Here is a 207,456-nt window from a genome sequence, read left to right as displayed (position 1 = left end):
ATCTCTCTAAATATTTTAATTATAATAATTATTATTAAGAGTAAAAAAATATTATAAGATATTATAGATAAGATTAAGAATAATAAGATTTAACTTAATTAATTAGAGATTATATTTAAGATTTATTAATATAAATAAAGATTTAAAAATTAAAAGTTAAATATAATTTATATTAAAAAGAAGATAAAAACTTTAAGACTATATATAATCTCTTATTATAAAATATAGCTATTAATTATTTTATTAATAAGATAATTATTTTTCTAGTAATCGTCGATAGTAAGAGTTCTATATATATAATTTTATTTATTAATTTTATAAAGAAATATATTATAAGCTATTTATCTATTAGAAAAGAGGCTTAAGGATTTTAAGTGAGAGAACTCTAAATTACTTAACTTATATACGCTTAATATACGCTTAGCGATATCTTAACGAAGTTTTAGCGAATAAGCTTAAGTAAGCGATTTCTCTCGAGTTTTCTTTACTTTTTTAAAAATTAGTTTTACTATTAAATCGATATATAAATATATCTATTTTTCTAATTTCACATTATTATATAACTCTAAGACTCTTTAAATCTAATAATTCTAATTCTTCTACTCTTCTAAAGAATAGCAATTTAAAATTAGTATAATAATTATTATTAGAGTATAGTTTTAATATTTATAAAATAGATCGTTATCGACTAGTATAATATCGAATTAAAATATTATTATAATATAATTAGATATATTAGAGCGTATTATAAACTCGAATAAAGAGATCTTTTCGCTAGTTATAGATAATAATTTAATAAAGAAATCGAGTAATAATAATAATAACGATACTATTATTAATAGTTAAGAGAGTATCTTTAGTAATAAATAAGATATTAACGAATAGATTAACGAATTTACTTTTACTCTAAACGATCGAGTAGAATATACTACTTATTATCGAGATATATTTATATAAAAATATCGCTTTTAATCTCTAGAAGCGGAGATTATTTTACTTAAATAAGATAAAATATTTATAAATTATAATCGTAATAATAATAATAATATATCGAGATTATTAGCGACTTTAGAAATAAAGAGAATTATAAATAATACTAGTCTCGAATATAATAATATTATTTAATAGCTTCGAAAAACGATTTAATTAGAGAAATTATTAATCTATTATAAAAAGAGTATTTAAAAATATTAAGCTCTAGTATAAGAGATAAATAAAGCGTTTTATCTAATTTTAGAAAACTTTCTTATTAAAAAGAATAAGATTCTTTAAATTTATTAATCTTTTAATAATAATTAAAAAGAATTATAGACTAATAAGAAGGATAGATTTTCGAATTATAATTATATATAATAGAAGTTTATTAACTTTCTATTAAATTAAATTAAAGACTTAATAAATTATAAGCTTAATATCGCTTAAGCGTATATAAATATTAATTAAAAATAAAATTAAACTATATATTAATTTGATAATTATCTTCGATTACTAAAAGTCTAAATAAATCTCTATATTAAGAATTAATAAGTATATTACTTATTTATAAAGCTTTATATAAATCTTCGTTATTAGTTAGTTAATATTTAAATAATATTAATTAAGTAAGATAAGCTTTTAATACTTATAATATACTTAGAGAATAATAATAAAAAATAAAGATCTTCTAGAGAATATAAAGTAAGTAGTATTTCTAATCTATAAGGGGGTTAATAGTAAAGAAATTAAAATTTTTAATATAAGAAATCGCAATTATCGCGAAGATAAAACGACTTCGATTTAAGAGATAAACGATCTCGAGATTATAAGTCTAAGAATAAATTTAAGAATAATAAATCTTATTTAGATAGTATAAAATGCTATAATTATAAAGAAAAAGAATATTACGCTACTACTTATATTAAATTAAAAAAGCTAAAAACGAAAAATCTTAATAATATATCGATTAGCTCTATCGATAATTATAAACTTTACGTAGTTAACTCGATAGGAAAAAAGAAATTCTTATCGAAGACTTTATAATAATAAGAGTAAAAATAGAAGTAGTATTCGTTTTATCGTTAATCTATAAAGATAAAGTACTTTTAAATAATTAAGACGAGTTATAAACTTCTATTAAAATTTATTTTAATAATAGTATAGAGGTAAATATAATAAATTAGCGTTTTGCGATTAAGTAGAATCTAATTAAAATTAATAATCTCTTATTAAAACCTATATAAATAAATAGAAAATTAACTTATTACTATAGTATTTACTTAATAATCTATTATCTATAAGATAGTTAAAAGCGTATTAAGCGCTATAAATATATTTTCTACGCTATTAATAAGAAAGATTTCTTAATAGTTTTAAATCTTTCGATCTTAATTAATAAGCGAATTAAGATAAATATAAAAGATCGAATCTAGCGTTTTAACGTTGAAAAGTAATTACTCGAGATTCTAGCGCTATAATAATTCGCGGATATCTTAAAAGAATATAAGATTATCTATATATTAGTTATAGTTGAAATAATAATTATAGATAGAAAATATAAAACTAATAAGATTAAAATATAGAGTATTTATATAGATAGCGTAGAGATTATCTCTAAACTTTCTAATAAGTTAAAAGAATATAAAGATATATTCTTATTAAAAGAAGTAAGTTAACTATTATTATATAAGAATTACGATTATATTATCGAAATTATAGCGAAGCTATTATTTAATTTACTATATAACTTATTTAATATAGAGTTAATAGCGCTAAGAATTTATCTTAATAAAGCCCTAGCGAAGAGTTAAATTAGATATTTTATAAGTTTAATAGAAGCTTTAATTCTATTTATTCTAAAAAAGAATAAAGATTTATATTTATATATTAATTATTATAAACTAAATAAGATAATTATTAAAAATTAATATTTATTACTCTTAATTAGCGAGACGCTTAATTATCTAAATAATTTTAAGCGATATATTAAATTTAATTTAAAGGATACTTATTATCGTATATGAATTTGTAAGGACGATAAGTAAAAGATAGCGTTTTGTATATATTATAGGTACTTTAAGTATCTAATAATATTATTTAACTTAATTAACGCTCTAACTATCTTTTAAGCTTATATTAATAAGACTTTAATTAAATTAGTTAACTAGTTTTACGTAATATATTTAAATAATATTTTTATATATTCTAAAACGAAGAAGAAGTATTTAGACTACGTAAAGTAAGTACTTAATTAATTTAAATAATATAGCCTTTATATAAGTCTAAAAAAATATAAGTTTTTCGTTATTAAAGTGAAATTTCTCGGCTTTATAATATCTATTATTAATATTATTATAGATAAATATAGAATAACTATAATTTAAGAGTAGCTGAAATTAAAAGACTACTATAACATATAAGTCTTTTTAGAGTTTATAAATTTCTATTATAGATTTATTTACTACTATTTCTAAATTATAGATCTTTTAATAGAACTTTTTAAGAGAAGCGAAAAAGATATTAAGTTAGAATTATTTCTATAGCTTAATATTATAGAGTATATATTTAAGAAGCTAAAGAGCGCCTTTATAATTATATCTCTTTTTAAATATTTTAATTTTTAGCTTTTAATTCAAATCGAAATTAATATCTTATTATTCGCTATAGTAAGTATATTAATTTAGTTATATATAAATAGATAATAATATCTAATCGCTTTTTATTTGAGAAAGATAATTAATATAGAGTATAATTATAAAATATATAATTAAAAATTCCTCGCGATTATTATAATATTTAAGTACTAATATTATTACCTAAAGAAAAATTTTTATTCTATTAAGATCTTTATTAATTATAATAATTTAAAGTACTTTATAAGATAATTAATATAAAATAGTAGATAAGCCCGCTAGATAATAAAACTCTCTTTATATAATTTCTTAATTTTGTATAAATTAGATAAGATAAACTCTATCGATATATTTTTAAGACGCTCTAATTATAAGAGTAAAAACGAATTAATTAATAGACTTCTCTCTATATTATAATAAAAATTAATTAGAATTAAAAGTCTTTCGAATTTTATTCTAGCTATTATTAAGATAGCTTATAAAAATAGCGTAAATTATATATATAAGAAATATAATTCTAATAGTAAGTATTTTATCGTATTAAATAGTCTAAATATAGATAAGAGTCTCTTAGATATTAATTCTCGAAAAGAAGTATCTATAAAAAAGATAATACTTAAGAATTTAATAACTATTATAATATAAAAAACTTATTTAAATATAATATATTTTTTAAGACTTAGAGAATTTTAATCTTTAATAAGAGAAAGCTTAAATAAGTTACTTATTTAATATACTTATAACGTAGTTAATAAGCGACTTAACTCTATTACTAAAACTATTAATTATAAATAGCTTATTTTATATCTAATTATCGAAGTATTAATAATTAGCGAAATAATATATAATATAAGTAATAAATTTATTTATAAATTTATAAAGATACTTTAATAAGAGAATATTTTTATTAAATAGCGTAAAGCTAATAAAGTATTAGATAAGCGAATATAAAGTATTAATAATTAAATATAAGATAGTTAAGAGCTATTAAGATATAATAATAGATTATATATTCTTAAAGAAGACTTAATTCGAGAAAAACTATTAAAACGTTATTATAATAACTTTATAGCTAAATATTTCGATATTAATAAGATATTTAAGCTAATAAGTAGAAAATACTATTAAAATAGTATTCGCGTAGATGTTAAGAAGTATATTAATATATATAATATCTATTAGCGTGTGAAGATAAAATACTATTATTCTTATAGTAAACTAGATATACTCTCTTTACTAATAAAATTATAGAAAAAAATTATAATAAACTTTATTATAGATTTTTCTTCTAATAAATATAAAGGTTACGTTTATAACTCGATTTTTATAGTAATTAATCGATATATTAAAATGCTAAGATATATACTTATTAATAAGATAATTAACGCTATATAACTAAAAGAGTTATTTATAAAGAAAATTATTCTTTAATATAAAGTATTAGAAGATATCGTTATAGATCGAGAATTTATTTTTATAAATACGTTTTAATTAAAAGTCTACTATTAGTTATATATAAAATATAAATTAAGTATTATCTTTTATTTATAATCGATAAATAGATAAAGTAATAAAATTAAATTCTAGAATATTATTTAAGAGTATATTATTTAGAGTAATAAGATAATTAAATAGAGTTTCTACTAATCGCGGAATTTATATATTATCGAAGCGAGTATAAAATAATTAATTATAGTCTATTCTTCGCTATATATAAATACTAGTCGAAACTTAAGTTAGTTATTAAGAATAGCGTTATTAAGAGAGAAGTATTTATAATAAAAGAACGTATTAAAGAAATTAATATAATTCGATAAGAGCTTATAAGACGCTAGTAAAGCGTATAAAAAACGTAGTTAAAGTTTTATAATAAGAATTATAAATCGTAAAGATTTAATTATAATAATCTTATTATAATTTTTATAAAGAATTTAAAATAAAAGAGATTAAGTAAAAAGCTTTCTAATAAGCTAATTAATTTATTTTATATTTAGAAATATATTAAAATATAAGCGTATCGATTATAATTATTATCTATCTATTAAATTTACTCTATTTTTTATATATTATTATTAAAACTATATAAATAAAGATTAGAAGATCTAAATATCTCTAAGTATTCTATTTTTAAACTAATAAAAGATAATAAAGAGTATTTGATGGAATTTATATGTAAGAAGTATATAAGAAAGAATAAGATGAAATACCTTATTCGATAAGAAGGTTATTTTAAGAAATACGATAAATAGCTTAATAAGAAAGTTATAAGGAATATATAAGATCTAATTAACGAGTTTAGTAAGTAAGGCTTATAAGTATAAAAAGCGTAGAGTATAGATATTAAAAAAGGGCTTAAAGATTAATAATTTTAAAAAATATCTAAAGATAAAGAATCTAGCTATAAAAAGTTAAATCTTAGATATTATAATAAAAAATGATATTAAAAGAGTTAATAAAAAGTATTAATATTTAAAGGCGACGGTGAAATAGTAATATTGTTAGAAATAATAGATATTATAGTATAGAATAAGTATATATAGAATGACGGGCTAGTTAAATTTCTTAAAGGAGATATTCTTATTAGCGCTATTATTATTAAGATTACTTTTTAAATCGCTCTCGTAAATAGATCTTACTTTATCGTTTATCTTATTATTTTTCTTATCTTTCTCCTCTTCTTCTTTCTCTTTATTCTTCTCTTTCTCTTTATCTTTACTATTATTTATCTTATTTCTATTATTATTATTTTTAAAATTTAAGCTCGACTTAGAGAGTATAAGAAATATATTTATTAGCGAAAGATTAATTTAAAATATAATTAGTATAGATATAAAGAATAGGAAATAAATATAAGTAGTATAGGTATATATAATAAAGCGTATAATGTCGTAGATACTTATAAGGATATCGAGGATTTTTTTAAAGAATCTTCGCTTTGTTAAGCGAAGTCGCTTTCGCGTTCGACTTCTTTTTTATTTCTAATTAATTTTTAATACGTTAAATTATTATTAAGATTATATTAAAGTATTTATAGATAATCTTAAGTTATATAATAGATATAAAATTAAAGATATCGAGGATAAGAAGATAACGAATAAAGCGAGTACGTTATAAGCGGATGCGAATTACGATATTAGTATTGACAATAATATATTTATTTGTCGAGATCTTTTAAGTAAATTAATAGGCGTTATAAGTATATCTATTATACGTTATTTATACGAAAACTTATTATAATATAATTACCCCGAAGGCGAGCGTAATAATAACACTTAGTAATTATATTATTACTATTATTAAATATAATATTATATAAATAGAGAGTATATTTAAAAACTTATCGCGTATAATAATAATAGATATTCTTATTTAATACTAATAGAGGTTTAGCACTATAAAGAGCGAGTATAATAAATTATAACTATTAATATATAAAAAACGTATATATAATTATAAAGCCTTTAAAAAATTTATTATAATAGCTATAACGTCTATATAATATATTAATTAAGTATATATTTATTATATATTTATTATAGAGAGCGTAAATTGTTAAGATTAATAAAGAAGTATTAATAAAATAGAAAACTTTTTAAAGAAAAAGTAAATACTATTATAATCGCACTCTAATTATACGCGTTATATATTTAAATTATAATATTAGCAAATATTCTATATATTATTATAACTATATCTAATCTATAAGAGTATATATAATATTATCTATCGGCGTTATATATTTTTATTTTATATTTACAATATATTATATTTCCGCTATACTATTATAAAAAACTCTTTTTCTTCTTTTTTTATAAAGTTTAAAGAGTTTTAATAAGTTTTCTAATAATAAGAAAATATTCTTTCTACACTTAGATTTAAGAACGAATTTTTAAAGAGAGAAGATAATTATTAAAAAAGAGGCTTAAGAGTTTTAAGTGAGAGAACTCTAAATTATTTAGCTTATATACGTCTAACGTATATTTAGCAATATCTTAATAAAATCTTAATAGATAAGCTTAAGCAAGCGATTCTCTTCGAGTTTCCTTTACTTTTTTAAGAATTAGTTTTACTATTAGATCGATATACGAATATATCTATCTTTCTAATTTTATATTACTATATAACTTTAAAGCTCTTTAAGTCTAATATTATCTAAGAGAGTAAGATTAAGAAAATAAGATTATATTATTATAAATAAATATTAAATTTATTATATTTTTTTATATTAATTTAAAATTTAATTAATTTTCTTAAATTTAAAAGCTCTTTCTTTTATTATTATTTTTATAAAAAAAAAATCTTAGAAAGATAATAATATTAATATTAAAAGAGCTTTATAATCTATACTTAAATTTATATAATATATATCTTATTTTATAAAATTAGAATTAAGATATTACTTTTATTCTATTATTTAAGATTATAATAGAATTATAAGATATTTACTTCTCTTTCTAAGATCTTCGAAAGTTTTATCTCTTATATCGCTTATTATTTTTAATATTATACTTATTCTATTAGACTTATATATTTATTATTCTATAGATTATAAGATTATTATATTTAATTATTAAATTAAAAAGACTCTCTACTATAGCGCGTATTAAGTCTTTAAATATAAAAAGATTAGTTAATATAATTAATATATTTTAAATTTATTAAGAGATATAATAAATTATTTTTAAGCGAGTTATAAAAGATATTATATTTAATCTCTAATAAAAAGAGTAATAACTTCTAATAATAATATTCTATTATTATTAAAAGACGATAATAAATAAAGATATTTCTTATAAAAGCTAATATTTATAAAATTTCTAGAATTCTCGAAATATTATATTAAAGTATTTTTAATTAATATTATATTAAAAAGTAAAAAGATAAATATAAAAAGAAAAGAAAATAATATTAATAATATTAATAAAATAGTTTATAAATAGAGTAATTAAATATTATTTACTTAAGAGTATTAAAATATATAAATTAAATTTTAATTTTATAACTTTTTAAAAATATACTTTTATTTATAATATTTCTTAATATTTAAATTATAGATTATCTTTAATATTAAATTTCTTATTATAATATCTATATTTATTAAATTAAATTATAACTTTATTAAAGACTTTTAGCATTTATATTTTTATTATAAAATTTAATTTAAATAAAATATTTTTAATATTAATTAATTAATTATTTTAAATAATCTATCTATCTTCTATATATAAGAAATATATTATAAAAATATAATTTCGAGTTTAATTATCTTCTTTATAGTTATATTTAAATAAATTAATTACTTAATATATATAAAGAAGATTTTTAAAAATTAACTTCTTAATTTTTAATTATATTATTATTAAGTTTATAATTTTTTTTACTTTTATATAGAAAGCTATAACGCTATAATAAGATATAAGAATAAATTATTTAAGCTCGATATCTTAAATATATATCTTTTAGAGTACTTATTAATTATTATAAATTAGCTTTCTAATACGCTATTTAATTATTAAAAGTAAATAAAACTTATTTTCTTTAATATCTTTTTTCGATATTTATTTAACAAGCTTATTCGCTACTTTATTCTCTAAGATATTTTTATAAATCGCGATTTATCGTAGAATAATAGATATATTTATTTCTTTAAATCTTATTAGCTTCTTTACTATTCTACTAAGAATATATTATTTTATTTATTCTCTAAAATTCGCTATTAATTATATTACTATTTAATTATTTATTTAGATAATTAAATTTAAAAAGATAATATTAATAATTATTTTATATATTATATTAATTTCTTCTAGCTCGCCTATATATATAATATAATACTTACTATCGTCGAGATATTATATTTAAATATTAATAATTTAAGAAATATAGATAAAGACTTTAATTTTATTTTCTATCTCGCTATTATCTATATATATATATAGTAAGATATAATTAATATTAATAATCTTATTATATTACTTAATAACTTTCTCTCTATTCTTATTAATTATTATTTTTAATAATTTCTATTATAAAAGTATAATATAGAGAATATATTACTTTATTAAGTCTTACGTCTATTATTAATATATAATATTTTTAATTTATTTTAAAGAGCTTTTAAGCTTTACTCTTTTATTAGCTAGCTTTTACTATTTATCTATATTTTATATAGATTTAATAATATTATAATTAAGATAGATTTAAATTTTAATAATAATTTTTATAATAACTTTTTTTAAGACGAGATTAATTAAAAGTTAATAATATTCGATATCTAAGATAATCTTTAAGATATTCTTTTATTTTTCTATAATAATATATATCGCTCTTTTTTATATAGCTTAAAATATCTTAAATATCTTTTATTCTCTACTCTTATATTCTATAGTTAATAATATATATTAGATTATATATCTAAATAATAATATAAATAGAATTATTTCTTAATAGAGTTTTTATAGATTTTCGTAAGAGATATCTTAGATTAATTTCGCGTAGTTTATTAGTTTATTAAATTTTATAATAGCTTGAACTTTAAGTAATTATATATAATTTTTTTATTCTAACTCTAAATTAAATATAAATTTAAAAAGTCTTATTATTACTTTAAGCTTTATAATATAAATATTAAGATCTAATAATATATTAAGATTATTATTTATTTATTTCTTTATTATTCTTATTATAATTAACTAGAAGTATATAAATTAATATTTATCTATTTCGAATTTCGATATATATATTATTACTTATTTCTAAATTTTAATATATATTATTTTTAGCGTTTTATAATTAACTTAAATTATAAGATCTCTTATAAGTATATTAATATTATTAATATAAGTAAATATTAGATAATCTTTTACTTTATAGATATCTATAATATCTATATTATAGAATAAATAAAGAATAAAAGAGATTAAAAAGTTTTAAAAAATCTTAATCTTAACTTTATATTTAGATAACTTGCCTTCGAATATAGTAATAATTATTAATCTATTATCTAGAAAGCTTATAATTTACTTAATAGCTTTTTCGCTAATATCTCTTTTTTTTAAATTATAAATTAATTAAAAATAAGAGATATTATTAAAAATATTTTTAATATCTAATATTAATAGCGAAGCTATTTAATTATTCTTAGACTTCTAAATTTTATATACTTCTTTAAATACTATATAAATTATATTCTTAATTAACGATAATTTTCTTTCGCTTATATACTCTTTAAAAAGTAATTAATATTTTTTTATTAAGTAATTAATTCTTATAGCGATAATCTTTTTAAATCTCTTCTCTAATATATTAAAAAGAATAATTAATTTATATAATTTAGATTAAGTATAATTATTTTTATCGAGTTTTCTTAATATTATTATTTTTAAATAATAAAAATACTTTAAGTAATATTTAAGATTAAGATATATATTATAAATATAATTTATTTATCTCTCTATATACTTAAAAGCGAGTTATAGAATTTAAAAGATTAATTTATTTACTTTAACGACTTTATTAAAATAACTTATAAGTATTACTTATTAAATTTCTTATATTATAATTAATAAGAATTCTTTTAAATTAGAATATTAATATCTTTTATAAATTATTTAAATTTATTTATCTCGCTTTAAAAAAGAAGATATCTTTTAAAAATATTATCTTTTTCTTAATTTTAATAATAATAATATTATTAAATTTCGCGAGTTCTAGCGTAAAGAATATAATTCTAATTTATTCGCTTTTAATCTACTTATTTAATCTTTAAAGCTTTTTATCGCTATCGTATTTCTTTATATATTATCTTTAATCTTCTATTCTCTTACTCTTAATAAGTCTTAATTTTATATTTTAAGCTATATTAAGCTTTCTTCTATTCTTTCTATCTCGAGTTTATTATTATTATAACTTTAATCTTCTAATCTTTAAAATAATTTTCTTACTTTTCGAGTTTATATTAAATTTAAACTTTATAATAATTAGACTAATTAAAATAATATTCTATATTATTTTAATTAGAATCTTAATAAAATAATTTATCTATTTATTTAGATCTTTAATAGTTATAATAAAGGCGTTAACTAATAATAGTTTAAATTAGAGACTATTATAAAATATTACTTTATTAATCTTCTTTTAATTATAAATCTCTTTTAAAAATATTAAATATATATTTTAATCTAATTTTATAAGAATCGCTTTATAATCTAAATTAAAATTTAGTTTTTTTATAATATTATATTTAATTATAATATTAATTATATTTATTATAATTAAAATAAAATCTATAATAATTATTATACTTCGCTTTTTTAATTTAAAGATAAATATATCTTTTTATATTAATAAGTAAAATTTAGCTTTACTAATAATATCTATTAGCTATAAGATCTCTCAATATTAATATTTTTTAAGATCTATCTATAGAGAGTAATATAAATTAAAATTACTTACAATTAAATATTTATTAATTATATTTCTTATAATCGCGATTTAAAGAATATTGAGAGAGATAATTTCTAAATAATTTTAGATAGTCTTATTTCTATTTATATAAGAGTAAATCTTTTATTTTTAAGAGAATAATATATTATAGATATTATATATATAAAGAGTTTTCTAATCTAACTTTTAAAACTTAAGCGTTATTATTATTAGATTTATGCTATATATTTAAGAGTATTACTTATTTTTAGAAATTCTAATATTAACGTAGATATATACTCTAATTAATTCTTCGCGATCTAGATAATAAATATAAAAATCTATTAAAATTAAATAAAATATCTATTTCTTTCTAAAGTTCTTTTAGAATTTTTAAATAACTAAGATATTATATTAGAATAGAGTATATTTCTAAAAGAGTAAAATTATAATATCTAATAATTTATCGATATTATATTATAATATTCTAAGTTATAATTTTAGTAGCTTTAATACTTATTATTTCGAGTATATTCTTATTAAGAGTTATTGTGAAATAAGATATTTATAATATTTTCGCTAATATCGCTATTACTAATATTACTATTTTTATTATTTATAATTCTAAAGCTTTATATAATTGAATAATATAATTTTATAAAAATTTAATAACTTAATTTAGTCTAGAAAAATTCTATTTTAGATTTTTTTAATAACGCTATATAACTCTTTTTAATCGCTTTTTAAATAAGAGTTTTCTTATTTATTAATTTATTATAAAAGAGTAAACTCGAAGTCTTCTTATTAGATTTATTTATAAAGAATATTTAATTTTCTTTATCTATAACTTTTATAGCTTCTACGTTTCTTCTTAGCTATTTAAATAAATCTTTATATTATTAAAAAGTTAATATAAATAAAATCTCGAATAAAGTATTTTATTTTTAAAGATTTATAAGATTAAAGATTTTAATTTAAATCGATAGCGGCGTTTATATTATTATTTTATTATTTCTCTTCTACTTTTTATAGCGATCTTTATTTAATAATATAAGCGAGCTTCTTATTATATTTATTCTTTTCTCTATCTTTATTATCTATTATAGCTTCTCTAGAAATAAGAGAATACTATTAAATATAAATAAGAGCGAGAGAGTATTCGCTTTTATAATCGCTATAGCTTTAATTATTATAATATCTAATTACGCCGTAATTTTCTATTAAAAAACCTCGATAAATATCTTAATTTAAATATTTAAAATCTCGATAAAGATTAATAATAGCTCTATTATTTTGATATCTAGATAAATTTATTAAATAGTAATTTTCTTTATTATTACCGCGATAGAGATAATAGCGATTTATTTAAGTTTCTTAATTCTCTTTAATTTAACTATATTTAACTCTATATTTCGAAGTATAACTATATTATTACTTAAATTTTAAAATTAATTAATATCTATTTATAATTAATTAAAGTTACTTTTAAAATAAAAAGCTTAAAACTCTTATCTTCTCTTAATTACTTTTAAAATAATACTTTTATAATATAAATAGCTTAACTAAAATACTTTATATTAATCTTTATAATTAGTATATATAAATTTAAAGCTTAATTTTTTAAGCTCTTTATATATATAAGTATTATATTTCTAAGCGTAATACGCGTAGATTAATTCTTTAGCTTTATATAAGAATATAATATATTTAAATTTTTAATAGCGAAAGTATCTAATAACTCTACTTTCTCGAATATACTTTTTATAATTATAATATATATTTTCTTTTAAAGTTCTTTAGCTTAAATTATCTAATTAGATAATATTCGTATAATAAGAATTTATAAATTTAATAATTATCGCTAAGACTTTAATTAATAAATTTTTAATTTTATTCTTATTTAGCTAGTCTAAATATCGAATTTTAATTTTTAAAATTCTATAAATATTTAATTCGAGAATAGTTTTAATAAGACTCTCGATATCTCTCGAAAATTAATAAAGTTTAATAGAAATATTATAAATAATTATATTAAAAGTGAAAATTAAAATAAACGCGTTAATATTAAAATACGCTATTTATTTCTTAACTTTCTTAATATTTCTTAGAGTTTTAGCGCCTTCTTAGATTTTTATTAAAAATTATAAATCTCTAGATTTAAGTTATTTAGCGATTTTAATTTCGACGGATTTAAGCGTTAGATAATATTTAAGTTAAATTTTAATAAAATTCTATAATTACTTTAAAATTTAAACTTAAAATCTCTAGATTATATTTTTATTTTTAATCTTAATAATAATCTAATAATCTTCTTTTTTATTAAATTCTAAAGATAAAACTAATTATAATAAGTATAATAATAATATACTTTAGAAAAGTAATAAGAAGATAATTAAAAGATCTTTCGTCTATATATCTATTAAGTCTTATATCTTAGAAATTACTATTTTTATAAAGTTTTTTATAATTATAATATCGCCTTTAATATATTTAATAAATTATTTTAAGCGTAATATAATAACGAGTAATTTTTTATTATCTAATTAATTAATTACTTTTATAATTATCGAAGAAATTATATAAAGTAAAATTTTAGCGATAGTACGAGATATATTATCGCATTTAAGATCGTTAAGTCTATTTTTTAAATACTTAAAAATAATATTAGATATATTCTAAATAAGTAGAAGCTATTAATTAATAGAGAAGATCTTATAATTCTTAAGAACCTTTAGCTATTTCGACTTACTATCTTTCGCTATAATAGATTATAAGAAAGAAAGCGAGTATAATAAAGATGCCTAGAATTAATTAATTATAATAAATGTATTTATTAAAGACTATTTAAATGGTGATTATTAAGGCTATTAAAATCATTGATAGCGTACAAGTAGAATAGCGCAAGGTACATCCAAGGTAGCGGCAAGCTAAAGAGTCAGCTCCGCACAGACGCGTTGATTGAGCGTATCCATGATCTTCGACAGTGCCTTGTGCTGCGCATTGTATAACAGGCACGGTCTACTTTCGCACAACTGCTAGAAGTCTTACAAAAGGTATTTTGTTTTCCACTAGTATCGCTGGAGCTGGATGTATTCTGCGTACGGATGATCATATGACAGGGAAGCTGTCAGAGAAATTGACAGTCGAGGGGGATTGGCGGTACCAACTCCTGATACATTGACAAGGTCAGAATCAACCAGGATCTTCTCGCTGTCAAATACTCGAAACATCGAACTTGGAGCAAGTCTCTCCGTGAACAAAAGTAAGTCTGGGGAAGATGCTATGGTTCGAGGTCAGGAAGAACAATTTTACTGCTTTAGGCTGCAACGTTTCCTGACAGCTTGCCTGCTGGAAATGTGTGCTGCCATGAGCATTTCATCACAAGAAAACTGCACTCCGCAATGCGATGATACTTGGCTCTGTTTTGGTCAGCATACGGGAGACTCTGGGAAAATAAATCTCCTTCTCAGTTTTATAGAAGCAACGCGCCTGGTCAAGCTTCGGGAAATGGATGCCTTGATCGCATCTAGGCTCAGACTGTTTCTTCACCACCACGGGCGTTATGGCTCAGTCATCAGGGACGCAGATCCTCGGACCTTACATCCCCAACTTGACGAGCAAAATCTGACTGACGGCAAAGACATGATCATCAGCGAGCATCTAGACAAAGACCGTTTCCACGCTTTCACGGATCCCTGCATGTCGAACCCTTACAAACAAGAGTAGCCAGTATCCAGGGACAAGACCTGTTCTGGCGTCAGCATAGGACACGTGCAAGATACTGGTTGGCTAACGGTAGGTCGTTTCGCCTTTGACACTTGAGCGAGGTGCATCATCTCCGATGCCCAGACAAAGCTGCACATAATTGCGCTATCTATGCCGGCCGTGTTACGGCACCAAAGGAGGTGCAGTCGAGTTCGGGACCAACTATTTCCCAGCAATTATGCCTCGTGAGCTCGTTTTGCATCGCTACACGATCACGATCGATGCCCGATACGACAAGGATGGAAAGCAGCTCCCCAAACCTATAAAACAAGAAACTGAAAATGTGTATCCGGATCTTGCTAAACCGCTTGGAGTCGGATTCGGAGTCCTCAACCGGAAACTCCCATTGCCACTGATTTCAAATCAACTCTGATCTGTCTTGAGAAAACTTCGCAATCTTTGTGGGGTCCAGAGATCGAGTGTTTCCACGAGAATGACAATGCACCAGGGAGTGATGCACAAAAATACCAGCTACGCATCGAGGAGACGCTTCCAACTCTCAAAATCTCTGAGCTCAAAGAGTTGCTGGCCTCCACGGATGTTGGAGTGCAAGCAAGCATAGAGAGGTAACACTGACCTGAAATGGCGTACACCAGAGAACCAAAGCTGTGGCAGCAGTTTCAGAAGTCGTTGCCCAATTTCCGCAGCTTCTCTCTCCTTCGAGCGTGCATGAAAGTTCTCAGAGCATGATTTGGAAGCGCCGTAAGCTGTCACGTAGCACGTCTGGTATCTCACCCATTGCACATTGTGTATTGCTTATGAAGCATACTGGACCAGTCTTACGTGGATAGTGAATGCCGCGGAACAATGGCGTACACCAGAGAACCAAAGTCTTGCCAGCAGTTCCAGAAGTCGTCGACCAATCTCCGCAGCTTCTCTCTCCTTCGAGCATGCATGAAAGTTCTCAGAGCATGATTTGGAAGCGCCGTAAGCTGTCACGTAGCACGTCTGGTATCTCACCCATTGCACATTGTATATTGCTTATGAAGCATACTGGACCAGTCTTACGTGGATAGTGAATGCCGCGGAACAGTTGCTAAAACTTGCGGGGCGACTGACGCGTGCTTGTCCCATTTCGGAGTCTAATCTAGGAGTGTTAATAAAACCATGGGTTCCCGCATAACGTGACCATTTCAGAATGGTCCGTGCTGACGTGATTACGGCAGCTATGGAAGCCTCCAAATCTCTCTCCGTTGTTGATGCTTATTACATTACACAAGAAGGCTTCACTCCGCGATGCAGGATTTCACAGCGAACGAAGCGCACCTCTCCACATTGGACCAGATATCTCCCCAAGCCTACACTCGCTTCATCCTTTGCTTCGGACTTGACTCCGGTTCTCGTCATGATGAAGCTACACAGAGCCTGCGCCACGGTTTGGAAGCAACAGCAATTCAAATTCCAGCCTTGAAAAGCCTCGTCATTTCAGTGACCAATGCCAAAGGAAGGGAGACCAAAGACCTCCGTCAACACGATGTCACTATTTTCACTGTCAAAGACCTCACGACTAGTAGGCTGGACTTTGGCGAGATTCGATCACAAGGCTTCCCCAGCCAGGTCTTCGATGCCAAAACGCTATGCGCAACCGGTGTCTTTGTAGTCCCCGGATCTCCGGTGCCAACGTTTCTAGCGCAAGCCAATCTCATCACTGGAGGCTTGCTACTCGGTCTGTCCGTCTGGCATGGAGCTCTTGACGGAACAGCTATCACTACAATACTTAGATTGTGGGCGCAAAATTGCCGCGCTACAAAAGATCCGGTAAACGATAGCATTGACACCTTCACCCTGTCTGCCGCCGCTTTCGACAATTCGCGCCTGTCGAAAGTCTCTGGCCTCCAAAGAGGGTCGGTAGAGGACCATCCCGAGTTCCTCCTACTACCCGAAGCACCAACCGCCTTACCGCCAGGCTTGACCCAGACTTTGAAGACTCAGATCTTTCACATCTCTCCTGCTTCTATTTCAGCCCTCAAAGACCTCGCGAACCCTCGGCACTCCTTGTCACCCCAAAAAGAGTATAGCTGGATCTCCACCAATACCGCCATCAGTGCTCTCCTCTGGCGATCCGTCATGTTTGCCACGTACGGTCACGAACGCCCTATTACGGATTCAGTATCCATGTTCAGCTTGCCGCTCAATGGGCGCACGAGGATGGATCCACCTCTATCACCAGATCTCCTCGCGAGCGTATGGTGCTTTCAAGATTCTAGACTCCCAGTCAACGCTCTTCTTGAGGCCAATCTCGCCGACATCGCGCTCATTGTACGCAGAAATACTGACAGGGTCGACGCAAGTTACATTGATTCGCTGATCAACATGATCGATAGCGTGCCGAATCCATCTCTGTTGACGCCATTGGTTTTCACGGATGTTTTGAAGACATGTTTGATCTTAACTTCGTGGGCCGGGTTTGCGATGTACGATTTCGACTGGGGGAATGCGCTGGGTGGAACGTGCGAGAGGGTGAGGACTGTAGCTAGTGGTATGTTTAATGGTATGCAAGTTGTGCTTCCGGAGTTGACGAAAGAGATGGGTGGGGGGTTGGAGATTGTGGTTGGGTTGGAGGATGACGCGATGGAGAGGCTGAAGAGGGATGAGGTTTGGATGAAGTTTGCGCGGTTACCGTGAAGGCTCTGGGGTGTGTAGCTATTGGGTCCACAATTTGGTACTCACGCGTCAAAGGCTTCTTCCAGCGTAGCTTTTGACAACTGACTCTGGCGGTACCTAGCTAACCTTTATGTCACTTCGAAACCTTTGGGGGCTCAACTTCGGCCAACGGGCACTAAAGCGGAATTCAAATCCTCAAGTCACAGAGTATACTCAATTTGTAATATATCCCCAAAAACATTGATGATCAACCAAGGGTCTAGGAAGATTTCGTGCTACCCAAATCTCCTCTGAACGTCAGGAATTCTACACAACCCTCTCCATTCGTTCGCGCAGCCACTCTCAAGTAGACAACACCACGATTTTAAGGATTGAACCGGTCAAGATGTATCAAGATACGAGTTCATTGCGCGAGAGGAGCAGCCAAACCGAGCTTACAGGATATTGCCTTTGCGCAAGGGCGACAGAAGCTGATCTCCTGGACATCCGATACTGGGCACGAGGACAACACCCTCCGAGCTGCGAAACATGAAAGTGTGATGTGCACGGACCGAATGGTAACGACCCATGGTCATGGCATAGGCTTCCCGTAATATTTCCGTAGCCTGCACACACACCACGCCATAGAACCGTCAGATGCCCCCGACAACAGCGAGGACTTCGGACTTGGCCTTGGCTCGCTGTGCACCATAGACGTGGGCAAGATCTGGGAGAAGGTAAGGGTAAGGGTAAGTGGACGCTATGATGGGATTCTGTAACCTTGCCGCTCGGTTTTCCTCAAGGGTTGGGTGACGGAGAGGTTGACTGTGGGGAGTTGGAGAAGTCGTGAGGGAGTTCAGATGGTGTTTTGGCTTGGACTTGATGATCGCATGTAGGGATTGGAGTGTATGATGCGGCTTATCTTGGTCAGTGCTCGGATGCGCGCCGCCGCGCCGCCTAAGAATTGAGCCGCATCCATCCCACAGAAACGCGCCTCGCCGTTCGTCGTCAACGATGATTCAGATATCACGTCAAGCAGATCGAGTCCTCTCCCACGTCGATCGAGAACCGTGCAACCGGAGAACCATTGTCGGATCCAAGACCGAAGGCTGGAATAAACATCCCTTTTCACAGCAACACGACGACGCACACACCGTTTGTTGACGAGCTTGCCCAAGTCATGGGGTCTCCGAAAAGCCCTGAGCGCTCAGACATCTTGTCGGTACTCATTGGAAGCGTTTTGAACTTTGCTTCTCCACTGGCGGCTTTCATCGAAGAATGAATGCGGCAACGCACTGTCTGGACATCCATTGCCGGGGGTCATATTTCGATGCTCTATGGATCCAGGTAACGACTAGGTTTACCGCTTTCTATATCCTCGTTCTAGAGGTCCGTAGGCCTCCTGTCGCACTCCGACCGTATCTTGACACAGATCATCTCGACTCCATTACTGTCTTAGTCTTCGTGGACACCCCGGGGGGTCCCTAGCTCTCTGGCTTTGCTCACCGCGAACGAGTTCATGTAAACGACATGGGCCGCAGGCATTGGTTCCTGATGATCTACAACTGCGTTCCCAGAGGCGTTTTGCCAGTGAGCTTGTCAGTCGAGATCGCGTGGGGGCGAGGTCTGACTCAGTCGTCCTTGCAGCGCCATTCATAGACCTGTTTCAGCTTCGGAGTCTCCCGGGCGTATTTCTCAATATGGGCAATGGAAGGGAGTGTTGCCGTGAATGTCATCAGAGGTCGAAGAGACGGGAGACGCGAGGGAAAGATTGAGAATGCCAGCTTTTGCTTGGGAGGGATAATGGTGGAGATGGATATCAAGATCTCGAGGCGAATACAACAAGTGTGCCTTATTTGAAGAGCAAAGCTGCTAGGGAAAAGGGCGAATGATGTGTTGAAATGTAAAAAGGATTCTAAAAGCGACCTATTAACGCTCTTGCTAGCTAAGCTCCTAGGTCCCTTTGCGTCCAAGACCCTGTCGTAACATCTTTACCACAACATGTATGTAGTACTGTTTCATCCAAATATTCCGTACCTTGCAGTCCCTCAAACCTGCTATCATGCTGACTTCACCTGACCCAGTTCGTACGGCTGTTGCGCATTTGGAGTCAGCCGAGTTCCTTCGCAGCGAGGGTATAACTTACCAGAGAGGACATCTTCTGCGGACTTGCAGCCAAGCATTCATGCATTCGCCGTGGAAAGGCTGTTGGCATCGTGCTTCACACCGGACGAGCCCTTCATTACCGAGCCTTTGCAGGCAGATGGAGCAATCTCCCACAATACCCCCGTTGTCATCCTCCGGGGGCACCAGAAGCCTGTACGCTGGGGACGGAACTGCGAGTGTCCGTGTTGCCGCCCGGGGTATAGCAGTTGGGGATGCTACATGCCTTCCAAACTGATTCTGCCGAGGACGGCGTGTTGAGGAAGCGGCGGAATTCGGCCTTGGAACCTCGACAGTGAGGGCGGGAGTTGCGGCTCCACCTCTTACGCCTGCTACTGCTGCGACTTGCTGGGTTAAAGCATCGCTCACTCGGAGGTTCCTATTTCGTAGACGGCGTAACTTCTCGCGAGCTACTTCCGTTTCCTGACGAGCTATGGCTGTTTCTCGTCGAGCTATCTCGATGTCCTGAAGAGCTATCGTGAGGTCCCGGCGAGATATGGCTGCGTCCCGGCGAGCGATCTCCGCGTCCCGGCGAGCTATCTCTGCATCTTGTCGAGCGGCTTCTACCTCACGAGTATGAGTCCGAGCAGCGTGCTTGGACTGCGGAATCCGCGGCCTTCTCGCAGCCCGCTCGACTCTAACAGCATCTTCCAGTCGAACACCCTCTTTATGTGGAGCGACTTGCCCAAGCCGAGCCTCATTTTCCAGCTGCACAGTAGTCTCCAACCTAGCAGCTGCCACGATCTGGAACTGTTGAACCCGATCGCGCCATTTCGCAGCCACGACCCCGACCTGGTCTTGATGATTCCAATGGTTGCATAGAAGGAGGCGTGCAAGACGTTCCAGCACATGGTCAACTCCGGAGGCTGATATATTCATGCTCGAGATCTGAAGTAGAAGATCAGAGGCACGTTGGCAATTCGCTGTAGCGACACGGTGATGGCAACGCCGACGCTTCGGTTTGGCATATCCGACGCAGGTGGCCCCCAACGAGACCTGGCCAACTCCCAAGACATCTTCAGCGTCCCATAGGCCAACGAGAGGAGGCATGTTTGGCGAGAGTCAATTGGGAGCAGACAATCTTAGGTAGGTTCACTGGGTTTTCTGTGAAGAGATTGTCAAGAAGATGAGTGCTGAGAGAGAGGCATACCCTGTTTTTAATGAAGCTGTCATGCAGCTGGCCGCACAGGCTTGAAACGTGAACAAAGAGATCGTTAGGCAGGACTGGACCAACAACTTCTAGGAACAAGGATCAAGCTCCTGGTTTGACACTGCGAGACATGGATCACTTGGCATGTGAAATTATACTGGTCTGTGATCAAAGCATCAACAGCTCGTCTTTCAATGTTTTTTTCGGTGAGCATGCAGCTTGGAGGCCAAGAAGTCTTTTTGCCTTAGGGCCCCTTCGGTAACCACATATTTTCAAAATATGCCAACATATATTACCCCACCTCTTGGCAAATGAATGTGGGCTCAAAATAGCACTAGTAGACACTTGAAAATATGTAAAATATAGGTACGGTTTCGTTCGGTAACCCTGTAATCCCGCTGAGTAAGGATCGAATGTAGGATAGTCGAAAAATTCTTTCTAGTCAGACAATTGCCTTCCTACCTACCATTCAACAGTCTTATAGCTAACATACCTGCTACTGCTGCACTGCAGAATGGCCATTAAGGATTTCTTTGGTATAGGCATAGCCAGATAGAATAGACGTTCTCCGCATTTGCTTGTTATATGAGAAGAATAGTACTGAGCAGCAGTAAGAACGACACTTGCAGCTACCTCTTCAAATAGAGAGTCATCCATGACTGAAATATAGCTATTGCAGTTATGAAATGTGGCTACAGGCTATCAGTCATGAAAATGAAAAATATCGCTATTGCAGTCATAAATGTCCATTATTTCTGTGTGCTCAGCGCACATTGGGCCTCAAATTATGGGTCAACCCATAATTTACATATTTTCAATGTGCAATGTGGCCTGGCAAGTGAAAATATGGTTACCGAACGTAACCGTGTATTAATAGTACGCTAAGTTGAAAATATGTTGGCATATTTTGAAAATATGTGGTTACCGAAGGGGGCCTTAGCAGGCCCGCTGCCAGAAAACTTGGCAGCTGCAATGGCAGAATCCTCATTTGCATATCGACAATACGAGCACGAGGTTGGAGGCTCATAGTCTGTAAAGCGCTCCGTTCCGTTTCCCCTGCATATTGATTGCCAACGCTTTTGCTTTTTTACCTCGCTAGGAGTTTGGAAGAGGTAAGATACCAAAGAGCAAAACTTTATGCACTTTCTAGCGTAACCACCCAAATGGCATCTTATGAGCCTTCACGTTAGGCCCCTTTCAGGTGCTCAAGGTGTTATAGTACTTAATTAGAATGTGTTAGCCTCCTAATGATGACTTCGTAGTATAATTTTAATAATCAAAAGTTTCTATCGAGAATATGTGAAGACTGCGAATTTTGATGCATATTACGAGTACGCGCTTCACACGCGAAAAGTCGCGAAAATATAATACGCCTTACTTTACATGACGTCTTGATCATGAAGTAATGAGACGATCGTCGAGTTACTGTATATTCTTGTATAGAAAGTTTAACGCGTTTGATTCGTACTTTAGTGTAAAATCTTCAAGTCAAGTTCTTTAACTAAATGTAAAGTTTCATATCAAGCTCTTAGCTTTTTCCACCATCCTATCTCCCTGATGCATAAATGTGTAAAATCTACACACTTTTTCCCAGCAGCATGTACAGTTTGTTTTTTTTTCCACTTTGGCCAGGCCTGACCTGCGTCATCCTATTACTCACATGAGACCTCAGTCTTTACAGACTCGCAACCTTGATAGTCACCTGCATTAATCCTCACGGCGCCATATGAACAAGGCTCTGCGCTTAATCTGCCAGATGTCAGAATATCAGGTATGGTAGAATGAATGGTGTGTAGATTGCATGAATTCTTCTATCTCAGGACTCCCCTGGGCCAGTATTTGTACCCCTCACAAATTAGGTGGTTGTTCCAACAGGTGGCTGGGAGGAGGCTGGGAACCTTATTTTGACACTCCCCTGTGACCTGCCTCCCCTAGCCCAATCAAAAACATGATGCTATACCCAAATCTGATACCGACAAGCCTTCCTGGCCGTCATCAATAAGCCTTTCCTGGTGCTACCGACAAGCCCTCCTGGCCGTCACCGACAAGCCCTCCTGGCCGTCACCGACAAGCCCTCCTGGCCGTCACCGATAAGCCCTCCTGGCCGTCACCGACAAGCCCTCCTGGCCGTCACCGACAAGCCTTCCTGGCCGTCACAAGTTAATGAATGCTTCCTTTTCACCTGGTGCCTCTTGATCCTGCTGTAACTCGTCCCATTTCCGCTTCCGAGATCTCTTCTCAATGGTCCACCTTTCTTGTAGCCATTCTGGGGCCAATTCCGGATGTAACTTCCAACAAACCTCGTCCTCATGAGGCTTTCCACAACGAGAACATTTGACCTCATGCTCGTAGTTCAGAATGGCCTTTCCACTTGGCATCCTCTTACCCGGATGTCTTGTTGTTGCAACCAATCCTACCCCCCCAGTGTCCAAAGTCTTTTCACGTCTCTCTTCCTCCAGAAGCATACTTCTCGCTTTATCAGCAGTCATCCCCAGCGTCACAGCCCAAATCTTGGTGAAGTATTGAAACCGTTCTGGGAGAGTCATGCCAAGACATAGAAGAGTCTGCTTATCGTCGTCGAGAATCACGTTGGTGCCGCGAATACGCTCCTCGAGAGTCTTAATTTGAGTGAGATAGTGAGTCATAGAGTCGAAATCTTCGTACCGGAGCGAGTAGTACTCCCGGGTCAATCGCATGAATTCGGCGTCACCTTTCGGGGCATAGATATTGACTAAGGAGGTCATCATAAGGTAGCCATCGTCAAAAGCGTTAGCCTGAAGTTTCTGCTTGACGGGGCCACTTATGGTAGGGGTAATAAGGTCTGCAGCCTCCATTGCTGAATCACGCCATTTGGCTTGGGCCGTGACTGATTTATCAGGATCCGGGGCCTCTTGAGTGTAGTTCCAGAGCTTTTTACCCCTAAGAAGGGCCTTGACATCGATAAGCCATTCAGAATAGTTGTTGTCCGTAAGCTGACGGATAGGTGACTTGAATGAGGAGGTTTCGGGGTCCATGATTGGCTAGGATAGATGTGGAATAGCGTATGTCTTAAAAGTGGTGGTACCCTAAGCGTCAAGCCCGGGCTCATAACCTGTCAGAATATCAGGTATGGTAGAATGAATGGTGTGTAGATTGCATGAATTCTTCTATCTCAGGACTCCCCTGGGCCAGTATTTGTACCCCTCACAAATTAGGTGGTTGTTCCAACAGGTGGCTGGGAGGAGGCTGGGAACCTTATTTTGACACCAGAGGTCGTCTGATCCTTTGAAATGATCCCGGGGTGAATTTTGTCGTACATCAATCTACATAAAGTTCGGAGACGTCTCCGTCTGGTTCCGCCCAAGCCTGCTTCCGCCTCCGAATCTTAACTCTATTGGCGAAGACAATGAGATGGCTTCAACAATTGATACTCTGCAACTCATCAGCTTTTACTGAGCTACAGTCCTTCTCTGCTGATCTATCCTTTGATCCTTCACCTGCTTATTTATATGGCGGTACGGTATCTAATCCTTACCATAGCAATGCAGATTCCCGTGTTTTCTTTTGTTTCTGATAAACTTTTCCCTGTTCATGTCGTCACCGATCCATTTCAACCTTTTCTATCGATCGGCCGCTCTGGCCACCGGCTCTGATCGTGACAAGACTGTGGCGGCTCGAAGCTGCGAGGACCCAAAATGCATAAGTCGAGATGCCTAGGTGTTAAGAAAGCCATCAGTGGGCAACCATGGAATGGCATACAGATTCGTGAGCTAGCTGCAGTCAAGTATTTTCGACTCTGTCTGGAACAAGCCTATGGCTGAACCCCGACTACCGAACGCTATGCCGTACACAGCGAGATCGAAAAACGAACAGCAGCAGGGTCAGCCTAGCATGCCACCTGTTAGGTATAAGAAGGGCCAGGTTTCCCATATCCTACTGGTCTTTCAAGCTCATCTTTCATTACTCTTTCACTTGCATATTTTCTGCCATCGTTTCCAAGACTTCTGATTCCGGTAATCAGAGTCTTCAGACACACTATCTTTAACAGTTTTCTTCACCAACACTATCTTTAACACAGTTTCTATACTCGCAATCTCTTTGACAGGATGCATCCGACAATCTTCCTTACTTCCTTAGTAGGACTCGCTGCAGCTGCTCCCCTTGCATCGCAGAGTGCCTCGGACTGCAGCAACGGCCCAAAGTCAACTGTTACGGTCACTGTGACTCCGTCATCAAGCACATGCGGAACGACTAAAACCAGTTCGAAGCACACAACACACAGCACAGTCCCCTCGAGTAGCCACCATTCATCCGTTCATTCTTCGAGTACTCGCTCTGGTAGCGTGCACTCATCCATTCATTCAACATCATTAACAAGCAGCCACCACTCAACTCCCTCCCCCGCTACTCCATGGAGTAGCCACCTGTCATCCTCCGTGCACTCGAGCACATCCTCATCTCACTGGTCGCGCCCAACTTCATCCTCCGTCAAGGGTTCCTCCAGCTCGGTTCACCCATCGTCGTCTGCTGCTTCTAGCGAGATCTCTTCCTCTAGCAGCTCCGTCAAGCCTACGATTCCGAGTAGCTCTAGCGTGATTTACTCAACCTCAGCGCATCCATCTTCGTCTGCGAGCTCCAGCAAAATTCCTTCGAGCTCAGTGCACCCAGCATCATCTGCTAGCTCTAGCAAGATATCCTCATCCCGCAGCTATAGTAGCTTAATTGAGACTCCTTCCAGCAGCTCCGTGCACCCATCTTCGTCGAGTAGCTCGGTCAAAGCTCCTGCTCCCACCAGTTCGGTACACCTATCCTCATCTGCCAGCTCAGTCCAGTTCTCTTCCTCCAGCTCGGTCAAGACCGCTTCCTCCAGCAGCTGGGAGCGTCCTTCCTCATCCTCTTCAAGCAAAGTTTCTTCAACTAGCAAGGTAGGCGTCTTCGAAGAATTCCCTGGCTGATAAGCTCCACAACATTAGTCATCCCTGGAAGAAGATGACAGCCTGGACTACTCCATAGATGAAAACCATCCAAGAGAAGAAATGCTGACTTCGCAATTTTAAATAGGTTACCTCTTCTAGCCAAACAATCTCTTCGAACTCTGCACACCCAATTTCATCTTCGTCAAGCAAGATCTCGCCTTTGAGCTCAGCAACTAGCGTTTCATTAAGTGTCGAATCACCGGTCAGCTCCCATTCCAGCTCAAGCACTCCTTCAAGCGTGCACTCGGCTTCTCCCTCAAGCAGCAGCCACTCTACCAGTGTATCAAGCAGCCCATTAAGCAGTGCGACGACTCTTTTGCCTAGCAGTAGCCACTCGAGCCTCTCATCAAGCAGCAAACCGGCCTCGTCATCGAGCTCCTCCATTAGCATTCACTCGATTGTGCCATCAACGAGCTTCTCAAGCGCTTACTCAACTGGTTCATCGAGCTCCTTCAGCAGCATCCACTCGATTGTGCCATCAACAAGCTCCTCAAGCGCTCAATCGACTGGTCCATCGAGCTCCTTCAGCAGCATCCACTCGATTGTGCCATCAATAAGCTCCTCAAGCGCTCAATCGACTGGTCCATCGAGCTCCTTCAGCAGCAGCCACTCGACTGTGTCATCAACGGGCTCCTCAAGCGCTCAATCGACTGGTCTATCGAGCTCCTTCAGCAGCATCCACTCGATTGTGCCATCAACAAGCTCCTCAAGCGCTCAATCGACTGGTCCATCGAGCTCCTTCAGCAGCATCCACTCGACTGTGTCATCAACGGGCTCCTCAAGCGCTCACTCGACTATTCCATCGAGTTCCTCCAGCTCTAGCACTGCGTCTTTCACCTGCACTGCCTCCCCGGCCGCCCAAACCGGCTTCACAGGCCCAACCAAGCTCAACGGTGCAATCCAAGCACCTGATGGATCCACCTACTTGACTGTGCACTTCCAAGCTGGCAACACCCTTGATACCGCTTTCTGTGCTGAACAATGCCTGGGAGATGCCGCTGCCGGATGTAAATTCTTCAATGCTTACTTGGGCTACACCAACGGTCAGATCGATGGTACCCACTGCGCTGAGTACACCACCACATATGGCTCTCCATATGACACCAATGTTGGACAATATCAAGGCAACTCATACTATAGTGTCGGTTGCAGCTATGGATACAGCTTGGTTTCGAGCTCTAGCTCTTCGTCTATTGTTTCATCAACCTCGTCAAAAACTAGCTCAGCCAGCACCATCCAAAGCTCGATTGTGCCGTCCACCTCCAGCGCACCTCGAAGCTCCGTGACATCTTCAGGCCCCAGCTCTTCTCAGAAGATGGTTGTCCTTTCCAGCTCTTCTCAGACGACGGCTGTCCCTTCCAGCTCTTCTCAGACGACGGCTGTCCCTTCCAGCTCTTCTCAGACGACGGCTGTCCCTTCCAGCTCTTCTCAGACGACGGCTGTCCCTTCCAGCTCTTCTCAGACGACGGCTGTCCCTTCCAGCTCTTCTCAGACGATGGCTGTCCCTTCCAGCTCCAACGCGCCCTCGAGCTCTGACGTCTCATCTACCAACACGAGGAAACACCGTATCCAAACGGCCCAGACCACTACCATCCCAGTGCAAACCTCCACCATGGATGTCATCACCTCTGAGGTCGTCTACACAACGGTCACAAGCTGCCCAGTAGCGAGCACAACTCACACCGAGGGAGGAAGCACTTCGATTGAGGTTGTTACCAGCGTCTCTACCTTCCTCACAACGGATACTGTGACTATCTGCACGAGATGCACTGCTACGACCCCCTCGTTCACACCTGCATCTAGCACCCCCGCTGCTGCTACCACCACTGCTACTGGCTCGGCTGTCAACACGCCTTCTAACTCGGGCTCCAGCGCCGCTGCTAGCACCCAGTCTTCCGCCGTCAGCTCGCCTGCTCCTACGACTATGGTCACATTGAAAGCTTCGACCGCGGCTCCCCATCCGACACAGATACTAAGCTGAGATCGAGATATTCGGCGACGGTATCTGATAATTGTTGGTCAAGATAAACCTTGCTGTTCAGTCGCATTGAGACGCGTTAGATGGCTCATGCTGGTCAAGGGTCTTGTTGTCCGATTGTGTTGAGCTAGATTAGATGGGTCTTGCTTGACAAGATGGTTTTGTTTTGGTTTTGATCTTTTGGCGTTCTGGAAAAAAAGCAAAAACAGAAAAAAATCGCTCTTTTGTTTGGGATAGACTGGAATATAGAAAACGGAGAGCCTATCTTTTAAATTACTTGAAATCTGCTAAGCTTAGCAGCTTCTCTCCATTGCTTCCAACGTTCAAGAGCATCAGTGACTCCGTCAAGAAGATGATCAATGTAGAAATCCAAGTCATTGTCAAGACTGCCGCTGCAGCCGCTATCTCCCAAACATAAGAGCAACAAGTCGCTGCTCATCGTATCTAACACGGCCAAAGCAAAGCCGATGATCCAGGTCCGATTGATGTGCTCCGGAGAAGAAAACCAAAGGCAATAACTGCCGAAGCTCAACGCGAGATCCGTCGTCGCATTTGCGCTATCACATCACTGTGATCCGACATCGTCGATGCCATCATCTCGGAACAATTCCAGATCCGCCGCTGCGGATCGATTGGAACCGTAGAAGTAACGGAGTCGTAACTCATCTACTGGCCATCGCGCCGCCCTTACCGCTCTTGAAGCCCATCCCTCCACCAGCTCGGGCTCCGATACCAGCAGTCGAGCCGGGCGCCGATTCTCGCCGAAAGAACGTAGACCCTGGACTGTGCTTTCGTGCGGAGTACCTTCTCCCGCGAAAGACGCTGTAAGCGTCTGGTTTAGTAGGTAGGCCGAATCGGACAACTACTTCTTTGGATGTCCGGAATCCTACCGCCGGGCGATGCATCCGGCGCTCCGGGCCGGCCCTGGAGCCCCGACGCCTCTTCCACCTTCATGAGCAACCTCTCAATCTCAACCTCCATCCTCACCCTCTCGGCCCCAGGCGCCGAAATCGCCGGCACCCCCGCCAAAGAGCAACCCCGAATCCGGCCGCTCCCTCGCACGCGGGCGGGACGCTGCCGTTTCTGGCCTGGCGGCCGGAAGCGCTGTGCTCGGTGTTGTTTGCGAATCTGCTGACGGACGCGTCGCCGAAGGGGGGGGGCAGGTTGTGGAGGACGCGAAGAGCTCCTACTTGGATGTCGCGTTGAGTGGGAGTGGGAACAATTTGGATTCGCTGTTGGAGTGGGCGCCGAAGGAGAGGGTGCTGTATGGGAGTGATTTCCCGTACGCGACGGCCGAGGCGGTGTGGAGCGATAAGGTTTTGGAGGGGTATGAGGTTGATGGGGGGATGAGGGAGGCGATTTGTTGGGAGAATGCTTTGAGGTTGTTTCCAAGGCTGGCGGGGAAAGAGGGAAAGTAGGGTCGGAAGCTGTAGTCGAATATTTGACCACATCTATCCAACCCAGCCTTTATACGATATGAAAGAACGGCACACCAACATTGGAAAACAACTGCGCTAGCAAAATTGAATTGGGCCTAGGATTTTCTTTTTTTAAATGGTAGACCAAATAGAGAGAGCATGATAGACACTGGAACAAGTACTCAGATTCGACAGTATAACTCGTCTTCTGACCCTGATCTTTCCCACGAACCCCTAATTTCCGAGACTTTTCGTCGGGTGCCTACATATTGATACACCGCACCGGGAACCATCGTGGGAATGGGTTTTGCTACCCCTCTCCCCTGATCGAAAGGAAAACCCTTTTGCTAGGCTGGTGTCTTGTGTGTTGGGTATGTTGGTGCCTTCGTCGGGGTCGATGGTACAGGATGTTGTGTTTCCGATCGGGCATAGTGGCGCGTACTCGCTTGGTTGGGTCTGTGCCGTGTGTGTACTGTACTATACTGGTACTGGGGGTTCGAGAGGGCTTCTGCGGGGTTTTGACGTTGGGTTTTGCGTGGGTGTGTGTTTTGTTGTTTTGTTTAGTTTTGTTGTGTTTTGTTTTGTGTTGTTTGATATTGGTTTTTTTCTCACGTTCTGGCTTTCCACTATTGTCCGCCGTCTGTTCGCATTCGCACAACATGTACGGTTAGTATAGCAATCACGAAATTATATGGAAGAGTTCTCGAATGGATGTAATTTGCCCTCTTGAGAAGGAGCGCTAGTCACGGGAAGAGTTTTTTTCCTCGCCTACGGTTCGGTGGCGGTGGGATTGTTGCAAGAAACGCGGGTTTCGATCGCAAAAGCTAGGGATTTCGGAGACTTTTGTCGATGGACTGTGTGTATTAGATAGAATGACATCGACAGATCCGGAAGCCAGCCGTTCTCCATAATCAACTGACAGAGACGAAAGTAAACCATACAACGCTCCTCGAACCCCATCACGGCCCGACCCACTGCCCCCTTTCTAAATCATCATGTTCCACCCTCACATTCAGCTCCACTCGGGGTTGGACCTGGCGCGCCACCAGTGGCATCTGTGGCAGTCTCCTATCCGCGTATAAAACCTGAATAGACGCGTAGGGCGCAATATTCCCCTTGCGAAGACTACTGCTGTCGTTCGTGCTCTTGAACAACAAATGGTTCGGCGGTGGGATCCGATGGAATCTACCACCCCTTGCTGGTGCCTTCGGAGGGGAGCGACCCGCTTTAGTGAGAGTGAAGAAGTTGCGGAAGAGGGGGCGGAGGATGGGGAGGGAGACGAGGATGAGGCTGAGGGCTTGCTCGGCACTGTGGGTGGCCTGTCAGTGGAATGATGAGCGCATTTTCTCAGTATTGGAGGACGAACCATGCCCATTTGACGACGATGACTGCATTCCCTGTCGAGTCTTATTAAGCGAGGGCTCGGAATAGCGTTAGGATAGAAGGTAGCGCTTACAAGTGAAGTCCCTTGACCAGATCTCCTTCAGTGTGATTGCCTTTGCGACAGCGCACATTGCCGTACTGGAGATAACATGAGCAGATTTTGCTCGGTGATTTAACCGGGAGGACTCACAATACACCCAAGCCCATCAGAACACACAGCGCAACCTTAGTCCTCGTATTCATTTGCATTCGATATAACACGAAGGTAGGAATCCCCGAACAGACGAGATCGGTAAATGCATCGAGGCCTGCAAGAAGCTCTTAGCATCCATTGCCAACCACGAAACATTTATCTTACTAAAAGCAACGTAGGTAGTGGTGTAAGCTGTTTTCGGCGAGTAACACCTCCCGTTGACCTTTGGATCCCACAACGCGTTCAACGGTCTACATTCCGCGAGCAACATAGCCAACTGGGCGACGTGAATAGCGCCCACGAGCGCGATGTTGACCCAGAGGAAAGTAGCGATGCGCCTTTCAACCCTATCGATAACACGGAGGACGCAAAGACACAGCGAGGCTTTGACGAGTCCGAGACAGACGATGTGTTGGGCTTGCGCGGCGATGCTCCACTGTATCGTTGCATAAGCTCTGGCGGGACCGAGACATTCGATGTGCTTTCCAAGACCTGTGTGAACCCATTTGGTGACGAGAAAGGGATCTGGGAGGCCGATGATCTGCTCCGCCTCATCAGTACAAGTATCTGCATGCCCCATCCTAGAACGGTGGAAAGCTTACGACGCTCGCGACGAAGGTATAGTCGTCCCAATAGAACCCTTTGCCGAACTTTGTTCTACAGTACAGTCGCAGCGACACGACAATAATGGCTACGATTGTAAAGAACCATTCCATCGCCAGAAGGCTAGATTGCTGGGACTCTTGGCATAGCATTTCGAGCTGCGCTGGAGACATCTGGAGAGCCATTGATGCAGAGCTCATGTTGTTGCTAGCAGACCAAGAGCGGTCGCGAAACATTTAATGATGAAAATTGAATATGAGCTATGATGCCTGCTAAAAGAGACCTTTAACAGAATATATAAAGGTATACTCATGCGTCCAAGAGAAGGCGTTGTGTGCCTTGTAGGCTGTGCCGTTAAAGTGCCAAACGGTTGCTGCGAGTTGAAGGCTGAGTCTTACCTGCATAGGCGTGACGCAAGTATTCCACGCTAGAAAAACAAAGCACGGCTCCGAATACCTAATTGGTTTTCAAAGTGGACATCGATGGCCATGGGACTAACACGGGGAAAACTGGGCCTTCTTGATAGCGATTTGCTGACCTCCTTCGACGTTAGGTACAATTCGAGAGTCGGGATACGTCTTATATATTCTGTTTTTGATGACATGGCTACCAAAGCTCGGTAATTTGTGAGGCTCGGCAGGAGTCGCTTGTACTAAGAGTTCGCATGCGGCAACAAATAGAAGAAGAGTCATGGAGATTGTGCATAAACAATTGTCCGAGCATGTTTTGATGCGTGGTAGATATTGAGGGGTAGAGAGTACTTACGGATGTGTTTGTACTAGCGGCACTAGAGGGCGATTGACGGCAACCCAGCCAGTTGGGATTTGGGAAGCGCCAAATTGTAGCTGCAGTAGAGAAAATCATACATATGGTATTGAGACTGCTTGAAATATTTCACTCCCGATTTAGAAGCCATCCAAGGGCCGTGTTAATATGTCTGTTCAGGAATGAACGTGTGTGTGCAAGAGAGAATGACTGAAGCAGAATACACGCTTCACTTCCCCATTCTTTGCGCCCGGTCATTGCCTATTGTTCATCTCAGACTTTCTCGTGAGTCAACCACTGAATGTCGCGATCAGAGAATCTGAAGCACGCCAGCGCAACGAGAATGTTCGTCGCAGGATCGAAGTGACGAAATATCGCGTCGCGAAGCTCGGTGGGCAAACGCTCAAATCCACCTCTCAGCCGAAGCCCCATGTTCGTGAAGGTGGTGAAGAAAGAAGGTCTAGGCGCAAGATGGTGCAGGATGAGTTTGCGCAGGTTGAACGGTAGGTAGCTTTCATCCTCCTTTGACTGATCAATGACGTCCTCGAAAGAGCGATAGAAGCCACACCGAGGCTCCACGAGGATCTGCTTGAGCCTGGCGGTCGGCCAGGTTGGAGCGATGCCTTTGTGGCGCAGAAGGTGCCAAGTAGCCGTGATAAGAGGCGGGTAGTCGCGAAACTCAACGCGATCCAGGATGTTAAGCATAAGTTCAGCGGGAAGTTGGTAGATGGGGAGAGCGTAAAGCGCCTGGAGTTGCAGCCCAGCCTGGAAACGCTCTTCAATTGACTTTCTTGCTCCGTTGTCCTGCCTCGGAACCGTCGAGTGGGGCATATTGCTTTTGGGAAGTTCGGGAGATCTGAGAGAGACCTTGCCAGATGTATTCCGAGAGATGCCAGGCAAACACTGCTAGGACGATCAGGTAGATGCCGGTTGGTAGCAAAGATCTTGGAAGCACGTTGAGTAGGAACGGGTCCAGGACTGTGAACGCGATCAGCTCACCACGATCGCAACTAGAGAAGAGTTCTGGCTCACTGATGTCGACATTCACAGGCGGAACATCTTGCATAAGCGTCTTATTGGTGGTGAAGTAATCTGCAGCAGCAAACACTTGAAGGAGAAGAAGAGATTCTGGATTGCTATCCACTCGGTGATAATCAGGACTCTGATCTGGTGCAAGAATAGTCTGACGTGAGTCAGAGTAATCAGCGAGAGAAGTGATTAGCTCTGGCGTGTCGAAAACTTCTTGTAATTGGTAAGTGTTGAGTGTGAAGGAAGTTGGTTGCTATTTTCACCCTGTCAGTATCCAGCCAACAACGATACCATCTTCCTATGAATGTAGATTTCGATGAAGAAGAGTGAGAAATAAGTGTCCAGAGACTCACCGTTGCCGCCCAGCAGATGCGAACTTCGTAGCGCTGGTGCTGCGTCAGTTTGTCAAGTAGAAACCATGCTGCAATGCCTTTTGGACTGGCAGACTTTGGAAATGCTGCTGATAGCTGGCGGCGTAGTGTTGGGTTTGAGGAAGACAACACTTCGAGCTTAAGGTCTTCAAGATTCGGATGCTGTTGAGAGATTTGAATAGCTTCTGGTGCAAGGAAGATAGTCTTCTCTACGTTGCCATGGACTAGGAAAATGCACCAGGCTAGACTTTGCAGATATGCCAGAAGCCGCATAGCTGGGTATGACTATACTCACTTGCAGCCAATTGCCTCTTTGGATGGATCCCCGAGCATCTTCTAGTAAGCGTTGGCAAACTTAAGGATGTGCTCGGCTGCGCGGATTTGCAAGACATGTTGTTTGATACGGCCACATGCGGTAGTCCACCTTCGGTTAGGCTTGTTGATCGCTTGCTTCGCGCTTTCTGCAGGGGACAACAACAGAAGCTACACACAAACTTTCTCATTCACCACGACACTCTCCACAATCTGCAGCCAACCCCGACTTGCTGCTTCTTGTGACATCAAACACCTCTTTACAAGACATCTGTCAAGGTCTTATACCTGCTTTCACCATGAGAGAAGTCATCAGCTTGAACGGTGAGTCCCCACAAATACGCGCCTCTGCGTCCTCCTGTGCTCCTCTACCCAAGTAGCAATCAAGGTACTGACTCTAAACGCGCACAGTTGGCCAAGCCGGCTGCCAGATTGCTAATTCCTGCTGGGAGGTGAGCAACTTGATGCATTTTGGGACGCTCGCACAAATAGCGGGGCATTCTGTCGAAAATGCTCGAGGGTCAGACTAACAACTGGTGATAGCTCTACTGCTTGGAGCACGGCATCCAGGTGTGTACTGATCTTTACTCTGCTCTCCATGGAACGTACAGCTGGTTTCGAGTGTTTGCTGACGCGTTTTGTGTTCTCAGCCTGATGGATACCTCACCGAAGAGCGCAAAGCCGCCGACCCAGATCAGGGGTTCAGCACCTTCTTCTCCGAAACTGGTATGAAACTATCAACACCACTCTTGGCACACAATAAAGTTGCTAATAGAATCTTTTCTAGGCCAAGGCAAATACGTCCCTCGTACCATCTACTGCGACTTGGAGCCCAATGTTGTCGACGAAGTCCGTACTGGTACCTACCGAGACCTTTTCCACCCCGAACAGATGATCACTGGGAAGGAAGATGCGTCCAACAACTATGCTCGTGGTCACTATACTGTCGGAAAGGAGTTGATTGATCAGGTGTTGGACAAAATCCGTCGTGTTGCGGACAATTGCTCCGGTCTACAGGGATTCTTGGTGTTCCACTCATTTGGGGGGGGAACTGGATCCGGTTTCGGTGCTCTGCTCATGGAGCGTCTGTCCGTGGACTATGGCAAGAAGTGCAAGTTGGAATTTTGCGTCTACCCTGCTCCTCAAGTCGCTACCTCCGTTGTTGAGCCCTACAACTCCATCCTGACCACTCACACCACTCTCGAGCACTCGGACTGCAGTTTCATGGTCGACAACGAGGCTATCTATGACATCTGTCGTCGCAACTTGGGCATTGAGCGACCCAATTACGAGAACCTGAACCGATTGATTGCCCAAGGTACTTTTTTCAAGCATAGGTATAGAGGCTAGCGCTGACGATGATCCCTAGTCGTGTCTTCAATCACCGCCTCTCTCCGCTTTGACGGCTCACTCAACGTCGATCTCAACGAGTTCCAGACCAACCTGGTGCCATATCCCCGTATCCACTTCCCTCTTGTCGCATACTCGCCAGTCGTCTCCGCTGCCAAGGCATCACACGAGGCCAACTCTGTCCAGGAGATCTCGATGTCGTGTTTCGAGCCCAACAACCAGATGGTGAAGTGCGATCCTCGCAACGGAAAATACATGGCTACTTGCTTGCTCTACCGTGGTGATGTCGTACCGAAAGATGTTCACGTTGCCGTTGCTACGCTCAAGACCAAGAGCACTATTCAATTTGTCGACTGGTGCCCAACTGGATTCAAGATTGGTATCTGCTACCAGCCACCCCAGATGGTGCCCAACGGAGATCTTGCTAAAGTCAACCGCGCCGTGTAAGTGGTGACTTACCTTTTTTCCCAATCAGGACACTGACCTGTGACTAGCTGCATGCTGTCCAACACTACCGCCATTGCTGAAGCCTGGTCCGCTCTCTCCCACAAATTCGATCTCATGTACTCGAAGCGTGCCTTTGTTCATTGGTACGTTGGTGAGGGTATGGAGGAGGGCGAGTTCTCCGAGGCCCGTGAGGACTTGGCTGCTCTTGAACGTGATTACGAGGAGGTTGCTACAGACTCTGCCGAGGGTGAGGAAGGTGGTGAAGCCGAGTATTAGACGGTCAGTCGCAGGTCTTTGGAGCTCGCCTCAGCTCCAGCTCTACGTCTTGGTCACATCAAATTGCTCCCCGTGGCCGGCGTTGTTGAGTCTTGTGTGTTCGGATCCTTTTGCAAATGGTTCTAGATCTTCCTGACGTGCAAATGTGTGAAGAAAAGACGTGGATGATTCAATGAAGCGGGTGTCTGCTTTAAAGCGAAGTTGAAGTAAAGTAAATCAATGAAATCCAATGCTCCATGATATGCTTGCCTACTTTACTATCCCAATAATAGAAAGCTTGAATTGGACTCAGCCAATTGCAGCGACTGAGCACGATTACAGTGTCTTGGCATCTTGGCATTTGTTTTCTCGATCATCAAAAACGCTGATCCCTGCTTTGGTGCTTGGGGGCAACAACCAAGCCAGCCCAAAGTAGAGAGCTCTTCCACAATTAGGTGCACTTGACCATATATCATTTGCACTTGGGTTAGCGTCTCCAGCATCGAGCTTGATCGAGCTTTATCGAGCTCTATATATGCAGTGCCTAAGCCTCTCTGTCGACACTGAACAAGAAACCCGTTCTCCGCGGTGGACGGCGAAACATCGCCAAAGCCATGGCTGACGTGGAGTCGCAGCAACGAGAGGTGCAGCGTACGTAAAGCTTCAAAATCCGTTATCTTTTGCCGAATCAGTTGAAGCTGACTGCGTTTCGAATCTAGAGCATCCTAACCTTCACCTGAGCCCCGAGGAGCGACGCCTTTTCGGCCAACTGTTTTCCGCCGCGGATACCGAAAAGATTGGTGTGGTAACGGGAGAGGTGGCAGTGAAGTTTTTCGAAAAGACACGACTACCGCCGGATGTGCTAGGAGAGGTGGGTATACTGGAAACCACGAGAGCTCGAGAATCGTGCTGACCCAGGCAACATCATACAGATCTGGCAAATTGCGGACAGCGAGAACCGGGGGCTACTCACACCTGCTGGATTCGGCATTGTTCTGCGATTGATCGGATACGCTCAGGCAGGACGGCCAGTCTCAGCTGAGCTTGCATTGAAACGTGAGTGGATCCTATAAAACACAGGCGAGACGGGGAATTGACCACGCGTCTCATAGCTGGTGGACCTCTGCCTAAGTTCGATGGCATCACAGGACCTCCAGGACCACCACAGGCGCAGCCACAGGCACAGCCTTTGCAAGCTCAAAACAGTGGCCCCATCAGAGTTCCTCCGTTGACTCCGGACAAGGTTGCGCAGTATTCATCTCTCTTCGAAGAGTCGGGTGCGCAAAATGGAATACTATCAGGTATGGTTTTCTCCTGCCCCACTACTCAGGAATTGATTGCTGACTCTAAATGCGCAGGCGAAACCGCAAAGCAAATATTCGAGCGAGCCAAGCTGCCTAACGATGTGCTCGGACGCATATGGAACCTTGCAGACAGGGAGCAGAAAGGGCATTTGGGGCTGACGGAGTTCATCATTGCCATGCATCTTCTGGCCTCCTACAAGAACGGATCTATGCGCGCCCTACCACAGATACTACCCTCCGGGCTGTACGAAGCGGCAGCCAGACGAGGTGTTGCGCGACAAGTAACAGGCTCCCGACCAACATCGGATGGCTTTCCACCATCTGCGGTACCCAAGCAGTTTACAGGCACAGGATATCCAGCCCAAGCGTCACCTGCAGCTCGCCCACAGCAACCACCCTTTCAGCAACCGACTTCGACTGGAGATCAATGGGCTGTCAGTCCTCAAGACAAAGCACAGTTTGACCGGATTTACGCTACTGTTGATACACAAAACCGCGGATACATAACAGGAGAGCAAGCAGTGGGCTTCTTCAGCAACTCCAGGTTACCGGAGGATGCGCTTGCGCAGATTTGGGATCTCGCCGATATCAATTCCGAGGGCCAGCTCAATCGAGATGAATTTGCGGTAGCAATGCACCTCATCAAGCAACAGCGTAGTAAAGGAGATGGCAGAGATGTCCTACCACAAAGTCTGCCTGCCAATCTAATACCACCAAGCATGCGTCGTCAGCCTATAGCGCCGCAGCAGCCCACCGCCCCGGTCTTTGATAATGCTGCAAACATTAGCGCGCCAAAATCGGCGTCCGAGGATTTGTTTGGTCTCGACGCATTCTCGGCCCCATCATCTCCACCATCACAGCCGCAGACTAGGACGACTGGCGACTCTGCGTACACTGCGACACCACCTCGAAATACAAACTCACCAGTGCCTCAAGCATTCCAGCAACAACAATCACAGCCTCAGCCATTCCCGCAACAACAATCGCACTTTAAGCCATTCGTCCCATCGTCATCTTTTGGGCAAGCTATGATGACTCCTCAAGGCACTGGTACATCAGCAAGCACAGCCAGTCCTGTGGTGCAGAGCCGGGGTCTCCCACAGCAGCAACAAAAACAGCCCTCTGCCATGGATGATCTACTCGGAGACAACGATCCTGAAGTCAGCAAAAGGCTCACTAATGAGACATCGGAGCTTGCTAATCTATCTAACCAGGTCAGCAGCTTGACTGGTCAAATGCAAGATATCAAAACAAAGCGCAGCTCTACGGAGCACGACTTGTCTCAAGCACAATCGCAAAAGCGAGATTTTGAAGATCGTCTCACTCAGTTGCGATCTGCGTATGAGCAGGAGGTTAGAGAGGTCCAGGCGCTGGAGGAACGTCTGAGAGGCTCTAAGGGTGAGACACAGAAGCTTCAACAAGACACGGCAATGATCCAAGGCACCCACGAGGATCTTCAGAATCAACATCGACAGATCAGCGATGCCTTCCGTATGGATCAGAATGAGAACTCTAGTCTGAAGGAAAAGATTCGCCAAACAAACGCAGAGATTAGCGAGATGAAGCCGCAGCTTGAGAAGATGCGATCTGATGCCCGACAGCAGAAGGGTTTGGTAGCGATCAACAAGAAGCAGCTCGCTACTAACGAAGCTGAACTGGAGAAGGCAAAGGCCGATCTAGAGACAGCTACAAGAGAACACGAGGAAGCTGCGCGAGAGCTGGAGCAGAGTAAACGCGACCTGGAGGCTTCTTCTCAAGCTGTTTCTGAAGCGAAATCTCAAGTTCGAAGTCCGCCAGCCGCAGTAGCCAGTCCTGCTACATCCACCGCAAGCATGAACCCTTTCTTCCGTCGATCTTCCAACGCCACAACCGAGAAGGGTATGTCCCCCTTTCAGACGCAGGTTATTGCATCCCCCAATCACAACGCCTTTGACAGCTTTTTTGGGCCTTCTCTTGGTTCGTCGAATCAGACTACTGGCCATCCACCGTCCACCTCTTTCAAAGACGACCCCCCTAATACCCACCGTGAAGCACCTGAGCAATCAATGGCTTCAAACCAGTCTCAAAACTCGTCATACGGTCCAGACATTCCCACTCCATCGGGTTCGCCGCCGCCTCTATCTAGTTTTAGTGATTCCCCTCAAATCATCAGCGAGCCGCCGGCGCCTCCGCAGTCTCGACAGATCACTTCCAGCTTTTTGCCATTTCGACCTAGTGTGGAGCGCTCTGACTCCGAGAGTCCATCAGTGAGAGCTAATCCTCCTGCAAGCCGCATCGGTGACAGGTCCGAGTTAGAGGGGTCGACAGAAAGGCAGACTTCGACCGCTGAACCTTCCATACCCGAATCACCAAGGCAGCACTTCGCAGAGATGGCTGCGAAGCCTCCTCAGGCAGAAGCATCGCGATTTGCCCCACCGTCTTCACAGCAGACCCCCACGGCGTCCAGTGAAGGCATTCGACAGCAAGAAGTTGCCGTTCCCGATGAGATGGCTGAGTCCTCTGGTATGCCAAGCGCGACCAGGGATGTTCCTGGTGCGTTCCCTGGGGACGAGACGCCTGAGCCTGAGCCCAGCTTCTACCAATCTGTCAAGACACCGTACAGTAGCTCGAAGCTTGATCCTCGCGTCGACTCTGAACCCCGAGGCGGTTTAGTGGGGTCTACGAAGGAGCCATCAAACAACATATCTGAAGGTGTACCAGCTAGCAATGATCCTTTTGCTAGGGCCAGTGACGATTCGCGTACTCCTGTCACTGCCAAACATGACTTCGACTCGGCTTTTTCGGGTTTTGGGGACGATGTAGAAGCGCCAAAGCAGAGTGATAGGAGCATAACAGCTAATGGCTTTGAGTCGGCCGAGCCACCCAAGTCTCATGGCGAGTTTCCTCCGATCCAGGAGTTCGGTGCAGAAGGTGAGAGTGATAGCGATGAAGATCCTGGCTTTCGTGACAACTTCACAGCTCACTCTGCCAATCGCGCTGCGGAGTCTGGACCCAACCAGGCCTTACAGGCTCCACCTGCATCCGATGGTATCGGGATGGCGCCAACTCGTCCTCCTTTTGGTTCTACTGACACCAATACCAGTCAACTGCCCACGCCTGGCGCTCAGACATCGCCACCAACATATGATCAGACAGTGGGATCTCCACTTGGTGAAGCTGGTCATCGCAAAGAGTCGAACCAATTCCCGGCAGAGTATAGCGGCCTACTACCTTCACGTGCTGATCCTACCTCGTCTACAAACTCGCCACCTCTGCAATCAGCTGCCGCATCGCCCGTTGCCTCAACAGCTGGCATTGATAGAGGCCTGAACTTCTTCGGCGAAGACACAACGGAGCAAGCAGCAGGCCATGCCACCATCGGCTCCTCATTCTCACACGACCATTCCCCAATGTCTCCGGGCGCCTCAACAGCCGCACCTTATGCCTACACTCACACATCATCGCCGCCACAACAGCAATCCCAGACTACTAATCCTCCAGTCCCAGCCAAAGCTCCCATGCACGACGATTTTGATGACGAATTTGGTGATCTTTCCGAAGCAAAAGAAGCTTCCGAAAAAGGCGATGATGACTTTACCTCTGCCCGTCACAACGATTTTGAAGATTTCAACCCCGTGTTTGACTCACCCGCGGCATCGCGTCATACAGCGCAATCCTCAAGCACGTTCCCCAACAATGACTCCTTCGCGGATTTTGAATCCTCCATGACGGGCGCCGGTTCCTCTTCGCGTCAACAACAAGGGGTACAACAGACACCATCACATGACTGGGATGCGATTTTCTCTGGATTGGACACGCCGCAGAACAATGGCGTGCCAGGTGGACATGGCAATGGGTTTCCCAGTCCGCCGAGGGAGCAAAGTGGGAAGGCCGCAGAGAAGCCGGCAACGAAGAGGACGATGACGGAAGATACAACAATGGACGATCCGATTTTGAAGGACCTGACTGGGATGGGGTATCCGAGAGGAGAGTCATTGCAGGCGTTGGAGAGATTTGATTATAATCTTGATAAGGTACGGTGATCGTCTACCTGTACTGCGAAGAATGGCGGTTCTAACAATGGGTCCGTAACAGGCTGCAGATTTCCTCGCCTCCAAGTCGTAATACGAACTGGGGGACAATCCTTTGCATAGCCTCTACAAACGCTACTTCTGGACAGATGCAAAAGCGAATTCACACATTTCTTTCTTACCATTACTTAGCGAACGCAAATTGCATTTGTACAATGCCAGAATGGTATCAATCAATGTACAGCAGTTCTCGTCAACACCTCTTCTAGCATTGCGGCAGCACGGCGGATATTTTTTGTCTCTATGTCACGCCCGTTGTATGTATGTACCAACACTCGTTTGTGCTGCGGTCTTGATCACGGCCACTTGAACCTGTTTTATCAAAGACAAAAGATCTAAGCTATTGATCGAGCGAATGTATTCATGCATGTTAGACTGTCTACTTAGCGATCAAGATAAGAGGGATCCGAGAGATGACCATGAAAGGCTACGTACGCGTGGTCGGTTCTGGGTGGGAGGGACTTTAAGGGCTAAAGTGGGACCATGTTCGGAGCTCTCCTGGTCCTGTGTCCAGTCTCTATAGAATGCAGTATTTACTCCGAAAATGCGCACTAGATGCTAATGCTTCCGCTCAAATATCATATCAGGAGTCCAAGCTCTGTGCACGATTTGAGTGATACAAAATGCCGTAGCAGCCTTCTTCGGATACGACTGCCTGGTTGGGAACGCACCTTCCTAATGCATGCGGCTGGGTACTTCTCCTTTCTTGGAGTTGCAACCCCCTCCTCGCCTTCAACCATCAACATCATCCATTGACAACATATCCATCAAACAGTCAACGGAACTCTGCTTGGCGAAGACATCAACATTCGATGATCATCACTGTTGTCTATACCTATACCTTTCCGATGACCAATGAAAGACCTCACAGACTGGCAAGGCTGAGTTTCAGCCTGATCTGAGGGAGGTGAGCAGATTTAATTCCCTTGAGCATATGATACACATCTAGAGCTTGCTCACCTTCAGCTAGAAAGCACTCAAGACTTCTACCTCCCCATCCAGCGATCACTTCAAATCGTTGCGCCTAAAAGCAGCACCGCTCTCAAGCCCATCTCCCCTTCGATCCCAATACCTATACAAGACAAATTTGCTTCGGAGCCAGTACCATCAAGACCATCGTCGACGTCACCAGCGGAGTGTTGAGGACTGGCGGATAACTATGGCCGAAGCTTCGGGCACATCCTCCACAGGAGGCACGTCGAAAGGAAAAGAAGACCAATTACATGTTAAAGAGCTGGGGCTCACACAGATTGATGGGCACCCAGAAGATCATCCGTTTGTCGCCGATGTGGTATTTGTCCATGGTCTGCAGGGACATCCCCAAAGAACGTGGCAGTCGAAGTCGAACCCCGATTCCAGCATCAGGGCTCGAAAATTTCGTAGACTCTTTTCCCGGAAAGGCACGGAAGCGATAGCTCATGATGACCCCAAGCCGTTCTGGCCAGCGGATATACTTCCTCAGGACCACAAGGATGTCCGGATACTAACATTCGGTTATGACTCGAAAGTGACGAAAGCGTTTATGGCCCCGACAAGCAAGAATGGCATATTTCAACATGGCAATTCATTTCTGAGAGCTGTAAGCCGTGCCCGAGTCGGCTGTCGTCAACGTCCAATTGTGTTGGTAGCACACAGTCTAGGCGGCCTCGTCGTCAAACAAGCCTTGATTGAGGCGCAGAAACAGATCCATGATCCTGGCTTACTCGATATTAACGATTCTACTCATGCTATCATATTCTTCGGTACCCCACACAGAGGTTCAGATCTCGCGTCATGGGGTCTCCTGCTGAGTACCGTTGCTAAGGTCGCTCAATTCGACACGAATGAAGCCGTCCTCAGAGATCTGGATCCTATGAGCGGGAGCTCCAAATTAGAGGAGATGAGACTGGATTTTGATGATATACTGCAGGACAGTCAACGATTGAGAGAGTTGCATGTATACTCGTTCCAAGAAGAGGAAGGTATGACGGGTACCAAGTTGTTTGGCGGTAAGGTACGTTCATTCGCATATGTCCCACGCGCGCGGCGCGCGCTGTCATGCAAAGCGAAATTCGCAGCGATTTCTGCCCAAATATTCAAGTATGATCAGTATGAGGACAACTTCCTTCGATTAACAAGCACATTCGTATGACACAGTATCCACACGTTCGCAAGAGTACAGCCAGGGCGTTCACGCCGAATGGTTTGGTGGATAACGTTCTCGGCGTCTAGATTGCTAGAGCGTTGTTCAGACCAAGGTCCTCCTTTTGTCGCCTATCTTTCCTGATGTATCAGGCAGACAGATCGTTGCGATTGCCACTATTCTTGACAGCTTGCATAATTTTAGCTCAGATACATGTGCTAACGACTCGAAGGTTGTCTCAAACGAGTCGTCATCCCTGGACTCTCGAAAATACGGTAACGACACCATTCATGCAAATCACATGAACATGTGCCGCTTCAGCACAAAAGACGACGACGGCTATGAAAAGTTTTCTGCCGTCCTTGCAAAGTACATTAGCGAAATAAAGACCAAACAGTCCGAAGCGAAGAATGCACGGAACAATGGTCAGTCCTCACCGGATCTATGGTTTGAGTCTCCTAGTATTGACGGCTCTCATAAGACTAATGCTCTTCTCTTTCAGATATTCTGACTGGACTCGATTTTGCAGAGCGCCGGGCACGAGAATATCAACTGCAGAACTTCGACACGAAACAAGAAACCTTCTCTTGGATCTGGTCATCATCTTCGTTCGTGGAGTGGCTTTCAAGCCAGGACGGAGTGTATTGGATCTCCGGCAAACCTGGAAGCGGGAAGTCGACTTTGGTAGAGCATCTCGTACATCATGACCGGACGAAGCTAGAATTGCAAAAGCGGATACGTCTACATTTTTTTTTCGATTTTCGTGGGGGTAAAGGTATCAACAACAGCTTTGAAGGCTTACTCAGATCCCTTCTCTACCAGCTCTTCAAAGCGATGCCCCAGCTTGAAACACTGGATCCAGATGACAGTAAATATGACTCCTTCTCCAGCTGGCCTGAACGTAAGCTCCGCGATGCTTTGCGTACATCACTTGGGAAAGCCAAGGAAGGAGTGTGTATCTTTGTGGATGGGCTAGACGAATATGAAGGAAGTCTCCTAGAACTCATCCAATTTCTCAAGACCTTAGCTACAAGCGACAACAGTCAGGATACTTCGATCAAAGTTTGTTTGTCAAGCCGTCCCGAACCAATACCTTCACAGTTTCTGCAACATCTCCCAAATCTATCCATGTCAGATCACAATGCATCGGGAATTCAATCGTACTGTCTTTCAACGCTTGAGGAGCTGGAGCCGAAGGTTCTTGAGGGTTTGAACATTTTGCAGGTGTCTCATACTATTGCAGAACGGGCAGAAGGCGTGTTTTTGTGGGCACGTTTCGCACTAGAGGAAATCATACAAGGTCATTCCAGTGGAGAAACCCCCAAAGAAATGTTAGTGAGACTGGACTCAACCCCTCATGATCTAGAAGAGATTTACGATCGCATGTTTCACCGTATGGATGCACCAGCTAAGGAAGAATGTATGATTATGCTACGGCTTGTTTGCTTTGCAAAGAGGCCGCTTGCATGGCAAGAGCTACTTGTGGCTACCGATATTGCCATGAACAAGGATGTGGTCGATAGTGAGCGTATCCGTGGCGATACAGACTCGGCAGTTGCGTCCAAAGTGTACAAAACTTTTACCCAAAGACTCCGTGCAAAAGCTGTGGGACTTCTGGAACTTGTCAAACAAGTCAAACAACAAACAGATGGGTTTGACGAGAGCTTTATTGCACCGAAATTGATACACAAAAGTGTAAGCACATATTTGGACCGGAAAGGATGGCAAACATTAGGAATGCTGCAAGAAGAAAGTATGATCCAACACGAGTCATTTTTCATCAAAACATGCACTCGGTATCTCCATCGTCTCCTGCGTCATTCCAAGTTGGGAAAGAACACCAGTCGTATCGTTTGGGAGGAATGGTTCGATAAGAATATTTCCTACCGGATTTCCAGGGAAGTATCTCAATGGAACGACTCGGCTGGCATGTATTCCTTCTTCACCTATGCTGCAGGCTATGTCTTTGAGCATGCAAAGTCCTTGGAGCGGCATGGGGTCTCTTCATACCCACTACTTGACAGTCATTTGACAGAGCAATTCTATCTACACGTTCTTAAAGTGAACAACTGGGAGCAGAGATCGACGATAGATGTTTGTCAGCCCTGTCTACGAGTACCCTGGAAATTATTGTTTGAGGACTTCGACGCCATCTGCGTGGCATCTCTCCATGGGCTCGAGGCGTACTGCCAAAGTGATTTGGAAACCAGATCACAAGCGCCTGGACAAACTTTTTGGGAACGAGCTTTGAGTTGTGCGCTCTTCGGGTGCTTCTCGCCGGAATTCTATAGAGATGATTTCAGATTCCCGCAAACAGTGACGTTAGCATTACAGAACATTACCACTGTACAGCAACTTCATCTTGAGCAGGCGCTCTCCCTCTTAGTGGGGACGTGGGGGTCCACACCCCATGCTGAGATTAGGAAGTTGGTGTTACAACACGAGTCCATAAAATCCCTCCAGCTTGTCGACCGTGATGGACAGGCCGTCACACTTCTTTGGTTACTCACTCAAGATGGCCTTCACCGCTTTTCGAAGGAGGCTTTTGATTTGTTGATCGAAGGAGCAAATCGCAGAGAAGAAGACGTGCGTCAACGCTGTGGCCCCGAGGGAAATTTGGTAGAGACGTTGCTAAAACAGAGTCCGACCCCTCAGAGGAAGGAAAAGCTGAGGTGGCTTTGCGAGTACTACGAATCAATGTCTTGGCCTTTTGAATACGATCTCGATGAAATCGAAAAAAAGGACTTAATCCTATACAAACACAATCTTTTTCGAGATTCAACTTCGAGGACTTCAAGAGGAAAAGCTCACCTCTCTGAAGGTCGAGCATGATAGCCGTCGATCCGGAAGGGTACCCACGTGCTGCGCGCTTGGGAAACAGAAGCAAATGAAAGGAAACACCCCGAACAGACGCGGAGCATCAGCCGGTGGATTCTTGACCGCTCCTGTCTGTATACTCTGCTCGACTCTTTTTTTTTGCCCGTCGCTCTTTTCTTTCATAAATCTCGCCTGCATGGCATATGATCTCCGATGACGATATTCTCCTGCAAGGAAACGGTAAATTGATCGAGGGGAGATTGGGTACATTGGATGAAAGGTTTTATTCTTCTGGATTTGGGAAGGGACACGTTTGCTTGCTTGCTTGCAGGATACAATAATAGCTATGGGGTTTCAAGTCATCAAATGCCATTCTTCTTTTTCCTTTGAACAAATTGCTATGGAAATGCCGGAGCTGTAGAACTGAATACAAATCTATGAGAGCAAGTCTGTGGAGATGCTCTCCCAATGTCACAATTCGCTTAATATCCGCCGAACGCCTGCGTACGGACCCTGGAGTAGATCCTCTCAGTTATCGTCACACGTTTCGCATGATCGTAGTAAAATATCATGACAATTCTAGCCTAAGACCAAACAAACAATCATTCAATCAAGCCTCCAGGGTACATGTTGCGCGCCGCCTGATGGCTGCTGCTGCTGCTGCTGCTGCTGCTGCTGCTGTGATTGCCCTTGCCCTGTCGGCGGCCGCCCTTGTCCTTGCCCAAACGGCGAAGCGCCCTGTAGATACCCTCCATGCGAAGGATCATGATAGCCCTGTCCGTAGGCGTGGCCACCACCACCGCCATGTGCACCTGGGTAGCCTTGTCCCTGAGCGGGATAATCGTCTTTCGAGGGAGGTTGTGGTGGGTAGGGGTTCTGGCCGGGGTAGCCTGAGCCAGACGACGACGGGCGAGGAGGGTACTGGCTAGGCGTCAGACCCTGCTGGCTTGGGTGGGAGCCCATTGGTGGTGCGGGTGCGTAGGGGTTGTAGGAGCTTTGTTGTTGGGATGGATAGGCTGGGGTGTTCTGAGGGGGTGGAGGATAGCTGTTTTGTGTAGGGGTGCCGTAAGAATTTGACTGCGCGGGTTGCGGCGCGTATTGATTATAGGTTGGAGGTTTGCCTTGTGGTTGGTATGGAGAGTTCTGCTGGCCGTAGTTCGAAGTTTGTGGGGTGTGCTGCGAAGGAGGGTAGGGTTGGGTTTGCTGGCTATAGGCGGGTGTGGACGCGTGAGAGCTAGCATAGGAACTGGAAGGAGGACCTGAGAAGGACTGGTTTGGTTGACCATAATTGCTTGGCGAATTATATTGCCCAGCAGCTGGACTGGAGGATGATGCGTCTTGTGGGCCGTAGCTATCGTGTGGCGGCTTATGATTGGCGTGGTGACCGTGATGACGACCATGATGTTCGCTTGAAGGACCTGGAAAGGACTGGGTCTGTGGTTGGCCGTACGTATTCTGCGAAGCTTGCGTCTGCTGTCCATACAGCGGTGCGCCTGGGCCGTATTGGTTGCCCTGACCGTATTGTGAAGAGCCAATGTGGCCTTGAGCAAGCTGCATCGACTGTATCGTTTCCATGGGCAGTACATTAGCAGATCCTTGTTGTCCTGAGGATTGGTATGACGCTGGTGGAGCTTGGGATGAGTAGCCACCACTGCTGTTCAAGCCTGCATGCTGTGCTTGTTGCTGCTGCTGCTGGTGCTGTACACCCGAAGATCCGTGCTGGCCGGGCGCCTGGTATGATGCTGGTGGAGCTTGGGCTGAATAACCACCGCTGCTTGAGCTTTGCCCACCAGAGGAGTACCCGTAGCTGTTGTTCTGACTCTGCGAAATCAGTTAGCATCTATCGACATCAGCAGAGATTCGCGAGGCTTACCGAAGAGCCATGGTGACCTCCAAGGAAGCTCATGAAACCACCACCGGATTGCTGAGCGGGCGGCTGCTGTTGTGGTTGTTGTTGCTGCTGCGGCTTTCCACCACCATCAAAAAAGCTACCCACCAGCTGTCCCGCAAGACCACCAATGCCGCCAGAGCCACCACTGGAGTTTGAGCTCTGACCAGCATGCTGCCCCCCTAGCAGAGAGCCCGCAAGTCCAACGAGAGGCGATTGGTTCTGGGGCTTATGTTTTCCTCCGGTGATTGCGTTCATCGCAAGATCCTACTCATCGCAGAGTGTTAACCCAATTCTCACAGTTCAAGCAGTGTCCACATACCCCTAATAGACTCCGATCTTTTTCCTCATCCTCTGCTGTTCCATCCACTTTCACCGCGGGCGGCTGTTGGAAAGGATCTGTGTACTGCTGAGGCGTAGGGTCAGGCGTGGGAACAGAAAGCGCTGGCTGGGTTGGCACGTCCCATTGTGAGTGGCCTGTTGCTCGCTGCACGTAGTAGTATTTTCGCGATTGACCTTCCCATTGTGCTAGCCTGTAGACCGTCAGATACGACTACGGGTAACAGCGACGAGTGAGATGTACCAGCCTTCGGGAAGAGCTGGAGGGCCCTTGTCGGGCCCCTCCTGGTTGGTAGGCGTTGGTGGGCGTGTCATGCTGAAAATAATCTTGTTATGGGAGGAGTAAATAACAGTGCACGAGAGAGGGTCTGTGGAATCGAGGAGCGTCAGTGAGATGGTCGAAGCCGTTCAGTTGGTGGTGTGATTTGTGGCTGCGTAAGCCCTAAGGTAGGGGGATGGCCCTAAAAAGAGGCCCCGGAAAGTCGCCGGGATCGGGCCTAGAATCGTTGAAGCCGGGCCGAGGCCCCTAAAGCTACATGTACCTTACAGTGATGTCTTCTAAGAATTTACATATCAAATTATAGCAACAGCAGCTCACATGTAGGAAGTTTGCGGAGTAGCACATCTAAACTGTACGATTTGGCCCATGTAAGCACGCTGCCCCAACCTTTCGGAGCCCTTACGATCCTGCTTCGAATACAGAGGTCTACACCGAAAGTCCTGCACCCGCACTAGTACAGCCCTAACCCTACTTTCAAAAAGCGGACCTATAGAGGGAAGCCTAGAAATATCTTCTCACAGCGCATGAATAGGACTTTAGATACTTCTTTTGGCTTGATAGGGGCATTAAGCCCCGAAACCTAGCTAGAGCTAGGTGCGATTCCGAAGAACTCTAGACGCATTGTCCAGGTAGCCCTTTAGGTGGGGCGTTATCCGAAGTCTGAGCGCAAGAGTCTTGGCGGGTGCAGGACTTTCGGTGCAGACCTCTGTAGTCTCTCACCAAAGCTTCTCTTCAGCCCCAAGGACTCAGGGTGTGCTCTGCCCTTGAATGGACCTTTGTAGAAAGACCATGTAGAGGTGTCTGCCAGCTGAGAAGCTAGAAGTATTTTTGAGGGCGAGTTTGGAGGATTTCTGTTGGTTTTCTGACTGTATCGTCAACAGGGTGGACGAGAATGTACAAGTAGGAGGAGAGGGCATCAATAGCAAAGCAAAGATACATTGAGCTTCGAGGCATAGCTTTGGGCGCAAGGCAAGCAGTCTGCTCCAAGCCTGGTATTATGAGGAGGGATCAGAGGATCATGAGCAGGGAATGTTGGGACTCAGCTCTGTAAAAAGCTGTCCAATGGCTGTCCAATGGTTGTGAATTGCTTCTTCTAAAGGGGGAACCCCGGGTACGCTACTAAGCGAGCGGAACGGCACCCGTCGCTCGAGGTCAAGCATTTCTTCTTCACTTCATACCCCAGATCAGTCCCCGGACATAAGGCATAGCAGTCTTTGTTTGTTACAGAAGATGAGTAGAAAGACAGGAGGCTCGACAAGGAACGACAAATTAAAAGGAAGATATGAAAGGGAGAAGACAGTCTGAAGAGGCAAAGTCTCAGAAGACAGACAGTCTTGCAGCATTGAGAGTGGACCCCCACAGGGTTTGCTTTTCATCGAGACCAAACAACATACATGAGACAACTCTAAAGGCTCAGAGGTAAGTTGCGCATCCAGAGCGAGGCCATCAGTTCAATGATGTACACACTTTCAAAGAATTATGGACCATGAACTGAGAACCTGCAACAACCATTCCTTCTTCTGGACCAACCCGCCGTCCTGAGCAAGCGAAAAGAAACAGCCCCATGAAAATCCCTCTTGTCACACCGCGTGCTTTGGCAACCAGGCTGCCATGGGACCGTCGGGCTTTCTAGGTTGTGGAAGGCGAGTAAATGCATTGGTGGTAGTGATGATCAAGGAGGTCATGGGTCGAATTGTTTGCACCGATCAGAATCAAGAGCCCTCGACCTTGGCTGCAACGTTGCCCTAGGCACTGCAACAGCATGCCGTTCGAAGATTGTTGGATTCCACGGATCAAAGCTCTGGCTGGGGTCGAAGACCCTATGACCTGACGGAGCAGTTGAAGTTGCTGCCTTGTCGACCACTGAAGCCTGACTGGTACTAGGAAAAATTTCAAGTAGGAACTGGAAACCTTGTCGCCTAAGCGAGGAGTGGAAGTTGGTGACTCATTGACCACTGGTGACTGGCTAGGAGTAGTGACGAAGTCGGTGCCTTAACATGCTCCAGTGGCAGGTAGACGGATTTGGGCTGTAGGTGTCGAAATTGATGCTGGTGTAGGTGCAAACCCTGAGCCTTGCAGTGATCAGGCGATGGCAAGGAGGCAGCGACGGTGCGATTCTAGTAGGCAGGAAGAGGTCAGTGTACACCCATGATATACCACAAAAGACGATCACGAGTTAAATGTCACTGACCCCATAGCTGTCTTTCCTCCTAGTCCTTGTCCGCCATCCTCTCCATCATCCCGTTCCCTTGAATCGATCATAATTTTGGAGCGCTTGAATAAGATCGGCCTTGCTGCATCGGTCTTTTCTGAAACGAATGCCGCGCTTCCCCATCATCTTTCTCAACTGATCCAAGTTCAAATCCCGATAGTCGAACATCAGTGGAGCTCCATGCATCTCAAGCAACTGGATGACCTCGGGTGTCCCCAACGCGATAGGACATTGGATGCCGTTATTCCTACATACAACCCGTAGTTGAGACAGGTGCAGATCCTGAAGGTCTACTGCTGGAACCGTGACTCGCTGTTGCGTATACCCTGGCTGCCATTGTGGCGCTTGTGTTCCATCCCAACTTGGTTGTATTTGTTGTGGAACGCCAAAGCCTGCGGCTTGTTGGTGATGTCCTGACGCAACAGCACCTGGATGATATGGCTGGAAGTTGCGATCCGCTTGTTGCTGCTGATTATACTGCAGAGCAACAGTTGAAGGTTCGAATTGAAACCCGTGACCAAAGTCCGCTTCCTGATGAGGGGAAGCAAAGGCTGGCTGCGCAGCTTGAAGGCCGACATGGGGCCATGGAGGGTTATTGCCCACGCCAGTGTACTGTGTATAGGATCCCGTCTGCTGGTTTTGAAAGCCGACATGCGGCCAAGAAGGGTTGGCGCCAATACCAGTATACTGTGTACGGTAATCCGTTTCCTGGTACTGAAAATCGGTATCCGACAGGAAAGGGTCGTTGATGATACCCGTAACAGGGTTATACAGAGGTTGATGCAAGGCAAAGTCTGTGTGTTGAGGTTCTTGGGAACCCTGGAAGCGCGTTTGTTGCGTATGGGAGCCATGGTACTGTGAGACTGGATAGCCGTAGGTCTCAGTATCTGGCGTTGGTCCTAACCCAAAGCCTGCTTGTTGGCCGGAAAGGCCATTCTGAAAATGTGTTGGTCGATGTTCATCTCTGGCTTGTTGCGAGTGGGGTTGGTTGGCATTCTGCGAGTATGGATAGTTGGACTCCATCTTGGGATTGGTGGGTAGGCGTGGGTTTGTAATTGTTTGCTGGTTTGAGAGACAACTGAGGCTGCAGGTGGATGTGGATCTTCGGCCGTGGTGTTTCTCGCTTAGTCGCGCGACGCAGTCTTGATAGAATTCCCTCCGTGTTTTCGCTGCTAATCACTCCGTCGAGTCTTCGAATACTATCATGAGTCGTGAATATCACACTTTATAGCAGCTGCTTTCTTTCTAACTGTCCCCCCTTCTACCATTTTCGGGCACGAGACCAACGCACTAAGACACCTTGGAGCTACCTGGTGCCTTCCGTGCAACTTTCACCCACACACCCACCGTTCCACCTCTGAGACGCCAGGCTGTACAGTCGATTCAGCTTTCAGCTATACACTGCTCCTCTATTTCCCTCGAAGTATTGCAAATCCTGCCCGCCAACACAAAGTCTCCAGCCAGAGGGTGATCAGAATCACTGCAAAATGTCGCATTTTATGAGGCTACCTATCGAAGTGCGTCTCATTATCTACAGTTACCGCCTCACAACTGGAAGATACTCCCATGGCTGGAGAAGCAGCGAGGGGAGGATAATAATGCCGCCTTCCTCAAAACGTACGGGGCCACACCATCCCTGAACATGATCGAACAGAAGAAGAAATACCCAGCTCTGTGCCTTGGCCTTCTAGAGGTCAATACCACCATTCACGCAGAAGCTGCACCAATCCTCTACGAAAGAAACACAGTGATTCTGCCCAATGCCCCATTGGCAGCGAAATTCTTCCTTGACTGCCTCGGTTCCGCCGAGAAAAGACTTTGGCTGAAAACATGTCGAGCTTGAGTTGTGTTTTTCGGATAGGCCACTCGATGAAAAAGAAAACTTGTTTCAGGCCAAGGGGTTGGATCTTCCACGTGGCCTGTAATCCAGCAGGTTCGTGTAGTGGGGTTCCGTAGGATGGAACGTTAGGAATCGGGCGCAAGGACCGCATGATAGCTAGGTACGCCATCTCACCGATATCATCGGGCCTACGAAATTAGCTCCCATCCTCGAAGACACCAAGCTCGACAGGCTCACCGTCAGGTTTGGGAACGGCTGGTGTCCGGCGGCCTGCTGCTTCATGGGCGGGAAAGCCTGTGCAACCTTCCAAACGGGGTTCGCTCATGGCATCGTGAAGCATATCTTCCTACATGACCTTGGAAAGTCTCACCATCCTGAGCCCGAGTTTTCCAGGAAAGGGGTTCGGGAGTTTGCTTGTATGGAGCTGCCAATATTGTCTGATGCAGATGGCGGGGAGGATGTGGGCAGATACGCTATCCAGATGGGAGAGCAGATTGCACGTTGGACGGGGGCCAGAGAGCTAGGAGTAGAATATGGAACCAGGATGTGATACCAGGCGGTGGTCAAAAGGCTGGAAGATGCGGAGATTGGAGTTGATGATGACGACGCAGGCTCCTGATAGAGGGATGGGAGGCTTGGAGGATCCCACTGCGCAGTTTCTTTGTGTATCAGTACTTGATATGTCTACCGTTGGTCGTGTAAAGAGGCTTCTAGTTCTGGTGCGAAGATACTGAAGGGCTTTGGCGAAAGTACAAGAGGACTAGAGGCCAAGCACAATATCCAATAATCAACGCCCCTCTCCTTTTCTTTGATCAATCATATTCTATGTATGTCAGCAAACTTCTGCCTCTTTGTCTTCTGCATATACATATAGAACAAGGTAGCGGTACCGTCAAAGGGTGCCGGTATGGAGCGGCTAGAGTTGTGTGGTGTAATTTTGTTCCAGGCCCCGCAGAATTGACTTCCTATGGGGTGAACATGATGTATATGCCATAGTTGTTTTTGCTTATCTGATTTGAGCATATACGCATTGAAGACTTTACACGTACTGGTTAGAATTTGAGTCATATACAATCCCTCCACTCTAGTTCCGCGGGAAGACCACAACGCTCTTGGTTTTCCCCGGATATGTTTCACTTCCAGAGCTTGTGAAGTCGAAAGTCTGTGGATCATGAGCCTTGGATAATTGACTATGAGATGGATACCTTACAATTTGTATTGACTGCCTTGTATCTCGAGCTTAGAAGCCTGCAGACAAGATCTCGAGGGGAGGTGGTGTCCAAATAGACGAGAAACAAGTTGATTGAGGTTTGACTTGAATTTACCTTTCCATAAACTATGACTTCCTTGTTTCCAGCACCTTCAACGACTTCACTTCCACACTTTTCCACTTCCAAGCTCAACGATACCACTTGACTTTCTAACACTCTTTCCATAGAACTCGCCGCATCCAAGATGGACCAGGTCAACGATTCAAATTTCCCGTTTCTGAGGCTACCATCGGAAGTTCGCAATAAGATATATCGCTATCTACTTTCCACGAAGCATACGAAACGTATCTCGGCCTTGGGTTATGAAGTAAGCATCGCAAGTTTCTCCCGCCTTTTCATCGTCTCTATTGCTTCGCTCTAGTATTCTTCTCTCGCTGATCCGCCTTAGGAATGTGTACCTACCTTCGTCAAGTTGTGCCCTAGCCACCGCTACGAATTCCACACCACCATCCTTTTGGGGAATCATCAACTCTACGGCGAGGCCGCTTCGATTCTCTACGGCGAGAACTTGTTCATCTGCTTGGCTACCAACCTAAAGGCAATCCAGCGCCTATGTTACAACGTCGGTCTAAAGCCCGTATCATATGGCACGAGAGCAGCAAAGTGGAAGCACATCGCTATGTCGATTGTATTCAGCCAGGACGGAGACGATAGCAAGAAGACCCTCCGCTGCGTCTTCGCCTGCGATGATCTACACCTCCTTTGCCGCGGCTTCTTGGGTTTCGGCATGAATGATGGTAACGGCCTTGCCTTTCTGCAGGACTTGAGATTTACAGTCACCATACATGGCTCCTCCGAAGCGCAAATCCATGCTTTGCGCTACGGCACACCATCAGCTTCATCGAAATTGTGTCGGCTCCTTGAGCCTTTTACCAAACTCCATAGCATAGGGCGTTTCACTATCATCGGCCTGTTCAACGGAGAATACCGGGCTTACATTGCTGGGCGAGTTACAGGCTCAGCCCCGAACCTGGAATCGGCCATTGAGGGAATTGTTGCTCTCAAGGACGAAGGCAATGTTGCTTTCTGCAAAAACCAAGACGCTCTTGCAATCGCCAAATACGAAGCAGCCCTAATATCTCTACTGACCAGTTTCTGGGACCACGCCACCATCCAAACGGGAGAATTCGCCAATCTGATGAGATCCAATGCTGCATGCATCCTGTACTTCCAACTCCAATCCAACCTCGCCGCCACACTACTGAGGACGGGAAGGTTCGTCGACTGCCATTATTGGGCAGGCCATGCGTTCGCACAAACGGCGACAGAGAAAGCAATGGTTCATCGGAAGCCCGCGGAGTACTCCGAGCTGGCTATTCTTCAGGCATTGGCCAGCAAGGGTATGGGCGAGATCGAGCGAGCAGCAAAGGAAATGCGCACGGCCTTGATTTTCGAGTCTGAAAATGCTACGGCGAGGAAGGAGTTGGTCGATTTGGAAGCGGAGGTGGAGGTGAAGAAGAATCAGGATCTTGCGTTCGCTATGGGAGGGTAAGCGAGGTGACTGAGCAGGCTGTGTACAAAAGGGACAGCGAAAGCTTACAACTCGTTTATCTCTAATATCCCCCTGAATCTCATTCACCTCCCGCCATAGGGAGGCTCCAGGCCGTCGAGCTGCGCCCGTATCAAGCTCTGATAGCATTTCATGTTCGCCACAATAGTAGAAATCCACCAAGAGTTCCTGAATCAACTCCTCAAGACGCCTGTTCCGTCGCTAATCATCGTATAACGTCACTGCTTAGCATAATCGTATGTGGAGACCTAAGAAACTAAGTCCATCTTTTAGCAAGTTTGCTGTATGTGGGTTTCTTGTTCTTACATGTTTCTCAATCAAAAAGACCAGAAGAGTAAAAGACTGAGAAAGGCAAACATCGAGATATGAACATCGCCAATGAAACAATGTCTGTCCAATGGAATTTTGGTTCCCTTTTCAGGACCAAGCACCTCCCTTTTTTGTGTCTAATATATATATAGAAACATCAGCATGGCATAAGTAAAGAATTTAGAGTACCAGAACTGCGCTCTTCCTCGAACAACCTCCCGGCCAAAGATGTCCAATGATCGTGAATTGCTCCTTTCCACGGTTAAATATCGGATACGCGATTTTAGCTCGCCCGTAGGCCGTATTTTAGACCTCCGCACAATCCCGACCGTTGTCCAAATTCACAGTGACGAGCCATCCAAAGACACCAGTGACAGCACTCTGTAAAGGCCAAAGACTTGCTTACGATGAAAGCTTTCTGACTTGGAGGGTATATGTCGTGCAGCATGGTAGGTGAAACGAGGACTGCCGCTGATGATGGAAGAGAAGCAGCTTGGGCAGGAAAGGTGGCGATTGAGCTACCAAGGTCGGGCATACAAAGAGCTTGCGGTCCTCGCGTAGCTTTCGATCCTACTTGGAAGGGGTTGCAGCAGAGAATTATTCGGATCTATCAGCAGCGGAAGATCATAAGCAAATGGCTTTCCTGATTTTCGAAGCAAGCAAGGTTTCTATGCCCTTAAATTCCAAAGGTCTGGATAACATAAGCCTGATAGAGGAAGAGAGCTCGGAAAATTCGGCCACCAAGGGATGAAAATAATGCAAAAGTTGAGCAGGTCAGGTCTTCTGATCACACAAAGCACCTTTTAGTCGCTTGTCTCGCCATTATTGGTTCAGCTGACCGCTCGATTTCCACGGACAACAAGATTGAAGGACGACACATCATGAGCTTCGGCAACCTCGGACCTTTGTTCCATAAGGCAAGAGCGAAGATAATTGCAGCAGCGAGATATCCCCCCCTTCGCAGTCTTTGCTGTCAATATCTTCAGACGAAGCTCTAGAGCCTAGCCTGCAGAAACCCCTGATGGCACACTCTCCTGAAACCCTCAGCCTCCGCTAGGTAATCCTCACTCAGAAACATCAGGTGAGCTTTGAGCCACGGCCTGAGAGGCATCAGCATGTGGAATCCTTCCTAGGACAATGGCCCCTTGCTAGACTGTCTGCCAAAGAGTGTTTCCTTACCGGCCTTGTAATCTTTCAGGTACTATTTGAACACTACTCAGCACCAACTAAAGTGGTAGGGACCTCAAGGCGTTCCTGTTCTAAATCCAGCTAGGAATTCTTTATCGCAAGCTCAATCTCGGCGAATTGGATCTCAAATTCGTAACGACTCATTATGGGCTCAGTCGTGTCGTCCCCATTCTTGATGTCTTCCAGGTATCTGTCGTACGGTATTGACTCGTACATGGCGTCATCACATGCACCGTTGTACTGTTCCAAAGATAGGGCCCCCATGTCGGTACCTCCGTTTTCCTCTCTGTGACGTTCGAGGTATTGCGAGTAGTCCGTGAACTCGTTCGTCATCTCTTCCATTTCCGTATCCGACTCTGTCTCTGTCACCTCTTTCACAGGTTTGCCTTTCGTTGGTTCGCTCGTCTCGAAAGTGACCTTCTTCTTGTTTTTCTGTCCCCTATGTATTGTCTTTATGGGGGCGTTTTGTTTGGCTTGTTGAATCAGAACACCCTTTAGATGCGAGCATGGGAGGCCGTTTTCTCTGCTCCACTCTTTCAACTCCTTTTTGGACATTGAGTCAAAGTCGATTGCTGCTGGAGTTGTGTGTGTCGGAGGCGTTGGTTGCGGCTGTGCAGTAAGCAGCTTTGCTCTGTGTTGTGATGGCTCATCGCTACCTGTCTTCAGCGGCCGAAAGGCAGGTTTTGGCTGCCGTTGTAGGACGTGGTGTTGACCAAATGTTGCCCCTCGTGATTCGAATGGCTGCTGACTTTGGGGTAGCGGTTGACCATACCCCGTCTGTTGAGGTTGGCTACCATGTCTTGGATGCTGTTCGACGACATGTGGATGGCCGTAGACTGCCTGCTGAGGCGGAAAGCCAAGATTTGACTGTCGATTCTGCAATCTGGGCTGGCCCAGGCCTCCATACGGAGGCGGATGGCCATAGCTTGGTCGTGGTTGTAGGCCGGGGTTTGACAGCACATGTGGCTGGCCAAAGTCTATCTGCGGTGACTGAGTGCCATAGTATGATGGCTGGTATTGTTGCTGGTGTTGGTGCTGGTAAGAGTGCTGTCCGGGCATTTGACCAAAACCAATCTCGGAAGATTGAGAACCATAAGATGGCTGATGAGGCTGCAAGTGTGATGGAGGATAGCCGTGCTGTTGAGCTTGAAAGGTGTTCGAAGGGGCCGTCTGTCGGTCCTCAAACCCGGTGCGCTGCGAGTGTGATGGAGGATAGTCGTGCTGTTGAGCTTGAAAGGTATTGGAAGGGCCAATCTGTTGGTTCCAAACTCCGGCACGCTGCGAGTATGATGGAGGACGGCCGTGCTGTTGAGCTTGGAAGGTATTGGAAAGGCCAGTCTGTTGGTTCCAAACTCCGGCACCCTGCGAGTATGATGGAGGACGGCCGTGCTGTTGAGCTTGGAAGGTGTTCGAGGGGGCCATCTGTTGGTTCTCGGATCCAGCACGCTGCGAGTAAGAATGTTTGGCAGCGTCGGTAGGCAGTGAGTATGCGTTGGTGTATATGTTTTGATCCATTCTGATCTGGTGCGCAGGTTTTGGATGGGGTGCTCTTGGTTACTGAAAGCGATGTGAGGCCGCACACAAGATTCCAAAGCTAGTGCGCGCTAGTATGCGCTAGTGTGGACCAAAGAATTGGAAAGAACTTTTGTGGCCTTTGCGGAAGAGCTTTCCGATAGCTTCAGGATCGGACGAAGATAAGGTGTCCTCGTAGACCACCGTCCCGGCCTCGAACTTTACGGCTTTACAAGTGCGCAGGAGTGAGAGGTAAGGGAGTGATAGCTTTGTTTCACTTTCTGAATACTGAGCTACTTCTCCAACGAATACAGATAGCCGTAGGCGATACGACGGAGCTCCAGCGGAATTTTTTGAAGAAGGGAAAGGTGGAGTTATCAGAGGTCAGTATTTATGTATATATAATGCTCAAGAAGGTTTATTTTCCATTCATGGACTCGATCTCAGTCGTGTTCGTAAAGATGCTCATATCTTCCGCTTCTGATTGGTACTGTCTGTTATGACAACAGGTATATAGAAACAACTGTCAAAAAGTTGAGGGCGATGATCAAGATGGGTGTTGATGAAGATGATGGAAGGTAGGACAAGTCAGCAATGAAGCATTCGGTCAGGGTCTCGTGCCGGTATTGCCGACTGGAGGATTCGAGGACTGCCAACCCCCAGTCTATTCGCAGTGATTGTGGTATGAGGAGCCAAAGGTCATAAGTATCTCATAAATGCACCTGCCCTACCAAAGTATGACACGAGTAGCCGTTGTCCCACGCCACCACCCCTTTTTTCCCACATTCCTAGGATAACACTTTCCAATCTCAAACACTGCCCTCGTCCGTAGTTCCGCGAGCGGCTGAGCACTATTCGCATTCAACTTTGACGGCCTGCCTACTCGCTTCGGGGGGCTGTGGAGCAGCGGGTGCGGTTAATATACTTCACTTATCAGCGTAACTAATGTCAACGACGAATCATCTCGCTGCATTCAGAGATTTTAGATTTTCAAGACGGCCTTTTTGGGTAGGACATGATACCTGAAATCGAGGTAAAAAACAAGGGTTGTTGAACTCTCAGGTCTTCTTCAGTTTTATGAAAACAGAGAGAAACGATCATAAGAAGAAGAAGAAGACATCGGCTGACCAGTGAGTTGAGCCCATTTTCATTGCCAACCCATATGATGCGATTGGTTCTGGGGCACCAAAGTAAAGCATCATACTGATAAACGTTACTCAATCGCTCACAAGCTTCACCAGTTGAATCAAAGCAGTTTGTCAAGCATAGCCAGGAATGGTACTTTGCTTGCAAGAGTATTGAAGTCTGACACAAGTCGGTGTCTCTTCTCCATTAGACTGTGAAGAACATACACGGCTAATGATTGTTGTTCCGAGATCCTAGATACCACAGTGATAGATTTCTCTGTAGATCACATGTATCTGGCCGCCTGTTCCGAGATCTCATTGGCCTATCATGCCGCCATTGGCCCAGAGTGAATTTTGCCACCCAAATTTGATCCTAGAACTAGCCGTTTTGCGCCGTGATTGGTATCTCTCTAGACCGCTATTTCTTAACGCAAACGGCCAGAAGTAATGCCGAATCTAATCTCTCGGACGTCTCTTGCTTTCACTGTCTTTCAAAAACTTTGCTTCATCGACGGGTACCCCTGAAATCTTCCAGTCGTCGAGATCAAGACCAGACATGGGCACTCAGAAAGGTTCCAACACGAAAAAGGCATCGGGATCTCCCTCAGCAAAGCACGGGATTACCACAAACCCCAAGCATGTCACCAGATCACCTCGTCTTTCACCACTCAAACGCTCAAAAGCGCCAGAGTCCACCTTGCAGCCCACTGCATCGCCACACTTCCCTCTTCCAGCTTCCATCGTCAATTCAGGACAAGCCCAAAAACATTGGCAAGAATGGGAGCAGCAGCTCCTGGTCTCGCTGCGCCAAAAAGGGAAGACTAACCGCGAAATCAGCAAACATTTGCCCGGTCGATCCAAGAGAGCCTGTCAGGAACAATTGCTGAAATTGCTCAAGCACGGAGAGCAAAACCCCTATCCTCTACTGGAAGATGATCGCGCGGAATTCCGGGCTCTGAAGAATATGAAGAGATGGAAGGATTGGGAAGATCAAATCATCATCAGTAACTACAACGCGGGCAAGAGTTGGGGAGAAATCAGCGAGCTACTGCCTTCCCGCACAGAAAAGGCGACATTAGCGCGATGGAAACAACTTCCGAAATTCAAATCCCCAAACCCACCGGAAAGTAAATGGAGTCAATATGAAGATCGGCTCCTGGGGTCTCTTCGCACCGCAAGAAAAGACTGGGCGGAAATCGCTCAGCAGATTCCAAACCACTCACGATACGGTTGTAGGCAACGTTGGACCCAAGATCTGCATTATCACTCGTCAAAGAAATGGACGAAGCAAGAGAAGGAGACACTCATGTCTCTGGTCAAGACGGTTGGGTATCGTTGGTACGAAATCGCCAAGTTCATTCCTGGCCGAACGGGAGTTGCCTGCCGATGTTGTTACGTGCGGTATTGGGGTGAAGAAGACGGAGAGGGTGGGCCATCGCCGGAGGATTGGATAGATATTTGGGACAGTGAGTCGCTTGTTCATCGATTACAGACCGAGCTGACGACTTCAGACCCTCCGAATCCTGAGGAGACCGATGGGGAGACCGAGATTGACTCTATGGAACTGGAGTCCACTGCTCGTGATGCGAATCAAGAAATGGACTTTGATGTCGGAGAGTCTGCCTCAGCTCCAGTCAACCCCGCGCCCACAGCCGAGAAAGATCAGTATAAGAGTTTCAATGCAAAGAAGAAGCAAGCGATCTATGTCCCAGAGATATGAGCGGATAGTGGGTCGATCAATCACCAGGATTTGCGAGAGCCAACACGATACACGAGTCTCTGATGCTGATCAGACGTTGCAGATAACGGCAGCATGGTCTGTATCAGCAGTATGTAAGGCCAAGGTCGGGCACAGCAATGCTTTGAATGTTTGCACCCGGTTCCATGCGATGTACACTATCCCAGAACGGATTTCTGGCCATGATTGCCTATCACCAGACGTTAGCAATCCTCCTGAAGATTGACGATGAATCAATGCTTACCCTGGCCAAACTTTGTCTCCTTCATAGCAGGAGTTTGCTTCAGCAGAATCAAGGCAACATGACCGAATGCCTCATGGAATGTGTTATGAAAAAACAATGTCGTTTGGCTTGCTTTGGAGCTCTTTCAAAAGTGGAGACTTTCAGTCATGGGTATGAGAAGACAACCGTGGTTTGTTTCTCCATCACACATGTAAACTGGAGTCGCCAAGGAGCGAGTGCGCAGAAACGGCGTGGTGGTTTGTCCGCTCTGTCCGTTCGGAGGTTAGAACCGAGGTGGCACATGGAGAGAGGCCGAACCCCCCGTCTTGGACTTGACCTCTCCCAATTTTATGCCAAAGGCGATCGAGAGTAGCCAAAATCATATTGACCACGAAGGTCTGACTGCTGCTTGGTGGAACCGCTTATCTCCACGAAAGCTATTCGACAGTGGTACAAGGAAGTCACCCATAGACCCTCCCTCTTCGAAGTCCCTCGTCCAACCATGGCCACCACCGGTCGTACCCCTGACCACAATCCACTGAAGCGTCTCAAGATCGAGGACGAAAAAGATCTCATCAAAAACCTAAGTATTGCTCAAGCCTTTAGCACCGAGTACTCCAACGACGACCTTTCAAAGGCCATTGCCTTTCGCTATCCAGACAAATGCTCGACCATCCGAGGAAGCGATGTCCAATCCATCTTCAGCTACCTCGAAGCCAATCCCCACTGTAGTAGAGACTATGCTCGGTTCAAAAGCATGGCGGCACGAAACAAGTATGGCAACGGCATTCGAGAGGTCCAGGACGCCTTGAGAGAGTGGGACGTCGACATCGATATGGCGAAGCGCAAATAACGATGCAGTGTGCAATGCTCGCAGGTCTGTATTGAGAAGCCCCAGATATAGGGGCTCTACTGAGGTGCTCTTCTTCCAGACCTAGATCTCTATGCCGGTCTGAAAGTACAAGTCGGGAGATTCTGTGTAGAACCAGAATCCCTCGTCTTCACCATCGGGCTTTGAGTCGGAGTCGTCGAGATCTATGGAATCCCTGGCGTCCTCCGATGTATCGTTGTTTGTGGTTGTGGAAGGGTGGCAATGTGAGGATTGAGTGGAATGCTCAGATCTGCTGTTCAGGCTCTCGGATGGTTCCACTGAATTCAGCGCTGTGTTCAAGGAGGCTTCCATCTTCTCTGTGGGATACGATTCTTCCAATATGTCGGTAGTGCCTGAGGCGTGGGTACCAGGACTGCTTGCTCCTATTCCAGATAAATGAAGCAGGGTTTGAAGGCTCTCGGCAGGGTTCAAGTCGAGGCATGGTTTCCTCTGTTCGGCAAGAGTATCAATTGTCGCTGTGTCATTCCGGTCAAGCATGTTTTGGCTGGGTTTTTGTTCTTGTGCTCTGAATGGTCTCTTCGCGTATCCACTTTGAGGATCTTCCACCTTAGGGATCCAACGCTTCTTTCTCGGCTGCTCCTCAACCGTGTTCTCAATGTAGACCTGCCCTCTTTTTGTGGAACTGAGAAAGTCGTGTTGCTGCTTGTTTTGTTCATTGTTTCGTAATTGATGAGATGTCCATGCTTTGTTGGAGAAGATCATGTCATAGATTGACTCCGATATCTCTGCAGGCAAATTCTTGCCGGTTGCTACCTCGACCGCCAGTCTACCAGCTGTCAGTGATCCAATTTTTCATAGTCTCCAAGTACTCACGGAACAATGCACATGATGTTTTCCTTAAGTGCACATTCATTAAGACTCAACGCTGCCTGCCAGATCATCAATCTATACTCGGACGATGATTTCCCCTCGCAGTCCCGTTGAATGTCTCTGGAGGTTATCAGTGTCCTATACTTCTCGATTTCTCTGACTGAAGTTGCATAGGAATCAAGGCATTTGCCCAACTGATCTGAGGGACTCGCAGATGTGAGCGGGGTGACAGGCGGCGCATAGGTCCCTGAACGTTGGACCTCTTCACTCATCGTCTAGTCATGGCAAAATCGAGCAATCTTAGGTCTGGAAACTGTGGGAACCGTCTAAGAGCAGGAAAGTACAACAGCACTAAAACAAAGTAAGAATTAGAAGAAGAGACGTTGCTTACGCTGAGAGAAGCCATCAGTTGTTGATGACGAAAATCTGCTCCGAAGTGTTTTCGTCGTGCATAATGAATCACTAAGCCATTTGGAGCAATTTCAACATGATCGCATGAGACACAGACCATCCATAAGAAAAACATGGGTGCAATCTGGGAGAGGGGCACCTCGGTGTGGATCGACAGGAGCTTCTCGTTCTGCGGCTCTAGACTGTCTTACTCTGATAAGCTGAGACTGTAGAGCACAGCTAGCTTCCTTTATTCAAGCGACACCCGCCTGTCCAAACTAACCATCTGAAATCGACAATTGCATATTAAAAGATCTCTGAGACAAGTTGGTAATGAAGCAGAGGGTAGGGCCACGTCCAGGAGCAACCGAACGGTTGAGTCCTCGACTGGTGATACCCAAGTTGCACGCTGACTAGCATCGACCTCAACATCTGACGAGAGGAATCACAGATCCGTCTCAATTAATTCAGCGAGAAACGCTCACTTTTATGCTCGTATTCTCACGTGTAGGTCAAACAATAGGTGTCACTCAGAATATGTTGCCTGAGAAACCAATGGTCATCGCAAGCCTCGACAGTCGAATAAGCCAGTGAGCTGGGACCAGAATGCCTTGCCTGTCGCTTTCCTACCAGCATCCCTGCCACCGCGAAGGGTGAGTTGGATCACAAGGCTCCGTTGCCCTTTCACGGGTTTGCGGAGCGGATGTGAGAGGCTGTTGACCAAGGTTTACCAAGCATCTTCTTAAGAGCTCGCCAGCGCTTACATCTCCAGCCATTTCACGTGAAGCCATCAGAACGCTCGTGCTTACCTTAGCTAAAGTAGGGACCGCGTCCGGCCAGAGACCTCAAGTCGAGCGTGTGAACAGAATAACACGGAATTTTCAGGTATAGACAGCGCCGAAAACATTCATGTTCAGCTCGAGGCTCGACCCTTTTGAGAATCCAGCTCTTCAATACATTAGTGAATCGTTGTTGTCTCGTAAAATGTTTGGAGGAGCCAAGACTTGTACATTTCCGTGCCAAGATACACCACGTGACTGACTCCGTTACCGCAGACTAGCGCAAGCGCACGTTTCGAATTCACAAGCTCTACAAGACTACAACAACTCCTGCGGAACCTCAAACATCAGCCAACACAAAAAGCTCAGGACCAGAATGGCACAGCATAATCGAGCTGCGTACTCAAATCCATTAGTCCGACACTGGATTGGATGCGAGCGCAGGGGCCAGGACTAGAAGCAACTCCAAATTTTGCGGCATAATGATGAAGAGGCGTTGCAGTTGCATCGGCCAAGCAGAAGCTTGGTTGATGAACTGTTGGGCTTCTACGAATTGCCCTTTTCCTGTTGATTAAGGCTATGCAATTTCTAAATGTCTCATTCATTCTTCCCTCGGATTTCAATTATGGCATGAGTCTTCTGTGCGTCTTGATGTCTCACAGTGCGATTATTGGAGAACGACTACGCTCTTCGAAAGATGTCTAATTTGGCATTCCTCGAATCTCGTTTACTAATCACAAGCCTCACGATTCTCTACATAATCCTCCGTGCTACTGTAACTCTCGCTGAGATACCATGCTACTACCCCGACGGATTTACAATCGCACCTCTGCACATTCCATGCAATTCATCTGCAGTAGGTACCCCCAAAAGCGCTACCGCATGCTGTCGCGACCATCCCAACGCCTACTGCGTCTCGAATGGCTTATGCTACGACGAGGGAGTTCTCTCCCGAGGATCTTGTACGGACAAGACCTGGAAGTCGCCTAGCTGTGCTCAAGAATGTACTAGAGGTTGGTTCACCCTACCAATGCTTAAGTCCAGCGACTGACTATATTTAAGAGCGCCGGAATGTCTCCGTGGGCATCTTCAACTGCAAAGGACAAGGAACATACCAATGTGGCTGGGGTGACTGTTTAACCAACTTCACAGATCAAAATCCCTTCACCATCATCCTTCGCGACGATCAGAAATCTGCCTCTACATCCCTCCCTTCGAAAGGATCAAATACTTTGGCTGTGGGACTGGGCATTGGTCTGTCGCTGGGGATATGCTTGCTGGTATCGCTGTGGCTTCTATACCGTCAATATCGCCGATTGAAGATGGTGGAATTAGCGACCTGCCGCAAAAGCATTGAAAAACCTTCGGGTGATTGGCAGTGGCCGCATGGATCTTGGCCCCATCCGGTGCCCCAGGGAGACTCTCCGCCTCCTTCACAACCCGCGTACAATTCGCCAATTCGACAGGAGGCTCCACCTACAGCACTGGGCGCTAATCGGGGGCCACCACGTCCGCCCAAGATTCCGAATCAAAGAGGCCTGCAAGAGTTGAGAGACGAAACAGCTGAGTCGCATGAGTTGGATAGCTACAACTGCGGCTCGAATGGGACAAGGGAGTTTGTCTAAGAGGAGGGCCGAAAGCTGGAGTAGTACAATATTTGGGGTTCTGGGGTTCTAGTGAGGGCATTCGACTACACTCTTTAGTCACACGCCAAACCTGGAAGACATCGACTTGGGTCCTATGCGACCCGCGATTTAGTGGCCATCATCGAGGTAAAATATTCTCTTGGAGCGAAGCTGCCAGATCGTTGTCTGAAGGGACATGATACCTAGGGAAGATTGTGCTGGGAGGCCCGCTCAGAAAAGTCGCCGATCTTGTTGAACTATTGACTCTGAAGGATTGAAGCGATTACTTGGCGACTAGGACTATCTAAGCGGACGACTTGAGAACGTTGAAGGTCGGATATACTGCCTGGCAAGAGTGATTGGTTGATGGAGGGACCCTATTTTGTTTTGATTAATCGGAAGCAACTCGTCATGTTAGATGTTTGATCTGAGCATTCGTCGAAAGGCTACTCAGTAGTTACAAAATGACATTCCATATCCTGCCTCCTTGATTCCTGATCGATATCTTGATTCGCCACGGATGTCTCAGCAGTGGCGGCGCTGTGGCTGAGCTCGTCCACGTCAATTTTCTTGGCAGCCAAGTCCCCCACCCACGGCGTGTTAAAATACCTCCTTCCTCACCTCAACTCATCTTCGTATATTCACCTATATCCTCATCTCACAATCGACCATCACTACGATGGCCGACTTCATCCCTCCATCTGGGCCTCCACCGCCCAAGGTGCCCGAGGGTTGGAAAGCTCAATGGAACGATCAGTACAAGGAATGGTACGTTCAGCAGCCCTCAACTCACATCGCCCCCGTCCGTGTTCTTCAGCCCACATCTACTTCGAGTATCATCCAACCCCATCACCACACTGACACCTCAACCACAGGTTCTACGTAAACATCCACACCAAGCAATCCACCTGGGACCGCCCCAACTCCCCCGTCTACCCCACCGCCGCCGGCGCCCCGCCCGGCCCACCACCCTCCTACCCCGGCGCAGGCAACACCACCGCCGGCGGCAGCTCCACCTACCCCGCCGGCGCGGGTGCAAACACCTACCCGCCCGAAAAGGGTCTCGGCTCCAACAACCCCTACGGCGGCCCCCAAGGCGCCTCCTCGCACCAGGACCTCGACGAAGACGCCCGCTACGCCCAACAGCTCCAGGCGGAAGAAGACGCCCGCGCCCGCGCCGCGGGCCGTCCCACGAGCTCCGAGGCGTTGGACCGCGGCGAGAGCGACAGCTACTACCAAGGCGGGGCGCAGCAGGGCGGGGCGTACGGCCAAGGGCAAGGGCAGTCGCCGAGCTACGACGCGCAGCAACTGCCGCCGCGCGACGCGGGCAAAAAGGGCGGCCTTGGCGGCTTCCTGTCGAAGCTGGGCGGGAGGCACAACCAGCCTCAGCAGTCGCCGTACGGGCAGCAGGGGGGCTACGGTCAGCAGGCGTACGGTGGGCAGCAGCAGGGTTATGGGCAGCAGCAGCAGGGGTACGGCGGCCCTCAGTACGGAGGGTATCAGCAGCAGGGGTACGGAGGCGGATATGGAGGACCGCCTCAGGGCGGGTATGGTGGGTATCAGCAGCAGCAGCAGGCTCCGGCGAAGAGACATGGGCTTGGGGCCGGTGGGGGAGCGGCGTTGGGGTTGGGAGGAGGATTGCTGGGTGGGATGCTGCTTGGTGAAGCGATGGATGGGGGTGATGGAGGTGGTGATGGAGGTGGTGATGGGGGCGACGGGGGTGGGGGTGATGGAGGTGGAGGTGGAGGTGATGATGGTGGAGGAGGAGGGGGAGACTTCTAAGCTAGCAGAGTAGAAGAGACAGAGAGTGCGTACAAAGGCAGAACAGGGAGGGGGGAAATGATGCAGAGGAGAAGATGACAACTTTAGAATGCGCGATGGATGGTTTCTGGTACTTAGTTCATGATCGAGGATGCAAAAACCTAAAAAAGGCAAAGGCCCTTCTCTTATACCAACTCATCTCATACCTTGAGTCTTCAACCTTCTCTATGCATTGATGCCACGCTAAATCTTCTTCGAGACCAGCAGCTACTAATTTTCTGGAAATCTATCCAAACACTCCTGCGACAGATCTCAACGGGCAGCGCAGCAAGCTTGGTATATTGCAACCTGATCGAAACAATGCCCAGCTCTCGCCATCTGGCCGATCCGATCGGTGAACTTGTGCAACGCCTGGGCGAGAAGATCGGTCCAGCTCCAGAAGCACTCTACCCTCGCGATAATGGGCTTCGCGCTCATTGTTTACCGTCAAATGCTGTGTGCAGGCCTCTAACATACTATACACCGACCGATCCAACATCGATTGTGCTTCGATCGTGTATCGAGAGTGTGCAATAACTTCATGCTTGGCCGAAGATCCGCAGCGGCCTTGACGAAATCATGGTGATACGATTCGGTGTTAGGTAGAATCCGCTCGCATTCGCCTCAGTACTTGCATTACAGCACCCGAAGTCCATGCTTCTTTGAGACCCCTAAGAACGACGTCCTGCTCGCTTTCGGGTGCCATGCCTCCTGGAGCAGGGGGTCTCTTGTCGAGATTCGTTGGGAATGGGTATCCTTCGGTGATAGCTGCCACGAAGGCTTCGACTCCCTTGCTCAGCCCTTCCTTCTCGTACTTTCCCATCAGACTTTCCCAGCACCTTTCGACAAGGGCCAAGGTGTCGATGGCCTCCATCGGCTTCCCAAAAGCGCTACTGATCTGGAGAAGGTTCGCACTGCGCTCTAAATCCATGGTGACATTCTCGCCAGCGGCATGGAAAAGAGCAGGATTGAAGAAGATGCCATCGCCCTTCTCTAGAGGTAAGCTCACATAGTTCTCCAGAAAGTATTGGTTGAACTCCGGCAACCGAAATGCCATATACCCCTGTTCGAACAGTTGACTGAAGGGCAAAAGTCTTGTTGGGCCGCTATCGAGCGGCATGTCAGTGTGCGCCACAGCGCCTTGTAGCGTGAGAAGTTGACTCGCGACCTGCACAGCTCGCGGATACCTGGCAGCGGTCTCTGCAGTCTGAAACCCCAGGTGGTAGTCTCGATGACAGACTTGGGCTTTGCCGCCCGGTTTCACAACATTGACTTGGGCCGTGATTCTGTACGCCGGACCAAGCCACGCATCGCATGCGAGAGCGAGCCAAGGATTGGAGTAGTATTCCATGAAAGAAGCCGCGTCAGCGCAGCAATGCTTGCTGAAGGAGTTCCAGATTCTGTCATTATTGCCGGCAGCTGCGAAATGGTCTCCTCCCGACAATGATGATGACTTTTCTGAGGCGATGATTGAGCTGAAAACGCGATTGGATCGATCTAGGAGGGAGTCTGAGTACATGCCTTTGAGAAGGAAGACGCCTGGGCCCGAGAGGAGGATGTGGTACCATTCATCCTGTAGCGCGGATGCGATAGCAAGGGAATCAATGTGGCGGCCAGAGCTTTTGTATATGGGAATGTTGGAGCACACGGATTCGCAGAGAGGATAGATTTTGGGGTCCACCACCTGAGTACAATATTCCTTTAGTGCTGAAAGCGACGGCTTCTTTTCCAAAGCAAAGAGTCGGTGGGATAGGAGACGAGGTTCTGCGACGGGTCTGGCAGCAGCTTCTCCCATCTCTTGACCCTTTGGCTGGAATACTCGCATGCGTGGCTGCAGAAATGCCAAGTCTTTATGCTAGATCGTACTTTACTTGTTGTGCACAAAAGCCTAGCAATTGACTAGCGTAGATCATAGGGCTAGGGCTGCTCCCCTGCCACTGGTGCCACTAATAAAATATTCGCCAATACTACACCTCTACACCAAGTCTCAATTATAACTAACATGGCGGTAATGAGTCTTGAAAAGGCAATATGTGCCGCCATCACATTCCGCCTTCTTCTCAGGTGTGAATACAAAGACACTAAGGAAAACGGGGGTTCGAGTCAACTCCGCAATAAGAGTCGTAGAAAGAGCAGGAAACGAGGTTTCCAACGACGTGCTTGCCTTACTGGTGACTTCGATAGGAGTGGACAAGCTGTACGAATGAGTGATGGATCGAATGTGTCATGAAACGTGCGAGAAGCAATGCTCAAGGACCTCAAAAAGGCACCTCGCAACGGGAGAGTTGTTGATCAAGAAAATGTGGATATCTTTACGCGATCTAGACAGGAACGGCTTCCTCGCTCCCTTCTGAAATGAGTGCAGTATGACCATGCTTACAAGGATACCGATGGCAATTTTGTTAAGGAGATTGTACCAAAAGTATACCCAGATAAGCCTCGTCTTTATGCGGATCAAACGGAATGAGGTAAGTGATTGGCCTCTGGAGAGAATAAATGCAGGGGAAAGTTTGATTGCAGCGATGAGGGTACTCATCAGGTTGGTGGGCCTGAAAGACATAAGAAGAGGAAGGTTACGGTGCCCAAAGGAGTGCGGGTGGAATATCTTACCGACGCTGTGAACCTGTCAAGTTCGCTCTTATGCATTGGAACTGCCATTTTACGAAGCCGATTGTAGGACCTCAGAATCTGTGGGATAACCATGCAGCAGTCGAAATAGCAGCTGCTTTGGAACGATCGAATTGGGAGGACGAGCAGCTAGTAGCTGCAATCGAGGAACAATGATATCAGGTATAAACCCCTGGCACGGATGCATGGGCCAATATGGTTGTAAGTTTCCTCGCCCGATCTCTGTATTTGGCGGCAGGGAGACGGTGAGAAGCCAAGACATGTGGGCTTCTGGCATCAAGAACTGAGTAATATTCCTCTGACGTGCTCAAGCTGTCGGCGAGGACTGGTAAGATGAATGGAATTTCAAGCTCCGCCCATGACCACATCTACCGTTTTGTCCCTTCTGAGCCGCAAACGGTCCGCCGAGCTCGACAGAGCCCGTGATGAATCCAAGCGCGTATGGTAAGGAGTCTTTGTGGTTTATTGAAATAAAGTTCTGGACATGTCGGCGTTAAATTTGGCACGCGAGAATGTAGCTACAGCTTTGGGGAAGCAGGTGAGTATGCCGCGTGGCTCTTTTCGCCTTTCCCATGACAACCTTCGAGGCAGAATGATGTGCTGCTAAAGCTCTTTTCCCGGTTCAAACTTCCTGGGAATCACGAACTATGATTCAACTGCCTTGTTCATATAATGCAACACTGACTTTGAGCGAACAACAGTAGGTGGCGATGTGAATGGTCTTCTGGGTCGGTTCGAACGCGCCGCAGAATTTTATGGCTTGAATCTATCACGGGCAATATATCAGTGGCGCTATGCTTGGCTGTTAAGTCCGCAGTCGCCTATCTCCAATTGGAAGGGAAATTCCTCATCGCCAATGTGAACAATCACAATTGTCGAAATATCCCACCGAGTGCTTTTCGACCTACACTCTCCCAAGGGTCTCAACATCTGCATTCTTGTCATCTGTATCATTGTCAATTCCAGGCTTTATGCGCTCCCGTGCTGTTTGATGCATTAAGAGCAGCAGAAAGATGGGAAGACGGCGGCAAAGAAAGAGAACGAGTGGATGAGTGCTAGGTCGAAGCAGAGGAGTAGGCTGGGCTGACCGAAGAGGGACGATTAGATGAGGGAAATGCAAGAAGACCATGCTGAGATCGCACATGGAAAGTGTATCGCTCTTCAAGATTGAACAGAGAGCTTATGATAACAGTCGCATCCTTTCAACTCGCTACTAAAAAGCCGAATGCAATAACACAAGAGATGTGTCTACCACGGTTGAATCGAGGTTATTCTTACTCCTGGTCGATCGCAGCCATATCGTATATCCAACAGGGTCGGCAAGTATTCCCGTCTCGCGATGTCGGTGAAGTCGGAGAAGCTGCCCAATCGGCTCATCTTCTTCGAAAAGAACAAAGCTACAATGCAAGCTTCCACCACTTGAATTCAACACAAAACAGAGTTTCCTCCAAACCACCCCGAACCCAACGATCCCTTACTAGTGCGCGCATCGCTCCTCGGCTTATGACCTTTACCCGCAGTAGTCTTGAAGCTAGTCAACGACAACTCATCCATGAACTGCTTACTCAAGATGCATAGAAAGACTTCGAGAGGACGGTCTAGGATCGGGATGGTCGCCACAGCTGCAGGCCTCAGGGAATCATATCGTTAATCACCCCTTTGCATCATCTGTGCTGAAGGATTATAAATCTGGCCAAGATGGCGAATGGGAAGAGCGCATTGGATGTTTGCACGCCGTCACTCACACCAGTCACCAATGCCAAATTGGACAACGGAAAACGTGACAAGGGCAGCTTGAATGAGGGCGTTGAAAATGTTGAATACACGTTGAAACCTACGACTAGAGCATATGCTTCTACGGCAAGGTACATCCATACACACAGACATAGTTTCGAAGAAACATTTCTCTGTGTACTCATCGAAAGAGGTACCCCTGTGCTGAGTGATCATGAACAGGCTGAATCTGCAACATTATCTATGGAAGGACCAAACCGGCTATCTACTACACCCCAGCATACCCCTGTCGGGCATTGAGAATCTCAAAATTGCAGACGTGGGTACGGGCACGGGGTACGTACATCATCAGCTTTACCACTGTCATCAAAACAGAGGCCGTCACAGTAGTGATCGGAAACAAGCCAATTCCTTGCATTTCATACCTTTTTGGGCTTTCATGCATAGAAAAGAACAGGAAAACCTGTTCAAACGAACCCATCAGTCTAAATGAATTCCCATTCCCACAGAATCTGGCTCCTCGATCTCGCCCGCACTCTTCCTCCAACGGCGCAACTCGATGGCTTCGACATCGATATCTCGGACTGCCCGCCCGAGCAGTGGCTGCCGCGCAACGTCACGATGCGACATCTCGACGCTCTGGGCGAGATTCCCGAGCATCTAGCCGGGAAATACGATATCGTACAGCTGCGGCTGTTCCAAGTAGTCGTCAAGGACAATGATCCCGGGCCGCTGTTGCGGAACATGGTGAAGATGTTGAGTGGGTGCTTTACGTTCCCCCCCCCCTTTACGTACACATATCCGTTACCATTCCACATACACTCTATACCGTTTTCCCAATCAATCACACATAAGATACCATCCTCTCCCCCCCACATCGAGCATCTTCGGCCCCGCACACCACACCGTCTAACGCCATGCCCCCAACCCCACAGAACCGGGCGGCCACCTCCAATGGGGCGAATACGACATGACAACGCACACCACAATCAAAGCATCACCCTCCCTCAGCACCACCGCCCTCGACGCCATCCCAGCATTCGTGCAAGGCTTCAAGAAGAGAGACGGGCGCGTCGGAGTGCAAAAGTACGTTCCCCTTATTCTATCCAACCCCCTTCACCACCGCCTCCCCAACCGCAAACCCTCCCCAACCGCAAACCCCCCCCCACTAACGTCCCACCAAAACCCCCACAGCTGGATCCCCCACCTCCCCCACACCTTCCGCACGCACTCCCTCACCCACACAACCAGCACGCGCCACGCGACCGCCCCGCCCTACCTCCCCTCCCAACTCGACGTCTACCTCCTCACGTACGAAGAGCTGGCGGCCAAGACCTTCGACCCGATGCCCGGCGGGCACGGCGACAGGCTCCGGGAGCTGGTCGCCGCGGCGGGGGAGGAGGGCCGGAGGGGCGTCGGGTGGGGGATGGATCGGTTGGTGGTTGTGGGGCGGAAGGCGGGAGGGGGTGGGGAGGATGGAGGGGGGAGTTTGGTGGGGGAGGGGGGGAGGGATGGGGAGACGGTGGTGGGGGGTGGGTGGTGGAATGGGGGGAAGGGGAAGAGGGGGGGTCGGAGGGAGAGTTTGATGAGGATGTGGAAGCGGATGAGTTCGTCGTAGGGTCGATGGATTGGATGGGATGTATCTTTGGGATAGATTTCTCGGGTGCGTCGTTAGCCGTAGGTTACCTGAAAGGATCTAGAAAAATGTTGCCGGATTGATTATTATTGGCATGTTTGTCCAAGGTACCTTCAGGTACCCAGGCATCATCGAGGACGTGAGGGTGCAGCGGACGGGGACGATAGTTCGTGAGGTCTTGTATCAAGTATGTAAAGCATCTTAGCAGGCTTGGTGGTGCGATCATGGGTTTTGGTATCTCGGTGTTGTCAAAGCCTGCTGTTTTTGCCATTCTCGTCTAGAACCCGAAGGTGACCAGTAATAGCAACCCCCAGCTTCTCGGCCTCAAACCAAGTATTTGAAGACCAGTCGGCCATATCCATGCCAGCCAATGAACGGTCAAGAGCTCATATATCATGATCCGACAACACCAACTACGCCAAAATTGTCAACCCTCGCCTGAGTCTCAATCACCCACTATGTGGACCATTTTAACTCCCGTCCACACTTCTCAGAGATTCTTGCCTTGATCGTCTCCTTGTGCTGTTCAGCCATGTCCAGGAACTTCTCAATCTCCTCTCTGTCGGTCTTCTCGCAGAGACTCAAGATCTTTCCCGGATTCAATTCTCTCAAGGTGCTGGAAGGTGACTTCTTCCTCCTTGCTCCTTCATCCACCGAATCGTCAAAACCTTGCTCCCATCTAAACAAGCGTACCTCCATTCCAATTGCAAGAATGACGTATGGGTCGTCAGCGCCTATCACCTCACCCTCTGGATAGTTGTCGTGTTTAATTTTGCCGTCGTCGGTATGGTCTAGATTTTCGCTAGCCTCGCGGATGATGTCATCCCAAAGATCGTCCCAATACTTGCTCGTTCTCTTCACACGTAGGTAGAGGTAGTGAAATTTCATTGCTTCTTGACTGAAGCTTTCTTGTGTGCCAAAGTAGCACAAGGTGTTTGGGGGAAGGGTCCAGGCTGGCTCCTCAGTCTTTCGTACGAAATGCTTTAGGGCCCGTGTGGCATCTTTCCAGAACTGTCCGAGTCTGTTGCAGAGAAGTCAGCATTATCTAGAAAAGCTTGAGGACCAATTTGGACAGTCGCTGGGAGTGGAGCTCTTGCATGAACAAAATGATATAGATTTTCAGGCGACAAGATGAACTCCACTCACGTTGACGTCTCGCTTTCAGTGTCAATTTCGTATGCATCAATGACGCTTCCCCATGGGGTGCCCTCAGAGCCATACGACGAAGATTCCTCAACGTGACGCCTGCAGTGTTTTGTCAGCTCAGTCCACCGTTTGTAACATGTGCTCCTGTCAGACTCTCGAGACGATATGTTGGGAATTTATATGAAATGACGTCCAGTCACGAACAAGGACCAACCGCGAGCAAGATGGAGGAATGTATGTTTTGATCAACTCACCATGCTGCACGTCTCTTGCGCTTGCGGGCTTTGCCGGCCCTAGGTGTTGAGACACGCAACCCTCGAAATCGAACACTTTCATTGGCGACATACGTCTTTCTATTCCATTCATATCCCGCAACAACGAGACATTCTAGCCCATCACCAAGGCCACCGCCTGAGTGAAGCCAAACTTCCATCTGCCGGTCCGAGAATACCTCCACTGCGAGGAAGTCAGGAGAAGGCTGAGGGTCCTGTGTACCCTTATCCTCACCCTTCGGGATCAAAAGAGCTGGATCGTTAGGCAAAGGCTCGAGAAATACTATGTTCTCCATGACTAGGGGTCTTTGTTGACAAATACGTCGAAACCTCCTAGAAACTTTCAGGCACGAATTGTAAGTTCTAATATCCGACACATTGCGCAACACCATCTCACAGATCTCTTCTGGTAGTCGTGCTTCGTTCGCTTGGGTTAGTCGCAGAGTCTCAAGGGTTGTAGCTTCGAAGAATTGGATCAAAGCCACGAAGGAATTCTTTATCAAAGCCTTCGTCACTGGAGCCTTTTGGATTAGCTCCACCTCGTATTCGCTCCCTTCGTCGCTCCCTCCGTCGCTCGTTCTCGCATCTTCTTCGTTCGTTTCAGTTTCCTCAGACTCTTTCACCGTATCTTTATCCTCTCCTTTCGCTTCTACGTAAACATCTTTCGTTCCCTCCTCGATTTTCCCTTCATGACCATGCTCCTCGCTTTTCACGTCTTCGTTACTGTCTTCAACACATTTGCTCTTACCATCCTGCTGGCCTACATGTTGCCTGACTCGCTCAACATCCGTTGTGTCGAAATCTTCGTCGATCTTTTTGATATTCTTGGTAAATCTTGCATCATAGAATGCGTCAAGCGCTTGATCGCCATATCTCGCCCGAGAGTCTTTGGAAAGGTTAGTGTTAATAGATACCAGGGGCATGAGTTCCGTATGATCAACGCTCCCATCTGGCCTTGACTTGATCAGAACCAGATGCTCAATTGATATGAGGACTGCATTGAAGGATTTTTGGGTACAGTTGGCACGTCCATACTCTATAGCATTGGCGATGGCCTTTTCAAAAACGCCAGGGTAGTCCAGCTGCGGTGTTAGACAGATCAAGGCTCCCTCGAACCAGTACTTGGTTTCCTCTGGGGCGGAGCCCTCCGGTAAGCCATCCATGTGATACCCGACCCCTAACGAAGATGCCAACTCTGGATCGCCCTCAGACTCGTTGTCTGTTACCATTCCGAGGTACAAACCCTCGCCATACGGCTTTTGGGCGTGGCGTTGAGCCACTAGAGCAAGATTTTCGCCACCAGCAGCAAGGCAGAGGATAAAAAACGCAAGCTCACGGAACGGCAAATCTTGGGCTTGCCAGCCAAGTAAAGTGACACAAAGATCTCGTTGCTGTGATTGTTGGAAGAAGTCGAACAACATCCACCGAAGTCGAGGTCCGGTGAGGCAGGAGCGCGGGATGTGATCAAGGCTCTTGGGTCTGACTAGTCTCGTCTGCAACGTCTCATATTCTGTGGAGACTGTAAAGCTTGGCGGGTCTAACGACAAAGTAGCGATTGAATCTGCAGGAAGAAGTTGTGGTAGCAAAAATCGATTGCCCTCGGTGTCAAGAAAGAGCGCCTTAATCCACTCATCATTTCGGGGGATATGTTTCAGGCGGAAGTGGGCACCGCTATCAACAGAGAAGACTTCTCGGTCGAGGTCGATGGTGTAGGTCCATTCGATGTAGCCGTCACCGAACCCCGATGCATAAAAGGGTGGGGCATCTTGCGGTAACCTGTCATCAAATGCAGCGTGGAAGATAGGCCTGTAAGGTTCATTTTCGTGGAGCTGGTGCATATCCTCAGGCTGGATGATCAAGAGTTTCTGTAGTAGCGAGTCCCATTTGGCGAAGAAGTCGCGCTGAGACTGGAGCCACTTCTGATACTCTTCAGGATCCACTGGGACACCATTCACCAGTGACTTTCCAAGACCATCAGGATAGCTGTCATAATTATTGTAGAAGATCCAGAAACGACCTTTGAATTTGATGATTCTGTATCCGCGAGTGCCCATGGTTACGTCGAATGCAGTGGAGAGTTTCGAATGCTGACGAACTGCTGTGATGAAGGAAGGATTGTATCCGTAGTGTCTCGCTGCGAATTTTGCCGTGGGGGCTGTTGCCTAAGGTTAATGGTCAACGTAGGTGCCAGAAGGGTAGAATGTAGGCTGTGAAGTCTAGGTGTCAAGCTGGATTGATGCCTACTTGAGACTAGTGGCACTGTGCTGAAAATCCCACTCTAACTTGACAGGGAATCCTTCTATGCATGCAAACAGGCATGCTATGGAAGTGCTTGGTCTCTCAACAATGCAGGCGAACTTTGTTATCGCGACGACCATGAGAGACAATGTGATGCTGCTCAGAGTGTTTGCAGATTCTGCAAGCTGGCTAGAATGACAAATGTGCTACTTCCGTAGTAAGCAGAACCTGCTAACCCGAAGGGGCTTAGCGAGCTTAGCACTTGGAGGGACTGAGGCAACAGCGCAAAGGCGAACACAGAAGTGATTGTGTAATCAAATTGAACCAATCACACTCCCACAGTAGGTTTAGCGCAGTAACGCGCACGGCACGCCAAGCAAAACAACCGTGTGGCACTAGAGGCCGCGCAGTGACATTCGAGGTGCCAGAATATTAGGGCATTCGATCATAGGCTTTTTCCTGCTCTTTACGATAAATTTCCAACGATGATTCGTTTCATCTAGAGCTCCGCCTCCCCGTCTACGATCAAGACTCTTCTTCGCACAATCCTACATGGCTCGTACAATCTAAGCAGCAAACGCATAACTTCCAAGCACGGCATACACATCCCAGGGACAAGTTCCGCCATTCTGTCCCAAAATCTGTGCGACGACGCTCGCGTTCCGAATGCCCATCTCGTCGGACATGAACCGCAGTTGCTGGATGATCCATGCCTTGATTTGGGTTGTGGAGCTAGCATGTAATCCAGCGACGTAGAGTGGGAAGAGCAGAGTGTAGCATCGTAATCTCTGGGTCGTGGAGTAGGTCTTGCTCCTCGGTGTGGGGCTTTCGTGCTCTGTGAATTGAGGCGCAGTGGCACAGATATCTTTCGCTATGCCGTTGATGTAGCCAGTCGCGATGGCTGAGTTGCGGGGAGAAGAGCCGTTGTTAAAAGGCCCTGTGTCTGGGGAGACGCGGTGTGTGCGTATTATGTCATTCAATAGGATCCTCATGACCCGGAGAACGTTCCACCCCTGAGTAACGAGATGATCTGGATACGTATCGTAACGTTTCTCGAACACTCGTTCCGATATTTCTTCTAGATATGTCGTATTGTAAAGCCATGTTGAAGCCATATGCTTTCCAAGCGACACAAATTCGTGGTCAAGCTCGGTCGCGCGAGCGATGATCTCGAAGCTGAGAAGGCACCCATCTTGAATGGCCCCTTTTAGATTAGCATATTTGACCACCAGGCCGGAGAGCCGCCATTTCGGATCATCCTTATTTAAGAAGGGCTCAAGATCAGAGCGAAGTCTGATCAACGCAGGCGGCACTGGAGAATTTGCCGAGACGCAGCTGATGAGAAGATTGGTGCTCAGGCGTGCTGACAGCCGGTGACCCGTATAGTCTTGGAGCAGCGGGCTCTCACGCATCTCGACCAGGGCAAGAGCACCGTTGATATGACTCATCCAGGAACCGATCGATCGAGGATTGTTGTTCGTGATTTTTTCAAAAAGGTCGAGGAGGAGCACTGCTGAGAGTGTTGAGTCACTCGTCGCCGACTCAGGGCTACGGAGTGCTTTGTTTAGCAGCGGCAGAGCAGATAGGTACTTTTCTCGAGAAATATGCGAAGCCTGTTCGCAATCGAATTGGAAAGAGAAGAACGCTAAGCTGACGGCATCAACACTCGCAATCAGGGGTCTGTCCGATGGAGAATGTTCGTAGAGAGGTTCTAGGACATCATAGGTTTTTGAGAAGCCGGATACATAATGAAAAAAGAATGCGTTCCTCGCCCTATCTTGAATAGTGGTAGCCAAAGTGCGCGGGACGGGTTTTGAACTACAGCTCAACGCTTTCTGCCTGGTCGCCTGGGTTTCGTCGCGGACTCTCAGCTGCTCGGTATCACGATAGCCGGAGCAAATATGGGTCGCTCTGATGCATTGACCACAGGAGTCTCTTTGGAGATCACACTGATGTCTCGTCAGTGAGAAAAGAGACTTGGTCAGGCATTTGGGAGCTTACACGGAGCTTCCTCTTTCTACACCGCAGGCAAGCTTTGGAGGGTTTGCCACGGTACACCATGATTTCGCTCACTCACACCGCTACAACAGGTACCATAAGGAGCAAGACTCCCAGACCCGGATGTCAAGACGGGAAAGGCTGCTTTGACCTGCTATGCCGCCGAGATTCAAGAGCCTGCGCATGGAGGCTGCCCCACACAGCGCGGACTTAAGGTAGTCGGCGATAGAATCTGACTATGCCCGAAAGCGTAGGTGTTCCGTTATTATCATGTGACTCCACTCTAAAGCCGACCGAGAGCCACAAGAATCGTGTATAAGAGATGAGTCTCTCCCAAACATTTCGCTCATCCAATTTACTCAAACACAAGGAAACCTATCCAAGAAATGCCTTTCCAATACAAACACGTCCTCATGGTCGGTGCTACATCTGGCATCGGTGCCGCAATGGCCGACCGTCTTGTCCAGGAAGGCTCTAAAGTCATCGCGGTGGGCCGCAGACAAGACAGGCTCGATGACTTCGTCCACAGACATGGCAAAGACAAGGCCAGTGCCGCAAAGTTTGACATTACCGATCGGCAGAACATGGACGCGTTCGTGAGAGAGTTGGTTCCCCCCCCTCCCTCGCTTGTCCTCTAGGCTACTATGACACCAATGTTCTTACAGCCATCTACAATAGCATCACACACACCTACCCCGAGCTGGACTGCGTCTTCCTGAACGCCGGAGTCCAAAGCCAGGTCAACCTCGCACAGCCAGCGAAAGTTGACTTGTCCGCTTTCCACTCCGAGATCACCACCAACTTCTCCTGCTTCGTGGATCTGACGGTGAAGTTTCTGCCCTTCCTCATGAGCAAGGACACCGAGACGAGCTTGATATAGTACCTTTCGCTCCACCCCACCAAACCCAAACTGGTCTACTGACAAGCCCAGCACGAGTTCCAACCTCGCCATCGTCCCCGCAGCTCCCCTTCCCGCCTACTGTGCCTCCAAGGCTGCCTTGAACTCATTCATCTACTGTCTCCGCGAGCAGCTCCGTGACTCATCTGTCAAGGTCATTGAACTATTGCCTCCTCCTGTACAAAGTATGTCCACGTTCGTCCGGAGGCCAAGTACTTGCGATAGGGCTGACGTCCACAAGCGGAATTGCACGACTACATGGGCCATGAAAGCGGACGACAGCTCGGTATGCCAGTGCGCGCATACGTAGATGAAACGTACCAAGGTCTCGACTCCGGAAGTGACCAAGTCGTCGTTGGATCTATCGGTCCGGCAGACACTTTCAACGAGATCATCGACAAGAGGAGGGACGCTTTTCAGAATTTGGCAAAGATGATGAGGGGTAGACACTAAAGTCGCAAGTGTTGTGGTGGAGGAGAGAACGAGCTTCTATTTCGCTTCCAAGTTCAAAGTGGGTTCGAATTAGCCACAGCGTCCATCACTTTGTTTTCTGCTGGCCTTGTTCATCTGTTCAGAATAGAGTGGTAACCCCTTGCCAAAAGAGCTCTGAGAATCGTGCCATAACTACATCTTGTCTTTTGAAGCTTTACCTTTCGTGAAAGAGACGTGCATTCTATCAAGTAGAGAAATTTCATGAGTCAAATCATCGAACATACCTGTGGTGCTTACGATATTGTAGCAAAATGCACGAACTCTCAATAGGAGACAGTTTCAGATCCGGAACCGCGCCAGCATGGGAACCGTGGCCTTCGGACTGTCATCGATCTGGCATCAAGCTTGGCCTAGATCTGTCATGGATGCGGCAAGGGTCTGATGCTACACTTGCACGATCCTTTTAGTACCTCTTCTCACCATTGAGTAGCGCAATTTTTCCTTTCATTAGGCAAATATGCTCTTCAGAAAGAAACAGGCCTAGATGTTCCAATAGCAAGCCGCGGATTCTGTAGCAGTATGAAATAGTATACAAGTAGGTGGTCACATATACACGAGCGAGAAATATTTCCCCAAAACAACCCGAAAACAAACCGTGTTCCTCGTAATCACGCCTTTACCTATTCAACATCATGAGACGACCATCAAACATACTCGCGCCTACGATCGATGATTCCTTCGCCTATCGGAAGACTTCTCGGTGACTGCTCTCTTCTCCTCATGCTTCCTACACGAATCCACTCGTCAGCAATCATACCCGAAACTCGCCCCTTCCCCTCCCCCTTCTCGCCAAGCCGTCTTCCCTTCCCATTCATTCATTCATCCATCCCCTCCTCCCTCCACCCACAACAAAGAATCAAAAACTCACTTATCATACCCCCTCTCCAACGCATTCCCCGCCAAGCCACCAAGCACCAACCCCGCAATCGTCGCCCCGATACTGCCCTTCCCGTTCCTCTGCGCCGCCTCCTGCGCGATGACGGCCCCCGCCACCGCGCCGATCATGCCCGCGCCGACCCCCCGGTCCGACGTCGAGAAATGCTCCTTGGCCTTGTCGAGCCGGTTCGACGACGACGACGACGGATCCTTGTGGGCGGCGCCCTTCTTCGCGGAGCGGTGGGCCGGGCGCTCGTCTTCGGACGAGGAGCCCGAGCTGCTGCTCGAGGCGTAGCGGGGGGCTTTGCGGTGGTCGCGCCGGGTCCGGGGTTCGAGGTCGTAGCGTCTGCCGTTGCTCATGTCCGGCGATGGCGCGTAGTTGTTGTTGTTATTGCTGTTGTTGTTGTTGGCGGGGGTGTAGTCGGGCTCGTATCTTCCGCCAGAGTTACCTGCTGGGTTATAGCCGTTGGGCTGCCCTTGGCCATAGTAGGGGTTCGACATGCGAATGGCACTGTACAAATGGGATATGCTGTATAGTATAGCCTTGCCGTGCTTGTTGTTATAGAAGTCCTAATGGTGGCGTCGCAATCGTATGGGAAAGTAGGGGCTGTAGTTCGAGTAGGTCAGTATAGATTACACGCAGAAGGTTATGTTCACCAAGCTTGAGAGAAGAAAGATGTATATTACTCAGTTCAATGCTACTCAGAAGGCCTTCGAACTGCGTGAGATAAAGAAGGCAAACCTGTTTCGGCGAGGGCGGCATGACAAATTGACTAGCAGACCGAACCCGGGCTGTGCAAAAAAAATAATTTGATTGGCTGCCGACATGATGTAATCATTTTTAGGGCTGACGGAACATGGAGGTCCCTTTCTACGCCGCACCTTCCGTTCCCTTTGTGCAGATGATAAAACATGACACACCAGAATGACATTCGAAATCTCCAGTGAAATGTGAAATGTATACAATGAGCATTGACTGACCGCAGAGCAGTCACGTATACCGGCCTACAGAGTAGCCGGGTACACTGAGGATGCTTTGTACCAGCAGCTAGAACCTCACCGGCTAGCCCGAGATGATCGCGAGGCTATGCAAACGCCCAGTCAGGGTGAGAAGAGGCTACAGTAAGCCTTGACACAGTTTGATTTCAGAGATGCTGTGGCCCTCAATATGATACTGTTTGCAGTGTTTGACGAGAGTTTGGTACCAGTCTTGGTACCAGTGCGCCCTCGAGAGCGAAAGCGAGGTTTGGCAAGAATGTCTTGTCTTGGGGCGGCCAGGTACGGCTGCATAGCAAGTGGTCTACTTCCTTACTGACTGCCACGATGCTAAGAATTTCTGATGACACTACTGACCTTCAGGGTTGCCTCGCCAAGCTTGGTGACGCTTGACTCGCCATCGGTAGCGTAAGAGACCTTGATGACAAAGCCGTCCATTCTTTGATCACTCGGTGTGCAAGGAGTACCAACTTCATCTTACTTCTGAAGGTGTCTACATCCACGTTGGTGCGCATCAACAAGTGGGGCCGTAGGTGGCGCCATGCTGTCGGCGCCGAATGTCATTAGCTTCCAGCTTCTCGTAGGGCGCATGTCTGCGCTTGCGTGGCGCTACAAGTACTCATCTTCTACGCAAGCAGTGACAAAGGAATCGCTCGAGGAAGAGTTTGTCTCTGGTAGAAAAGAAGCTCATGGGTTAGTACAGCCACCTTACTTGATTTTGCTCGACTGATTTGCAGTTTTACTCTGGCCACTTTGGCCAAGAAAACGTGGCTGGGTGGTTGAGTGGGCGGAAGACACGTACGAGCCTACCTGCTCCTTGGCGCCACTGTTGATCACCCATAAAACCTGACGGTCAAGTGGCATACTATGCTCGACCATTCTAACCTAATAGCAGGCTGCTGCCGGTTTATTGCTGTTGCGAACGCTTGCTGCTGGAAGGGTAGATCACACTCCGAAGGCTCCAGAGCTTAGACTCACCACGATCCAAATCAGTCCGTATCATGGCTTTGCGAAGTAATTGTCGTCGGTTGTAGATGCAGAACGCTCGAGATGCAGGCGGTGGCTCGGAACACTGCTTTGTGGACCGCCGCTCTAGCGCTAGTACGAATTAGGTTATCAATAACGACTGGGGTCAGATTTCCTCAACAAAGCCTTCCAAGTAAGTCGGAAGCCTGCCACTGTCGCCGATGCACATACAAGTGGGCTTCTTGTTCTATATTTGCTCTTGTTACCTTCTGTTTCTATTCGTCAAAAGTACTTGCTGATCACAACCTTTTGTTGCCTTTGGGGTTTAATCTCGTCAACTGATGAGTACTTTGTCTAAGTAGACAACGAGGCAATCTTAATTTTCATTTTGGTGCTCTGTAGTATTCTCAGTCCATGTATAAGCTTTATTTCTCTTGTAGTTTCGCGCAGGGCTCACACCCAAGAAATTGGTGACGTTCTGTGATACATTCACTTCGTGCCAAGTTCTGGATAGATGTGCCATTGTTTCAGTATCTTCCACTTCTACACTTTCATTTCGCGCCAGGATGCGCACTTCTTCAGGTATCACCTTTGTTTTGGCAGCATGTTGGCTCTTCGTAGTTGCAGTCGTCTCTGGCGGCACGATCGCGACGAGTACTAAAGAAGTCACAGTTGAGGCAGGTGACACCTTCTGGATCATTGCCAGTAGATATGGGACGACTCCCGCCGCCATCGAAGCTGCTAACCCAGGGGTGAACCCAAGCGATCTGCAAATAGGCCAAGTCATTAACGTTCCTAACCAAGCGGCTGTTCCTCAAGGCCTTGATACATCCAACACAACCACCCAAAGTTCTCTCATTGCCCTAGGCCTTGGGGCAGTTTCCTCATCATCCGGCGGCCAGGCCAGCGGTCCTTTGCTTACCTCTGGGCCTGCTAATACGATGTCAGATCCCGATGCACAGCCGGAATCTACGACATCCACAAACCTGGCAGCTTCAGTGTCAGACCCAGAACCGTCGAAATCTGTACGAAATACAGCTTCGACCACTTTGACATCAGCATCAGGTCATATGAGTTCAGAGGACTCTGGAGCAGCAGCTGCGGCTTCAGCCTCGGTCACCCAGGGGCCGTCGGCTTTTGACACTGGCTCATTGGGCCTAGCATCTAGCCTCATTCCTTCTCATCCCGCAATCCCGTCTACTCAACAGCCCACTATACTGTTCACTCCTATTATGCTGTCTTCTTCCGTTGCCTCTCCTTCTGCTCCAGGCTCTTCTAACGAATCCTTAACTACGGCTCTCGGTGTTGCAGAATCGCCATCCTCGCAGAACATCCCTGAGTCTGCGCCAGCTGCGGGGTCAGCACCTCAAAGTCTGGCATCAAATGGGATACCAGAAATTGGTGGGATCTCGATAGCAAATGGGACACCGGTCTCCAATACTAACACCTTGCAAGCTTCGGCAACCCAGGTGCCATCATCAAATTACTATCCAGCATCTGATGGGACTTCGATATCCAGCGGAGCACTTACTTCAAGTACTGGTTCTTTGAAAGCTACGGCTTTAGCATCCCAAGTACAGTCTTCAAATGGAATCCCCTCCTCCAATGAGAACTCCTCAAATAAGACCCCATCCTCAAACAAATCCCCATCATCAGATGGGAACTCGGCATCCAACGGAGCACCGGCTTCAGACGCCGTCCCTTTGCAACCTTCCGCTTTAGCATCCCAGGTACAGTCTTCACATGAGACCCCCTCACCAAATGAGATATCGGTATCCAATGGAACACCGACGTCAAATTTGAACTCCTTGCAAGCCTCAGCTTCAGTATCTCAAGCACCATCATCTAATGAGGCCCTCCCATCAAACGAGACCCCTTCCTCGGATGAGACCCCATCACCGAGTGGGACATCATCTCCAAACGGTTCGTTAGTATCGAACAAGGCACCGGCATCGAGTAATGCAGAAGCTTCAAGTGGGTCAAACCCATCAAACAGTCCACCAACGTCGAATGGCGTAATACAGTCAAGTAACGCAGAAGCGTCAAATGCGGTGCCAGCATCAACGGAGACACCAGCATCAAACGGCGCACTACAGTCAGGTAACGCAGAAGTGTCAAGTGTAGTACCAGCATCAAATAAGGCTCCATCATCAAACAACCCACCAACGTCAAACGGGGCACTAGCATCAAATAATGCAAAAGGGACGCCAACATCAAATGGAACACCGGCATCAACGGAGATACCGTTATCAAGTGGAACGCCAGATTCGAGTGGGTCTTCATTTTCCAGCGAGAACCCTGTCCCGAGTCAAACACAGGCATCAAGTGAGACGTCAATGTCGAGTGAAGATTCTACGACAAGTGAGACCCCACTTTCTGACAGTATTGCTGCCCAAGAGACTTCTCCGTCAACGACGTCAGCGGAATCCAGCTCTTCAATTGGCAGCAGCTCTTCTATGCCCACTTCGGCATCGCTGTTGGATAGCTCAGTGCTCAGCAGTCTATCTTCCGTCACCTCTTCCCTGACATCTGAGACGTCGTCAAACTCTGGATCAATATCATCGTCATCAGATTCATCAATCTCTGGGACGTCAAGCTCTGGATCAACATCGTCGATGTTAGCTTCGTCGATGTTAGCTTCGTCAACTTCTGCATCTTCCCAAATGGCGTCGACACATGTGTCCCAAGAGCCCACCACATCATCGCGGATAGTATCTAAATCTGGCAACACATCTCCAGGGCTCACGTCTTCCGTTTCACCAACTCAGCAAACAGCGCCTTCGACAACCCTTTCCAGTGCCAGTCCGACATCATCTCACGACCTAGCATATCTAGGATTTCTTGGGGCTCCACTCGCGGCTGGAATTCCTTATGCTGTCAAAAAAGTGATCGATAATTGGAAAACTCCGAAATTCAATCTCCCAAAAATCAGACTTCCGAGTGTTAAGATTCCAAATTTCAAGCTTCCAAGTTTCAAGACTACTCCAGGAGAGGACGGGCCGAGAAGATTTAAGCCTTCAGATATCAAAACCCCACACAGGGTGGACCCTACGGATGAGAACCCTTCAGAAGACAAACCCCCGGGGCAGTCTCCGGATGAATCCCCAGGAGAGACTCCAGAGGACAAGGTTCCGGATGCCAAGACCCCAGAAGATCCTCCACGACCTCCCTCACCCATGGATGGTAAGCCTTTCACTGATGACGGACCCCCATCCCCCATGGAGAAAGATCCGCCCGCAAGGTTTCCTCGCCCTAAACAACCACCTAAAGGTCTGAGGCCCTTGAATGAGATTAGCGGAGGTAAAGCTCAGTTTGAGCAGGGAATGGAAGACCCCAATTTCTTCAAACCAGATCCCACAGACGCAGAGCCGGGAACCACGGGAGGAGATGCAGAATCAGCGGGAAAGAATGGGGACTCAGCGGGAGAAGATGCAGATACAACCGGAGAAGATGGGGACTCAGCGGGAGAAGATGCGGATACAACTGGAGAAGATGCAGGTACGACAGGAAAAGATGCAGAGACTCCCAAACAACCACCTCAAGCCCCTAAAGGTCTGAGGCCCTTGAATGAGATTAGCGGAGGTAAAGCTCATTTTGAACAGGGGATGGAAGACCCCAATTTCTTCAAACCAGACCCTGCCGACGTTAAGCCAGGAATAACAGGAGGAGATGCAGAATCAACAGGAGAGAATGGGGAACCAGCAGGAGATGCAGCAACAGCAGGAGAAGATGCGGGAACAACTGGAAAGGATGCAGAGGCAGCAGGAGAAGCTGCTGAGACAATTGGTGAACTTGGTCTGGATGCTGCCGGAGGACGAGCAGCTCTGGGGAAAGACGCCGGTAAAGCTTTTGCCCAGGTCGCCAAAAAGCCTATCAAACAAGGAGTGACGGACGCAAGTGGTGCTCTTACAGGTGCAGCCAAGAATGTCGCGTCGAGCGTTGCAAGTAAAGTTGGAAGCACACTCAAGAAGCTATTTGGGCATCCAGGTGGAGGCGGTTCAGATGCAGGATCGTGTCATTCAAGATCCTTGAATAAGAGAGGGTGCAGTAACAGCGATGGGAACAGCAACAACAAGGGTACCAGTAACAGCAATAACAATGTCAACGGAGCAGCTGCAGCCGGTGCTGGTGTCGGTGCAGCAGTAGGCGCTGCCGCTAATGCTGCTGCCAATGCTGCCTCTGGAGCCGAGCCCGAATCAACAGCGGAGTCCATGACTGCGACGTCCAGCCTCGAGGAACCTCAAACACCCCCTGTGACGAGCTCTCAAAGCCCTACCAATACTCTTCCAACTACTTCTAGGATTTCTTCTACAACATCCAATGACTTCATTTCCTCCACAAGTTCTACTACAGCCACATCAACGAAAGAAAGCTCCATCGCTTCATCTGAAACAACTGAAGCTACGGCATCCTCAAAAGCTTCTATTACAGCGACATCGACGAAAGAAAGTTCGGCCACTTCATCTGGAACAACATCTGAAATTACAACATCCGTAAAAATCGCTACCTCTGTAGCGATGACATCGAAGAAAGAAAGTTCCAGTGGCATCAATTTCTTCACATCAACGTTCAAAAATACGGCCTCCTCAGATCCCGTAACCTCTGTGACAGCAGAATCTAGGCTTTCCATCTCTATGAGTTCGACTATAGACCCCATAACATCAGAGATGTCCTCTACAGCAAAAGCTACCATGTCGACAGCATCGACCACCTCCATCGCAACGACACCTAAGATCTCACCGACAACGATTCAAGCTTTGACCTCCCCAACATCCATCGCCTCCACATTAATAACTTCATCTAGACATGCAACCTCCACAATAACGACATCTAAAATCTCTACTACAGCAAGCTCAGGAGCTACGACGTCATTATCTTCTATAACAAGTTTAAAAGCTACGATTTCCTCAACATCGGGAATATCCACATCTTCTATGATGATTTCTGAAGCCACGACCTTCTCGCCATCAAACACATTTATATCCTCAATCATAAGTTCTAAATCTACGAGTCTCTCATCATCAAACAGCCTCTTTGCCTCAACAAGTCCCAAAGCTACAACATCCACATTTTCAAGTCCTACAACGTCTACACCCTCAACAACAACATCTGAACCTCCACCTTCTACAACGTCCATACCATCCCCTTCACAAACGATGACAACCTTGAAGACCGTAATCTCAAGTACTACTACATCTGCGAAACCTTTTTCAACGCCGCCACCACCACCCACGACAACTTCATCCCCACCACCACCACCCAAGACAACTTCAACCCCGCCACCACCACCCACGACAACTTCAACCCCACCACCACCATCCAAGACAACTTCAACCCCACCACCACCACCGAAAACAACTTCATCCCCGTCACCACCGCCAACAACAACTTCATCCCCGCCACCACCCCCGAAAACATCTTCAACCCCGCCACCACCCCCGAAAACATCTTCATCCCCGCCACCACCCCCGAAAACATCTTCAACCCCGCCACCACCCCCGAAAACATCTTCAACCCCACCACCACCACCGAAAACATCTTCAACCCCACCACCACCACCGAAAACAACTTCATCCCCGCCACCACCGCCAACAACAACTTCAACCCCACCACCACCACCGAAAACAACTTCACCGACCCCAACGAAGGCGAGACCGACAACAACAACGGTGGTGCTGGTGACCCCAGCTGCCACAACGGAGCCTGTTTTCCGAATGGGCTCAGCGTCCCCAGGCAAACCCGAGTTAGGACCAAGCATGGCTGGCGAGCCAATTCCATGATGGGTGAGCGAATCTCTGCAGGAAAGTTTGGGGAACTATTTGGGGGATTGTTTTGGGATTTTCAAGGTTTGACTTTCTTCTTCTCCTTTGATAAATGTTTCATTTATTATATTATTTCTCAATGTATTATAATCATATTAAAGACATTCTAAAATTAAGGCATGCTAAGTTCACTATCGTTAAGAACTGCACGCAGTTTGTGGCATGGTGAGATTAACTTGCATCAATAGAGGGGGTGTATGAAATAAACGAATCACTAGCTCACCAAGGACGCAGCCGCTCACATCTAAAATCCGAAATGGATCCGACACTGTTTGTTCACCAGGACATGAAGTCTTAGCCAACTCAAACCGGTCCGGATCGATTGGACAGATCAAGGCGTTACAAATTCTTTCTCCCTCATGCTATCGTCAGTGTCTGTTCGGTAATTCAGAAGAAACGGTATCAAGTGAGAATTTCTCGCCCCGTGCAATCGCAGCATCTGCGGACTTTTTTTTTCCTCACGGGGAGTAATTGAAAACGTACTATTTTAATTTCTGAATTCAAGACAGAATGGTAATCACTACAAGACTCGGCAACAAGAACAAGAGAAATCTGCAAACAACGTGCTACCCCAATGCCAGTAACTCCAACATTCCGCGACCGGAGTATCAAAGTCAACGCACTCCCTCCTCACCATCCCATTACCAAATCAAATCAATTCAATCCACCTCCACCAACCAGCCCACCCACCCATCCCCCAACCTACGACCGCGTAAGATTATAGCACGTCGCCCCCCCAACCGGCAGACAAAACCCCGCCCCCCCATCCTTCGCCGTCAGATTCCCGACCGGCACCCCGCACGCATCTCTGCTCAGATTCGTCGAGGAGTAAAACGTCAAGCGTTCCGCGCCCGTGAGGTTGCGGGTCATGACGAAGGCCCAGAAGGGGAGCTGGGGGCTGGGCCGGTCGTAGCTGAGGGGGAGGACGTTGAGGAGGGTGGTGTCGGAGGCGTTGACGGTGGTGCAGTCGGGGTCGGCGTAGGTGGCGAGGGTGAGGGCCGGGTTGGCGGTGCCGCCGGGGAGGGAGAGGGCGGCGAGGGAGGAGGCGGAGGGGGGGGGGGAGGGGGAGGCGGCGGTGGTGTTGGGGGGTGGGGTGGTGGAGGTGGTGAGGGTGAGGGCGGTGGAGAGGATGAGGATGGTGGTGAGGGGGTGCATGGTTTGAAGGCGGGTTGTTTTTGGGATGTTGGTGGTGAGGTGGGTTGGAGGGGGATGGGTTTCGATGGGGGGTTACTTGTGGGTCGGGGGCGAGATATACATAGGTGATGAAAGTTGCGGGAGGCTGGGTGAAAAGTAGACTGAGGAGTGGGTGTTTTGATAAAGACTCCCAGGCTGGGAGAAGTTCCTTTGAGGATCTTCATGGAAATAGATTTCGTCTTTCGGTGTTTTTCTGGGTGTGTGCTTTGTCAACATATCTATTGCGAGTCGGGTACTTTTGAGCGGAGCAAAGCAGCCTTGTCTCGGGCCCTTGGTTCTAAATTTACTGTCAACAACAAAGAACACTTTGCGCAAGACAAGAAATCTGAGTTCCCTAGCTTTCGGCTGTGACAAAGAGGTCTTTGATCGATGAGAAATCCCTTACAAAGTGTCAGCTCATGTGATATCTAATTATGGAACAGACTTCGATTGACTTGTGCGTACATTTCGAAGGCTTCGCATATGTTTTGAGTTGTTGCGTCGCAATCCTGCGACTCATGCCTAATTTGCTGAAGTTTACCATGTAGTGCGAGTCGAAAGGCTTGTCAACCAGAGTGCTTTTTCCTGTAAGAGATGCCCGTTATGCATCAAACCATCAACAGCGGGTTGAAGTTAGCCGTACACCGTACACCGCCGAGTCTTCGAAAAGGCATGTAGAGACTTACGTGACGTGGCAAAATAGGCATGAATCGAAATTTCATTCGTGTCCGAAGTCTGTTCTCCTGTGGCCGTGTAGTCCGAAGGGCGTCTGCAGATATCAGGCACGTATACCAACCAGCCCAATGCAGCACCGTTGAACCACGTCCTCCCTCCAAGCCAACATCTCCAGCGCAGGCCGCCCCAGCGCCCTTCTCGTCTACGCCTCCCGTCCGGCATAACGCGCAACCGACGCCGGCTCGCGGGTAGGACAGGACCGGGTACGTACGTTCTGTCGGGGCCGAAATGGAAGAACTGGCCCTTACGATCTCTGCGGCCGATATGGAGCCGTGGGTTATCACTTGGCAAATCATGACGGAACTGATGGGGTACTGTTTTGTTGAGAAGGGGGTTTGCTACGCGCTTGGAGGGGATTTGTGGGGCAAAGAGGGGGGGATGTTTTCAGAGCGGTTGTTGATGTGCGAATTTTGCAGGTGGGGGAGGGTGGTTAGCTGAGCATTTTAGCGACGGGTTTGCGACGGCTTCATCATCAACCGGTTTCTCGGGAAGGAAGGAAGGAATAGAGGAAGGAATAACTTGCTTGCGTCTTTTGAACCTTCGGTTCTCCATTCTACTTAATTGCTGCAAGCATGAAATCTCATAAGGAGACAACATCGTCTACCAAGTGGAGAGACTCCCACTGATACACTGCTCACTCGGGCTGAGAGCCAGATGGAGCTGTCTCTCGGAGCGGAAAGACCTCCGGCAAGATGTCATGAATGTCCTCATCCCCGTAAAAGTCCGCGGTGTCTATGGTAGCAATACGGCTGTTCCACACCTCGATCAGCTTCTGGAGATCTCCAGCATTCCCTTTGTCTTGCATTTTCTCTATAACATGCTCCAGATATGTAGGGATATCGGCCACGATGAATTCATGACCCGATGGATTTGACTCGATGGATGGTGTGACGAGTGCGTACCTCAGTCTCTTAATCGCTCGGAATGGCAGGTTCTGGTTCTTGCCTTTGTCCTCGAATGGGTCTTCAGGTCCCAGAAGCAAGGCCATCGCCCTTTCCATGGACTGCTCCCCTCCTTTTGGCTGCTCTAGCGGATTGTCGTCCTCACTGCCAGAGTCTGCTCCGGCAGACTCCCCCCGTTGGCATTCGTCAAGATAACGCTGACTTGGAGCATCAAAGGCCTCATGAATCAAGACAATAGCCCATCGACCAGGTTCGAGGTGCGCATGAGCATCACTTGAATGGATGCGCTCACGGGTACTGTCCAGGTAAAGCCTTTTTCCCAAGGTCCCAATACCAAACCCTTTGCCACCACCCACGGGGCCAACCCCTAAGTCATTGCCACCCGGAATGGATGATGCCATAGCAAAGGAGAAAGCTGCACCCCTCGACCACCGCTCGGGGTTGTATAGCTCTGAAGAAGAACCCCAGTTCAACAGGCGCAAGAGGCCGGCGACGGTCTTGAATGTGGGAAGCGGCATGTCCAAAGGATACCTCTTGTATCTCAGACCAGACCCAGAGCAGCCAACCTTCGGCTGCCTCAAACTCTTCCAATCAAATAGTCCACTATCTAGACGATTGTCTTTGTCGAGAGCTTGGCGTTCTGTGATTGCCAACCAAACTAGCTGTGAAACATCGTTGCCTCTGCAGGCTTGGCCAGTCGATAGAACGTCGTCGGAATCCCAATCAATGCCTGTATCTGATCTCAAGGGTTGAGGCTTGATTGCTTGTCGCAGAAGGTCCGAGTGGTATAAATCGCAGTCGCTTAGAAACATGCTCATGCCTTGCACAGAAATTTGAGGGGCCTCCAATATGTAAAGCGCCTTGAGATCTGCAGCATCACGAAGTACCAATTTCAAATCTTCTTCTGTGACATCGGGCCTGTTTGACATGCACAAGGTAATCATCTTGCCATGCTTTCGGAGTCTCGAGACCACGAGCGACAGATCCTCCGCAGAGAAAGCTTTGAAAGGGCTTAGGTCTACATCGTCATGGTCTTCCAAGGCTCTGCACAGAAGATTCAGTAGATGAGGAGACGGTTCCAGAGCATTCGCTTGCTCATAAAGCCTGTCTTTTAACCTCGGCAGAAAGTCTGTCAGAAGCTCTGCCTCTGATAACAAGCCAGCGTCTTCGTCTGATGCATCCAGAAGTGCTTGAAGCACAGTGGCCATAGCTCCATCACGTAGGGTCTTCGCGGTGCCAGGCTTCTCAAGCTCTGGAACAGCCACCTCATCTCCGCCTCCCTGGTCGAATTCCGGCTCTTCCCATTCTCCCTCGGGCCACGTATCCTGAAGTGTAGCCACTGGAATAGTATGCCACCGATTGAATTCGTCGAGCAATGGAAGGAGATCCTCTGCACTTTGTGGGTCGCTGAGATCATAGTATGCCTCAAGGTAGATACGAGCGGTAAGTGGCGCCATGAGTTGGACGGATCGCTCGCTTTCCATGCCATAGAAGTCAACGAAGCAGTAGCGAACATTGCTTGGTTCAGTGATATCGAAGACAGTAATCCCTAAGAAGTATAAAATCAGTCATTATCATGCCTTTTAGTCAACTTATGGACGGGGGTGGTTGCCCGCATGTACGCATCAAGACATTAAGTGTTCGGCGTGACTGCCCCACACATATCTCATCTCGGTCGGGTTTCTTACCATTGTTGTTGTCGCCTTCGTCGTATGCCATATAGAAATTCTCAACGAGTACAGGATGGTAATAGCCGTCATCTGGACCAAATGATGCACCAGTGATAAGGCAAGTGGCAATGAATGGGAATGGGACGTGAACGTTCTTCTCGTGAAATCCGTCCTCTGGAGGGGCCCAGAAGTCGTCATCTTGACGTTGAGCGGCGATGAGTTCCTGTTCAAGTGGGATCCGATTTGCCGGATCCGCGAAAATTTGGAGAGTTCCAAGGCATCGTCTCAACGCGGTGTGCCCATAGAGCCATTGGTGATGGATGGCACATAGGGTGCGGTAACGGGCATTTATGCTTGCAATGACGAACAGCTGATGGCGTTGACCCATTGTGGTCAGATGGTTTGGGAATGCAGTCGATGAGATGGGTGAGAATGTGAGGGAGTGATAGATACAGTGAGTCGAAGTGTCAGTGTTTGAAGGAGTGATGGATGGAGGTAGTAGGAGTGAGTCGAAGTGTCAATTTGAAGGGAAGATGGGGAGTGGTGGAAGTGAATGAGTGAAGCAAGGTAAGACGGTGATGCACCTATTCAACCTCAGCCGTGCAAACATTAGGGCTGTTGTTGTTGTTGTTGTTGCCAAACATCATCATATTCATCTCTGACTTTTCTCTTCAGTTGCAGGGTCAGGTATTCATTGGGTATACTCTACGAGTACTGATGAGATGCCAGTAATCTTACAGCCTTACGGTTTCTACTTCTTGAAAATCATTATGTAGAGATCATGCCAAAAGACCCATCCTTTGACCTTGAAGCTATTCAGGGAGCTCCGGGACCTTGGTCTTAGACTATGAGGTGAATAAAGGGTCGAAACGCGAGCTTCGGGATTTAATCTTTGATTTTAAGCTTTGCAGGGGTTCGCGACGCGTGTCCCTGAGTCTCTTTACGCGTCTCTCTCAGAATCAAGTGCTGTCAAAAGCTTCAAGTGCACTTGCATCATCTCACGCACAAGACAAGCTGCTCAAGATTCACGAGGGAAACTATGGCCGCAGTTACTCAACAACGGCCTCGTGCCCGCCCAGCGCGTAAGTGGGAAGAATGATCAGTCTTACCCATATTCTGAGTACCTCATACAGATCCCTCCGGCCCTACCTTCCTGACATATACCCCGAATGGCAAGCAATTGGTCACAGCCGGATCGAACAACGTGGTTAGAGTCTACGCAACAGGCTCGGATGGGGAACCCACGAATCTGGACGATTGTCAGGAGAACAATACCGCGATTGCTGCTACTGTATGCTTGGCCGCGAAAACCAGCATGGACGACTGGGCTAATGAGGAGTAGAACGACTTCTTCCTCACCGGTTCCGAAGATGGTACCGTCTGCATGTACTCGCTGGATACGTACACCTATGAGAAGATGCTCACGCGATGTACCCTACCCATACGAGACATTGCGCTGTCACCAGATGGGCAATGGGCTGCTGTGGCTAGCGAGTATGTCCGAGATATTCTGGGTCAAGAGCCGAATCACTGACTTCATGCAGCGAGCTAATCGTGAAGGTCATCAATATCGCCGATACTTACACGGTGCTCTATCTACGCGACCTGCCCAGGCCCGCCAAACATCTATCATTCGATCCCAGCGGCTCGTACATCGCTGCGTCCTGCGCCGACGGCATTGTCTATGTTTACAAGCTCAGCACTGAAGAGCCGGACTTGGTCAGAAAGGTTGATGGGTTGATCCGCAGCCTCGATGTCGAGTCTGAGTCGAGTTCGCGAGCCGTATGGCATCCGGACGGGCGAGCGTTTGCTGCACCAACAGCAACGAGAGATATTCAATTGGTGTCAAGTGGAGATGGGGAGCGCCAAAGGGCATTTTCTGGAGGTCACATGGGAGACGTAACAGCACTCGTTTGGTCGCCAAATGGGGCTCTGCTCATCACCTCAGCGTCGGACAGGAAGATCCTGTTGTGGGATACCAAGACACAAAAGATTCTAGCCAGGTGATCATGATCGAGACAGCCAGCCAGCAAGCCTCGTGCTAACATTGGTGCAGATACGATTACCCAAGCGTAATCAACATGGCATGGCATCCAACTCAGAACATCGTTTCCTTCGTCACATCGGATGGTGAATTGTATATCTATGAGGGTTTCTTGCAGCCAGACACCTTTACCCTGCTTCAAAAGCCCATGCAATCGTCGCCATTCATCAGGGATCCACTTGCAGAAACATCGGGAAACGCTAGCAAAGTCCTCCCCAACGGCGTCAAAGATAAACCAGATGCCCGCGCTAAGCGGAGAGGAACTCCAGATTCCCTTGATGATATTCTTGGTCCAGAGCTGGGAGATGAAGATGACTTCGTCAGCGATGATGATGGGGCGGGCTATCTGGATGGTGTCAACGGATTTGGAAAACGAAGTAACGGCCATCTGGATTCGATCGATGGGATCGATAACAAAAGAAGAGCGACTATTCATGCGTGGCAGCCAAGACTCCATCAATCCTTTCAACCTGGAAGTACGCCCTGGCGAGGCAACCGGAAATATCTATGTGAGACCCGAGCTTGACAGACACTGGCAAGGCTAATCGTCATCCAGCCCTGAATCTGACCGGCTTTGTTTGGACTGTTGATCAAGATACCCACCATACAGTGACCGTAGAATTCTACGATCATGAATTCCACCGTGACTTTCATTTCACAGATCCATATCTATATGACAAAGCTTGCTTGAGTATGCTCTTGTGTCACTCGACAGCGAGGAAGTAGGCTGACAGGTCCCAGATGAGAATGGAACTCTGTTTTCCTGCCCTCCGGCGAATGGCAATCCAGCAATGGTATTTTACCGTCCCCATGAGACCTGGACAACACGAGCAGATTGGCGTACTCAGCTGCCAGCCGGAGAAGACGTGACCTGTAAGCAGGTCCTTATCCTCGCGTCGGCCCAAGTATTGACGAATGATAGCGATATCCCTGAGCGACTCGTACATTGTCGTCACAACCTCAACTAACTACGTCCGTGTCTTCACATTGTACGGCACACCGTTCAGAGTCTACCGGCAAAAGTCATCTCCGACGGTCACATGCGCCTCATGGCGGGATTACATTCTTACGATGGGCAATGGGACTGTTGGTGGCGACGGATCAACAAAGCTTTTGTACAACATCGAGAACGTCAAACGGGATGAAGTCTGCCAAAGCGAAGACATTGTAGCTTTGACCGAAGGTGCTCAAGTCAAGAGCGTCTTCTTTTCGGATAACGGTGATCCCTGTGTCTACGACTCTACCGGCATTCTGCTAATCCTACAACACTGGCGGTCCCCCGGTCAGGCAAGATGGGTACCCGTATTGGACACAAAGCAGCTGGAACGTCTTGCTAGCGGGAGAAAGGAAGAGACCTATTGGCCTGTTGCTGTTGCGCAAGAGAAGTTCCATTGCATCATTCTCAAAGGAGGAGATCAGTATCCGTACTTCCCAAAACCGCTGCTTAGCGAGTTCGACTTCAAAATACCCTGCTCCAACCCAACGCTACCAAAGGATTCAGAAGACTCGGCCGTCCTGGAGAGCCCCAAGCTCGAGGAAACCTTCGTTCGCAGCTCACTGATGCTAAGTCTGCTCGAAGACCTCATATCATCGACAAATGCCACACACAGCCAACGAACCGAGCTGAGCAGACGAGAAATCGACGTAAACAAGTCATTGCTGCAGCTGCTGAATGTCGAATGCAGGGAAGGCGAAGACAGAGGCATGAAAGCCCTAGAGATTGTAGGCTTGATGAAAGACCCAAGCGGGAAGATGGTAGAGGCTGCGGGCAAAGTGGCGGGCCGGTATGGAAGGACGGTACTGCAAGAGAAGATCGGAGAACTGGCGGAGAAGAGGCTGTTGGGTATAGAAGACGAGGAGTAGTCGTAGTATTCCCAAGACCAGAATATCAAGCGAACAGCATCCCTCATTCCGAATCCCTAGACCGACCCCCTCCCCTGCACCCATCCTCACCATCCTCCCCAACTCCCACCTCACTCCCCCTCCCCCTCCCCCACCCCCCTCACCAAATCCCGCCAATCCCCCCCAAACGCCCCCCCAACCTTCCACCTCCTCGCCTCCCACACATCCTCACTACTCCCCTTCTCCCCCCCCCCATACTTCTCCCTCTCCCTCCCCGCCGCCCACGCCCGCACCCTCTCCCTCCGCCGCTCCTCCCCCGCGACCCCGCGGTTCGTCCGGACGCAGAACCAGAAGTCGGCCCAGTGGTCGCCGCAGCCGCGCAGGCTGCCGTAGCGGTACACGTGGGCGAATTGGCCGCCGAAGGATTGGCAGTGGAAGGCCGCGTCGAAGGCGGAGCGGCAGGAGAGGGTTGTGGGGAGGGTTGTTGCGGGGGTTATGGGGGAGGGGGTGGGGGGAGGGATGTCGGGTCGGGGGTGCTGGCGGGTGGTTGGTCGAGGAGGGTGGGTGGGTCGGCGGTGGTGGTGATTGGGTTGGGGGTGCTGGCGGGTGGTTGGTCGGGGAGGGTGGGTGGGTCGGCGGTGGTGGTGATTGGGTTGGGGGGAGGTGGGTCTTTGGTTGTGCTCCATAGCCAGCCCATTGTTGGGGATTTTGGACGGTTGTGCGTAGTTAGTTGTAAGTGGTTTTAGGTGGTTGACTACTTTAAGGAGTTGGCTCGACTGGGGAGAGCCGCTTTAGCGCGGGAGCTAGAGTAAGGTACATCTCTTAGGGCTTGTGCTGCCGATTTTGAAAGCGCGTCTGACGGAGCTGGACCTCTCTCCGCATTTCCAAGATTCAACATCCATCTATAATCACAACTTCTAGGCTCCAACGTTTTCTCTAACATGGCCTAGAGCCTCTCAGAATGATCAGTAAGATGCCTCATTGTCGGGTATAATCAAAGTCTGACCGCCAACATGCTGGGGATTTATCCCCGACTCCTCAGCAAGCCACTGGGTCATAGCTATACTGCACGAGCTCTTGGGACGGTCGCGAATCCATATAAGCATGCCTTCATACGTCATGAGGCCCTACGAACATTTGGTAGTGAGAGGTACAAGTCCACAATAGCTGGGGACAACAGGTCAGGGCATATTGAGGCAGGAAAAAATGAGGGAATCTTCTTTATTGACAGTGAGTAGCCCAAAGGCTCTTGGCCTTCTGGCTCGAATACATACAGTGCTTGAGGTCATGGGTCTGGGCTTGCTCCCGCTGCTACTGCTCGAATGCCGGGGCTCTTCCCTCTGCGATCCACGCTAATACTTCGCAGATGTCTTCCCTCTCAAGCTCAACTTCATAATGTGGCTCCCGTTCATCGACGTTGAAAAACTCGTGCCACAACTCGCACACCCAGATCCAGCGGCAGATCCTGCAAATATTGCTGAGCGCGCCCTACCGAGCAAGCTGAACATACGAGTGACAGAGGTCCTACCGCGCGTCGCAGAGGGTGGTGCGTTCATAAAGTTCTCCCATGCGCCGGAAGATGAAGTAAAAACAATAGAGAAGAGGGTCAAGAATTTTTTGAAGGACAAACCTATCAAGCCGTGGTTCAATCCTTTCCAGCGCGTGAGGACGTCTCTCGTCCAGGGCAGACCGTGGGTTGAGGATCTACATCGTTGGCCAAATACTAGAGTGAAGGTTGAATTCGTACCGACATTGCCCGGGCAATCCGCTGAGGAACTATCTCAAGAGACTCTGTATTCGCTGTTCCGAAGATATGGTAAGCTAGCAGATATCAAACCTCAGCCTGCGGACTCGAAAGATCTTCCCAAGTACGCCTACGTCACCTTCAGCAAGGTCAGGCATGCGATTATGGCCAAGAATTGCATGCATGGATTTGTCGTGCCTGTTAGCGAGGGTGGAGGCAACCAGGGGACAATGCTGAAGATAGCCTACGATCAAAAACGAAAGGCGCACTGGATCTGGGATTGGCTCGTCAGTCACCCGAGATTCGTCATTCCGGCTCTGCTCGCATTCGTTGGGACGGTCACTGTTGCCGTCTTTGACCCTATCCGAACATTCTTTATTAAGGCTCATGTTACGCGCACTTTCCATATCAAGGACAACAGGATTTACAAATGGCTCAGTTCTCAAGCATCCAGAGCTACTGACGTCCTGAGTCTGAGACGTCACCGGACCGAGGATGCAGGCTTGACTGCTATATGGGAGGATCGCAAGGACGACATCAATCAGATTCAGACTTGGCTCATGGAGAGCGCAGATACTTTTATCGTCATACAAGGACCCAGAGGCTCAGGCAAAAAAGAGCTCGTACTGGATCAGGCACTAAAGGGTCGCAAGAACACCTTACTCATCGACTGCAAGCCCATTCAGGAAGCCAAAGGCGACAGTAGCACTATCAGAGCGGCCGCTCTCGAAGTTGGATACAGGCCGGTCTTCTCGTGGACGAACAACATCAGCAGCTTGCTGGACCTAGCAGCGCAGGGTACCATTGGTACGAAGACCGGGTTCTCGGAGACCCTGGACGCACAGTTGGCGAAGATATGGCAGAATACGGCGAATGCGCTCAAGCAGATTGCGTTGGAAGGCCGTTCTAAGGACGATAAAGATTCCGATCTCGACGATGATGCCTATCTTGAAGCGCACCCTGAGAGACGACCCACAGTAGTCCTCGACAATTTCTTGCACAAATCCCAGGAGAACAGTGTCGTTTACGACAAGGTCTCAGAGTGGGCCGCAGGACTCACAACAGCGAACATTGCTCATGTGATATTCCTCACTAATGACGTGTCCTTTTCAAAATCTCTAAGCAAAGCACTTCCGGATCGAGTCTTCCGTCAAATTGCTCTAGGGGACTGTTCTCCAGAAGTTGCCAAACGCTTCGTCATCAACCACTTGGATGCCGACGCTGATGAGGGTGGCGGCCCCGAAAAGAAACCAAAACCTTCGGAGATGCGCGAGGATCTAGCAGAAGTATGCTCACATTTGAGTGCTCATTGCCCAACACTTTGCTGACAAGGTACGCAGCTTGATGACTGTATCTCAACCTTGGGAGGTCGCTTAACCGATCTCGAGTTCCTTGCAAGACGGATTAAGACTGGTGAAACGCCCAAAAGTAGGTGTCCCTCCGGTCGCATCCCGCAGTATGCTCATGCTTGCTCAATCTGCATGGCTACCATCCCGTTTGACAAGGCTAATACACCGCCTAGAAGCCGTTCGCGAGATCACAGATCAGTCTGCTTCGGAGATCCTAAAGATGTATATCTTGGACAGCAGCCCTCGTAAATGGACAGCTGAACAGGCTTGGCTCATTGTCAAATCGCTTGCGTCTACGGAATGCCTACGCTACAATGAGCTTCTGCTGTCAGATGTTTTCAAGTCAGGAGGCGAAGCTACGCTTCAAGCTCTCGAACAGGCCGAAATGATCTCGATTGTGTCTTCGAATGGTCGGCCGACGAGCATAAAACCCGGCAAACCTGTTTACGCGGCGGCATTCAGACAGTTGACCGAAGATCATGTCCTCAAAGCAAGACTTGATTTGGCGATACTTACCGAAATGATCAAAGTTGAAACAGCAGGCATAGATAAGTATGAAGCTGAACTCAACCTACTCGGCAATCTACCAGGGCAGCCGAAAGAAGTCCGGGGGAGGGTTAGGTGGTTGCTCGGAAAGTTATGGTAGGTTTTTCCTCCCTTGTTCCTTTGCTGGTCAGAAAACCCCGACTCATGCGCACACAGGACTGGACAAGAGAAGGTCGAGAAGTATGAAAGGGAGAGCGGTGGCCTTAAAAAAATACTACAGCAGGAGTTCTAACGGCAATTTATCGCGAGGTGAGGTTTATCTGATGGGCGTTTAAGATACCACTCTGCACATTCTTCGGACGTACTATACGGCTCTTGGTTCACATCGGTTTTGTGTTTGTAGATCTATCCTTCCCAAGTACATATCACTTTGTATCACCAACCACAGGTCGCAAGATTCGTTGTGCATTTCTCTATTCTTGCACCTCTGTGTCCTCTTCTCGCTAGAGACTGTGTACACCTGCGCCATCTTTCCCCCTTGTAACTCCCACGTCTAGAATCCTGACCGTGTTTTCCACGCGTTCACAATTAATTTTCGAGTCTTACGCTTCTATCACGAGACCGTCATAGTAAACGTAGCGGAAGCGGGCATCGTGTCTGGCGCTTTTAGGGGGACCACGATAGAGCGAGGGGCTTTCAACGATGAGGAAGGATTCGGAAAGAGCGGGCGGCGAAGTGCTGCCGGTTTCTCGTTCGTGGCCGCTTGGGATGATGGATGTCTTCGACCTCTTTCAGCAGTGGGACGTGGATGCCGTCAACCAGAGATTGATGCCTACGGCAGTGTTTTTGGGCAGTGGTGTTCGACTATTAACGCCGTCGAAGCTCGGCTTCGCGAGGATGTGAATCCACAGCTCTCTGTCGCGTGTGGGGGCCCCAGATGCGGTGGTCAGGAAGAAAATGGATCGGGTACGATTTTCCGGCCGAAAGGCTCGAAACCTGCATCCTTGGCTTTGTCGGTCGTCGTTGTTACGCGATAGGGATCCCACGAGTCACCAGGCCTCTGCTGCAGGATGAAGGGACGAAAGAAGGCTTAGCGTTCAAAGGCGAGATGGGTTGCTCCAGTCTCGCCTCTGAGCAATGGCCGTGGTAGTACTCGTGTTCGGCAACACAAGGTCGATGGCCCAGCATATCGTCTTCCAGTTGTCGTACTTCGGTGGGCCCGGACTCCGCTAAAACAATCACCGTAGTGGCCCGTATTTCCGGCTCGATAGAGCCTGAACGAGTACTTCGACTTATGGAATGCGACGGTTGGGACTGCTGACATGCTGGCACAGCGAGCATGGCTTGTTTCTCCATGCTTTGCTCTCTAGGGGGCAACTTTTACGGCGGGCTGAGTCGACAGATTGGCGAAGGAAATGTCGGTACTCAGCATGGTCCGAACACCGAATATGTCCGCATGAATCCTAACATTCATTTTGTTTTTTGACCTCCAAGGGCCACAACCGTTTCAAGATTTCGAGCCATGACACCCAATCTAAAAGACAGAAGCGATGGAGCTTCAGAAATATGACATGTCGAAGCAGTGTTTAGAGAAGATGAAACGGTATTTCGAGATGCCAAAAGCTCTCTGACGTGGAAACCTGCGTTTCCGATCATCATCTCCTCAATTTATCTTGGCAGCAACGCAAGGGAGCACGAGATCGGCGCTACGTTCCGGAGTGGCATACCGATGCATACTCATCTCGTTCCTGCAGTAGTACCCTGCAGGATTGATCAAGATAGCGGTACGGATAGCCTTATAGGTGTAGGGCATGAGCATCAGCCATTGCATCGCGGAGCTCTATGCGCCCTCGTGTCGGCTTCTACCCGATTGCACATCTGAGACGAGATTCCCCCCGATCCGAACGATGCGCATATAAGCTCGGCGTGGTGGGTAAGAATTGTTGATTGTTCCTGCGGCGATGGCGCTAGGCCTGGGTTGAGAAGGCCAGGCTTGGCAGGGGTCGTTGAATAGTACCACTGAATAAAACATTCCACGGAAAGCCTTACCGCCCACAATGCAGAATCCCGAGAATATGATCCTACTTCGAATGTGTATCTATGAGAGCGTTTGAGGAGCCGCTGACGTCTGCCGCGACTTCTGACTGTTTAGCACGCCGACCCTATAACACTACTGAGGTACCCTTGCTCCCACGTTGTGGCGGTGGCGACTGCCCAAAGTGTGTTCTTCAACTACCTAAAGCATAATCTGCGTACCCTGATTCCTCGGAGCCGTACCAGTGGCGCAATACAGAGCGCATTCTCAGCCTGTAGGCTGTCATTTCGACGCATGGCCGCAGCGCAGAGGAAGAGCAGGAACATTCCGAGCTGGCAGCAGTAGCCGAATATCAACTTTTCTGGATTTGAATGAATGGGACAGTGAAACTGTATGAACTCGATCCAAGTTTTAGCTAACACGGCAAAGAAGGTTCTTCTTTACCGACTACTAGCAGTGAATAGGGATGTGATTTTACATGTAAGGCCATGTGCCTTACAGTAATTACAGTAATGTAAGGCAAAAACTGCGTGACAGCGTGTAAATCATGTAAAACACTTAGTAATCCTTATGTAAGCCTTCTGATTGGTCAAATCCATGGTCTTGGCAATTCTCTGCGGAGAAATTTTGCTTATCTACCTGCACCGAAGCCTACAGGCATGCTGGCTGGCGACGATAAGTCCGATATTGAGGCGGGCGAGGCATTAAAAGACGTCCCATTACGTTACACACGTACCTCAGATGTGTATAGCCTCATTTCTTGAATACGCCATGGCAGAAATCTCGTAAGAGTACCCCTAAGGCCCCAATGTAGCAACTACATTATTCGGAAATGGTACCTCTTAATAGGAGGCTTTTAGGCCAAATACTAAGTACCTACTAGCGCTCTACTAGCGTGACTGTCAGGCTTATGTGTCTTACAGTAATTACACGTGTAATTACTGTAAAGTGTAATTACTGCAAAGTCAAAATCACATCACTAGCAGTGAAAGTCTAAGGAAATGGGCGGGAAGATCAGCTTGGCACCGGACCGAATTCCCTACGACAGTAGGTGCTGAAAGCGCCATTCATCTTATACGGGAATCCGTCTGGTTTCTCCGAGGTGCATCCCCTATGCGTTTGTTGCATTGTTGCACAGGAAAAGCGAAAAGAGCGAAGCGCCTTGGTGACATCCATGCAGATCTGCGGCTCGCCTTGCCTGCCACGCGGGTTCCAAAAAAGCCTGTTTAGTGCTCGCAAACAGTGAGGCCATACAGAAATAACGCATGCACAAGTAGATACCGAATTAATTGGCATATAAGATACTACCATATAGCCGAAGCGTCCATCTGATCATCGTTTGGAACCGTATTTTATATGTAAAGGGGCCTTATAACACTGTGATATCATATAGCCTAAGGCGCTAGTCAATGGCCTTACTAAGCTCGCTGTCGCCAATCAGAGAGCTCGGAGAGACGCTCTTTTTAGACGGGAAAATACCTCTGTACGGGGGATGGTACCTGATTTGGGGGCGTAGTGTACCGCAAATGGCCTGTACCTACTCCGACCACTCATTATTCTACTTGCCTTTGCTACTATAAGGGTATTTCTAATTTTACCCTAGGGGCCTAGTACAATAAAGTACCATTACTCAGCAGGCTACTAGGACCCCTATCTTACAGTCTAATTATGGCCTACGTCTGAAAACCGTTATTTTGAACGGTATTTTATATGCAAAGGGGCCTTATAATGATGTGGTTTTTTATATGCCAATTAATTCGGTATGTAGATATATGATTGGGCATATCCAACACTGGGCAGCTAAGACTCTTCTGGACATGCAAATAGCCCAGAAAAGCCCCCCAGCGCTAGAAAAACTCCCATGTCTGAGCGACATGCCCTGGAGTGAAAATGAAGCTAGGTATACATAGGTGTGGGTGGGAGGGAGAACAATGATATGGTTCTGAAAGAGAACAATTCGAATGAAGAGCCCACTACTGGTGCAGTGGCCATACAAATAGTACTCGCCATGTCCACCTGTCTCCCTCCTATCGCATATCGCATATCGCATATCGCATAATGATGGGACGGCTGATCAAACAGCCACCAACGCTATGGCCTCATAATGGACCCACTAACACTGTTGCGAATACGCCAAGAACTTCCCTTGTTTTCCTCTTTGAAATAACTCTACCAATATTGTCTTTACAGGATATGTGTTGCGGTGAGACTTATTGTTACTGATGTAATCTTTGACATATATAGCGGAAGCCTTTTGTTATGACCACTCGTTGACAAGTGGTAGCAGATTTGCAGATTTTGGGGTGCGCAGGCTTTTTTTGGAACCCGCGTGCCGGCCAAACCTTTGCCACTCAACCACGGGAGCTACCGGCGAAAAGTCATCCCTAACCGAAATCATGTCCAGTGCCCACACTATACTCCCTTTTCTCCCCATCTTTGGTAATCACGAGATTCTAGGTTCGATTCCTAGTGGGCACACCAAAATATCACACCGTCAGTAGGGTGGCACGAGTAAGGGATAAATGTGTAGAAGAGGGTCTGTTGTATTGTGTAGGTATCTGAGTGCTATTTGGCTATGAAATTATTTTCATGTCGCGACGCTAGCTGCAAAGGTACTAGCATAATAATCGGGCCGACAGCGTAGTGAAGAAGCTTAAAGCTTAAAGCGACCCTCTGCCCACATAATCTTAGCTGCCCACTAGCAGCGCTAGAAATAGATGTACGAACCCTGTATCTAGCGCTCGCCTAACCGCTCCTATTTTATCCTCAATACACTTTTACAACACGAAACCAACCAACTGGTCACGATGCTTGAATTGAAGCCATTGGAAGGGATATTTCGCTTCGGTAAAAGTGGAAAGGGTCCTATCATGTGAGTCTTACCGCGATGTTGGGTGAGGGTTGAAATTTATGCTACCAGGCGAGGTTGAGGCTGTTGCCGAGTATCATATATTTGGCAATAGCACCGGAAACATCGCTGGAATGCTCCACGGTCACTACATGCTCTGCCTCATATTTCAATGCTCTATTCCAGAAAGACCCCACTCACAGTCATCTGCAAGTCTCACACGTTTACAATGCTACCTCGCTGTCATAACATCTTTTGGCGCTAGCCATTCTAGCTCTGATGAGGCTCCCGCACTAATCAAGTCTGCTCGTATTCTATCGCCAGATCTACCACAACCAACATTCCTCCATGCGCGCGGTAGCTGTGTAAAATGCATTCTCCTATCTTCAATGACTTCGCTGTTGCTAAATTGTCATGTACGTCATCTCTATACCTTTTACAGTACGGCCGGGGTGCATCTCAGGCAAACGATCAGCACGGGTAAGGTTGTACAATCGTTAAATGACCGTTCAAAAACGTGGCTTCAATAATACAGGAACGGAATCCTTCCGGGAAGCACGAGGCCTTGCTTAACCGTACAGCCCATGATGGCAAGATCCGTATGCAAACTGCCTCCGTCGTAGCGTCCGCGAGCTCGTAAGGCAAGCTTATCCGGTTTAATACGAAGTCAATTCGCGAGCTTTCAGCGTTCTATTTTCTCCCCAGTGAATGTCGAGCTTTGCTTTTCTTCACGACCGTTGCGTCCAGAACAACCTCCGAAAATTGGATAGCGGATTCAGAGAACTTCTTGTGTCAGTAATATAGGCCCTCACGCTCCTTTGAAAACGCTCCTTCATATTCCGGCATCACCTCTTCAGTCATTCTTTCATGATCTTTGCCGGGAATACTTTCTTTCGGCAGCAAGCACCATCAACGTCAGCTACCAGAATCTAGAGGTGAAAATTTCAAATCATACATTCCTAATACATATGGAACACCACTCGCTTCGATAACATAAAAGGCCACCACAGTCCTGACTACCCAGCACAAAACACTTCCTGGAGAGTACAACCTCGAGTCAAGTTCAGTCCTAATTCAGACATGACTGCTTCTGTTGCTGCCGCCGCCGCCGTAGCCAGCATCGCTGCTCTCAGCGCTCTGGTTCCAGCGCTGCCCCAAACGGTCACCAACGGTGCTTCGGTGCTGGGTACTCTCTCAGCCCCAAGCCTGTCACTCACCGGGGTGGATGGTATCGTGTCCTGGGGAGCCAATACAGTCAGCAACTACAATCCCTACCTCACAGACTTTAGCAGTGGTAGGTAACATCACATCTCGGGTTCATTTTCTTGTACGTTGACAGTCTCTACAGGTCGTCAGGGTCCTACATACAATTTCAATATCGCTCGTGGCTTCATCTCTCCCGATGGAGTGAACCGAAGCTCTATTCTTATCAACGGGGCATTTCCGGGTCCGACCATTGAAGCTAATTGGGGCGATACCATCACCGTGAACGTATGTAATCAGATCACGGGCCCTGAAGAAGGCACTTCTTTACATTGGCATGGACTTCTGCAAAAGACTAGCCCTTGGTTTGACGGTGTTCCTGCTGTCGAGCAATGCCCTATCGCCCCTGGAACATGCATGACCTATTCCTTTCTTGCGGATGTTTATGGTACATCTTGGTATCACTCTCACTACAGCGCTCAGTACTCTGCCGGTGTCGCTGGAGCTATGATCATCCACGGTCCATGCCAAGAACAATATGAGTACGACGTCGGACCGATCCTCCTCAGCGACTGGTATCATCAAACATACGAGCAGATCGTCGACGAAGTCATGGCTTCTCCCCCTAATCCTCTTCCTCCGTTTTCTGATAGCAACCTGATTAATGGCAAGATGAGCCTTGATTGCGCTCAATTCCCGAACAAAGCCGAGCAATGCACATCGAATGCCGGCATTTCCAAATTCCAATTTCACTCCGGCAAGAGGCACAGACTTAGGCTCATCAACAGCGGCGCTGAAGGCATCCAACGTTTCTCCATTGATGGCCACAAAATGAGAGTCATTGCCAACGATTTCGTACCCGTCGAGCCGTACACTACCGACATGGTCACTCTAGGTGTTGGTCAACGTACCGATGTCATCGTCAAGGGCACTGGCCCACCCAACTCCACCTTCTGGATGCGCTCTGATCTCAGTCCTACTTGCGATACTGCCAGTCACCCTTATGCCTTGGCCGCCATCTACTACGAACATGCGGATACAACTTCCGTGCCCAATACCACGGCTACCCCCTACGATGACAGCAAATGTGGCAACGTATGCTGCTTTCATCGCTTTATAAACCGCAAGACCACTAATCTTTAGCAGGACGATCTCTCTTTGACGACTCCATACTACAAATTCTCACCGACCAAGGACCCTGCAGTAACTCAAGACCTCACCATCACAGCCCACACCAACGGCAGTAATGTCTTCCTCTTCTACGTGAACAACCAGACCTTCCGCGCCGATTACAAGTAAGTCTCCCGCACCCCACCCCTCCCCTCCCAGCCGCCCATCCCACCCACCCACCCCCCACTAACCCCCCCTCGCCAGCGCCCCCATCCTCCCCCTCGCCGTCGCCGGCAACCTCTCCTCCCCCGACCCGGACTGGCAAGTCCACAACTTCGGCACCAACGCCTCCGTCCGCCTCGTCGTCTACAACACCTTCGTCGCCTCGCACCCCATGCACCTGCACGGACACAACTTCAACGTCCTCGCCGAGGGCTTCGGGACCTGGGACGGCACCGTCACGCACCCACACAACACGCAGCGCCGCGACACGCAGCTGGTGCAGGGCGGCTCGCCCGAGAACCCGGCGTACGTCGTGTTGCAGTACGACACGGACAATCCGGGCACGTGGCCCTTCCACTGCCATATCGCGTGGCATGTCAGTGCGGGGCTGTATATCAATACGGTCGAGCAGGATGTTCTGTTGAAGGAGAGGCGGTTGCCGGCGGTCGTCGATAAAACGTGCAGGGCGTGGGACGCTTATACGGCAGCTCACGTGGTGGATGAGGTTGATTCGGGGGAGAAGAGGCGGTTTGCGAGGGATTTTCCGCTCGGATGAGGGCGAGGTCCTGCGGGGGGGGGGAGAGATGCGCGCGTGTGATGACTTTATGAGGGAATAATCCGTCTAGAGGGTAAAAATGTCTCCGTGTATGCTGCTCTTGGAGATCAGGTCGCGTCGTGCATTCTTGGACGCTAGGGGCGCTCTCCGGGTCGTCCTGTGCATCGCTCCTTTTTTAATCTTTTTCTCTCATGTGGATCGGGCCATTGTCACAGTAGCTGGCGACCAGCATCCCACAAAACCAAACATAGATCCAGTCTCACCAACTCTCCCACATGCGAACTCGGACTAGCTGTCTTTACGGGACCTGACCGCGCGTATCCAAGGTAGGGCGACACCAAAGTCCGTGTTTAGTACGGCGACAGGCTTTTGGCCAGCTTCGACGGCCTGGACGTCCAGATTTAGCAACGTTGTCAAGGTGAGTGAGTCTATAGAAGTAGTTGAAGCACTTGCCAGTGCGCATGGTACTCGCGGAGGTGCTTGAGAATACTTTTACTGTCGAAAAATGAGGTGGGACACATCTGTATGTACTATGAACGAAGGTGCGATTATATACAGAGGTCTGCATCGAAAGTCCTGTACCCACACTAGTGTAGCCCTAACCCTACTTTCGGAAAGCGACCCTATAGAGGGGAAGCCTAAAAATATCTTCTCATAGCGCATAGATAAGATTTTAGATACTTCTCTTAACTTAATAGAGGTATTAAGTCTCGAAACCTAGCTAAGACTAGATACGATTCTAAAGAACTCTAGATATATTATCTAGATAATCCTTTAGATAAGACGTTATTCGAAGTCTAAGCGTAAGAGTCTTAACAAGTATAGAACTTTCGGTATAGACCTCTGTACGCGTACCGGACGCGCTAAGGCGCGTCACGTGACCACTCGCCCTCGATGTCAAGTAGAATTTCTATAGTTACTACTAATTTACACTTATAATCTAATAGTCTTAGTATTTAGACTCGCTTAGCGAGATACTCTATAGCTAGTCTTATACTCGTTTCTCGCTTCGAAAACTAATTATATCGTAAGCTTATTACGATATATTCTCTCTTTAAAATTTAAATAAAAAACTATAAAATCGCTATATTAATCGTTATTTTATATAAGATATTTATAATAATTAACTAAAATGCGAAATTCGCGACTTTTAACGATTTTTTTATAATTATTATATTATCTTTTAAAGTTAATCGTAGAGAAAATAAACTTATCGAGATCGCTAATTAAATATTTAAATCTTTTATTAAAATTAAATAATTTATTATTATTATATAAGCTAATTTAAAATTATAATCTTTGCTAATACTTATAATATTTATCTTTAATTAATTAATCTTTATTAGAAAAATCTTAAATAATAGTATATTATTTTTAATATTATTAAAAAATAATATAACGAATCGAGTTAAAAGATCTTTAGAGTAGATTTACTATATTATTCTTACTAGTTAAAAAGATATAATATATTTTATAAGATATTTTATATTAAGTAATACTATATCGTACTCGAATATGATATAAGTAGAGTCGAATATTATTTTATTTTTCTAGTATAGATTCGAGATCTTAGCGGGATTAGTAGCCGGAAAGGTATGGTATTTAATATAGAATTTAGGCAATTTTCGAGATACCATTCCAAAAGGTATAGGATATTTTCAATCCCACTCGGTATTTTATACATAAATTACCGTATTTTAAAATCGTCTCGTATAAAATAAACTAGTCTCGTTATAGAGCTTTAAGAATTATAAGATTCTATAAATAGAAGATAAAGATATAAATTTTCAAAGAAAAGAGGTAAAAGTTAAAAAATTCTAAGTTTAAAAAATCTCATACCTTTTCGGCCAGTAAGCGGGATATATTACGATATAGTATATCTATAATATTATATTATAAAATAATATATATATGAAATATCTCGTTAAGATTTCTATATTTAGAAGTATAAGTAGCTATTCTAGTTATTATTCTAGTTAATTATAGCTAATACTACTATAACTAATACTATTATAGCTAATACTACTATAGCTAATACTATTATAGCTATTACTATTATAACTATTACTATTATATCTATTACTATTATAACTATTACTATTATAACTATTACTATTATAGCTATTACTATTATAACTATTACTTACTATTATAACTATTACTATTATAACTACTATCGAAATATAACTCTCGCGTATTCTAGTTATCGTATTCTTTAATTATCTAATTTTATACTATATTTAGAATCTAGTCTCGAAGAGGTTTTGAAAAATTAATTCGTTCGTTCTATATATTATATATCTAATATTTTAACAGCTATTACTATTATAACTATTACTATTTATTATTTAAATAGTCTACTATTATATAATAGCTATAATAGTAATAATTATAATAATAATAGTTATAATAGTAATAGTTATAATAGTAATAGCTATAATAGTATTAGTTATAATAGTATTAGCTATAGTAGTATTAGTTATAGTAGTATTAACTATAATTAACTAGAATAATAATTAGAATAGCTACTTATACTTCTAAATATAGAAATCTTAATAGAATATTTCATATATATATTATTTCATAATATAATATTATAGATATATTATATCGTAATATATCTCGTTAAGATTTTATACTATATTAGATATAAGATTATATAAATATTAATATCTTATATTATACTAGAGTATAGTATAATAGATTAATATTTTATATTATACTATATCTTTTCGACCAGTATAAAATATTATAAAGTATTCTTAAAGATATTTATTATATATAAAATTAATCTAAATAATTATAATCTTATTTAATTATTATCTTAATTAATATATATATTATATTATTATAATAATATATAACTCGCTATCGCGATATTATAATAAAAATAAATAAAAATAAGATAATAAATATAAAAAAGAATTAAGTACTTATTTATAATAGCGTTAATATTAATATTATTATTAAAAAAAATAAAAGTTAGATTAAAAGTAAAACTTTTATATTTATTAATATAATATTTATAATTATAATAATAGAATTATTATAATTATTAAAGTAATAATAATAATAATAGCGTATAATAATAGCGATAATAGTATATTATAATAAGATAATAATATATCTATATTCTATTAATTAAGATAATAATATATAAAGCGATATTATCGCGATTTAGTATATAAATATATTAATATATCTAAAAAGACTTTAAGATAAATAATTTAAATACGCTATTATAGTATATATTAATTTAGATTATATTTAAATTAATAATAAATAATATATATAAGATTAATAAATTTATAGTATTTAATTATAAAACGTAATAATAATAAGATTTAAGAGTTATATCTTTTAAGAAAAAATATAATTATAAAAATAAAAGTATTTAAAGTAAATTAATAGACTCGCTTATATTATTTATTAGATTATAAATTATATAGCTAAAACGAGTATTTAATATACTTAGCGAAATCTTAAATATTTATAAATTCTCTTTTTTCTTCTTTTTATTTTAGTTATTAGTTTATCTAGTAATTAATCTATCTATTCTATTAACTATATATCTAGATCTCGTAATTATATAGCTACTACGTAGTTTTATTAAAAGAGACCTTACTATCTTATAGATATATTAAAGATATATAAATATTTCTAGAATTCGCTAATTTCTATCGAAAGTTTATTACGAGATACTCTAAAATTATTATATCTTTAATAAATCTTATTTATACTTAATAAAAAAAAGACTTTATCTATTTATAAACTTAAGAATATTCTAAATAACTCGCTTTTAAAATATTTAAAAAAGCTTTTACTATTATCTCTATATTTATTTATTTTAATTTAAATAAAAAAACTTAGTTAGAAATAAATATATTTAATTTTATAATTATTATTATTCTATTATAAAAAGATAAAGATAAAGTATTTAGATTTATAATATTTCTTTTTAAAAAGATATCTTTTATAGAGTATAACTATAATATCTATAATAAAAAACTTATAATTATAATATAAGTTTTTAAGAAATAATATTCTAAGCTAGCTAATATCTCTATTAAAAATCTTATTAAAATTATTTTAGATTATAAGAATTTATAATATTTTATATTCTCTAAATAATTTAACTTCTATTAAATAAAATAGATAAAGTTTCTCTTCGAATTTAACTTTTATATTATTTATTATCTAAGAAAATAAAGTATTAAATCTAATAGTCTTATTCGACGAGTAAGAAATTTATTTAAAAATAAGAATAACGATTATATTTATTATCGATATTATATAATTTTTAAAAATAATAATTTTAACGAAGATATTAAAAATATTATATATCTTATTATTATATTTTTAAATAATATAAGAAAAAGTATTATTTCTCTAATTATAATATTATATAAATTTAATAAATAAAATAATATTAATAATAAGAAGTCTAATAAAGAATTATTATTAAGAATCTCGATAAAGACTTTTTAAGAGAAATTCTTAAAAGAATTAAAAGAAATCTCTATTATTAATACTTCTAAATTATTATATTAAATAAAAAATATTTATAATTATAATAATATTACTTAAAAAATTATTTAATTAAAGATATTTAAATAGAGAAAACTATTATTTAAAATAATTAAGAATAATCTTAAGCTAAAATTAAATAATTATTATCTTTATAATAAATTATTATATATTAATAATAGATTATATATATTAGATATTTTTAAATTATAAATTAAAATTATTAGAGATATTTATAACTCTTTATTTAAAGACTATATTAATAAATTATTAATCTATAATAAATTAAATAAATATTACTATTAATTAAGAATAACGAATTTCATTACTCGCTATATTAAGAGTTATTATATTAATAAAAGATTTAAAACTTATAAAAAGAGTAAATAAGATTTTCTTAAATTTCTTTTTATTTTCGAATAATATTAGTAAGATATTTCTATTAACTTTATTATATTATTATCTATCTATCTTAAATATAAACGCTTTTATTAATATATTATAATAATTATAAATAAGCTTAATAAGAAGAAGAAATTTATTTTTTTAAATTCTTTAAAAGTGAAGATAGTAATTTAGATCTTTATTAAATTTATATAATAAAAAAAAATACTTATTTATTATTATCTTAAATCGAGATATTTAATTTATAATATATTTCTAAAAAAGACTATATAAAAGAATTAAATTTAAATTTAAACTCTTTATTATATTTTATTTTAAAATTAATAAATAAATAGAAAATACTAACGCTATTTTAAAGTAATATCTTAAAATTTATATTAATTATAATTAAGATAACTAAATAAATCTATTATTAATAGTAAAGTTTAAAGCTAATTTCGATAAAAACGCCTTATCGAATATATTATTATTTCTTTTTATTAAAAAATATATTCCTTATTTAAAAATAAAATTCTTTATCTTTTAAAATTAATTCGCTAGTTAAAGAGCGAAGAGAGATATTAAATTAGCTAATAAGTTTATTAAGAAGATAGATATTATAAGAAATTATCTAAAAAGTTAATTTAAATAATTATAAACTTTATAAAAGAAATAAGCTAATTATTATTAACTCTTAATATTAAAATTAAAAATTAAAAATATAATTATACTTAATAGAAGAAATATTAAAACTATATACTCTAATAAATTACTAAATTATAAAAAATTTAAATTATCTAAAATTATTAAAGTTTTAAATAATTTCGCTTATAAGTTAGAACTCTCGATTTTTATAAATAATATTTATTTTATCTTTTATTTATAATTATTATATCTTAATAATAGCGATTTATTATTAGAATAAATTAAGTTTTTATTATCTTCTATTAATATTAATAAAAAAAAATTTATAATATTAAAGAAATAGTTTAATTTAAATTAAATAAATAAATAAATAATCTCTTAATTAGTAAGAGAGAATATCTAATATATAAAATTAGATATAAAAATCTTAAAATTAAGAAAATTTTATTTTAATAACTATTTACGAATATAGTAGAATATTCGAATCTAATAGTAAACTTTTATTATTATTATCTCGAGATTATTAGCCTTTATTTATTATTTAAAAGATCTTCGAAATAATCTTTATTATTAGCGCTACTAATTTATAGTAATTATATTAATTTATAAAAAGATTTTAAATTCGTTATAAAATACTAAGTTAATATATCTAAGAATATTACTTTATATATATCTAGATATACTTTTTATAAGATCGATATCTACTATATAATAGTTATCGTCGAAATTTCGAATTAAAGAGAGAGATAATATTATAATTTTAATAATTTTATTTATATTATAGCCTAATTAAGCTTAGCGTATTAAGATCTTTCGATCTTTCTATCTTATTATAAAATCTATATTTATAATAATTCTATATAGATAATATTCTCTTTATACTATAATATAGAGTTATTATATATATTATTAAGTCTCTAATACTATCTTATAATAGATAAGATCGTTAATTATATATATATCGATATATTCGCTATTTAACTTTAATCGATTAGAGATAAGAATTATTTAATATTATTAGCGTAATTATTCGTTTTTAGAATTAATTAATTTATACTTAATTATTTATATAAGTATATTTATCTTAATATTCTAAGATTTAAATTAATAAATAATCTTTATATTAAATTTAAATAGTATATTTAAATAGCGAGTCTAGCGATAATTAAGATCTCTTTTTTTAATAAAATATATTAAGCTTTTATAATTTATAAAGATCTTAATAAAATATTAAAATATTTTAATTTAAAGCGTTAATATTTAAGATAGTAAATAATAATTAATAACTTTTTATTATAGAGGTCTATATTAAAAGTTCTATACCCGCATTAGCGTAGCTTTAATCTTACTTTCGAAAAGCGACTCTATAGAGAGAAAGCTTAGAAATATCTTTTTATAGCGTATAAATAAAATTTTAGATACTTTTTTTAACTTAATAGAGATATTAAGTCTTAAAATCTAGCTAGAGCTAAATGCGATTTCGAAGAACTTTAGATATATTATCTAGATAGCCCTTTAGATAAGACGTTATTTAAAGTCTAAGTATAAGAGTCTTAGCGAGTATAGAACTTTCGATATAGACCTCTATATAGATCTAATAATTATATTTAACTAAAGTAAGATTCTTACTATAAAAAGCTATCGAGTAAAGTACTCTCTTATTATTATATTAAAAAAGAATATTTTTATTAATATAGTCGAAATAGTTAGTCTCTAGAATAATCTTTTTTATTCTATTAAAATAATATAGAACTAAGACTATAATAATAGCGACTTTTAGAAAATAAAAAGTCTCTTAATATACTAGAAACTAATTAAATATAGCCTCTTTTATAATAAATTTTATTATAAATTTAACTATTTTAGAGAAGTCTCTAATAAATCGCTAATAGAAATTATAAAATTCGATAAAGATCTATATCTTTTTAAGATTAATAGATATAATCTATTTAATAATAATCTAGATCTTAATAGAGTTTATTTATAATTTATCTATAGATATTAATAGATTAAAAAATTTAATTTTCTAGATATAGAATTCGTACTTAAAAATATTTATCTAGAGATTAATATTCTTTAACTTCTAAAGAATTTATCTAACGTATTAAACGTATTTCTTTTTTATCTTATTATATATAAGTATATTATTAAGATAAATCTAATAAAAATCGTTTAGATACTTAAATAGAATATTATTTATATATTATTAATATATAATTAAATCGTTAATTAGATCGAAGAAAAGAACTTAATATTTATATATTTTAAGAAAAATAATAAAAGTAATAAAATTCTCGCTATTAAGATATATACGTAATTTATTAAACGCGATTATAATATCTAATTAAGTAAGATATTTATATCTCTAAATTCTTATTAAAATCTTATCTATTAATAAAATTAAATATTAATTTCTTTTAATAATAGCGTTTAGCTTTTAATAGTTTATATTAAAACGTAATTCTTTATTCGACTTTTTCGCGAATAAAACGAGTAAGATAAATAATATATAGCTTAATATTATAAATTTCTTCTTTAGATATTTATCTAAATACTTCTTTATCTATTTTAATTTATATTCTAATATCGAATAGATTCTATTTTTTAAAAGTTTTATTTTATTAAAGCTATCGTTAAATTTTAATTTATAATTATAGAAATAATATAAGAGAAAATTATAAGATAGTAAGATCTCTTTTAATAAAACTGCGTAGTAACTATATAATTACGAGGTCTAGATACGTAGTTAATAAAATAAATAGATTAATTACTAGATAAACTAATAATTAAAGAAAAAAGAAGAGAAAAGAAGATTTATAAATATTTAAGACTTCGCTAAATATATTAAATATTTATCTTAATTATATAATTTATAATTTAATAAGCGACGTAAGCGAGTTTATTAATTCGCTTTAAATACTTTTACTCTTATAATTATATTCTCTCTTAAAAGATATAATCTCTAAATCTTATTATTATTATATCTTATAATTAAATATTATAAATTTATTAATTTTATATATATTATTTATTATTAGCTTAAATATAATCTAAATTAATATATATTATAATAACGTATTTAAATTACTTACTTTAAGATCTTTTTAAATATATTAATATATTTATATATTAAATCGCGATAATATTACTTTATATATTATTATCTTAATTAATAAAATATAGATATATTATTATTCTATTATAATATATTATTATTATTATTATATATTATTATAATTATTATTATTTTAATAATTATAATAATTCTATTATTATAATTATAAATATCGCGTTAATAAATATAAAAGTCTTACTTCTAATTTAACTTTTATTTTTTTTAATAATAATATTAATATTAACGCTATTATAAATAAATATCTAATTCTTCTTTATATTTATTATTTTATTTTTATTTATTTTTATTATAATATCGCGATAGCGAGCTATATACTATTATAATAATATAATATATATATTAATTAAAATAATAATTAAATAAAATTATAATTATTTAAATTAATTTTATATATAATAAATATCTTAAAGAATACTTTATAATACTTTATAAATAGTATAAGAAATATATTAATATATTAATAATAGTATTAAATCTTTACTCTTATAACTTTATAAGCTATTAAATACTTATAATTATTATTATTTCTATATTCTTTATTATAATTAATAAATATTTATATTTATTTTAAAGATATACTTAGTTAAGAGAGCTTAATAGCTTCTCTTATTATTATTTCTATTTTTATTTATAAATAAAAGAAATATTAAATAATTAAGAGATTACGCTAATATATATTAATTTCCTTTTATTATTATTATATATATACTCTTATATATAACTCTTATATAATTTATATTATACTTTCTATTAGCTCGCGCTAATATAAATATAAATAATACTTTTATAAAAATTATATATATATTATAAACTTAATTCTCTATTATTAAATTAATACTCTTATTATAATTCGCTTTAATAAAGATATTTATATTATTTTTTAAATATAAAATAATAAAAATTTTAATTAATATATATTAGATTATATAGTTAATATATATAGTAATTTATTATATTAAAAAACTTCGATATAATATTATTATCTTTATTATTTCTTTTATTACTTTTTTTACTATCTTTTATATTAAATCTTTTTATTATCTAATAAATCTTTTAAATAAAAAATTATTTTTTAATATAAGAGAATAAGTAGATTAATATTAAATAATAATAATTATATATATAATCTTAATAGCTATTTTTTTTATTATATATAATATCTTAATATTTTAAAATCGATCTATAAACTTTTTAATTATATTTATTAAATTTTTTAATTATAATTTTATTCGCTTATTTAAATTCTCTATTATCATTATTTTTTTAATTTTTTTTACTTTTTAATTTCTCTTAATAATTATACTTTTAATTTTATTTTAAATATTAATTTATATAATTTCTTTACTTATTTAAAATTCTTAATTATATTTTTAATATTTTTAAAATATTTTATTAATTTTTATAAAGTTTTATAAGATAAAAAGTCTTTTTAATTAATAAGATATTTAATTTTATTTTTATAAATTCTTTTATCTAATATCTTATTAATCTTCTATTCTTTTTCTTTATTAATTAAAATTACTTATAATTTTAAATTATTATTATATAAATATTATAATTTTAAAAATAATATATAAAATATAAAATAATTTTTTTTATATTTAATTAAGAGATCTAGCTTATAAATCTATATATTTATTTTTTTAAATATTTTAAAAGACTTAAATTATTTATAATTTAATTTTTTTTTTAATTATAAAATATATATATTTAAACTTTATAATAATTTTTTTTTTTTTTTTAAAATTATAATTTTATAATTATTATTATAATACTTTATTTATTATTTTAATATTTACTCTTATAATTTTTTTAAATATAATTTTATTTTTTATAATTAATTTACTCGCTTTATAATAAATAATACTTTTCTTCTTAAGATTCTACTTTTAAAAATATTTTTTAAATCTATTATATATCTTATTAATAGCTTTTATAAGATTTTATTAATATTTATATATATATTATTATTATATATAAATATTATTATTAATAAAATTTTAAATTAATTATTTTATTTATAATTATAATATATTTATAAATAATATTTTAATATCTAATTTTATCTCTTAATTTAATTATTAATTTAAAAATAAAATATAATATTAAATTTATATTTTATATCTAGATATTAATATAATATTATTTAAAACTTAATTATAAATAAAGAGTTTTAATTTAAAATTAAATTATATATTATATTATATAATAATATAAATTTCTATTATAGAATATTAATAAAATTATTAATTTTTAAATTCTTTATAATTATTATATATATTATATATTTAATTAATTTATTTATTAAGATTAAGATAATATTATAAATTTTATTAATATATAAATCTTTTATAAATAATAGATTTATAATAAAATTTACTATTATAATATAAAATAAATTTATATTATTTAGAGAAATTAACGCTAGCTCGCTATATAATTTATAATAATAAATTTATATTTTTTAATAATTAAGATAAATATAAATATACTCTATTATATTATTTATTATATTTATCTAATAATATTTAAATCTAATATTCTTTTTAATATATTTATAAATAAAATATTTAATATTAAGATTATTATAATTTATATAAAGAATCTCTTTCTTTATAATAGAATTATTAAGAATATAGATTATAAGATTATAACGTAATAATCTATTCTTATTAACTTTTTATTTTAAAAGCTTATTTTATTTAATAATATACTTTTAATACTACTTCTTATTTATAACGAAAATATTTTTATATTATAATTTAAATAATTATATTATTATTAATTTTTATAATTCTAAATAAAATCTCTTTAACTTTAAAATCTAATAAATTAAAAATTAAAATAATATTATAATATTTAGAATATATATTTATTTATTATATATTTATTTATTAAATATTTTTTTATTTAAATTAATAATTTAGATATCTATAATAATAATATTATTTAATTATTTTATTAATACTACGAATTTAATTATAATAAATATATTATTATATTTTTATAAATTAAATTAATATTTTTAATTATAAAGCTTATTTTATAAAACAAAAAAAAATTATTATTATTATTCTCGCTATTATTTAATTTAATAATATATTTATAAAATTAAGTTTTTTTTATAATATTTAATTATAAAGTTAAATATAATTAATTTTTTAACTTTATAAATTTACTTTATATTAAACTTTTTTATTATTATAAAATAATATAAATTATTATAATTTAAAATTATATAAATAAGATATTTATTATTTTATACATAATATCTTTAATTCTTAAAGGCTAATATAATTATATAAAGTTTTTTATTATATATATTTTAATAAGACTTAATATCTTTAAATTCATAATTAAAAAAAATAATAGAATATTATTATTTATTCTCGTTTAATTAATTAAATATATTATTTATATTTATATTAGAAATATTAATCTCTATAATAAGTAATATTTTTTAATTATAATATTTTAATATAAATATAATAATAAATACTCGCTTAAATATCTTAAAAGTCTTATATACTTTTTTATTAAATATAAAAAATAATCTAATTTTATTTTTCTTTATTTTTTAAATTAGATTTATAAAAAATCTTATATAAATTATTAATAGAAATTTATAAATCTTAGAAAAATGAAGATATCTTTAATAGACTTTAATTTTAATTTTTTAGTAATAATCTTAATATATAATAACTTTATTTAAATATTACGCTAATTTATTAAAAATCTTAAAAAAATAATTTTATTATAATTAAAAATATATTTCGATAATTTTATATAAAGTTAATACTTTAATAATATACGTAATATTTTATATATATACTTTTAATATAACTCTTTTATTTTAAAATAGATTAATATATTATTTAAATATATTATATAAAAAATATTAATATATAACTTAAATATTTTATTTATATAAATTTAATAAATTATAAAAATATTTATAAAATTAAAAGATATTATTTAATATTCGAATTAGTTATAATAAATTCGAAAAATAATTTTTTACTTATTTTTCTTTTATATTTATATTTTATAATATATTTTATAAATATTAATCTTAATAAAATACTTTATATATATAAATTTTTTTAAAATTTCTAAAAATAGCGATAATAAGTAATTATTCTTTAATAATTATCTTATTAAGCTCTCGATAATTAATATATAATTATAGCGAGTTATTTAATTTCTTAATAAATAGTATTAACGAGTTAATCTAATTAATTAAGAGTTAAATTTATTTTCTCTTAAATATAATATTTAAATAATCTCTAATCGCTATAAATTCGTTATATAATATATTATAAATCGAATTATTTCTAAATAGTTTTTTAAATAATAAATTAATTAAGTATTTAATTTAATTATATATATTAAGATTATTAAATAATTCTTCTAAAAAGACTTCTAATAAATTTTTAAATTATTTAAATATATTAAAATTATCTAATTATATAATATTATATTATATAATTTTATTATAATTATTTTTATTATTTTTAAATAAAATCTAATATAAAAATATAATAAATATTTATTTTAAATTATATATAATTATTATATTAGCTAATAATATAAATTATTTTATATTTATTATTATAATATCTATTTACTTTTTATTATTTATAAAAAAATCGCGATAGATTTAAAATTACTTATATTAATAAATATTTAAATTAATATTATAAATTTAAAAGAAATTAAAAATAAGATTATATTCTTATATATTTATAATATATATCTTTAAAATTTACTTTTACTTTTTTTCTCGACTATTTATAAAATTAAAAACTAAATTATACTTTTTATATAAGAATATTTAATAATTATTAATAGTATATATTATTATTAACGCGTATTTAGATTTAAAAATCTATATCTCTTTAATAAAAGATTCTAATATAAAGATTTTTTTATTATTAATATCTATTAGAGTAATTATTTTATACTTTTTATTTAATATAATAATTTTATCTCTTAATAATAGAGAGCGAGATTATTATTTAATTAATAATATATTTAATATTATAGCGATAAATATTAAACTTTATCTTTTCTCTTATTTAATTTATAATTATATACTTTATTATTTATAATATAATTTAAATATTTAAATAAATTCTTATAATATTCTAGCTATTTATAATTATAGTATTATATTTTAATAAAAAATATTTTAAATTTAATATAAGAGTTATTATCTTTAAATTTAATTCGCTTAAACTTTTAATCTTATAATATTAATAAAAATAAACTCTTTTTTTAATCTTATTAATCTTTTATATATTATCTTTTAAACTTAATATATTATTAATTACTACTTCTCTAATTACTTATTTTATTATTAAAATAAATTTTATTTAGAATAAAAAGCTCTTTTATTTTTTATAGCTTTTATTTTATATTTTAATATTATTATAATAATATAATATAGATAATAGATTAAATAATCTCCTTTATAGCTTTTAGAGAAATTTTCTCTATTATTCTATTTTATAGATTTTTTATATATTCTAAATTAATTATATAGTAATTTTATTACGATTAGAATATAATAAAATAATTATTAAAGCTAATTATTAATTATATATCTCTTATAATTATTTTAACTAATTAATATTTTATATTATAAAATTTAATAATTAAATTATAAATTTAATTTAAATATTATCTCTTATATTTCTTTTAGATAAATTTCTTAATATTATATAATATCGTATTTTTAATATTTCTTTAAATCTATTTTTTAATATTTATTAAGAGAGTAAAAATTTAGCGAGTCTTTTTTTTATTTATATAAAAATTGATATAAGATATTAAGACGATAAAATTATTATAATTTTAAAGAAATATAATTATTAAATTATAATTATTAAGATATTATATATTAGATATTTTAATAATATTTATCTTTTTATAATTTAAATTTTAATAATAATTATCGCTATATTTATAATAATATTTTTATATATTCTATATTTTAATTAGTTTAAATTTTTTAATAACTAGTTATTTTTTAATATTAAGCTTTAAAAATTAATAGCGTTAAATTTAAATTAAGTTTATAAGATAAGAATCTTTATCTATAAATAAAGAGTTATTAAATATAACGCTTTAATAATTATTATTTTTATTAATAATATTATTAGAATTTTTATTAATATTAAAATTAAAATTATAATTATTTAATTATATAGTAAATATATTCTAATAAAAGTTATTTACTAAATTAGAAATATTACTAATTAATTATAATAAAATATTTTTATTTTATAAATTAATAGAATTAATTTATAAATTATTTATTATAATTAAATTAGATAACTTTATATAAATAAAGTTATTAGAATTATAAAATAATAAGATTTCTTTTAATAGAACTACGTAGTAATTATATAATTATAAGATTTAGATATATAGTTAATAGAATAAATAGATTAATTATTAGATAAATTAATAACTAAAGAAAAAAGAAGAGAAAAGAGAATTTATAAATATTTAAGACTTCGTTAAGTATATTAAATATTCGCTTTAGCTATATAGCTTATAATCTAATAAATAACGTAAGCGAGTCTATTAATTCGCTTCGAGTACTTTTACTCTTATAAGTATATTCGTTTTAATTCTATTAAATATATTAAGATAATTATAATACTCTATAAATAGCTTATATTTCATATTTTTAGAATTAATCTTATTAATACTATTAATCTAAATAGAGTAATTAAAATTATAATATCTTTTATATTTTCTTTCTAAGTTATAGAGATTAGAGATAGAGTTTATTAATCGATATATAAGAATCGCGAGATATTTAGATAATAGAAGATATATATAATATTAGCGAGTTATTATAAATCTTATTTATTATTAATATAAATAGTTTATTATCTTTTTTATAGACTAGTTAATAATAGATTATTATATTAATCTTAATAATATTAATAAACTTAGACTTCTTACTATTCTTATTCTTATTTAATAAAAAGATATTCGAATTAGTTTTATTATTAAAAATAGATAGAAGAGAGCTTTATTATTTTAATATAATAGATAAGAGAGTAGATAGTATAGATAATTAAAGCTTCGAAGTTAATAGAAAAGAAAGTTCGTCTATTATTAATATTTAATTATTATTATAATTATATTAATCGAATAGAAAGAGTATCTTATCTTATAATATATTAAAAACTACTTTATATTTATTTATCTAAGATTTCTTAATTATTATATCGTATTTTAATAATATAATTAATATTAAATATATTTCTTCTTAATAATCTTCTACTATTATTATTAGAAGTAAATAATATATAATTAATTATTTTATAATTTAATCGTTATAATCTTTTAGTAATTTAGATTATAATAGTAAAAATAGTTTTAGATATAAGACTTTATATATTATTAAGACTAAAAACTCGTTTATAACTATATAAATATTAATATATTTATTATTTATAAGAGAGTTTTAAAGTAAATAAGTTCTCTCTTATAAAGATAGCGTAATTAATATATATAAAAGAATAAGATAGAGCTAAGCTTGAAAATCTTGAATTTATATATATAGCCAATTATAAATTCGAGGTTATTACGCCTTTTGACTAGATCGACTAAGTTATCGCGGGTAAATAAATTAGCGTTCGTAATTATCAAAATCTCTTACTCTACTTTTAACCCTTTAATAACTTTACTATTTTCTATTAAAATTTTAAGATTATTTTTTTAAATTATAGAACGAAATATGAGCTTTTGAATAAAAAAAGAATTTTTAAATTTAGTCTTATAATTATTAAAGCGCAAGGAATTCAAATGTCGCTTACTAAAGTTTGCTCGACAGCCGGACAGCCTTAATCAGCTCGTGGGACCAAAAATAGAATTCAATGTAGGGAAAAATCAACTATCAAATCTTAAGATTATTATATATAATTTTATATTATAACTTTATAAGAGTAGTTTAAATAGCTTTTAAAAGCTTCTAAAAATTAAAGCTATATAAAATCGCTAAATTATTATACTATTATTCGTTCTTTCAAAGTCTATATATTTCATAGTGTCTAGAGTATAGAATCTATCTATTTATTAATAAAGTCTTATTTAATAACATTTTATTCTTCTTATAAAAGCTCTTTTAGAGAGTTCTTATTTTAATATAATCATTTACTAATATATTACTTCGATCTCTATTAATAATTTTAATAAAAGTAAGATTTAAAGTATTAGAATAATTATAGAAGACTTCTACTCTTATTTTTCGAAATCATTTAACTACGATATTATTCTTTTTAGTTAAATCTTCTTCGAAGCCTTTATATTCTAAAGTATCATTCTATTTTAATACGAAGCTATTTCCTCTTTTAACTTATTTCTTAATCTTTATCTCTATGTTACGATTTCAACGACCTTACGACCTTACTTATATTATAACCCAATTGAGCTTAGCGTACTAAGGCCTTTCGGCCTTTCTATTTTATTATAAAGCTTTTACTTATAATAATTCTATATAGATAGTATTCTCTTTATACTATAATATAGAATTATTATATATATTATTAAGTTTCTAATATAATACTATCTATCTTTCTTTTAAAGCGATAGTAATTTATTTACTAGTTATATTAAATGTATAGTTAAGAAAAAAGTATATTATTAAGAAGTTAATAGCCATAGCTAAAAAAGCTTACTACTCGAAAGATTATTTAAAAGAAAGTCTTTTATTTATATAAAGGCTAATCTAACTAGATTAAATAAGAATCTAAAAAAAAAAAAATCTTTAATATATTAAAAGGAATAGACCTTAGATTAAACTTTCTTTATACGCTTACTAACTTAATATTAGCTATATACCCCTTAATTCTAAATTCAAATAACACTTAAAATTAAATCGTTATAAGTGAGTTATAAATATATTATTATTTAGAAGAACTTAAGAACTTTAATAAAAAGATCCTAAATATTAATAAAGCTAAATCGTTTACACGATATAAGAGAAAGCATTCTATCTCTAGAAGATATATTATCGAACTTAGTTTAGATTATATCGAAGTATAACTTATAAATATCATCGAAGAAGAGTTAATTATAATCTTTATATCTATTACTAACTCGTAGAACTTTATAAAAAGCGCTATCGATACTCTTAATACTTAATATAATAAATTAAAGACTCTAATAGAGAGCTTTCAAACTATTAGCTACAATATTAAGATACTTTAATAATAAAATAAAGAATTTAATTAGAATATCGCTTATGCTAAGATAGAGATATTAATAATTATTACTTAGCTAAATAATAGCAATAATTAATTATTTTATAAGCGAAAAACTAATAATAGACTTCGAGATTTACGTAATAGATATCGTATTAATATTACGAAACTTATTAAAGAAAATAAAAAATTTAAATAAGATTTAAAGCGTAAAGAGTAATAGCTAAAGAAGTAATAATCTTATATATTAGCTAATTTAAAAAACTTTAATAAGAAAGATATAGAGATTATATCTTATTAGCCAAGTATTCTTATTAGTAATATTTATTAAAACTTACGCTATATTCTTATTATAAATTATATAGAGAGTATAAAATTAAATAAATAATATCTTAATATCTCGAATTTTTATAATATTAATAATCGAAATAAGTGAAATAGCTAGTATTAATATCTTAAAGCAAAGTTTAAATAAAGCGTTATAATCTTTCTTATTAAACTTAAGAAAATTAATTATATATAAGATTATTATAAGTTTACTACGTATAATATTATTAAAATAAGAGTAAACGAAGATATCTTAGATCTATATTAAACTATCTAAGAAATAATCGATAAATTAGATAATATATTTAAAACGTATAATAAGATTATTAAATCGAATACTAAGATATTTAATTTTAAATTTAATATAAGAGTAATAGATAAAAAGAAATCGTTTAAGAATTTCTACGTACGATTCTCTATAGCTATTACTTTCTTAGAATTCACTAATATTTATAAGATATTTAACCTAAAACGATTAATCTTTATATATCTAAAATATCGAATTTTAAGATAATCTTTTAATACTTTTTAAGAATTAATTATTTTCCTATAAGTACTAAATATAAATCTTCGAGCTATTAATAATATATTAGATTTAAAAAATAAGAAAGAAATTAATAAAATTAATAAAAACTCTACCCCCTCGAATAATCAGCGTAATACTTTCTTTATTAAAAGAAATAATAATATTATTATTAAAAATTCTTATATATAAGAATATAAGTATCTTAAATTATTAGTAAATAGAATTTGAAAAGAAGATAAATATTTTAAATATCTAAAGACTAGATATCGTTCTAATAATAATAGTATCTTATATAAAAATATAAACTTATTAATAAAAGAATAAGTTGATATAATTCTAAAAGCCGTCAGCGTTAAAAAGAATATCCCCGTCGAATTATTATAAGAATTAAAAAACTAAATATCCCTAGCTAAGTCGTCGCTAGAGATCTAAAAATCTTATATATAAGAATTAAAGAGTTAGAAATAGAAAGAATACTCGCTTTCATCTCTCTATTCGCGTATACTATCGCTATTAAAGCCTCTTTATAAAATAAATATTAATTAAACTTTTATAAGAAGATTATTATATTAATAGAATAGATTAAGACTAATTATCTCTCAAATATCGAAGCTTTAATATTAAGCTTTATAAATATATCTTTTATTAAAATAAATAAGCTATTTAAAGTAATATTAGTATAACTCTATAGATTATAACTAATTAATAATAAATCTACTTTTATTCTTAATATTATATATATAATCTTAATAAAACTTATCTTAAAAGATTATATAGAAAAACTTTAATACTTAATTATCTTATTAAGACGATTTAATATTATTCTAAAAATATTATAGCTAGAATAGTATAATCCTTATATATTTTTTAAATTTAAATTATTATACTTAATTTAGATTACTATATATCTAACTATTTATTATATAATAAACTCGTTACTATTTAGAGTAATAATAAATCTTTAAAAAAGAATTTAAATTATATAGTAAAGATTATATTTAAAAAAAAGAATATAGTAGAGATCTTCGCCTATATCTTTATTAAGATAATTAAAAAATTAGAAAACTAAGTTATTATTATATAACTTAAAAACTTTAAATAACTTTTTAACTCTATCGATAAGAAAGCGAAGTTTATTATTAACGTCGTCGCTATTATAATAGAAGATTATAAGAAATTCTTTTATAAGCTAAGAAAGAAACCTTTAATTATAAAATAGCTATAGAAATAAATTTTTATAATATATTATAAATAGCTAGATATTTAAAATTCTATTAAAACTAATAAACTTTCTCTTTATCGCTTTATTAATTACGAAATATATCTTAAAAAAGAAGCTATTTTATTATCGAAAAAAGCTTATAAACTTTTTAGAGATTAGATATTAGTTATAAAAGAATATATCGATAAGATATTAGAGAAAGGCTATATTAAACTAAGTACTTCTCTCTATATAGTATCTATTCTAATTATAAAGAAACTCGATAAGGGACTTAGACTATACGTGGACTATAGAGCTTTTAACGCACTTACTATTTCTAATCGAAATACTCTTCTATTAATTAAAGAGACTCTCGCTAAATTATACGCGGCGAGAATATATAGTAAATTCGATATTATAGCCGCTTTTAACAAAATTAAAGTAAAAAAGAGTTATAAGAAAAAAATTGTATTTCTTACTCGATATGGCCTATTCGAATATATAATAATACCTTTCGAGTTATATAATGCCTCTATTACTTTTCAGATATTCATTAATAATACCTTACGCGAATATCTAGATATATTCTATACTATCTATCTAGATAATATTCTTATCTATAGTAATATTAAAGACGAGTATATTTAGTATATAGAAAAGATATTAAAAAAACTTTAATAAGCTAGCCTCTATCTTAATATTAATAAATATAACTTTTATATTATTAAAGTTAAATATCTAAAACTAATTATTATAACGAAAGAAATAAAAATAAATATAAAGAAAATTAAGACTATTACTTAATAAAAGAAACCTAGATATATTAAAGATATATAAGTATTTCTAAAATTCGCTAATTTCTATTAGAAGTTTATTATAAAGTACTCTAAAATCGCTATATCTCTAATAAATCTTACTTATACTTAATAAAAGAAAGACTTTATCTATTCGTAAACTTAAAAATACTCTAAATAACTCGCTTTTAAAATACTTAAGAAAGCTTTTACTACTACTTCTATATTTACTTACTTTAATTTAAATAAAAAGACTTAACTAAAAACGAACGCGTCTAATTTTATAGTTACTACTATTCTATTATAAGAAGATAAAGATAAAGTATTTAGATCTATAATATTTCTCTTTAAGAAGATATCTTCTATAGAGTATAACTATAATATCTATAATAAGAAACTTATAGTTATAGTATAGACCTTTAAGAAATAGTATTCTAAGCTAGCTAATATCTTTATCGAGAACTTTATTAAAGTTATTTTAGACTATAAGAATTTATAATACTTTATATTCTTTAAATAACTTAACTTCCGCCAAATAAGATAAACGAAGTTTCTTTCCAAATTCAACTTTCATATTACTTATCACTTAAGAAAATAAAGTACTAAATCTAATAGCCTCACTCGACGAGTAAGAGATCTATCTAAAAATAAGAATAACGATTATATTCATTATCGATATTATATAATTCTTAAAAATAATAATCTTAATAAAGATATTAAGAACGCTATATATCTTATTATTATACTTCTAAACGATATAAGAGAAAGTATTATCTCTCTAACTATAATACTATATAAACTTAGCGAATAAGATAATATTAATAATAAGGAATCTAATAAAGAATTATTATTAGAGACCTCGATAGAGACTTTTTAAGAGGAGTTTATAGAAGAATTAAAAGAAGTCTCTATTATTAATACTTCTAAGTTATTATATTAAATAAGAAACACTTATAATTATAATAATATTATTTAAGAAATTATTTAATTAAAGGTATTTAAATAGAGAAAGTTATTACTTAAAATAATTAAGAATAATTTTAAGCTAAAATTAAGTAATTATTATCTTTACGATAAGTTATTATATATTAATAATAGATTATATATACTAGATATTCTCGAATTATAAATTAAGATTATTAGAGATATTTATAACTCTTTATTCGAAGATTATGTTAATAGATTATTAATTTATAATAGATTAAGTAGATACTACTATTAACTAAGAATAACGAATTTCGTTACCCGCTATATTAAGAGCTATTATATTTATAAGAGATTTAAAACTTATAGAGAGAGCAAACAAGGTCTTCTTAAATTTCTATCTATTTCCGAATAATATTAATAAGATATTTTTATTAACTTTATTATATTATTATCTATCTATCTCAGATATAAATACTTCTATTAATATATTATAATAATTATAAATAGACTTAGTAAGAAGAAGAAATTCGTTCTTTTAGACTTCTTAGAAGTGAAGATAGTAGTTTAGGCCTTTATCGAATTCATATAGCGAGAGAAAGAATATCTATTTATTATTATCTCGAATTAAGATATTTAATTTATAATATATTTCTAGAGAAGACTATACGAAAGGATTGAAATTAAACCTAAACTTTTTACTATATTTTATCTTAAAATTAATAAATAGATAGAGAATACTAATACTATTCTAAAGTAATATCTTAAAGCTTATATTAATTATAATTAAGATAATTAGATAAATCTATTATTAATAGCAAAGTTCGAAATTAACTTTAATAAGAACGTCTTATCGGGTATATTATTATTTCTTCTTATTAAAGAATATATTCTCCGCTCGAAAATAGAATTCTTTATCTCTTAGAATTAATCCGCTAGTTAAAAAGCGAAGAGAGATATTAAGTTAGTTAATAAGTTTATTAAGAAGATAGATATTATAAAAAATTATTTAAGAAGTTAGTTTAAATAATTATAAGCTTTATAGAAGAAGTAAGCTAATCGTTATTAACTTTTAATATTAGAATTTAAAATTAAAGATATAATTATACTTAATAAAAGAAATATTAAAATCATACGTCTTAATAAATTACTAAATTATAAGAATTTCGAATCGTTTAAAATTACTAAAGCTTTAAATAATTTTACTTATAAGTTAGAACTTCTTACTTTTATAAATAGTATTTATTTTATTTTTTATCTATAATTATTATATCTCGATAATAGCGATTTACTATTAGAATAGATTAAGCCTTTATTATCTTCTATTAATATTAATAAAGAAGATAAAATTTACGATATTAAAGAAATAGTTTAATTTAAATTAAATAAATAAAAAAATGATCTCTTAACTAGTAAGAGGGGATATCTAATATATAAAATCAGGTATAGAGATTCTAAAATCGAGGAAAATCTATTCTAATAATTATTTACGGATATAGTAGAATATTCGAATTTAATAGTAGACTTTTATTATTATTACTTCGAGATCGTTAGCCCTTATTTATTATTTAAAAGAGCTTCGAAATAGTCTTCTTTATTAGCGCTACTAATTTATAATAGCTATATCAATTTATAAGAAGATCTTAAATCTATTACGAAATACTAAGTTAATATATCTAAGGATATTACTCTATATACGCTTAGATATACTTTTTATAAGATCGATATCTACTATATAGTAGTCGTCGCCGAAGCTTTAAATTAAAAAGGAAGGTAATATTACGATTTTAATAATCTTATAACCTTACTTATATTATAACCTAATTAGGCTTAGCGTATTAAGGCCTTTCGGCCTTTCTACTCTGCTATAAAGCTTATACTTATAATAATCCTATATAGATAGTATTCTCTTTATACTATAATATAGAGTTATTATATATATTATTAAGTCTCTAATACTCTAGAATTTAATCGATATAGACTTTTATTATAATTATCTTATTAATATTACTAGATATTATATATTAGATAATTTCTAAAATCTTAAAATTTCATCTTACTATAGTTTAGCTATATATATAATATCGAATTTTTTCTAAAGATAGATTACGATATTAAATATTATTATAGCGATATCGTATTTCTACTCTATATCGACGAATAATTATTAATTAACCTTTCGACTCGTAGTTAATATAAAACTTATTACTATAATAAATATTATAAAAGTTCTTCGAGTTAGATTAATATAGTAATATTATATTAACTTAATTAATACGATTATTCTAAACTCTTTAATTTATATATTACTTTAAAATAATCTTATATTTATCGTAATTAAAAGTATTATATATAGTATTTCGAACGATATTAGAGCTTTTAATATTAAGATTTAAATTCTATATTACGATATATTAATTTATATCTTTAACCTTTATTTTTAAGTCTATATCTTTTAATAATTAATTTATCTAAGTAACTTATACTTTAATTATCTTATACTTTCAATTACGAGTCTTATTATAATCTTAATTATAGAATATATATAATAAAGCTTTAGATTTAATTATTTTATAGTCGGGTTATTACTTTATATTAAAGAATTCGAATATATTATATAAATTCTTAGAAATGCCCTTTACGCGTAGATATTCGATAGCGTCTTAAACTTTAATCTTTCGAGAGATATCGTAGACTTTATTCTTACGTTTAGACTTCTTTTTAAAACGTTTACGATCTATTATAGTAATATTAATAGTAAAAGAATAGAAAATATAATATTTTAATTTTCGACCTCATATTGAATTCTATTTTTAATCTTACGAGATTAGATATATATTATTTAATTTTAAAATAACTTTTTTATTTTCTATTAAAATTCTAAGATTTTTTTTTTAAATTATAGAATAAAATGTGGGCTCTAAGAAAAAATAAGAATTTTTAAATTTAGTCTTATAGATATTTAAAGGCAACGAATTTAAATATCGTCTATTAAAAGTTCGCTTATTAAATTTACTCGATAGCTCTAATCAAAAAAAAATTTATGAATTTAATTTATAAATCTTTACTCGTTTATATATAAAAACAATAACGTATTAAGACGTTATTAAAAGTATTTATTAAATATACTTTATAAGTACCTCTTACTATAACTTTAAAAGAAACTATTTATTTCTTAAATTTAATAAAGAATCGTCGCTATCTATAATATCTACGTTATCGATTTCGAATTCTTTATCTATATCTATCGCGTGAAATTATACTTTCTCGAAGATCTTTTTATCGATCTTAATTTAAATAGTTATTATATAGTTATTTCGATAGTAATCTTTCTTATTATAGTTATAATATATTAATTCTCTTAACTTTAAATTAATATTAATATTTAAAAGCGTAGTAATTATAGCTTTAATAATAGATATAAGACGTATATTAGTCGTAATTCGTATTATAATTAATTTAATAATAGTCTTTATAGACTCTATATCTTTATATCTAGTACGATATAAATTATTTAATTTTCGAAGATATTTCTTTATCTCTATATTAATAAGTTCTAAGAAACTAAAAAGTTATCGTAAGTATCTCTCCCTTCAAATTCGAATATTGAAATTTCTTAAATAACTTTACACTCGATAATTTATAATACTCTAGAAATTTCATAGTTTATTAAAAAGATATTAAATCTTTAAGCTTTAAGTTTATAGAGAATTCTAATTATTCGTTATTCTATAAAATAAAAGTCTTATAAAATATATAGATTTCTTTAAGATAGTCTTAGCGTTTATAAAATAGCCGAGATACTTTTTAATATTAAGCGTATTTTTACACTTTATAATTTTACTTAAGATATTCGAGCTAGAATTTTCTAAAAATTTAAGAATTAATAGATTAATATAGTAAGTATAGTTTATAATATTTCTAGATTATAATAAGTCGTGGTTGTAAAGTTATTTAAGAAGATATATTATTAATTTTCGATGGGGGGGTGCTTGCGGCAACTTTTTTAGTTTTCTAGGACTTATTAATGTCGGGGTATAGCCTTTAAGGTAGTAAACCCCCTCACGATATCTTATAATTCTCTCAAGTTCTTTCTTAATTTCTTGAGAAGATAATCCTTCAGCATAAGAGTTTCCTTAATGCCAAAGATGATACCTAGTCGAATAAAGTCTGAATAGAAGAGAAATGTAATCGGATACACTCCATTCGAATTAGCGGACGGATTCAAAGGAATGCGCTGGCAGGGGCTTTGGCAACATCGTATCCCTGGGTAAGCCCACCAGACGGGTAACTCGATTTCATAGCGAATCGGACTCGGCAAACAGTGGTCGAGGGATAAAGAAGGCATTGGACCATTCGTACGGCTAGCGAATCGAAAGGAATAGCCAACACCATCTCACATTTACACAAACCCCACACCATAGTGAGCCTGCTACAACGGCGACGGGAACAGCCCCGAAACGACTACGATTCGACCTCTTCACTAAGCATGTCGACAACACACATAGTGAAGCCTACTACCAAATGGCATTCAACACTTCGATTCTTTCCCTACCTCCCTATCAAAGGATAAACTTAATGGCAAGAGCATGGAAGACACAAGGCAAATCTACAGTGAAGCTCCCAGGTCAGGCTGTTAATAGGTGTTGGAGGATAACATATACATACGTTGGATTTTCTTCAGTTCTACCGATAAACTTGATGGCAAGAGTATAGAAGACGTAGGGCAAATCTACAGTAAAGCTTCCAGACCAGACTATCAATAGGTGTTGAAGGTAAAAAAAAAGTGAAGAACTATAACAAGAAGACTAGATAAGAAGAAGAACTCGAAGAATCTTGCTGGTACGCAGGCAAGATATAACTACATCTCCGGGATCTCTGAAGGACAATACAGGTATAGCACAGTCAAGACCAGCATATGGCCCGGCAATACCTCGGATATGGTCTTTTTAAACGAATTAAAACCATCCGATATTCGACTGCTACCGCTACACCTCGGCAAATCTTCTCCAATCAAGGCCTGCAAGGACTATGAATGTTTGGAGACACAGGGCAAGCAATGGGCGTGCATCTCCGGTCTACCAGCCATAGGGGCCATGGCTATTTGAGAGGGGGGGGTTCCTTGCTGCAGAGCATTCATATCACGCCATGCATCACTACGTCGATCTGAGTTCTCATAGATATCGGCTAACTCGTTTAAAATCTCACTAATAGACTAATATAAGTTAGTGAAGTTTCGAAGTCTTCTATACATAGTATACTATATAGCCTTATCGTCGAGTTATAAGACTATATAGACTATCTTAAAGTCTTTAATAAGATAATAATCGCTATTAGCCTTAAAATTTCTATTTTATTCTAGAAAATTAGTTATTTTAAATAAAGTTACTATCGTCGATAAATAGAGATAAATCTAGAATTTTAACTAATCTTTCTTTTAAATATCTAGATATACGTTTCTTCTCGATTAAAAATAGTTATAAATCTTTTATTAAATATGAATTAAGATTATTAACTTTTCGCTATAGAGAAGTTATATTCTTTTAAAAGTCTTAAACTAGTTAATTTATCTTCTTAATTAATTTATTAATAAAAAATAAATCGTTTATAATCTAATTCTTTTCTATTATAATAGCGTAATATTAAATAATAATCTTTTAAAAATTATCTCGCTTTTAACGAATTTTATTTAATATAAGTATAAATTTATCGAATTAGTACTTAGTTTAATATTATAATTATAGATTATTAATAATATTTTAAAGCGTATTTATCGAATCTATCTCGTTAGAAATATTATTTAATAGAACTAATATTTATCGAAATATAATTTACTCTAATAGAGTTTTAATTTAATCTATTCTTTCGATATTAGACTTTATTATAAAAAAGAAGAAGAAAAAGTTAAGAGAAGTTTAAATACTTCGAAAGAATAGATATTAAAGATATTAGATCGATTAGAGAATAATAAAATCTCTTTAAGATATTTCGTAGTTATTCGATATTAAGAATAAATTTTTTTACTATAAAGCTTAAAATAAGATTATTCCTTTACGAGAGTTTAATATACTTATCTCTTAATCGTTTAAGATATTAAGAAGACTATAAATACTTTAAATAGTATTCTTTCGAGTATACTTACTTCGTCTAAAAGATCTCTTATCTTATAAAGAAGTTATATACGAAGAAGCTTATAAATAATATTTTAATAATATTAACTATTTCTTTCGATTCGCTAATATGAGATAGTAAGACCTCTTTTAATAAAACTACGTAGTAGCTATATAATTACGAGATCTAAATACGTAGTTAATAGAATAGATAGATTAATTATTAAATAAACTAATAACTAAAAAAAGAAGAAGAAGAAAAAAAACTTATAAGTATTTAAGACTTCGCTAAGTATATTAGATACTCGCTTTAACTATATAACTTATAATCTAATAAGCGATATAAGCGAGTCTATTAATTCGCTCTAAGTACTTTTATTCTTATAACTATATTCTCTTTTAAAAAATATAATTCTTAAATCTTATTATTATTATATCTTATAATTAAATACTATAAATTTATTAATCGAATTCGTAGCTCTAATAGACTCAGATCGTTACTCTCGACCTCTACTTTTCTAGAGTCGAACTTACGCATTTATATATATTATTTATTACTAGTTTAAATATAATCTAAATTAATATATACTATAATAGCGTATTTAAATTATTTATCTCGAGATTTTCTTAAGTATATTAATATATTTATATACTAAATCGCGATAATATCGCTTTATATATTATTATCTTAATTAATAGAATATAGATATATTATTATTCTATTATAATATACTATTATTATTATTATTATATACTATTATTATTATTATTACTTTAATAATTATAATAATTCTATTATTATAATTATAAATATCGTATTAATAAATATAAAAGTCTTATTTCTAATTTAACTTTTATTCTTTTTAATAATAATATTAATATTAACGCTATTATAAATAAATATTTAATTCTTCTTTATATCTAATATTTTATTTCTATTTATTTTTATTATAATATCGTAATAGCGAGCTATATATTATTATAATAATATAATATATATATTAATTAAGATAATAGTTAAGTAAGATTATAATTATTTAAATTAATTTTATATATAATAAGTATTTTAAAGAATACTTTATAATACTTTATAAATAATATAAGAAGTATATTAATATATTAATAATAATATTAACTCTTTACTCTTATAATTTTATAAACTATTAAATACTTATAATTATTATTATTTTTACGCCCTTCGCTATAGCTAATAAATGTTTATATCTATTTTAAAAATATATTTAACTAAAAAAGCTTAATAGCTTCTCTTATTACTATTTTTATTTTTATTTATAAATAAAAGAAATATTAGATAATTAAAAGATTACGCTAATATATATTAATTCTCTTTTATTATTATTATTATATATATACTCTTATATATAACTCTTATATAATTTATATTATATTTTCTATTAATTTATATTAGCGTAAATATAAATAATACTTTTATAAAGATTATATATATATCGTAAATCTAATCTTTTATTATTAAGTAGATATTCTTACTATAGCTTACTTTAATAAGAATATTTATATTATTTTTTAAATATAAAGTAATATAAGTTTTAATTAATATATATTAGATTATATAATTAATATATATAATAATTTATCGCGTTAAAAAACTTTAATATAATATTACTATCTTCGCTATTTCTTCTATTACTTCTTTTACTATCTTTTATATTAAATCTTCTTACTATCTAATAAATCTTTTAAATAAAAAATTATTTCTTAATATAAAAGAATAGATAGATTAATATTAAATAATAATAATTATATATATAACTCTAATAATTTTTTTTTATTATATATAGCGCCTTAACGCTTTAAAATTAATTTATAAGCTTTTTAATTATATTCGCTAGATCTTTTAATTATAATTTTATTTATCTATTTAAACTCTCTATTACTATTATTTTTTTAATTTTTTTTATTTCTTAATTTCTCTTAATAATTATATCTTTAACTTTATCTTAAATATTAATTTATATAAATTTTTTATTTATTCGAAGTTCTTAATTATATCTTTAGTATTTTTAAGATACTTTATTAATTTCTATAAAGCTTTATAAAATAAGAAGTCTTTTTAATTAATAAAATACTTAATTTTATTTTTATAAACTCTTTTATTTAATATCTTATTAATTTTCTATTTTTCTTTTTTATTAATTAAGATTATTTATAACTTTAAATTATTATTACGCGAGTACTATAATTTTAATAATAATATATAAAATATAAAATAATTTTTTTTATATCTAATTAAAAGATTTAGTTTATAAATCTATATATCTATTTTCTCTAATACTTTAAAAGATTTAAGCTATTTATACTAGTCGGAAAGATATAATATAATATAGAATATTAATCTATTATATTATACTCTAATATAATATAGATTATTAAGATTTACATAATCTCATATCTAGTATAATATGAAATCTTAGTAGTATATATTACGATATATTATATCTGTAATATTATATTATGAAATAATATATATATGAGATATCTCGTTGAGATTTCTATATTTAGAAGTATAAGTAGCTATTCTAGTTATTATTCTAGTTAACTATGGCTAGTACTATTATAACTAATACTATTATAACTATTACTACTATAACTATTACTATTATAACTATTACTATTATAGCTATTATATAATAGTAGACTATTTAAATAATAAATAGTAATAGTTATAATAGTAGTAGCTGTTAAAATATTAGATATGTAATGTATAGAACGAACGGATTAATTCTTTAAAACCTCTTCGGGACTAGGTTTTAAATATAGTATAAAATTAGATAGCTGAAGAATACGGTGGCTGAAATGCGCGAGAGTTATATTTCGATAGTAGCTATAATAGTAATAGTTATAATAGTAAGTAATAGTTATAATAGTAATAGTTATAATAGTAATAGTTATAATAGTAGTAGATATAATAGTATTAGTTATAGTAGTGCCAGCTATAATAGTAGTAGCTATAATAGTAATAGTTATAGTAGTAATAGCTATAATAGTATATCAAATGGGGGTAGATACGATTAGTCGTTGACTAGAATAATAATTAGAATAGCTACTTTATACTTCTAAATATAGAAATCCCAACGGGATATCTTATATATATATCATTTCATAATATAATATCATAGATATATCATATCGTAATATATCTCGCTAAGATCTCGAATTCATATTAGAAAAATGAAATGATATTCGATCTTACTTATACTATATTCGGGTACGATATAATATTACTTAATATGAAATATTCTATAAAATATACTATATCTTTTCGATTAGTAGCTATTTATAATCTAATTTCTTCTTTAATTATAAAATATATATATTTAAACTTTATAATAATATTTTTTTTTTTTTTAAAAATTATAATCTTATAATTATTATTATAATACTTTACTTAATATTTTAATATTTATTCTTATAATTCTTTTAAATCTACTATATATCTTATTAATAGCTTTTATAAAATTTTATTAATATTTATATATATATTATTATTATATATAAATATTACTATTAATAAGATTTTAAATTAATTATTCTATTTATAATTATAATATATTTATAAATAATATTTTAATATCTAATTTTATCTTTTAATTTAATTATTAATCTAAAAATAAAATATAATATTAAGTTTATATTTTATACTTAAATATTAATATAATATTATTTAAAACTTACTTATAAATAGAGAGTTTTAATTTAAAATTAAATTATATATTATATTATATAATAATATAAATTCTCGCTATAAATTATTAATAAGACTATTAATCTTTAAATTCTTTATTTAATTAATTTATCTATTAAGATTAAAATAATATTATAAATTTTATTAATATATAAATTTCTTATAGATAATAGATTTATAATAAAATCTAATATTATAATATAAAATAAATTTATATTATTTAAAGAAATCGATATTAGCTCGCTATATAACTTATAATAATAAATTTATACTCTTTAATAATTAAGATAAATATAAATATACTCTATTATATTACTTATTATATTTATTTAATAATATTTAAATCTAATATTCTTTTTAATATATTTATAAATAAAATACTTAATATTAAGATTATTATAATTTATATAAAGAATCTCTTTCTTTATAATAGAATTATTAGAAATATAAATTATAAAATTATAATATAATAATTTATTCTTATTAACTCTCTATTTCGAAAGCTTATTCTATTTAATAGCGTATTTTTAATATTACTTCTTATTTATAATAAAAGCGTTTTTATATTATAATTTAAATAATTATATTATTATTAATTTCTATAACTCTAAATAAAATCTCTTTAATTTTAAAATCTAATAAATTAAAAATTAAAACGATATTATAATATCTAGAATATATATTTATTTATTAAATACTCTTTTATCTAAATTAATAATTTAAATATTTATAATAATAATATTATTTAATTATTTTATTAACGCTATAAGTTTAATTATAATAAATATACTATTATATTTCTATAAATTAAATTAATATTTCTAATTATAAAATTTATTTTATAAAATAAAAAGAAAATTATTATTATTATTTTTATTATTATTTAATTTAATAATATTAAATCTTTTTAATAATATATTTATAAAGTTAAATTTTCTTTTATAATATTTAATTATAAAATTAAATATAGCTAACTTTTTAATTTAGCGAATTTACTTTATATTAAACTCTTTTATTATTATAAAATAATATAAATTATTATAATTTAAAATTATATAAATAAAATATTTATTATTTTATAAGTAATATTTTTAATTTTTAAAGTCTAATATAATTATATAAAGCTTTTTATTATATATATCTTAATAAAATTTAATATCTTTAAATTTATAATTAGAAAAAGTAATAAAGTATTATTATTTATTTTCGCTTAGTTAATTAAATATATTATTTATATCTATATTAAAAGTCTTAATCTTTATAATAAATAATACTTTTTAATTATAATATTTTAGTATAAATATAATAATAAATACTCGCTTAAATATCTTAAAAGTCTTATATACTTTTTTATTAAATATAAAGAATAATCTAATCTTATCTTTCTTTATTTTTTAAATTAGATTTATTAAAAGCGTAATTATCTATAAAAAGCCTTATATAAATTATTAATAAAAATTTATAAACTCTAGAAAAATTAAAATATCTTTAATAGATTTTAATTTTAATTATTTAATAATAATCTTAATATATAATAATTTTATTTAAATATTATATTAATTTATTAAGAATTTTAGAAAGATAATTTTATTATAATTAAAAATATATTTTAATAATTTTATATAAAGTCGATACTCTAATAATATATATAATACTTTATATATATATTTTTAATATAACTCTTTTATTTCGAAATAGATTAATATATTATTTAAATATATTATATAAAAATTTCGATATATAGCTTAAATACTTTATTTATATAAATTTAGAAAATTATAAAGATATTTATAAAATTAAAAAATATTATTTAATATTTAAACTAGTTATAGCGAGTTCGAAAGATAATTTTTTACTTATCTTTCTTTTATACTTATATTTTATAATATATATTATAAATATTAATTTTAATAAAATACTTTATATATATAAATCTCTCTAAAATCTTTTAAAATAATAATAATAAATAATTATTTTTAATAATTATTTTATTAAACTCTCGATAGTTAATATATAATTATAGCGAGTTATTTAATTTCTTAATAAATAATATTAATAAGCTAATCTAATTAATTAAAAATTAATTTTATTTTTCTTAAATATAATATCTAAATAATCTCTAATTATTATAAATTTATTATATAATATATTATAAATTAAATTACTTCTAAATAGCTTTCTAGATAATAAATTAATTAAATATTTAATTTAATTATATATATTAAAACTATTAAATAATTCTTCTAAAAAGACTTTTAATAGATTTTTAAATTATTTAGATATATTAGAATTATTTAATTATATAATATTATATTATATAGCTTTATTATAATTATTTTTATTATTTTTAAATAAAATCTAATATAGAAATATAATAAATATTTATTCTAGATTATATATAATTACTATATTAATTAATAACGTAAATTACTTTATATTTATTATTACGATATCTATTTACTTCTTATTACTTATAAAAAAATCGCGATAAATCTAAAATTACTTATATTAATAAATATTTAAATCGATATTATAGATTTAAGAAAAATTAAAAATAAGATTATATCCTTATATATCTATAGTATATACTTTTAAAATTTACTCTTACTTTTTTTCTCGATTATTTATAAGATTAAAAACTAGATTATATTTTTTATATAAGAATATTTAATAATTATTAATAATATATATTATTATTAGCGCGTATTTAGATTTAGAAATCTATATCTCTTTAATAAAAGATTATAATATAAAGATTTTCTTATTATCGATATCTATTAAATAATTATCTTATACTTCTTATTTAATATAATAATTTTACTTTTAAATAATAGAGAGTAAAATTATGGCTTAATTAATAATATATTTAATATTATAATAATAAGAATTAAACTTTATCTTTTTCTTTATCTAATCTATAATTATATACTTTATTATTTATAACGTAATTTAAATATTTAAATAAATTCTTATAATATCTTAATTATTTATAATTATAATATTATATTTTAATAAGAGATATCTTAAACTTAATATAAAAGTTATTATCTTTAAATTTAATTTATTTAAATTTTTAATTTTATGATATTAATAAGAATAAACTCTTCTTTTAATCTTATTAGCTCTTTATATATTATCTCTTAAACTTAATATATTATTAATTATTACTCTTTTAATTATTTATCTTATTATTAAAGCGAGTTTTATCTAAAATAAAAAGCTCTTTTATTTTTTATAATCTTTATTTTATATTTTAATATTATTATAATAATATAGTATAGATAATAGATTAAATAGCCTTCTTTATAACTTTTAAAAAAAAATTCTCTATTACTTTATTTCGTAAATCTTTTATATATTCTAAATTAATTATATAATAATTTTATTATAATTAAAGTATATTAAGATAATTATTAAAGCTAGCTATCGATTATATATCTTTTATAATTATTTTAATTAATTAATATTTTATATTATAAGACTTAATAATTAAATTATAAATTTAATTTAAGTATTACTTCTTATATTTTTTTTAGATAAATTTCTTAATATCGTATAATATTATATCTTTAATATTTCTTTAAATTTATTTTTTAATATTTATTAAGAGAGTAGAAGCCTAATAAGTCTTTTCTTTATTTATATAAAAATCGATATAAGATATTAAAGTAATAAAATTAATATAATCTTAAAGAAATATAACTATTAAGCTATAATTATTAAGATATTATATATTAAATATCTTAATAACGCTTATCTTCTTATAACTCGAATTATAATAATAATTATCGCTATACTTATAATAATATTCTTATATATTCTATATTTTAATTAATTTAAATTTTTTAATAATTAATTACTTCTTAATATTAAGCTTTAAAAGTTAATAATATTAAATTTAAATTAAGTCTATAAGATAAGAATCTTTATCTATAAATAGAGAATTATTAAATATAACGCTTTAACGATTATTATTTTCATTAATAGTATTATTAGAATTTCTATTAATATTAGAATTAATATTATAATCGCTTAATTACGTAATAGATATATTCTAATAAAAGTTATCTATTAAATTAAAAACGTTATTAATTAATTATAATAAGATATTTTTACTTCGTAAATTAATAGAATTAATTCGCGAGTTACTTATACTAGTCGAAAAGATATAATATATTTTATAGAATATTTCATATTAAGTAATATTATATCGTATTCGAGTATAATATAAGTAGAGTCGAATATCATTTCATTTTTCTAATATGAATTCGAGATCTTAGCGGAATATATCACGATATAATATATCTATAATATCATATTATAGAATAATATATATATGAGATATCCCGTTAGAATTTCTATATTTAGAAGTATAAAGTAGCTATTTTAATCATCATTCTAATTAACGGCTAATCGTATCTACTCCTATTCGATATACTACTATAGCTATCACTATTATAGCTATTACTATTATAGCTACTACTATTAAAGCTATTACTATTATAGCTACTACTATTATAGCTAATACTATTATAGCTAGTACTATTATATCTACTACTATTATAGCTAATACTATTATAGCTAATATTATTATATCTACTACTATTATAACTATTACTATTATAGCTATTACTATTATAACTATTACTTACTATTATAACTATTACTATTATAGCTACTATCGAAATATAATCTCCGCGTATCTTAGTCATCGTATTCTTTAGCTATTTAATTTTATACTATATTTAAGATCTAACTCTAGAGAGGTTTTAAAGAATTAATTCGTTCGTTCTATACATTATATATCTAATATTTTAACAGCTATTACTATTATAGCTATTACTATTTATTATTTAAATAGTCTACTATTATATAATAGCTATAATAGTTTTAATTATAATAGTTTTAGTTATAATAGTATTAATTATAATAATAATAATTATAATAGTATTAATTATAATAGTATTAGTTATAGTAATATTAATTATAATAGTATTAATTATAATAGTATTAATTATAGGAATACTAGTTATAATAATATTAATTATAATAGTATTAGTTATAATAATATTAGCTATAGTAATATTAGTTATAATTAACTAGAATAATAACTAGAATAGCTACTTATACTTCTAAATATAGAAATCTTAATCGAAATATTCTATATATATATTATATTATAATATAATATTATAGATATATTATATCGTAATATATCTCGCTAAGATTTCATATTATATTAGATATGAAATTATATAAATATTAATATTTTATATTATATTAGAGTATAATATAATAGATTAATATTCTATATTATATTATATCTTTTCGATTAGTAGTTACTTATTATAACTAAATTAAATAACTTTATATAAATAAAATTATTAGAACTATAAGATAATAAGATCTCTTTTAATAGAATTATATAATAGCTATATAATTATAAAATTTAGATATATAATTAATAGAATAGATAAATTAATTATTAAATAAACTAATAATTAAAGAAAGAAGAAGAGAAAAGAAAATTTATAAATATTTAAAACTTTATTAAGTATATTAAATACTCGTCTTAGCTATATAGCTTATAATCTAATAAATAATATAAGCGAGTCTATTAATTCGCTTCGAGTACTTTTACTCTTATAGCTAGTTATACGAATAATCTAATATCTTATTTATCTCTTAACTACTATTTATCGAGTTCGATTTACTCTAAAATCGAATTATCTATTTAATAAGCTTATTTAAAAATATAATAACTTAACTTAATTTCTTATTAAAGTCTCTATTATTACGAGCGTACTCTTAATATATTACTTAGCCCTTAACCTTATAGCTAGCGAGCCTTAGCGAAGATATCTTCTATTATATTATATCTCTTTTTCATATATATAATTCGATAGCCTTATTATTCTTATTCTATCTCATTTATACTAATATCGTATTTATACTAATTCTAATATTATAATAAAGCTTCTTTATATACTCGACGAAGAGAAATGTAATTAAATATACTCTATTCGAATTAGCGAACGAATTTAAAGAAATACGCTAATAGAGGCTTTAGTAAGATATTAAGTTAAGTTATTATATCTCTAAGTAAATTTATTAGATAAATAACTTAATTTTAAAGAGCTTAATAGAATAGCGAAACGATTTTATTAGAATAGTAGGCGAGGAATAAATAATATATAGAGATTATTTATACGACTAGCGAATTAATAATAGAAAGAAATTATTATAAATCTTATACGTAGTAAGCCTACTATAATAGTAGTAAATGTTCGATCTCTTTACTAAGTATATCGATAATATATATATAATAAGCCTACTATAATAACGACGGAAACAGCCTCGAAACGACTACGATTTAATCTCTTTACTAAGTATATCGATAATATATATAGTAAAGCCTACTATTAAATAACATTTAATATATTCGATTCTTTTTCTATCTCTCTATTATGAAGTAGACTTAATAATAAGAGTATAAGAGATATAGAGTAAATCTATAGTAAAGCTTCTAGGCCAGACTGTTAATAGATGTTAAAGTTAAATTCATAATATATATATACGTTAAATTTTCTTTAATTCTATCGAAGAACTATAGTAAGAGATTAAAGAAGAATATAAAGAATCTTACTGGTACGCAGATAAGATATAGCTATATCTCCGAGATCTCTATAGATCAATAGACGGTGTACTTACTTAAATTAGTATACGGCCCGGTAAAATCTCGGATATAGTGTTTTTAAACGAATTAAAACTATTCGATATTCTTTAGAAAATCGCTAAGACTCGAATTTCGATTGCTACCGCTATACCTCTGCAAATCGTCTTCGGTCGAGGCCTATACGGACTATAGATGTTTGAAGACATAGGGTAAGCAATGAGCGTGCATCTTCGGTTTACCAGCTATGAGGGCTATGGCTATTAAGAGAGAGGGGATAGTATTATAAGCGTATCCTTAATATACTACTTAGCCCTTAGCTCTATAACTAACGAGCCTTAACGAAGATATCTTCTACTATATTATACCTCCTTTTCACATATATAGTTCGATAGTCTTATTATTCTTATTCTATCTTACTTATACTAATATCGTATCTATACTAGTTTTAATATCTATTAGCGCGTTTCTTTAAATTTATTTATTAATATAAATAAAATAAGTAAGTTAATTTTAATTATAATATTAGAATCGATATAGATATAATATTAATATAAATATTTTAAATAAGATAATTAAGATATCGAATTATATAGATAAAAGAGAGATATTAAGTAATAGATAATATCTCTATTAAGATACGCTAGACTCGAATAGATAAGAGAGCTAAGTAATATAAGCTAAGTAATATATTAAGAATATAAAATATACTCGTAATACTATACTCTAAAGTATATTAGCTTCGAAACGATATTTAAATATTTTACTTATATTAAGCTACTCGAAGAACGAATTATATTATAATTTTAATAATCTTACGATCTTACTTATATTATAATTTAATTAGACTTAGCGTATTAAGATCTTTCGATCTTTCTATCTTATTATAAAGTCTATATACTTATAATAATTCTATATAAATAGTATTCTCTTTATATTATAATATAAAGTTATTATATATATTATTAAGTCTCTAATATAATATTATCTATCTTTCTTTTAAAGCGATAGCGATTTATTTACTAATTATACTAAATATATAATTAAAAGAAAAGTATATTATTAAGAAGTTAATAATTATAACTAAAGAAGCTTACTACTCGAAAGATTATTTAAAAAAAAATCTTTTATTTATATAAAAATTAATCTAGCTAGATTAAATAAGAATTTTAAAAAAAAAAAATTTAATATATTAAAAGAAATAAACTCTAGATTAAATCTTCTTTATACTTTTACTAGCTTAATATTAACTATAAATTTATTAATTTTAAATCTAGATAATATATAAAGTTAAATTATTATAAATAAATTATAAATATATTATTATCTAGAAGAACTTAAAAACTTTAATAAGAAAATCTTAAATATTACTATATTATTTATATAATATAAAAGAAAATATTCTATCTTTAGAAGATATATTATTAAATTTAATTTAGATTATATCGAAGTATAACTTATAGATATTATCGAAAAAGAGTTAACTATAATCTTTATATTTATTATTAATTTATAAAATTTTATAAAAAGCGCTATTAATACTTTTAATACTTAATATAATAAATTAAAAACTTTAATAAAGAGCTTTCGAATTACTAATTATAATATTAAAATATTTTAATAATAAAATAAAGAACTTAATTAAAATATTACTTATATTAAAATAAAGATATTAATAATTATTACTTAGCTAAATAATAATAATAACTAATTATTCTATAAATAAGAAACTAATAATAAACTTTAAGATTTATATAATAAACGAGTAAAGGCCTATGAATTAAATTCATAATCATTTTTTTAATTAGGGCTATCGAGTAAATTTGGTGAGCGATCTTTGCAGAGCGATCTTTGGTGAGCGATATTTGAGTGCCTTGCCTTTTAATAATTATAGAACCGAATTTTAAAATTCTTAAAGCATTGAAAAGCGCAAGTTGCGGGCTATAATTTAGAAAAAAAATGTAAAAATCTTAATAGAAAATAGTAAAGTTATTAAAGGGTTAAAAGTAGATACGGTAGGGTAAGAGATTTTGATAATTGCGGACGCTAATTTATTTACCCGCGATAACTCAGCCGGTCTAGTCAAAAAGCGTAGAGGACCCGAATTTATGATTGGCTGCACATATAAATTCAAGGTTTTCAAGCTTAGCCCTATCTTATTCTTTTATATATACTAATATCGTATTAATATTATAAAATTTATTAAAGAAAATAAAAAATTTAAGTAAAATTTAAAGCGTAAAGAATAATAGCTAAAAAAATAATAATCTTATATATTAGTTAATTTAGAAAACTTTAATAAGAAAGATATAAAGATTATATCTCGTTAATCGAGTATTCTTATTAATAGTATTTATTAAAACTTATATTATATCTCTATTACGAATCGCGTAAAAAATATAGAATTAAATAAATAATATCTTAATATCTCGAATTTCTATAATATTAATAATCGAAATAAATAAAAAAGTTAATATTAATATCTTAAAGCGAAGTTTAAATAAAGCGCTATAATCTTCTCTATTAAATTTCAAAAAATCGATTATATATAAAATTATTATAAGTTTACTATATATAATATTATTAAAATAAGAATAAACGAAGATATCTTAAATCTATATTAAATTATTTAAGAAATAATTAATAAATTAGATAATATATTTAAAATATATAATAAGATTATTAAATCGAATATTAAGATATTTAATTTTAAATTTAATATAAGAGTAATAAATAAGAAGAAATCGTTTAAGAACTTCTATATACGATTCTCTATAGCTATTACTCTCTTAAAATTTATTAAAATTTATAAGATATTTAACTTAAAACAATTAATCTTTATATACCTAAAATATTAAATTTTAGAATAACTTTTTAATACTTTTTAAGAATTAATTATTTTTCTATAAGTATTAAATATAAATCTTTAGACTATTAATAATATATTAGATTTAAAGAATAAGAAAGAAATTAATAAAATTAATAAAAACTTTACTCCCTTAAATAATTAATATAATACTTTCTTTACTAAAAAAAATAATAATACTATTATCGAAAATTTCTATATATAAAAATATAAATATTTTAAACTATTAATAGATAGAATTTAAAAAAAAGATAGATATTTTAAATATCTAAAGATTAAATATCATTTTAATAATAATAATATCTTATATAAAAATATAGATTTATTAATAAAAGAATAAATTAATATAATTCTAAAAGTCGTTAACGTTAAAAAGAACGTTCTTATCGAATTATTATAAAAATTAAAAAATTAAATATATCTAATTAAGTTATTATTAGAGATCTAAAAATCTTATATATAAAAATTAAAGAGTTAGAAATAGAAAGAATACTCGCTTTTATCTCTCTATTCGCGTATATACTAGTCGAAAAGATATAATATAATATAAGATATTAATCTATTATATTATACTCTAATATAGTATAAAATATTTATATTTATATAATTTCATATCTAGTATAGTATGAAATCTTAGCGAGATATACTACGATATAATATATTTATAATATTATATTATAAAATAATATATATATAGAATATTCTATTAGAATTTTTATATTTAGAAGTATAAGTAATTATTCTAATTATTATTCTAGTTAACTATAGCTAATACTATTATAACTAGTACTACTATAACTAATACTACTATAGCTAATACTATTATAACTATTACTATTATAACTATTACTATTATAACTATTACTACTATAATTATTACTATTATAGCTACTATATAATAATAGACTATTTAAATAATAAATAATAATAGTTATAGTAGTAATAGCTGTTAAAATATTAGATATATAATATATAGAACGAATAAATTAATTCTCTAAAACCTCTTCGAGGCTAGATTCTAAATATAGTATAAAATTAGATAATTAAAGAATACGGTAGCTGAAATACGCGAAGACTATATTTCGATAGTAGCTATAGTAGTAATAGTTATAATAATAAGTAATAGTTATAATAATAATAGCTATAATAGTAGTAGCTATAATAGTAATAGTTATAATAGTAATAGATATAATAGTAATAGTTATAGTAATAGTAGCTATAATAATATTAGCTATAATAGTATTAGCTATAATAATATTAGCTATAGTAATATTAGCTATAATTAACTAGAATAATAATTAGAATAGCTACTTATACTTTTAAATATAGAAATTCTAATAAGATATTCTATATATATATTATTTTATAATATAATATTATAGATATATTATATCGTAGTATATTTCGTTAAGATCTCGAACTCATATTAGAAAAATGAAATGATATTCGACTCTATTTATATTATATTCGGATACGATATAATATTACTTAATATGAAATATTCCATAAGATATACCATATCTTTCCGACCAGTACGCGTATATTATTACTATTAAAATCTCTTTATAAAATAAACGCTAATTAGACTTTTATAGAAAAATTATTATATTAATAAAATAGATTAAGATTAATTATCTTTTAAATATTAAAGCTTTAGTATTAAGCTTTATAAATAAATTATAACTAATTAATAATAAATCTATTTTTATTTTTAATATTATATATATAGCTTTAATAAAATTTATCTTAAAAGATTATATAGAAGAACTTTAATACTTAATTATCTTACTAAAATAATTTAATATTATTCTAGAAATATTATAATTAGAATAATATAACTTTTATATATTCTTTAAATTTAGAATTATTATATTTAATTTAGATTATTATATATCTAACTATTTATTATATAATAAATCTACGAGTAAAGGCCTATAAATTAAATTCATAATCATTTTTTTAATTAGGGCTATCGAAGTAAATAGGTAAGCGATCTTTAATAAGCGAACTTTGATGAGCGATATTTGAATTCCTTGCACTTTAATAGTTATAAGACTAAATTTAAGAATTCTTTTTTTTTAAAGGCCCACATTTCGTTCTATAATTTAAAAAAAAAATCTTAAAGTTTTAATAGAAAACAAAAAAGTTATTCTAAAATCAAATAATGTATATCTGTTTTTTGATCAGGGCTGTTCGGCTATCGAGCGAACTTTGGTGAGCGATATTTGGTAAGCGATATTTGAATTCCTTGCGCTTTAATAATTATAAGACTAAATTTAAAAATTCTTTTTTTATCTGAAAGCCCATATCTTATTCTATAATTTAAAGATAAAATCTTAAAATTTAAATAGAAAATAAAAAAGTTATTCTAAAATCAAATAATGTATACCTATTTTTTTATTAGGGCTATTCGACTATCTTTTAATGATTGCGGACGCTAATTTATTTACTCGCGATGACTTAGCCGGTCTAACTAAAGAGCGTAGTAACTCTAAATTTATAATTGGCTATATATACAAATTTAAGATTTTCAAGCTTAGCTCTATCTTATTCTTTTATACTAATTACTATTTAAAGTAATAATAAATTTTAAAAAAAGAATTTAAATTATATAGTAAAGATTATATTTAAAAAAAAGAATATAATAAAGATTTTTATTTATATTTTTATTAAGATAATTAAAAAATTAAAGAATTAAATTATTATTATATAGTCTTAAGATTTAAATAATTTTTTAACTCTATTAATAAAAAAGCGAAGTTTATTATTAATATTATTACTATTATAATAAAAGATTATAAAAAATTCTTTTATAAGTTAAGAACAAAATCTTTAATTATAGAATAACTATAAAAATAAATTTTTATAATATATTATAAATAGTTAGATATTTAAAATCTTATTAAAATTAATAAATTTCTCTTTTATCGCTTTATTAATTACGAAATATATCTTAAAAAAGAAATTATTTTATTATCGAAAAGGGTTTATAAATTTTTTAGAGATTAGATATTAGTTATAAAGAAATATATTAATAAAATATTAGAGAAAAACTATATTAAATTAAGTATTTCTTTTTATATAATATTTATTCTAATTATAAAAAAACTCGATAAAGAATTTAAATTATATATAGACTATAGAGTTCTTAATATACTTATTATTTCTAATTAAAATACTTCTTTATTAATTAAAAAAATCTTCGCTAAACTATACGTAGTAAGAATATATAATAAATTTAATATTATAATCACTTTTAACGAAATTAGAGTAAAAAAGAGTTATAAAAAAATTATATTTCTTATTTAATATAGTCTATTTAAATATATAATAATATCTTTTAAATTATATAATATCTTTATTACTTTTTAAATATTTATTAATAATATCTTACGCGAATATTTAAATATATTCTATATTATTTATCTAGATAATATTCTTATTTATAATAATATTAAAGATAAATATATTTAATATATAGAAAAGATATTAAAGAAACTTCGATAAGTTAATCTCTATCTTAATATTAATAAATATAATTTTTATATTATTAAAATTAAATATCTAGAATTAATTATTATTATAAAAAAGATAAAAATAAATATAAAGAAAATTAAGATTATTACTTAATGAAAGAAATCTAGATATATTAAAGATATATAAATATTTCTAAAATTCGCTAATTTCTATCGAAAGTTTATTATAGAGTACTCTAAAATCGTTATATTTTTAATAAATTTTATTTATACTTAATAGAAGAAAGACTTTATCTATTTATAAGCTTAAGAGTATTTTAAATAACTCGCTTTCGAAATACTTAAGAAAGCTTTTATTATTACTTTTATATTTATTTATTTTAATTTAAATAAAAAGACTTAGCTAGAAATAAACGCGTTTAATTTTATAATTACTATTATTTTATTATAAAAAGATAAAGATAAAGTACTTAGATCTATAATATTTCTTTCTAAAAAGATATCTTTTATAGAGTATAATTATAATATTTATAATAAGAAACTTATAGCTATAATATAAATCTTCGAGAAATAATATTCTAAATTAATTAATACTCTTATCGAGAACTCTATTAAAGTTATTTTAGATTATAAAAATTTATAATACTTTATATTTTTTAAATAACTTAACTCTCACTAAGTAAGATAAATAGAGTTTCTCTTTAAATTTAATTTTTATATTATCTATTATTTAGAAAAATAAAATATTAAATCTAATAACTTTACTCGATAAATAAAAGATCTATTTAAAAATAAGAATAATAATTATATTTATTATTAATATTATATAATTTTTAAAAATAATAATCTTAACGAAGATATTAAGAATATTATATATTTTACTATTATACTTCTAAATAGTATAAAAAAAAATTATCTCTCTAATTATAATATTATATAAATTTAATAAATAAAATAATATTAATAATAAGAAGTCTAATAAAGAATTATTATTAAAAATTTTAATAAAGACTTTTTAAAAGAAGTTTTTAGAAGAATCGAGAGAAGTCTCTATTATTAATACTTCTAAATTATTATATTAAATAAAAAACGCTTATAATTATAATAATATTATTTAAAAAATTATTTAATTAAAGATATCTAGATAGAGAAAGCTATTATTTAAAATAATTAAAAATAACTTTAAACTAAAACTAGATAATTATTATCTTTATAATAAATTATTATATATTAATAATAGATTATATATATTAAATATTCTCAAATTACGAATTAAAATTATTAGAAATATTTATAACTCTTTATTTAAAGGTTATATTAATAAATTATTAACTTATAATAAAATAAGTAGACTTTACTATTAATTAAGAATAACGAATTTCATTATCCGCTATATTAAAAGCTATTATATCTATAAAAGATCTAAAATTTATAAAGAGAATAAATAAAATCTACTTTAATTTCTTTCTATTCTCGAATAATATTAATAAGATATTTTTATTAACTTTATTATATTATTATCTATTTATCTTAAATATAAGCGTCTTTATTAATATATTATAATAGTTATAAATAGACTTAATAAGAAGAAAAAATTTATTTCTTTAAACTCTCTAAAAGTAAAGATAGTAATTTAAATCTTTATCGAATTTATATAGCGAGAGAAAGAATATTTATTTATTATTATTTTTAATCGAGATATCTAATTTATAATATATTTATAAAAAAAACTATATAAAAGAATTAGAATTAAATTTAAACTCTTTACTACATTTTATCTTAAAATTAATAAATAAATAGAGAATACTAACGCTATTTTAAAGTAATATCTTAAAATTTATATTAATTATAATTAAGATAATTAAGTAAATCTATTATTAATAGTAGAGTTCGAAGCTAATTTCGATAAGAACGCCTTATTAAATATATTACTATTTCTTCTTATTAAAGAATATATTTCTCGCTTAAAAATAGAATTTTTAATTTTTTAAGATTAATTTACTAGTTAAAGAGCGAAGAGAGATATTAAATTAATTAATAGATTTATTAAAAAAATAGATATTATAAAAAATTATTTAAGAAGTTAATTTAAATAATTATAAACTTTATAAAAGAAGTAAACTAATCGTTATTAACTTTCGATATTAAAATTTAAAGTTAAAAATATAATTATATTTAATAGAAGAAATATTAAAATCGTATACTCTAATAAATTACTAAATTTTAAGAATTTTAAATTATTTAAAATTACTAAAGCTTTAAATAATTTCGCTTATAAATTAAAACTCTCTATTTTTATAAATAATATCTACTCTATCTTTTATCTATAGCTATTATATCTTAATAATAATAACTTATTATTAGAATAAATTAAGTCTTTATTATTATCTATCGATATTAATAAAGAAAATAAAATCTATAATATAAAAGAAATAATTTAATCTAAATTAGATAAATAAAAAAATAATTTCTTAACTAGTAAGAGGAGATATCTAATATATAAAATTAGATATAAAGACTCTAAAATCGAGGAAAATCTATTTTAATAATTATTTACGAATATAGTAGAATATTCGAATCTAATAGTAGACTTCTATTATTATTACTTCGAGGTCGTTAATTTTTATTTATTATTTAAAAGATCTTTAAAATAATTTTCTTTATTAGCGCTACTAATTTATAATAACTATATTAACTTATAAAAAGATCTTAATTTCGTTATAAAATACTAAGTTAATATATCTAAAAATATTACTTTATATATATCTAGATATATTTCTTATAAAATCGATATCTACTATATAGTAATCGTTACCGAAGCTTTAAATTAAAGAGAGAAATAATATTACGATTTTAATAATTTTATAATCTTATTTATATTATAGCCCAATTAAACTTAGCGTATTAAGATCTTTCGATTTTTCTATCTTACTATAAAGCTTATATACTTATAATAATTCTCTTTATACTATAATATAGAGTTATTATATATATTATTAAGTCTCTAATAAATTATTATTATAAATATTATTCTTATCTCTAATAAATAAATAATTCTTTATCTCTCTATATTACTTCTTAAATATTTTTAATACTTAATTAAAATTTAAAACGTTATTAGTATATATAAAAGAATAAGATAAAACTAAGCTATAAAATCTTGAATTTATATATATAGCTAATTATAAATTTATTAGATCTACGCTCTTTGATTAGATCGACTGAGTCATCGTGGGTAAATATATTAGCGTCCGCAACTATTAAAAAATCTCTTACTCTACTTTTAACCCCTTAATAACTTTACTATTTTCTATTAAAATTTTTAGATTTTTTTTTAAATTATAGCCCGCAATTTGCGCTTTTTAATGCTTTAAGAATTTCGAAATTCGGTCTTATAATTATGAAAAGGCAAGGTACTCAAATATCGCTTACTAAAGATCGCTTATCAAATTTACTCGATAGCTCTAATTAAAAAAATAATTATAAATTTAATTCATAGGCCTTTACTCGTATTAAATATAATTATAAAAAAAAATTATATTATATTTCTAAAGAAGAAGAGAAAAAAAGAAAGATTAAAATTTTCGAAGAAAGAAGAGAAAGCGATATTTGCGATTATAATTATTAGAGAAAGAACTAATAAGCTCTTATATAAGACGTATAATAAGATTTATAGAACGATGTATTAAGACGAGCGTTCGAATTTAATATCTAATTAATTAAAGAAAAAGATGCTATATGTTAAGGAATTATTATGGTTTGACTCATATATGTGTGTGGTGTAAAAGATGTTGATTGTTCTATGTGCCTGCAGGGCAGATATGTGCGGTGCCAAGCCTACGCTAGTGGCCCTATGAGTATCCCTAAGGCATCTCATAATAATTGCCTACAAAAAATAGAGAAATGCTATGTCCTTATGGCAAGAAGCATGTATGTATTAATGAGTTTTCGAAATGCTGGAAAGGAAATGGAGATGCCGGGCTAATTAGTAGTGTGAATCCTACAATATCTCCTGCCGCAGTGAAATCTTTTGAATAATAAAATGGCTGTTGAAACAAGATATCGGACGGTTTTAATTCGTTTAAATATGTATCGTTCGATAGGTGACCCTTGTCTGCAGAGGTCTAATTGGCTGTGATCGACGTAGTAGATCCTTCTCTTGTGTGCTTATTGTAGTGATGTATTATAATGTGATATTGCCTAGGCACGCGGAGATAGCAGGCCAAATTGTAGTGTCGTCCTCCGCTTGCTGAGTGGCGATTTGACGGGGGATTGTGGAGAGGTGACGTGGGATCTTGGAGAGCTGAGCCGTGTTCTTGGTGCTGGGGGCCTTGCTGTCGCTTAGTTTCTCCGCAGTGTTCTCCGCAGTGTTCTCCGTATTTGCTTGCTGTAGTGACTTCTCTTGCACTGGCTGAGTGGATTGGTATGAGACCGTGGAGAGTAGACCTGTTGTGTCACTGCTGCTGCTGACTGTCTCCGCAATAATCTCCGTATTGCATTGCTCCTCCTCTTGTAGAATATCAGACTGAGTGACTGACTGAGTAGGCCTAGATCGAGCTTTTAAGGCTTCCAGTCTTATACACATGGATCTTATCATTTCCATTATTTGTGTTATTTGTTTCTGAAGCGAGGCGAGTGGGGTATTGTCTGATTGGCTGGCTGGCTGTTCCTGTTGCTGTTCTCTTAGGGTAGGATAAGGCATAGTGATATCGATAGGCCTATCGAAAGGATCGATTTGGATGTGGGGTTTTGGTCAAATGGTACTCGATGATTAACGAGTGTATGTGAGGGCCGGCTTGGAGCGTTGCACTATTAGGTGTTGATGCAGGCTTTGCGTAAACGTGTGGTGTAGATGTGGCTCGTAAAGAGACGTCTACTATATCATAGGATCAAGTGGAAATAGATCTTAAGGTGTTGCTATTAATTGTTAAGGAATCATTATGGTTTGACTCATATATGTATGTGGTGTAAAAGATGTTGATTATTCTATGTGCCTGTAGGGCAGATATGTGCGGTGCCAAGCCTACGCCAGTGGCCCTATGAGTATCCCTAAGGCATCTCATAACACTATAGTTTATATAGGGTACGAAGCGAAGACGTCTTAAGAATTAACTTATGAAGATATATATATAATTAGTATTCACGTTTTAGATATATTATCTTAGAAAGAGGTATTACGTTAGTAAGACGTATTATCTAAAATAGATATTAAATATTACGTTAGAAAGACGTATTACTTAGAATAGATATTAAATATTACGTTAGAAAGACGTATTATCTAGAATAAATATTAAATATTACATTAGAAAGACGTATTACACTAGAATAGTATATGATATGAGACTAAAATAGCCTATTATTATTATTATTTTAGGCTGAAATAGTCTTTATCGTTGATGGGAGTTATATATAGCTTTATTTCTTATTAAGTAAATTAAAAGCGTAACTGTAGAAGAGTATCGAAATATAACCTCCGCGCATTCCAGCCATTATATTTTTCAATTATCTAATTTTGTACTATATTTAAGACCTAGTCTCGAAGAGATTTTAGAGAATTAATCCGTTCGTTCTATATATTACATATCTGAAATTCTAATAGAATTATAATATATATATTTTAAATAATATTAACGCGATTAACGCGTCTAGAACGAGCTTATATAAATATAAAATATATTAGAAATATTTAGATATTTAACTTTCTCTATAACGACGATAATAAGATATCTTTAAATTATAGATATTAATCTTTCTATATTTTATAGTAATATTCTTTCTCTATATAATAGCGAAGTTTAAAAACTTTTAATAATTCGAATTAAAAGAAATTTAAAAATTTATATATTTAATTCCCCCGTACGGAAGTAAGGCGGATATCACTTTGGCGATTTTATAAAACTCTAAAAAACGAGTAGCGGGTCGGGCTTTTCCTCGCTCTTATCAGGGCGATATTCTAGATATCGCGAAAGTGCGAAGGAGTAGAGTAGTTGCCGTGGCTTCAATAATAGTACCTTACATCCTGTCAGCAATATCAATACCTTCTCCCACACTGCTCGGAGTTGCGCATTTTTGTTAAGGATCATATGTACGCAGGGTGTGAATACTACATATCGGGTAATACATCAAAAAAATAAGTCTTGGCAGAGTTTCCTGCTCAGACCCACTGCGTGGGGTTACTGAGACTAATAATCTAAAGCCAGTACCATCTTAACAAAACCCGTCTTCTTGTTAATACTAAGGGCCTCTTCGATAATCACATATTTTCAAAATATGCTAATATATATTATCTCACCTCTTGGTAAATGAAATATAGACTTAAAATAGTACTAGTAAATAGTTGAAAATATATAAAATATAGATATAATTTTATTCGATAACTCTATAATCTCGCTAAGTAAGAATTAAATATAAAATAGTCGAAAAAAGTCTTTCTAATTAGATAATTATTTTTCTATCTATTATTTAATAGTCTTATAATTAATATATCTACTATTATTATATAAACTTTAATTATTATTAATACTTCTATTATCTTCGTTATTACTTTATCTTCTTTAATAGAGTTTACTCTTATAATATCTTTAAAAGAGTTTAGATAATTCTATATTATAAAGTTAATAATATACTTTAAAATAATATAATAATATTATCTCTTTAAGAGATAAAATGCGAGCTTTAAATTGAAAGTATAAATAATTATTTTAACTACTATTTAAGCTATAATTCTAATTAAATATTAAGTAATTAAGTCTTAATATTAGAGAAAAATATAATTCTATAAGAAAAAATAAAATCTATAACGATTTCTACGCTATTAATTAATTAAATAGAGATTTAATAAGACGATATAATTATTAATAGTAGATAATAATTAATAGTAAGAGTAAATAGATATATATAAGTATAATAGACTATTATAATTTAAATAACTCTTTTTAGAAAAATAAATTTATAAATTAGCTACGAGATATATCTCTTTTATTTATTATCGAATTTAACGAATTATTTCTTAATAGAATAGCTATAAATAATTATACTTAAATTATTTATTTCTCTATTACTATAATTATTCTCAATCTTAATCTCTTAAATATTCTATCTTTAAATATTATTTTATCTTTTAAAACTCTATAGACTAGTAATTAAGAAGAATATATATTAAATAATAAGATAGTAATTATAGAGAAGAAGAGATATATACGCTTTGAAATTACGATTAAATTTTTTAATAAGAGATAAAAGAAGATTAGTATATAGTATATAAGTAACGCTATTAAAGAAGTTAATAAATAAATAAATAAATCTACTTTATAGTATAGAAAGAAGATTATATAGCGTAAGATTAAGAAGATATAGCGAATAAAAGAGATATTATAGATTACAGTCGAAAATACTATAGTATTACTACTTATTATAATAGATATAAAGAATAATAACTTTATTTATTAAGCTATAGATATCTTTTTAAATAAAAAGAAAGTATATATATATATTATATTAAGTGAGAATATTCGAAATAATTAATTATAAAGATAAATAAATAAAATAAATAGATAAATATAAGAATATATTAAAAATAGCGAAGAAGCTTAGATAGCTATAACGCTTCGTAGATAAACTACCTATATAAATAACTCTTACTTATTAAAGTATCTTATTTATTAAATAAGATATCTTATTAATCTCTTTATATTATTATTATAATTTTATCTCGCTTTTTATTTATTTTCATATCTAATAAGAAGCTATTCTTTAGAAACTCTTAATTCTCTATATTATTACTATTAAAGACTCTAGTAATATATATATTTTTATTATCTATAGAGTAATATAGAGTAATAAAATTATATAGCGCTATAAGATTAAATTATATCTATATCTAAATTAGAATATTAAATCTTACTAAGAAATTAATAAATAGAAATCGCTTCTTAAATATATCGAATATTCTTTTAATAATATTCCGAAGCTATAAATAATATAAATTAAATAATTTCTTTATAATCTTAAACTTTAAATTAGTCTTTAATTACTTCTTTAAATAATATTATATCTCTATATATAATATTAATAAAAAATCGTAATTTAAATATTTAGCGTCGGCGAGATAGTATTTATCGTTAGATATTATAAATTCTTTATAAAATATAACGTTCTAAAGTACTCTAATATTATAAATAAAGCTTTTCTATTTCGATAATATATAGTAAAATAATATATTAAATCTATATATAGTAAGTATATTCTAATTAAATTTCTTCTTTCTATTTCGTTATAATATATACTCTTCTATTAATATATATATATCGATATATATATTATTAAATACTCTTAGACAATCGTCGAAATAGAGTATAAATTTAGAGCTTAAAAGAATTTTTAACGAAGTAAGATATAATACTTTAAATAATTATATTATCTATTTATAAAGAATAATAAAAATTATAGAAATCTTATAAAAATAGCGAGATATTATATTCTCTAAGTATTAAAAGTAATTATATATTCTCTTATTACTAAGATTATAATTAATAGAGTATATAAATATAGCGAATTTCTCTATAATATTAATAGTATAAAATAAAATTAACTTAATAAAATTAAATAGCTAATTCTAAAGCTTATTAAATATAAAAAAAAAAAAAAAAAAAAAAAAAACGCTTTATATAACTATAGAATAGCTATTAAGAATTTCTTTAATATAAATATAACTAGATAGAATAAATATTCTTTATATTTACTTATTATAATAAAAAGAATAATATTAAGTAATAGTAAGAATAATACTTATAGCTATCTCTTTAAATAAAGAGTTATTTATAACTAATATATAGCTATTATAATTATAAAATATAACTATTAATTATAAAAATAAAAAATATCGCTATTATAATTATAAATATTTATTATTTCTATATACTTAGCGTATATTAGATCTCAAATTATAGATTAACTTATAATTTATATATTTTTAATATATAATATAATCTGATAAGTGAAAATATGGTTATCGAACGTAACCGTGTTTTAATAGTACGCTAAGTTGAAAATATGTTGGTGGTTACCGAAGGGGCCCTAAATTTTCCTTTACTTTTTACACACTGTCCCTTCACCTCATCTTTCTTCGGCAGTCAAGCGATAGGGTTTGACGCCAGCTCTCGACGACAGTTGACGTTTCCACGGTCACAAGGCTCTAACCTCAAGTCGACCTCTCACCGTCTCTCTACTATCACCTCACATTCATCCTCGTCATGGCTCGTCGCAAGGCCGCACAAAGATTCGGGAAGCAGGCCGTCCGCAAATCCGTCCGAGCCCCAAAATTCCCGGCGGACCGTCTACCAGCAGAGCTCATTCATATGGTCTTTACGTATTTGAAGCCTACTGAGGCTGCCGGTTTTCGCTGGGCGGGAAGGGTTGTTGCTGAGATCGGCCTACAATATCTGGCTCCAACGGCCTACCTTACGCTCAAGGAGGAGAGCTATGATCGTCTTTTGGCTATTGCTGGACACCCCACTGTCAGCAAATATGTTGTCGAGCTTGATTACGAAACGGAGGGTCTGAGGCCCATGGCTCGTGAAGATTTTGACCGGATGATTAGAAGGACAGGTGTAATACCTCAGCGAAACGACTCCTCTGAAAGACCGGATTCCTGCGCGAGCGCACGTGCCTGGCGAGCTTATCAACGAGAATCTCTTCGTAACATACCAGTGTTCAACCAGAGACAGACCAAGCAGCTATTGAATCGAGCTTGGTCGATGTATGAGGCAGATTATGCCAGTCAAAAGAAGGTCCAACAAGCGAACTTCTTTCGCGAAAAGACCGCAAAAGCGATCGAGCAATTTCCGTATCTTGAGAGAGTTTTCACATCTGCAGATGGTGCCTATGAGCGCTATGCTGCTGAAATCAAAGGTTTCCTGCCAACGTACTACTTCTCACACTGTTCCGCTCACAGATATCCATCAAGCGTTGGCGCCACCAGCTCCGTTCTGTTGGCCGCGGAGTCAGCTGGTCTACATCTCGACTATTTCCGTTGTTCTATCAACTGGCAGGTCTTTACGCAGAACGAGAAAGATCTCGCCACCTTTAAGAGAAGCTTACTTCATCTCAAGGTCATGATTATAACTTTTACCATTCGGCGAGACATGCGTCGCGACCGCATGGTTCAGGAATATACATACATTCGTTGGCAATGTCTGGAGAACGGACATGTGCTGGATCTCATCACGTCTTCACCAGATCTCGAGCACCTCGCCCTTAGCTTCGAAACGTTGCCGGAACCCATCTTCTATCCGACGTTAAATGAAACCATGGGCAACTTCTACTGGCATTCCTTGAAGACTGTCAATCTCGAAAGTCTATTCTCGGACGATGACGACCTGTTGATGTTTTGTAAGAGACACGCGCACACTCTCAAAGACCTCTCACTCACAGACATGCGACTGCACAAAGGTTCATGGGATGTGACATTCCACAGGATGCGCCAGACTTTCAGGCTCGGGCAACAACTTGCTACCTGCAAGCTCCGTGGATTGTTTTGGAGCCCCGAGCGTGTTCTTGACCTGGGGCCCAGGGGCGAGGGGCATAACAATGCAGCAGGCATAGTGACTTCAGACTATATCCGAGCTTCTAACATTGGAGACATTTCGCTGGATGAATACTATGAAGCTGTTGGGCTCAAGTAGCCATCTCAACCTTTCTCGGCTGGACTGGCGTGGACCAGAGCGAGCAGATGCTCTGCTGCGTCCTATCAGCCTTCCGATATGGCATTGCCACGACAGATCGACGTGTCCTAGCAGACGCTTTGCATCCACCTCTTCCAAATGATTGTTACCATTCGATGATCAAGCTTGCAGCTGGCAGACGATGCCAACGGGTTAAGAGGTGGATGAATGGTAGCGTTGTCTTTCTACATCATCCTCTCGGCACACTTATTTCAGAAGAATAGAGCTCTTGCTGGACCCTCAACCCGCCATTGCGCTCCACGGTGGAGCTTGACATAACTCTAGATCGGTGCGGATACAGTCATGTATCTAGGAAGGAGCTTGCATCCCAAGACTGTAGCAAATTCCAACAAATCATGAACAAGTGATCCCTAACCTTACCCATTCTACTCCCATTATCCCAAATGCGCCAGCATCATTTGCCAGCAAGTTTGGTCAAGTAGCCCATTCAGCATTATTTTTGAATCCTTTGAGAAACTTCCTGATTCAAAAGGTCGTACTAGCGTTTGCCACCCTATAGTTTTCCACCTCAGCCTCTCAACTAGCTAAGCCAACCACCATGTCGGCAGCCGCACTCCTTACACTTCCAGTCCATCCAACCCCGTTGCTTACCTCCTTCTTTCTCCCTCTCCTCTCCCCCCTCCGCATGGTCCCATCTCCTCTTCCCAAGATGAAACCAGTCTTTGATACGGACCAGTGCTTACCATGGACTGACTTACCGTCTGTAAACCGTACGACGCATCTGACAATCGTATCGGCGCCCGATCTATCCATCATAATCCTCTGATAATATTCCTGGCTGAATTTTCACTCGCCGTACTTTATTTCTGCAAAGCTTCTTAGATATTCAGCTACGCCAATGATGCATCAAGGATGCGTCCTTGATGGTAGAAGTAGAAACATCTTCTTTGCAAGGATTGAAACTTTCACAGGAGAGCTGATGTGTCCCGTCCCTGGATCAGTCCTCGCCTCGATCGTCTTGCAGAAGAGCGTTGATGCGCCGCCGCACGTCTCGAATCACACTTCCAGACATCGACGTAGACACACGGCTGGCACCATTTGGATGAGGGTTGGAAATCTCGCGACTATCGATCTACGTGCTGACCCGGTCAGGCACGGGTAGAAGGTGCGACACTGGCCTCGCCCAGTGGCCTCTCTCCGTGAGACATCTTCCGTAGCCAGGTGCCTGACCCCCTGCGCATTTCGATAGAGTTCTTCTCATTCAACTGCTCAGCTGAAATACAGGCGATCGTTCGCTCGTAGCTATTGGAACGAATGAATGGCTGTATGGAATAGATTCAAACCGAGGTTTCATTTGCACCCACACCGTTCATGATAAAACTATATGTTTCACAATCCGATCGCACAAACGCGAGGCCAATTCCAGACACCTAATCCATCCATCCGATGTGCCATTTCGCGTCCGCCCCACGAATCCATGTCCTCAGAACAGCACTCCCCTCGATACACGCAAGCGCTAAACTCTCAATCCCGCATCCACTCTCCACGGCTCAGCACGGAAAAGAACAATCCATCTGCCGTTCCGAATTCGTCAAGATCCCCGCCTTGCCTCCGTCGCACACAGGCCCACCCCTCGGATTCCAACCCCCGGCTTTGCACTTGGCCCCGCCGGACGGCGTATTGCTGGTCCAAGAGAGGTGGTCGTACGTGAATCGGACATAATCGCCCTGGTGCTCGCCCACAATGACGAGCGGATACGGCAATTTGCTCTGCAGGCTCAGCGAATTGTCGGCGTTGATACTCACACCCAGGACGCTGGGATCATTGTCCGTCTGGCCGATGACGTTTTTGTCATTGTCGAGGAGTTTGAGTGTGGCGTAGAGGTCTTTGTCGTCGGTGTCGCAGTCCCAGTACTCGTCGAGGTGGAAGGAGCAAGTGCCCTTGGCGTAGGTGGGGCTTGCCTGTGGGGATGTGGTGGTCGTCGTGCTTGAGGAAGTGGTGGGCTTGGTGGGCTTGGTGGTTGTGGTCTTCGTGCTTGGTGGAGTGGCGATGGTCTGGACGCCGAGGTCTGAGAGCCAGGAGGAGACGGAGCTGATGTAATCGGATGGGTAGGCTGAGCTGGGGGCCAGAGCGGAGATGGTCAAAGCGGTTCCAGCCTTGGGACCGAGCTGGTTTTCGCTGCTCGGGACAATTGGGTGAGATGTTAGTCAGTGTGTCTGTAAGAGAAGGGAGATGGCCAAGAGAACAGATCGCTAAGCATTCAGGGAGGAGAACCCACTTATCTACACATCCGGGATAGTCCTGATCATCAGTACTACTACTAATCTCAATGCCCAATGCAGCAAGCTGGTCTGCGGTGCCGTTCAAGTACGTTTTGTCTCCGCCCGTGATGAATTCTGCGACTGTGCCAATCGGGACATCTTTCCATGGCGGACCGTTAAGCTCACTCGTTACGAGGGGAAGGTGCGGATAGATATTGCCATTCTTTGACATAACATATAATGCTAGCGCGTAGTATGCAAGATTATCCGCTTATAAGGTCAGTGGTGGATGGAGCTTCAAGAAATGCAACAGACCACATACCGTTTTGTTGAGTATAGTAACCCGTATTCTCCTGGTAGCGAGCCAGAATTTTAGCGTTGGCCGTGCCGTATGCCACTGTATAGACTGTGGCTGGAATGCCAGTACCGCTGTTGAGATCGATTGCAATAGTAAGATCATTTACGTACGGGTTGGGGCTCGGAGAATCGGCCGCGAGATCCAAATGAGTCAACTCGTGAAAGAACGTTTGAGCTCTGCAATTGTAATTTGCGAGGTTGTACCTATCGGGAACTGGTAGAGCAGTCCCGGTAGCAAGCTTACTGGCTAGGCTGGCGCGTTTGAAGTACCCTCTGCAGAAGTTGATCATTGGGTATCCGTCGTCTGGGTCTGAGTTTCGAGAGTAGGCAAAGGGTGTAGGTCTTGGTTGCTGGCCTGGATTTTGTGGGTTCGGTACGCAAGGGTTACCTGGTGGTCGTCTCTGACATCTTTTCAAAGGATCGTCACACCGTACGTGGAGCCAGTGTTGCACCGGATTCTTGTAGCTGTAGATCATAGTAGCCATGTTGGCGAAGACCGCTTGCATCTGTTTCTGTTGGGGGCCGTTCAAGCCGGGGGGTCCTAAATATTCCACAGCGGGCTGCGTTCTTAGTGGATAGGTACATATATATTGCAAAGCACGCTACTTACCGCAGAGTTAAAGTTAATGCCTGACTTGACACCAGCAGCATTGGCAATGAGCCAGGAATCATAGTATCCCTCATCGATGTAACCATAGTAGTATTCCTCCCAATCAGCGTTGTCACAGCCATCATATCCGTACAGTAAGGTGCCAAGTTTGTTCTGGGTCCCAACACTTTCAGTCGAGTCGGCAGGATTGACCTGATATGTCCTGGAGCCGGTGTTGGTTGGCTGAGCTGTCAAGGTAGGGGGAACACTTGTGTCGACTTCAGAGTCAAGAGGGTCGGAATCTACCTGACCAAGTGCAGGCAAGGACGTGAGCAGGATGACTGATACAAAGCATAGAAATGAGTGCATATTGAAAAGGATGCAAGGCTGAAGACCGTATGCACAGCGAGAAGGAGAGTTCAGAGACTTAGCCCTAAATGCTTTCGGGTCAAAGAATGTTGAGGCTGCAAACGATAATTACTACATGAACATGAGTGTGCTGGCTTTATAAGTTCTCCGGGCTGCGATATCAACAAATAAGAATCGTTGCAACGCCTCGTAGTATCTCTTCAGAAGACGCGTCACGCAAATATTCTGCACCCCAATGGCCCTGTACATTCGTACCTATCTAAGCCTACCAACGAGCTTTTGTTACTGTTGGTGTTTCGCTGAAGATGCGTTGACGCGTCATGTGCTCCTGTAACAGAAACTTGCCGCTAGCTATTTCCCACCTCTTTTCGACAACGATGTAGGAATCACTAGCTCTAGACATTTTGTGCTATTTGTAAAGACACTCGGCACGGTAAGACGAAACCTGTGCGTTCGATATCCAACATCGTTCACGCGTTGTTGAAGGCTCCATAATATTACTTACAGTTTTCAAGACTCCATAGGCAATAGTGACTCAAGTCCGTAGTCATACGCCACTATAGTATCGCGTGTGCGTACCTCGGTGCAAGTTGCTTGATAAGTGTTCCGCCAAATTTGGCATTGGTACCATCCTAATGCCAAGAGCAATAGGGCCTGGGACTTAGATGCGCTTTTCTCGTCACCGCATGTGCACACAATCACGTTAGCGCCCGTCCTCTTGTCAAGTGGTGTTGGCCTGAGCCTTCTCAATGGTCAGACAACGTCTCCATCATGTCTCAACGTTCAAAACAGATGTTGAGGGTTAGAAGACTACATCATCTTACCAATTTGCGGGACTGCGGCGGGGCAGGAGATGATGTACCTTAGAGGACTTCGCCTTCCATGATTCGTTGATATGGCGCAGGATGTTACGACTTGTAAGATGAGGAGCATCTCCCTTAATTCGGCAACGCGTTCGTTATTAGCTCTACCGAGGATCTGCCGAAAAAATGGAACACGGTAAGATAGATTAACCGTCATCCTCTGCCCTACCCGCCCAGATGACTCTGGGTACAACGAGTGCATGTTTCAGGTCAGTGAGAGTGTGGCACGTTTAGGAGATCCATCCGCGCTGCATCAGGATTTCCATCTCCATCGTGTTTCGCGTATTCACCGAGCCATGTGATTCGATATGCAAGAACTTTTGCAAGTAAGGAGACCTGCGACTCTTTGGATTCGATCTCACAACATCCACCGGCACCAGCGTCCCACCATGGTACTCCTGGGGCTCTATCTCTTGGCACTACTAACCAATTGAAGGCACAATTGCGAATTCCTTGTTATGTTGACGCGTAAGCATGGTGTTTGAGGTTGCGGAGATTTCCGCAATCTAGAATGTGGCATTTTGGCGAGGCTTCATTATCGTCAAGATCGGTGAACAAGCACCTACGCCGATAAACCATTTCAAGCATTCCCTTACTGCTTGTGCTAAGACGTAATCCATACCATTGTGGATATGCTTTACAGGTGGCATTCGAGTCCATTGAGGGAAGCTATCACCTTGTACGGCAACATCCACCCTCGGTGCCTTGGCGCCTCTGCTATGTGTCTTCGCTCTAACGACTTGCTCTCCGCTGTTGGTCATGGTACGGAGAAGGTAGAAGTCATGCTATCCCCTTATTTGGCAACATCCACCCTCCATCCCTTGGCGTCCACTATGCTCGAGGGTCTTGCCGAATAAATGGATAGGACAGCTCCGATGTGTCTATTTCCTGCCCTTCTTGCAGCAAGACATCTACCTAAGATGATGAAAGTATTCACCTTGTCTTGCATTGCTCCACTAGGATCATCTAATCCCCATGCTGCAAGGGGATCGCGTTGATCGCTCCTCGCGCAGACCAAGGTAGTCTCAATAGCGAGCCGGGCTAACTTCTATTGGTATTGAACCCTGAGACGTATCGCCCATACTGGCTATTTCCTTGGTAAGCTAAGAAGCTGTGTGACGATTATCTTCAGCTTGGATTCTTTCCGCTTCCTCTGATGCTAAAAGCTAACATCAACTAGTGGTCTAAGAATCGATTCCCTCCCTCTTTGGTCACACCGTGAGAATGATCACAGGTTTGAAATGATCACGGGAGAGCTTTGGAGAGGTTTACCAAAAAAGAACAACAAGAAAGACCAAGACTACCTATGTAGCATCGAACAGCCAGTGGAGATCGGAATTGAGAATGGTTGGTTCAGACGCTATTGAGCTTATCGTTATGCATAACGGTTCATGGTCAGATATGAAATGGTCCCAGCTCGCTTAACGAGTGTTCAACTCATTAAACATCAGACCATTTGCACGTCGGGCTGCAAGCGTTGGCGTACCCGCCCCCTGTTCAGCAGCATCATAAACCGTTGCAACGCACCAAAATGAAACCAGACTAAACGGCGACGCGCGTCAACCACTACGACTCAACTAGGCACTTGACTCGCTCAATCCTTCATATCGCCGAAGCTACTTGAAAGTACCTTGCTTTCGCCCATTGGTGCATAAGCTTCGCTACCTTACTTTGTTGGTGGGTGGGCGCGACGGGACGGTGTCGAGACGGTGTCGAGACGGTGTCGAGGCATGAGACGGTGTCTCAGTCGGACCCCCTCCCACTCTACGGAGTGCGTCCCACCATTTAGTACTCCCGGTCCCGGGCCCGTTCCTAGTCCGCAAGGTACAGTGCTGTTGAACAGGGGGCGGATACGCCAACGCTTGCAGCCCGACGTGCAAAGGGTCTGTAGGGCTGATCATAGAGTGCTTCCCTAAGATACCTTACATTGACTATTGGCTCTGCTCTTTTCAAATCCAGATTGCACTCCAGCGCCGTGATAGAGCCGAGAGCCGAGGTACAGAGGTCTGCACCGAAAGTCCTGCACCCGCCAAGACTCTTACGCTCAGACTTCGGATAACGCCCCACCTAAAGGGCTACCTAGACAATACGTCTAGAGTTCTTCGGAATCGCACCTAACCCTAGTCAGGTTTCGGGGCTTAATATCCCTATTAAGCTAAAAGAAGTACCTAAAGTCCTATCCATACGCTATAAGAAGATATTTCTAGGCTTCCCCTCTATAGAGCCGCTTTCCGAAAGTAAAATTAGGGCTATACTAGTGCGGGTGCAGGACTTTCAATACAGACCTCTGTACGGTGTTCGATAATGAAAAATAATTTAAAGATTTTAATAAAAAATAAAACATATAGTCTGAATTTAGATAATATATATATATTTTTTTTAATAAGAAGGCTTAAAGGACTAGCGAGTTAACTTAGATAGTCTGGTTAAAAAGCGTAGCGAATCCGAATTTATAATTATGTTAGCGTGACAGCTGAGAGGCGCCCGGCTGCGGTGTTGAGGCGGGACTACATAGTCTCACGTGATGAAAGTCACGTGCCGTACGAGCATAGAAATTCGCGTCTGCCATCTTAACGGAGTACCAGAATTACATCACCTTACTCCCAGCGCCCACATTCCTCTCCATCTTCTACCTCCTACCACACGCTCAACTAAACCCACCAACCCGCGCACGAATCTCTCCAGCAACTACCAACAATGCTCTCCTCACTCCCCACTCTCCACCCCCCATCCGTACCACCCTCCCCCCCTTCCTCCCCCTTTTGCACCCACCACTAATTCCCCCTCCAGCCCCACACCCTCTGGTACGCCTCCCTCTCCGCCGGCCCCCCATCCCAACCCCACCCCACCCCCACAACAACAGACCCGCACCAACCCCACCACGCCCACGCCCACCGCACCAACAACAACAACAACAACCCCCACCAACGCACCCACCTCTCCATCCTCCGCGAGCACGAAACCGCCGTCCGCCACCGCAAAGCCAACATCCGACGCTTCGGCGCCGGCTGGCTGCGCCCGCCGGGCGTCGGCAAGACGCTGCAGGGCATGGCGGACGAGCGGGCGGAGCGGGAAGAGGGGGAGGTGGCGCGGGCAAGGGAGTATGCGCTTGCGGAAGCGCAGGCGGCGGCGGCGGCGGAAGCGGAGGCGGTGGAGGTTGTGCCTGGGGAGGAGGGGGAGGGGGAGAGGGATTTGGATGAGGAGGTGCCGGATGCGGATGCGGATGCGGATGTTGAGGGAGAGGGGGGGTGGAGCGATGCGGAGGAGGATGAGGAGGAGGGGTTGGAGGGGGCGGAACAGACTTTGCTTGAGGAGGGGGAGGGGAGGGGGGATGGGGATGGGGATTTGGATGAGGAGGTGCCGGAGGCGGAGGAGGGGAGTTATGAGCATACGGATACGGAGGTCGAGGATGAGAGTAGTGATGATGGGGGGCTTGTGAGAGGGGGATTTGGGAATGGAGGGCGGGGATTGGTGCTGGGGGCTAATGGGGGAGGGGTGTTGGGGAGTAGTGTATTTGGAAGCAGTCCTGTTAGGACGGGGAGGAGGAGTAGTGGGAGGGGGAGGGGACGAGAGAATTGACAGAGATAATGGTGATCTCTGCTATATTAGCTAGATCGCTTTGGCTGGCTGGCTGGCGAACACGCATTCTCTTTGACGGTGGAAAGCGATGGGCAGGTGGTGTATTAAACTGCTAGAATAGTATGGCTTCGATTGCCCTTATTTCCGTAGATGCAGATCATTATAATAAACCCACTAAACATGAGCATCGCCTTTTCGCAATGCTGTCGACGCCCTGCTTATGCAAACTCTCCCAGCACCTTCCTCATGCATCTATATCTGCGCCTCATGTCCTCCCCACACTCGAGTAAATCCCGTTGAGTTCCTTTCGTTGCGTCACTCTCCTCTTGAAATAGGCTTCTTAGAACAGCCAAACATAAGCAAAGACCAACCACACCGCCACGAAAAACCCAAGCCAAACTCTCCACCCCACGCCCGTCTTCTCAGCCATCCGCAACATGCGATTCATAGTCCCTCGTAACCGCACGCGTGTGCTGTCGAACGAGTCATTCATGCTATCCGCCAAGGAGGAAGAGGAGCGGATCTCGTCGCCGATGGAGACGGTGATCTGTGGTACGTTAGCGGGAGACTGGAACAAGGGACGGAAAAGAGGGGGAAGGAGGGGAAAGTGGAGACGAACATCCTTCAGCATCTTCACCTTGGCGCTTATGCCCTCGAGGTGCTGGTCATTTTGATTTTCGAGTTCGGAGAGTACGGCGTCGCTGTATTGACCTCTGTATACCAACATATTATCAGTCTCTTGCTCTACCTATGCCACTGCTCCAGTTTTATCATCCCCTTGCAATCTATTGTCTTTCCACCTTGCTCTTCTTATACTCTGGCGCCACTTCTCCCCAAGCAATCCCGCCCAATCCCTACATACCTCGAATTCGGCGTAGCACTTCGGAACCCCCCATTGACCTGCCCCATCCCTGTCCCACCGGGCCCCATGCCACTGCTACTCGACCCCGCGTAGCCATATCCGCCCGGTGAAGCGCTAGCAGCTCGATTTCGGTCGCCGGTGTAGGAGTCGAAGAGGGCGGAGCGGGGGTCGCGTTGGTGGAGGGCGGAGGTGCCGAATCTGCTGGAGACGGTCATGGTGAGTTAGACTCAGAGAGAACAGAGACATACTGAGGAAGAATGGGAATACCTTGAGGCCATATTTCTGGAGGGCAAAGAGGGTGCCTGGGGGGAAGCAGAGAGGTGGCCTTTGGGGGATGAAAGAAGGGAGAGGCAGCAATTGTGGAGAGAAATACTAGTGGATCATGATGCGGTTGGATAAGAGGTGCATTAGATTGGGCGAGTTGGAGAAAGGGAGCTCGGCCATTGCGATGGGGAAGTGATTGGTGCTCGCTGAATGGTTGCGGGCAATAATTGTTGATGGCAACTCAACAAAGCTTGGCGCTCTTTGACTGTCCGTTTCACAGCCATTTTCCATTCAGAGGAGCTTGGTTCAATTGGATATCATCTTATGCTATGAGCGAATCGATGCTCAAGAGCAGCGAGCACACAAATCTGCTCGGCGCATTCCAGCGCCCATGCCAGCAAATTTCAGAAGAGAGTCTCTAGGCTCATATATCTCCTTATGAACAATGCAAGTAACAAATGCTTTTTGCAGCTCCGCTTTTTTGCACCTATGCCACGATTCTATGCAAGGCATTCAATCCACGGGTCGCGCTCCAGCTTCCAGACAGCGCATGCCGTGCGATGCTGGTCCTAGTCCTTCATCTCGTGGTCATCCTCCTTCTCCTCGAAATCGTCATCCTCCTCATCATCATCGTCGTCGTCCAGCTCGTCGCCCGCCTCCTCGGCTGCCTTGGCAAAGTCGATGGACTTACCGCGTGTGCGCCGGCCATCACTGATGATGTTGTCGGTGTCGATTTCCTCCATGTTGTCTTCGTCTTCTTCTTCAGCTGCAGAGACACCGGCGTTAGCGATGTGATTGGTGTTTGGTAGGGTGTTTATGGAGAGGCTTACGCTCTTCCTTTGGCTATGCGCGAAAAGCGTTAGCGACAATGCTGAGAGCCTATGCCATTGGCAGAGACGAGAGGCGCACCTCATCCTCAGCTCCAGTCTCTTCGTCCGAGCTGCTATCGTCCTCGCCCATGCTCACATCGTGAGGCGCATCGGTTGCCTTGCCTTTGCCCTTTCCCTCAGCGACAGTCTGGGCGGGATCACTCATGGTGCCGCCGTGCGTGGGGTTAGTGCTGCTCATGATGGCAAGGATCAGATTGTGACCTAATGTGGCAGTAGGGTATTGGCGCAAGGATTGGGGTATCTGCGGGTTCGAGGTCTGGTGTTGAGAGGTGGTGAGCTTGCGGTGAAGGCGGCGAGGTGGAAGTGGTTCACTTCGCGTAAGAAGCGCGACCGGGAAGACGTGTGGAGCTATATCTGTAGGGCTGATGCCAAGGCTAAATTGCGATCAAGGCGTTCCAGGTTTTGCGAGTCCGTTTCATGACACTCCCACCATCTTAGACTCTAAGAGAACACATGCCGCTTCATAGTGATAAGGTGATCGTTCGATCATTCGATCACTACTGCAACATGTAGTGCGAAGTGGCGGGTTTGTGTGTGTGTGTAGAGAGTAGTCGATTATCGTGCAGGACAGGCATCATCAAGGGCCCAGAGCAGTGTCCACTCCTATCGCTAGCTAATCACATGTATCACCGCCAAACGTGGAACCCCCTACGCCGGATTCACGATCAATTGACTGTGGTGCGGAGGTGAAGGAGCAATAGTCTTAGATGGTCCCCGTTCCCCCTTCGCTCTTCCCCTTTTAGCCTTCTCCCTTCGCTTAATCAATCATTGTTATCTCGCCTTACTCGTTTCCACGGGAGGAAGATCAGTTCTTCTCATGTCGTGAGTGAACGTTTAGGGTTGACTTCCGGAAGAGGATACATCGCTCTTATAACGTACACGTCTTTGGCGTCTTTTGCACATTCTTACTGAGCAACAGTGGCATCTTGCATGAATTAAGGAAGGTATGACTCATAAGACTCTCAGCACTCACAAAGCCATCTTGAGTGTCAAGGCCTCGACAATATATGACGTACTCAAATCGATCTACATACATCAAAAGATAACGAGCCCGTACCGCGATCGATGGGCCTTGTCCCTACGTCGTTTATCATTTCCTGGGCTTGTCCGACTGTGTCAACAGCGTAGACTAGTTCGATTTCCTTTTGTTCCGCAAGTCGTCGCCGCCATCGCCCGTTCCGCCTGCGAAGCACATCCGTCACGCTATATCCATCAATGAGAGGCGGCTGAAGTTCATGCATGTGCTCTTCCAGCTCGATGACTTCAAGAAGCAGAAAGATCCAAGACTGAAGGACATGTGGTTCCCGGTGAGCTTGCAGACATTAGAGGAGGCTGGGAACCTCGAGACAACAAACGTTTGCTATCCGACATACCTTTGGTATAGATGATCCGCGAGATCGAGCAACCGGAGAAAGGCGCTAACGACTTGGCCATCGACGATGAGAAAAGGTTGGAATTTCTTTACTCTAGTCAAGAGGCCACGCGTCCTCCGACATGCTCGCCTTCCGCTCAGGTACTTCTTGGCAACGCTTTCTGAGATGGTGGGTGTTGGGTTCGTCTCTTCTCCCCAGACAGGTATACTCTAATATACCACAAAAACTTCTATCATTCTTCACCTTCGAACTCGAAGAGAGTCACTGGGTTCCATGCTACTGGCTGGCTAACCTTGGTGCTAAAAGGAATATGCTCAGATACGCAGCAACCCGCCTCAGTGTGGAAAATTTATTCAAAATGGGTGTTGTGAGAAAGGATCAGATGCTCCATGTCGGTGGTGATGCGGTGCCGTATTTGAGGCTGAGGCGCGCTGAAGAGGTCTGCGTTGCCTTCGCTGTTGGCGTTGGGTCTTCTGGGCTCTGAGGCGGGAGTTCTAATGAGACACATGTTTTGAGGATGTTCCTGGGGCGCTGGTGAGCGTTGTTTTGTTTTTGGTATAGAAAAACTTGTTTAGAAGCGGCTTGGGAGTAAGTTACTGAAGTGGTGGGGCAGAAGTACCTTAAATTGTCTGTAGGGAGAAGGAGGCCCGTCTCCTTCTCTGTACGCATCAAAACATGGGACATTAAGCTATAAGTTACACACTCATGCATTTTCACTCGTCCTCGGAACTCTCGCTGCCAAACCTTGTGAAATTGTCAGAAGGGTGTCCGCTGCTTGTTCCCAAAAGTTCTCGACACGAGTTGCGGATACTCAATGATACGTAGAACCAACGTATTTCGAGAGAGTGTTGAGGAATATCTGCGACGAGTCAAAAGAGGAAACATTGCTCGAGGTTGGTCTCCTTAACATCATCTACATTATTTTGCTATCAAATGAAAAGTCAACCATGACTAAATGTGTTCTTCACGGAATCGCCTCCAAGTGGCCAGCCCTAAGCTTTATTGATCGCGGTCCCACTAGTGTACTCGCTTCCCATCTTTTCACTCTTACCACCCGGCACTTAACTTCGATCCAACAAGTCACGATCAATTGTAGTATGAACCCGTCGTTCCTGCGATCACGGATCATATGCATCCACCAGCTATGAGTTCTATATCAGTCTATGGCTATGATTCGGAAATGCTCGCGGTCTCTGACTCGCTGTACTTTCACCACCATTCTAGAGAACCGCCCAAGGCTGAGCAGCTTCAGGCATCCCGGCCCAAAGGCTGTCCGTTCCTCAAGTTGCCTTACGAGCTGCGAGCCCACATATACAATTATGTGCTGCCTAGCACAACAGACCATCCGGATCGTGGCATCGTCTGGCTCCGAGCAACTGCAGCCATATGGGCCACGAACCGCCTGGTGTACAAAGAATGCATCAGGCTGATATACGGAAACCCCACCTTCCTCATCGACATCAAATTCGATAAGGCTGAGTTTCTCTACCAATGGGTTCTCCCCCAAAGATCATTAGTACCAAAACGCATCTTCAATTTCCCGGATCCGATCGTTGCGCGCAATAGGCCTTTGATGCGCAATTTCTACGTCAGGGTCCATCAGGTTGACAGCTACACGGGCATGATTAAGTACAACTACAGTAATCCTGAGGTACTCGCTCGAGGTCTCAGGTGCCAAGTTAACATCTTGTGCGCTTTCTTGAAAGAAATGCACGAGATCCGCGAACTCCGCATAAGCTACCATGGAGGCAATGAAGAAAGTCACGCAGTCCTGCCGCTAGTTATGGATCCTTTCTGGCAACTGAAAAGGACTAAGAAAGTCACCGTGGAAGATCCTGGGCTGGTAAATGAGGCGCTCAGAACGAGGTTGCAGGAACATCTTACGGATGCTTACACAAAGAATTCACTCATGCGCCTCCCGTTGGAGCTGAGAGAGCATGTATACCGTCACGCGCTTCCGCATACTTTGAGTACAGGAACGGGCGACAAGAAGGTCATTACGTGGTATCCAGGGGATATTAGCATATTGGGCACTTGCAGACAGGTCAATGTTGAAGCGACGCGTGTGCTATATGCTACGAATGAGTTCGAGTTCAGCTGGATGCTTAAGTATCCGTCGGAACATGATTGGCAGGAGGAGGTGTCGAACTGCTCTGACTACCTGGAGAGATCTAAGTCGTGAAGACATCTCAATGAAGGGCCTAATGATCGGCGTTTGTGAACAGAGCAGCTTGTGATTCTGAGATTGGACAGGAACATCGAGGCCTTAGGGCTTCAGTATCATGGCCATAGTTTATCACGTAACTATCTTTCTTTCCGCACACTAACCACCCAAAGTCGGCAATCTCCACGTACAGGGTCTTTCGCTTTTATCGGCCGGCTCCGACAATGTGATATCCGTTGTGGCTAATAGGATCAGCGCTGTATGGCGCGTCTCCTTCCATCGCCGGGAGCACAGCCCATTGTAGTACTTTGGCGGCACTCCTCATTGTGCGAATCGGTATCATCCGCTGCAGTGACCAGCTGCTCTTGACCCTCCCCCTACCAAATTTGCGCTCTTGCAGCAGGTATCCTTCGTACTCTCCAGCCGAGTGACGGCTCTCCCCAGCCGGCGAGCTAGTTTTCTTCCGCCGCACTGGATACTTCTTCTGCCATTCTTGACATTCCACACGGTGCTCCGAGTTACCCTCGGAGGTCCTTCAATCAGGAATAACCCCAGAAAATCAAGGCCAACGAATATCGTGGTCACGGCTATCGCTGCGGATACAATGATCAAGACATCTTTCACGATGATGAGAACCAATGGCGGACCAGTGGCGGAAGCTCAAGTCGTCGAAGTCGGCTCTGGTTGTGTTGGACGCCATGACCCTGAGAGAGAGAAAAGCGAAATGGAACATATTGTTCAAGATGATCATGTGCTAGATGATGGAGTTTCTTAGTCTTTTGGAGCTCTGAACATGAGGCGGACGATGCCAAAGCCAAGACGCTAAGCAATGTGTTAATGGTATCTTTGGCAGACACTTATCGGAGTCCTAGACGCCGGGTCATTGCATATACTCGATCCCGCCTCGACGCCTGCCAGCGGGCCTGCTGAGTCCATCGCGGCAACACAGCACTTGTCTGAAATGTTGGAATGAAGTCGGTTTTCCTTCCATGACCTTGACCTGCTGAGATAGACATACAACATGAATCTACCGGCACCCCCCGAGTTCTGACCGCTGTGTGCATTCTCTCCATTTTCATTGACACCGCGTTACTTTCAACGTTGATACTCAGCGTACCATGCGCCATCCTTCCCTCACGCATTGCTCCCCCGTCACGCCGTTCGTGTTGCAAGTTTGGCGGGTATAAAAAGCCAGCGAATCCACCGTCTCTGGTTCAAGAACCATGGAGCTCTATGCTATCCGCGGGACTGCTGTTGAAAGAAATACGCGTCGCGTGTCTCCATCTTCGGTCACTGGCATAACAACCTACCGTCTTAAGTGGGCGGCGCTTCCTCTCCATCCCTTGTAAGTACTAGTACATTGACCTCATTCTCGGAGGTTCCCGGCTGCTCCGCAGCTTCCTCATCGCCAATGTCACGGTCTTGCACCTGGTGCTCTTCGACGGAGTCCTGGCTCCCAGCCGGCGGGTCGGTCTTCCGCTGCGGTCTTTGATATTTCAACACGATGCTTCAAATCGCTCCGACTGTTAAAACACGCAAAGCGACAACGCCAAGGAGTATCGTAATCACGCCCGCCACTGCCGAGACAAAGAAGAAGATATTTCCGACAAAGTAGAAGACAACCGCCGGCCAGTTTCTGAAGCTTCAGTGGCTGAGGTTGACTGCTGTTGCGGTGATTGTATTGGAAGCCACTTCGAACTTTCAAAAGCAGAATTTCCGCGAAAGAGAGAATTATGGGGAACCTAAAGGTTTTAAGAAAGCAATTTTAAGAAAGCAATGAGGGGAATACCCGAAAAACAAGGCTGCGGCATTAGTTGGGGACGTCAGGCGATGCATGCACTCAACCCCACTTCGGCGCCCACTTGAGGCCTTCCCTGCATATTCTAGCCTACGACATCGCAGAACCCATCTCTCTTTATGAGCCTCGTTCGTGGTCACGATACGCCCGCCGTAATTATGTGATAAAATGCTGGTATGCCAGATTCCCGTTCGTTATCAGGGACCACTTAACGTTTAACCCCATATCAGAGCGGTGGTTTACCCTTCATATGCCCCAGCTTGCGTTGAACTTGATTTACTACGTTCATTGCCGAGTATTGCGTCTAGTCGTTGTTCATTGAGAGTACATTTGTCAACATCGAGCTTGTCCCAACGGTAATTTTGAGAAAGAAAGGGTTTTCTGAGAGAATGTAGCAAAAGTCATGCATAGAAAGCGAAAGCCGTCAACGCAATTGTAGGAGTCCTACAATTGCCAGAACATAGTGACCATTTTCACAAGCTTCTCCCAAGAACTGTCATTTTATTTCGAAGGGAGAAGTTGTAAAAGTCGTACAACTCAGACGCGGTGCCAGAAAAGAGTGCTAGTTCTCATGCGTTTCGGCTAAAAATCGTTTCTACTTATGATTCCTTGATAGGGAAGTCGATTTGTTTTGATCGGTATCCACAGGAATATGCGCAAATGGAACGAAGGAGAGATACTCCTGTTGTGTTTTGAAACTCTCTCTATGCATGACTTTTGCTACATTCCCGTACAACTCGCCAGGCCTCAAGGGTTACGAACTTGAGATTTAGGGCTCGGGCGATGACTGCGCTACCATGACTTTGTAAGGTGGCGAGAGACAGGAATGAAGGTCTAACATGAGGACTCAACCCCAGTGAAGAGAAATCCTTTCGGACATTCAGGTAGCCGTGAACTCATCCAGATTTCAACTATGGGATGGACCGGTTTTGCAATTCGCCGTAGAAACGACTGGCAATTTACGTATTCGTCCCAGCGCCTGTAAGTCTGCTGTGATATGACATCTTGCCACGTCTGGCACTTTTAATGCCTGTCCGGATCGCCGAGCCTCTCTCCCATTGTCCCCATGCGCAGCTCCGAAGCCTTCCTGGAACACCAAGTTTCGCAGCTAATTTCGACATGTCTGAGCACATCCAAAAGACGCGGCCTCGAGTTCCCCCCTTCCCCATCCTCTCACAACTTCCTACACAGATGTCAGCCTCCCATCCACCACATTGATCAAGAAGAGACAGCCGTACCACACCCCATCAATAAGGCCGCCGCATATACTCCTCATCCGTGTCATCTCCAAACTCCAACCCCGCACGCTCTTCACACGACTCTCCGTCCTTGTATCTTTCCTCTTCCGAACTCGCCCGCGCAAACAAGAAAGATGGAGCCAGCGGACGCCCGTTTCCGAGGAATTGCCAAAGCAGGCAGGCGGCGGTGAATACGGAGGCGAGGAAGCCCAAGGCTAAGAGGACGACATAGGCGGATTCGAGGAGGATGGCGACGGGGCGAGGGACGTCGACGAACTCGCCGACGACTTCGCTCGGCATGGTTGAGGAGGCTGAAGGTGTCTTGTAAGCAGGCGAGGTGTAAGTGAGATGTTGGTGTTGTTTTTTGTGAAGCTTGGAGGTTTCTTGTGAGTCGTGATGAAAGAGTCAAAAGACTACAAGAACTAGGAAAGGACACTTCCTTGAAAGGACCTTCTAGACCCCATGTCTATTTCGCGCCGTGAGAAGATGTGCTCTGGGCTTCGATTTAGTGAGCAAGATTGAGCAAAGAGTCTTTCCGGGTGGCAGTCCAACGGCTCATTGCTTGGTACACCGCCCTGGTCTCTTGAAGGCTCCGAAGAGATTCACATAACAACCGTATACTCTGATTGTAAGAAAGCGCCTTCATTAATCAACACAATTTCCGCCGCAATGTTCTCCTTCCTTGCCTCCACGTCCGTCGTCGATTGCATTCCCGGAATTGCCCCATTTCCACGACCAGCTAGACCTGTAGGCTTAGCAGTTTCCCGGTAGAGTCTCTAGCGCCGTCCTGAAGAGATTTCAATACCGCCCACTACGTCTCCGCTCGAAGACGTCGGTCTCGCCGATCTTTCAGAGCCCTCACTTTGGCTCTGATGATGAGATAACCGATGAACAAGATGAGCGAGACAGCTATTCCTAGGATAACAACCGCCAGAACCGCCCAAATATCCTCCCAAGGTTCCGCTGTCTCTGGGTAATCGGTGTTGGGAGCACTTGATGTTGTTGATATCCCGGTAGTCACACTCTCGGGCCATCCTACGAGGGCGATAGGGGATCGTGTGATGCTGTATCTATCGGCGGTAGGGTCTGCAAGGAGGCTGATGGTGGTGGAAGACATTTTGGTTGGGTTTGTTGAGGGTAGGTATGAATGTAGCCGTGTTTTGCTGAAGACTTGACCGTGCGTTGCGCTTTATGGAAAAGGATGGCAAGGAAAAGTAAGATGAGCCGAGAAATCGACTGCCCGGGAAAGCTGATGTACATCATGAACAAGATAATACTGATGTTCACGAGCCCAGGCTCTTGATAAGCCAATCCAACCAAAAGCCTGCGTGGGTGAGCGCATTTGAGGCAGTAGGATCTCCGGAGCGGTGGCGCCGACTCGTCGCAATTTCTCTCGCCAGTCATCGAACAACAAGATGGAAAGAGAGGAGACAAATGCCGCAGTGTGCCAGTGAAGCGTACTTCACGACCCTTTTGGTGTATATGATCAACAACGTCCTTCTCCCACGTACAATTCCAACGCCATTACTCCCTCAGCGCCCACATCCACGCCCCGTACACCCAAACCACAGCCCTCAATCGCCTTACCCCCATCGCATGAATTTTCAAGAACCCACACCATTTCCCTGCTTACCATTCCCACTCTCTTCCCAACCCGCAACGCCCGATGCGTTCCATGGTGCAAGCTCTATCGCAGTCTCCTCATCCTCCGCGGCCCGACGACGCTCTCTGCGCTCTCCAATCTTGCGGAACAGTTCAACGAAGCCTCGAGCGATAGCAGGAGCGATTCCGACCACAAGAACCAAGATCGTGATTGTGGCCGCGACCATGCCGAGTAGCTCCAAGTAGTACTTAGTCGCGTCGAAATCGTTTTCGTCGGTGTGTAGAAGAGGGATTGGTGTCGCTGTTGGAGAAGCCATCACGATGGCGACGGTGGCGGACTTGCTGGGGTGTTGCTATAGAGCAGGGAGTCGATGGTTATGGATGATGAGGTTTGCGTCGTCGGTCGGGATCTTGGGAATTTGCTGACGAACAGAGACTTAAGAGCTTCAGATAAATCGTAAAAGACCTTGTCAAAGTGCATTATGTCTAATGAGCCATTGAAAAGGTTGATGCGCATTGGAACTTTGGCGCTAGACACGAATCCTAGTTGAACTTGCTCAATCACAACTCGAATGGAGACTGATATAGCCAAGACATCTCGTTGCAGTCCTCAGAGCGCCCGAACGCAACACCAGCCGACAACTGGCCCATTTTCCAACTTGATTCATTCCCCAGGAGTGGCCAACTTGCCCATCGAGCATGTTGACACTCGGATTCTACAGCAGACATGGCGTGGGTAGGAGATACTTTTGGGGTCGGCTTTCGCTCGGGACTGTGGAACTTCGGGAAGCCTGGTTATGGCCCTTCGTTTGAGTGTCTATGTTTTGCCGTTGCTCGAGGATGTTGCAAGCTTGATCGTTGCTCGAGGACTGGGCATTGACAAAGGCTGGGTTTCGTGAATTCCGAAGTGTTTCAACATACTCAGCAGACGCCACAGGATATCGCATCCATTTCATTCTTAGTGACCACTGGCACGCTTTGGTGTACCGTTTCTACGATAGCCGCAAACCTTCTCAACTTGGTACTCTAGTCCTCGCCGAGTTGAAGAGGAATCCTCCGCCGTTAGCCGGAGCTCTGTGGGGGAAAGGTCATAAACTTATTTTGAGGCAACCTAGTATCAGCGCGGTTTGCAAGGATGTGGTGGACTGAGGAATGTCACTATTTACAGGTGTGAATATTTTGTATTGGGAACGATCTTCGCCGAAATTGTTCATTAAGGTAACACCGAATTATTTTCAATCTCCAGCACACACGCGCAACTCTCCCCTACAACCCCCCAAGCATTCTTTCCCACTACTCGCCAAGCCGCATCTGATCAAATCCATATTTCTTCCGAGGGTCCCCGGTAAAATTAGGCATGAGCAGTGCATCCAACCCTCGAAACTCGTCACAGTCGGTTTCTCTGTCTTCCGTATCGTCTTCTATATAGTACATTGCATCCGCCTCTCGTTGCAAGCGACTTTGGCGAGGTTTCTTGTCTTCGTCGTTCTCCTTTGAATAGTGGGTGATGATGAAGGGATGGGCGGGGTGTTTGGGTGGGCTCTGGGGTTGGTGTTGAGGTTGGTGTTGAGGTTGGTGCTCTTCCTGATGAGGTTGGTGTTGTTTCGGGTGTTGTACACGGTATTGATTTTGGTGTTGATCCTCCGGGTCAACTCCCTGTTCTGCCTGCTGTCGATCTCGTTGTTGATCATTATGTTGGTCCTGGAATTCGGTTCCATGTTCATCCTGATGCTCAGCTTGTTTTTCGTCGATGAGCTCAACCTTGCGGTGGTCCGCTCCCCGTTGCTTTCGAGGCAGCTCGACACAGGCATTCGCTCGGTCTCGGCGCACTTCCGCAAATACCTCCTTCACGGCTGCCAGATACGTCTCGGCATTTCCGAGAGAGAGACCTCGGATGAGGTTCTGATTTTCGTTAAATAGTTGGAGTATTGGGTCAGGCTCAGGAGCCCGTACCGAGGTGCTTGATGGTACCGGGGCTTCGTTGATGTGGTCGTTGGTGTCGGCTTGGGGCCCAGGTTCAGAAGCAGTCATGATCGAGGTATTTGGTGCTGGTTTGCAAAGCTTACTGAAGAGGTTGACATGGTAGTCTGGTATGCAGCCGGAGGTACCGGCCATTGTTGCGTGGGGAGTCTTGTAGATTGTGTCCCTGTTAGGTGCGTATGATTGCTGTCGGTCTTGCCGTTCTTCTGAGGTGGTTTTTTGGTTTGATTTGCTGTCTTCAGTGATGCTCATTGGGAATTTTTGATACTCGGAAGAGTTGAGATCGGGAAGGTGGATGGGAGCCATTATACTCTCATTATAATCCACCATATAAGATATCTCATTTTCAATATATATTGCATTTCATTATATTCTCAGTTCCGCTGACTCATCCCTTTGAATGCGCAAGTTTTCCAAAGAACTGCGCAGCCAAGCGTTTTCCTCTGCCCATGCTGAAATCTGTCAGATGAGTCCAAGATCAGTCAGTCGCCTGTACCCGTGAAGACCTAATCTGCTGTTTTCGCCGGTGCTGAGCGACGATAGAATAGCTAAATTGATCGGGTATAAGCATCAACTGCCATAGCGCCTAGACTTTCAAGAAGTTCTAAGATGGTTTGGTCGACCTGGATTGGGTGGTAGGAGGATACTGCAATTCTGAAGATGGCAAGAAGATCTTCAGTGACTACTACCTTCTCCAAGCGGAACTGTGTTTGTCACTGGTCTTTGGAAGGCGGCGGGTGGGACGGTGTGCGTTGGGGGTCCCCGGGGTGAGGATTAGGGGTATGACATGGAGGCCTGAAAAGCTTAGGTGATAGGTGTGTACATTACGAGTCTAAGTCCCAACCCTTGCCCTTCATAACGAAAGCTGTCTTTCCTTCAAACCTATTCCATAATCTCCAAAAGCGCCATTGTGAGCCACGAATTGATTGAGTCTCCGACCCGCCCGTACCGGGCTTCCTCATCGCTCTCCAATGGCTCAACAATGTCAGCGTGCATCGTCCTCCGCCGTCAGAACGGAGGAATGAAGACTCATCACTCGATTTCTTTGCTACCGCGAGTACATAATTCTGGGACAATTTGGGCAGACTCCGGCACGTTGGATTCTGGCAATAATCGCGGCGACCTAATAGCCTGCTACTAAGGCGGACGAATAGCTATAGAGTGTCATCAAGCATGAACGAGGCGAGAAGATGGACTGTGGAAGGTTGGCTCAGAGGCTAAGGCAATGCTATTTAAACCGGAAAAAGAAAGTGAACACGTTTCCCACCCCCCTCCCCCCCATCACATCAGTGGCGTCTATCTCGAAGTGGTCGTTCCCAACACCGCCAGAAGCCAAAGGCATGCCAAAAGCCTGAGAGAGGGACGACTCCCAGCAATGCGTCCCCCTCATCATCTCGGCAGTCAATTGGGCGCGGGCCGTTTCGGGAAACGTGCATTACTGCTCCCATCTTCAGCCTTCGCATCTTCAGCCGCCTCCTCCCTTTGGCGCCGAACAGCCGCATTCTCATCAAACTCCCTAGACATCATCGTCAACACATGCTACGAGCCAGGCTGGCAGGCAAGCAAGCAAGCAAGCAAGCAAGCAAGGACACAATGCACACCTCCCTTCCGCATCTCTCACAACCAGCGCCCCCCTCACCCGACGCCTCTTCCCCTCCTATTCCTTTGCCGCAGCCACCAGCCCCAGCCCCAGCCCCAGCAGGCCCGCCACCAAAAACGCGGCAGCCACGACCAAGATCGCCAGGCCGAGCCCAAAAGTGACGACGATGATCACGATGAAGAGGGCCCATTTGAGGCACGCGAGGACCGCGCCGAGGAGCCCGAAAGTTATGAAGAGGCTGGAGGTCAGCACGGTTGGGAGGACGCGGAGGAGGTTGGCGAAGGTGGGGTCTTGCCGGAGGGTTTGGAAAGGGGTGGGGATGGTGGCGGATGCGGAGGGGAGGGGGGCGGGGGATTGCATGGCTGCGGATGGTTTGGGAGGTGTGAGGGTGAGGAGGGGGAGGGGATGGTTGTTTGTAAGGAAGTTTGGATTGTAGGCCGTGAGGGGGATGAAGGAGGAGTGCAAGCTGAGAGGGGGTTGGGAAGGGGTTATAAGTCCGGACGGGACAAAGGAAACGGGACGGGAGATTTCCGACGCGGCAGCCTGCGTGTCTCGAAACGAGATGGTTGAGAACCTGAACAGCTGGCGAGCGGTTGCAGGATCCGGAGCAGGTTGGAAGGCTAAGTTTTGGGTACGTGAGTCGTCCTTTCATGTGCTCTGATCGGCCGGAGACTGAGAGGTGCTTCGCTGCCTTTAGGATCTTCTGCAGCTGGATGGACCATAAGCACATCAGCTGGCTAAAATTGGTCAGTGGGTCAAAGGATATTTAATTGCGGTTAGAGAAGACACCGGCCCTCGGTCCCAACCACACCCCATCCAGTGGAACCGAGTATTAATATTCAGCGACTCATACGCAAGAGAAAAGATGTCAGATGGGCAATTGAGCAATCACATAGACCTCACAAACAACAAACCCGCACGGGGAACTGCGCCTTCCATTCCTACTCACCACATCCATCACAAAGATCAGAGCAAGATCCGAATCCCAGGGGCAAAGAGTGATGACAGTGCACAGATACCCAACGTCGTCCCACTCACGCATCGCCGTCTATCTCAAGAAAGCCATCACCCTCCGCATCCGAAAGAATCGCATCGCTAGACCGACCGCGATGATTCCAATCGCGCAGGACAGGCCCAAAAAAAGGGCTGCGAGTCCGAGTTCAAGGCCCGTCGAGATGGCGGATGCGAGGGCCCGGCGAAGAAAGTTGGGGTCGTCGAAGGAGATGCGGATGGGTTCGGAGGCGAAGGGCATCTTGTGTGTTGATAGGAATGTGAAGGGGCCTTCGAAGATTGGGTGAGGGGGTGGGAAAGAGGAAGTCTGTTTGATTAGGTGAAAACGATGTTTATTCTGTTTGGTGGAGGATGGGGGTTGATTGAGCAAGGGTGCTTGGTTAGGTGGAGGGAGGTGGGGGAGAATTTGTAAGGAGGAAAAGAGAGAGTGAGCGCTGGGAGCAATGTGCTGCTTTACCTAGAGATGTGTTATGACGTTTTCCTTTGTGTTGACTGTCGGTAATGAAACTACAATCCGCCTCCAAATAGATAGACTAATTCGTTTGAATTAGAGCTCGCAGGGACGAGGCGCCGGGGGTAGAACCGCGTAATGTTCCCATGAACCCGTCTGAAAATTAGGCACTGAATCCTGCTCGCTTGAACGCCTTGCATGACTTTGTGACACTAGCGACGGGGTTAGGGGCTCATCGTACAGAGCTGAAAAGTGTGCTCAAAGCAAGCATCGATAACGGAGGTCGATTTTGAAGTATGAGCCGTCGACCTAGCTCTTTGGGATACCTTAAATGCGCTGTCCTGCAAGGTTGATCTTCCTGTCCACATCGGCTCTGATGGAGGGAAGTGCTTTCAAACATGGCTGTATATGTCAGCGCCGGGCTTCACATTTACTGAAAGGCTGCTCATGTGAGGGCAAAATACTGCGTTGACACCAGTATTCTTGCCAGAACCCGCAGTCCAGGGCAGTCGATCCGCAAGACCTCGTCTTTCATGCAAACAGCACACTCTCGTCCAGCTCGTCCTTCTCTCTTTCTCCCACGCCTGTCCTCAACCCCATCTCCCCTCTCTTATTCCTGTTCTCTAGCGCCTGCTCACTCCGCCGATTGTACCTCCCAGCCTTGCTTAATCTCAACTCCGACCGTATCTGGTTCGGACTGACAAATTCCTTATTTTCATAGATAACCGGGCCTCCAAAACTAGACTCCAGTATCACAATCGGCGTAAGGACAAATCTCGGCCCTATCTCCACCAGGCTAATTTTTGTATCCCCAGGCTTCTTGCTGACTTTCGATGTCACCGCTGCGCCATCCACTCCGTTCTCCTTCGCAGCATCAGACTTAGACACAGCCGTCTCGCTGATCTGAAAACATCGTATCCATATCTTGCCGTCTGCTATCGTAAAGCCCATGACGTGGTCGACGAAGGGTTTCGTTTTCCGCGCGCCTTGGGGCACGCCGAAGATGTGGGTAAGGAGTTCTTTGATGATGAGAAGGTGTGGCTGAGAGGAGAAGGTAGCGTCGAAGGAGAGTATAGGGCGGGATCCTTTGAGACAGTTGCCTGGGAAGTGTAATTCTGACATAGTATGTACTAGGTACCGTTGTTAGCTCTAGCACGTTTGTGGCGAAAGATGTGTCCCGCACAGTTCTGGAGGTGCATCTTGACAGTCGGTCCATTAGGTGCCTTGCTCATCCATATGTAGAGATCCTTCCCTTTCCTTGCCTCGAAAAATAGTACATTGTTGCAATTGTAGAGCTCTGCCAGCTCATTGAGTTGGTAGAGCTTCGTCTTTGTATCAAGCTTTGCGTCTTTGCGGCTGTGTGGTAGGAGAGAGTAGAGGTCGTTCAGGAGATGTCGATGTCGGTAGGTGACGCCTCGAGAACTGAGGATCAGGACCCGCTGCTTGTTCTTTTTGGGGACACCGTTGGTGGTGGACGGTTTGGGCGTAGAAGATTTTGAGAGGGACTTGTAAACGGCGGCCATTGTGACGCGATCGTGTGGAACCTTTGAAGTGTGTACGCTTGTTGCGCATTCGCAGTTTAGACGCTAGGAAGTTCGAGTGGGTGAAATCTTTCAAGTCTACCAAAATTTCGCAGACCCGCCGGGATTGGTAGGGCTGAAGTAGGCGTTGTAAATTCGATGTCTTGGCGTTCGCTCAGTGCCTCCTCAATTTACGAACTCTCTTCCAGTCCTTTGTCTAAGCGTCTGGTGCAAGCTGTCCGATGTATCGCCTATGTGATATTAACCGAGTTACGCATTTTTTTCCCTACAATTAATAGTAACGGATTGTGGTGGGCTCTCCATGCCACACATTTTTGCCCGAATAAGAGGCACGTGAAGTCATGCCGCACTCACGCGTAAAAGCGTAATGATTTGAATGTCTTTTTTCATAATATAGAAATCTAGGGCCCAATTATTAACAAGCGTAGCTTCCGTGGCGCAATTGTAGGCTTCTCCCTTTCCAATGAGAGATTTCTTGCTCACCATTCCGTAGGGTTAGCGCATCCGACTGTTAATCGGGAGGGTGAGTCATATCTTCAGTTCAAACTTGCGTGTCTAATATTTGTACCAGTTGATGTAAGTTAGCGCAAATAACGGAGGTCAGAGTATCGCTATTGACACTTCCACCAGAGTTCAATCCTATCCGGGAGCGGATTTGCAATTTTTTTTTGTCGGAATCAGCGTCGCTCTTGTAAGACCATTCCCTTCAAAATTCCAACTTTTACACCGTTCGCCACTCTACAAATTGGAAAAAGCTATGAGTCAAAGTCTCTGTTGCCTTGGCGCCAAAGAGTCGCGAAACTCTCCTAGATGGAACACCAATCGCCGGTCCTCTCGATCTATACCACCAACGAGCTCCGCTGGACCTAAACTATGCTCCAGCCTCCCTTTCATAACATTCCAACCGTCCCGCATCGTATTGTCGTCGAACCAGTCAGAGTGTTCCATGTTTTTCATGCCCTTCCTTATCTCAAACTGCGTGAACCCGAGCATTACCACTACCGTCGTCAAGGTAGTGAGGTGTGCACTCTCTGTAAACAGTTGTTTAATCTAAAGAGGTGATGAGCAATAGGAGCGAGCGGGTAGAAAGTCCCGTACTCGATGGTGATGAGACATTCACGCTTGAGATCGGTCTCCTTGAGATCGGCAAGTGCCAGAACTGCCAGAAGATGGGCAGTAATGCAGCGTACTCCCAGGCCCGAAGGAAACGTGGAGATGGAAGTTCTGAAAACGCTTCCATTCCCGTGGAAAGAAAGAGTCCCGAGCACCATAATCGGAAAGGCTTAAACATCTTGATTCGACAGACTCCTTCGCGATACAAGCGCTCTCTAGCTTCGTGAGGTGTGTTGATGTATGTAGGTTGGTAAGATCGCCAGCTCTGAAGAGATAGGCACAGGCGTCGTCGCGAGTCTCAGGTGGGAGAAAGAGAGTAAGGGGCTTGTGGTGTGTGTCTTGGTCTGTTGGTTGTCACGGTGCCAGAGGCATGAGTTCCAGTTGAAGCCATGATGCTGAGCTTTATCTCGTTATCATTGCAGAGTGCAATGCTCGGAAACATTCAGGTCTTGGAATATGGAGAGCAGTCCACAGACGTTACTCCCTGAAAGTCTCGAGCACTGCAAAATTTATGCGAAGTGTTGAGCTTCGAGCCTACTTTATTGCAACGCATGTGCACGTCCGAGAATTGGTAAGCTCTAGCGCGGGAAGAGGATGCGTTAAAGGAACAGGAAGCTCAATGCCAATGGTCTTAAGAACCTCCATCTAATCTAGCGGGGGAGAAGAAAAGTGTTAAAGAAAGACACGGAGTCGAAAGCTCGCGGCGTCGTATACCTCGTTTGATCTAGTGCTTACAACACAAGTGTTGAAAGAGGACAAGATTTCCAACACTTCTGCTGTCAGTCTGAGGCGCTTTGTCGCTGTTGAATTCCGTGTTTTCCTTTCACCCTATAATGCTCTCCTCATGCTCAGTCGTCCGCTTTCAATACAGCCCCGTCAAACACAAGATCGAATCGACATTTTCAACACAGTCAGTTTTGAATTCCGTGTTTCCTTTCATCTCATCTCTCTATGTGTGTGGGAAAGCGGTCCTACGCTTTCAAGCCTACAACTAGTATAAGTTACTGTTTGGTGACGAACTACTAGTGATCACCTTTTGGTCTAGTCGTAACGGTTAGCAAAACCCGTCCCGCTTCTCCTCTGTGCTGCATTATGTTGTACTGGTATTAGATGATCTCTGACTCAGCGAGCGCCTGGGGGAAATTTTGTGTTAAAACGAGATTCAACGCTCATGATCAAGAAACCTCAACTGAGTCTAGCGTAGCACTTGTGGGAAATTTTGTGTTAAACGAGATTCAACGCTCATGATCAAGAAACCTCAACTGAGTCTAGCGTAGCGCTTGTGGGAAGCTGTGTGTTAAACGAGATTCAACGCTCATGATCAAGAAACCTCTACTGAGTCTAGCGTAGCGCTTAGGGGGAGATTTTGTGTTAAAACGAGATTCAACGCTCATGATCAAGAAACCTCAACTGAGTCTAGCGTAGCGCTTGTGGGAAAGTTACTTGTGTGTTAAACGAGATTCAACGCTCATGCTCACGAAACCCCTATTGAGCCTAGCGTGTAAAGAAAAGTGTCAAGAAAAGCATAAACCCTAAGAATTCGCGGCGTGGCGCAACACCCCAGATGAGATGGAAGCAAAACACGAGTTTCAAAGCTCACGGAGCGGATTGCTTCATTCGGTCTAGCTTTTTTTTGAAAAGTGTTGAAGCTCATAAAAGAAGATAAAAAGCACCGCAACACCATTGTACCAGCGCTATTGGGAATCGAACCTAATACGAACTGAATATCTCCGCCAAACAACAAATGAGGGCGTCTAAGAATCCCCGTTCCGTCGCCAACACACATCCTAGCCCCGCCGCGGGCCGGCGGTTTCGAGATGCGTGGTTCACTCGCTGCCCGCGGGCTACGGCAGCGCGCCCGTTATGACACTGCCGAGGCGGACACAGGCGGGTCTTTTTTTTTCACAGTCAGTGTTATCGTTGAGCGCTTTTCCGCCGGCGCGGCCGCGCGCGCACCAGTCTCTGCCGATAGAAGGGTCGGTACCGCAGGAGACGGTGATGGCTAGGTTGCCGCCCGTCGCGATCGGTGCAGGGGTTGGGTATAGGGAGTGGTTGGAAAGAGGAGCACTCTTCAATACCCTTTTCTCGTCAAAGGCGGAACGAAACGACGCAGTTCATGAATGATGTGGCAGACTACCAGTACCGGACCGGAAATTACACACTGTCTAGCTGTTGCACCCACATTAAGACGAATGAGCGAAGTTCCCTACACAACAGTGGTGACTGGAACAAAGGTCGGTCCGCAAGTGATCTGTTCGTTTCCACACAAGTCTTCGTTAGCTCTGTTTTAATGACGCAGTTGTTTTTGAGTGAGAGGAAATCCAGGACAGATCCCGTGCACTTTCAGCTCAGGCGTGGGAGCAGAGGCAAATAGGGAAGCGGGTGAACCTACGACTGTCGACATGTCGACTTGGCAACTGGGGGTAGGAGGGGCTTTCCGCCCATTGATATCACCCGCTTTGCTTTTCAAGTAGCAGGTTAATGTGACTAACGGCCCCACTGGACTCTGCAAGGAGGGTGTTCTGAGATGGAGCTGAGGTCGGTGCCGGACTGCTGACTGCCATGTTCAAAAGGAGGGAAACGGTTGCGGGGAAAAGCGCAGTGGCATGCATAGTTGTTGAGATGGATGCGGCCCAAAATTTTGGAATGAATAGTGGGCTCAGAGTGTTTCTCGCAAGCAACAGACTATGAAAGGACAGCAGCACTATGAAGGACTCGTTCGAGGTCTTTGTATTATTGGACCAGCTTTATCACAACAATGTGGCCGCACGATCAAGCTCAAATATATTAGCTTACCGCGTTGTAGCTTTGATCCCAAGTTTCTAGTTGATAGAATTGACTGTTGGTCGCGTTTCTTGCGAAGAAGGTGCTTGAAGTGAAACGCGCGACTCCACTTTCAACTCGTCTTTGCCCGGGTCGTTTTGCCAAGACTGGGCTATGCATCGGAACTTCACCCAGGATTCTCCTGCAAGTGAACACTGGAACAGCGGGCTTTCATGCCAAAAACGACTACCTTGACTAAGATTGGAGTCCTTTTGGGCGCCGCCTAGGGGCTTCGTCTGGTCGGCAGGACATCTGTCCAGCCGTGATTTATCCAAGAAATTGGTCTACCGGCAAACCCTCAATCGGCCAGAAAGTCTCTTCTTGGTTTCTTCGTCTTTGAAGATGCCGTCCAGTCTCTTCTGGACGTAACGAAGCTGTGAGTCGAGACGTTTCTTTGCAAAACGGGGCGCTCTCACAGCCTCGGCTGCATTTGATGGTAAATCCGGTTATATATGATGGTGTTAATACTGTGAGCGCGCTACTACTTAGATGTCTGATGTAGGTGTCGCATGGCCGCGACTATTAAGTGCTCTGTGGGGAGCACTGTTGTTATCCGTGAAAGTGCCAGGACCTGCGACCAAAATACTTTGCGGTGCGACGACTAGCAAAGACCTACAAAGAGCTCGAACTCCAGGTAAAGAGTATAGGTCTCACAATCCAGGTAATTGTAACAATCTCAGGAATGATCTTTGATGTACCTGTAAAAGTCTGGAGGTAATAATGATGTAGCAAAATCTCCACTTTGGAGCAGCCAACTTGAGCTTGGTCAGATAAAATGCAGAAGTACCAGCAGCCAATATTCTGCTTAGTAATACCATCGCGAGTTCTGATTGGGTTTCATGAACAGCTTTCTTTCTAGCCGTTACGCAGATTAATGAGCCTGCTGTGGCGTTCATCCGAGCCACCAGCCACCAGGGGAGCCACAGCGGCACTCGGGTTCCAACTGCACCTCTGCTGCCAAAATGACTGCTGCGTCTTCATCATGATCTCGTGTCCCTTCGTTGGAGATGGTTGGCCACCTCAGGGCCAGTTCGCGCAGATGAATCTCGCCCCAATACTTCAACAAGCCATTATACTGTCTTTGCCTGGTTTGTCCAACTGCTTTGGCCAATGAATTACCTCAAGGTACTGAGATCTGTCTACCTCCGACACCACACCTATCGTTGCTCACCATCAAAAGCTGTATGAGTAGACACGCTGTGGTCAGAGGCCGATAATATATCAAGAACACACCACACTAGGAAAGAAGGAGGCGAAGGCGCAGGTGAGAGAACCTCATGGTACGACGTGGGCAAGTAAAAGGATTGACGCTGGCATATATTTAGGCTTCAATTGCACAGCTAGCCACTGAAATGTCTATCTCTCCAGCACAACCCATCGAAAATCAGGAAGCTCGAGTGCATCGACTACACAGGCGGTAATGACAGTGGCATTGTTGCAGTGCCCAGCGCCAAGCCAGTCATCAATCTTCTTGTTCCGTCCCAATTCGTATCCATCCAACTCTCATAACGTGTTTTTGCCTAATCAAATTCACCCTGTCTCGAGACATTCACGCATTCACTCTTCATTTGGTATGGCCATCCACCCTCCTCTCCATTTCTTCAAGAAAGTTCATGGTCTTGGCGAATTTCCGCGAGGTCTTTTCTCCCACCACGGCTTGCTCATGTGTCTCTGCTTTATTGAGCCAGGCGTTTAGCTGATACGTCTTTGGGCGAGTAAGGTGTGGAAGGGCATGGGTCGTCTGGCGGGAACTTTCTGTGCCGTTCCTGGAGGCGAAGGAGACTGTCAGCGAGAGTGCTTGAGCCAAAATCAACGGTGGCAACTAACGGCATTCTCAGTTGCTTCACAGTATGGGTCTGATAAGCAGTAGCGGTGTGCGGAGACGACAGGCTCCAGGCTGAGCTCTGACGTAGCTGATGGGGTCGGGAGGCCGGTGGTGCGAGGCGGCGGAGGTACTCCTCAATACTATACAAGAGCTTCCTCTGAGTGAGTGAATGGACTTGGATCGATTTTGATGGTTGGAAAGTGAGTATGGCTTGGTGCGAAGGAATTCCGTTCCACCCCACCTTCGGGTACTCGGAAATTTGGTATCTCAAATTTTGCACTCAACGGTCTTCGTTTGGTTTGGGTACAATCAAGGTAGTGTTACATCAGAAATATGAGCGTTTAAGAGGTGGTATGGTTCTAAGGGCATAATCAAGTGAGTGGGCATGAAGTTAACATAGGCTAGCAACACATTTGGACTCCGCTCGGCTACAGCTCTATGACATGCATTATGCGTATGTCCAGTCTCCCAATCATCTCCTCGCTTGCTTCATAGCCTTCGGTCCAACACACCCACAAACATCCAGATATTCAGATGAGTGATCACGCCCACTAGACTGCGGTTGCGCTTTCTCCTAGATGTGCCAAATCGATGAGCTTCTAGCCAATTACATGCGCTCTTTCGGCTCGCCTATTGACTCGAGATTAATGAACCTGCAGCTCATCATTTCTACTACGTTATGACGGCTGACCTTGCGACAAGCACTGAGTGCGATGTCAGACCACGAGCCTGGGAACGCCCGTCCAGACCGGGCTTAGCGTGGGGAACCTGTGCGCAGCTAAAAGAAAGCGAAAGCCGCCCTCGCCGAACTTCTTCAACTTCTTTTCCTAGATAAGCTACCACTTCGTCTTATGTTCGGCTTTCATAGAGCAACAGACCCTTGTTCTTGGTAGATGGTTGAGGTCCTAACGCGCGTGCATGAGCACGATCTCAAGATTGCGCAGCAAGCGATTCGGTGATTCGGCTCCTCCTATCTCCGACTCCGATTAACCTGCTGGACTTTCTTCTTTGAGCACACAATACTCCCAATTCTTCCTCCCGCCACTGTCCAGTCTTGGCAAATGCACGGATACGGATTGGTGCAAAGATGAGGCGCAGTTGTTGATGTGGCTAGAAACCTCCTCATTGCCCCTCTCTCACAATGACGCACCCGGAGGTTGTTTGGGCCGAACCACAGTGTTGGGTTTCTAGCTGCAGGAAAACGACTCTATTGAGTATGTTGGTCGTCGAACAGTGCAATTGGACTCTTAAGCATGGCCCACCGTTCAAATTCCAACTGCACAGTGTGATGCCCGCTGAAACGCTTGCAGTGAGGGGCTTTTTTGCGCGCAACCAACCGCGACGGTCCAGCACTCTTAGTTTATGCAGGTCCGGGGCGAAGGATTGTCGTGCATAGGGTGTCCACCTCTGAGCCAAGGCCGGACTCTTAACACCACACCTTGAAAATTACTAGCAGCTCGGGCCAACGGTCACCTTGCGCGAGGTACCAACACTAACACTAACGCTGATTGATCAGAGGTGCAGAATTTTGAACCCGAGAACAAAAAGGGGTCCATGGATGATGCATCCAACCTGGAAACATATCCTCTCTCTGGCTATGAATGGCCCATGGAGTTCGACGGTGACGGAGCCATTTTGATTAAAATGCTTCTGGTCCAGCCGCTTGGACATCCTTGACCAGCCTCGCACGCTTAGATCTTTTGCTTTGAGACTTGATTTCTGTTTCATCCACTCCTTGACATCGCTGTCCGGACTTTTTTTTGTTTCTCAGTCAAAATCAGAGATATCACTCACACCCTCAAACTGCATCCCATCGTTCAACCTAATCGAGTGGTCACCTAATTCTTGCTGCTCTCGAAGCGACCGACTCCCAGCCAACGAACCACAATCTTCCATTATTCGATTATCTTGGCCTTGCGAAGCCATGCTGAATCGCGTAGAGAGAGATTCAAAGCACCTGACGGCTAGACAAGCTTACCGATTGGTCTTAGTGCGCTGGTTTTTGCCCTAACCGGATGGGTGGGCGCGAATCCCTTTATCAGGCAACCAGGCAACCAGATCTAAACCTCATCCATATGCCCCACAAATTTCCCATCCGGTATCTAATAGGAACACTCCAAGAAGGTTGGCCTGGGTTCTAGGTGTGGACGCTTCCACGCCCTGGTGTGGTGCAAAAGCCAGGGACTCCTTGCCAACATCACAACCCTTTGCTGATAAGTTGGTATGATCTGACAGTGAGTGAGTCTGTGGGAAGATCCTCGATGTCGCAATTTTCTCATTTACGCACGTTTATAAATTGGTGACTGCACTTTAGAAGGTGAACAATTTACTCGAAAATTCTGCAAAAAAGCACGCCTTACGTTCTATGCCGAGCAACGGTTATACCAGGTCGCCAGGACGTGTAACAACTAAGTGTCACCAATCCGGGTGATGGGTTCGATGGTGTTTTGCATCACGAAAGAGCCTCAAGCGACTAATGAAACATCTTGTTAGACGTCTGTGCGCTGACACGCATTTTAAGCTTACCGAACATGTGCAGGATCGCCGCATTGATTAGCAAATACATATTCTTTCGTACCAAATATATTCTGCTAATGTGTCCCGGATAGGGAATTTTGCTCCGTAATCTAGGACTAATAAACTCCCTTACGGGCTTTAGGTAACAATAGTCCTACAGTCATGCACGCCCAACACCAACGATGGATCCGAGACACATAAGCTAAATTCTCCCCAAAATTTCGAAACAGCTACCAGGCTCAGTACACCAACCTTTTACCGGATTGAGATCTTCCACCGCTATGTTTAACGGAGGTGTCTATATGCACTATCAGTCTCCCAAATTGGGGATGATGTCGTTGATGTTGTCGGCAATATCTGGCACAGTCCGTCAGACGGCTGAGCTTGTATCTATAAGTTGCTTTACATTCCCCTCCTTTGAGCATCAATCTCTCTCTTCATTGACTCTTCGCAAGCCTAGTGGGATCTCGATTGTTCATGAGTGGAGGAACCGCCGTTTCCGCTCAGATACCGCCGCCCCTTGTGCGCCGTTCCTTAGCGCCCTAAGTTCCTGCCAACCGCTCATGTGTGACCTCTAAATACAGTGGTAATACTGTCGGAGTTTCGCTGTCGGGCTCGAAGCGCTGCTTCAACGAGCCACCTGTGAGTCTGAATCCTGCATGAGGTGAGCAATCTGTTTCACATCTTGCCCTCAACTCTGGTGTCACGGTTCTAAACCTCCCACAACACTATGCGACCCAATTAGGCCTAGCGTGGCTTGACCCCCACGAGATGAACAGTTTCACCCCGTAAATAGATCTCTCCATAGCTGATGTTCTATTCTCCTTACGAGTACACTGTTTCAACAACTGTTTAGGCCGAATTCGTTCCAGTCTCTGACATCTGACAGTACAGAATTTGTAAGCAGACAACCCCTCGGCCACCACAGCTGCCAGTCAATGGATTTCAGTTATGCAGATGGGCCGCGAAGCTCCGAACCAGGCGAAAACAATTACGAATATACGATTGATACTCCTGATGACGAGTGGTGGGGCTCTATGCTTAGTATAGGTCACTCTGATGCTACCGGACACCAAGAGTTACCAGAGCCTACAATAGCGTCACTCGGTTCCACGTCTCAATCATCCCAGAGCAGAGGCTATTTATCCTCTTTGCAACCCTCAAGCAGTCTTTATTTCGCTGGAGCTCAGTCTAGCTATCCAGCCATCCAGCTCCCAGCTAATTCTCTGGCCACGTTCGACGCTCCATTCACACTTCACGCAGGTGGGACGAGCGAGATGTTTGTAACCTCTACACTCGGTGACGCATCTTCTTCAAATTCATTTGAAGCGGTTGGTACGGCATCAGCTGGCCACGAGTCAGGGTTGGACAATACCACGCCATCAGACGAATCCTGCGATGTCAGCCGTGGCCTAGACCAACAGTCATTGGCTCTATCAGGGGCAGTCAACACCACCAGATACGAAGCGCATCATAAAGACCTCCGGTCCAATTTTGACAGCACCTTACAAAGTCACAAAAATCAAGAGACAAGTGACGCGCTTGCTGACAGCCACGCCGGATACGTAACTAAAGATAATCCGGCCACACCTTACTCTTACTTCTTTGAGGATGATCGGCGTGAACAAAGACAGAACGGCATTCAAATGGATGAGTATGAGGCGGTAGAGCAACCGTCAGGCATATATCCAGTTCCGCGGCACGGTAATGAACCCGGGGCTCGTCTAGCCAGCGACCGAACCTCTCCCAGCAGTTTGTCGCCAGGGGACTCATCGCAAGCCTTCCTGCTTACCACATCTTTGACCTCAGCCACTCAAACCCATTCCACCAACGACAGCTGGAAGTGTGATGATTGTGGTAGGGTGCTCGCAACGAAAGGCACCAAGAACCGCAACAGGAATAAGAGGCGTCACCATTGCCCTGGTACTGGCCCGAAAAATCCCTGCCCAATATGCCCTAAGTCGTTCAATCGCAGTGATACTCGACTGCTACATCTGAGGAAATGGCACCCGGAAATCCATATGGAACCGCCACGGCCACGGAAAAGAAAGGACCTATGACAGGAGAAGGAGGAATTCATACTGGACGCTGCCTCTGTCTGTCACGGAATCCATTATGAAGCATTTGGGAGGCATCACTGTCTTTTTCTGTTCATGGAAAAGAGGAGATCAGGCGCATGACCAATGAATGTGCTTGACGGTACCTGAAGAACCGTCTTACATGCTCACGCCTGCATTTCATCAATCTTTACAACCGCATCCGAGAGTAGTCTTCTTCAGCGATTGCGATAGAATGACCTCCAACCATCTGTACCTTATGTTAATGCACCTTTTCCTTGTGTATGGGAACCATTAGACGATAAGGAAACGTGGATAGAACGCAGAACATGTGAATTGTGGGAATAAAGTTACGTTTAGAATTGGCTGTGCGAAAATCCTCGTTGAGCTTCCAAATGAAGAAACCCTTGAAAGCCGGACACAGTGTGTTTTGAGTCTGCGAGCCGATGGGACTAAGGGAAATCGCGTCCACGAAATAGCGTCATCTGGTGGAGTGTTAAAGCGACTCGATTTATTTAATATATACAACAAGATCAGCGTCGCTCGTCTCTGATCGTACGGCTATCAGACACCTCGTGATAAGTGCTCACGACCAAGGGGAAAAGGAGACATCGCCACTATCACGCTCATCCAAAGCTTTTATGTAGAACTCATGGATCGTGCCGCCTCGTTTTTGAAAGTCCCCTGAGGAGAGCTGTGTTTGCGGTTTTCGCTCCAATCTTCGCCCCCCGCTTCGTCTGTTGCGGTCTCGCCTGCACGTTCTCAATGCCTTTCTCATCATGAAAAAGAGTCTTGCACATCGGCTAACAGATAAGTCCTGGTTGCCAGCGACTGGGGCATCTCATTCGACTCGGTCAGAGAATGTGCCGAGAATACATGCTCAGTATAGGAACGAAACGCCCACAACCCTCTCACAGTGCCGAACTGGTCCTGTGACACAAAGGGCTGTAATCGGCGGACTTGCCTCTTGATTCTAGGCTTTGATAGAGGAAGGAGTAATACTTCAGTCAGACAGCCAGCCGTGTTCTTCTGAAGAAAATTCGAAAACAGAATCAGGCTTGTGCACCGTGGATGCTACGAGGACGCGCATCTTGATTGCAATTCGTAAAAGCGGGCTGACAGCCAAATCTTGGCTGTAGGAATAGAGTCGGAGAGGATCTAAAGGGCGATGGGGGAGCGAATATGAACTGAGAAGAAGCAGTGGAAACATGGAGTTGTCCAACTACTCCGTCGCATATCGTGGCGAGGCATGAGGATGTTGGTGATGACTAAGCGGCTCAGTGCCAAAATCGCTAGGGGATGGGATACCCCAGAGCACGGAGACAGCGGAGTGGCACACAATTTCACATTCTCAATTTATCTGGAAACATAATTCTCTCACAGACCAGGCGAGGACTGAAGAGGATTGAACGCGCACTGAATGCGAGTCTCAAGTCACAAGCGGCCACAAGATGCTACGTTAATACAGCTGGGATGGAAAAGGGAGGAGCGAGCGGAAAAAGCATGAACGGATAGGGATCGGATTGGGGTTTTCAAGAGCAAAACCACGTATCGGTCTATGAAATTGCCTCTACCATCCCTCTGCTTCGAACCCTGCTCCATCCCTTCTCCCCCAATGCTCCCCTCTGCCCACTTCCACCATGCCGCCATCTTCCACACCCCTCCCCCATTCATTCATTCCTTCCCACCCTCAACAACCTCCCCATGAAACCCCACGAAGCTCCCCAGCCCCCCCAGCGAGCGACCGAACCTCTCCCCGGTCGGCGTCCACGGCTCCTCCCCTTTCGACTGGCCTTTCCACGCCTCGATCCTTCCCAGTTCCGTCGCGGCTCGGCTTTGCATCTGCGCTGGTTTCGAGCCGGGACCGGGACCACGGCCGGCGTTGGGATCGGGACCGAGGTCGGAAGCGCCCGTTCGGGCTTTCGGGTGCGGGGTGGAATCGTGGGGGCTGTGAGATGGGGGGTTGGTCAGGTGAGGTGGACGGGATGGGGGAGTGGAGGGGACGGACGACATGGTTGGGTTTTGATTGAAGGAGGGTTGTGCGGTGGTTGGTTGAAGTATCGATACTATGGTAAAGCTTCCTCGATAGCTGTCTCTCTGTCTTGCTTTGGAAAGATAGAAAGAAATCTTTTGAGAGGGGTTGTGGCTCTTCTTAAAGACGGTGGAGTCCGTCACACTGGAGTCCGCAGCCCTGAGGGTCCATTGTTTGCGAGGTCCGGTGCTTCGGGGTCCATTATTTGGGGGGATGGTCATCTAAGGGGTCCTTTGCTTGGGGGTCCTTTTTTTTCCAGAGTCCCTCACTCGCAAGATCTTCACTGGCTGATCGTCAGGTTGCGCAAGACTTCTACATTGTTGAGTACAGATAGGCCGTTTCTCATGACAATTTTTTTCCCTTTGCCAAGCAGCTCTTCTAGGAAATCGAAATTGTAGTTTCTTCGTAAAGGCCTAAAAGACACGCAGAAGGTTTCATACTCGTGTTCGAGGATGCACATTCCAGAGCCTAACAAAGCCCACCCGAGCACTTACGCACGAAGGCCGTTTAACGTAACTTGATGGGATGAAGCAGTATCAATCCGTGAGACGTGATGCTCTAGATGGCCAGACTGCTGAATGATTTTATGGAGTCTCACGGTTCAAGGTTGCTAGCCCATTCCTTGGTCGAATGGCTAGACTAACATGGTTGGATCCTCGACATGATGTCGAACAGCTTACTGTAAATGGAATAATCAAACCTAATGTAAGAGGTCGAACTCCGACATGACAGGGAAGCACAACTCGGGGCTGATGAAAGGACACACCTACCAGTAGATCGGAATCCTTTTCCTTTCCCCTTCATACCTGCAGATGTTCACTTCTAAGGTTTTCAAAGATCTGATGGATCTGAACCACATTGTTGTTGAAAGCTTCGGCCAAAAAGACGCAGCGCAAGCCGGCAAGGCAGAGTCCCTGATCTGGGGGGCTAGCTCAGGCCGAAGGGAAGTGGGTTGTGAGACCTTGGACACTGATGAGGGGGCGAGAACAACCTTATCTAGGAGGTTTCACGGCTAGCGATTCAATCTGTTCCAGCTCCTTGGTTTCAAAGCGCGTTCTTTGACAAGAGTATGTGCTGCATAGTGCAAAGACTCGCACCATTAGGATATGTCCATAACGGACTTGTTCATAAAAACTGTTTAGCCGGCTTTAAGGATCATCCACTTTCCATGCCACTGGCCCAATGAAAGCGCTCGGAAAGTAGCGTTTTTAACTGAGCGATGTTCCCGCGTTTGATATGTTCCTGTATCTGATTTCAAGCGGTGATTGGAATTAGACTTTGCCCATCCAACGGACATCGCTTGACAGTTAAAACAACATGTAGGCAAAGTGGGATGGAAACTCAAACGGCTAAGGTAAGACATTGAACAAATGTTGACTGACTAAACGTTGTCGGCTAGTATTCTTAGTGAACTGCCGGTACAAGGTAGGTGACGCTGGTCGTCGCTCTTGCCGCCCAATCAGAAAGATCGATCCTCTGCGAAAGCCACCAGATGATGAGTGCGTATTTCTAGATTAACCTTTACCGGTTTTCTCTCGCAGACTGTAGACGCCAAAAACGTGATCGATCGGCTGTAAATGGCCCGTGCTCTCGCACGTGTCATTATGCGTTCCCCAGAGTGCCAATGCGCAAGCGGCTATCGATTAGTGCATTCTGCACGCTTAGATAGGAGCTTAACTTTAGAAAAGTGGTCCAAGCTTTCTCATTGCTCCCTGAATTGCTCAAAACATTACGGGGTGCCTTAGTTTGTTGACCCTCAGTCAAGCCGGTGCTGCATACTGACGTGACCCCCAATATCTCTGCCTGGAAGCTAGATCTGCCATCGCCCATGTTCTACAGGGATCGCAAATATCTCCATGAATCCTAGGTGGGGGTTGGCTCTTGTCAAGCCCAGGAAGCTATCGGGGAACAACATTCCGGCGGCAGTCCCTCAGTGGATGAGGGTGGTTTGGTATCCGAGATCTTCTCGTGTCTCATGATCCGCACAGGATTAAAGGGTGCCATCCTTGAATTCGACATGTACCTGGTAAGCTTGCATTGTAAATGTACTACCGCTGGACATTCACTGGGTAAGATCTTCGTCGTTGACATTTGCCGGATGTCATCCCGCTGTATCTGCAATGTCCAGATCCTGGCCAGTCGGAATAACTGATGCATGGGCTGGAGAGAGTGTGGGCACTTACCAGGAAGGACGTCATGCGATTTGGTTAAGGTTTGGGAGAAAGTCAGATTGACAATGCTAGCACGAGCTGAAACGCTAGATCGTAGCAGGTCGAAGAAGGCGTCGATGCAACTGCTGCCTTCCTATAAAAGCCATGTAGTCCAAGCACTCAGACATCAAGGCTGACGAACCCTTGCAAGTCCTCGATGATCCAACGACCTTGAACTTTCAAACAACGCCGTAGCAAAGACCCGGCAGCCTCAGCCCGTACTCAGTCAGCAAACATCGTCGTTTCGTCTCAGCCGCTGGCTATTGTTGTTGGCTAACCGGAAGACCATGACGTGCGAGTCCTGTATAGTTATGTAAGGATTACGCTCACTGACCGATACTCTTTTTCGTCCAGGACTCCTCCTAAATCCGAAGAGAAATCCAACCGCCCAAATTCACCGAGACCGCAACTCGAAGGTTGGAGGGAGGATCTGCAGAGCCATGAACAGGTCGCCATCGGACAAGAGAGGGAAAGATCGGAGGCGGAGATGAAGGCATTTCTCGATGACATTGAAGAGAAGATAGACGGACCAAAGGATATAAGAGGGCAGGAGACGTGAGCAGTAACAATAGAAGGATAAACGGCGTTGAGAAACGTGGTCCTCTCAGATGGATAACAAAGGAATTGCTACGACAATGGGTTGCACGGATGCAGGAAAGATTCATGCGTAGGACATGAGCAATGATTTGTGTTTGATGACTGTGTATGCTGGACGAATCTACAGACAACATCGCACGTGTTGTAATGGGACACCTCTGGCTTATCTAGTGCTTCTGGGCAGCAGGTAACGGCAGTGTCAGCGCAACCATAGTTGTAATATGGTAACAGAACATAAATAACAAGGCTGGAAAGTTATCACATCAGACTGAACCCTGCGTCCAATGCCTTATCTGTGCTTACGGGAAAAATCAATCATCCGTTGGCCGGTCAGGATGATAGTCCGTAAAGTTGACTGCGCGATTGGAGAAAGCTAGGTCGGGCCTGCTGCACGAACGGACGGTCTTTGTGCGGCTGAGTATGAGAAAGAGGGTAGTGAAGTTCTTTACATGGTACCAAGAGATCTCGTGATGGAATGTCGTTGGTGAAGATCGCCCGGCAACGCCACCCAGTTCCGGCCCCCATACTTCTAGCGCGCCGCGGCGGCGGCATCAACCTTCATACAACGTTGTCATCTTGCACCGCAGTCTGCCCATCATATCTTGTAGCTCAAGTCTCCTACTCCTCTGTACCAATATGACCCAGCTCTTGATCTTTGAGAGCTACGTGTCTAGAGGCTCTTTGTGTCTCTCGATGCATTGTGGGATGTTATTGAGCTACGATCGCTCGGTATCGGCGTCGGGGAACCTCTTCCATGCTTCCAACCATCTAGGCCACTGCTTCTAACCTCAAATCGGCTTCGAGTCTCTCCATCAAAAGAAGGTGTTGCTCATCCAGTCCAAGCCGGTGATGGATGCAGATGACTTGCGGTTGTATCCACATGGCTGTGTCCCGAATGTCTTAGGCATGCAGACGCGGTCTTTCGACGTTTGAATAGCTGTTGAGCATTGTGTATAACGTGTGTGCTCGTCCCGAACAGCAGTGTCGCTCTATACTCTCGGAAAAATCAGCATAGACCGCAGATGAACATGTGCAGGGGTTTGAGCATTGTTAACAGTATCATTCTGACAAGAACCAGGACTTCATGTATCCCTTCAGCGCTTCAATTTTCAATTGGGGTAGTAGTTCCCGCATTTCTTTTGAAGCACAGCTTTGCCGTACATTTCGATCGGGCTGGTAATCAAGACCGTACATGCCTCCTGTAAGACGGTGTCAGCATGTCTGGTGAAGATGAGAAGAAAGGCATTATGATCTACACGACAATGTCTTGCGCCTAATCCGCATAGAATTCTGCAGAGTCGGGCGGAATGGCGCATACGCGCGCGTTCTATCACTCCTCAATAGTGGATTCATCTGACAGCATGATGTTACTGAAACGAAATGGCTACCAATCTGATTACATTCAACAGAGCATAGCCCTTTGAAGCTGATCTATTGCCAGACACAAACCATGGAAACCGAGATTTAGGTAAATTTCTAACCTGCCTATGATCCGAGTTGCTGCAGCTAGCCTTGTCCAACCCAATGAATTTCGAAGGAAGGTTGATGTACCAACCCGAATACCAAAAAGTATAGAAGGTAAATGTCCTCCGGTTGTCACGAACAATTCGAAATTACGTCCTGATCACTACAATGGAAAAGACCTAGATAGCAGGGCAAAGAGTCGTTGCTCACAGCTGAACCCGTAATCATTTCTCCTTCCCGTGCAGTCGCAAACTTGCGTTACTGTCTTACTGCAGGATGCCCGCAGATTCTTGCCTCTCTTGCCAAACGAAAGCTTACTTGGTTTTGTGCTTTGCTGACGATATCGCAATCTTTTGCCTATATGTTAGAAGGCAAACTTAATTCGTTC

At 39.8% G+C, this 207,456-nt stretch overlaps 46 protein-coding genes across 46 annotated transcripts; 22 read left to right on the top strand and 24 right to left on the bottom strand.

Annotated features, from left to right (window-relative positions):
* Positions 1-17,033: 17,033 nt before the first annotated feature.
* HO133_003845 (uncharacterized protein) lies at positions 17,034-18,422 on the top strand (the record flags this gene model as incomplete). The annotated part of the gene is made up of 1 exon (XM_037294767.1): positions 17,034-18,422. One exon carries the CDS (start codon positions 17,034-17,036, stop codon positions 18,420-18,422), a length of 1,389 nt encoding a protein of 462 aa, XP_037149455.1.
* A 1,911-nt stretch (positions 18,423-20,333) lies between these two features.
* On the bottom strand, positions 20,334-21,593 carry HO133_003844 (uncharacterized protein; the record flags this gene model as incomplete). Its single annotated transcript, XM_037294766.1, has 2 exons — positions 20,334-20,369; positions 20,661-21,593. 2 exons carry the CDS (start codon positions 21,591-21,593, stop codon positions 20,334-20,336), a joined length of 969 nt encoding a protein of 322 aa, XP_037149454.1.
* A 2,253-nt stretch (positions 21,594-23,846) lies between these two features.
* On the bottom strand, positions 23,847-24,707 carry HO133_003843 (uncharacterized protein; the record flags this gene model as incomplete). Its single annotated transcript, XM_037294765.1, has 1 exon — positions 23,847-24,707. One exon carries the CDS (start codon positions 24,705-24,707, stop codon positions 23,847-23,849), a length of 861 nt encoding a protein of 286 aa, XP_037149453.1.
* Positions 24,708-28,260: 3,553 nt separating this feature from the next.
* On the top strand, positions 28,261-29,044 carry HO133_003842 (uncharacterized protein; the record flags this gene model as incomplete). Its single annotated transcript, XM_037294764.1, has 2 exons — positions 28,261-28,575; positions 28,919-29,044. 2 exons carry the CDS (start codon positions 28,261-28,263, stop codon positions 29,042-29,044), a joined length of 441 nt encoding a protein of 146 aa, XP_037149452.1.
* Positions 29,045-31,003: 1,959 nt separating this feature from the next.
* On the bottom strand, positions 31,004-32,423 carry HO133_003841 (uncharacterized protein; the record flags this gene model as incomplete). Its single annotated transcript, XM_037294763.1, has 6 exons — positions 31,004-31,352; positions 31,411-31,441; positions 31,501-31,565; positions 31,618-31,735; positions 32,086-32,161; positions 32,223-32,423. The coding sequence occupies 6 exons, from the start codon at positions 32,421-32,423 to the stop codon at positions 31,004-31,006; spliced, it is 840 nt and encodes a 279-aa protein (XP_037149451.1).
* An 838-nt stretch (positions 32,424-33,261) lies between these two features.
* HO133_003840 (uncharacterized protein) lies at positions 33,262-34,661 on the bottom strand (the record flags this gene model as incomplete). The annotated part of the gene is made up of 3 exons (XM_037294762.1): positions 33,262-33,894; positions 33,944-34,270; positions 34,371-34,661. The coding sequence occupies 3 exons, from the start codon at positions 34,659-34,661 to the stop codon at positions 33,262-33,264; spliced, it is 1,251 nt and encodes a 416-aa protein (XP_037149450.1).
* Positions 34,662-34,999: 338 nt separating this feature from the next.
* On the top strand, positions 35,000-36,773 carry HO133_003839 (uncharacterized protein; the record flags this gene model as incomplete). Its single annotated transcript, XM_037294761.1, has 7 exons — positions 35,000-35,024; positions 35,112-35,152; positions 35,244-35,270; positions 35,351-35,426; positions 35,488-36,018; positions 36,070-36,493; positions 36,545-36,773. The coding sequence occupies 7 exons, from the start codon at positions 35,000-35,002 to the stop codon at positions 36,771-36,773; spliced, it is 1,353 nt and encodes a 450-aa protein (XP_037149449.1).
* Positions 36,774-37,366: 593 nt separating this feature from the next.
* Positions 37,367-42,160, top strand: HO133_003838 (uncharacterized protein; the record flags this gene model as incomplete). The annotated part of the gene is made up of 6 exons (XM_037294760.1): positions 37,367-37,403; positions 37,472-37,623; positions 37,685-37,808; positions 37,865-38,053; positions 38,111-42,069; positions 42,131-42,160. The coding sequence occupies 6 exons, from the start codon at positions 37,367-37,369 to the stop codon at positions 42,158-42,160; spliced, it is 4,491 nt and encodes a 1,496-aa protein (XP_037149448.1).
* Positions 42,161-42,539: 379 nt separating this feature from the next.
* On the top strand, positions 42,540-47,080 carry HO133_003837 (uncharacterized protein; the record flags this gene model as incomplete). The annotated part of the gene is made up of 5 exons (XM_037294759.1): positions 42,540-42,557; positions 42,998-43,033; positions 43,097-44,119; positions 44,481-44,673; positions 44,751-47,080. The coding sequence occupies 5 exons, from the start codon at positions 42,540-42,542 to the stop codon at positions 47,078-47,080; spliced, it is 3,600 nt and encodes a 1,199-aa protein (XP_037149447.1).
* Positions 47,081-47,671: 591 nt separating this feature from the next.
* On the bottom strand, positions 47,672-49,607 carry HO133_003836 (uncharacterized protein; the record flags this gene model as incomplete). The annotated part of the gene is made up of 4 exons (XM_037294758.1): positions 47,672-48,886; positions 48,939-49,220; positions 49,276-49,486; positions 49,537-49,607. The coding sequence occupies 4 exons, from the start codon at positions 49,605-49,607 to the stop codon at positions 47,672-47,674; spliced, it is 1,779 nt and encodes a 592-aa protein (XP_037149446.1).
* A 2,201-nt stretch (positions 49,608-51,808) lies between these two features.
* On the bottom strand, positions 51,809-52,807 carry HO133_003835 (uncharacterized protein; the record flags this gene model as incomplete). The annotated part of the gene is made up of 2 exons (XM_037294757.1): positions 51,809-51,979; positions 52,040-52,807. 2 exons carry the CDS (start codon positions 52,805-52,807, stop codon positions 51,809-51,811), a joined length of 939 nt encoding a protein of 312 aa, XP_037149445.1.
* A 464-nt stretch (positions 52,808-53,271) lies between these two features.
* On the top strand, positions 53,272-53,627 carry HO133_003834 (uncharacterized protein; the record flags this gene model as incomplete). Its single annotated transcript, XM_037294756.1, has 2 exons — positions 53,272-53,301; positions 53,322-53,627. The coding sequence occupies 2 exons, from the start codon at positions 53,272-53,274 to the stop codon at positions 53,625-53,627; spliced, it is 336 nt and encodes a 111-aa protein (XP_037149444.1).
* Positions 53,628-55,079: 1,452 nt separating this feature from the next.
* On the top strand, positions 55,080-56,387 carry HO133_003833 (uncharacterized protein; the record flags this gene model as incomplete). The annotated part of the gene is made up of 2 exons (XM_037294755.1): positions 55,080-55,202; positions 55,284-56,387. 2 exons carry the CDS (start codon positions 55,080-55,082, stop codon positions 56,385-56,387), a joined length of 1,227 nt encoding a protein of 408 aa, XP_037149443.1.
* A 1,596-nt stretch (positions 56,388-57,983) lies between these two features.
* Positions 57,984-59,417, bottom strand: HO133_003832 (uncharacterized protein; the record flags this gene model as incomplete). Its single annotated transcript, XM_037294754.1, has 1 exon — positions 57,984-59,417. One exon carries the CDS (start codon positions 59,415-59,417, stop codon positions 57,984-57,986), a length of 1,434 nt encoding a protein of 477 aa, XP_037149442.1.
* Positions 59,418-61,097: 1,680 nt separating this feature from the next.
* Positions 61,098-62,261, top strand: HO133_003831 (uncharacterized protein; the record flags this gene model as incomplete). The annotated part of the gene is made up of 1 exon (XM_037294753.1): positions 61,098-62,261. The coding sequence occupies one exon, from the start codon at positions 61,098-61,100 to the stop codon at positions 62,259-62,261; it is 1,164 nt and encodes a 387-aa protein (XP_037149441.1).
* Positions 62,262-62,581: 320 nt separating this feature from the next.
* HO133_003830 (uncharacterized protein) lies at positions 62,582-63,355 on the top strand (the record flags this gene model as incomplete). The annotated part of the gene is made up of 2 exons (XM_037294752.1): positions 62,582-62,871; positions 62,974-63,355. The coding sequence occupies 2 exons, from the start codon at positions 62,582-62,584 to the stop codon at positions 63,353-63,355; spliced, it is 672 nt and encodes a 223-aa protein (XP_037149440.1).
* An 81-nt stretch (positions 63,356-63,436) lies between these two features.
* Positions 63,437-64,476, bottom strand: HO133_003829 (uncharacterized protein; the record flags this gene model as incomplete). Its single annotated transcript, XM_037294751.1, has 2 exons — positions 63,437-64,160; positions 64,208-64,476. The coding sequence occupies 2 exons, from the start codon at positions 64,474-64,476 to the stop codon at positions 63,437-63,439; spliced, it is 993 nt and encodes a 330-aa protein (XP_037149439.1).
* A 3,201-nt stretch (positions 64,477-67,677) lies between these two features.
* Positions 67,678-68,780, top strand: HO133_003828 (uncharacterized protein; the record flags this gene model as incomplete). The annotated part of the gene is made up of 2 exons (XM_037294750.1): positions 67,678-67,766; positions 67,874-68,780. 2 exons carry the CDS (start codon positions 67,678-67,680, stop codon positions 68,778-68,780), a joined length of 996 nt encoding a protein of 331 aa, XP_037149438.1.
* A 616-nt stretch (positions 68,781-69,396) lies between these two features.
* HO133_003827 (uncharacterized protein) lies at positions 69,397-70,623 on the bottom strand (the record flags this gene model as incomplete). Its single annotated transcript, XM_037294749.1, has 1 exon — positions 69,397-70,623. The coding sequence occupies one exon, from the start codon at positions 70,621-70,623 to the stop codon at positions 69,397-69,399; it is 1,227 nt and encodes a 408-aa protein (XP_037149437.1).
* Positions 70,624-73,124: 2,501 nt separating this feature from the next.
* HO133_003826 (uncharacterized protein) lies at positions 73,125-74,778 on the top strand (the record flags this gene model as incomplete). Its single annotated transcript, XM_037294748.1, has 5 exons — positions 73,125-73,291; positions 73,383-73,496; positions 73,670-73,920; positions 74,096-74,246; positions 74,355-74,778. The coding sequence occupies 5 exons, from the start codon at positions 73,125-73,127 to the stop codon at positions 74,776-74,778; spliced, it is 1,107 nt and encodes a 368-aa protein (XP_037149436.1).
* A 474-nt stretch (positions 74,779-75,252) lies between these two features.
* On the bottom strand, positions 75,253-78,268 carry HO133_003825 (uncharacterized protein; the record flags this gene model as incomplete). Its single annotated transcript, XM_037294747.1, has 3 exons — positions 75,253-75,817; positions 75,943-76,041; positions 76,197-78,268. 3 exons carry the CDS (start codon positions 78,266-78,268, stop codon positions 75,253-75,255), a joined length of 2,736 nt encoding a protein of 911 aa, XP_037149435.1.
* Positions 78,269-79,018: 750 nt separating this feature from the next.
* Positions 79,019-80,513, bottom strand: HO133_003824 (uncharacterized protein; the record flags this gene model as incomplete). Its single annotated transcript, XM_037294746.1, has 2 exons — positions 79,019-80,401; positions 80,454-80,513. The coding sequence occupies 2 exons, from the start codon at positions 80,511-80,513 to the stop codon at positions 79,019-79,021; spliced, it is 1,443 nt and encodes a 480-aa protein (XP_037149434.1).
* A 323-nt stretch (positions 80,514-80,836) lies between these two features.
* On the top strand, positions 80,837-81,801 carry HO133_003823 (uncharacterized protein; the record flags this gene model as incomplete). Its single annotated transcript, XM_037294745.1, has 4 exons — positions 80,837-81,054; positions 81,129-81,329; positions 81,382-81,533; positions 81,590-81,801. The coding sequence occupies 4 exons, from the start codon at positions 80,837-80,839 to the stop codon at positions 81,799-81,801; spliced, it is 783 nt and encodes a 260-aa protein (XP_037149433.1).
* A 699-nt stretch (positions 81,802-82,500) lies between these two features.
* On the bottom strand, positions 82,501-83,217 carry HO133_003822 (uncharacterized protein; the record flags this gene model as incomplete). The annotated part of the gene is made up of 2 exons (XM_037294744.1): positions 82,501-82,567; positions 82,709-83,217. The coding sequence occupies 2 exons, from the start codon at positions 83,215-83,217 to the stop codon at positions 82,501-82,503; spliced, it is 576 nt and encodes a 191-aa protein (XP_037149432.1).
* A 2,027-nt stretch (positions 83,218-85,244) lies between these two features.
* HO133_003821 (uncharacterized protein) lies at positions 85,245-90,458 on the top strand (the record flags this gene model as incomplete). The annotated part of the gene is given in 3 exon segments (XM_037294743.1): positions 85,245-89,852; positions 89,864-90,356; positions 90,403-90,458. The coding sequence occupies 3 exon segments, from the start codon at positions 85,245-85,247 to the stop codon at positions 90,456-90,458; spliced, it is 5,157 nt and encodes a 1,718-aa protein (XP_037149431.1).
* A 744-nt stretch (positions 90,459-91,202) lies between these two features.
* Positions 91,203-91,655, bottom strand: HO133_003820 (uncharacterized protein; the record flags this gene model as incomplete). The annotated part of the gene is made up of 1 exon (XM_037294742.1): positions 91,203-91,655. The coding sequence occupies one exon, from the start codon at positions 91,653-91,655 to the stop codon at positions 91,203-91,205; it is 453 nt and encodes a 150-aa protein (XP_037149430.1).
* A 1,387-nt stretch (positions 91,656-93,042) lies between these two features.
* On the bottom strand, positions 93,043-95,368 carry HO133_003819 (uncharacterized protein; the record flags this gene model as incomplete). The annotated part of the gene is made up of 2 exons (XM_037294741.1): positions 93,043-94,859; positions 94,999-95,368. The coding sequence occupies 2 exons, from the start codon at positions 95,366-95,368 to the stop codon at positions 93,043-93,045; spliced, it is 2,187 nt and encodes a 728-aa protein (XP_037149429.1).
* Positions 95,369-96,019: 651 nt separating this feature from the next.
* Positions 96,020-98,887, top strand: HO133_003818 (uncharacterized protein; the record flags this gene model as incomplete). The annotated part of the gene is made up of 8 exons (XM_037294740.1): positions 96,020-96,062; positions 96,114-96,271; positions 96,323-96,474; positions 96,525-96,983; positions 97,037-97,533; positions 97,581-97,715; positions 97,766-97,897; positions 97,947-98,887. The coding sequence occupies 8 exons, from the start codon at positions 96,020-96,022 to the stop codon at positions 98,885-98,887; spliced, it is 2,517 nt and encodes an 838-aa protein (XP_037149428.1).
* A 992-nt stretch (positions 98,888-99,879) lies between these two features.
* Positions 99,880-102,737, top strand: HO133_003817 (uncharacterized protein; the record flags this gene model as incomplete). Its single annotated transcript, XM_037294739.1, has 5 exons — positions 99,880-100,096; positions 100,233-101,896; positions 101,951-102,038; positions 102,133-102,601; positions 102,662-102,737. The coding sequence occupies 5 exons, from the start codon at positions 99,880-99,882 to the stop codon at positions 102,735-102,737; spliced, it is 2,514 nt and encodes an 837-aa protein (XP_037149427.1).
* A 5,671-nt stretch (positions 102,738-108,408) lies between these two features.
* Positions 108,409-110,419, top strand: HO133_003816 (uncharacterized protein; the record flags this gene model as incomplete). Its single annotated transcript, XM_037294738.1, has 4 exons — positions 108,409-108,622; positions 108,677-109,626; positions 109,678-109,826; positions 109,906-110,419. 4 exons carry the CDS (start codon positions 108,409-108,411, stop codon positions 110,417-110,419), a joined length of 1,827 nt encoding a protein of 608 aa, XP_037149426.1.
* A 26,266-nt stretch (positions 110,420-136,685) lies between these two features.
* Positions 136,686-137,215, top strand: HO133_003815 (uncharacterized protein; the record flags this gene model as incomplete). The annotated part of the gene is made up of 2 exons (XM_037294737.1): positions 136,686-136,734; positions 136,920-137,215. The coding sequence occupies 2 exons, from the start codon at positions 136,686-136,688 to the stop codon at positions 137,213-137,215; spliced, it is 345 nt and encodes a 114-aa protein (XP_037149425.1).
* Positions 137,216-164,207: 26,992 nt separating this feature from the next.
* Positions 164,208-165,638, top strand: HO133_003814 (uncharacterized protein; the record flags this gene model as incomplete). The annotated part of the gene is made up of 1 exon (XM_037294736.1): positions 164,208-165,638. One exon carries the CDS (start codon positions 164,208-164,210, stop codon positions 165,636-165,638), a length of 1,431 nt encoding a protein of 476 aa, XP_037149424.1.
* A 1,550-nt stretch (positions 165,639-167,188) lies between these two features.
* HO133_003813 (uncharacterized protein) lies at positions 167,189-169,214 on the bottom strand (the record flags this gene model as incomplete). The annotated part of the gene is made up of 4 exons (XM_037294735.1): positions 167,189-167,816; positions 167,917-168,169; positions 168,222-168,816; positions 168,867-169,214. 4 exons carry the CDS (start codon positions 169,212-169,214, stop codon positions 167,189-167,191), a joined length of 1,824 nt encoding a protein of 607 aa, XP_037149423.1.
* Positions 169,215-172,774: 3,560 nt separating this feature from the next.
* Positions 172,775-173,656, top strand: HO133_003812 (uncharacterized protein; the record flags this gene model as incomplete). Its single annotated transcript, XM_037294734.1, has 2 exons — positions 172,775-172,810; positions 172,868-173,656. 2 exons carry the CDS (start codon positions 172,775-172,777, stop codon positions 173,654-173,656), a joined length of 825 nt encoding a protein of 274 aa, XP_037149422.1.
* Positions 173,657-173,996: 340 nt separating this feature from the next.
* Positions 173,997-174,796, bottom strand: HO133_003811 (uncharacterized protein; the record flags this gene model as incomplete). Its single annotated transcript, XM_037294733.1, has 4 exons — positions 173,997-174,203; positions 174,276-174,369; positions 174,519-174,719; positions 174,786-174,796. 4 exons carry the CDS (start codon positions 174,794-174,796, stop codon positions 173,997-173,999), a joined length of 513 nt encoding a protein of 170 aa, XP_037149421.1.
* Positions 174,797-175,351: 555 nt separating this feature from the next.
* Positions 175,352-175,850, bottom strand: HO133_003810 (uncharacterized protein; the record flags this gene model as incomplete). Its single annotated transcript, XM_037294732.1, has 3 exons — positions 175,352-175,548; positions 175,613-175,625; positions 175,692-175,850. The coding sequence occupies 3 exons, from the start codon at positions 175,848-175,850 to the stop codon at positions 175,352-175,354; spliced, it is 369 nt and encodes a 122-aa protein (XP_037149420.1).
* Positions 175,851-177,423: 1,573 nt separating this feature from the next.
* HO133_003809 (uncharacterized protein) lies at positions 177,424-177,729 on the bottom strand (the record flags this gene model as incomplete). Its single annotated transcript, XM_037294731.1, has 2 exons — positions 177,424-177,568; positions 177,665-177,729. 2 exons carry the CDS (start codon positions 177,727-177,729, stop codon positions 177,424-177,426), a joined length of 210 nt encoding a protein of 69 aa, XP_037149419.1.
* A 263-nt stretch (positions 177,730-177,992) lies between these two features.
* On the top strand, positions 177,993-179,227 carry HO133_003808 (uncharacterized protein; the record flags this gene model as incomplete). Its single annotated transcript, XM_037294730.1, has 2 exons — positions 177,993-178,067; positions 178,142-179,227. 2 exons carry the CDS (start codon positions 177,993-177,995, stop codon positions 179,225-179,227), a joined length of 1,161 nt encoding a protein of 386 aa, XP_037149418.1.
* A 2,803-nt stretch (positions 179,228-182,030) lies between these two features.
* On the bottom strand, positions 182,031-182,545 carry HO133_003807 (uncharacterized protein; the record flags this gene model as incomplete). The annotated part of the gene is made up of 2 exons (XM_037294729.1): positions 182,031-182,094; positions 182,277-182,545. The coding sequence occupies 2 exons, from the start codon at positions 182,543-182,545 to the stop codon at positions 182,031-182,033; spliced, it is 333 nt and encodes a 110-aa protein (XP_037149417.1).
* Positions 182,546-183,056: 511 nt separating this feature from the next.
* On the bottom strand, positions 183,057-184,164 carry HO133_003806 (uncharacterized protein; the record flags this gene model as incomplete). Its single annotated transcript, XM_037294728.1, has 2 exons — positions 183,057-183,331; positions 183,879-184,164. The coding sequence occupies 2 exons, from the start codon at positions 184,162-184,164 to the stop codon at positions 183,057-183,059; spliced, it is 561 nt and encodes a 186-aa protein (XP_037149416.1).
* Positions 184,165-185,140: 976 nt separating this feature from the next.
* On the bottom strand, positions 185,141-185,962 carry HO133_003805 (uncharacterized protein; the record flags this gene model as incomplete). The annotated part of the gene is made up of 1 exon (XM_037294727.1): positions 185,141-185,962. One exon carries the CDS (start codon positions 185,960-185,962, stop codon positions 185,141-185,143), a length of 822 nt encoding a protein of 273 aa, XP_037149415.1.
* A 1,522-nt stretch (positions 185,963-187,484) lies between these two features.
* On the bottom strand, positions 187,485-188,679 carry HO133_003804 (uncharacterized protein; the record flags this gene model as incomplete). The annotated part of the gene is made up of 2 exons (XM_037294726.1): positions 187,485-188,072; positions 188,497-188,679. 2 exons carry the CDS (start codon positions 188,677-188,679, stop codon positions 187,485-187,487), a joined length of 771 nt encoding a protein of 256 aa, XP_037149414.1.
* Positions 188,680-189,420: 741 nt separating this feature from the next.
* HO133_003803 (uncharacterized protein) lies at positions 189,421-190,412 on the bottom strand (the record flags this gene model as incomplete). Its single annotated transcript, XM_037294725.1, has 2 exons — positions 189,421-190,019; positions 190,073-190,412. The coding sequence occupies 2 exons, from the start codon at positions 190,410-190,412 to the stop codon at positions 189,421-189,423; spliced, it is 939 nt and encodes a 312-aa protein (XP_037149413.1).
* Positions 190,413-199,646: 9,234 nt separating this feature from the next.
* HO133_003802 (uncharacterized protein) lies at positions 199,647-200,768 on the top strand (the record flags this gene model as incomplete). Its single annotated transcript, XM_037294724.1, has 1 exon — positions 199,647-200,768. One exon carries the CDS (start codon positions 199,647-199,649, stop codon positions 200,766-200,768), a length of 1,122 nt encoding a protein of 373 aa, XP_037149412.1.
* A 1,671-nt stretch (positions 200,769-202,439) lies between these two features.
* Positions 202,440-202,778, bottom strand: HO133_003801 (uncharacterized protein; the record flags this gene model as incomplete). The annotated part of the gene is made up of 2 exons (XM_037294723.1): positions 202,440-202,713; positions 202,774-202,778. The coding sequence occupies 2 exons, from the start codon at positions 202,776-202,778 to the stop codon at positions 202,440-202,442; spliced, it is 279 nt and encodes a 92-aa protein (XP_037149411.1).
* Positions 202,779-205,294: 2,516 nt separating this feature from the next.
* HO133_003800 (uncharacterized protein) lies at positions 205,295-205,566 on the top strand (the record flags this gene model as incomplete). Its single annotated transcript, XM_037294722.1, has 2 exons — positions 205,295-205,299; positions 205,362-205,566. The coding sequence occupies 2 exons, from the start codon at positions 205,295-205,297 to the stop codon at positions 205,564-205,566; spliced, it is 210 nt and encodes a 69-aa protein (XP_037149410.1).
* Between the last annotated feature and the right edge of the window lie 1,890 nt (positions 205,567-207,456).

Source organism: Letharia lupina (assembly GCF_014066315.1).
Source record: "Letharia lupina isolate WasteWater1 chromosome Unknown contig_18, whole genome shotgun sequence".
Lineage (NCBI taxonomy): Eukaryota > Fungi > Ascomycota > Lecanoromycetes > Lecanorales > Parmeliaceae > Letharia > Letharia lupina.
This window is presented reverse-complemented; position numbering and strand designations above follow the sequence as displayed.